General features: G+C 45.4%; 1 long non-coding RNA gene across 4 annotated transcripts; it reads right to left on the bottom strand.

The window, feature by feature from the left end:
• Positions 1 to 130479: 130479 nt before the first annotated feature.
• LOC138580991 (uncharacterized) lies at positions 130480 to 228801 on the bottom strand. Of its 4 annotated transcripts, none has more exons than XR_011304394.1 (6): positions 228361 to 228801; positions 211895 to 212002; positions 208996 to 209083; positions 179096 to 179140; positions 140362 to 140428; positions 130480 to 132921 (listed from the first exon to the last, which is right to left on the bottom strand). It is a non-coding gene; the product is annotated as an uncharacterized lncRNA (long non-coding RNA). The 4 variants fall into 4 exon arrangements; XR_011304393.1 differs by lacking the exon at positions 208996 to 209083 and adding an exon at positions 141038 to 141113; XR_011304392.1 differs by lacking the exon at positions 208996 to 209083.
• Positions 228802 to 288358: the final 59557 nt, after the last annotated feature.

The raw sequence follows: 288358 nt of genomic DNA, 5'->3' as shown, positions 1-288358 counted from the left end.
TCCCTTCAGTAATCTGCAAATCAAGGGGTGTTCTCCCACAGGTCTCCCTTCTACATACTCATGAATGGCTGATATCGTCGATCTGTAAGTATTAATTGTTCTGTATACTTTGGCTTGTGCCACTTGACCGGCCGAAAAATTCACCATGTGAATCACATCTGTTAGTACAGGATGTTTTTCCCTCTCCATGCACCAATTACTCCATTTGAGCCATGCCGCCCTGTAAGGCTTCCCGGTACCTGGGGCCCAGGGTTCTCTGATGAATTCTTGAGCTGTTCCCAAAATACTTGGCCTGGACCAGGATCTCCTGAAATCACCCAGGCTATCAGATTCAAATTCCCTGATTGAACCAGTGGGTGACGCTCTCCTGCCAGGCCCTGCACGATGTCTTGTCTGTGTGGCAGTAGAATTGGAATGTCGTAAGTCATTTCCAGCAGTTCTGGGAACCAAAGTTGACCCCTCCAATCGGGCATCACTGGAATCACTGTTGCTCCCTGTCTCCTAATCTGCACCATAGTTCGTGCTATTATGGCAAATGGCAGCAAGGCGTATTCCGTCACTGGTCCCCAGACCTAGAGTAAGGCATCTGTCGCTATCGCTTCTGGGTCTGGTCTCCAGCTGAAATACCTGGAGATCTTTTTTTTACAGCCCTGAAGCGAACAGGTCCATCTGACACAGACCTATACGACGCATGATCTCCTGGAAGACCGATTCCTCCAGCTGCCAATCATTGGAGTCTCTCAAGTGTCTCGAGTTTCAGTCTGCAATCTGGTTCTGGTCCCCTGGCAGGTGCTTCGCCGTTACGCTGAGTCCTAAGTGGAGGCATAAGTGCCAAAAGTCCTTGGCAATCTTCACCAGCAATCTGGATGTCTTCCCTCCCAGTCAGTTTATGTACCTGACTGCTGAGACGTTGTCCATCTTGAGCAGGATGGCACATCTCGCTCCTTCGCGAGTCCAACAACGGACTGCAAAGGATCCTGCTAAAAGTTTGAGACAGTTGATATGGAGTGCCTGTTCTTGGTTCCACCATCTCCCCTCGGTCGACTGGTCGCCGCACCTGGCTCCCCAGCCTCATCGGCTGGCCTCCGATTCTATCACCATGTCCAGGGAGGAGCCAAATATTGCCCTGCCATTCCAAGCCTCCATTTGGTGATACTATCACTCTAGCTCTGTTCTTGCTTCCTGAGAAATGGGTATGCTCTGTTCATGAGATAATCCCCGCCTGATATGCTCTGTCTTCAATCGTTGCAATGCCCTGTAATCCAGAGGGCCTGGAGAAATAGCTTGAATCAAAGATGACAGTCAGCCTACCAGTCTGGCTATCTCTCACAGGGAAATCATATCCCTTGTCATCATGCTCTTTATTTCCTTTGTGATAGAGTTCACCTTCTATAAGGGGTAGACTGAGGGTGCCCTGCACTGTTTCCAGAATGAAACCCAAGAATTCCATTTACTGGGCCGGATCTAATACCAATTTCGCCCAGTTGATCAGAAATCCTAGCTGCTGCAACAATTCTGTCGCTATCTTGACCTGTCCCACTAACATTATTCGGTCCTGGCACATAATGCATATATCGTCCAGGTATATAATTAATCTGATTCCCTGTTCCCTGAGGTGCCCCACCACCGGCTTCATCAGTTTGGTGAAGCACCAAGGGGCTGAAGCTAGTCCGAAGGGCAAGCTTGTAAATTTCCATTTCTGTCCCTCCCAGAGGAACTGCAATAGCCTCCTCTGACTCTGATGGATCGGTATCATCAGGTAAGCAACCCAGAGATCTAGCATCACTAGCCAGTCTACTTTCTGTAGAATGTCCCTCAGTAGATGAATTACTTCTATCTTGAAGTGTCTGTATACCAAGAATGAATTCAGTGCACTGAGGTTTATCACTGGCCTTACCTTCTGTTTGCCCTTCACTAGAAACAAGTTGTGTACAAATCCCTTCTGGTTTCCTCTGGCCAGGCTGATTGCCATTTTTATTTTCAGCTGTTCTACTTCTCTGTCTAACAGTCGTTCGTCTTCAGTGTTGAATCTTATCTGTTTGGGCGGGAATTCTTGTATTGGTTCTTGCCGGTATCTGGTCATTGCATCGAATGCAATACCATCGAATGACTTACCATCGAAACAATTGCAGCCCAAAAAAAGCTTCGAATTCATTTTTTTTAAAGGTAATTGGTTTAGTTTAATTATAATGGGTTTTAAAGGTAAAAAAACGGGGCTTGGGGAGACCTCCCATTAAATTATTATTTTTTCTTAAATGCATTCGATACAATTTATTTTGATGCATTTTCTTTAGATAGAATGGTATGTCGATGGTAGGAATTCAATGCAATGACTAGGAACCATTCTTGCCAGAATTCCAAGCGAAAACCCTGAACCGTTTGCAGAACCCATGCATCTGAGGATATGTCTAACCAACTTTGCATGTGCAGCGCTACTCTCCCTCCCAATTGAGGTATCCCTGCATCTAGCGCATCTGATGGCGCTTCCTTTCTTCTCACCTTTGCCATTTTGTTGCTGCCTGCCGCTGCCTCTCCAGCCTCTGCTTCTTGCCGTGGAAGGGAAGAAAGGGTTGGCCCGTCGGTGTTCCTGGTCTCTCCAGTGTGTTCTATAACCAGAGGACCTGTGATATGGGTTCCAGCTGCAGAGTGGCCCTTGCCTCTGCCAGTCTTATCGAAAAACGTTCTTCTGGAAATCTTCTTGAGGGAGGCCTGTGCCTTGTCCGTAGAGGCATAAGTGCTGGCGAACTTGGCCATGCCTTTGATGAAAGTCTCCCCAAATAATTTTCCTTTGGCCTCTGATGGCGCCGGCTCTCCCAGCTTTGGGTCTATTTTCATTAAAATAGATCTTCTTCTCTCTGTGGTTATCGATCTATTCCTGTTCCCCAGGAGACATATTGCCCTCTGGGCCCAGCCGGATAGTATCTCTGTGACGGTAGCCTCCTTTTTTTGCTTAGTCTCCTCTGCTAGCTGTCACATTCTCGGGAACGGCCCGACCACGTCCAGTAATTTGTCCTGCCAGGACCTCCATGAATGGTCTTTGCGTTTCTTGACATCCCTGCCATACCTTCCCATGAAGGTCAACATCCTCACAGCAATTTCTGGTGTCTTTGGGTCTGGGGCATTCCGCCCTCATTTTGCTCATGGCCTCTTTACTCGGTCGGGCTCTGAGTCGCTTTTTCAAGTAGGCTGTAATATTTTCTGACTGTCCCATTCTGATGACCTTCGGTGCACCAAGGCATCCGGGTCGAACTTGTGACGCCAAGGCTCCTTATTTACATGTCTGCCTCTCTTTCCCCTGGGCTCTCGCTCTTCACTCGAGGAGGAGGTTTGTGATTCCTGCGAGTTGTGCACATCTGACTCTTTGCTGCTCATGCAGTTGTCCTAAGAGGTGTCCTCTGAGCTATCATTGTCATATCTGGCTCTTGACCTCGCCTTTCTTTTGTCACCCTTGTTCTTCCATGGCAAACACCGGGGGGTATAGGCGCTACGAACCCTGCAGGTTTTCTTTTTTCTCCCCCCTTTGTTCCTGCGCGCTTTCCTCAGTTCAGCCATGCCCCGAGAGAAAGCCACCAGGTCTTCCCTAATGCTCCCTTCTTCTCTCCTGGGGCTCCTGCTGGCACTCAGTACTCTTTGCACTGCCTAACTCATCATTATGCCACTCACATGTGGGCCTTCTGAGACTTCATCTGAGTATCTACTCATATTCGAGGCTGTGCTGTGTGCCTTGTCTTTATGCAGTTTGCTTGGGATGCACCTGTCAATTTCCATTTTGCTTTGTAGCTAGGCAGGTCTAATCTCAAATTGTTCAGTATTGCTTGGCACTGGGCCCGTCAGAATATATATATATATATATAATATACAGAGCCTCACCTCCTCCTTTGGGCAATTATGTGTTCCTGTTTAGCAGTTTTTCTTGGGACTGTGCCTATCTGTCTCCACTTTGCTGCAGTTGCTGCTGCACTGCATTCTGGAGGCCACTAGGTGGCATTCTTGAGGCCACTAGGTGGCGTGCTGTAGATTCGCTCCTCCAGTGCTCTGAGGAACATATGATTGAAAATATGGGCTCTCCGCTCGATCACTTAGTTATAAATTATCCTTTTGATCTCTCTGCACTTATTATACTCCTCTCACTATGCCCACTGAAGTTCCCAATGGCACCGGAACCTCTGAGGCCCTGTCGTGCCCGGAGCGAACTTCCGTGCAGCACTGCCTCCTAGCGAGGCTTAGAACGCTGGAGCTTTTCGCCCCGTCACGTTCCCTAATGCGGATAAGCTCTGCAAAGTAGTAATTGTGCTGCATGCCCGACATCGCGCTGCACTGCCGAATCACTTCCAGTCACTAATATCTAATCATTCACCATCACACATAAATAAAGAAATGTAAATGTCACTTAGCTCAGCTGCTCCAGCAGCAAAGAAAGAGGAGGAATTAAGGAGGGTGATGGTATTTATGGTGGACTGTTGAACGTGATTGGACTATGGGGATCACGTGAAAGAATAAACCTATGAAGCACAAACTACAAATTCACTCATATTATCATGGTTTATGTAGTTCATTGTCAGTTTGTTGTTCATTGAAGTTTTATTATTGGCTGCTCGAGAAGTAAAGAGTTGAACTGAGCATAATCAGAGCCTCCGAGTCTTTACATAGAATCTACTTGCACCCCAATGGAGCCCCGGGTTGCGAATAGCAATCACACCATTGTCAGGGGTGCACACATGGCTGTACGGCCCCCCGACGGGAGGCTGATTGCTACATTATATGGCCAGAAGTGGAGTTTCTTGAGCCTCACTACAAGCCTATAAGATTGGTGATAAATACGTGTGACTAAAACCTCTGGTGATAGGAAAATGCATTGAGGGAGTTGAAGTGACGTTCTCCTACAACTTTAGAGGACATGTGATAATGTATGAAAAGTACAATTATGATGATGGAACTCTGCATTCTGGTAATTGTAGCTACATTCCATCGAATCACTGCATGACTAGCAGAGAGAATGAGACCCGACAAAAATGGGATACACTGATGAGACTGAAAAGCTTGAGGAATTGAAGGCTGCATGCATTCTGGGAAATTCGTGAACATGCCAATATATTGCTGCTGCCAACTTTTTAAGAGAACTATTTTGATAACTCTAAGAAATTAAAAGTAAATATAAAACGTATTATGATGTTTGTTTGCCAATTTGCCAAGCCCATTTAGATTTGCATGTATCAGTTGGAATAACAATGTCTTTCTGGGTTGTTCCATGCCTGTTTTGCGGTCCAGGATGGATTTATGGTGGGACAGCTTAATGGGAGCAACTAATGTATAATTTTTCTATCTCAAAACAGTCTTCTAAAGTAGCGCACCTCAACCTCAACTACATACGAAGACAGACCTTGAAATAACCACTATTCTAGGTTCTTTCGGTTATTTTGCGGTCTATGATGGGTCTGACAAGCATCCCATCTCACATGTTTCTATACCAGCATGTTACTGTTCAGTGCAGACACCTGTCCCACCTTGACCTTAATGGTTACATTGAATTCACCATGCCATTCCGGGGTGTTCAATGCACTTTCAGTGGTTTAGAATCTGATTTGGGCATAAAGTGGATAATCAAACCATCCCATCCCATCCCACATTTTTCTAGCGCAAAATCAGCTTCTGAAGTAGGGAGAATCATTTTAGCCAGATTTCAAAGGTTAGTTTCGATTTACCATGTAGTTCTGAGCTGTCCCAGGAATATATTGTCTGTCCAGGTACATCATTTGGCTTTACTTTAGTTTTCTCAAAATATTCTTTCAAAGTGTCTTTACCTTTCTCAGCTGTTTTAGTTTGAACACTTCCTAGTGCTTTATAGTGCTCTGGACTCTACCGCTTTTAAGGTGGATTTTGGCCCATTAATAATTTCCAAATTGCTCCGTTGAGTAATTGGGCTGCGGGTAGCCGTTACGTATAGACATACATGTAAGCGGCTCCTAATCACCAAATGTTGGTCATTTGCATGGCATAGTGCAAATGTGCTGGGCAAAAAGCAGCATGTGTAGGCCGCCTTTTGCACTGCACATTTGCATTCTGGTCATCTAAATAAGTGAATGCTGCCTACCATGCTCACATGGTAGACAGCTCTTACAATTACAATTAAACGCTGCCTAACGTGAATTTGATTGTAATTGTAAACACTGCCTGCATTGCGAGCATGGTAGGCAACATTTCATTGACCAGGCTGTCTGCCATGCGGCATAGTAGGCCGCATGCAAAATTGATTCCTATTTAGTCCGCCGGGACCATAGGGATATGTATAATTTGCCCGGCATCAAAAAGCATGCTGGTGAAAATATTGGGGCATTTGCGTAGCGGAGAGGAAGGAGGGGTTGGAAACACAAGTTGAGTTCCGCCCCTCCTCTCTGCCATGCAAATGTTTGAACATGTTATGCAAGGCTTTTACGCATTTCGCTTATGATAAGCAATGAGCAGTATCAGCTCCCTTGTGTGTTTGCATGTCTCTCATGTACATTTCTCTTAGTTTGTAAATATAAGTATAACGTTCTGGGTAGTTCTTGCCTTTAGGTCGACCCAGCGAGATTGAGTGAGACCGCAAGAGAGAGAACTGACGATTATTGGCAGGAGAGGACAGAACACCCCCACCCACTTCCCTCACTACCCTCGCCTACTCCTCTGGGCCATTACAACATTTCAGCAGAGTGCTAGAAGGAATACAGTGCTGCTTCTGGCCTCTGAATACCCTTGGGCCTGCAGGTATGTATAGTTACACACAGATTTGCTATAATATTGCATGGGGATTAAGCAAAGCAGAAATCTAATTAGATCTCCCCTGAAATAGGCCTTGCAGCATCCGCGAGGCAAGCGAGAGCAATCAAAATGTTCAAATGATTATTAAAGTGCTTTCAAAGTAGAAAGCCACCCACTGCTTTAAAATGGTGTATGCATGTAATGATACAGTGCCTGACCGTGGGCTGATCTCATTTGCCACAGCGCCTCTCAATCAATTTTCACTCTATGACTGCCTCACTTTACAAACCAGTGTACTGGTTTGCAATACATTCTATTTAATGGTGTTTTCTAACACTCTACATGTAAATCTCTGTCAGAGTGCCAACACAGGGGAGGGGTATATGTGGCAAGAGGAAGTGTGGGATGGTACAGTAGGGTGATAATAGAGGTCCTATGGTTGGGTTAAAGACCAGGCACCGTTCATGGTATGACATGTATCCCCATTCCAGGTGTCTATGTACACCTGTTGGATTCAGGCTTGAGGGGAATAACAGGCAACAGACGCCTGCCTCTCCACGTGCAATAGCAATAGGGATTCCACAGCCTTGTCTAATTTGTAAAGGATAGCGTTCAGAGCTTTCCTAAAGTTCAGATCTTCCTGTTCAAATCTTAGATCTTGTTTAAGGATCTTCCATATTGTGGGGCTCATTTTAATTTATCCAGCATTTTTCTAATGCGCTACCCGCTTCAGGGGCCAAGTCAGAGCATTGTGTAGAAGAGGCTGACTGCAAATGTTCTCCTGGCACAGCAGCCCATGATACAGTCAAGGGCAAGTAGCCATGTAAAACAAATGTGGCATCAGGAACTTCCTTAAGTGCTATCATCTCGGGAGGATATCGCAGAGGCAAAGCGCTCACCTTGGAAGGAAGACGACGTGGAGCAACACTGTTTCGATCCCCGAGTCCATACTCAGAAACCTCTGGGTATTAAGCGAGTTATAAATAACCAATTATAATTCTATAAAAAGAGTATAGGGTCTGGTTCAATTCTGATTTATTGCTATCAACAGATCAATAAAAAAATTCCGTCGTAGAAGTAGTGGGAGGGAGATCCAAAGGAAAGGGCCTTCGTGATGGCTGAAATCAAAAGTTTGGCATCTTGGCACGCTGGAGACCAACCACACTGGGGAAGCCAACCTTAGGCATCTGGTCTACTGGTCAAAAGAGAATAGTTCAGTGAGGTGAGATAGTTCTGGGATGGGAATGCTTTGTGGTTAAAGCAAAAGGCCATACAATGAATTGTCTGCACTTGAAATATTGTAGCATTCTATGGTCGAAATGATGCTGTCCATGTATTTTGGACTGACAATTGAATTTTGCTGGGAATTTCTGTTCTTGTTGAAGGCAGATCAGCGAGCTGGGACATATCTACTGCTAAAATGATGACACAAGTGGGAGTGGTCATTATTAGGGATGACAATCCCTTCATTGTTCAGAGATGGTGGAAAACCAATTCAATAACTGCTTAAACTAGTGTCCAAGAGATAATTGTGTTTCTTATATCACTCCCAAATTAGGAACCCTTTATTCAGTGTGGTGGGTTACCTCCAATGTCAGCCTCTTCTTGAAGGGGAGAGGTACCATGGAAACAGGTTGGATGAGGAAAATCTTTGTTTGAGGCGCTGACGTTGAGGCATTTGGAGGTCATCCACTCCTGGACGGACATGACAGGTACGATACAACGAGGCATTAAAGAGGGCACTGCATTGGAACACCTATCCACCTTGTGAGGAAATAACACTCTAAATTATAGTAAGATATTGCAACAGGGGTAAGGCTGTACTGTAAAATCCATGCTCCTCTAACTTCAGTTCACTTAATGCAAGTTGCTCGATAGTACATCAAACATACTGAAGCTCCTAAATCACAATATCACATATGGTGACCACATGCAAAAGGGAGTTAGTTACTATGTTACAATACAAAGAACACTTGATAGTTCCTCACAACAATATACAGGGATAATGATTACATGTCAAAAAATGGTAGAATCAATCAAGGCTATAGTTATTTAAGATTTCAATTAAACTGAAAGCACTCCAAGATGACACCCACAATTCGCAACAACAGCACACATTGCGGCCAGCGTTAAAAGGAATTAATTTGCTCATCTAAAGTAGCTATGTTACAACACCAAGAGCAATCCAATACTTCACATAACAAGGTAAAGGGCTCGATTACATGGCACAAATGAGGAAAAAAACAGGAGCATCAATATACCAGACCAAGGCAGCCATTTCAAAATGGTGGTGTGTTGACCAGCATGGCTCCCCCCGCAAAACAAGGATTAAATGAACAAATTGTAAACAACTGAAAAACCATTGTTCCAGAACACAGCAAGCATTTCAAAATTATGGTGTGGGCCCCATAAAGCCTCACTCAGAGTACAAGGCTCACCATCTAGCTGCCATAAACAGCATGATTGCGCCACTCCAATTTAAAGTTGGCTTCTCATCACGGCTCAAGCACCATGGTTGTAGCCACGAATGTCACTGAGATCTATACACTTGCATTAGCCCCCATGGACCACAAGGAGCTTCATCTAAGAATAAGGTAAGGGGCATTCACAAGTAAGTCAATATAGTACTTTTACACAGCCCTAAACATCAGCTGCCCGTTATTCACTCACTTGTTTTAGGGGAAGTGATCTCTCACCAGTATGGGTTAACCCAAGTTGACTCACCCCATCACAGGGTAAGTGCTGAAGGCATTCCACATGTTTAAGTTATAGGTACTTAACAGTGTTTCAAACACCTGCCATACTAGAACCCATGCCCCCACATAGGCAATTGCAGAATTAAAACAATCAGACTACAGGACTGAAAGTTATTGTCTTCTATTTAACATATGATTTCATTGCCACAAGCCAATTTCTGGGGCATGCTTCCATGTTCACTTAAACTTTGCTGTGGCCCTGCACAGGATCCTTCCAAAATAAAGACCATGTGCCTCATTAGGAGGCTGGCGGCCGTGGAATGAACGGTGTCTGTAAGGGACCGGCACCATTCATTCCGGGCTGCCACATTATGAGGTCTGCAGTGTGTCCCGCTCTGGATGCCTGGCCAGACCAGATGTGCAGAGCGGGACCTGCTAGCAGACGAGGATGCTAACGGGTCCGTCATTAAAGGGCCCATTGTTTGCATCCTCCCCATTCCCATTGAGCCCTTTCAGGGATGAAACTGAGAAATTCGACCTTGATCACATGGAAGAATTTCTTTTCCAGCTTGACATACAACTGGTGTTGTAGAAGCTTCTCTAAGACTGCCCGGACATGACAGACATGTTCTTCCCTGGAATTTGAGTAGATGAGAATGTCATTTATGTAGACAAGTGCGCAAATGTCCAACAGTTCCCAGAGCACGTCATTCATAAAGAATTGGAATGCCGCGGGGGCGTTACATAACCCGAAGGGCATGACCTGGTATTCGAAGAGGCCATACTTTGTACGAAAGGCCGTCTTCCACTCGTCTACTTTTTTGGCTCTCACAAGATGGTAGGCACCTCGTAAATCCAGCTTGTGTAAATCTGAGCGTGTTTCACCTGATCCAGGAGCTCTGGTATAAGCGGTAAGGCATATCGTTTTGTTTGTGTGATCTGATTGATGGCTCTGTAGTCGATGCAGGTTCTTAAGTCCCCCTCCTTTTTAGGCATGAAGAAGAGGGGCGAGGAAGCAGGGGACTTGGATGGATGGATGAAACCGTTTGCCAGGTACTGATCCAGGTAAGTTCTAAGATGTTGGTTTTCCTGCTCTGTTAGAGCGTAAATCTGGCTGTAGGGAATTTGGGCACTGGGCATGAGATCTATTTGGCAATCATAGGGTCTGTGCAGGGGCAAAATGTTTGCTTGCTCTTTTTGGAAGACATCCTGGTAATCCAGGTATTCAAGTGGTAAAGAGCCAGTGAGACCCATCACGATTCCTTTCTTTGGTTTCAGGTTGACAACGTCTTTGTTGTAACAGGTGTCGGCACAGTCTTGAGGAAAGGTCAAACTCTTTTTCGCCAGTCGATCCTAGGAATATGGGTCTCTAGCCAAGGCATTCCTAATATCATCTGAAACTGTGGAGCACCGATGAGATCGGAGGTAATGTCCTCTTGATGCCCGTCCTGACACAGAAACTTGACTTTCTCAGTGTATTGTGTCACCGGGCCGGATGGTAGCTGAGAACCATCCACTGCAGTGACGTTTTTTCCGATTTCTGCTTTTGTTGGAGAGGAAGGCCTATTCGGATAGCCAGATCTTGGTCAATGAAGTTTCAACAGCTCCACTGTCAATGTACGCCTCCAAGGCATGTATCTTTGATGGTTGCTTGTGATTCACCAAGAGTACCGGAAGGACTAGATGTGAGGTGTGCACGTATTCCTTTTTCTTGCTCGACAAGTGGACCCCTATGCTTGCCAGGCATTGGAGTATCCTGAGTCCTGTACTTCTTCTTCTTCGTTGTTCTTGTCCGTTGCTCCAATTATTTTCTTGGGTGGTTTTAACAGGCATTCACGGAGGAAGTGACCTGCTTTACCACAATATAAGCAGAGCTGTTGCTGTCTTCTTTTCTCTCTTTCCGCCTTGGTAAGGGGACTCTGTAATCCACCGATTTGCATTGGTTCCGACTGTTTATGCGGCTTGGTCTGGTTCTCACAGGGTTGCACATAAACTGATCATCCCTCTGTTCTGGCTCAATCCATTTTCCTATTCTGCAACCTATGATCAAGTTGGACTGTCAGGTCTATGTAGTCCGCACACCCCTCAGGTGGGTTCACAACTTGAGCCAATACATCCTTAAGTTCTCCACGTAACCCTCGATAAAAGAGCATAGTTCTCTTTTCTTCTGGCCAGTTGGTCTGGGCTATGAGACGATTAAAGGTTGCAATGTAGGTTAATAGATCTTGATTCCCCTGTCTGAGTGAAAACAATTTGTTGTCCAGAGCTTGTCCTTGAGTATGTCGGGCAAACATTTCTCCATCTCATGCGAAAAATCCCCAAAGTTCCGAAGCAAAGGATCATCTTGAGTTACCAATGGTATTGACAAGTCTGCCATGTTGCCTCCTAGATAGGAGAGTACGAATGCAACTTTGGCTTGATCATTAGGAAAGGCTCCTGGTCTGCATTAGAAATGAAGGCGACATTGGTTCATGAATATGGCAAACTTGCTTGGATCGCTGATGAAGCATTCGGGAGGGGCTAGGGGCACTGCCCCTGGAAGAAACACCTGAACCGGTGTTGATTGCTGTGGCGTGGAAGAATGGGCCATCCCAGGCAAGGGAACCTGTCCTGCTTGTGCCTGTATTATCTGTCTTCCCAAGACGTTAGTTCTTTCTCGAGTTACAATAGGATCCCTCCTTAATGCACTGGTTTCCTGCCTTGAAGCATGTACTTCAGCCCGTATTTCCCACAGTAATTGGGCCAATTGGTCTCTCTCTGAAGTTTCCATAATGCCCAGGCAGAGAGTCATAAAGGCTTCGCTTTCTGTTATGCTCACCTGGTCTCAGTGGAGGCGTTGGGGCATGGTTGCAGCCCTCCCAGGAGTTAGATCTCCCCAGTCAGGCCTCTCCCTCTGCAGATAATATGTGAGCGGCGGCAATTGGTGACACTACTCCTGCGTGGATATGAGAGAACGTGAGTGCGCTGATCTGTGACTATTGTACCTCTCAAACCCTTCTCCCAAAGGTGTGATTTCTGTGGGCATGTACTGGCAAACAAGGCTCACCTGTTAATTATTGATGATAAGCTCTCCGCCCTGCTACTTATGGCAGGGGCGCTTGTCGATGGGACCCAGTTCCTTCACTGATCCCCGGTAAGTAACAGTCCAGTCCAGCAGCGACTATGCTTCTCCTGGTTGGTAGTAAGTGTCTCTCAATGTCTCTTGTTTCTTTCCCTTTCTTTTTTCTCTTTACCTCTTCTCGTTTTATGTCTTTGTATTATTGCTCCCAGTATTGTTGTTAATTCCTGAATAATGCTTCTCTTCTGTTTTCTTCCTCCTAATAGGCGGAAATGCAGCCCAAAAGCAGCTGTGGGGGCGCGGAACGCAGCTGGGTGGAAGATGGATGAAACTGCAATGTCCGACAGCAGGTAAGTGATAGTTTAAGGAAAAGTGAGTGGTTCGGTGGTAGCGCAACCTTGACCTGAATGGGCCTCATTACGAGTGTAGAGGTAGCCATGCCGCTTTTAGTGGGGCTTTCCCCATACCGGGGACTGGGTTCGGGTCTGGGTTCCTGGAATTGGGAATTAACCGCCCATTCAGACCTTTGAGGGCCCGGTAATTCCCTTTCCCGGGACCCGGACCCGGTACCTCCACATTCCCATTTGAGCCCTATAGGGCTCAATGGGAATGGGGAGGATGCTAACAACGGGTCCATTAATGTCGGGTCCGTTGTTAACATCCTGGTCTGCTAGCAGGTGCCGCTAAGGTCGCCTGGTTTTACCAGACGTCCTTAGCGGGACCCGCAAGCAGACCTCGTAATGAGGCGGTAGAGGGTTAACAGCACTGGCAGCTCTTCCAGCGCTATTAACCCTCTACCGCCTGGGTCGTAATGAGGCCCAATTTCTTTTAAGTGTCTAACCTTGACTTTCGTTTTTACTTGCAGGTGCTGTTGTTGTGGACGGAGCGTGTCGTACTGCGGTGCCAAGATGAAGATTTCAGCATTCCGGAAGATTTGAAGATGAGCTGCGGTGCTAAGATGAAGATGTCAGCATTCCGGAAGACTTGAAGATGAATGCCAGGATCAACAAAGACACGCACAGGTGAGAGTAGGTTTCCCAAGGCGGTAAGTATGATGGCAGGAAGCAGAATTTCCAAAGGTAAGTCTGATCCCAGGCAGTGGTGAGCGTTACGCTGCATGGAAGTGCAGAATAACGCGAAGCGTCTGCCTCGGGGATCGGAGCAGCTTATATAGCTGCGATCGTGGGCACGCCCACTAGGCCTGGCTTGCCTGCCACACCCTGCCACTCCTAGCGAGTCAGCACGTGCAAGGCAACCCAATAGCAGCAGCCACACCCAAGAGAACACGTGGGGCTGCTTTAGTGAATGGAAATTCCCATGTTAAATGCACTTTGCACCCAAAATTAGGTGTTATGTCCATAATAAAAGCATTCTTGTCCCCAATAAATATTCTTGCTTACTGGTATTCATGAGCCTGGTGCCAAAGGGCCCTTTGTATGTGGCCCTTTAATGTTGGCGTTCTTGGATGACCATGACACCATACAGGAAAAACTTCTCAGGCAACAACCTCGTCATTGCCCTCTGCCTCAACCAAGGCCCCAAAACTTCTCTGAGCACTTTGCTCACAGAACCTCAGTGGGAGACAGGTTGAACCAACATCTGCAAGAATGGCATCTTATTACTTCAGATGCATGGGCACTACAGACAGTGGCCCAAGGCTATTGTTTCTCTTTTCTGCAAAGAGCCCAAGATTAACCCCCAGCGAGCAGTCTCTTTGGGAACCAGATCTGCTGCTTCTAAAGGAGATTCTTTCACTCTTGGATATAAATCCAGTGCCAGCAGTCCGAAACATGGCTTCCACTTGCAGAAATTCAGTCTATTTCCTAATACAGCCTCCTGATTGCAAAGGGTTTATTATTCTTTAGGCGCATCGCTCGGGCCAGGAGAGCATGCACCCCTCCTAGCTCATTCGCCTGTTCTTGCCTCAGCAGGCCTCTTCCTTACCCCGATGTGCTCCCAGGACTTTGTATGGCTCCCCCATCCACTACACAAGGCTGCGTGTGCTGCTCTGCCATGTATGGGGCACAGTATGTACTTGACCAGCTCCCTGCTGTCGTGTCCTCCTTCCCAGTGTCCCATCAATTTTACCAGCACACTATTCCCACTCCACAGAAATAGGGGTGGCGGTAGCTCTCGCCTCTCCATCCCTCCACTGTGTATATTGCTGCACTCTCCTTCTCGCAGGGCGCTCGTGCAGCGCTCCTCCCCCAGGCTCCAGCTTCCCACAGCGTTGAGCGTTATGTCGTGTAACCCCAGTTCAACTACTGCAATCTTCTCCAAATGTCTGCAGTTGGCTCATGGGGTATTCTTATCCCACCATCAAAGTTGCCAGCAGTCACAGATTCTGATTAACGGGGCATGCCACGGGTGTGTCGGGTGGCAGTAACAAAGGATTAGAAGTAGACATTCATCTTGTGAGCTGCTCAGCAGCGCTCCCTGGATGGGTGATTTCGGCTCCCGTCCTCAGCCCCCACCATAGAAATAGAAAAGGGACCAGCTCCCTTTTCTATCTACTATGGCGTGGGGTATCTTATATTTTTACCCATGAAAAGGAAGACAACCTATTTGGACCCTGATGGAGCCCGGCTTTGCGATTAGCAATCACACCCTTGCCAGGGATGCGCACATGGCTGTTAATGGCCGTTACCAGTCATGTACACCCTGATGCGGGGCTCATTGCTACATTTTATGGACAGGAGTGGAGTTTCCAAAGCCTCACTACAAGCCTATAAAATGTGTGATACAAATGTGTGACTAAAACCTCTGGTGATTGAAAACTGCATTGTGGGTGTTGTGTATGCCTTACGCCCCGCGACGCGGTGACATAAGGCACGTTAAATAAAAGCCCCAACCCTGCCACGAGAAGGCAGTTCCGGGCAGAACGCAAGCAATGAGTGTGTGTCTGATTCCTTGTACAGCTAGGCCTCGGCCCCCGGGGCCGCACACGTTCTCTTCCTCGCCGGCGCACTGGCGGGAGAGAATAGAACACTGGTGACAAAGGAACGGGATCCTAATGCACCACATGCGTGAGCAACAACAAAATAAATAAGCCCTCGACACGGGCACATTTTTGAAAACACGGTGGGGGGCCCACCCCCACTGGAAAAAAATATATATATATTTTTTTTTTCATTGCTCCCATATGGACTACTGCATCCATTTCTTGCAGCAACCCACCAAACACTTCACCTCGCTGGCAATCAAGGATTCCAGGGCCCGCTGAATGTGAGTGGTGCGGAGGCGCACGTCATGGGAGGTGAAATTGCCCAACACAAGGAACCATGTGCGGGGCATGAGGCCGGAAGGATCACTACGCAAGAGTCTGTAGATCGTCAGGGCCTTCACAACACCCCCAGCCGCAACAAGACAAAGGTGCCCAGAGGAAAACGAAACAGGCCAATGCCCGCCGAGTCGAGACAGATAACTAATCTACCAACGAAGATGGTGACGGCAACGGAGACACAACAAAAGAGACAGAAAGCGGACAACTGAGAAGATGGAGGAAAGCGTACCTAGTCTCAGCACTTGATCACAGAGTCGCAGGGTCGACAAAAAGACAAAGAAGATCTAAATGCCCAGTGGCCATACAAGGCCAAGAGACACAAATGACAATTGATACAGGGGCATCAGTGAATGTTATGCTCGCGACCATGTTCCGGAAACTATGCCCCCCCCCCCAGTCCTAAAGAAGACAGACATGCTTCTATTCGCTTACGGGTGCAAAACTCCACTACCCGTGGTAGCGCATTTTTGGACAACTCTCAGCAGAGGCGACCGAACACTACAATCCAAGGTATATGTCATTGACACTGGCACCAAATGCCTACTGAGTGGGGATGCAGCGGAAGGCCTAGGATTAATATGCTTCGTCTGCAACATAACAGACCCAACGGACATTGCCAACCTCCTTGACAAGTACCCAGGCCTCCTCAAAGGCATCGGAAGCCTGAAACACAAACTCATTAAACTCCACATCGACAAATCAGTACAGCCCTGAGCGTGCGTCACAGAAGGACACCCTTCAACATGAGAGACCAAGTCGAAAAGGAGCTGCGAGAACTTGAGAAAGCAGGTATCATAGAGAAAGTAACTGGGCCGACACCGCGGGTATCACCCATGGTGATGACTAAGAAGCCAAAGCAATCAGGGAAGGTGAGGATCTGCATCGACATGCGCCTCCCCAATGCAGCTATTAAGCGGAAACGACACATCACCCCCACGCTCAACAAAATCATCACAGACCTCACTGGATCGAAAGTGTTCTCCAAGGTTGACTTCAATGCTGCATATTATCTGCTAAAACTGCATCGGGACTCAAGATATATCACACCTTCTCCACCCTCCTGGGCTTACGCTGATAGAAAAAGGCTAAGCGACAGGCAAGAACAAATACGTCACCTCAAGATGGTACTTAGCAGGCTGGAGACCGCAGGGCTAACCATTCACTGAGAGAAGTGCAAGTTCATGAAGGAAGAAATCACTTTTTTCGGATATGTGTTCAACGGTGCAGGAGTCTCAGCCGACCCACAAAAAGTTGCGGACATCTAAGATGCCTCGCCCCCAACCACACCCACAGAGGTACACAGCTTCCTGGGGATGGCGACTTACTGTGGGAGATTCATCCCCAACATGGCAACGATATCCAAGCCACTCAGGGAACTCACTAAATCCAACAAAAAATGGGTTTGGAGCCTCAACTACCAGGAGGCTTTCGAGCAGATCAAGAAGTCCCTATCAGCCAATACCACAATGGCATACTATGACCCTACATTGTCGATGGAACTATAAGTTGACGCCAGCCCCGTCGGCCTCGGGGCGATCCTGGTCCAAGTTGCCCAGACAGGAGAAACAAAGCCGATTGCCTACGCATCCAGCGCCTTCACTCCAACTGAACAACGGTACTCTCACATTGAGAAAGAGGCCATTGCGGTACTGTGGGGCTGCTACCACTTTCACGTATACCTATATGGATGAAAATTCAAGGCATACACGGACCACAAGCCTCTCATCTCCATATTCACAGGATCCTCTTCACAACCCCCGGCTAGTATAGGGAAGTGGCTACTACACCTGCAACAATACGAATTTGAATTAACATACCAACCTGGTACCAGAAACCACGCAGACTTCTTATCCAGTCACCCTAGATCGGCCACACCAAGAGAAGTGAATGTGGCAGAAGAAACCAAGGAACACATCTGCCAGGTTGTTCACACGATGAAACCCAAAGCAATCAGTATGGAGGACATTGTACAAGCCACACAAGCTGACCCTTGCTGTGACCTCGTCAAGGACTCCATCATCTCCAGCGAATGGAAATCTTTTCTGCTAAACATACATAATCGCACACCCGAAGCCAGAGACTTCCTCATGGGTGTATTCCCAGTACGACAAGACCTGTTTTTCACCAGGGAAGGACTCATACTAAGAGGAGCTCGGATAGTCATACCTGCAAGTCTACAAGACAGAATCATTGCGTTGGCTCACGAAGGCCACCAAGGCATGGTCAGGACCAAAGCCAGAATCAGACACTGAGTATGGTTCCCGCACATCAACACCAAGGTAAAACAACTCATAACAGCATGCCTCCTGTGTCAGATCACAAGCGCACCACCGAACCCCGAACTAATACAAGCGGCAGCACGGGGGTCCTCAAGATGGGACGTGATCAGTGTTGACTTCTGCATGGTCCAGGAAGACACGTGTCTGTTAGTAGCCATTGATGACTTCGCAAATATCCTGAGGTGGAAATCGTGTCATCTACATCCGCAGACATGGTGATGCCGGCTCTAGAGAAGATCTTCGCCACCCATGGCCTACCTCGCCGCATCCGGAGCGACAACGGGCCACCCTTCCAAGGGGCGGAAATCAAAAAGTACCTGGATGATCTCAACATCCCATACCACCACATCACGCCGAGATGGCCACAAGCCAATGGGGATGCAAACCCTCAAGAAGGTGCTACACACGCCTATCCCGGGTGCACTGCAGCCCCTGGAGGGTGGATGTGTACCGATTCCTAAGGAACTATCGAGTGACGCCCACAGCACCACAGAACTACCACTGGCAGACATCATTATATGGGACAGTGATAAACTCATCCATTCCACACCACCCAAGCAGGGGCACAAACACCTATGACAGTGAACGTACAAATCAAAGGCGGATCATGGCGAATGAGTGCATGTGCATCAAGAGACATGCAAAGGAATCCAGACACCAAGTCGGCGATCAAGTGCTGGTTAGACGGAACCCCTCGAAAATGAAGCTAGAGACCCAGTACGACGTGGTTCCCTGGACCATATCTCGACGACGAGGAACCATGGTAACTGCCACACGAGGGCAGCGACAGATCACCATAAACGCATCATGGTTCAAGAGAGTACCACAACAAATGTGGACTGACAGAGACCAGCAGCCCTCGGAGGAAGCAGGGTCGCCGCTGGAGGACGAGCACCAACAACCCGAGGAGGAGTCGACCGTGAGGCACGGAACAGACGGACTGTTGGATTAACCGAGGGAGGTGTCTCCAAATAAGGAAGGTGAGCCACAACAGGACACACATCCTGGGACATCCCCTAGATGTGGGCGCTATGCCTTAAGGACTGCCCCGAGAGCCCCAGAAAGGTTAAAAGACTATGGTAGGACTATAAGTTGTGCTGGACTAGAATGCACAGTTGAGTTAAGTTGAATCAGTTTGGCATTATCCTATCTAGTGTGTTGTGTTATAATTTGTTGGAAAAAAGGAGGAATGTTGTGTATGCCTTACGTCCCGTGACACGGTGAAGTAAGGTGCGTTAAATAAAAGCCGTGCCCCCGCCACGAGGAGGCAGTTCCGGGCAGAACATGAGCAATGAGTGTGTGCCTGATTCCTTGCGCTGCGCAGCTAGGCCTCGGCCCGCGGGGCACCACATGTTCTCTCCCTCACCGGCGCACCGGCGGGAGAGAATAGAACAGTGGGACTTGAAGTGATGTTCCCATACCACTTTACAGGAAATGTGATAATGTTTGAAAAGTACAATTATGATGATGGAACTCTGCATTCTGGTAATTGTAGCTACATTCCATCGAATCACTGCATGACTACCGGAGAGAATGAGACCCGATAAAAATGGGATACACTGATAAGACTGAAAAGCTTGAGGAATTGAAGGCTGCATGCATTCTGGGAAATTCATGAACATGCCAATATATTGCTGCTGCCAACTTTTTAAGAGAACCATTTTGATAACGCTAAGAAATTAAAAGTAATTATAAAACATACTATGATGTTCGTTTGCCAATTTGCCACACCCATCTAGATTTGCATGTATCAATTGGAATAACAATGCTGTTCTGGGTTGTTACATGCACGTTTTGCGGTCCAGAATGGATTTATGGTAGAACAGGTCAATGGGAGCAACTAATGTCTAATTTTCTCAAAACAGTCTTCTAAAGTAGCGCACCTCAATCACATATGAAGACAGACCTTGAAATAGCCACTATTCAAGGCTCTTTTGGTTATTTTGCCGCCTACAATGAGTTCTGACGAGTGTCAATTAAAAAAGTATCCCATCTCACATGTTTCTATAACAGCATATGTCCCACCTTGACGTTAATGCTTACATTGGATTCACCATGCCATTCCGGGGTATTCCGTGCACTTTCAGTGGTTTAGGATCTGATTTGGGCATAAAGTGGATAATCAAACCATCTCATTCTAAATATTTCTATCACAAAATCACCTTCTGAAGTAGGGAAAACAATTATATCCAGATTTCAAAGCTTCATTTAGATTTACCATGTAGTTCAGAGCTGTCCCATGAATATATTGACTGTCTAGAATCGGTTCTGTGCCAGAGCCGGTCAAGTATATCACAATGTTTTACATTCGTTTTCTCAAAATATTCTTTCAAAGTGTCTGTACCTTTCTCAGCTGTTTTAGTTTGAACACTCCCTAGTGCTGTAGAGTGCTCTGGACTCATTTACAGTTTTTAATGTGGATTGTGGCCAGGATGGGTTAATGCCAGCTCAAAATTCCACATTAATAATTTCCAAATTAAACTCCTTGGAGCTCATTTTGCTCCATCGTGTAATTAGGCCGCAGCGAGCGGTTGCGTGTAGACATACATATAAGCATCTCCTCATCACCGAATTTTGGTCCGTTGCATTGCTCTGCACATTTGCATTCAGCCATGCAAATGAGTAAACCCTGCCCACCATGCTTGCATGTCAGGCAGATTTTACACTTACAATTAAACTTTGCCTATCATGCATGGTGTGCAGAGTTTAATTGTTATTGTAAAAGCTGCCTGCCATGCAAGCATGCTTTTTAAAATGTTTTTATTTATGCATTTATAATGCGCCAGAAACCCACGGGCATCAGGGCGCAACAAAAAAAAAGCGGAACAGAACAACAAAAATGGGACAAGAGGACCTAGAAGGGTAAGTATGGGATCTGGATGTTTACTTAAATTGGAAGGTTTTCAGGGCTTTTCTTAAAGGCTTTATTTCCGACAGAAGTCTAGCTGTCGGCGGTAGAGCATTCCAAAACTAGGCTGCTTTGACAGAGAAGCATCTACTGTGGCCCATTGAGCATGTTACTTTCGGACCTTGAATTAGGCCTAGGGTAGAGGATCGAAGACTTCTGATCGGTTGATAAGAAGTTACCAGGGTTTTGAGGTAGTCCTGGAGAGTGCCGTAAAGGTAGCAATGGACCAGGTTGCCAATTTTAAAGAGGATACAATCCTGAACAGGCAACCAATGGAGTTTTCTCTTGTTGTCGGAGATGTGGAATCTTGTGGGAACATTTTTGAAAATTCGAACAGCGTCATTTTGAATAGTTTGACATATCTTAAAATTTCGTTTGGGAGTCCCACATAGCAAAGTGTTACAGTAGTCTAGTGTGGTTAGGATGGTAGCCTGGGCGATGGTGACACAGTTCTTTTCGGCAATATAGGGGCTGATAGACCGAAGTAGCCGTTGGTAGTAGTTGCAGGTTTGATTAAGGTATTTTACTTGAGCATCTGAGTTGAGGGATGCTTACATATGGATCCCTAATGTTTTAACTTTTTTTTAGATTTCAATTTTATTGTCTTGTATGTGGAAATTGCTGTATTGTGGGCTGAGTTTTGCATGGGCCTGAGAAGAGCCAAATATCAGAAGCTCTGTATGGCTGCTATTCAGGCACAGCCAGTGTTCAGACATCCAGCCTTCAATAAGGCAATAGATGTTAGACAGGATAAGAGAGTGCTTTGCATGGTCACCACTGAGCTCAAGGACCAATTGGCTGTCATCGGCATGATTTGTAAAAAAACCACTCAGGTCCTCCAAGAGCAAAGAGTGCAACCGAATATAGAGATTGAATAAAAGGGGTGAGATGGAAGCGCCCTGAGGCGCCCCTCAGTTAATTAATGTGGAAGGGGACATTGCTTGTTCCCATTAAATTTTAGACTCTCGATATGAGAGGAAGGACTGAACCCAATCCACTGCTTCCTTGAAGCATTGGCCGTGGTCTTTCAAAAACAATAGGAGATGCTCATGGTCTACAAGGTCTAAAGCCACGGACACATCCAACAGGATCAGCATCCCGGCTTTCCCTTTGTCCATGATTTTTAGCAAGTGAAATTGGAGGTCCACAAGAGCTGACTCCGTACTAAAAGATGGACAGAAGCCCAACTGTTGATTGTGAAGGATGTTATTTGATTCAGAGAAAGCTTGCAGCTGGAAGGTAGCAAATTTGTCCAATATTTTAAGGAGAAATTGGCAGTTAGTGATTGGTCTCAGGGTACTGAGGCCCTGAAGTCGATGTTAGTTTTTTTTGGGATAGGCGTAACTGTAACTTTCTTAATTGCATTAGGGACTTGGCTGTCTCTAAAAGAGGCATTCACAAATTGGGTAAGAAATGGGGTAAATAGATGGTTGTGCTCCAGAATCAGTTTGGGGGGCAGTAAATTGTGGGAGCAAGATGTTCCGTGCATGGAAGATAGCATTTTAAGCATGTCTTGGAAAGAAATTTGTGAGAATGTAAATTCTGGGTGCTTAACTCTCTCATCCCGGGAGGATATCTCAGCGGCAATGTGCGCACCTTTGAAACAAGACGACATGAAGCAACACAGGTTCGATCCCTGGGTCTGCGCTTAGAAACCTTTGGGGGTTTGAGTGCGTTATAAATATGCAACTCAGACAAAAAAATAAAAATTACGAACTAAAAAAAAAATTCCTGTAACAACGCCTAGATGCCTGCGGGCTGTGTGAGCGCTTTAAAAATGCAAAACAAATAAAGAAATAAAATGTATTGGGCATGACACTGGCCCAATGTTATTTTATTCCTAGTGTTGGTCATTTTGGCGTCAAAGGCCGCTTGAGTTAATGTACAGTCAAGGTTCCAGGGTAGGAAAGGGGTCTGAGATACTTTAGGTTTTTCCAGAAGACTCAATATTTCGAAAAGCTTTCCTGTGGAGTTTGAGGACTACTGAATTTGCGTTTTAAAGACATTTTTGGTATCTATGATTAGAAGCTTGTACATTTTGCCCAGCTCTTTCCACGCTGTCCTGGCGGCATAAGAGGGATGTTTTCTCCATTTTAACCAGAGCCTGTTTTTTTACTTCATTTCTGGGGTAAACCAGTTTTGGTGGTGCAGATTGTCCCCAACTCATTTAGCTTTGATGGAGGCCGTGACATTTAGCATCTCGGTAAAGGTGTCGGAGAAAGAGGACACCGTTTTGTCCACTTGGTCGTGAGGAGGTGACTTGGACACAATGGACTCCAGGCAAACCTGCAGGTCATGACGGTGAACCTTTTTGAAGTTCGGACCTGTAACGGATTTCACTAGATTTCTCTGTTATGGTTGGGGATCTAAAGATTGGATGGTAAAATGTATGATGTAATGATTCGACCATATACACGGAGTGGTCTGAATATTATTAGTCTTAAGCTTCCTTGTCATAATCCAGTTTAATATGTGTTTTTTGCAGTGGTCGGGTCACTATTTATAACTTCATGCTCGATAGATAAGAGGGCAGATTCTAGTTCTATTGCTTCTTTGTCGAGGTTGTTTCCTCTCCAGCTATTCAGGTCCCCTAGGAAAAGGGTAGCAGAATTAGGGCTGGTGAGATTATTTAATAGTTTAAGGATTCCCTCATTAAATTCTGGCATTGGATTAGGAGGTCTGTAAATTAGCACAATATTGATATTATAGTGACAAGTCAGGATCATCTTTACACAGCCTGAGCATGTGGTTGGGGCAGAAAATATACCTAGTTCAGTTTTGGCAATAATAACCACACCTCCACCGAAACGCTCTGTGTGGTTAGCACTGAAGAAGGAAAAACCTGGGGGACGGCCAGGTCAATGGATGGCCTGCTTGTATCTCGGATCCATGTTTCCATTATACACAGAATATCGAGGCTACTACCGAAGATTAGGTAATGTGGAACTTGTGCTTGTTTATTTAGTGAAAGTGTGTTCAACAACGCATCTTTTAAATTGTTCTTCTTTTCAAGAGGTTTTAGAATCCTTTGCAAGGTTTGTGTATCTGTTAGTTCTGGTGGGCACAGGGCTCTTTAGTGTCAGGGTATCAGAGGGGAGGGAAGAATGTGTTGGAGTGTCAGGATCTGAAATGGTGTCCTTAGTGCAAGGAGTGGAGGATGAACATGCCACTTCAAGTATCTCGGACACCGTGTCAGGAGTGCTTTGTAGGATAAATGAAGGATTTATTCCCAAATTTTGTTGGGACAAAGGTATTTGGATTATAACTTCAGTTGTGGGATTCAGAGTGGGTCGGGGAGGGGACTTTGAGAGACTGTCGAGTTTGGTTAGTTTCAGTTTGTTTATAAAAGCTAACCGATTAATTCATAAAGTGGCAACCAATAGTGGTTCTCTAGCTGGGTGACCCATATTGCTACGGAACATCTTAGTTGAGGGAGAGTATTACATTAATCGCAAAAGGAGAAAATCTCTCTGTACTTACAGGACAGAACCTTCCCACCTAGACGCTGAGGGATGACCAGCTTGGCACAGAATGTGTGCCCCAGGGAGACCTGGGAAATGAAGACCAGCACGGAGCTCTGGTATCAAGTCAATTTAACAAGAGTGCTTTTCTTACTGCAGGATGTTAACAAAATGCGTTCAAACATAGATGTCAGCAGTATAACGCGGGCAAACACAGGTTTCGCTTGAAATAATGCAGGCAAACACAGGTTTCAATATGGCACAGTTAGTTTTAGATCCTGTCCACTCGGACAATTTCAAATCTAGGCAGTTTTGCAATGTGATCTACTCACATATACTGTCAATCCTAATATCCTACTGGCATACAGAGCAAGTAGTTCTCCTTTAATATCCAGCGAAGACCGGCTTGGCACAGAAGCGCCGGCGCTAAAGCACCTTACGTTACTCTATGTGTGCCCCAGGTAGACATGGGAAATGAAGTCCAGCACGGAGCGATTGTCTCCGGTATCAAGTAAATTTAACGAGAGTGCTTTGCTCTCTGCAGTATGTTAACAAAATGTGTTCAAAAGTAGATTTCACAAGTATAATGCCAGCAAACACAGGTTTCGCTTGAAATAATGCAGGCAAACACAGGTTTCAATATGGCACAGTTAGTATCAGATCCTGTCCACTCGCACAATTTTGAATCTACGCAGTTTTGCGATCTGATCTACTCACAAGTACTGTCAATCCTAATATCCTACTGGTATTGAGCATCTCATTGACCAGGCTGTCTGTCATGCGAGCTTGGTAGGCAGCATGTTGAATTGATCCCTATGAAGCCCGCCAGCACCATAGGGATCCCTCTCATTTGCCCCGACATGAAAATGAATGCTGGAGCAAATGCTAGGGCATTTGTATCACGAAAGGAAGGAGGTGGCGGAAATGCAAGCTGAGTTATGCTCCTCTCTGCGATACAAATGTTTGAAACTGTTACGCAAGGCTTTTACGCATTTCGACTATGGTAACCAATGAGCAATAGCAGCTCCCTTGTGTGTTTGCATGTCTCTCATTTATATTTCTCTTAGTTTGTAAATATAAGTATAACGTTCTGGGTAGTTCTTGCCTTTAGGTCGACCCAGCGAGATTGAGTGAGACCGCAAAAGAGAGAACTAACGATTATTAGCAGGAGAGGACAGAACACCCCCACCCACTTCCCTCACTACCCTCGTCTACTCCTCTGGGCCATTACAACATTTCAGCAGAGTGCTAGAAGGAATACAGTGCTGCTTCTGGCCTCTGAATACCCTTGGGCCTGCAGGTATGTATAGTTACACACAGATTTGCCAATATTGCATGGGGATTAAGCAAAGCAGAAATCTAATTAGATATAACTCGATTCGCCCCTGAAATAGGCCTTGCAGCATCCGCGAGGCAAGCGCGAGCAATCAAAATGTTCAAATGATTATTAAAGTGCTTTCAAAGTAGAAAGCCTCCCACTGATGTAAAATGGTCTATAAATGCATTGATGCAGTGCCTGACCGTGGGCAGTTCTCATTTGCCACACCACCTCTCAATCAATTTTCACTCTATGACTGCCTCACTTTACAAACCAGTGTACTGGTTTGAAATAAAATCTATTTAATGCTGTTTTCTAACATTCTACATGTAAATCACTGTGTCAAGAGGCAAAGCAGCAATCATGGTGTACCAGCTACTGGAGGGGGTCATAGGCCAACAAACCAAAGAAACATGCTGTTGCAAGAAGAATCCTGCCTTACAAAAGGTTCCTATGTCCTTTTTGCAGAAGAAAGCCTGACTACATTTCCCAGGCACCCCCGGGCCAAGAACTACTTAATGAAGCCCAAGTCGGGTGGGACACGTGCGCGCGAGCGCGCAAGAACATCCAGGGCAAAGAGCTTGTGGTCAGAAGCTTGACCAGAGAAGACGTGTTCTCCAGAGCTCCGAGCAAGGGGAAGCGCACGAGGGGCGACGCCCCAGACATCCTCCACCCAGGCCCCTCGCCAGATACAGATAAGTACCGCTAGCCTCGGGGAATCCAAGCAGACCCGGAGGAAGGCGCGCACCGTTGTAGTGCACCGTAGAGAACCGATTGATCTCGCCAGCAGCTGCGGCAAGGGGCACGCGCAGGGGGCACTGACCAACGTTCTCACGTCTATCTGCTCCAGCAAAAGCTAAGTTTAAGCGCTTTGACTGCCAGTGCCATAGACTCTTTTAAAATGACTCTGAACCACACGCGGACTCTAGAAGCCCCGCAGCGCGATAGTAGTGCATGTCATTACACTAACTGCTGTGTGCCGATCTGCAGGAAGTGAATGCATTTAACAATACGCGGCTTTCTTAAGAGCCTGAATTCGACACGTTTGATTAACAACACGTGTCGTTATCACGTTGAGGCTCCCATTTACAGAAACCTATACCTTTTGGGCAAACCATTGTTGCGGAGCATTGCACGGCTGTTAATCCGCATGTGTAGGGGATAACCTGAGCAAACGCATGTCCCTAACATACAGTGCATGGCGCACCTTGAGCACGCATAAGGGTGCAATTAACCTCTTGTGAGAGTGCATGTATGCAAATGTTTGGTGTGTGAAGTAACACGCAAATGGTCATTCCTACTCCCTTTTCAGCAATAATACTGCTCCAGACTCCGGACCTGAGAGTGAGCAGGCAGGAGGCCAGCACTCACCCCCTGAGATAAGTCTCTTTCTGGCTCTCAGCCCTTGTTGTGGGGTGTGGGAGGGAATTGTGCATGCTAAGTGAATGTGCTAATGTTTATCCTATGTAAACCCATAGTGTTACCCTATGTTCCCTTCCCTGTCCACCTCCCCTATCCTAGCCCTCTCACCGGTTACCCTTGCTACGGAACCCACCCAACCAATGAGATCCTAACCCTCTTTCCCCGCCAGGGTCTCGGAGGCTTGTGTAAATTCCAACTTGCAGGCACCGAGACGGTGGAGGGGTTGGTTGGTTGGTGCCACTCCTGAGCTTGGAAACTGAAGCCGTGACACTCTGTCAGAGTGCCAACACAGAGGAGGGGTATATGTGGCAAGAGGAAATGTGGGATGGTACAGTAGGGTGATAATAGAGGTCATATGGTTGGGTTAAAGTCCCGGCAACTTTCATAGTGTGACATGTATCACCATTCCAGGTGTCTATGTACACCTGTTGGATTCAGGCTTGAGGGGAATAACAGGCAACAGATTCCTGGCACTCCACGTGCAATAGCGATAGTAATCCCGCAGTCTTGTCTAATTTGTAAAGGATAGCTTTCAGAGCTTTCCTAAAGTTCAGATATTCCTATTCAAATCTTAGGTCTTGTTCAAAGATTTTCCATGTTTTTGGCTCATTTTAATTTTAATTTTATTCAGCATTTTTCTAACGCGCTACCCGCTGCAAAGGCCAAGTCTGAGCACTGTGGAGAAGAAGTTGCCTGCAAATGTTCTCTTGGCACAGCATAAGATATACTATGGGTACTTCCCACTTCATTCGATCACGGTAGGACCTGTCTCGTCAAGGGAAGAACGAGTAAGTACAAAAATAAGAGGAGACCAGCCTACCCCTCCCTTTTCATGCCTTTGGTAATAATGGATCACAACACCATGTGCTAGAGTTTGATTAAATCATCTGCTTCCCCTATGGTTTTGTTATGTGTACTCGTTTTATAAAGAAGTAGTGAATCATGAAACTGTGTTTACCAGACTTCTTGTGAATGTACAGATGATTTAATCAAACTCTAGCACACAGTGTCATGATCCATTATTACCAATGGCGTGAAAAGGGAGGGGTAGTCTGGTCTCCTATTATTTTTATACTGTACTCCTGGCACAGCAGCCCATGCTCAGTCAAGGACCAGTCGCTTAGTAAAACAAATGTGGCATCAGGAACTTCTTTAAGAATAGAGGGTCTGGTTCAGTTGTGATTTATTGGTTACAACAGATCACTATTTGTTAGGAAAGATTTCGTAATTGTAGGTAATTTTCCTTCCATGTGGCAACCCCTAAACTTTTTGCTGTTGTTTTTCACCTTGTTCTTGACTTTGCCAGAGAAGTGCAGCCTTCTGCCGCACTCCTCTGGGCTTTCGCTCCTTTTCTTACGGGGAAACTGACATGCCCTTAAGACTGTCAGTACCGGGGAACGTTGTTTCCCGTAGTTTCTTTTATCATGTTGCGGCTTTAGTGCAACATGACACAAGAGGGCACTGTAAGCTAAGTTACAGTTCTCTTGGGTCTCTAGCCTTCAACAGGCCCTAGATACTCGTTTAGGATTGTATTTGATCGGTGCAAGTAATTCAGGGACGGGAATGGTGGCAGCGATCGTTTTCCTGTGTTTTGAGCTCCTTTTGGCGTTCTAAGCGCGTTTTTCGCGCTTAACCCAAAATGGTGGCCTGGCTCCCAAAATGGCCAGACCACGAGGCTCCTTTGTCCTGTCCGCTGACCGTCTTGCTCCCTTCACCTTCCCCAGGTCGAGCCGACCCGGGGCCTTCCTTATTTGGGCATGTACTTTCCCGCGAAACACGGATGCTTTCGCGGGCTTCTCCATGTCTTGTGTGTGCCTCCAGGATGTGGGCTGGGATGTCTGGTCCCAATACACATCCTGGGTGCCAGAGAGTCTAGGGTGGTGTGAATGCCTGGGACCACCGTGGTCCGTGATTGGTCCACGAATGGTGTGAGTGTTGATGAGCGGATCTCCCATTGGGTCCCCTCCGTTTTGGCGCGAAGGGAACCGTGGATAAGAGGGGGCTGGAAACACCACTACCATGTCGATCTCCTGAGTTCTCACGAACGAAGGAATACAGGAGCCAAGTATCCTGCAACCAAGAGGCTGGACCGAGGAATCGCTGGTGACCCGCTGAAGGACTCCTCCTCTGCACTGCTGTCGCCTTGTGAAACCCTTTTCACCTTTGATCGAACCAGAAGGCCTGTACTGGTACTTCGACCCTTGGAATAGCGGGAACAGCTATTCTCGGCATCTTCACCATCTCCTGCCAGTCAGCCTTCGGAAGCGTCTCTGGGCCATCCAGTTGACTGACCAGCTTACACGGGAGTCTTGCTCTGTAACCGCCGCCAGGTTGTGTAGTATTTCGAGTCCTTGTCACTCTCACACGCTTCGTACACTTGGCGTTCCCAGGTCTGAAGTGTGTAGTGTACATTTGGCTCAGATACACACGGCCGCTCCGTTGCCCTGCTGTGGTGACAAAACTGTGCAGGTTTCTTCGATTGGGACGTCTTTTTACTCAACACGACAACGAGGCGTTCCCTGCTCTTCTGAACCTGCCAGCTGCTGAAACTAACGCAGAGAAGCCTGGGTCTGCTTGCATCGGGGACCGGTGAGTAGCATAGCTAGGATCTGGTCGCCCTCCTGCAGGAGCCCATTGCTTTTCCCCGCTGTGTAACACAGCACCCTTGTCTGTACTCGCGCTCTGCTTCTGCCCACTGTGGAGGCTGCGCTTGAGTCGCGGAACTTGTTCTTCTTCTTTTGGTCACTAAACTGAACTGCCTGACTTCCTTCGAAGAGCTTCTCCTTTTGCCCGTTGGCACCAGCGCGTGCAGGTACTTTGAGCACAAGGCTCCACTCTTCGCAGGGCTCGGACTTCCATCTAGTTAGGTGCCTCTGAAGGCGAACTGAGTCTAAAGCATTATCGCACTGCCTGTTTTCCTTCCCTTTTAGGTGGACTACACATTTCGTGCATATAAGCTTGCGACTGTCGTATTTGTATATATATTGTGTTGATATGGTATGTGTTGGTTTAATATTGTGATATTGTGATTTTCTCGCTACGGTCATTGTTTTAAAGGCCTTAAAATAAATGTATATATATTTTTTATATAACACCTGTTTGGAGTAGTTTGTAAGTGATCTTGCTTTGTGTGCTCGTTGCGGGCTTTCAGTCACCCTCACCCCTCTTGAGACCTAGTCTTGACCGCCGCGATCGCTCCCTTGATTGGTCTGGCTCGTCCAGAGGTTACCCTGTTCCAAGTAATTAGGTTGGCCTTCTGAACTTCTGCGCCACCAGGACAGAGTTCAGAAATCCGTCTTAACAAATTGGTGTACAGCGGTGGGATACGACTGAAGGTATCCAGTGTTGCGCACGAACTAAGGCATTTCAGGTTATTCCAACCAGGACACGTAGTGAATTGTTGTAGTATAACTTTAAAAAGACCATAGTCCTATCTAACAGTATGGAAACAAATACCTTGTTAACTTTAAATGCTTCCAAATCAGAAACATTGAAGAAGATGTGTGCGGAGAGAGGTGTTTCCTCTCAAGGCCCGAAATTGGAAATGATCCAAAGAATCGTGGCGTGGCAAGAAGCGCAGCTTGACGCTATAACTTCTGAGGACAGTGCGGAAGGTGGTGGGGCTGCTCTCACTGGCAGAACCGACGGTTCTGCCGCTGCACTGATCCATCGCGACCACGAGGACAGGGAGGACGAGATGTCTAATGTTTCCTCTGCCAGTGCTGATGGGGAGGCTATGCTTGAATTCAAGAAGCAAGAGCTGCGGTTTAGGCAGCAGGAGCTTGAATTCAGCATAGCCAAACTAAAAATCGAACAGGCAGAAAAACAAAAAGACAGGGATCACCAGTTGGAACTGGCCAAGCTTCAGGTTGCAAATGGGTCCAAGGTTCCTGGACATGGGTCTGGGGCCTCCTCTCATCCATGGTTTCCGAAAGATCTGCTCAGTGTGTATGAAGAAAGGAATGACATTATGGACTGGCTGAATGCGTTTGAGTATGCATGCGAAGTTCAACAAGTTGACAATGCTGATAAGATTGCCTGGTTACTCAGCAGACTGCCCCATTCTGGCTGTAGTGCCATTATGGAAATGTCGAAGGCTGAGCGAGCTGATTTCGCAATGTTAAAGCAAACTCTCATTTTAAAGTTTGGGAAGACTCCGGCCCAATATTTGAAACGTTTCAGAGAGTATAAGAAAAAGGAAGGTGGTACTTGGGTATCTTATGTCACTGAATCCTTGAAAAACTTAACTGGCTGGGTCGAAGGTTATAAGGTTTCTACCTTCGAAGGCATGATAAATCTTGTCATGCTGGAACACATTTTTGCTTCTTCTTCCCCGGAGCTTAAGCAGCATTTGGCCGATTTGAAGGAGATAGATCCTAAGAAGCTGGCCATTGCAGCAGACTTATGGGTGTCACATCGAGTGTCCCATAAGGACAAAACTCATCCTGGTAAGCAGGAGGAAGGGAAAAAGTCCAAAGATATGGAGGGTGGAGAATCTGCTAAATCTTCTTCTCATAAGGGCCACAAAAAGAAAAATAAGGGTAAGACACAAGAGAACTCACAGGGTAGTGGAGGTCAGCCTCCGAAACAGAACTCTGGTTACAATAAGCCTCCCTATGTAAACAGACCCAATGGATCTTGTTTTGCTTGTGGAGCAACTGACCACGTGAAGGGGGATCCCCGTTGTAAGGTTAGACCTTTGGGGGTCCACTCCGCTAATCTGGCCTTCTCCTCCTACGAGGAAGAAGAGATTACAGGAGCATCCTTCTCCTCAGACTCATTTCCCAACGGGATAGAGGCTGAGGTAGTTTTAGTGTCCCTGGGTTCCTGGGAGCCTAAAGTCGCAGAGGCTTATGCTAGGATTCCGGATAATACCAAACACTACTTTAAAGACAGTGTGCTGATCAATGGAGTAGATACTCCAGCTATTAGGGATAGTGGGTGCAGTCGCACTGTAGTGGATTCTACCTTGGTAGACTCAGAGGAAGTTGCCAGAGCTACTCTGATGCCCACTAAGTTGGCTGACGGCCCCCTCCGTATGTTTCCAGTAATGCCTGTAAATCTTACTTTAAATGGTACAGCAGTCAGGATTCCAGTGAGCATTCAGAGAAACGTCCCGGGAAAGGTCTTGTTAGGTAATGATCTCAGAGCTTTAGGGCTCGTAGGAGACACTGCGAAAGACCCTACACACGGTCTCAAGCACGGGCAGTATTGGCCAAGTCCAATACGCCGCCCCAGCCGAAGGGGAAACCCAAGGCGAAAGGAGTCGACAAGTCACGACGAGGAAAAGAGAATATTCCCCCGAGCTCACCTACCACTGCGGTGGAGGAAGTTGGTCAATCGCCCGGGCCTGACGAGGAGGTGGCGATCCCTGAAGTATTCGACCCCAACGATCATCCTGAACTAAAAGACTTGTTAGTTGAAGGAGGTCCTGATAGGGACGAATTCAGTAAAGGCCAACGTGAGTGCCCATCTCTGGAAGGCCTAAGGAGACAGGCCTGCTCCCAGCTTGAGGGTGAACCTCCTGGGACGCATAGGATTTATTGGGAAGGTGGACTCCTGTATAGTGAGCCCACAGAGTCTACAGAAGGAGACCATAGGAGGTTGGTGGTTCCCCTTGCTGTTAGGCCCTTCCTCCTGCAGTTGGCACATGAAGTTCCCCTTGCTGGTCACTTTGGTATGAAGAGGACCAAGCAAAGGTTATCCATGCACTTCTACTGGCCCAAGATGGGGGTGCAAGTAGAAAGTCACTGCAGGAGTTGTGCCTCCTGCCAGTTGTCTGGTAAGGTTGGCGCGACAATCCAAGCTCCGTTGGTACCGCTCCCAGTTGTGGGGGTACCATTTGAAAGGGTAGGGATCGACATCGTTGGTCCCCTTGACCCGCAAACATCCTCGGGCAATAGGTTTATCCTGGTGCTGGTCGACCATGCAACCAGGTATCCTGAGGCCATCCCATTGAAAACTGTAACTGCCAAGTCAGTTGCAAAAGCTTTACTCGGCATATTTACTAGGGTTGGCTTCCCTAAAGAAGTTGTGTCAGACCGTGGCAGCAACTTTATGTCGAAGTATATGCAGGCTATGTGGAAAGAATGTGGGGTCACCTACAAGTTCTCTTCTGCATACCACCCCCAGACCAATGGTCTGGTGGAACGTTTCAACAGAACGTTAAAGAGCATGATTGGGGCTCTGGAGGAACCTCAGAGAAGAAAATGGGATCTTCTTTTACCATGCTTACTGTTTGCCTACCGAGAGGTACCACAGGAGGGTGTTGGCTTCAGCCCCTTCGAACTTCTGTTCGGTCATCCCGTACGGGGACCCTTAGCCATCGTCAAAGAGGGATGGGAGATGCCCACTCCCCCTGTTACTACCAACGTAGTTGATTATGTGCCACGGCTCAGAAAACGGATGGTACTTCTGATGGGCTTGGCTAGTGATAAATTGAAGGCAGGGCAAGCGCTGGTGAAACATTGGTACGACCAGAAAGCTTCCCTCATCAACTTTACACCTGGTCAGCAAGTCCTGATCATGAATCCCATAAGGCCTCGAGCTTTACAGGACAAATGGTCAGGCCCTTACACAGTGGTGGAGCCCCTGGGTGAGGTTAACTATTTAGTGGACCTTGGAAGGCCTGGACAGGCTCCAAAAGTGTTTCACGTGAATAGGCTGAAGGCTTTCGTCCCAAGAGTCGAAATCGCAGCACTGCTACTGGCTCCAGACGTTGAGGAAGAGGAGTCTGAACCTCTCCCCGACCTGTTCCAAAGCGGTCCTTCAGATAGCTCCTTTGAGGGTGTCCGAGTGGCCCCTCACCTGACTTCTGATCAGCAGGCTGAGGTGAAAAGTTTGCTTAGGCAGTTTTCCCCCCTGTTTTCACAGTCGCCTGGTTTGACACCTTGGTGCACACATAACATTGACACAGGAGACAGTGTACCTACCAAAAGTAGGGGATACAGGATGTCAGACAAAGTACGGTCTTATATTAAGACCGAGGTCAACAAGATGTTAGACCTTGGGGTGATTGAACCCTCTAGTAGTCCTTGGTCCAGCCCTGTGGTTTTGGTTCCAAAGGCAGGCACTTCTGAATTGAGGTTCTGCGTGGATTACAGGGCTCTGAATGCTGTCACCAAGACAGATGCACACCCCTTGCCTCGAACAGATGAGCTGGTGGATACTTTGGGTGCCTCCAAGTACCTCAGCACGTTTGACCTCACTGCTGGCTATTGGCAAATAGCTTTAGCAGAACATGCCAAGGAGAAGACAGCATTTTCTACTCCAGACGGCCTTTACCAATTCCGGGTAATGCCGTTCGGGTTGAAGAATGCACCTGCCACTTTCCAGAGGCTTGTGAATCATGTGTTGAATGGGTTGGACAAATTCTGTCTTGCATATCTGGACGATATAGCAGTTTTCAGTGCCACCTGGGAAGACCATGTGAAACACCTCGGGATTGTGCTCCAGGCTCTTCAGAAAGCACACCTGACCATAAAGGCTAGTAAATGCCAGATTGGACAAGGCTCAGTGGTTTACCTTGGACATGAAGTAGGTGGAGGGAGGATACAGCCTCTACCCAGTAAGGTACAAGCAGTACAAGACTGGCCTACCCCCACTACGCAAACCCAAGTGAGAGCCTTCTTAGGACTCACGGGGTATTACCGCAATTTTGTGGCAGACTATGGCACCATAGCTGCTCCTCTGACTGCCCTCACAACTCCGAAGAAACCCAAGAAGGTAACTTGGACCGATGAGTGTGAGAAGGCCTTCAATGGCTTAAAAGACTCCTTGTGCCAGGCCCCTGTCCTCAGGGCCCCTGATTATCAAAGACCTTTTATCGTGCAGACCGACGCCTCTGACACTGGGATAGGAGCTGTACTATCACAAGTAGATGAGAAGGGTAAGGAACACCCTATCGGTTTTATTAGTCGCCAGCTTAAGGACAGAGAGTTCAGATGGTCCACGGTAGAGAAAGAATGTTTCTCTGTTGTCTGGGCCCTAAGGAAGCTGAAGCCCTACCTCTATGGGACCCACTTCGCTGTGCAAACTGACCATAAGCCGTTAAAGTGGCTAATGAACATGAAGGGGGAGAATCCAAAGTTGCTTAGGTGGTCTATAAGTCTACAAGGCTTCGACTTCACTATTGAGCATAGGCCAGGTGTCCAACATAGCAATGCTGATGGGTTGTCCAGAATGTTTAACCGACCTGAACAAGAGACTCATCCAGGGGTGGATTAGTTCCCCCTGTCCATAGTCTGGGAGGGGCGAGTGTGGCATCAGGAACTTCCTTAAGAATAGAGGGTCTGGTTCAGTTGTGATTTATTGGTTACAACAGATCACTATTTGTTAGGAAAGATTTCGTAATTGTAGGTAATTTTCCTTCCATGTGGCAACCCCTAAACATTTTGCTGTTGTTTTTCACCTTGTTCTTGACTTTGCCAGAGAAGTGCAGCCTTCTGCCGCACTCCTCTGGGCTTTCGCTCCTTTTCTTACGGGGAAACTGACATGCCCTTAAGACTGTCAGTACCGGGGAACGTTGTTTCCCGTAGTTTCTTTTATCATGTTGCGGCTTTAGTGCAACATGACACAAGAGGGCACTGTAAGCTAAGTTACAGCTCTCTTGGGTCTCTAGCCTTCTACAGTCCCTAGATACTCGTTTAGGATTGTATTTGATCGGTGCAAGTAATTCAGGGACGGGAATGGTGGCAGCAATCGTTTTCTTGTGTTTTGAGCTCCTTTTGGCGTTCTAAGCGCGTTTTTCGCGCTTAACCCAAAATGGTGGCCTGGCTCCCAAAATGGCCAGACCACAAGGCTCCTTTGTCCTGTCCGCTGACCGTCTTGCTCCCTTCACCTTCCCCAGGTCGAGCCGACCCGGGGCCTTCCTTATTTGGGCATGTACTTTCCCGCCAAACACGCGAAACACGGATGCTTTCGCGGGCTTCTACATGTCTTGTGTGTGCCTCCAGGATGTGGGCTGGGATGTCTGGTCCCAATACACATCCTGGGTGCCAGAGAGTCTAGGGTGGTGTGAATGCCTGGGACCACCGTGGTCCGTGATTGGTCCACGAATGGTGTGAGTGTTGATGAGCGGATCTCCCATTGGGTCCCCTCCGTTTTGGCACGAAGGGAACCGTGGATAAGAGGGGGCTGGAAACACCACTACCATGTCGATCTCCTGAGTTCTCACGAACGAAGGAATACAGGAGCCAAGTATCCTGCAACCAAGAGGCTGGACCGAGGAATCGCTGGTGACCCGTTGAAGGACCCCTCCTCTGCACTGCACTGCCTGTACTGGTACTTCGACCCTTGGAATACCGGGAACAGCTATTCTCGGCATCTTCACCATCTCCTGCCAGTAAGCCTTCGGAAGCGTCTCTGGGCCAGCCAGTTGACTGACCAGCTTACACGGGAGTCTTGGTCTGTAACCGCCGCCAGGTTGTGTAGTATTTCGAGTCCTTGTCACTCTCACACGCTTCGTACACTTGGCGTTCCCAGGTCTGAAGTGAGTAGTGTACATTTGGCTCAGATACACACGGCCGCTCCGTTGCCCTGCTGTGGTGACAAAACTGTGCGGGTTTCTTCGATTGGGACGTCTTTTTACTCAACACGACGACGAGGCGTTCCCTGCTCTTCTGAACCTGCCAGCTGCTGAAACTAACGCGGAGAAGCCTGGGTCTGCTTGCATCGGGGACCGGTGAGTAGCATAGCTAGGATCTGGTCGCCCTCCTGCATGAGCCCATTGCTTTTCCCCGCTGTGTAACACAGCACCCTTGTCCGTACTAGCGCTCTGCTTCTGCCCACTGTGGAGGCTGCGCTTGAGTCGCGGAACTTGTTCTTCTTATTTTGTGCACTAAACTGATCTGCCTGACTTCCTTCGAAGAGCTTCTCCTTTTGCCCGTTGGCACCAGCGCGTGCAGGTACTTTGAGCACAAGGCTCCACTCTTCGCAGGGCTCGGACTTCCATCTAGTTAGGTGCCTCTGAAGGCGAACTGAGTCTAAAGCATTATCGCACTGCCTGTTTTCCTTCCCTTTTAGGTGGACTACACATTTCGTGCATATAACGCTTGCGACTGTCATATTTGTATATATATTGTGTTGATATGGTATGTGTTGGTTTAATATTGTGATATTGTGATTTTCTTGCTACGGTCATTGTTTTAAAGGCCTTAAAATAAATGTGTATATATTTTTTATATAACACCTGTTTGGAGTAGTTTGTAAGTGATCTTGCTTTGTGTGCTCATTGCGGGCTTTCAGTCACCCTCACCCCTCTTGAGACCTAGTCTTGACCGCCGCGATCGCTAAATTGATTGGTCTGGCTCGTCCAGAGGTTACCCTGTTCCAAGTAATTAGGTTGGCCTTCTGAACTTCTGCGCCACCAGGACAGAGTTCAGAAATCCGTCTTAACACTATTGAATATTGTTAATTGCTCTGTCGGAGTAGTGGGGGGAGATCCAAAGGAAAGAACATTCATGATGGCCGAAATCAACAGTTGGTATCTTGGTAGGCTGGAGACCAACCACATTTGGGAAGCCAACCATAGGGATCTGGTCGACTGGTCAAAAGAGAATAGTTCAGTGAGGTAAGATAATGCTAGGATGGGAAATGCTTTGTCCTTAAGGCAGAAAGCCTTACAATGAATTGTCTGCACCTCAACCATTGTAGCATTTTAAGGTCAAGGTGATGCTGTCCATGTATTTTGGGCTGATGATTAATTTTGCTGGGAACTTCTGTTCTTGTTGAAGGCAGAGTAGCGAGCTCGGACATATCTACTGCTAAGATGATGACCCTAGGGATGACAATCTCTTCTTTGTTCAGAGATAGTGGGAGACAAATTCAATAACTGCTTAACCTAGTGTCCGAGAGATAATTGTGTTTCCAAGATCACTCTCAAATTAGGAACCTTTTTTTAGTGCAGTGGGTTACATCCAAGGTTGTTGTCTTCTTGAAGGGGAGGGGTACCATGAAATGAGTTAGATGAGGAATATTTATGTTTGAGGGGCTGAGGTAGAGGCATTTGGAGGCCATCCACTCCTGGACGGACAGGACAGGTACAATACAACAAGGTCTTAAAGAGACGGCTGTGTCGGAACACCTATCCACCTTGTGAGGGAATAACACTCTAGGTTATAGTAAGATAATGCAACAGGGATAAGGCTGCACTGTAAAATCCATGCTCCTCTAACTTAGGTTCACTTAATGCAAGTTGCTGAATACTACAAACGTACTGAGGCTCCTAAATCACAATATTAAATATGGTGACCACATTCACTAGGTTACAATACAAAGAATACTTGATAGTTCCTCACAACAATGTACAGGGATAATGATTACGTGTCAAGAATTGTAGAATCGATCAAGGCTATATTTATTTAAGATGTTGTCAATTAAACTGAATGCAGTCCAAGATGACACCCGCAATTTACAACAACAGCACACATAGCAGCCATCATTAAAAGGGATTCATTTGCTTATGTAATGTAACTATGTTACAACACCAAGAGCAATCCAGTGCTCTACATCAATATACCAGACCAATGCATCCATTTCAAAATGGTGATGTGGGGACCAGTATGGCTCCTTCTCAAACAGAGGATTAAATGAAAAAATTGAAAATAATTGGAAAATCAGTGTTCCCGGAACACAGCAACCATTTCAAAAGTATGGTGTGGGCCCCATAAAGCCTCACTCAGAGTACAAGGCTCACCATCTAGCTGCCCTAATCAACATGAGGGCGCCACTACAATTTAATGTTGGCTTTTCATCACGGCTCAAGCACCATGGTGCTATTAAATATAAAGTAACCACAAATGTGACTGAGATTTAGACACTTGCATTAGCCCCCATGAAACAAAAGGAACTACAACTAAGAATAAGTAGGGGGCATTCCATGCTATCCTGCTCTCATGATCACTTGGGGTAAGCCTTGGCTGAATAGTGGAGCGCTCGCTGGCACGTTTGCATCGCATTGTGAAAATGACATAAAATGCATTTAAATATGCTGTTCCGATGTCACTCGCAGAGAAATCCTTTGTTCCTCAAATGTTTTCTGGACTGCCTTTGTTTCTACATTCACTGGGCATCTTGCAGCCCTGCCTCATGACTTTTAGCCATTCAAAAATGGCTTCATTATTTCCCCATTACTTCTGCTGATGTGGCCTGGCCCTGCTCCCCCTCCCATTGGTTGCACTTGGCTCTTAAGCCAATCAAAGCAAACAGGAGGCGGGAGCCGGCCACCACTACAGAAGGCCCACAACAAAGGCCCTGTCTACCCCTGTCCACCACGGTACGCTGCACAGCCGCCCCCACCCACCCCTTTCCCTCTCCATGCTCGTAATTTAGGCTTTCACTTTGATTCCTCTCTCTCCTTCTCCCAACATATTTCTCTCACTTCTCGCACCTGTCGCTACCACCTCTTCAACATTTGTAAAATCCATCCGTCTCTCACCTTCCATGCTACCATCACTCTCAAAATCTTCACCCTCACTCACAAATGCCTCTCTCTCTGCGCCCCGTCCTATCTATCAGAAACCATCCTCAAACCATCCTCCTCCCGTCCCACCAGGAAACAATACTCCAACCTACTCTGCATCCCACACATCAAAAAAGCTAAAGCCGGAGGTCTAAGTTTCCCCAACATTGCAGCCAAGACTTGGAACGCTCTTCCTGCAGACATTAGAGCAGAAAATTCACTCCCTATTTTTCGCAGGAAACTGAAAACCTCATTCCTTGCAAAATTATTAGGAATCTCTCAGGAATCCATGTAAATATACTGCATTGTTAATGTGTACATGTCTACTGTAAATATTGTATTTGTATGTAAACACTATATCCTATGTAACTAAGATATTGTCTGTAACAAACGCCATGATGCCCCCGGGCTGACGTGCGCTCTACAAATCTGAATAAATAAATAAATAAATAAATAAATAAATACCAAACTCTTAATCTCTTCCCTCATCTTCTCCCGCCTCTTCTACTGCTCACCCCTACTCTTTGGACTACCTACTTCTCATTTTACCCCCCTCAAATCCATCTACCACTCTGCTGTTCGTACCCTCTGTCTCCTTACCTCCCGCAACTCCATCTCTACTTCCCTCTTTTCCCTTGGCTGGCTTCCATTTCACTCCCAACTTAAATTTCACTTTCTCTGCCTTGTCTTCAAATCTCTCCATGGTCTTGCTCCCCCTTATCTCTCCTCCCTTCTCTCTTTCTACTCCCCTTCCTGTTCTCTTCGGTCCGCTGACCATTTCCTTCTCACCGTACCTCCGTCCCCCTGCGCCTCCATTTCACCTCATTCTGCACTTCCCTTAAATCTCTCCTCCTCCATTCTCCACCTTGAAACCCCTCCCCCCTTCTGCATCCCCACCCTCCTTATTCTTTCCCCTTGACTATCTCCCTCCCCTCCCCTGCCTCCGCACTCTCACCCAACCCCTTCCCTCCTCCTACTCATCACCACCTCTCCCCCACCCAGTCCTACTCCTCTATTCTCCCTACCTCCTTCAGTTAATTGCCCTTCTCACAGTTTTGTTGATTGATTCATATTGTAATTTTGCTTCCACCGTTAGATTGTTTATGTTTTTATGTATTAAGTTGTTCCACTGTACAGCGCTTTGGTGTAAGGTGCTCTATAAATCAATAAATACAAATACAAATTGTGAACCCCCACCCACCCTCTCGCCCCCTTTGACTTTGCTTGTGCCCCCCATCCCCTTGCCCCCCATGGCTGTGATTGTGACCCCCCACCCACACCCTTGCCCCCGTGACTGTGATTGTGCCCCCCACCTCCTTGCCCCCATGGCTGTGTTAGTGCCCTCTACCCACCTCCTAGCCCCCCGTGACTGTGCTTGTGCCCCCACCCACCCCCTTGTGCCCCGTGACTGTGATTGTGCCCCCCAAATCCCCCATTCCCCCTGTGACTATGATTGTGCCCCCACCCCCTTGCCCTCCAGGACTATGTTTGTGCCCCCACCCATCCCCTTACCCCCTGTGACTGTGTTTGTGCCCCCGCCCACCCCCATGCCCCTGTGACTGTTGTGCCCCCTCCCCCTCCCCCATTCTCCCTGGTTGTCGTGTTTCTTCCCTCCTCTCTCCCCCTCCCCTTCTCCAGCACTTTTGCTATTTCATACTTGTCTAATGTATGAAATACTCCCCCCTCCTTTTATCCTTCTCCCTCCCCTCCCCCCTAACATGACTTGATAGGTCTTCTGACCTAGTAAGTTGTTGCTTGTCTTGCCCCCCCTCCTTACCTTTTTCCCTCCTCTCCTACTCTATTCCCTCCTCCCCTTTCCTCCCCACCCCTTCCCTCCTCCTGTTAAATTCTGGCACTACCTCAATTGCTGTCAGGCATAGAAATTGTACCCGCCTGTCTTTTGCAGCCTCCTTGCCCTCTTCTCCTCCCCACCCCCTTTTTTTAATGTTCATTAGCACTTACTCTTATTGGTCCCGGGCCTTTGATAGAAGCTTGTCTGTCTCCCCCTTCCCTCCTTGTCTTCTCCTCCCACCCCCCAGCACTATTCTGAATTGTAGCCTGACCTATTATGATATTCGCTTGTTTTATTCCTCTCCTTCTCCCTCACTCCACATCCCGCTCAGCCCCCATCCCCCTCCACTTGTATATTCATGAACTACATCAATTGTCGTCAGGCATTGTAATGTTACTGCTGGTTTTGTCTCATTTTTCCCCTGCCCTTTTTTCCTTAATTGTTCCTTGCACTTGCACTATCAGAAAGGCTGATTATGATAGTTATTTCTCACATTCCGATTTGTTTCAAGGACTTGTAAGAATGTAACTGTATTCTCCTATGTTCCCTCCCTCCTTGAAGCGCTTTGAAACACATTGTGTATAGGTGCTATACAAATAAACAATCAATCAATCAATCATTCACAAGTAAGTCAATATAGTACTTTTACCCAGCCCTAAACATCAGCTGCTGGTTATCCAGTCACTTGTTTTAGGAGATGTGATCTCACACCAGTATCGGCTAACCTAAGGGACTCACCCACATCACAGGGTAAGTGCTCAAGACATTCTACATATATGTTTAAATTATGAGCACTTAACAGTTTTCCAAATATCTGATTTATTAGAACTCATGCCCCACATAGGCAATTAACAGGCAATTCCCTATGGAGGTTTCATACAATGCAGAATTAAAGCGATTAGACTACAGAACTGAAAGGCATTTTTTTTCCATTTAACATATGATTCATTGCCACAAGCCAATTTCTGGGTCACGCTCCCATTATCACTTACACTTTGCTGTGTCCCCGCACAGGATCCTTCCAAAATAAAAGGCCCTATGTTGTTAAGGCTAAGCAAAAGTGCACTAGACACGATTGGTATGGTTGCTCAAAACCATTCAGTTCAAAACTCCTACTCTTAAATACACCGTCCCTTCTGGGACACTTTATTCTACAAAGCAATGTTCAAATGGAACGGCCAACAGAAAAGTTCAAACTAATCTGAATGGGTTCTTAGCCTCCCAGCTTCCGTAGGTGACTAACTAATGTTACAAGGGTGGCAAACTCGAGTTTTCAAAACCTATACTTGAGTCCATCCCTATACTAATTCGGCAAACTAAAAGTTCAACAGTGCCTGGGAAGGCTTTTTCGGGAGATACCCACAGTCTGGACTGCTCTCTTCTCTCTTCTCTCTGCTTTCACCCCCGACTCCAGAACCTTTTCTCGGAAGTTAATAAAACTCCTTTCACTTTGCAGACTGTCCCCTGGCCTGGTGGCTTTCAATGATAGGGTTCTTCCCTTTTTCTCAGCTCATCAGATTCACAACGAGCTTCACTCAGGTTTGCTTTTTCTTTGATTCTTGCAAATGGCTCCCTCTTGCATTTTCACTTTCTCAGACTGCACAGCAGGCACTGCCTGGACCTTTCATCCATTCAAGCTTCACAACTGGCCATCGCCGGATCTTGGTGTGAATTAAATCATTCCTCCTGCACCATGGCTTTGTCAGGATTCACAACATGACCCTCCTTGATTAGGTAGGATTCGTAACAGTTAACTCCTAGACTTAGCTTCCGTAGCCTTCGCAACACTTTAATACGTATTTATTCCCCACTCACCCAGGGTACTTATCAGACAGTTATTCTTTAGTCAGCCTCCTGACACTGGCCACCAATGGTAAGCCATAGAAACTGGCTAACTATCTCCCCTAGCTCTAGGAATTGCTCTGTGATACCTTTACACACAACCCCCTCATTGGGGTGTTCAGCTTCCAGTCTCTCCAAGAGAGTTTCTCCATCATTTAATGGTCTCTATTGCCCTCTTCCAGGCAGCAGTATCTCTCAGCTTCTTTAAACCTTACATCTTCTCCCAGGTGAGAATTACTTCATCAGTTTACCTTTGCGTCATACGTGCTACACTTCTACCCGTACTGGAATTATCCTCCATACAGAAATTTCTAATGGATTGTGTCCTCCAAAGGATTCCTCATCTTCGATATATTTGTATCCTGCTTTGCAGTCTTGGAAAAACTTGTCAACAGCAGGGGGCACTGTGCAGCATCATCATCAAAGTCCCTCTGTGGTTACCATCTCCACCTCCAGATGTGACATTGATGATAGTGTATAAATAGCACACATCGCGCCCATTGCCTCAGTTCTGTTTTTCCGCATGCACAGCACGCTCTCGGAATGGTCCAACTTGCTTCAGCGATTCTTTTCGACTAACTTAGTAATTCTTTTTCTGATTTATCATCATGTCTACGCCAAAAATATGCTTTAAGAGATGTACGGACTGTGACTTGAAGATGTCGATCACTGATCGCGCAGGATTTGTCTCTAGTACCTCGGCGAAGAACATGAAGTCGTCAATGCAGCTCCTGCCAATTGATGACCAGCAATGCCTTGAAGCAGAGAAGATTGAAGCTCACCCTAGGTTGGTCATTTTCAAAATCTCTGTCTTCCACACTTTGCAAGAGGAAATCTTCTGACGGTAGATGTTCTACTGGAAACAAGTCTCCAGAAATTGACAAAAAACGCTCTAAGCATACCAAACAATCAAGATCTAGCAGCGATTCCCGTCACTCTTCTTCGTCGTCATGGAAGAAGTCTAAGAAATGACACCGTCGTTCGTCATCTTTCGATACCTCTCCCGACAAGCATCAGGTACATTTTCCCAAAAAGACTGCCTCGACTGCTGAATGGGAAAAGTTCCCTGAAAAAATGATGGAAGTATTATCAAAAAGTGCCCTTCCCAGTCCCTCAAAAGAGCTGAAGAAGGATATTGATTCCACTGGGACTTCCAAGTAAGGGTTTGACCCTCATGCCCAAAAGCCGGAGTCTGAAGACCTCAGGGCTGTCATCTTGAGTAGCATCGACAGCGACAACATCGAAGACAAAAGCTTCTTTGACTTCCTCATCGAAGGAGTCAAAGTCGAACGTTCCTTCGGCATCGGCCTCGGAGTCTGCTCCTACATTCAAGCCCCTATCTAAGACAGATTTTTCAAATCCTTTAGGTTCATATAACAGAAAGAGGAGAAGGAAGCTGGATTCATACCCTTTGGATATGAACATTTTGGAACTCCTAATGTTCCAGAAGAATTGATCTCTGATCAATCCCACCTGAAAGACTGTAGCCAGTGGTCCTCCCCTGAGGTTGCATTTTTTGACATGTCAGATGTCTATTCGCACCCAAATTTGGCCTATAGAACCATCATGAACAGGTTGATTGAATATTTGGGACATTAGCCAGGATGATCTCTCTGACATCTTAGACAGAGGCCCTCCTATAGAGCCTGTGCTGCCCTGCCATACAGCACTAAAAAAGAACATTTTGGAAACCTGCCAAAAACCAGACACCAATCCTCTGTGAATAAGGAGTTGGTAAAAAAATTGAGGCCTTCTTCTGTAGATCCTGACTTTTTTCCAGGCATCAACACCAGAGAGTTTGGTGGTACAGGTGGCTACCTCCACTTCAAAGGCCAGAGCTTATCTGAGCACCTCCCCCCCCGGATAGGGACGATACAAAACATGATGCACTTGCAAAAAGGGTATTCTCTGCTGAAAGCATGGCAATAAAAGCCATTAATGCATCTTGTGGTCTGGCAAAATACTCGTATGCATTGTATAATGCAATTTCCAAAGCTTCAGAATACATTCCTGAAGGTGAGAAGCTAGATGGGATCAATAACCTCATTAATGATGGTAAAGAGGCCTCTTGTGTATCCCTTCAGTCAGGCCTACATGTATCAGACTACGTCGACCAATGTATGGGCTCTAGTGCAGTAATCAGGAGATTTACTTGGCTGCATACGTCTCTGTTTGCCCCTGATGTCCAGTCAAGGCTCCTGGATATGCCCTTTGATGGGTCCAACCTATTTGGGCAAAGGCAGACGACAGCCTAGAAAAGCTACAAGCTACAAAGGCTGCAGCAAAATCTTTGGGGGCAGCCATTTGCCAGCTGCAACAACAACCACCTTTGTAGGTTTGGAGAGGGTGTTCCTTTCGATATTACTCCTCTTTTGGACAAAAGGGAAGAGGTCAAACTACCCTAAAACAAGGACAAAGAAAGTTTGCACATGCCCCTATGGGCCATGCAGGAAAAACTGCTCAGGCAACAACCTACTCATTGTCCTCTGCTGCAGCCAAGGCCCAAGCCCTTGTTGAGCACTTTGCTCAAAGAACCCTGGTGGGAGGCCGGTTGAACCAACATCTGCAAGAATGCCATCTTATTACTTCAGATACATGAGCACTACAGACAGTGGTCCAAGGCTACTGTCTACCTTTTCTGCAAATACCCCCAGATTAAGCTCTGAGCAATCAATCCCTTTTGTAACCAGATCCACTCCTTTTACAGAAGATTCTTTCCCTGTTGGAAAAAGGTGCCGTGGAGAAGGCACCTATAGCGGAAGAATACCATGGTTGGTACACCTATTTCCTGTTTCCCAAGAAAGACATAGGACTGCGACCCATCTTGGACCTGAGGCGCTTGAACAAGTTCCTCTGGTAAGACAAATTCAAGATGGTCACTCTTTTGCAGATCCTCCAGTCCCTTCAGTTCCAGGTCTGGATGGTGCCACTCAATCTTCAGGATGCTTTATTTCATGTGCCCCTACATCCCAAGCACAGAAAGAACCTGAGGTTCGCCATTGGCAGTTCTCACTCTCAATTTTGAGTACTGTCTTTTGGGATCACCTCTGCCTCAAGGGTCTTCACCAAGTTGATGGTGGTGGTGGGAGTGAATCTAAAGAGGGGAGGGTTCACATCTTTCCCTACTTGTAAGATTGGCTGATCAGAACCTGTTCTCTCGAAGAGGCTCTGAAACATCTCAACAGCACCTGGTACTCTCTCTGCAAACTGGGCTACTCCCTCAACTTTAATAAGTCCCAGGTGACACCTTCTTAAAAGCTTCAATTCATTGGAGCAGTCCTGGACTCTTCCTCGGGGAAGGCTTCGCCTCTCGTGTTGAGGGCTTAACATATCTTGCAGATGGTAACGAGATTTCAGAATGCCCAATATCTACCGGCATTCAATTTTCTGAGGTTGCTGTACCTCATGATATCTTGCATTTTCCTGATGCCGGAAGCTTGCCTAAGGATGAGATCATTTCATTGGGCCCTAGGATCCCAATGGTCACAGTTCTCAAGCGGAACCTCTTCAGGTCCTGAGCAAGGTCCCCTGCAGGATCTCCTGTGCTCTGCCTGCCAGGAGAATGTGATGATATGGGAACCTTTTTTGGCAACCCTGGCCAGAGATTACTGAAGCCACGTATGCTTCCCTCAGGGGATGGGGAGCCCACATGAGCGATCTGATGATGAGCGGACTTTAGGGCCCATCAGAATTAAGGCTACACATTATCCTGTTAGAGATGAGGGCGATCAGACTGGTGCTGATGGCCTTTATTCCGTCCTTACAGGGCAAGAACATTGTCATAATGACACACAACAAAGTGGCCATCCATTACCTCAGCAAAAGAGGAGGAGTAGGGTCACTACCACTTAGCAGAGAGGCAATGCAGCTCTGGTGTTGGGCTCTACAAAGCAGGATCCCCCTGTCCAATGTTCACCTAGCCAGAGAAGAGAATACAGTGGGGGACACTCTGAGCAGGCAGAGCATGATCTCCCACAAGTGGGAGTTCACTGAGGAAGTCCTTCTAGAGATTGTCACCCTTTGGGGAACCCCTCAAGTACATCCATTCGCGTCCAGTGTCAACAGGGAGTGCAACCTGTTCTGCTATAGGGAATTTCCTCAGAGAGGAGGCTCTGGGGGTCGCGTTCGTAGTTCGTAGTCGACTGAGAATTTCAACTCCTGTGTGCATTCCCGCCATGCCCCTTCATCCCTCATGTCATCAGGGGGTTGTGGAAGTTTCGGAAATCCATGATCCTGATTGACCCGGATTGGGCCAGGAGGTATCGGTACCCAGACCTTCTAGACATATCCATCTGCCCTCCATTCCGTCTTCCCCAGAGAGTGGATCTACTCTCACAAGAGGGATGCCATCTTCGTCATCCATTAATCAGAACACTGAACCTTAATGCCTGGTTTCTGAGAGACTAAGATTGGGACCACCTGGAAGACATTATGTAGGTGTTGCTTTTGGTTAAAAGTCCAGCAACCAAAGCTCTATACTGCTGCCATTGGAATAGGTTTTGCAGCTGGAGTAGAACTAAAGATGTAGATCATTTCTTTTGCAATACACCTGCAGGGCTTTCTTTTTTACTGCATCTAGCCCACCAAGGGCTGCGGGTGGCTAACGTTAAGTAATGCTTGGCATTGTTATCTATTTTTAAACGCTGCCTTTAGGATGCCTATTGTCATGCAATTCCTAAAATGACTGACAAATACATTCCCACCAGCCTCTTTTCTGGTTCCAGCCTGGTATTTGTACCTGGGACTTACTTTTTTAATGAGAGCTCCATTTGAACCTCGCCATTATTGTCCTCTCAGGTTATTAATCCTAAAAAACATGTTTTTAGTAGCCATCATTTCTGCTCGCAGAGTGAGTGAGCTGCAAGCCTTGCCATGCAAACCACAATTTACTATATTCTCCACGGTGAAGACAATTCTGAGGGTTTGTCCCTCCTTCCTTCTCGAGGTGGTGTCTGAATTTTATTGGACACAAAAAATAACACTATTTTGACTAAACACAGTAATCGCAGCTAAGGGGATATATTCACCTTCCTACCTGGTGAAATATAAACATAGTATAATTATAATAAAGGAAGGTTAGTCTAAAAAAATGCAACTTCTTTACCAGGAATGCCCCCAAAACACGGTTAGATAGTCCTGAAAGAATAGATCTAACCTTCAGTCAATATACATACAAAAATATCATATTTTATAAAGAAGTTCATCATAAAAAATCTTAAAGTGAGATAAAACACAAACATCAACACATGATTTACAAAGATTAGTGTAAGTAAAACAATACAATTCTTATTTTAAATTCAAACACCCATATACAAAAGATAACACTACCAGCTTTTTATCCACTTCCTGACCCTTCTAAGGATGAAGAGAGGTTACACAGATCACAGACTTGACCCGAAAGAGCTCTTAGCTTGTACATTTCTAGAATGACAAATATTAGACAAGGTGACCAACTATTTATTGGTTATACTGGCCACAAGTTAGGCCAAACCGTGACCAAACAAACTCTATCACGTTGGAACACCCTATGCATTTTGGAGTGCTACCCCATTGCTGGAAAAGATGTACCTAAAAATCTAAGAGCCCATTTCACAAGGGGAGTAGCAACCACTTCGGCTCTGCAAAGAGGTGTACCAGTGGAGGACATTTGCAATGTCACAACTTGGTCCTCACTCCATTGTTTCTCAAAGCATTACTGCTTAGACACACTGTTGGGCCAGGACGCTTGATTTGGAAGAGCGAATCTGCACAATATGATGTGCTAATCAAAATTGTACAACAAAAATCCACTTTTCCCACCTCTATCTACAAAACTGCTATGGGAGTCTTTTTAAGAGCAGGGCACAATCCATTAGAAGAACACATGACTTACCTCTGGTAATGTTCTTTCTGATGGATGTTCCTCCCATGCATGTTCCTCCCATGGATTCCTCATTGCCCTCCCAGTCTACCCCTCTGACTGTGGGTGGATTTTGTGTTACTTCTGTCTGTCAACACCCATATGGGTTATCTATTCCTCAAGACGGCAGACCGGAAAGAAGGAAAAAATAGGAACTGAGGCAACAGACATTGAGCATGCTATGTAAACTATCATCGACATCACCTCTGGACGCGGGAATGGTAACCATCGAGGGACATCGATGATGAAGCCGCACTGGGCCCCCTGCTGTCGAAGTCTTTTTCCAAGACTGCAATGAAGGATACAAATATATCTAAGATGAGGAATCCATGGGAGGAAAATACATCAGAAAGAACATTTCCAGGGGTAAGTAATTTGTTATTATCCACTCCCTTTATACACCTGGGGATAGGAAGGTTCTATCAAGAGATTTGTTGATTGGTGACTGTGCTTGCCTTTCTGAATCGCTTTTACGATTTGCTTTGTTTACTTTTTTTAATTGCCTTTATTATCTTGTGATTATCTCTGGTTTTGCGTTGGCAAATCATCTGATGAAGTTTAAACAAGTGGACAGTGTCTGGCACCATCTTGGATTTGATCTTTTTGCTTGTAACAGGTTTGTGGTCTCCCATCAGTTTTGTGGTCTGTGTACCACCTTTTAGCAGGCTCCACATGAATGTGCAGGAATTTGCTTCACTCCTGGAATTTGCGCTCCAGTGATTCGAGTGATTAGTTTCAACCACGACTTGCCTGTTCTGAGGTGTGACTCAGAATGCTGCATTACCTCTTTATTCCACACATGCAGCTGGTTGTAGTTGGTCAAAGGCATTCTGGTACTTTGAGTCCCCGTTATAACCCTCAGATGTAACAACCTTTGAGAAATTGCCCACAAGGTCCTTTCCTTGATTAGGGCCCACTGCTTTCAGTTCAGGAGCTGGTCAAACTCCTTGCCACATAACCAGATGACTTGACCTTTGACTAACTCTGCTCTGAGGGGTTTCTTGGTGATAGGGTCTACTGTGTCTCGTTGAGAAAAGCGAGCCAGCAGGACCCCTCCTCAATCATTCTCTAGATGCATATTGGGTAGCGACTGGACCAACCCAGCCCCTGTGGCTCTTTTCTCCCAAATAAAATAATGGGGCGTTCTGACAACTCACCACACTACCTATTCTATGTTAAGGAAAAACTTTAAACAGTAGGAAAAATGTATTGCTTCTGTGTAAAAGACATAAAATTGAGGCACCAAAAAATTGTTTAGAATGGACCATGTATTAAAGGTTGCCAGACATTTGGTCGAAAAAAATTGGTCGACCAGACAAATGGTCGAACCAATTTGGTCGAAAACCAAATGGTCGAATTTTTTTTTTTTATTTTAACCCTTTTTTTTATTTTTTTGGGGGGGTCCCCCCCAACCCCCTTTTTTTCTCTAAAAACCCCTTTTTTTACTAAACGAAAACCCGAAAAATAAATATATATAAAAAAAAAAAATTTCGACCATTTGGTTTTCGACCAAATTGCGTCGATCAAATTGCAGTCGACCAGTTTTTTTTCGACGAATTGACTGGACACCTGTATTAAATATGACATACAAACAAGTTAATAGGCTAAACACAATGGCGTTGATTGTGCTCAATTTCTTAAGGTTTTGCTTTTTGGTGTGCTTCCAGGAGGAATTCAGGGATGAACACAAGTAACTCCTGAATGTAAATACAGTAGGCAAACTGGCCTTGTCCACGTTTTGCTAGAACCAGACCAAGTCAACAGTTATATTGCAAGAACCATTCGACCATTCAGGCTTTGAGTGTTTTTATAATTGCTGTCATAAAACAAAGCAATACGTTAATGAGAAATGTTAGCTTTGATTTTTTGAGCTGACAGAATCAATTGAAAGCATGAGAGGTTCATTATTTTGAATTTTTCAAGTTAGCTGCTTGCAATTTTCAGGAAGAAGTCTGTTGTCCTTGTGGACAATTATACTGGCTAGAGTAAACGCTCATAACTGCTGTCTACTCATGAGGGTGGAAGACATACTTTCCTACCATTGTGGATAACTAGCTATATACTTGATCATAGTGGGATGATTATATTAGGTATTTTCAGGACAGCCATTTCCGTTCAGGGCTCTCTCCCTCTTTTTGATAGATGACCCACCAACGTCCTCTACGGCAAGATCCCATGTCCACGGGCAGTTAGTCTGTCTTCCTTCAAGACTAACTACCAACACACGGACTATAGGGAGAAGGCAGGTGGGTTTCTAGCAAGTAGATTAGAACAAGGAGGAATTGTGATGTGTATCCTATATAATTTCTGATATTGAGCAGGTTCTAGCACAAAACAAACTTGTTATGGCTATCTTCTGTAGTTTCTATGCGAATTGATTGTAAGCTCACCTTCAGTCCTTACATTCCTAATGTCATTCTTTTCTGGAAAAAAAACATTTGCCATGTCTTTGTCGGGAATAGAAACGTCATTTGGAAGGCAAGGTAGAAATGGTTGAGCCGCATCAAGCCATCATAAAAATGAATCATTGCGAAACCCTGCATTGCGACGGACCCACGTTGCTGTTTTAAAGCACCTTTGTGGAAATCTTTCCCCCAAACCCATGGACATCTTTAATGAAACTATATCTTGGGGCAGTACCCCAGCTTCTGTTGATTTTGTCCTCATTATCTAATACCAAAATCAAGTAGAGACCCCAGTGGGGGGATGCACCAATTCAGATTGTAATCGCTGAGTATTTCTGTTGCCCATCAGGATAATATTATCTCCCATGTGACCTGGGCTTTCTCATTACTGGGCGTAATACTAAATTGTCCTGTAAAATAATTAAAGTATTTTACCATAAGAGGAGATGTAACCAAACATGCACAATAATAGGCTATCATGAAGCTTCCTTCAGTGAAGTTTTTGTTGGTGTTACATCGAGGGTGAATAAGATTCTGACGTTCCCTAATCTCCAAAATTTGAGGTAAGCTTGCAACCCACTAGGGCACCCAGCCATCACTCACCCAGCTTCTCTATGTATGCACTTTATTCACGTTCTCACATTTTAAGCCCCTTCCCATCTTATATGCTCCATTTCTTGCAGTTCATGGTCCTGAACAACAGAACTAGCAGGCTAGAGCTACTAATACAATCTTTCCAAGTTCATGATACAGTCTTCCTTATACTTGGGCAGGTGGGAATAGCATATATAATATTGTGTGAAAACATGAATTCAAGCATAAAGATAGATAATAGCATTGTCCTTCCACCACACCCCCCTTTTTTGGTGTTCAGGACAGAGTAACTTAAGTAATGAGGTATGCAAAGGCAAGGGATCTAAAAAGTGAGACCTGTAAATTGAAAGAGTGCATAGAGAACTTTGTGGGCATGACGTCTGGTTGCCTTAGCGAATGGTTTCTCACTATGTGGTTCTCCATATGTTTTGGACTACAACTACCATGTGTCTTCAACATTGACTCTTCTGGCTAGGGATGATGGGAGTTTTAGTCCAAAACATCCATAGGGTTGCATAATGAGCAAACATGCATAGGTTGCAGGCCCACTTCTGATTTAGAATAATGGAATGCCCAATAACCCTTTCCTTCACTTCTGCATCAGAGAATTTCCACAGAAGGAAGCTTATTTATTTTGGTCCATTGTTGTGCCTGCCTAGATACTTTTCCTCTTAAGGTAACATCCTTGAAATTATTTTCTAAAGTAGACACATAAAACAATAATAATGTGTTTTACTGTTGTAGTAAAATGACCAGAAGGAAAACAGACTGTCTGTAAATATGCATGTGATAAACTGATTGTTATAACTGAGTGACAAGAGGAGTCTGATATTACACCAAGTGTTTGGTTTTAACATGGATGTATTACATTTCAAGAGGAGCCACCTGGGAACGAGGAACTACAGTCACTTGAGGTGACTCGTGTAATACACTAACGTTTTCCTCCAGGCCGGGCAGTTTGTTAACCAGAGCCCAGTTTACAAGTTTCAAAAAGTGGATGTTGTTCTTGTTAGCAGCAGCCTGTTTTCGGTTCTCCCATGTTCTCCTCTTGGGATCTCCATTTCCTCCTGAAAGAGGTTCCTGTGTACCAACGTTGCTAAACCGGCGGTCTGCAAACTGTGGCTCTCTGGATGCTTTGGACAACAAATTGTATGATCCCTCACCATTGAGTATGCTAGTTAGGGATGCTGTGAGTTACAGTCCGAAACACCTTGAGAGCCCAGGGTTGCAGACCTGTGCTAATTGTAATAGTGTCCGATCATCAGTCTTTATATTTCAGATCTCACTTAGGACATTGTTTACCCTGCACTTACTTTTCCTACTATCCTGGTTGTAGCAAGGTACAAATCTCAGTGGCTCCTAGTGGGGAAAAAAATGATTTACTGCTATTGGTCATTCAATGTGGCGGTTCATATTCTCTTTTGGCAATGCACAATGTACTAGACAAGTTGGGCAAGCTATCATTCCCCAAGTGAGTGTAGAGTTTTTCCAAAGCATATTTCACCATTTCAGGGCTATCGAAGAAACGTTGATCTTGGTCCCTGGACTCTACCAAACACCACAGGCTGCCATATAATTAGGGATGCCACCCAAGCACAATACAAAAGGATCCCGGTCAGCTTCACTTTGTCTTACCAACATAGAGTCCATGATGAGGCATCAATATGGAATGTTTATTATGATGTAGTCAATAAAGGACGACTTGTCAAGTCCTTTCAAATGAACCAAGTGGACTCCAAGTGATCTAAAGGTTGCCATTGCTGGAGTATCTATGTTTACACCTAAATTCATAGAGAGATCAGGGTTCATCCAAAAATCACTGTATATATCAAATTCCCTTTATTTAGGCATACTCTCTCCACTTTCTTTGGGAATATCGAAGAGATCATTCTGGTATTTGATATCCTGCTCCCTGTTATTTATTTCTGGGACGGTGGCCTTGAAATCACTCAAAACTAGAATCACAGACTAAGGGACTAATTACTCAGCTGGATTAAGAATAGGTACACATTGCCTAGATAACACACAGATTACACAAGAGCACCCACTCCACTGCGAGCTATGGTTGTAAATGTTGAGCATATTTATTGTCTACCCTATAGTGTAGTCTCAGCTGGGCGTGCACACCATCAGCCCCTATTTGAATGACCCCTGCTTGTAGATCAGTGGATTCATAGTTAATGTTCTCTTAATGGGAGATCCCTAGGACCCTTGGATGCCGGCATAAAATAAGAGGAGTAACCCTCAATAAAGATTTTCTTCACTGACCAAGTTTCTTGAAAACTGCATAGCATATGTCTTATAATATATATGGCCCTGTACTCATCACCCAATGTACTCCTCAATTCCTGACACTAGCTGTAGTACAGTTTATGATGGGTATAGAATTTGGGCACCATAGAACAATCCAGAGGTTTATTTTGATAGTAGCCTGTTCAACAGTGGCAAACTACTGCCATTGAGCTCAAAGATGAGCTCTCTGACATAGGATTACACTTGATGCATGGCCTTAGTACTACAAGAGCCGCTATCACAATGTGAGCAGATTTATCATGTCGTCCGATATCATCCGCAAATGATAGCATGGATAACCCGAAGAAAAATAGAAACAATTCAAGAAAGAAATCGCCTTTGAGATGGGAAGTGTGATTCCCCTGTCCATAGGTATAGAAAGGATGGAGGTTGGATTTCTTTTGAGTAATCAATACAGCACCCCAAATTGATATATCAAACCAAAATCGTACATAATGTATGGCTTCTGGCAGAATGATACATACTTATAAATGGTGACTCCTTAAATGTTGGCCTTTCAAACATGGGAGATGGTGATGTACCTCATTCCAAGATTAGATACTTGTGTAAAGTTCAAGGAGCAAAATTACATATGCCCAGGGAAACCATTCATACCCGATGCAACAAATGCGCTATGTGGGTTACAGATTGGAGTGTTACCGAAGGATGTGTGATATCAATACGTAACCCGAAACATGAAGAGTTAGTGCATGCCAAATTAAATAGGCAGAGGTGGTTGGTCCGTACATGTGCAGTGAATTATGCAGACACACATTTCAGTCATGGGTCGTTTGTTGTCAGGCCATTGCAGTACAATGTGTCCTTTAGGACAATACCTAAGGATACTTTGGTAACGGTTGGTGGTCAATCATTGTTTTATGTAGATGGTGATTTAAGGTAGAGGAGAGTAGAAAACATTGAGTTATTCCAAAGAAACACATTTCCTATAGATCCTAATGTGGAGTATCTCCTGAAACATAAGGAAGCACACACAATCAAGTAAAATATACAAAAGGATAATATCACAGTGAGTGACCTGAGTTTGACGGACTCAGAGGTATAGACATGGAAGACAATGCAGTGGGCAGAGAAGGGAATAATTGTAGGTGTGTCTATAGTTGCCATCATAATATGGTTTGTGGCGCTTGCGATAAAATGACATAAGAACCTATCAATGGAAAAGATGAAAATACGGGTGAACGGGGATTTCTAGCCTTTAGGGCTAGTTAATGGTTCTGCACAGTCTCCATGTTTTGATCAGTGTCCTCTGCAGAAAAGAGGGGAAATGTTAGAGTATTTAGGAGCTGAAGAATTAGTACAGTATTTTCAGGGTGTAGTTTAACATTTGACATTTGACACTAACACTTAAATGTGGGGGGTAAATAGAGTGAGTCAGATTTGCCTAGGCCAAAAAACTGTGAGCATGGTGGCAGGCACATAAACATGGCCAGGCCTACAAAAATAATGCATGGTGCAGTTCAAGGCTCTCTCACTTGTCCACAAATGTGTCTTTTTCCAAGCACCAGTCTACTTGAATAACTACATTATCCGATATACCCGTCCAAGGTCACTCTGCTCAAGCTGCTCCCACCAGTTGACGGTCCCTCGGGTAAGGAAAAGTCGAGGTCTCGGGAACTCTTTCTGCTCTATTGCCGTCCAATTATGGAACGCTCTTCCTCTGGCACCGCGGATGGAAACAAACCAACTGCTCTTTAGAAAACGTCTAAAGGCGCACTTATTGACTTAGGACATCTTGTTCCTTCTTTTCCTGCATTTTGTGTTGTGCCGTCTTGCTGACTGTCTGCGTGTTTGTGTGGCGCCCCTATGCCTACGGGCTTTCGGCATCTAATAAATAAATAAATAGGTTGTTTTCTTGATAAAATCACCTAATAATGTCATCAATTCTTCTTCAAACCAAGAATACTTTTAAAGGTGGACGGTAAATAACACCGTCGTATTAAAATCCATACCTAATTTGATGAATGTATATTCACAATTATCAATGAAGCACGTGTATATTCAGGTCTCTGTAAAAATAAATGCTGTACCCCCACCTTTTCCCTCCTCTCTATCAGTTCTAAGAATTCTATAACCTGATGGAGTAGCTAATATGCTGGGCGATTTTTGGTATCGGAAAGCCATGTCGCAGTCAGGCAGACAATATCCAAATCGTGAGTCACAATTAGGTCAGCAACTTCAGTTTAATGTTTCACTAAAGATCGAGTGTTGAATAGGACTATATTTAAATTATCTTGCTTTCTTTCCCCCCTACTTACTGTAGGCATCATAGTATTATCCTCATTCTCAGTAAACTCAAGCATTGGGGACTATCTAATCTAATATCTGGGACGCAGAATGCTAAGAGTCTCATTGATTAGAGGTAGTTCAACAGCAGAAACCTCTGTGATATCTAAACACTCTTGATCACCTTGATCAAGTGGCAACTTGCCAATAGCGGTCACACGGCTTTCCTCAAGGACACCAAGAGGAGGGCAGTCCTCAGGGGAGTGTGAAATAGAGAGCGGAAATCTCCTGTCCCTAAATAGCGTGACATAATATCTGTGACGCGTTGCGCTCTTGGTCGCAGAACTATATCCAAGCGAATGCTTACCCAGGTTGTTTCTGGAAATTTATATAGTCTCTCAGGGGTACGTCATCATGAAGGGTTTGCCAAAATAACAGCACACCAATCCGTAACTAGGAGCAGTCTTCCCTCACCAGCGGCAGACCCACTCCACAAATGACCCGGACCGTCACAGCCCATCTAGTTACTCACGTCGGCGCTCACACGCGCAGTAAGCAAACAAATAGGCACACGAAATACAGTACTGATGGGAACTGTAGTTCTAGGTTGTAATTGTAATTGGTTATTTATGATGCGCTTAATACCCAGAAGTTTCCAAGTGCGAACCTGGGGATCCAATCTATGTGGATCTGCATTGTCTTGCTTTCAAGGTGAGCGCGTTGCCCCTTGAGCTATCCTCCAGAGTTGCCTAACTTAACAAAGGGGAGCAATCAAGTTAAAAGTAGTTTAAAACAAGTATGATATTTCAAAAATAAATCCAATGCTACAATTTCAAATCCCAGTTGCCAAAAAGGGATTCAACGAAAATAATGCTATCCCAATAATTTTCCATACTTGCCAACCCTTCTGATTTAGGCAATAGGCTACTGCTTTTTAAGCAGTCCTACCGCCTACAGATTTGGGTGACAGATCCTACTGCTTTTTACAGGGGCAGGTAATTTATGTGACTCTAAGGCAGGCTGCTTGAGACCGGCCCAGGAAAAAGCATGCAACACATTAGTTTGTCTGTGCGGTGGGTGGGTAAGTGATTACCTTGAGTGATGGGCTCAGACCAATCCACTGACCTGACAGCTACATGACTCTACCCTGCACTCTAGCCGGCACAGGCCTTGGGTGACCCACCAGTGAAGGCAAGTGGGAGAGCGCAGCCATCACACAGCATCTGCATGTCAGACTGATGAGGGCATCAATCTCCATGTTGTTCAGTTATTCATCTTGTATTGCAGGAATAAATATGTACTGCCTGGGCTACTGCTACAGAGCAGTGGCAAACGTTGCCTACCAGCTCTGCGTGATTACCTTCTGTGAAGTTAGGTAATTGAATTTGTGTTAACTTACCATTGAGAATTATACATTTTAAACATTTGAACATCTTTCCATGGTGTGCTGTTTGATGGGTTGTGTATTTTAGAATTCTCCAGTGGTACCAACAATGTATGTTTTGTATTTTCCTGTGATGTCATTGTTATGCAAAGTATTATTTTTGAAACTTGAAAAATCCTACATCTTTTTGGCCACAGAATGTTAGCAGGTATGATTTTCTAGACTACAAACATGTGCAAAATACTCAAGTCTAGAAACATGTCAGATTCAAATAGCACAAAGTAAACGTGTAAATGTCACACATGCACCAAGTGCAATCTTAGCAGCTCTGTCTACATGGCATGGGCAGAGCTAGCGCTGAGCCCAAAATGGCCGCACGTGAGGTTGCCACGCCTTGGCTGACTCCTCTAGCATTCACATCGTAATACAGACGCAGGGGGCGGGGGAGTGGAAAGGCCAAAGAGGTATGCCAGAAAGTTTCACAAAGCCCAACCCACGTCAAGGAGTGGATTCAACAAAGATGGCCGTGCCGAAAAATGGCAAGAAAGGGGGGCATGCTCCGATTCTGTAGATCCCACTCCCATCTCCTCCACAGCACGTGACCTCACGCTGTTTGTGTGCATGGTTTGCAGGCATGTTCAAATCCCAAGTCAGTGCAGTTACAAACAATGGCTTCTGTCTCTGGCGCCTACTGAGCATGCTCCTTTCTCTACTCCCCCATCACACTGGATCATAGTGGGCTGTTCGGTTATTGTGCGTTGCCCGAACTCTACAGCGCATTGACAAGGACGCTGAAAAAAACTGCAAAGAGCCTAAAAGCACACGGAAGGTCTGATGCTCGGCTTGCAGCGATTGGCTTGGTGGGGAAACAGGGAAAGATCTGAAGGACCTACCCACAGTGTGATGGCTAGGTGCGCTTTGCATCTGTTAGATTTTACAAATCTTATTGGCTCACTGTGCTTTAAATGCACCATGTGTGCCAAAAATGCGCCAACGTGGTCGGGAGAAGCAGTTGTCACAAAAAATCACCATGTACGATATTCAAGTATTGACACTTTTTTTGGGGTGCCCGGGCCTATTTCCTATCAGTGCTGGACCGTGATAGGAATTCCCCCTTCTCTCGGATCAGCAACACTTGGACATGAAACCCTTCCTCAAGCATGGACTGGCCTATATGGCAATGCCCGAACCAAAACTACAAAATACTGGTGTTGGTCCGTTTTTTTGGGGTCAAAGTGGGCCACTTTTTTGTCCAATGTGGGACAGTTTGATTAGTGACTTCACTATGCGGCAGGTAGCTTTGACCATTGTTGCAGAATAAATATGCTTTAATTTGCTCAATTTGCATCAGATTTCATCAAAACACTCCCCCGTGTGTACCACTCAAACAGTCTGTCACAAAAGGAATGAATTGCCTTAGGCAACTGTGGGCCACTTTGATTAGTGCCAGAGACAATTATATGCCCCAGTCCGACCCTGGCCTTCCTCCTTATGCACACATAAGTGCATGGACTCAACTCAGGTACCTCAGCAGGGTGCTAATGTCCTACCAGCACACCTGACTCCTTAAGGCCAGTACTTAAGACTTAAGAGCCGACCCTCTGCTGGGTCCACACGACAGTTGTGGAGGAAGATCCCTTTGCAAATAGCGCTCTACTCCATACGACAAGGGGATGTCCAAGCTCCTGAAGGGGGCGCTAGAGGGACAGCCTGCATAGCGGGACGCGCCTCTGGCTAAATTCGGACGATGGGCACTGAGTCCCTTAGGGACAGTTCAGATTCCTCATCAGCAACATTCAGTGGCCCGAGGAAGAAGTACTGCATGCAAGACAATCTGGAGTGTATGTCCGGTGCCTTGCGAAAGCCGTGGGCGGCAAGGAGACACCGTGAACATTCAGAACTATAGCATTGCCCTGCTTTTGGGCCACCTTTCTAAGTGTATGGTCATGAACCATGATGCGTTTAGGGCTGGGACTGCCCCCTTTATTGTTATGCTCCAATAAAATGTGACCTTTTGTTTCCAAATGTATCACTATTGTCGGTCTATTATTTGGGTAGTAAGGGTATGGTCTATGGTCTGACCCCCCACCCCACAGAAAAGGGGAGGGAGGGCCAACGGGGGATGACACCGCTATGTGCGGCAGAAGATCCTGTTGCACACAGCGCTGTACGCCACACAACATGTGTGACGGAAGATCCCTTGGCACACAGTGCTCTACTCCACACACCATGTGTTGACAAGACAGTCCCGTTGCACACAGCGCTCCACTCAGTGGAATGACCTCCCACAGGACCCAGGCCTTGATGCCAAGGAGGCCGGATGCCAGCTGTTCTATTCTCCCCTGCATGTCCAGCTTACTGTGTCTACCCCTCACCAAAAAAAGCACTTTGAAGCGGCTGAGTGCTATATAACACAAACTCTACAATGCATACATATTTTAATAAAAATATATTTCATCAATTACATTTCCAACAAAGCAGCTGGAAACAATTGAGATAATACAAAAACACAAAAAAAGAATGCATGCAGCCATTCATCAAATATGAAAAATGAAATAAACGATTCTCCCTCATTTTCACCTTTTCAACTCACATTTCCTGTACAGTGGTGAACACATTCTCGTTTCATTAGTCCATGAATCCCTCTCAGGCTTGCACGGGCACCACTAGAATCCCAAGTATTGATAAGGTGCAGCGCAGTCCCTTACTGTAATGCTGAGCTGGGGAGGAACGAATTGTGTGATTTAAATTATCAAAATAATGTGATAATCAGATTCCCTGGGCAGGTACCTTACCTAAGCACCACAATGTATTCCTCACATTATTTTCATGAACGTCGGAAATGTACGCTGGTTAGGATCCGCAGTAAGAATGAAAGGATTTGTAAATGTTTCTGAAGACCTGATCAATTTTATTTCCTCATGGCGAAGAGGCGAGGAGGAGATGCACATGGGTGCCTGACAAGCAGGTAACCAAGTTACGTCTGTGAAAAGAGTATTGCAGGAATTATCGAATTTGACAAGACTACTACAAGAAAACTGCACTGAGCAGGATCTGACAGTCTTACCATATGTCGCTAGAGAGGGCATTTGAACTAAAAACATGAAGGTGACATTGGAAAACGCTTTGGGAAAAGGCATGCCAAAATCCCTTATCCGAGATATCCATCAGAGCTTCAAAATGGAGTGCAACAAACCCTACACTTCATGTTTTTTGCTTAAAGTAACACGATTTTGCTGACCATCTTCACGTTACACAACGGTGTTGGAGCCCCTCGACTGAGAACGAACATGGGTCATAAACCCTGTTCTATGGAGCTTCTCCCACTCAGTAAGGTCTCCTCTGTGAAGGGTCCAGCGATCTACGTGCTTGTAGACCCTCCTGAGTGGAAGAAATTACATGGAACGTGGCATTTGACCCATGTTCATTCTCAGTAAAGGGGCTTGTACACTCCTTTTCAATTTTGTAAAACTTGGGTTTTGACCCTAAGTACACAAGGGTAATCCAGATGTGGACCCCTTGATATGATATGATATGGCATTTATAACGCGCCTATACACAAGTGTTTCAAGGAGCGACGAGGCAAGGAGGGGAAAAAGAGAGGACAGACAACAATTCTACTAGGCCAGGTATCATTCAGATCGCGTAAGTGCATAGGAAGGGGGGAAAGGAAAAGTGCGCGGGGGAAGGGAGAGGGAAAAGTGCAGTACATGGGAAAGTGGAATAAATAAGATAAATAAAACAAATAAACAGCCAGCTAGTGGCAGGTGCAAGGAAGTGCAGACATAAGTGCTAGTAGGGGGACTGTAGGGATAAAGAAAAAACGGTCCCCAGGTGCAGGGGTTGCCAGGGAGGCAGTGCAGGTGGGCAATTGACAGGGCCTGGGCCAGAGATCAGAAAGGGTGGCCAGGTAACCAGTGCAATTTCAGTCAGGAATTCGGCAGGGGAAAGGAGGAGAGAAAGCAGAAGCAAAGAGGAAGGTTTTGAGGTGCTTCAGGAACTGGCGAAGGTTCTCCTCGAGTTTCAGGGAGGCAGGAAGGCTGTTCCAGAGAGAGGCCCCTGCTGCAGAGAGTGATCTGCCACCAACTTGTTGCTTGGAGAAGCGACTGACCCTGAGGGAGTTGGAGGCAGATGAGCCTAGAGCTCGAGAAGGAAGATATTTAGGAAGAGAGAGTTGAAGGTATTGCGTCCCCAGGCCCCAGAAGGCCTTGTGTACAATGCAGAGGGTTTTGAACTTAATCCTCGCAGCCACTGGGAGCCAGTGCAGAAATGTATGTCCTGGAGAGATACGATCCCTGGGTTTGAGGCCAAGGACAAGTCTTGCAGTCCTGTTCTGGATACGTTGCAGAGGACGGAGAGTGGAGGCAGGCAGATTCAGATAGAGGCTATTACAATAGTCCAGTTTAGAGAGGACCAGGGTTCTGGAGACAGTGAGCTTCTGGGGGAAGGAGAGGAAAGGAAGAATACCTCTAAGGAGGTGCAGCTGGTAGTGTGACTTCTTAGAGGCGTCAGAGATGTGAGGGGAGAAGGAGAGTGCAGAGTCGAAAATGACCCCGAGGTTTTAACCTTGCAGGTGGGATTGGGAGGAGGGCCAAGAGAGGCTGGCCAGAGAGCTGCAGGGAAGGAGGGAGTGGGTGTGCCAATGAGTAGAATCTCATTCTTCCTTGCTCAAGGCTCATTCTGTAGTTCAGGTTTGGATAAGATTGAGTCTCCAGCTTCCTAAAAGGAAGATTGGTCAGTTTGTGCTGATTCATCTATCAGTCATTGTACCCGTCGATTCATTAAAAGTGCTAGTTTGGAGGGCATTTGGTTGCCGATTGAGGACCCTGTCTCTCCTGTTTGGCCCTGATGAAGACTGTTTTGGTTGAGTCGAAACTAGGATTATAATTAAGGCTACTACGGCCTGTTAAACTGTTTAATAGCATAGGCCTACGCTAAATTGGGCATAGTGTTTTTGTACTTTTTAGGCACTTAGTTGTCCTTAACACTTGTGTCCATTATGTGAGATTGGACTATAGGTTATAGGTAAACCAGGCTTTGATAGCCTAGTGGTGTCCACAGTACTTCAGATGTGGACTTTGGGTCCCAGGTGAATTTCATGAACATTGTGATGTATTGTTACTGTTTGAACTCCTTGTGAATTTGTTCACATGCACATCAAGATTTCTATTTTTGAACACAATGTTATATGTTCATTTTTGTATTCTATTTGTGAATGCAATGTCATATGTTCTTTTTTATGTTCTTGTGATGTTAGTCTTTTTATTTCATTCTTTTATTCGAATTTCATGGGTTTTTACCAGTGCACCCTAATTTGTTACAACTTCCTAATATCATTCTTACCCCCAACATAGCAGCATTTTTGTCCAATTTAAAAACTTCCACCTTAAACACTCTGTTATTCCCCACCTTCTAGCATAATTTCTTACACTTCTAAACATGTGTTTCAACTTTTCCCACTGTTTTTGTGTTGACGAACCTCTGACATCACTGAGGTCTTTCCAGACGTAGCTTGATGGCGTGTTCATGAAAGGGTCCGCACTTCGCTTGGCGAACAGTTCGGAACTGCATTTTTAGCTGATCTAGGAACTTTAAATCTTAAAATGTATCCTTCCACAGCTCATACACCTATTCTTACTCATTATTGCATTAACAATCTAGCACACAGCACAAGCTTGGAGGAATAATAGCAGAATTGCTGTTTTATCTCAAAAAATGACATTAGCAATTGCCATCCCTTCTCCACAGGAGCTACCACCACCAGCTGGAGAACCTACAGAGCGAAAGAAGCACAATACTTCAAAAGACCATAAAGAGTACCAGGAAGATGAGGTAGAGGAAGTGCCTACCACTAGCACCCAGAGATAATCATGGGTGTGGCGGTTCTTTACCACTATTGGGATATACCAAATGCTAAAGCTGCCAATGTGAAATGCACCGCAGAAATATTGTACTCAGTCGGAGACAACCTGGGCAGTACTCCTACGGAAACACCTCCATGCGCCTCCACGCTAAATCCAACCACTTAAATGCTCTGAAAAAGGCTGTTCCTTTCTCAGGAAGTAGTATGCTGTGTACCTCTATCCCATCTTCCTCAACAAATACTGTAACAACACAGTCTACGTCTGTGGGACACAAAATCCCGCCAGCTACCTTGCAAGCGATAAAAGTGGCTGTTGATCCATATCCTTCAAAAACAATAGTACTCTGTATATACTGTAACACACCATTCTTCAGGGGGGAGCAATTTCAAAGTGCTTTTGAGTTGTTATCAAGGAGCATGAGAAACACTACCCCCTACCTTAGATTTAACATATGCGCAACATATTTCCCTGTCCACCTGCCCCTCCATATCTGTGGTTGATGCCCCTTACCTCATTTCCTTCCCCACCTTACTTTCAGGCCTCTGCTGCAAAAATAAACATAAAAAATAAGAAAAAACATTAAAAAGATTCCTTTAGGAACCACCTTGCACAGTTAAAAAATAGAACAAAATAAATAGGCTTATAGACCCCATCTACTTTACATTTTTCAGGGAAGTAGTTAGATTCAATAAGATTCTCCAACATTTCCATTAGCATTGTCTACTATGCTGATGGAAATAATAGACAATTGTATACTAGTGAAAACCAAAAAAGCATAGAAACAATTTTGTGTCCAAATTTCTTCTCTATAGAATACAATAAAGACCATAATCCATTGCCCTTCATGACTATCCACAGTCTCTGCATTCCCCTATCTAGCCCATGCCTTATTAGAAAACCCAGATTGCACATGCACACCATCACACAAGACAGCTGTTCTACTCTTTTTACTGTTATGCTTGTAATACCCCCTCATTGGCTGCTTTAAACCATCCACACATATAGCCACCAATCTGTAAAGAAGGTCCTTCTGCATCTCATCAAGCTCTTTGGCATCTGTGGACTCTGACAGTGAGACAAGAATAAAGGAACGGACACCCGGGTGCGATTTCACAGCCATCTTTAATACAGGTTCGAAAGACACACTGGAAGGGCACACAGAGCTTCTGCAATAAGGTGGCTTTTATAGGCCTTTTTCCAATGATGCAATACTTTCATACAATTCAGGATACACATGTCATTGGTCCTTTTAGCCGGACAAAAGCCCTCCTTTATCTTTGGTTGGGTGGCGTATCTGTCACTCATAAAGCACACATGAGTTCATTATTGGCAACCATTTACTGACTGACACATAGACTGATAAGCTTATTTTAGACCCCGACGAACACAATTACACATTCTTTAACTCCTGCCAAAAAAAGTCCTTATCTGCTTCGTGAGGTCCTGCCAAATTTAATTTGCAGCTTAGACCGTGGAAAACTCAATAATCTCCTTTTGTTTGCTGCCAAGTATTTCAGCTGATCTGTACTAATTGGTAACTACCTTTCCTTCATCTGATTTACCATCAATCATGACTGCTTTTCCTGGGGAAATTTCAAATGTGATCTCCAGACCCAATTATTTTGCAGCGAGTTGCTGCCAAAGACCTTCTACTATGTAAGCATGATTAAGGTCTTTTTGACACCTGCTCTCAAGATGCCATTTTGCATTTGGCATCCATTTTGAAAACATATCTCAGTATGTTCAGCCTCACTACCAAACGGTAAGTCAATATTTACTTTTAGGCATATCTCATTTCCTATCCAGTTTCCAGAATATATTGTACATATTCATGATGTGCGTGTAATACCTGAGGCACCTTTCACCTCTTGTGTCATTCTAACCCCAAAAATGTGTTCCCCGAATAGGGACTTTTTTAGCTTTAAAAACACTATAATTCTAATTTCTGCAATACTGGAACCATGAACCATTGATCAGCCTATCATGTTATCTGTACTCAGTTTGAGGGTGGGAGGGGTCTGATACCCCTATACATATCAGTTAAAAAAACTCTACATATAGCTCATCAACATATTAAACGTCCACACACCAACTGCCACTTAACAATGTTCTACAAATCGTTTGCACCTGCATTTCCTATATTTATACCAAACAATTGTACACAGTGCTCTTATGAATGCACATATGCATTGTACAGTGAGAGAAGTGCATAAATGAAAGGGGCAGTATGGATGGGCAAGTGCTCATGGGATCCCAAGAGGGAAGTGCCAAGGGATGCCAAGGTGGGAGGCTACTAGCTAACTGCTTGGGCAGAGAAGTCCCAAGGGTGGGGTACATCTTAACCATAACATCCCTTTAATAAAGCTGTAGGAGTAGCTGTGGGGGCTCTGAATGTTAGCATTTCAACGGTAGTTCATCATTTTAACATGCAGATGTTAGTGTGGGTTTGAACTGGCATAGGGGCTCAAGGGGTGAAACTCATTTCTTGACTCAAGATTGTGAGTCTCAGGCAGAATTAAATAAATGCCAATGCACAGAGCACATGCTTAAAATTGCACATTGCTTCAGGATGATATTTCAATTGACAGAGCTGCACCAAACCTAATACTGATATAAATTAACATACTAAACCAACCCCATTGACATGTAACTGAATCCCTTAGTAGCATATAGTGCAAATTAGTCTATGTTTAAATAGCCTGAAGGCATATTTGGAAAATGCATGATGCTTTTTAAATGGAAAATGCAATGTGCAGGATGAGTTTGCGCTGTGTGAAAAAATGTGAGGTTCTGTTTCCCTGAAAACAGGCCGTTGTATGAAGCAGGAAACAAGGAGAGGTGTATCTTTTACTATCCAACAATGAAATCACGTGACATTTTCAGTGGAATGATCTGGGGAGGTATTTTCCTTGAGTGACAGGGAAATCTAATAAAAAGGGTTTTGAATGAGGGAGTAGAGGCAGACATCTTCAGGCACTGGGAGACGAGGTGACAGAGGCTGACCAGGCAGACGGAGTTCAGTGCTTGAGGCCGTCTGAAGCTGGAACAGTTCTTATCTGAGCGACCTTGGGTAAGAGGCAGAAAGACTGATGCCAAACTGAATTAGAAACCTTGCCAATATTCTAGGTAAAATATGAGTTAAGTGAGCAACTTATGTGTTGAATGAGATCAGTTAGTGGAGGCTAAGTAGAACATTTCATATTAGGTGCTGTTTATTTTTAACCTGCATGCAATTCTGCATTCATGTTGAATACCATTGCTGTTTTTTTTTCTTGTTCTCAAAGTGTATTTCTCTTGCCAAGTTCCACGTTTCCAAAGACAGTTGGTAAGACTGGGCACAGCTAATCACTGAAAGTTATTGTCATGGTCATGAAGTCAGGGGCACAGGCATGCAGGGGTCGCATGCACAGGAGACCTGGTAGGACACCGTCCTGGCGCCTTTGGCACCAGGCTCATGAACAAAAGTGAACAAGAACATTCATTTAACACCAAAAAGCTTGTATTATGGACATAGCACTTCAGATGCATTAACCTTGAACATTCCATCCATTAAGCAGGATGCATTAACCTTGAACATTCCATCCATTAAGCAGCCCCAAGTGTATTCTTGGGTGTGGCTGCTAATGGATTGTCTTTGCACATGCTCTCACTCTCTAGGAGTGGCAGGGTGTGGCTGGTAAGCCGGCCCTAATGTGCGTGCCCACAATCTCAGCTATATAAGATGCCCGATCCTCAAGACAGATGCTTAGCGTTATTCTGCACTTGCAAGCAGCGTAACGCTCACTGTCACCTGAGGTCAGAGTTACCTTTGAAGATCCTGCTTCCTGGACATCCTGCTTCCTGCCAGCATACTTACCAACTGGGGAAAGCTGTTCTTACCTTACGGCGAACCAAGTATTCATCTTTACACTTTCCGGAACGCCGAAAATCTTCATTTTGGCACTGCACCATGACACGTTCCATCGTTGACAGCAGCGCCTGCAAGGAAAAACAAGGAAAGGAAAAACAGAAGACAAGGTTAGACATCTAAAAAACAGTCAGTTTGAGGTTGCACTTCGCCTTACTTTGCGCTTTCCTTAAACCATCTCTTACTTGCTGTCGAACATTGCGGTAGCATCCATCTTCCATCCGGCCACGTCTCGCGTCTCACAGCTGCATTGAGGCCGCATTTTCAACTAAGGGAAGAAAACGGAAGAGAGACATTATTATGGGCATGAATAGGAGCAACATATAATGACCTTAAACAGAATGAACAGCATCACAAGAGGTCAAGAAAGACTTACCAATCATAAGGAGAAGCATAGTCGCAGCTGGACTGAACTAATCCTTATCAGGGATCAGTGAAGGAACTAGATCCCATTCGATGCGGCCCTGCCAGAAGTAGCAGGACGGAGAGCTTATCTTCCATAATTCACAGGTGAGCTTTATGGACCGGCGTATGCTCACAGAAACCATACTTTGGGGTGAAGGGTTTGAGAGGTACAACAATCACAGATTGGCGCACTCACACACTCTTATCTCCACCCAGGAGCAGTATCACCACGTACCACCGCTCACAGCTTTTCTACTGAGGGAGAGGCCTAAAGGGGATGATTCAAGTTCAGGGAGGGTTACAACCGTGCCCCAACGCCTCCGCAGAGACCAGGTGAGCGTCATAGAACGTGAAGCCTCTAATACTCTCTGCCTGGGCGTTATGGAAACTTCAGAAACAGATCAGTTAGCCCTCTTACTAGGGGAATTACGGGCTGAAGTACATGCTTGAAGACAGGAAACCAATGCATTACGGAGGGATCTTATTGTAACTCGAGAAAGAACTGACAAATTGGCAAGACAAATGCTACAAGCACAAGCAGGACAGGTTCCACTGACTGGAGTGACCCATTCTTCCCATTCTTCCACACCACAACAATCAACACTGGTTCAGATGGTTCTTCCATGAGCAGTGCCTCTAGCCCCTCCCGAACGCTTCCTCGGTGACCCAAACAAGTTCGCTTTATTTATGAACCAATGTCGCCTTCATTTCTTGTGCAGACCAGGAGCCTTTCCTAATGACGAAGCCAAAGTGGCGTTTGTACTCTCGTATTTACGAGGTAGTGCGGCGGACTGGTCTATACCTTTGGTAAATTAAGATGACCCTTTACTCCGGAACCATGGGAATTTCCAACATGAGATGGAGAAATTGTTTGCCCGTCATACTCAAGGACAAGCTCTGGACAACGAGTTGTTGTCACTCAGACAAGGGAGTCAAGATCTATTAACCTATATTGCAACCTTCAATCGTCTCATAGCCCAGACCAACTGGCCAGAAGAGAAGAGGACTACACTCTTTTACCCAGGGTTACGTGGAGAACTTAAGGATGTGTTGGCACAAGTGGTGAATCCCACCAAGAGGTGTGTGGACTAAATAGACCTGATGGTGTAACTCAGTCATAGGTTGCAGAATCGGAAAATGGATTGAGCTAGATCAGAGGTCAGTTTACGTATGACCTTGTGAGAATCAGACTAAACCACTTGAACATTCTGAGCCAATGCAAATTGGTGGATTACGAAGTCCCCTTACCAAAGCAGAAAGGAAAAAAGAAGACAACAACAACAGCTTTGCTTATACTGTGGACAAGCAGGTCACTTCCTGCGTGACTGCCCGGTAAAACCACCCAAGAAAACGGTTGGGGCAACAGACAAAACTGATGAAGAAGAAGAACAGAACTCGGGAAACGCCAATGCCTGGCAAGTGTAGGGGTCTGCTTGACGAGCATGAAAAAGGAATTTGTACAGACCTCACATCTAGTCCTTCCAGTGCTTTTGGTGAATCACATGCAACCATCACAAATGCATTCCTTGGAGGCATATATTGATTGTGGAGCTGTGGGTAACTACATTGACCAAAATTTGGCTCTCCGACTAGGCCTTCCTCTCCGACTGAAGCAGTGATCGGAAAATGTCACTGCTGTGGATGGTTATCAGCTATCATCTGGCCCGGTGACACAATACACTGAAATTCAAGCTTCTGTGTCAGGACAGACATCAAGAGGACATTGCTTTCGATCTCATCGATGCTCCTCAGTTCCAGATGATATTGGGAATGTCCTGGCTAGAGACCCACAATCCTAGGATCGACTGGCGAAAAACGAGTTCTGACATTTCCTCATGATTGTGCCGACACATGTTACAAAAAAGATGACACAAATCTGAAACCGAAGAAAGGAATCGTGCTGGGCCTCATCAGCTCCTTGCCACTTAAATACCAAGATTAACAGGATCTCTTCAAAAAAGAGCAAGCCAACATTCTGCCCCCGCACAGACCCTACGATTGGCAAATAGATCTTGTACCCGGAGCCCAGATCCCTTGCAGCTGAATTTACGCTCTGACAGAACAGGAAAATCAGCATCATAGAACTTACCTGGATCAGTATCTGGTGAACTGTTTCATTCGCCCGTCCAAGTCACCTGCCTCCTTGCCCTTATTCTTTGTGCCTAAAAAGGAGGGGGACTTAAGAACTTGCATCGACTATAGAGCCATCAATCAGATCACAGTAAAAAATCGATATCTTTTACCACTTATACCAGAGCTCCTGGACCAAGTGAAACATGCTCAAATCTACACAAAACTGAATTTAAGAGGAGCATACCATCTTGTAAGAGTAAAAGAGGGAGGCGAGTGGAAAACGGCCTTCCGCACAAAGTACGGTGTCTTTGAATACCAGGTCATGCCCTTTGGGCTATGCAGTGCCCGCGGCATTCCAATTCGTTATGAATGATGTACTGTGTGAACTACTGGACGTTTGCGCTCTTGTTTACATTGACGACATTCTTATCTGCTCAAATTCCATGGAAGAACATGTACGCCATGTCCGGGCAGTCTTAAAGAAGCTTCGACAACACCAATTGTATGCCAAGTTGGAAAAATGTTTTTTCCATGTAACTGAGGCTGAGTTTCTCGGTTTCATTCTCACACCACAAGGCGTACATATGGATACACGAAAGGTGGATGCAATCTTCCAATGGCCCTCACCAACATCCACGAAAGGAGTGCAAAGCGTGCTCGGATTCGCCAACTTTTACCATCAGTTTATACCTGGGTTTTTATAAATTGTACATCCAATTACCTCCTTGTTAAAGAAAAATCAGAAGTTCCATTGGTCGACAGAAGCTGAAGGAGCCTTCCAGAAGTTGAAACTAGCATTCACTACACAGCACCAGTCCTTTGACACCCACGACCAGACATACCTTACTAAGTTGAGACAGATGCTTCAAAAATAGCCATGGGAGCAGTATCGTCACAACGAGACCCTGAAACAGGACAACTACACCCGTCGCATTCTGGTCCTGCAAATTTTCAGTCCCCGAGTTCAACTACGCAATGACAGATAAGGAATTACTGGCGATTAAAGCAGCATTTAAGGCCTGGAGACATTACATTCTTGGGGCGAGACATACGCTCACTGTCATTACGGACCATGGTAACTTTCAATACTTGAAAACCGCCAAAGCACAATCCTTGCGTCAACTTCGTTGGGCTCTCTTTTTTGAGGAATACAATCTTATTATCACTTATAGACCTGGAGTACGCAATGGGAAAGCAGAAGCTCTATCACGCATGAGTGAAGAAAAAGAGGCTTTTACAGCATCAGTCCTCATGTCAATAATTCCTTAGGAAAGGATTCAAACCAGAATAGCTGCCACTGTGTGTGTGGATGACCAAAGAACCAGTTTGCAATCCCCGATGGATCAATCAACCCAACAGGAATGGCTGTTAAAAGGTGACCAGTACACCATCGAAGACAATCTACCGTATTTCCAAGGACGATTATATGTCTAAGACCAAGAACTGCAAAAGCAAATCATCACAAAATATCACGATTCATTAGTGGAAGGACACCCAGGAATAGCCAAAACTCAGGCTAAGGTAAAACAAAACTACTGGTGGCCAACCTGGTGAAAAGACATCACCCAATTTATTAAAACCTACAGTGTCTGTGCACAACACAAGTCTCAGAAACAGAACCCTGCTGGCTTACTACATCCCCTAACAGTACCGCCAGCACCTTGGCATACCCTGTCGATGGGCTTCATCACAGATCTTCCACCCTGCAATGAATACAACACCATATTAGTCGTTGTGAATTTATTCTCCAAAATGGCCCATTTCATCCCTCTGAAGGGACTCCCAACTGCGTCAACTCTCGCTTCTGTGTTCCTAGAGCAAATTGTTCGATTGCATGGATTTCCATCGATATTAGTATCTGATCGCGGAACGCAATTTTTTTCTGCCTTTTGGAGAAAGTGTTGTACGATTGCCAAAATTGATCTCCGGTTGTCCACAAGCCATCACCCTCAAACTGATGGACAAACTGAATGAGCCAACCAAACTTTATAGCAATATCTCAGGTGTATGTTGCAATAGTCTGAGGATTCTTGGAAAAATATACTCTGGATAGCTGAGTATGCATACAACAACCCAGTTCACACAAGTACAGGGAAAACTCCATTCTACACTGTGCACAGAAGATATCCGAGGACATCAGTATTTGATCCACCCGATACCCTGGAAATGCCAGCCATAAAAAACTTGCATAAAACCATCACTCAGGTTCTAAGGAGGTGACAGAGCATCTGACCAAGGCTAAGGAAAGACAAAAACTGTTTGCTGATCGACATCGGAAGGAAGCTCCTGCCTACCAGATTGGAGTAAAGGTGTGGTTAGCATCCAATATATTCCCCTGAAGGGGCCAAGAGCTTTCCGCCCAAGACACCTGGACCCCTATACTATAAAGTCCATAATCAATCCTGTCGCCATGAAATAGGAGTTACCATCTCACATGAAAATTCACCCCGTATTTCATGTCTCTCTCCTCAAACCAATAAAGTCCAATACACGGCTTAGTTCTCCGCCAGAGCCCGAAGTAATAGATGGAGAACCAAAATATGAAGTCAAATCCATCCTGGACTCCAAGGTGGTTTGATCAAAATTGTATTACCTAATTGACTGGAAAGGTTACGGACCTCAAGACCGAACTTGGGAACCCAGTGAACACGTCCATGCTCAGCGTTTAATCAGACAGTTCCATCGCAATAATCCCACCATACCAGGTCCGGGAGAAGAACCACCCTTGGGAAGGGCCTTGAAGGGGAGTGCTGTCATGGTCATGAAGTCAGGGGCACAGGCACAGGAGACCTGGGTGGACACCGTCCTGGTGCTTTTGGCATCAGGCTCATGAACAAAAGTAAACAAGAACATCCATTTAACACCAAAGAGCTTTTATTGTGGACATAGCATTTCAAGTGCATTAACCTTGAACATTCCATCCATTAAGCAGGATGCATTAACTTTGAACATTCCATCCATTAAGCAGCCCCAAGTGTATTCTTGGGTGTGGTTGCTAATGGATTGCCTTCACACGTGCTCACTCTCTAGGAGTGGCAGGGTGTGGCTGGTAAACCGGCCCTAATGTGCGTGCCCGTGATCTCAGCTATATAAGCTGCCCGATCCTCAAGACAAACGCTTTGCGTTATTCTGCACTTGCAAGCAGCATAACGCTCACCGTCGCCTGAGATCAGACTTACCTTTGAAGATCCTACTTCCTGGACATCCTGCTTCCTGCCAGCACACTTACCAACTGGGGGAAGCTGTTCTTACCTGTACATCTCTTCGGCGAACCAAGTATTCATCTTTCCACTTTCCGGAACACCGAAATCTTCATCTTGGCACCGCAGCACGACACGCTCCATCGTTGACAACAGCGCCTGCAAGGAAAAACAAAAGACAAGGTTTGACATAGAAAAAACAGTCAGGTTAAGGTTGTGCTTCGCCATACTTTGCGCTTTCCTTAAACCATCACTTACCTGCTGTCGAACATTGCGGTAGCATCCATCTTCCATCCGGCCACGCCTCGCGTCTCACAGCTGCATTGAGGCCACATTTCCATCTAAGGGAAGAAAACACAAGAAAGATATTATTGCAGGCATAAATAGGAGCAACATATAAAGACATTAAACAGAACAAACAGCATCAGAAGAGCTCCAGAAAGATTTAGAAATCATAAGGAGAAGCATAGTCGCAGCTGGACTGGACTAATTCTTATCAGGGATCAGTGAAAGAACTAGATCCTGTCTGACGCGCCCCTGTCAGAAGTAGCAGGATGGAGAGCTTATCTTCCATAATTCAGAGGTGAGCTTTATGGGCCGGCGTATGCTCACAGAAACCGTACTTTGGGGTGAAGCGTTCGAGAGGTACAACAATCACAGATTGGCGCAGTCACACACTCTTATCTCCACGCACAAGCAGTATCACCACATACCACCGCTCACAGCTTTTCTACTGAGGGAGAGGCCTGAGGGGGTGATTCAAGTTCAAGGAGGTCTGCAACCATGCCCCAATGCCTCCGCAGAGACCAGGTGAGCGTAACAGTTATTTTAATATATTCGAACTGTGAAACACAATGTGGGCATTCCTGTTACTCTGTCTAAACTGCATATTTATATTTTACGATAGAAATAACACTTTTGAAAGCAACTTGTAGTCAGTGCATTTTTGCTGCAGTCAGTCATTTTATTCAATCTGCACAAAGTGACAGGTGCGCGATAAGAAATATCTCAAATTGAAGTAGCTGCTGTGAATCGTTTAGCTAGAGAGGTTGAATGAATGTGCAGAATTTCAATTTGTCGGGTTTACAATTGTTGAACCCTGCCCAAAAGGGCGCAGTGTGGCATTGTACATAAGATTGCACGAGGAAGCATGAATCATTCATCCAGAGTGTACCAAGTCCATTATTTTGTTTGTTGTTAGTGACTCTCCTAAAAAAAATTATTAGGCAATATTCTAAAATTAGTTTCACCACCATAAAAAACCCACTAAATACCACAGTAATTAAAATAATACCACAAAGTGATAGGTATAACCCCAGAATATATCCTACATACTTGGTGCATTGGCCATTGGGAAACTTTAAAAGAGTTACTGGGCATGGCCTTGCATTCTAAAGCATAACCATATTGTGTACTCATTCATTGAATTAGTGCAGTGAGGTAGTGCAGTACTGTGTGCTCATTTGACTCACATAATAGTGTCGCTACGTCCGAAATACATGCCGAGTTTTCTGAATTGGCTAAATATCTTGACGCAAAGCTTTATGCCAATGCAGTTTGGTCTTCAGAAAATGCGACAATATGGAAAGACAGAATTACCACAGAGGTAGAACAAGAGCATTTGAAAACATGTTTGATGAAGGAAGCTTTGTGCAGGGGTGCCTCATGAGACTATTCCAAGCATCAGAACGCAAGGAAGAGTAAAACTGCATCATCATATTGTACGCAAAGTTGTGGTTTTTGCTACATAGGTCCATAAGGATGCAAGGGAATGACAGTGAAGTTATTAGCAAGTTGCAATGCAGTTTGGACAATGAATGTGATCAGATGCAGCGGTTAAATGCAGAATTAAAACAGAGGGAGCTTAACATGGAATTGCAAGCTAAATGCAGCAATATGGCTACTCAATTGGCTCAGAAAGAGAAACAGTTCAATGAGAGTGAGCAAGAATGAACCCACTTAAAAGCAATTTTAGATGAAATAAGACAAGACGAAGATATTGCTATTTCAGAAATACAAACCCTTAGAGAAGATAACATGGAGAAAGACAGAGAATGCCATGCTATGGAAGCTACATCACCAGAGCTACATCATCCAGATCTCCACTCCAACGAGCTAAAAGTCCCCACCTCCAAAAGGGCCAAAGCAGGAGGGGCCAGCTTTGCGTTTCTTGCTCCCAAGTATTGGAACACCTTCCCAACAACCCTGCGAAACAAGACATCCTATGTTTCATTCTGCAAATTGCTCAAAACAGAACTCTTCAACCAGCTCACTCAAGAGTGTTATTGTGCCTGGGGTAGTTTAGTCACTCCTCCTGAATCCATGAGGAGGTCTCCTGCCCTTGCTAGCTCTCTGTCTGTTACCTCAATCCTACTGCCTGGATCTCAGCACGTTTTGCCACTGTCTGTTATTTTATTTACCTTCTTTTGTCATTGGATTTCTAACCTGTCTGGCAAGAGGTTCAATGTAACCAGGAAACACAGACAGGTGCGCTTGTCTTTCTCTGTGTAACTAAGTAAGCACTGCTGTAACAGTGCCACGATGCCCCATGGCCGCTTTGTGCACTTTATAAATTCAAATAAATAAATAAGTAAACAGGAGATATTCAAATTACTGGAAGAAAAAGACAAAAAGGACAAAGCGCTTAATCAGTGTCAGGCACAAATCAATTAATTGAAAGCAATAATCAATAAGGTCAGGGATGAGAATTCTAATCTCTGTCATAAGGCAGAACAGCTTCATGGACAATGCAAGAATTTAGAACAGCAAATACTTAGCCTCAAGTCTCAGGAAAGGTGACAAGGCACTACATTCAATGGAACTGATAGTAATCACAGCTCTGGCCGAGGAAACAATGTACCAATAGCTGTTCCTGTAGCCAGACCTGGTTGTAACCCAATGGTGGGGTCTGAATCACCAGCAATTATTCACAGTCATTCCTACCCACAAGAGAACAGAAATGATCGACAGAATGACACACACCAGAATGCACCATGTAGTCCTTTCAAAATTATGAAATATATCAAGACTTTGATTAAACCATTTGAAAAGGGAGGCGATTGTTGCTCGGAAGACACTTTAGAAACCGTTAACAATATATTTGAATCCAACCAGATACCTAGGGAACAATATAGACAGTTATTTCACCTAACCCTAGACTCAGCAGCTGCTAGTGTCATTCGTGGTCTCAATGAACCAGAAAAGTTGTCATGGTCAGACTTTGAGAAAGAGGTTAGGCATCAGTCCTCACCTTATCAGTTTATACAGGATGCCAAAAAAGCATCTTATACTATGACGGCAAAGCCTGATATGTCCCCTCGCCAATACCTTTAAAATTTGAAAAGAGCATTTTCACGCTTTGATGTGGCTTTCAGCCCTAACTCTGTAGAATTTAAGACTGCATACTTTTATGGACTCCAAAAAGAAATTGTATCCTAGTTAATTCATGAATTTGACAGGGAAAAACCACTAGAATGGCTAATAGAACAGGGTACCAAACTATATGAAGTGATATTTGGTCAGAGAGAGGAAGGGCCTAAGAATAAGGAGACAAAACCAATGTCTAAAGAACCCATGCTAGCAATTTTTGAGGTATAATCTGTAAAGATGCCACTAGAATCAGCCCAAAATCATGCAAGAAACAACATGACACCCAGTCAAAGGGGCATGCCTCCACAGAGTACATCACCCCAAACTCCAATGTTCCAATCCATTGATCCCAGCATTAGGAATTCTTACATTAGCCCGTCAATGTGTCAGGTCTAAATACCAATCAAAATCAAATGTACACTGGCCCATACCAGACACTAGGGACTCAGAGTAGATTTGACCCTAATACAATGGTGTATGGGCACCAAGAAATACCAAAATATTTGGATAGAATCATTGGAAATGGAAACCAGCATAGGGGATAATTCCTACTAAATGAAAGACAAAATATGAACTATGTCCCTCGCCAATATAACCAATCACCACCAACAACATGGTCAAAGGATGGTCACTCCATGTTCTCCACCTCCTGTGTCACATGAATTCAGAGGTAGAAATAGAAATCAATCTCTTGAGAGGTACCAGAACAGGCCTAATCAGGGTTAGTTTAATCGCTACCGGCCCAGGCCACAAAGAGAAGAATTCAGGGACATGGACAGGCTTCAATGCTTACCGGCCCAAGTTAAAATGTTGTCTGAACAGATAGGAAAGTTATGTGCAATTTAAAAGCAACAACCAAGTGAAGGTGCAGCGTGTCATAGGAATGATCTTGTGCGTTCTGACAATAAGTGACTACTTAATAATCTCTGCACTTATAAAAACACAGATGCCTGTGAATCACCTTTGAATAACTGTTCTGAATTGCTTACTAATTTAAAAATAAGAAAATAAACAAATGAAAGTGAGATAGGGAATTTCAACATATACAAAAAGGGAGTGTGGTTCAATTTAGAGTTGAACTAGAATATTGAGGTGTGTGAAAATTAAGAACAAAAGGGGGAAATTAACAAGAAAAACCTAAAGAACAGAGAAACACATTTAAAAAGAGCATCCAATGTGAAAATAAAACACAAAGCGAAGAGTTAGGATCAAAAGATTATCCTCACTTGATGGTCAGAATACTGTTGATACCCATACAGAGAAAACAGTAGCTCAAAAGGAGGGTGCCAGTCAGTCACCTGAGGAGTATTTTGATCCACGCATATTCCAAGGGTCAGTAATGACAGGCGCCATGCAAAACACAGATAAGTGTCATGTGCCAGAAGTTAACAGGCTGTCACATGACACTTGTGAAAATATCCAGTCGAAAGGTTGAATTGTAGAGTCCAGACAATGAGAAAAGTACAATAAGAACTTGGGGTGTGAACACTAGTGGTTCCAAGTCAGAGGGGCAGTCAGTGGCTACACTCCCAATGGGTTCTGAGCCCAGGCAAATGGACAAAGAAATTCAAAATAAAGTAGGCAAAAAGGAGGGAAAGATGTCGTTTCATATGCCTATTTGCCTAGCAAAGAGTAAAAAAGATCGAAGGAAAGTAGATCCTGAAATCAGCAAAAATTCACACTTTGTATGTGTACTAGAAGAGGTTGAATATAGGTACTATGCTCCTATTACTATTGAAGAAAAATGTAATGCATTTGAAATGATTGATACAGGTGTCCAAGCAACAATAATGTCAAAAGAACTACTGAAAGGTATCAATGAAGGGAGATCCCCATAAAATCACATAAAGGTGAGGCAAAATGAAGGCCTTGTGCACAACTTTAATGAGGAAGAAATACCTATCGAAGGTGTCACTGAGGTTGACATAAAGATGGGAAGCATCAGATGAAACAGGAAGTGTTGATCACATCCATCAATGAAATACCCTTTCTCATAGGGATGAATTTCCTGAAGAGGTTATCACCTCTCATTGATGGGGTAAATGAGGTATTGTGGTCATTGGCTAAAAAAACCATTGAGACCTATGAAAATAATGACACAAAACAACAGTGAAAAAGAATGCCATACCATTGCTTAGTCAGATAGTGCAGTGGAAGTATAACTTCAGAATGGCTGTGTGCCCAGCATGCAAGGAGAAAAGGACAAGCAGTCTTTGGAGATGTATTTGGATCCCAAGAAAAAATGGCAAACAAAAATAGATGAAAACACATTGAGTTTTTATCTAAATGAAGAAAAACACAAACCAAATGTGACTCTAGAGATAAATGGAGAAAAGCACATTTCAACCAGCTCAGAAATACACATGGGAGATGGGCAGCCATGGATTCCTATCCATGTGAATGGGCATCCTGAAATGATTGAAGCCACTTTAGCATTTGAACATGAAAGAAGTTTTATTAATGAAAAGGTACTTCAGCAAATAATTGACAGGGAGGAGATCCTACAGTTCAGAATAAAGAATCAACACCACATTTTTGGCCTAGATGACACCGAGTCGGGACAAAGAATTGTAGGAAGATGCGTGTTAAAGATTACAGTTGGTCCTAAGAGTATTCATCACAAAGTGTGGAGCGCGAGCGGGACACAAACATTTTTTTATTTGGGAAATGATATCATGCACAGAATGTGTATGGTATTAGACTTTCTATATCAAAAGGTTTGGTCCAGGTCGGGTGGAGCCACACCTTAATTTGAAGACAAAAGACAAGTTTACCATTGCGCCCAAATGACACCATATACAGTTGAAATGCAGGCAAAAAAGAATGTCACCATTCCCGCATTCACCACACAAGTTACAGTAGCGTTAACATATAGAAAGGGACAACAGATAAAAGGTTCTGATGCATTTGTATGCCTAAATGAATCCACGAGGCAGCAAGGGTTAGAATGCGAATATACACCACTGATAGAAATTGGGGATTGGCTCATCCAAATCCTGGTGGACAATAAAGGGGGTCAAGGCATTCAGTTGGAAGAGAATTCATCAATAGGAATGGCAATACAGAAGTCTTACGGCACTGCAAATTTCAGTAACGTAGTGATTGGGAAGATTCCTGAAAGCTATGTGACTGTACAGGGTGAGTTGCCAGAATCCTTGGATTCTAAGCCTAAAGGAATCTTTAAAGTTGAGTCTGTGTACCATTATGTGCCAAGTGAAGTAGTGTGCAGTCATCAAGATGATTGTTTTATATTCAAGTTAAGTGAATGTAAAAGAGAAAAGCAGCATATTGAAATGGAGGTCCATGTTCCAAAATATTTAAGTGTAGCGACACTCCCAAGAGATAATGCCACACAATTTGAAGAAATTACAGAGGTTCCTCCTTTGGAGAACTTCCAAGAGTTTTCTAAAATGGTAGAGGAGCAAAATGAATCTGCAGATGCTTGCACAAGTGAAGAAGAAAAAGACCAATTGAGAAAAATAGTTAGGGAATTCAAACAGGATTTTGGCAAAGATGCATATGATTGTGGGTTAACCTATTTGCATTTTGCAACACTACCAGAAGGACATAGTAGGGAGCCAGTATGTGTGCGACAATATAGGTTACCCTGACATGTTTCGAATCACTAGCTAAAATAATCAAACATTTTGAATCTAGAGGAATCATTAGGCCTATTCATAGTACACCAAATACCTCTATATTAGGTCTGCTAAAATCTAATGGCCAATGGCGCTTGTGTGCAGATCTACTGGAATTAAATCAAGGTGGCCCCTTCCACTTATTGATCAGGATCTTGCACAGGTTCCCGGGTCAAAGGTGTTTGCCACATTAGACCTTACAGCTGGATACTGGTGTGTGCCGCAAGCTGAAGATATTCAAAATTTGTTTGCAATTTCTTTTGACAAATCACAATATGCATGGTCCCAAACACCTTTTGGATATGTCAATAGTGGGACTGAGTTTGGGATATTCCTGAGCAAGGCACTCCTGCATGCATATGAAAGGGGGTTGATAGTTTATGTGGATGAGGTGCTAATCAAAAATGAATATCTGAAAAGCCACTTCAATGAGATTAGACACGTGCTCAGTCAGCTACAGAAGGCTGGGCCAAAAGTATCCTTACAGAAATCACAATGGTGTAAAAGAAAAGGTAAACTTCCTAGGTCATGAATTAACAGAATGTAGGTTAAACCCACAAAAGAAAAAGGTGGATGCGATTAATAAACTAAAAGATCACACTAAATTGAAAAGTTAAAAGAGCTTGTTAGGAATGACAAGTTAGAAAAGGAAATGTATTGAGAATTATGCAGGGATTACACAACCTTTATCGAGATTACTGAAGCAGGATGTACCCTGGAAATGGGAAAAAGAACAAAATGAAGCAGTGCCAGGCTAAAAGAGTGTCTAATGAAAGCACCATGTTTAGCATACCCAATAAAAACAGGATTTCTTTGTAGAAATAGGGTTCACCGATCAATGCATGTCAGCAGTGTTATATCAAAAACATGATGTGAATAACAAAACTATTGCATATGCTAGCAAAACATTGTCACAGATAGAGACCAAATTTAATGAATACGAAAAAGCGCTTCTGACCACTGTCTGGGCGTTACAACATTTCCGCCCCATAATTCAAGGGGAGCGGGCGATTATTGAAACAAATCACCAGCCTCTACAATTTTTGTAAAGTAAGAGAATCATATCAGGGAATTTGGGCCAGTCCAGAATTACTTCCTGGATAATAGCACTGCAGGGATTTCCTGTAGAAGTGAAATATGGACAAAATAAAAAGAGCCCAGTTGCTCAAGGACTAGCAGAGTGGCATTATTGTCCAGCTGTATGTGCACCTGATGACACAGAGCTAGAAACAAGTTTGAATAAATTTGAGCAATCCCCACACAAAGCATTCAACAAAGAAACATGTAAGGAATTACCAACTGTGTATGTAGATGGATGTGCATACCATGTAGAAAATGATACAGAAAAAGAGCTACTAGCGGGAATAGGAAATGTATGGTTTAAATGTGACAACATTCCCAGAGTAAGCATTAGGATAGGCCCCAGAAGTAGTAAAGTGGCAGAAGTAGCCACTATTTATAAGGCAATATCCACATCAGTAGAAAATAAACTGAAAGACATTAAACTGATTCTGATTTTGCGCAAAATAGTTTTGTAGAGTATTTAAAGTGAAAGGCATGCTCACCTATAACAAGAAGCAACTTAAACATGGCAAGATGATTCAAGCTGTAGACAAGCGTGTGTCAGAAAATGACCTGATAATCCATTGAAGGAAAGTATGTGGTCATTTGAAAATGCCAGGTGAGGATAAGGAGGGAAATTATAAGGCAAATCAGTTAGCCAAAATTGGAGCTGTAATAAGGTAGTTATTTCCTATTGAACACCTGCTTGATGAAATACAGGTAGATGCGATAACATGCTCCAAGACTCCAAAAGCAGTTGAGCTGCTTGTGGCACAATGGAGTTTTGATACTCCAGATCAGGGCCTGATCAAAGCGCAAAAGGAAGACCTTATCATAGGTCTATTTTATAACCATTTGCTAGACTCAGAACAAAATCCTCTGACTGAACAGGACTGCAAAAGGAAAGAGGAATAGAGAGTGTTATTAAAAAACAAGAAGAAACTTAGGTACAAGACGGACTGATGATTAGAGAGTCTGTGACAGGCCAAACACAATGGGTAGTGCCTTTGTCATTTCGGGGATTGATGTTACATCATGCCTTTGATTCCATAACTGCAGAGCACAGAGGTTCACAAAAACTTTGGAAATTTTAAAAGATTATGCCTGCTGGCCACACATGTCCCAATATGTTGAGCTCTACACCAGAGGGTGTTTAGTGTGTGAATAGAGTCAGACCGTGGAAGTAATTTCACTAGTGCATTGATGACAAAAATATTGCAAATCTTCGGTGTGAAGAGAAAGCTACACATTTCTTACCGACCCTCCTCTTCCGAGGGGATGGAACGGTATAACAGATCAATAGTTGACATGTTGAAAAATGTTGTAGCTGAAGCAAGATCTAGTTCAGATTTGCGGCTTGCATTGGTACTAATGGCTATCAGGTCGATGCCCTCTAAATCAACAAATCTCAGCCTTCATGAAATATTGACAGGAAGGAAAATGGTTCTGCCACAACACTTACTTTACAGAACAAATGAACAGGTGCGTGTAAATGCATCCACAATTCATGAATATGTGGAGGAATTGAGAAATCACTTGCAACTTGCATTTGCATATCTGCAGCAAAATATAGAAAAGGCCGCTGATGGTGCAAAGACATATTATATCGAAAGGTATCTGTGAAAGAATAAGAAATAGGGGACCAGATTTACAAATTTAACTTCGGGAAGGGGGAACATAAAAACTCTAAATGTCTTACAGCATGGCAAGGGCCATATAGAAATATAGACAGGGTTTCACCTGCAGTCTACAGAATTGCTAAAAAACAGGGAGAATTCACAGTAGAACAGTTTGTCCATGCTAATCATATTAAACCTTTTCCCACGAAGCATGAAGGGAAAAGACTAGAGCGAGTTGAATCTAACAGAGAATAAAAAAAAAATAGAATTGCCATAGCAAGTGATTAGGTGCAAATAGTGCGGAAAATGCCTTGGCTGCATGGCCTGTTATTTCTATAATTTGTATTCGTATGCATAACCAAATTTAGTTTCAGATGCTCTAGTGGAAAGGAAAATAAAAGGCTTGATGTGCTTGATAATTAAGGTGTTTTTTTCTTTTTACTCTAGAAAAATAATTGTTTTCCCCGTCTGCGCTGGATCTTTGGAGCGCCAGAGCCCTGGAGTATACCACTGGATTGGAGTCCCGTGTAAAGCCTCCTGGACCAAAGAAGGGGGTGAAGATGCCGACCCCAAAGATATGGAGATGACAACGTCAAAGGATGGGGAGATGATTTCGTTTATTCTATGTTTATCACAAATTGATTTTTTATCACAAACGGATTTTGTTTTTATTTTTACTGGTTTTTGCATTTGACTGAAGCCAATGGCATTTGTGATGTCATAGGTGCTTGCAGTGCACAGTGGTAGCACGAGTTATGGTTGCGTACCGTACCATAACTTGCCAATTCCTGGGGTTTTTAGGTTTTACCTGTAACCATAACATCCCTGTAGCAACTTTTTTCCATTGAATTTCATAGGTTTTTAGTAGGGCACTTTAACTATAACATTGATTTGGGTCGTTTTTTGCAGTAAAGGCAACATGTGTTTAGTAGAGCAACTTAACCATAACTTCCTTTTGTTAGTGAATTTCATAGGTTTTTAGTAGGGCAGTGTAAGCAGAACATTGCTTTATGGTAGTTTTTTTCAGGAAAGGCAAAAGGTGTGTAGTAGAGCAACTTAACCATAAGGTCCCTTCAAAAACGTTTTTTCTTAGTGAATTTCATAGGTGTTTATCACTGCACTGTAAACATAACTTTGCTGTAGCATAATGTATTTAGAAATGATGCTATGTTTGTAATAGCGCACCTGTATCTTAACGTCCCTTTAGGAGTGGTTTGTGTACGTGATTATCACAGAAAGCTCCTTTTACAGTGTCACAAAGTAAGTGGCAATGAAGGGAGTAAGTGCGATGCGCATTGTATACCCGCCACACTATTGTTTGCTAAATGGAAGGAAGGGTGGTAGTGTGGAAATCACTGCAGTGGAAACAGGTAGAAATAGGTACCTCATGAAAGAGATAGTTGTGCGTGTTGCAGTGCGTTTTCAAGGGCGCATGTGCGCAACAGCAATGAGGAACATTTTTCGTCTACTTCCAAAAAGGGCATCAAAGCAATGAATGTACAGCGGGCACAAAAGGAAAATGCAGTAATAGGAAAAAGAACGCTATTTGTGGGGGAAAAATGCTTGTGCGTGCAAAAGATAGATTCCCATTTTTATAGTAGGACAATGGCACACATTGGCCCTCATTACGACCTTGGCGGAGAACCATGGTGCTATTAGCACCATGGTCCATGGCGCTAAGTTGCCAACTCCGCCATGGTGGTTGGCGGACTTACCGCCCCATTCCGACCTTGGCGGGGCGGTAAGTCCCCAATCCCCATTTACCCTTCCCCATTCCCATTTTTGCCCCATAGGGCATAATGGGAGTGGGGAAGGCGTTAATTACGCCACCATAAATTACGGTGGCGTAATTAACAACAAGGTCCCTTAGCACCATGGATTTTAACACCTGCTAAAAGCAGGTGTTAAATCCGCCATGGCGCTAAGGGAACTCGTACTCAGGCGGTAAGGGTCGGCGATGTTTACGCCGGCGTATACCCCTTACCGCCTGCGTCGTAATGAGGGCCATTGTAAAAAGACACAAATACACTTTATATATATTATATTATATTATAGTCACAATATACCGCACTTTCTCAATTTCTGCACCAAATGACAAATAACGTCCCTAAATAGGTGGCTGCATACTGGGAAACAAAATTATGCAGGAGATTGGAAACAGAATCTTTGTCTGCCCAACCACCTCCCTCAGCACAAACGCCACTAAACATTGTGTTACATGGTGTGCATTTCGCCCTACACAATCAACAACAATAATGCCATCTGGATCTAGCTTCACCAAAGTCTCACACAAAGAAACCAAAAGCAATCACTTCAGTGTAGGTGCTTCATACGCGTACAAACCCACATGATACACTGCACACAACTCCCATCGGATGCACTTTTTCAATCACTGTCAAGTAATGTATTTGCAAATCACCCACAGAACATACGTACAACACACAGCCATAAGCTCACCCTCTGCATTAAGGTGAACAAATATAACGTATGGCACATTCTGGGCGTGCATTGCACACCCCCAAAGCTTATTGCGCAATCCTGTGTCCTCCACAATCCCAAAACAAATATGTGCATTTGCAAAATCGGCATATGGTACACTTACAAGCCTGCAACTGTGGCGATGTCTGCGATTTTTTGCAGGTGTCCACGTGCAGGAGTAGGGGAATAAATGTCAACCAAGGTAGGGGATGTCCTTTGTAGTGGGGGCTTTTAGAAAAAGCAGTTGTTTTTTTTAAACATCTTCCACAGTAACAACTCCTTTTTTCAGGCTTTTATAATGGTTTTTATTTGTTGCACTGTCCCTCACATTCTTACAATAGCGTCTTCAATGCAGCCTCTAGATCCGAAAACCAAATGTCATTGCCACTGTCCGACAATGAAATGGCATTTCCATTCAGAAGGTGCACATATCAATGACCAATGTTCTCATTCTTACAGGAATACATCCCAGCAGCACGCAAAAAGTTGCACATACTTCTGTTGATAAAACGCCTTCCCACCTCTGGCTGCCAACAACATCCGTTAGAATAGTTATACACTGGACTTGGTGGTATACATGAGAAAATCACCTTCTGAGTGGCAAAAATGCACTTCACTTCTTTCATCATCTTTTTCAGTTGACGGTACACACTTGCTCAAGCTATAGAACCCAAAAGCAATGCTCCATAGTCCACTATCACTATGTGTGCAGTACCTAAAGTGGCCACTTGTCGACATTCTTCAACCAAAGGGTGGAAACTACTGACAGGTTCACCGCACCACAAAGTCTCCACTTCGTTCAAAATCAAATTGATATTAAGGCCTCTTTGAACGGCATACTGGAGCAGATCAAGCACAAAGCGATCACCCATTATGAAAACTTTTTGTTTCGCCATCTATGCCTGCCTCACTACACACATGAATTAAACAAAATATGGCCGCCTTCTCCTGTGATGCACATTCTAAGTACCTCATTGGGCAATTGCAGCACTTGCATTTCCATTGGCCAGCATGTTCAAAGGCACAGAATATAGCACTTCTTGCAAACTACCGTTAGAGCCGCACCCCAACAATTCATTAACAGTCCTTCTTCCCTTTCTACTATCCTCTTCACACCACGCCCTGATTAGGTATTTGTAAGTACTGACACATGCATCCACCAATAGCCTCCAAGACTTCAGCATCCTACAATGTCACTTCTCCACAACCGTTCATATGTACCGTTACAACATTAGGCTGCACGTGTGTTGTTATTGGGAAGCACTTCCAGTTAAAACTTTAGTGAAACATTGCAGTAATTATACATGCACATTCATGCACATAAGCACCCATCACCACAAAAGAAACTGATGGACATTTTTTTTGCAGTGTGTGCACAACTGTGTTAGAATACGTGTGTACGGCATCTGCTTATAAGTGTCAACTATGGCCTTAAAAAGCATACTAATGTTCCTCCCATCTGCCACCATGAAGTGGCAATTTGTTGGTATAGGCTTCCAACGTTTTTATTTACCCATATCATACACTCTATTGGCTATTCAGTAATTCTGTTCTTACCTTCCCACATTGATACCACATGTGTTCCCCACTAACCCACCTACTAGATAACGCGTAAAAATAAGGGACTAAATGCACCACTGAATGTATTTTAGCAACCTACAGGCACTTTCCAAAAGGTGATTGTGTGCAGGGGTGTGGTGCTTTGTATGCTGCACTGTTGCCACAAGCTCTTTTTAAATTTACACACCTCCACCTTCTGTCCTCACCAACTCATGCATAAAAGAGTGCACAATTTGTCCGTCGCCTGCACGGCAGGTATCCTATCTCTGCTTTAGTAAAATGTGTGCCCTACCTCCCACTAACTGCGAACAATAAAATAAAAGCCCTGTGCATTATGCAGAATGACATCTGGTCCCTGGGACCTCAAGACCTTCCACTCTCACTTCCTACATAGCTGCTTGCTCCACCTTTTCCCTCATCAGCCTCCTACTCCGTCCAGGCGACTTGCTTCCATACACAATCAGATGAGGGTACATGTCTTTCTTCCGCTGCAGCCTCCCCATGCAACACGCTCCTTGTCTCCCTGCACCATGAGGAGAATAATGGTAGGCTCTCAAACTACCTGAAAACCTTTCCATGTACTTCTTCTTTTTCCCCTCCTGCAACCCTGCTGACTTCCTGGCTAAAAGGTATTGTGCACTGGTTTCTTACCCATCCTATCAGTGTCCCATTCCACCTCCCTCCCTACACTTCCACCCCTGCACTAACTTTCAGTGAACCTCCACACTTGCAGACTGCTGTCTAGAACCCTAACAGTGCACACATCACTTTATGTCAACACTTATCCTTCTACTTGCAAGCACTGGCCGTAGTTGCATGTATTTCTGTTTCTTATTGATCCCATAAACTGCACTTTGCCCTCCCCCTTCCCATTCACTTGTGCATGGTCAATGTCAGCTGGCCTAGAGGAATCAATATCTCCGTATGGCCTCCGTTCTGCATCCTTTTCCTCAGCACTCCTTCACACACTTGTATGTATGTGCAATACAAACAGCAGAAAGTACCATATCACATCATATGATATAATGCACACACTGCATGCATAAAAACATCATGGCTGTCATGTACTTTATACATTTCACAATATGGTCTTCCATTGTAATGCAGGTACTCCAAATGTCGGAAAAGTGATCCCACAAAAGCAGCAGTGAATGTATAGTAGCAACGTTACGCAAGTGCGTTCAGTCCCTGCATATGCACATGATGCATGTCCCTTAACTTGCACACTTGCACTGTAGCCTCCTACATTTATGTGTAGAAACAAACCTTCTCTTACAGTCTGTGTGTACACACAACAACCAGTAAGCACATTGCCCAATTGCTTTGATTCCTCAGTGGCAATGATATAGCTGCCATCCTAAAAACAACCGGATGTGGCAAATGGAATCCTCACAGTACCACAGATTGCACGGCATTACTGTGCTATACACTAGAGGGTAACGGGTTGAGAGGGTGTTAGCGGTGGTGGGGGGGTGAGATAAAGGGGTGGGGACTGTGTCTTTAGGATGGTGTGTAAATTAACTGTGGTAGCCTAAAAGGATGACAGGATGCTGTATGGTTTCAGTGGGTGTTTATTTAGACACCAGCACAATCACAATGTGGGGGGGGGTGGGTATGGTCCAGAGCAGAGCTGGGGTCCATACTCACTCTTGTGCTGTCTAATGATGCAGTTAACTTCACTGCATCCAAGGTGTCATGAAATGACACACTTAGCCAGCAAGAGCACCCAGGAAGCTGTCCTCAGCCTTGGTATTACACTCTGCTGACTGGGCCTCTGTCAGGTGGGCCCTGTCACTTATTAAGCTCCTTCTCAGGAGGAGGGCTGGGGCTGACTGCCTTGGTCATCTTCCCACTGAGTTCTGGCGCTCTGTTCTCTTCACGATCTCCTTGCTCGTTAGTTCTCGCTAGATCACGCGAGCAGGAGTCCCCATAAACACTTATATATATTTTTTCCTTGTTGTCATGTTTCTATTATATACATGCATTCATACATTTTCTTTCTTCTTCTTCTGTCTTTTGCTCACTGTCTATTTCCTTCTCCTCCTGACATTTTTCTCCACTGCAGATTAACCATTATCTTACATTTCCACGGATTCTCTGCAAAGCTTTGTGCACTGTAGCAAACACAACAGCATTGCCAATGGAAGTAAAAAAATTCCATTTCCCTGGAACCACTGGAACTCTCACTGCTTATTAATGCTGTCATAGTCCGTGCACAACATCCCAACACTGGACATAAAGTCACACATGCTTCTGTTTATCCAACGTCTCTCAACCTCTAGCTGTGGACAACTGACACCGGCATGCTTCCATTTTCCTCTTGGTGTCATTGATGAGACAATCACCTTTGCAGTAGGAAATATCTGCATCACAGCTCTCATCAACCTCTTTAAATAAATGAGCAAACATAAACACGACATGTGCCCCAAATGTAGTCCTCCAAAATGCACGACCACCACATCCACAGTGCCAACAGAGGCCACATATTTGCAAAGAAGATCCATGCAGCTGAAATCCCACTCATAAACCGTAGCTCAAAAAGCCTGCACTCCTTCCAACTGAAAATCGGTATCGACGCCTCTTTCCACGGCATACCTTTGCAGATTTTGCAAAAAGATATCACCGACTATAAGTACTCGCCGTCTCTCCATGTCCGCCAACCCCAATATATCTACCTTTCGCTAAATATGTCACCGCCCCTTCAGTTACACCACACCCTCCAATCCTCATTGGAAAATCCCCACAATTCCATTTGCGAAGATGGCATGCTCATAAAGCCATGATGTGGCATGTGCACTTTCCCAGCTACAGCTAGGGCCACGCCCCAGTACATCACACACAATACTTCTTCCCTTTCCACTCCATTTTTCCAAGAAAGCCATAATGTGACACGTTCTCTTTGCCAGCTACAGCTAACGCCACGCCCCAGTAAAGCAGACACAATACTTCTTCCCTTTGCACTCGATTTCTCCAACAGTCCCTTACTGGCACCTATTAACAACTAAAACGTTTTCTAAGATGCCTGCACCAATCACATACTTAAACTCTGCATTGCACACTATCATTTCTGTACACAACTCCATAGGTCCCATTTAACACTCTGGGAACACGTTCCCTTTCCTTCCAAACCCCCTCCACCAGAAACTTTTCCTACAGAAGACCCTACTTCTGCATCCACAACAATCTGCCGGCGCACCCAGCACACCTTTTCCCATGCACACAACACTCCAGCCTTGCGCACACCCGCAACAACACTACGAATTCATGCATATGACCATGTACGCAGCTAACATAGTACTCAAACGTAACATACATAGCAGCACTTCAACCAAACTCCTTTACTCCATAAAGAACCCATTGATGAAAACAGGTTGCAATTACCACCATCCACAAACATACCATAGCCTCCATCACCCCTACCCACTACCATTCAGAAAGGATTGTTTGAGTAGCAACCTAACCACAACATTGTCACAACATTTGCCCTACCTCAGCAATTCTGCACACATCATAGTAAAGAATCCAGATAAGCTCCACTTCAACCATACCCTGTGCCATACGGCCAGTATTTATTTATTTATTTATATTTATATAGCGTGCAGACAGCCCAGGGGCATTGTGGCGCTGTTACTTGCAGGAACCTAGTTACAGGTGGTACAAGATCGGTAGCAGTCGTTGGCACATTATGATTGTTACAAACAGTTTGCACACTCTGCACCAAGTGGGCACACTGCGTGACTTTTCATTGCACCATCTCCAATCACACATCCAAAACGTTCCCATATTCTACCAACCACCTCACCCTCAGAACCAAACATACACACCTGCCCACTCATTTGTACTGCTCTATGTCATCTGCAACGTACTGCACAACCATACTTTGCAGGTCATCACTATCTACCAGATGCACAGTCAACATTGCATGAGTGGCGTGGGTTTCCCCAAGTCCTACGCTCTTCAATCCATGGCTTACAACCTACCACCTTTGGCCATACACCCAATAGGCTACAACTTCAACACAGGCACCGCAACTCTAAAGTGACAGTATGCAAACCCAGCACCCAGTGGATACACTGCATCACTTGTCACAGCACCATCTACAAGTACACATCAAATACTTTACCATGTTGTAACAGTGTCCTCACCAGCAAAACCACACAAGCAGTCATGACAGCTCACTTGTCGCGCTCTATTGCGTCTGAAATGTGATCCCCACCCATTCTTTACAGGTCACAACCCTCTGCCTGCTGCTCCTAAAGTCCTAGCCTCTTCCGTGCATGGCCTACGGCTTTCAGCTGTGCACCCAACTGTCTAGGCCTTCAAGACTGTCACTGCTATGTAATAGCATCATCCATTTCACCAACTTCGCCTATCCACATACACAGTAGTACCACTAGCACAACTGCCCAACCTGCACACCACCATGGACCTATAGAGCAACAATGTGCACCACTTACCATAATGTGCAAAGAAAACACTCTCTCCTACACCCCTGTGCACTTTCATTCACATACTGTGGTCCTCCCCATTTCCATTCCCAAACTATAATGCCACTGCCTAAGTAGCCATATTCAGTTTGCAACAGTAGCCTACTGCAATACATGTGTACAAACCGCACTATGCAAGCACCACCCTGCACCAGTTGTACACCCACACTTGCTTTACTGCGGTACATATGGTAAAGGCCTACCCTCTTCACTGCATGCCCTACAGCCTACGGCCTTCGTTCATGCAGCCAATATTGTAATCCTTCCACAAACCCAACGCAGTTTCCTTGACCCATGTATGCCACCATGTGCCCAAGTACCGCATTCCATCCTCATGACACAGCCACCTGCGCTCCCACCCAACCTATTTCATGTGCAATTCATTCCCCTTGTACACAGTACCTGCCACCACTTAGCACAGAAATAGGTGACCCCACACAGGAGACCTGCACACTCATCCACCAATCACATGCAGAACCTCTTCATTGCACCCATTCACTAAAACAGGTCAGTATAACAAAATGCACCAACATACCACAGCCTCCACCAACCCTACACAGACCGATTCACAAAGTATGGTATCACTACCAACCTAACCACAACTGTTGCACAACATTGGCCCTATTGCCACAATTAATCACACAGCATAGTTACCAATCACAATTAAGGTGCACTTCTACCATATCCTCTGCCATACTAACAGCATGCAAACCCAGCACCCATTTCCCACACTGCATCACTTTTCACATCACCATCTCCAAGTACACATCAAATACTTTACCATGTTGTAACAGTGGCCTCACCAGCACAACCAAACATGCAGGCATGGCAGCTCAGTTGGTCTGCTCTATTGTGTTTGAAATGTGCTTCACAGCCTTTTTTTACAGGTCACCACCCTGAACGTGCTTCAAATTCCAAAATGCATTAGTACTGTGTCTGTCGTAAAAGTCCTAGCCTCTTGAGTGCAGGGCCTACGGCCTATGGCCTTCGGCCATGCATCCAACAGTTTAGGCCTTCAACAGTCTCATTTCTACATAATGGCACCATCCATTCACCAGCCTGTAACTGCTGCACATTCCAAAATGCATTAGTTCTGTGTGTGTCCTACAGCCCTAGCCTCTTGAGTGCATGGCCTACGGCCTATGGCCTTCAGCCATGCACCCAACAGTGTACACCTTCAACACTATCAGTGCTACATAATTGCACCATCCATTTCACCATGTGATCAACTTCACCTATCCACATACACAGCACTACCACCAACACTACCACCCAACCTGTGCACTAGCATTTACCTACACAGCAACAGATTGCACCACTTAGCATCATTTACAAAATAAACACTCTCCCCTTCACCCCTGTGCACTTTCCTTCACATACTATGGCCGTCCCCACTTCCATTCCTAAACTATAGTGCCACCACCAAAGTACCCACATTTGGTTTGCAACACTAGCCTACTGCAATCATTTTCCACACAGCGCACTATGCAAACACCACCCTGCACTGGATGGACACCCACACTTTCAACGGTTACTGCGTTACGTAAGGTAAAGGGCTATGCTCTTCACTCCATGTCCTACGGCCTACGTCCTTACTCCATGCAGCCAATATTGTAATCCTTCCACTACCCCAACGCAAGTTCCTTAACCTATACATACCACCATGTGGCCAACTACTGCATTCCATCCGCATCAGAAACAGGTGGGCACAAACAATTGGTGGCACACTGTATGGGGCCATTGCGCCACCTGCCACCCATCACCACACAAAGTACTCATCTGTGTAGGTACCCGCCAGTTCACGCAGTACGCGCCAACAGTACAGGCACTCCTCCGTCCTCTTCCATCTACACACATATTTCACATAACCCACTTTTCACTCCCCCCTGTTCCGTACCGTCCATTTTCCACACCCTTCCGCCGCTGCATTGTCCTCCGATACACCATGGCAGTGATTCCCAAAACCTTTGACGCAGAGCATGCTTCCCTCCAGCCAACCACCGTACGACAGGCCAATGACGCTCTGGTTCGTGGAGCGAAGAGGGAAATGGGTCAGCGCAGCTGACCCATATATCACACATTTTTGGGACATACATTTCAGTAATTTCCGCAATGTCTCATGCTTTCCTCTTTACCCCTCCCGTATACTGATGCATTTCATGCTTTTTCCTCCTCCAAATGGCATTTTTTCTACTTTTCATTTGTAAAATATCAGCCAAATCCGTCATGCAAGTCAAACGTTTTTAGCAATTAAATTTTCGGGTTTCCTATGAAACTTGATACTTAACTATGGTGCAGCGGTCGCTGTATATAGTGTGTGTTTTTGTATGTATATATTTTTAAGGAAAAAACGTTAGTTGGAGCAGCGTTAAGGTGAAAACTTAACACAACAAAACCATGGAAATTTGGCTAAAGCCACTTTAACTTTGCAGCTCCTTTTGAGCAATCTATGACCACAATGATGACATCACAGATAAAATCCTTTTTAAAACACTATCAAACCACTAGCCAAGGCCTTTGGACATGGCCAGTGGGCACAGCCTTTGGCCGTGCCCACTCTATATTTTAAAACACTTGCAACCCATCGCTCAAATACGTACATCAATGACAGACTGATTGTAACCTATATTGACAGTGATATTTTATGTACACAAGATGGTATGCTTTGACAACTGTCAATTTTCAAACACTACCAGACCACTAGCCATGGCCTTCTGCCATGGCCAGTGGGCGCGGCTTTCGCCCATGCCCATTGTATATTCCAGAGGACTAGCCATGGGCTTTGCCGATGACCAGTGGGCACCAGCCTTTCTTAGTGCCCACTCCATATTTTAAAACACTTGCAACCCATCGCTCAAAGATGTTCATCAATCACAGACTGTTTTGACCTGTTTTGACAGTGGTATTATGTTTAAAAGATGTCAGGCTTTGAGAACTCACAGTTATTTTAGGCAATACACGCTGAGATTAAATTATTTGCCAAACATCACAAACTTTGGTTAAGCAGCATGCTAAAGCCCCTTGTTTTATGCCCCGTCTCTTGGTGACTGTTGTGATATATCCCACGACCCCAACTAACCACATTTAAACAGCATGGAAAAGGAAAAGAAATGCAAGAATAACAAATGCATGTGTACTCTTGTCCCCATAGTGAAAATCAAAAGCTGGAATCTATGAATATAAGCACTGCAAGTGAACATATATCTTCAGCTGAAATATACAAATGTAGTTCACTTGGCCTTCCCCTTCTAAGAAAGTATGCAAGACAAAATAGCTTTGAATTTTAAAAAGGATTAATGAACACCAGACAAATAACCTGAGAGCAAATGTTCCAATAAATATGCCAGCAAAGTATAAAAGGTGCTCACCTTTTAAACTCTGCAATCTGTAGTGGAATAATCCCTTAAAAACTAAATCCCAGTACGAGACAAGGGCGTGTGGTCTTGTGGGTAAGCTTCTGCACTGAGAACATGACAATTAAATTCCTGGTAGCAAGCTTGCCAACCTAAAAAATACAAGGAGTGGTGTCCGCCCTCTGAAAAAACGTTATGCTGGACACCTATATGTGTCCTTTACTTGGACCCTGAAAAGCAGCCACAATCAGGGGAAAAAACTGCACCGGTGTCAGGATTGCAAGCTCTCTTGCCCTATCCTGGGCAAATATTCATGACTTACTTGCCCTCTCATCATTTTCCCTCCTCACCACCATGTCTGGCGTTCAACAATACTCTACTTTATAAAAGTAAATTGAAAAGTACACATACCATAGTGTCACTCAAATATATCAATCCTAAAAAAATCTATAGAACTAGGTTAGGTAAAAAGTGTAAAATTGTGGCACTATTCCCCCATCTTGACTAGTAGACTACAGTTACCATAATGCAATTCAGCAAAAGGCTAAAAAAATGGTCTAGCAGAGATCGCAAAGAGCACTGGGAACGTAGAAGGTCTTTAAACCATATTGGGGCATATTTTATATACATATATATATATATATATATACATATATTTAATGAACAAACTTAAAAGGGACGTTGTGGTTAAGTTGCACTAACAAAAACCCACGAAATTCAGTGAAATTAACGCTGTTAAAGGGACATTATAGTTACAAGTAAAACCGAGAAAAAAAACTCGAAATTCACCAGTTATGGTACACTGAGCAACCATAACTTGTGCCACCTCTGTGCGCTAAGAACAACACCCAGGACCTCAAAGATGACATTACACATGTCATTGATGACATCACCAATGACATCACATATGACATTAATTTTGTTAAAAAGTGTCTACAAGAGGTTGTGTTTATAATGTTAGTAACAAGATGCCAGCAGTGATCGGAGGGTCTAGTATGAAGTATTTAATGTATTAAAGAATGTACTCATCTGAACAAAACATAATATTAGAGTGTTGTTAATACAGGAACCTAATCATAAATACACATAGGCAATGGCGGCTGCAGCATACACTATCGAAGTCCAATATTTTTAATTTGGTGATTTTGGAGAGCATAATAATGAATGGTACTGTATCAGAGTTTCCAGTAATGATAAACATGGAAAAATAGCTAATAATGGAAGACTTACAACATACTTGTGTTAGTACAAAATCTACATGTCAAGACCTAAAATGAATACACACCCGAGGCACATACAGGGAAACTTCAGAAAGGAGGAAAGAAACACCACCACCAAATAAAATGACAGTGATATTAGACTTTATCATCAAGTACACAAATAAATTGTGTGTTTGAGGCTTGCTTACTTCCCTATATATGTGTACCATGAACTGAGGCCAAATCCTAAGGAAAGGGCCTTAAAAACATACAAGGTTAACATGCATCTATGTAACACCTTTTAATTCGTAAAAGTGTCTCTATCATTGAACAACATCATGTAGCCTAGGTATATCAGTGAACAAAAAGAAGTAGCCCAGTTATGTGATGTCATCAGTGACATTTGTGATGTCTTCTTAGATGCCCTGGTTGTTAGTGTTAGCAGTGCATGGGAGTGGCACGAGTTATTGCTGCTTAGCATACCATAACTGGCACATTTCAAGGGTTTTTCAGTTTTACTTGTAACCATAATGTCCCTTTAACAATGTTTTTTCCACTAAATTTCATGGATTTTTGTTAGTGCAACTTAACCATAATGTCAGCATTCACAAGGCTCAGAATCATAGGGGAGACCAAAACAAGTTGTACCCATCAACCAACAAACAGATGTACATAACATAATACCTAATGTTTACAGCACACAAATGTACCTTTTTGTACACTTACTTAAAAAAATACTAATTATTTTTGTATTTAGCAGACATTACAATGGAATGCACCAATCACAAACCATAACTGTACCCTTCATATAATCTCCTCACAACAACTCTGCATACAGATTGAGAAACACCAGGTACTTATTGCACAACCAATTCTCACTAAGTAGTAAGTGCATTGTATTTAATTTCTCTATTATTAGCTTTAACTATATAAACATGTGTTATAAGACAGAAGGACTTTTTTTCTCACCGAAACGGCAGGCAAACTTAAGTGGTTAGAGGAGAACCTCCCCCCAATAAATGAGCGACAATAACATCTCCAATGTTATACAATTCATATTTTAATGAAAAGAAATAATGTTTTTGTACACACCTTACTAAAATAAAAATTTCTTTTTGTTTTACAGTACATAGTTTTCATGAAGAAATCATGCCCCAGTTCAATTATCCACAATTCCCGGAATCACAAAGAGAAGCCCTATCCCCAACTGTAAATCAGCAAATCATGAACTTTTCTAAATAATTAGATGAACTAAGTAATGATTTCAAAGAACTTTTAGAGTATGTGAAAAATCATGTCATTAAAAATGTTCCCCATCACTGTTCTTCTTACACTGCCCCCACATTAGATGTAAGGGATGCCCAACATCTTCCTCTGTCCACCTTCCCCTTCATCCCTGTGGTTGGTGCCCTTACCCGCCATTCCCTCCCCTACCCTGCCTCTGCTGAAAAAAAGCCCGAAAAAATCACAAAACAAAAAAAGGTTCCTGTAGGAGCCACCTTTCACAGTCACAGGCCCCTGTGCAGACTACATAGTACATAGTACACGGTAGACTGTGGGCATCTAAATAATTCTGGACGTGGGGTGGAAGAATTTGCATATTTTTAAATGTTTCATGTTAAAAAATGGTGGCTCTTAAAAGAACCTTATTTTTGATTTTTGGCTTTTATATATTTTTTACATTTTTGGTTTTACAAACTGCACTAAGAAACATTTTACTGAATTACATCATTTCTTCTCAGTTTCACAAAAAATGATTCAAAGCATTTTGAATCATTTCCACAAACATCTGATTACCCATATCAATTAGATGGACTCCATCTCTCCAAAAATGTTGGCACTATCAAATTTAATGTTCTCATTATGAAACAATGTCATGCCAACATCTTGCAGAAAAGCACACAAAGCTTTATTGACTTTGCACCTTGCTTTTTACATTTGCAGACCAAATAAACTCGAGCACATCCACGTCTATCTCTGGGCAATGCATGAAAAAATAATTTTTGAATTAGGGAACATTACCTTCAACTTTCCTAATGACTCCTTCATTGCAAACTGCAATGAAATTCCAGCCATGTACCCCCAAACTGCCCCCCCCCCAATGAACAATGATAATGTCTGGATGTTTCAATTCAACCATATTTGCACAAAACTGGAGCAATCCATCCACTTAATGGCTTGCACTCCACACCAGAAAACTTCCAAATCAGGAAATCCAAGATGTTTGGCTATTCCACAATGCTCAACGTACACCTTCAACCAATGGACCTAAGAGTCCCCCAAAATCCACACACTCTGCCTTCTGAAACCTCCTGCTACCCTCTCTTCCTCTACACCACACCCAGGAAACCCGATTAGCTGATCCCCTGATGTCCACGGACATTACAACTGTCTGCGGTCTTTGCAGTCCCCTTTACATGCTAGTCATCCTCAAAAGACCCGGATGTGATACGTGCTGTCTGCAGAGTAGCGCAGTATCCGTGGATGTCACAGCCAATGAAAGGGGTGGGTGGGAGTGTATACTCAATTTCAGTTATTTATTGTTTAGTGGTGGCTCTGAGCAGGGGCTGTTAACAAACGCCTTTGTTTGCATTTTTTTACAGTAGCACTGAATACCATCAGACCTTATATTGCCATTCTCAAAAGATGATATTTCTGCAGCATATAAAAAGCAGATACAGCTTTACTGACATGCTGATATGAATCTTCCATTTGTGGACTGAAAACATTTGTTGGACATCTCTATGTTTGCCTCTGATTTATTTCAGAAAAAATAATCTTCGCAGCAGGAAACAGTTCCATTAGGCTTTTAAAGAAATCCTTCAGGGTAACCTGCAAATACACTGGAGTCACAAACCCAAAACTGCCCCCTTCACAATGCACAATTAAAATGTCTGGACATGTAAAGTGAGCCATCCTCTCACAGAATGAAAACAAGCTTGTCCAGTTTAAGCCACAAACTGCATGCCACAAAACCTCCACTTCTGCCAATCCCATACGTCTAAAGATGCCATGATTTCCAGCATACACCTTCAATGACTGAATTGAAGAGTCCCCCAAAATCCACACAGTCTGCCTTCTGAAACACATAAGGCCTCATTACAAATCAGGCGGTCCGGAAATAACGGTGGCGGTAAACCCGCCGCCACCGTTGTTTCCGGACTGCCTGATCCCAACTCCTGCAGGCGGGAGGTGATGTTCCCGCCAGGTTTGACCTGGCGGGTTTAACACTGCCCACCTGCAGGCGGATGAGGAAACACCGGCAGCATTACGAGATGCTGCCAGTGTTTCCATGATCCCCATTGCATGGAGTCCCATAGGACTCAATGAGAATGGGGATCAACACCATTCCGCCTCTGTGACTCCCGGAAAACCGGGGTTGTAATGCCCCGGTAATTCCGGGAATCACGGAGGCGGAATGGTAATACGAATCCGGCGGTAACCAGGCGATTTTACTGCCTCGGTTACCCCCGGACTCGTAATGAGGCCCATAGTACAAGCCATTTTCAGTGCTCTCACAACTCCGGCAAACAAAACTCCTGCTACCCTCTCTTCCTGTACACTACACCCAGAAAATCTGATTGGCTATTCCCCACAGCCCCCTTTCCATGTCAGGCATCCACAAAAGACCTGGATGTTGCACATGATGACCACGGACTAGTGCTGTGTCCGCGGACCCCGTAGCACAGGTTTAGCCCTTCTACCCTTCACACTTCCATGTTCTCAGCACTCCCTCATTGGCTGCTTTCAAAGAGTCACACATCCATCCACCAATCACATCCAAAACCTCCACACCTCACCCTGTCATCTCTGTCATCTCACTTCAACACTTCAGATGTGCACTTGAACGCTCAAAGTACATATCTCCTGAAAATGAAAGACATCTACTTCAAAAACTCCTGTGCAACTGTCCAATTCATCCATCTCCAGATTCAACAAGATCTGCATCTAACAAAACATAGGGTTCCGGCACTAACTCTGTAACAAGCTTCTCAATAAGCATATTCTCTTTTTTAACCACTCTAGCAAATGCCATGCATTGCAGCATTCATCACTTGCTCACATGAAGCAGCAAACAATTAGAATACTGTGCATTTCAAAATGTTGCTTTTTACAAGCATTGTGGTGAAAGTTAAAAAATACATATGTGCATGTACAGCAGCACAGTGTCAATTTTTCATAAAAGAAAGGAAAAGCAGATTAAATAGATCTGTATACCATTTTTAAGTGGCACTTAGTGTCTGCCAGTTTGATATGTTGGCAGCACATGCATACATGCCAACATCAACCATTCGAATCTATAGGTGCTTATTAAGTCCCAGAATGCAAAGAAAAAAACACAACTCGACAGATTCGAAACTGTGACATGCATATCAAACAAAAATTTACAATTCTGTGCTTTTCAAAATATTTTTGAAAGCCTTTTAAAGAAAGTTAAAAAAAATGGATTTCTTAACTTTCATGAAAACGCTCCTAAAAGCATACATTTGTAACCGTCCACCAATATTAGAAACTGTTTTCCCCACCACTCCTCCTTCCTTCATAAATAACAACCTCTCTTACTAAAAGTACTTCACCATTACCACATATCCCGACTAACTTTCTTTTACAATTACAGGAAAGAAGCACATTACCGAAGACATGAAATGAAAAAAGAATACCCTTCACATCCAACAACATAAGTACATTAATGTACCATGTACATTAAACACTTTTGTACGAGTGCGATAGAAATAAAATATCAATATCAAAATAATATCAATATGTATGTAATTACAGCAGCACAGTTATACTATATATTACCCCATAATACTCTTTTCAAACCAACATTTCTTTCACTCTAAGCCATTATATTCCACCATTCAAACTCTTCCTATTGCCATTGAAAAACCACCATTGCAACATCCACTCTGTTCCTCAAAACAGCACGATGTCCCCACAGATTCCATCACACCACTACTCCTTTACTCAATAAACCAACACTATCACACCTCTGCCGATCCTTACTCTCACAACCTTCCCACCCACACCTGATATACCACCTCACAATCAAACAGCACTCTATTCATCTCTACAATCACACCCACAAACCCATGCACCATACATGCACATACATTGCACAATTTTCCAACCCAAACTTTCTCTTTTACCAACAGACACAACAAAATGCCTACTAAAAAGCAACTCCATAGAAAAAGAAAGTAAAAATAGAGCAGATACGAATAAAACTACAACATTTAGTCATCCACCTCTAAAGCAATTTATAGAAAACATTAAAACAAAAGAGCTAGTAACCTCACTCAACAAAATAAACCAGCCATGACTACAAAAGGTAAGGCCCCTCTTGCAAAAACAAAGTAAAACAATGGCCCTCATTCCGAGATCGGAGCTAAGTTCCGTCCATTAACACCATGCCAGTAATGAACGTAGCAGCATTCCGCAAAATCGGCCGAAACACCCCCTACCGGCATGAACTGCACCCTAGTGAACACTACCGCCTTAGAGTAACACGGCATTAGCGGTGACTGTAAATAGCGGTCACCATTATTTACAGTCACCGTTAAAAAGCGGAACCGGAAACAGCGTCATCGCACAGTAACTGGAAGGAGCACAGTGGCCATCTTTAAAAACACAATCCATTGCCATCCTCACCAGACAGGACCCCTGGAACACTTTCGACGTACCGGAAAGGTACCATCATCAGGGAGGAATGCCCAAAGCTCCAAAAAAGGGAGCTGCCCATCTCCGAAAGAAGCGGTTCAGCCCTAACGAACTCCAAATGCTGATGGATACACTCCATGAGCATGCTGACACTGTATTCAGCAATGACATGCGGAGGGTGGCAGTGAGCAAGAAAAAAGATATCTGGACTCTAGTGGCGCAGAAGGTGAGCGCTGTGGGCAACACACCCCGCACCACAAAGGATTGCAAAAGAAGGTGGGACGACCTCCGGATGAGGGTGTGGAGCATCCTCTCTGCCAATAGAAGCCAGGCGCTGGAGACAGGAGGAGGCCCAGGTTCGCCCATGAAATTAATGCCGTGGGAGGAGATATGTGCAGCCATTATAGGCCCTGAATTCATCGAAGGGGTTGGAGATATGGAGTGCGGGGCAACATCATCCGCTGATGGAAGTGAGTGTCCAAAACCAATACTGGCAACGCCAATGTAATGAAAGTCAACGCTAAGGTCTGGCCAAGGAGTCACGGCATGGTCTTTCTGTCAGGATTCAACCATGGAAACTCTGGCATGCTTGGAAATGCACTGCAGTTTAGAGTTCCTGATCAGGTGGTCTAGTCCTCACCTATAATGGCGAGGATTCCAGACCCAGAAGAAATCATCATCCTCTTCCAAGGACAGCAAATCAGAAGGTTCAGGTGAGGAGCAGGGGAAGGGCAGGGCACGTTCTGACATGTTCCTCCCCCCCTTTAAATCATGCCAAAGCAAGTGAGACCCAGGCTAGTGCCAGGTGCGAGGCCGTAACCTATATGACACATACCACACAAAGTGGCCCATTCTGTGAGGCACACAGGGCAGTTGATGTAAACATTGTGTGCATGTGAGCCAGCACAGTACCCGGCCAACTTGAGTGACCCTGACATATGCATGCATATGCCACCCAAGTATTGAATAATGTGCTGTTCTCTGCCCAAATGCCGATAACCCACAAATATCAGATTGTGCTATTGTAGCCATGTCCAAATTCTGGCTCTCAAATCAACACTCATGCTGTCCTTCTCTTCTGCCCCCACAGGCAGTGAGCATGACAGCGAGGATCAGGAGAGCAACCGGCCCAGCACCTCCAGGGGCCAAGGCAGGGTCCGCCATCTCCCTGTGAGGAAGAGAACACCTGGAGGCACACCACCGGCACCAGCAAGGCCTATGGAGGGTGCAGCACCCCCACCCCCACCCCCACCCCACCCTGCACTGGCAGAAGACACATGCCCTATGCCGCGCTCTGAGGAGTCGAGTGTGGTACGGGAGGTGGCAGCCACGGCCTCCCTCGATGCTGCCGACAGCCCCATTTCCATCTGTGGAGCGACTGAGGAGGACACATTTGAAGTCGTCCACACCCCTGATGCCCAGACCAACCCGCAGGTCTCCTATCACGACTCAGGTGAGACTGACACACCTGAGCTTACTGGGCAGGGAGCAACACAGGGACATGCCAGTCCTGTGGCCAGTTCCCCTGCGGACGCGCCGGAAACACAAGTGAGCCCGGTCCCCAGCAGGGCCACAACATCAGCCATTGATGCACAGCGGGCTGAGCAGCTCACAGGCCTGATCAGTGACTTCATGCAGGACAATCGGCATGCCAGGGAGGAGTGGCGGGATGAACTGAGGGCACTGGGCCAGGTCATTACAGCCAGCACCAACAGGCTCTGTGAGGTCCTTGGTAGGATAGCAGATGCTCTGGAGGCTGCACATCCTGCACAACAGCCCCAGCATGAGGACACCCCCTCAACTAGTAACTCAACACAGACCAGCCCACTCCGTCGGTCCCAACGTACAATGCACCGCCAGGACATGCCTCCCCCTGGCTCTGGGAGCGCACTGTGACAATACTGCCATCCACATGTGGGCTATGTACTCCCTATAGGACTAGTTTGGGGTTGTTGTGATGGGAGGGTGAGGGTGTGTTTGGGAGTTTTGGTGGGAGGGGGAGGGGGGATGGTGGTGGAGGGTTTGTTGTTCACGTTTAAATTTTCACTTTGAATACACTGATTGTTCATCTAAAAAAACAGAGTGGACATTCATCATTGCGCATGTGTCATTTTACATTGCACAATGCATAGTGTAGATGTATCCCCACACCCAGTGCCCGATGTCCTGACATCCTCACACCCTCTGCTGACTTGTGTGTCAGAAATATTGTCCAATCACTGATTGCCGCATGGCACGTCCCTCCTGTGCATCGGCACCGTGATGCTGTCCTGCCACTTCTTCCTCCTCCTCCCCTTCATCATCATCAGGTGGTAGCAGTTCCATGTCAGGGGGCAGAGGCACGTTCCGACGGATGCACATATTGTGCAGCATTACACATGCCATGGTGATCTTGGACACCTTCTCATGGGTGTAGATGAGTGCCCCACCCGACCGGCTGAGGTAACGAAATCGTGCCTTCAACAGGCCAAAGGTCTGCTCAATCACCACAGGTGTACGGGTATGGGACCGATTCTAGTCATCCTCGTGCCTGTTCTGTGGGTTTCGGACAGGGGTGAGGAGCCATGGCTTCAAGGGATAGCCACCATCACCTGCATGAGAGGGGAATGAAGGTAAGTGTTCATACAACCATGGCGGACAACTGTACCAGTCTTAAATGCGAGCAGGTGATTTCTGCCCATACACACATGTCCCTGGATGCATTGACCCCATTTCTGGCCCAGCTATGTGTCCTGTGCAATGGAATGATGGAGGGGGTAGCATCTTCAAGATGGGTTATGGTGTGAACTCACATCTTGTTGCACGTGCATCGTATATACATGCAGCAGTGTTGGCCTAAAATCATTGATGTGTTGTGTTCTGTGAGATTTGGTAGCAGGGAGTGTTGGCTGTAGTCAATAGCATATTCATCATTCTGCACTGATCAGTACCATGGTGACTTGCAGCACTCCTATGGGTGTGCGGAACCAGTGACATGCTGTGGTATCCCTGTTAGGCTCACTTCAATGCACTCCCAGAGATGACTGTCCTGTGTGGTAATATGCTGGAGCCAGCGACATAGTGCATATGCAGTGCATGGTGCAGGATGCCCTTACGGTGTGTGAGGGCCGCCAATGAGTGGTGAATGTGTTGTGGGATGTGGCCTGGTTACCTGTTAGTCATGTAGTGTTAGGTGTCGGCCTTATTTAATCACTGTGTGATTTGGTAGTCATGTGCCGTATCACTCGCTTTGGGGCACAGTGTTCGGTGAGGTGCACATCATGCACTGGCGTCAAAATTTCCAATCAGGTGGAGTATGCATCTCCCACCCCCCTTCCCACTCAGGTGAAGTATGCAGCCACCCACCTCACAACCCCGATGCACTGCCATGGCCCAGTCAGGCAACTCACCAAGCAGCCAGGCACGTCGTCCAGCATGTTGCTCCATATAGCGTGGTAGCGTGGAGTTCCGCAGGACCAAGGAGTCATGAGTTCATCCTGGATATCGGGCACAGCAATGTGTGATGATCTTGCTGGCATTACATACCATCTGCACGTTGATGGAGTGGTATTGCTTGCAGTTGCGATACGCCACCTCCATGGCATGCGGGACCAGCAACTCCACGTGGGTGCAGTCGAGGGCACCTATACAACTTGGCATGCCTGCCAGTGCATGGAAGGCAACTTTTGTATTGAATATCTCCTGGGGAGTCCGTGGTAGGGATATGTAGTCCCCTGTGTGCTTGAGGAGGGCATCCAGCACTTGGGTCAGTATCCTGGAAAATAAGGGTTGTGATATGCCATGCATGTGCCCCACTGTGTGCTGGTAGGTGCCTGTGGCAAGGAAGTGGAGAACAGACACTACCTTCAGTAGCGGGGGATGGCGGTGCGTATTTCTATGAGGCTCAATATGTCGTCATGTATCAGGTCCACTATGGTGGTGATGGTGTCACGGTGAAGCCGGTACAGGGTGTAGATCTGCTCTGGTGTTAGTTTGAAGAGGGTGGCTCTGATGCGAGGGATTGGGGGCTGCCGGCATGGTAACAGTGGCTGCACTAGTGGGGCATGCTGGGCCTATCTCACCCTCCTTCTCCTCCTGTGTATCCTCTGTGGTGGGGGCTGTGGTTGTTGTTACTGTTGTTTTTGCTGCCTTGCAAACAGGGCCTCCTGCTCCAGAAATGCTACTACTATTGATATCATCTTGGTGTGGGAGGGGGTGTGGTGTGTGGGTGTGCTCCTTTTGTGCTGTGCCAGATTCCATTGCCTCCACCTGTGCTGATTGTGTGCACTGTGGCTATTGGAAACACTGCTCATGGTTCTTAACACCTTTTCAGAGATGCCGGTATTTACTCCATGCCGGTAAGGTACTTTTCGGCCTTCAGTAGGCTGTAATTTGCAAGTCCACATGGCTTGTGATCAGCTCCGGTTTACGGTATGTCAGTAATGCTGGCATGTTGTGTGGCGGCGCGCGCCTGGACCGCTATTTACGGCATCGTAAAGTATGATGCCGTAAATAGCAGTCGGGTTGGTCAGAATAGCCTGTAGCGGTAAGCAATGGCAGTAATCCTTTACTGACATCATTTTTACCTTACCTCCAACCTCGGAATGACCCCCAATATGTACAAAGAAAATCAGACCTACTAACAAACCTAACACTGTATCTACACTGATACAGTCATGGTTAAGTCATGGTAAGAAAATCCAAAACATGTATGTTACAGAAAATTTTCCACCGCAAGAGTTAATCACAAAAACAGCTGAAAACTAAACTCATGATCTACCCTTAAAAACTACTGCAGGAGACTAATCCTGCAAGCTCTAATTGACAGCGCTTTTCTACTAAAGGGAACATTGTTTATATTGATTTTAAACATAATGAAACCATTTACTGAATGAATCAATACATTACAAAAAATACTTCTAAACATGCACAGTGTCAATATACATACCTTTTTCAAACTTCTGTGATGGTGAATGGATTCACGCAAGCAACACAGCACCATATGTCAATGAAGAAGCTTATAAACAAGAACAACAAAAAACAATTGTCATAGACAATAATGGTTGAGGTATGAAATGGTGGAAGACACCATTATGGCAAAAGAAACCTTTATAGAAAAAAACATCCCCAACAAACTTTGAACCAAATTCTCCTTTCATCCAAACCAACTGTCCAATGTGCAAATGGACATGCAGCTCAATGTGTAACGTACGCCAACAATCCTTTAAATCTTTATGACAATTCCTCAATCACTATGTGAAACTAAAAGACAAAAGTAGAATGAAAACTTTACAAACTATGGACTCCTGTCCATTGCGCAGCCACACTGGTCTGCAAAGACATTCATTAGTCTGCATTTTAGGGAATGCTTGAAAAAGCACTTTCCACCATATCAAAATGTAAGCAACACACAATTCTACCATACAGAATCTTGTGCATGGACTATACTATACAAAAGATCCTACCCTAGAACTGCAAAATTTAAATAACATTCTTCTACATGCAACAGCCAAAGAACTGCTTCAAGAAATAGATCATAACCAACATAAATACTTTGGAACTGAAGTTGACTTAGAAAATTCTGTACCTTCAGAAAACATTACCAAAAGCCTCATAAACATCAACATCCTAATACAGACATACAAAAAAGAAATAGCTAAGTTTCAGAACACATCTGCTGAAATACCAGGCAAAATATGTTTTTGTTGTCGCAGAACGTTTTTAAAAAAAAGAGCACAAAAATAGTAGATATAGCCTACAAAATAGAAGACAAAGAAGAATCCCAAAGGTTACAATTAGCTTTATATGTAACAGCAGAAACCAACTACAAAACAACTGACCCCTCAACAGTTTGCGCGTACTGCAACACAAAGTTTGACAATAACCAAATGCCATCATGTGCTATCACTAATAACTTTGAAATATTCCCATTTCCGAAAGCACTCCCACTACTTAACTTGTATGAGAGCAATATAATCCAAACAGTGCACCCATTTCAAGCTATAATACGTCTTCAACTGAAATCAGCCAAATTACCTCAATCCGAGTTACTAAAGGGCATCTGTGGCAAAGTAGTATACTTGCCATTAAATCTGAAAGAAAATGTACACATTCTATTAGTATAACAACCAATAGATCAATCTTTGATTGTACTAGTTAATGGTGTGCCAACAAAAGACAAAAAAAGTGGCAACAACTAGTCGACTTAAACAAAGTTAGACAAGCCCTACTACGTCTAAAAGAAAACAATGAATACTACAAAAATATAAACATAGAGGAAAAGGTAAGAGAAAACACCCAAATAATTGAAGGCTCACCAGCAAGTGGCCAATTTGAATGGGTAGATCCTGTTATTGCAGCCAACATTTTAGACCAGTATGCAATTCACCCACTACACTCCAAAGAAACCATTGAGGATGCATTAGAAACATATCAAATGCATCAAGCCAAAGGATCCCCAATGTGCATATGGTAATAAAGTATAGGAACACATTCTTTTCCTCTAATCTTTCCTACATGAAAAGGAGGAAGATAGGATGACCAGTTCACACAAATGAGTGCATCAGAATATCGCTCTTTAAGAATGTATTCTGAAGACCACAGACTGAGACAAAATGTTGAATACATTTTCCACCCCCTCTTCAAAAGTGAACTAGCAGCTCTATGTTATGGAGTTGCACACACATTAAAAACAGGCTCTAACTTTTAAACATATCCACTTCCCAAATGCTTAAAAAAATAAAAGACAAAGATGAGGTTTTGCAGTCAAGTATCACAAATCTCTTTGCAAATATGCGTGGTACAAAAGAATACTGCTTCCGACGTCACGCTGATATACGTTGTATGCTAAGGAACCTAGGCCCACCCACATGGTTTGTTACTTTAGGTTGTGCAGAGTATGCATGGGATGAATTGCACAATTCCTTATGCACTGCAAACCAAAATAAAGATGGAATAGATATAAAAACACCAGGCGAACTCTGTTCTCTTGACCCTGTCAATGTATCAAGATACTTTCACCATCGCTTCATTGCCATGCTGCACTTTATCTGCAATAAAACTATCCCTCCGCTTAGAGAAGTGCAATACTTCTTTTGGAGAAAAGAATATCAGTCCAGAGGAGCACCACACATCCACATGCTTTTGTGGATAAAAGATGCTCCAAACTTGGCCATGATAGGGGTTCCACTGTTTTACAGTTTATTGAAAAATACATTACCTGCAACATTCCTTCGGCAACAACAGATATTGACCTACATACACAAATCTTACACTTCCAAATACATAAGTGTGGCAAATACTGCCAATGTAGATATAAAAATAAAGGCAACTACTATATCAGATGTCGCTTTGACTTCCCTAGACTGGTTTGCACAAAAGGACAAGTAAATAGCTTGATGTCTTCTGTTGATACAACATAAAAGCCAAATCCGCTTCGAGGCCACCAGGGGGTGCGCAGGTTGTGGCTGCCTGAGCGACGTGCTCCCGCCGGGACAGGCAAAATGGGACTTGAGCTCCTCCCAAAGCCCCCCCCGAGGAGAACAAAGGTGGGCACTGTGAAATAAACCCCCCCTGCACATGCCGACAAAAAATCAGACATCCAAAGACCCCCACAAACCCGAGAACTGGGCTCCATCATCCTCGCGTGTGATAAAGTAGAAGTCTGCATGGGGAGCCCGGAACAGCCAACGCAACGCAGGAAATGCTGGTGGGATGGTTGAGCTAGCGTAACCTCAGCAGCACTCTGGGGAGACAGCCAACCGAAGCAGAGAGACAACGACATCCCCGCCACCTCCTGTGGCACAGTGGAGGGAAGCAGTGTGGACTGGGAGAGGATCCCGGAGGGAACCCCTCACCCAGTCTAGAGGAGCGGGCACCACCCTGTCCCCTCCCCAGTAAGCGAGAGGACCACCTAAGTGGGAGCAGAGAACACCCTGCACCATAGCAAGGACAAGCAGTCCCTGGCCCACACAGGGAATGCCGGTGCCCCGCTCGCACACCCAGCAGAGACATACCCCCCTGCCGGGGCCTCCGTACTGTGCAGATTCCCACTCCCCTGGGAGCACCCTCACCCCAGTCAATGTATCAAGATACTTTCACCATCGCTTCATTGCCATGCTGCACTTTATCTGCAATAAAACTATCCCTCCACTCAGAGAAGTGCAATACTTCTTTTGGAGAAAAGAATATCAGTCCAGAGGAGCACCACACATCCACATGCTTTTGTGGATAAAAGATGCTCCAAACTTGGCCATGATAGGGGTTCCACTGTTTTACAGTTTATTGAAAAATACATTACCTGCAACATTCCTTCGGCAACCACAGATATTGACCTACATACACAAATCTTACACTTCCAAATACATAAGTGTGGCAAATACTGCCAATGTAGATATAAAAACAAGGGCAACTACTATATCAGATGTCGCTTTGACTTCCCTAGACTGGTTTGCACAAAAGGACAAGTAAATAGCTTGATGTCTTCTGTTGATACAACGTAAAAGCCAAATCCGCTTCGAGGCCACCAGGGGGTGCACAGGTTATGGCTGCCTGAGCGACGTGCTCCCGTCGGGACAGGCGAAATGGGACTTGAGCTCCTCCCAAAGCTCCCCCCCCCCGAGGAGAACAAAAGTGGGCACTGTGAAATAAACCCCCCCTGCACATGCCGACAAAAAATCTGACATCCAAAGACCCCCACAAACCCGAGAACTGGGCTCCATCATCCTCGCGTGTGATAAAGTAGAAGTCTGCAAGGGAGCCCGGAACAGCCAACGCAACGCAGGAAATGCTGGTGGGATGGTTGAGCTAGCGTAACCTCAGCAGCACTCTGGGGAGACAGCCAACCGAAGCAGAGAGACAACGACATCCCCGCCACCTCCTGTGGCACAGTGGAGGGAAGCAGTGTGGACTGGGAGAGGACCCCGGAGGGAACCCCTCACCCAGTCTAGAGGAGCGGGCACCACCCTGTCCCCTCCCCAGTAAGCGAGAGGACCACCTAAGTGGGAGCAGAGAACACCCTGCACCATAGCAAGGACAAGCAGTCCCTGGCCCACACAGGGCTCTCAATATCAGGGGAATTAAGTCCCCCACCAAAAGATCCCTGCTAGGCAGGGAATTTAGAAGGGCCAAGTTAGATCTGCTCTTCCTACAGAGGCACACTGGGCAAGGAGGAAAGAACCAGTCCTCCGAGGCAGAGGGATGGGAGAGGTAATTCACGCCTCATACAAAACCAAAAAAAGGGGGGGTGGGGATCATCAGGGCCAGTGGCTTAGGCTTCAAAACTTAGGCCTTGATTAAGGACCCTGAGGGTTGTTACTTACTAGTTAAAGGAATGCTCCAGGGAGCCCAGCTGACCTTAGCGGTGCTCTACGGTCTGAATGAAGGTCACAGGTTATTCTGGGAGAGAGAAGGGACAAATTAAAACTCATTGTGGACGGCACCTTAATTGTAGAAGGGGACTTCAATATGGTAATGGACCCCTTAAGAGACATGAAGAGAATGGCACCCCAATCCCTCCCGGCTACGGACATCCCCATAACTCAGAGTTTCCACAAAATTACCCTTGAGCTGGGCCTGAAAGACATGCTCCTGAGCTCAGTGGGGGGAGGACCCTCCATTCACTTACTATTCGAAAATCCATTAGACCTTTTCCAGGATTGATTATATCCTGCTTGACAACTCCCTGCCAGCCCACGTGAAGGACCACAGGGCGGACGCCGTCCCCTGGTCTGATCATGATCTAGTGAGGGAGGCTGGGGTCAACAATGAAGAGGCAGATGGAAATGCAATGGTGCCCTGGGAAAGGGACACACAGGAAAGGGCCCTTTGGGAAAAATAGCAGAGCTTCAGCTGGGACGGGTGCCAGGCAAGTCCACCACCCTAGATCTAGCAGCGACCTGTGACCAGTGCAAGACCCAACTAAAAGACCTCTCACTGTCCAAAACTGAAAGGAGTCTCCAATTCCTCAAACAAAAATATTATGAGAAGGGGTAGGGGGCAGACAAAAATTTGGCATGGAAACTGATTGAAGCCCAGAAAAGTAAAATGGTGAAAGCCACTAAATCGGATGAGGGCGGCTTAACCTAAGACACCCCAGGCATAGGTGGGGCCTTTAAAAGATACTACAAAAAACTATACAAATGAATTTGACGGTAACAACACCCTAATTAAAGATTTTCTGGGAAAAATCTTGATACCAGGTCTAGCGAAAGATGCGGCAGAGAACCTAGAGGGCCCCATAACGTAGGAGGAAATTGTCCAGGTGATTAAGACGATGAAAGGAGGCACGACTCCAGGGCAGGATGGGTTTTCAGTGAAATTCTATAAATTGTTCCGCTCTACCCTCTCCCCGCACCTGGCCAGAGTCTTTAACGGAGTACTCACAGAGAGATCCGACTCAGAGAAAGCCTTCGACAGAGTGGAATGGCGGAACATGGTGGTCCTCCTACAAAAGATGGGATTCGGGGAGCACATGAGGAAATTGATAGCCGCCCTATGCAGAGCCCCCACAGCGAAAGTACAAGTAAACGGGGAGCTCACGGCTCTTTTTAACTTTACCCGGGGGACTGGGCAGGGATGATCTTTGTCGACACTGATATATGCACTCACAATGGAACCGCTAGTGATAGCGGTGAGGACACGCCCAGAAATACAGGGGATCTGCAGGGGCCTGGTTGAATACAAACTCTCCCTGTTCGCGAATGACATCCTGGGTTACATAGTGGACCCACAAAGGTTGCTTCCCCACCTTCTCGCTTTCAATCAATAAATCCAAATCCATCTTGCTGCCCCTCGGAACACATGACCCGATTCTGGACTCTCAATCTACTTTCCATGGGGTCAGGGTCAAAATAACTGAACTTCGCTTCCTAGATGTCCTCGTCCCAAGGGATCTCCCGGCATTGGCCTCAGCTAACTACAATCCCTTATTAGCTGACATCAAGTCAGATCTGACACGATGGGGAGGCATGATTCTCTCATGGTATGGTCGTATGACAGCAGTAAAGATGAACATTCTACTGAGATTACTCTACCTCACCACAGCCCTCCCCACGAAAATTCCCGAGCACATCTTTAGAGATCTCAATTCAGTGGTTTAGAGGTTTACCCGGCAAGGCAAGCCCTTGAGGAACAAGAGAGTCACCCTCAACCTTCTTAGGGAGGAAGGGGGCTTCGGCCTCCCTGACGTCTGTCATTATCATAAGGCAGCTCAACTCTGGGTCCTCCTGGAGCATATGAAAGATGATAAGGGTACGTACTGGACCTACCTAGAAGATATGGACACCCATCCGCTCAAAGTAAGGGATCTCCTGTGGGATGCACGTAGGGATATTCCCAGTAGATTACGTGACCATCCAATGCTAGGGGTACTGTGGTCACTATGGAGGAAGGACACACAAACAGAATATCTTTTGACATGGCCCTCCCCAATGATATCATTATGGGGTCCAGTCCTCGGGTTGGGAGACAGGGGAGTCCGGAATGCACAGAACTGGTCTGAGAAAGGTTTGGAAAGGGTGGGCCAATTATTCCGGGAAAGAGCGTTCCTTGCCTACGAAGAAGTGGTCGAGGCCCTGGGACCTCACATGATTACAGTTTTTGAGTATCTGATGTTGAAGGGTCTCCTGGGTGACCAGAAATGGGGAGAAAATCTCAGGAGACCCCTATCCCCCTTCGAGAGAGCCCTCGACTCAGCCGGCTCAAGGAGGGGGATGGTATCTAAGTTGTATAAAGTAATCAACACAAGCAACTTAAAAGAGAGACGAGGGTTCCGTTAATACTGGAATGACCTAGCGGGAGAGGAACTCACGGAAGAGGTATGGGGTAAGGTCTTCAAGATAGCATTCCACAGGAATTTTTTCACAGCTGACATGGAGCATAGTTTCAAAGTACTCCAGGGCTGGAACAGGGACCCCCCTCAAGATATCTAAAATTTCCCCAGGAGCCTCCCCCTGTTGCCCAAAAGGGTGCAGCCTGATAGGCTTGTGGTCCCATATGTGGTGGCACTGCCCTCAAATACAAGCTTATTGAGGAAACCTGCGAGTGGATGGCCGAGGTTACAGAGGAAACAATTCCACAGGACCCACTGACCATGTTACTGGGCTTACCACCGAGAGATTCCGAAATATACAGATACCCCAGGATGTGTGAGACCATGTTATGGGCGGGAGGGTAGCCCTGGCTCAGAAGTGGAAGAGCCCAAAGATCCCCAACAAAGAGGAATGGCTGTTAAAAGTGAAAAATATGTTTTTAATGAATAAACTAATGGCCATGGTGAATGACGACCTAGGCACCTTCCGAGCAGCTTGGGATGGGGTAAGGCAGAAATGGGGATGGGAAGTGCACTGAGGGAAGGAGCACTGGCAAACACTATATAAAAAGGTGGCATAGACAGCAGTGCAGAACTGAGGAATGAGGGGTGAACACCCTCACAGGGAAGGGGAGGGCGAGGGAGTCCCCAGAAGGAGCAGAGCCAACAATATCTAGTTTAGTATATAGAGGTAACAGGACACATTTCGATGATTTATCGTACCAAGACCCCAGGCCTGGGAACGACGACCTCCGGAAGGGGTAGAGGAGCAGCAGTGAACTGTTAGCCAAATCGATTCATCTTCCCTTCATGCGAGAAACCACTGTTACTGTTTTTAGGTTGGGAGAGGGTTGGGAGTGGGGTGGGGGAAATGTTAAGTTTACTAAGGATGGACTTAATGTTTAAGAAGAAGTGTACTGATGGTCCTTGTTTAGAATTGTTTGAAATGCTAATAAAAAGCTAAAGTAAAAAAAAAAGGCAAATCCCCTAAAAATACATACAACATTAAAAGGAATGAAGCATTCAAATACATTAATGATTACAATGCACTCATTGGGCCTCATTCCGAGCCGGGCGGTAAAGGTTAACGGTCACCGGTAACGAGACCGGTGCCGTTAAACCCTTACCACCCTAATTCCGAGTTCCCTTTGCGGGTTGGAACTTAACACCTGCTTTTTGCAGGCGTTAAAAAACCACCCCGCAAAGGGACCTTGGAGCTCATTACGGCACCGTAAATTAGCACCTTCCCCATTCCCATTGAGCCCTATGGGGCAAAAATGGGAATGGGGAAGGGCCCATGGTGAATGGGGAATTACCGACCCCGCCAACCTTGGAATGGGGCGGTAATTCCGCCATTCACCATGGTGGAGTCGGAATGATAACGGCATCAACCAAGGCGCTAATAGCGCCTTTGTTAACGCCAGGGTCGGAATGAGGCCCATTGTACTCTTGTGGAATGCAAACATAGACATACAATATGATATCATATGATAAATTATATTGCGCTTGTAGACAAGTGTTTCAGAGCGCGAAAAGGCAAGGGAGGAACAGGGCAGAACAAAAACAACAATCTTACTCGACCCAGTGACATTGAGAACGCGCACGTGCATGGGAAAGGGAAAGGAGGGAACGTGCATGGAAAGGGGAGAGTGGAAAGTGCGGAGCAGAGGAGAAACAAATAATAATACAAAATAAATAGATAATAGAGGCAATAAACGGTGGCAGTGCAGCCAGCAAGTGGCAAGTGCTGTGTTTAAGACAGCAGACTGGGAAGGTCTGATAAGTGCAAAAAGAGGGTGTGGGGGACTACATGGGTACAGATACAGTCCCCAGTGCAAGGGGTGGCCAGGAGGCAGTGCAGGAGGGTCGCAGGGTGAGCAGGTACCTGGGCCCAGGCATAGAGGGTAGCCAGGCGCACGGTGCCAAGAGAGCAGATTAGCAGGGGAGAGGTGGAACGAAGGCAGAAGCAAACAGTAAGGTCTTGAGGTGATTCTGGAACTGGAGATGGTTCTCCGCAAGTTTTAGAGTGGCAATGAGGCTGTTCCAGACGGAGGCCCCAGCCGAAGATAGAAATCAACTCCCAGCTTGTTTCTTTGAAAAACGACTGACCCTGAGGGAGTTGGAGGTAGAGGAGCGAATGCTTGAGAGGGGAGGTATTTGCGGAGGGATAGTTGAAGGTATTTTGGACCCGGGCCCCAGAAAGCCTTGTGGACAATGCAGAGGGTTTTGAATTTCATCCTAGCGTCCACTGGGAGCCAGTGGAGATATTTCAGAGCTGGAGAGATACGATCCCAGGGCTTGAGGCCAAGGACAAGTCTTGCAGTCCTGTTCTGGATTAGTTGCCTAGGGCGTAGAGTAGAAGCAGGTAGATTAGAAAGAGGCTGTTACAGGAGTCTAGCCTAGAGAGAACCAGAGCTTGGGAGACAGTGAGCTTCTAGCGGAAGGATATGAAAGGCAGAGTACCTCTGAGGAGGTGCAGTAGGAAGTTTGACTTTTTGGGGACCTCAGAGATGTGGGCGGAGAAGGAAAGTGTGGAGTCAAAGATGACCGTGAGGTTCTTAGCCTCGCAGGTGGGGGTAGGAGGAGGGCCAAGGCAGGCCAGCCAGAGAGTGAGGGGAAAGGATGGTGAAGGTCGCTGTTGAGGAGATTCTCCGTCTTGCTGGCATTCAGACAAAGATCATTGGCGGCACACCAATCTTGAATGGCAGTTAGGCAATCAGAGATGCGAGAGGGAGAGGAGATGGCCGAAGACAGCCTAAAAATGAGATGAGAGGGGAAGAGGAGCAAGGGCCAGACAAAGGGAAAAACGCAAACAAGCGTCAAACCCGCTCCAGTTTCAAAAACCAAACGACCAAATCCATTCTCCGAACTTAGTTTGCAACTTATCAAATAAAGTTTTGTCTCCTGTTGAGTTGTCCCTGTTGAATAAAGGTCTTTCATTTGCCCCCAGTTGTCATTCCGATCTCACTGAATTTCAAATTGATTTATTTAAATGTATTCGTAAGCTTAGATTCAAAAAGTTCTTCCACAATCAGGTTACAATTTACACACCCAAAGCGGTACCACCACCAGTGAGCCGTTTAACAATAGCACCATTGAAGACACAAGACTACTAATGTTACTTACTGAGGACACACAGCTTACTTTGACCACTTTGCAACAAGAACTTGGTATTCACCAACACAATTTGAAACTGGTAGAACACAAACTTAGATCTAAATTTGTACCAGCAACTTCAAATGAAAGTGTTACTGATACCTTCTATCAGGCAGTACTGCAGGATATTTATAAACACATAGATCATCCCCAGTCTTTGTCTTCCAAATCTAATCCTACATTGGGCCTCATTACAACCCAGGCGTTAAGGGGTTAACAGCGCCGTAAAAGGTGTCGGCGCCATTAAACCCTTAACGCCTGATTACGAGGTCCCTTTGCGGGTTGCACTTTAACGCCTGCTTTTAGCAGGCTTTAAAAAACCAACCCGCAAAGGGACCTAGGAGCTAATTACGGCACCGTAATTTACGGTGCCGTAATTAGCGCCTTCCCCATTCCCATTGAGCCCTATGGGCCAAAAATGGGAATGGGGAAGGGGCCATGGTGAATGGGGAATTACCGCCCCGCCAACCTTGGAATGGGGCGGTAATTCCGCCATTCACCATGGCGGATTCCGGCATGGACCATGGTGCTAATAGCACCATGGTCCACCGCCTGGGTTGTAATGAGGCCCATTGTCTGAAAAAGCTGCTCTTAAGAACCTTGTCCAAGATGTGAGTATAATTATTAAGGAGGCCGATAAAGGCGGTAATATTGTCGGCTGTATCCGAATTGTTTGTATTACAATTGTCCGAATAACAATTGACCTTCTGCACAGTTGACCGAATATAAACGGTCAATTAGGATATATATGCGGGCGAAACCCCCCGCAACCCCCGACCCAATCCACCCCTCCACAAACCCCCCACCCAATCTCCTTATATTATTATGACCCCATCCCAAACCATTAAATATATATAAAAAACATACAGTCAATTGTGCAGAAGGTCAGTTTGGACCACTGCAAAATGGTCAATTGTGTCATTCGAGCAATTGTACTCGAACAATTTGGGTAATACCATATTGTCATTCTAAATACTGCAGACTATATTACTATGGCCAATGAAAATCTTAGTACTCCAGGCTGTTACCAACTTTTACTGGGCAATCCTCCCCAAGAAACAGTTTCTCAACTCAAAATTCTCATTCAGGACTGGCATTCATGTGGGTCCCTCACAGATGATGAAAAGCTTTTTCTTTTTCACCCCAAACCAGTTACTCCTACAATGTACTTTCTTCCTAAGATACATAAGGACTATACCACACTTCCCCAGGTTCGACCAATAATGAGTGGCTTAGGATGGGCCACTGAGGGACTTTCCCAATATATTGACACTGCAATAATGGATATTGTACCAACGCTACCTGCTTATCTACGCGATTCTACCCAAACATTGCAGATCTTACAAAACATAGAGTGGCGTCCCAATTTCCTTCTGGCCAGCTTTGATGTAAAAGCATTATGCACCCCAATTCAACACCATCTAGCTCTAAAAACCTTTCGCAAGCACTCTGCATCACATAGTCAACATGTCCAAATGATGAAAGACTTTTTACAATTCACCTTAGCTCACAATCAGTTTCTAATTAACCAGCAATATTACTTGCAAATGAAAGGAGTGGCCATGGGTGCGAGATATGCCCCATCATTGGCCAACCTGTTTATGTTTTTTTTTTTTAAGAGAAATACATCTATAGCAATCATGAATTCAAGCACAATCTTGTTATATGGAAACGAAACATTGATGATGTCCTCGTCATTTGGAACGGGACGCTACCTAAATTTGAAGATTTTTCCAACTATCTGAATCTCAACGATTTTGGAATTGAATTTTCTGGATATGTGAGTCCCGATTCATTAGAATTTCTTGATCTTCAGATTCACATCACCGATGGCATGCTACAGACCCAAACCTTTTGCAAAACAACCGCTGTTAATGCCATTCTCCATGCCTCCAGCTGCCACAGAAGATCTGTCATTTCTAACATCCCATTTGGGGAGTTCTATTGTGCATGACGCAACTGCAGTACTCAGGTGGCTTTCGAACGAGAGTGCACCATGATCAAGCAGAGGTTTTTGGGACGAGGCTACATGGAACATTCCATTAATAAAGGGCTGGATTGCATTAATCAAATGACCAGAGATTCGATCCTGGATACTCATAAAGCACAAAACACTTATCAATCTGACAATGTGCAGTTTATTACTAAATATTCACAATACAACAACATTGTCTATCAACTTTTGAACAAGCATTTGCATCTTTTGCGCTGTGATCACGATCTGCAACCATATATCTCTAAGACACCCAAATTTATCTTTACTCGCAACAAAACTTTGAGAAACCAACTTTGCTCCTCGTTCCTACAACCAATGCCTTCTCATAAACAGTCGCTCACATGGCTTCAGCCCAAACCTGCAGGTTTTTTCAAGTGTGGCTCATGTAGCTTTTGCAAATTCTCTCTGAATCAAAATGTATTTAGCTGTCATCAAGGTCTTACAATTCAGATTTCTGACTTCATCAACTGCAAATCTAAATATCTAGTGTATGCTATTCTGTGTGTATGTCATAGGGTATATGTTGGTTCTACCATCAGATAGCTGCGAGTACGCATTCGGGAGCATTTTGCCCACCTGAAAAGTCAAGATCCCAAATTGCCACTTGCCATGCACTGGCAGCAACATCACCAATTGGACTCAGTAAACGACCTCAAGTTCAATGGACTAATTCAAGCTCATGCTCATCCAAGAGGGGGTGATCGCCAACTATTATTACGCCAGCTTGAGGCACGGACTATTGCCAAACTTTGTTTTACCAGTCTGGGATTAAACACGGACACAGATCTTAATGTATTTCTTTAATGTGCTCTCCTAGCATTGGTTCATGTTTCTTTTATTCGCACCCTGTTCCACCTCTTGTCTTTACACATAGCATTTACTTGGCCATTTACGATCAAGTATCTTTCATTTTTCTTTTCGCTTTTACTTTTACATTATACATGCAGAAAAATCTCTTAAGAGTTATGTAACAGTATACTTTTTGGGCGAGTGTCAGATTCCATCCGCGCCATTCCTATTGCTCATCAAGTTGCTGTTCCATCAATTAGCCCTCTCATATACCAGTTTGGGCAATTCTTGTTCATGCTTTTAGTAATTGGCACCTTCATCTTTACTACTTCACCATATATTGGAGCAATATAGAAAACCTTTATTTAACTCCCATTCTGAACATTAATTACAGTCTCATACATACATCTTTTCAGACTTTTGTACAACATATCTGGTAAACGCAGTCCGACAGACATACGGCCGACATTCATACTATTTACTCAATCCGTATCTACACTGCAGTGTAGTACTATTGGACTACATAAGCGCACGTGACCCCATCACGTGACAAGCCTTTAGTTCCTTTTTCCTAATATGCGGCAGATGCTCCGCACATTACCAAGCAGCGCACATCAGGGAACAGACATTTGCACAACACATCTGGAAAACGCTGGACAACAGACATAAGGCAGACATCCACATTATTTACCTAATTTGTGTCTACACTGTACCGTAGCACTATTGTATCACATACGCACACATGACTCCATCACGTGATGCGCCACTTGGTCCTTTTCTCTCAATTTGCGGAAGAGGTGAGCCGCGCATTAACAAGCCCCACACGCGGGGGAACAACACCTCACAGGGGAACTAACCCCATGATTTGCAGGTAAGGATTGATTTTTTCGCGAACCCGGAACGCTAGCAAGCCTATCAGGGTGGGACATTTATCGGTTGGCCCAAGTGTCATCACAGTTTATTTTTGTCTGAAATTGCAGGGTTCGCTTGGAGACCGTGCCGGGGATTGACCTATTTTACTTTATCCACATCATTGATACTGGTTCAGGTAAATCTCTTGAATACAGCACCTAATTTATCTTCCATCTGCCGCAGTACACACTGATCGTGATACACTCGCTTTGTTTTTTTTTTTTCACAGACTGTACTTTGCTCGAACAGCTGTATGTTGTCCATTATATCACAGCTGAATAGGCTGTTTATCAATTTGCGCCTTATTACATTGCCGGGCTGCGCAATCTGTTTTTTTTTATAATCTGCTCTACTGCAACAATACAGTAATTCCCCATCTTTGGATCCTCGCTATTGCACCCTAGGGTAATTGGCATCCTATTAATATGAGATCACTGCACAAGATCACTAAGGCGGTTAAGGGATGGACATTTAGGATTTGGACACTGCCCTCTGTTTCCACTTATCTTGGCACTTACCTTCGGTTACAAAATTAGTATGATATTGAGTTGGCACATTATACTTGGGTAATATTATTATTTTCTTTAACAGTGTTGGTTCTAGTGACTTTAAAGGACATCTCACTAAGTAGGGAATATGGCAATGTGATAAGTTAGCACTATGAGTGAAACCACGATGCTTTGTTCCTTCTTTATGTATGCAATATCGGATACCATACCACTGGACCTTGGCTGTTGAATGTCCAATTTCCAATGGTAACATTTTATTTCATTTTGGCAATATGGAATTATATTACTGGTGCCTAACGTTCACCATTTATTTGCAATTTTGTGTTTTTTTCTGATGGTCTCCTTTTTCAACCATGCTTTGGGTTAATTATTCTTTATTTTGACTTTCAACTCTTGTCTGTTTGTACCATGTTTATATAATACCATGCGACTTTTTGTTTCATATCATTAACAGTTTTGCCTTGAAAAGGACCTGTTGTTCAGGGTCAAAACATGTGTCGGCAGTTCTGTTTCACATTTGATCATAAACTTTCCCATAAATCCCTTAGGCTGATGACTTTTTTGTACAGCATGATTCGTCCGAATGCTCTCTAGTATTGACATTGATCTGGTCTATCCTTGTACATATTAACTTATGTTTGGGCTGCACAACGGAATAGAGGGGACACCTTTGCTTCTGTTATTGTTCAAAATTAGCAGTTTTGAGGTAACTGCTAGTCCCTCGAACGTGCAGCAACCCAAGGTTTTCTTTGACTATTTTACCAATCGATTGTAAATTGCATTTCCCTTTTCAACCATTTTCTAGTCCCAGCGCCTCCTACATACGGCATACCTCAATCCAGTTCCTTAATAAAAATGAGTTGAGTGTCGTCAGTGTAGGACTGGAAATTTGAGCAGAAAATGGCAAAGCAGTGGGCGAGAGTTGCCATGTATTGGTTGAAAAGCCAGAGTGAGAGGTTGGACCCCTGGTGAACACCACAGGTAGAGAGGAGGATAGATGATAGGAAGGACCCAAGTTGGACCTGGGAGGGTTGATCAGAGAGGAAAGAGGTCTGCCAGGCCAGTGCCTGATCAGTGATACCCAGGTTAACACAGAGACGGTTGAGCAGGATGGTATAGTTGACCGTGTCGAAGGCAGAAGAGAGATCGAGTAGGATGAGGACAGAGGGAATGTTAGAGTCAAGGTTGGAGACCAGATCTTCACAGATGTTCAGGAGATCAGTTTCCATGCTTATGACATCTCTGAAGCCAGACTGATGGTTATGGAGACAGCCAACAGAATCGGAATGAAGGTTAAGCTGAGAAATGGACAGCTTTTCCAGGAGTTTGGCCAGAAAGGGAGTCATGGAGATTGGGCGATAGTTAGCCAGACAAGAGGGATCAGCTGTAGGTTTCTTGAGAATAGAATGCACAAGGGAGTGCTTCAGGGGGGAGGGGAAGGATCCTGAGGCAAAGGAGTGGTTGCAAAAATCAGCAAGGGCCGGAGCAAGTGTGTCAATGTGGTCCTTGATGGTTTTAGAGGAACATGGATGAACCTGTTTTGATGAGGCTTTCATAGATTGGACTTATCTAGCGACCTCATCAGGGGAGAAAAGACGTAAGGATGAGATGGAGGGTGGGGGGTGGTTGAAGAAGGGTCAGCAAGCTCAGACTGAGAGGGAGTAGGAGGGGAGGGGAGGAGAGGGTGGACAGGATGTCCTGTGTTTTTGAGATGAAGTGAGAGGCAAGGGCATTGCAGAAAGCCTCAGAGGCAAGAGGAGGGGTAGAGACTGCATCAGGGATGGCAAGCTCCTTGCAGATTTTAAAGAGTTCGGCCGAGTTGTTAGGTGCCACAGAGACACGGGCCTGAATGAGGACTCTCTTCTTGGTGTGGACAGAGAGTCGGTATTGCCTTTGCAGCAGGCGACAGGCCAGTTTGTTAGAGGTTGAACAAGAAGCTCTCCATTTCCTCTCAGCTGCCCTGCACTTACGTTTAAGTGTAGCTAGGTCAGAGTCATACCAGGAATTGCACTTGGCTTTGGGCTTCCAGTGGATCCTCATGACAGGGGCAAGAGCATCAAAAGTATCAGAAATAGATGAATAGAGAAGGCACAGGGCTGAGTCCGGGTGTGAGTCAGCCAGAGGAGGAGGGGGGGGAGAGAAGGTGTCAGTGAAAGCCTCATCTGACACACGCTTCATGGGCCAGATGTCCAAGAAGGTAGGTGGTAGTGTTGGGGTAGGCTTGGCTTGGGGGGAAAGGAGTGAGAGATGAGAGGAGCGAAGGCAGTGGTCACTCCAAGAGAGAGGAGTGGTCATAGGGATAGAGAGGGGGAGGCCAGAGGAGGTCAAGACATCAAATGTGTATCCTGCAGAGTGAGCCGGAGGGGTGGATAAAGAGGGAGAGGGAATCGTAGCGGTCGCGAAAGGGCAAAGATGAGGGACAGGGAGACTCAATGTGGATGTTGAGGTCACCAAGGAGGAGGAGTTGAGTGGTTGAGGCCAGGAGGGAGGAGGAGAGGTCTGCCCACTCAGAGAGAAAAGAGGTGATTTGAGCAGGGGGCCAGTAGAGAGTAGCAACAGTAAAAGAGAGTGGCTAGGAGAGAGAGAGAGCCTGCAGACAAGTAAATCTGAGTGGGAATGATAGTGGCAGGAATCCACTCAGGAAAGCTCAGGGCTAAGCCCCCTCCAGGCCGAGTGGATTTGGGTGTGCAGAGGATATTTTAGCCATCAGGGAGGAGAATGTCAAAGCTTCTGACAGAGCTGGCTGTGAACCATGTCTCAATGAGACCGAGGACATCAAGGTCAAGTTCTTCAAGGAGGTGGCAGATGTCAGAGTAGTGTTTGACAGCAGAGCGAGAGTTGAGAGTGGCAAGATGAAGAAAGTTGCCAGCCTTAAAGACCTTCCGGGGAGGGGTACAAATCAGATGTACGCCTTGCGGAGTTGTGGAGGTGGCCGGAAGAGGGGCAGAGGAGGACAGAAGAGTGGGCAAGGTAGCCAAGGAATGAGAGGAGGGGATAGCTGGAGATGAAAGGAAGTTGATGAGTTGAAGGAACCACCTATCGAAGAGGAGGAGATTGGCCTGAGGGCCTTGGACCATGACAGTGCCATTAAGGTAGATATTTAGGATGACTCTGGAGGAGTCGAAAGAAGCCATGATGACTTCCCAGCGAGCGCCACCATTAATGGGAGAGGAGGAGACAGGACAGAGCACAGAGATCATATGGGGGGTCCATAGATCCGGCAAAGGTACAACAAAGAGGATGTCGGTGAGGGTCTGTCTGGAAGAGACACTGGAATAGGTATCAGCGATAGGGAGACCATGGTTGGAGGCCAAGATATCTTTTTTAAACTTCTTCTTTCCAGTCTTAGTGATAAGGGAAGGATAGTTGATAGTGAAGCAGTTGGATAGATGGGAGAAACAGAAAACACCAGAGGGAGGAGTAAGCAAGTACAGCAGTATAGAACAGTCACTAGGCTAGCAGGTTACAATCAATGGCCCAAGTTAAATGCAGAATGTACCCAAGTTTGGCTTTCAAGTTAAATGCAGAATACACCCAAGTTTAGCTTTCAAGTTAAATGCAGAAGATACCCAAGTTTGACTGACTTTCAAGTTAAATGCAGAATACACCCAAGTTTGACTTTCAGGTTAAATGCAGAATACACCCAAGTTTGGCTTTCAAGTTAAAAGCAGAATGCACCCAAGTTTGGCTTTCAAGTTAAAAGCATAATGCACCCAAGTTTGGCTTTCAAGTTAAACACAGAATGCACCCAAGTTTGGCTTTCAAGTTAAATGCAGAATACACCCAAGTTTGGCTTTCAACTTAAATGCAGGATGCACCCAAGTTTGCCTTTCAAATTAAATGCAGAATGCACCCATGTTTGGCTTTCAAGTTAAATGCAGAATGCACTCAAGTTGGGCTTTCACCTTAAATTCAGAATGCACCCAAGTTTGGCTTTCAAGTTAAATGCAGAATACCCCCAAGTTTGACTTTCAAGTTAAATGCAGAATGCACTCAGGTTTGGCTTTCAAGTTAAATGCAGAATACACCCAAGTTTGACTTTCAAGATAAATGCAGAATACACCCAAGTTTGGCTTTCAAGTTAAACGCAGAATACACCCAAGTTTGAATTTCAAGTTAAATGTAGAATACACCCAAGTTTGGCTTTCAAGTTAAATGCAGAACAAACCCAAGTTTGACTTTCAAGTTAAATGCAGAATACACCCAGGTTTTCAAGTTAAACGCAGAATACACCCAAGTTTGGCTTTCAAGTAAAATGTAAGGGCAGGTTGTAAAGGAAATGAAGTGGGAGTAAGGTGGTAAACGTGAGTACAGAAACGACTTCATTAAGTGCATAACATGGAGAGCAGAGAGTACAGGCAGAGGTGAGGGTATAGGTCAGTCATGAGGAGGTAACTAACCCATGCAGGGTGAGGTAAGAGAGTCATGGTAGTCCAGTAGTCCAGGAATAGCAACCTCAAGCAGGGTTGGGCTGTGGTAGAATTCTCATGTAGCAGCATGTAAGCAGACAGGGAAGCTGACAGGTGCCTCATGTGGGCCTTGGTGCACTGGGCTGGCTCCCGCCTCCTGGTTGCTGCTATTAGTCTAGGTCGACCTGTGCAACCAATGGGAGGGGGAGACCAGTGGCAAGCCAAAGGCAGCTGAGTGACACGAAAATCATGCAGCCATCTTGGAGGCCAGAAAAACACAAAGAGGCCAATGAGTTAGAAACAAACAAATACTCCAACACCCAGGTTCTTGGTAGCAATGAGCTAGGTATGAGCTCACCACACACTCTGTGCAATGCCAGCAATTTAAAAATCAATATTGGAGCAGAAATGCTGAATGAGCCACATCAGGTGCAAAACACACCAAAAATGGAGTGCTTACCCTGTGCGAGACACTGATGATAGTAAAAAGTTATTGTAGGCAGCCAGGAAGTCTTCTGGAGCAGGATCTCGGGGCTCTGTGTGTGCAGAGCATCGGAGGAGGAATTGCAGACAATTCCACTGCAGTTGCAAGATATATCACAGCCTATCTCACCAAAGCTGCAAAAACAGAGCTAAAAGAGCTCTGGGATGACATATCATCTGACATAACACTATCACAAAAATTGTACAGCGTTTAGGGATAAAAATGCTCTCCCATAGAGAATGCAGGTCCTACAAAGCTGCAGACCATTTAACAGGTACAGACTTATATGGAAAATCTTAACACATTGTTTGGCTGAACTTTATACTAGCTCCATCCAGAAAAAGAGTACTAAAATCCTACCAAGAGATAGTAAACATGGCCAAAAATGATCCCAACAGCCAAAACATTTTAATAAACAATTTAATTGATACCTACTATCCAAACAGAAGTACTGCTTTGAAAAACCTGTGTCTGTACGACATTGCCCAAAACTACACACAGAAAAAACTATGTCACACCTAACGAGACAACTGGCAAATATTCAGGCTCAACTTGTGAAGGAAACCTAGTGAAACTCACCAAACCCAAACTAGTTAATCATATAAAGCTATAATGTAAATCTCCACAACATAGAGAACTATATTGCATGCCCCTACTCCAACTGTTTAAACCTTGGAGAAAAGAAAAATAATTATTAGGTGACTATGACTCATTTGAAGCTACATTCAAAGCAAATAAAAGCAGTATAACAAATGACACTTTCAAAGAATACAAACAAATGTTGGATAATGAACGCCAACAAGAGGAAGAAATTGAAGCTCAACTAGACAAAGACACTCCTGAGGGCAGTCAAACTTTCCTTACAGGAAGCCAAAAACCCTTGAAAACAGAAAAAAGCAGAAATAGCCATGGCTGAGGTACGAAATACCATGTATCAATATAAACAATCTGAGGAAGACTTGCAAGTGCTCCAATCACAGTTAAATGGTGAACAACTCACCATTTATCTAGAAGTCACTCAAAACATTGAACATGGTTTTAAACATGAAACTAAAACCTGTAGCTGTAGAAATTATAAACCTCTGCTCCTGTATGTAAGTGATGAAGCTGGTTCTTGTAAAACATTCTTAATTAAAATAATCAGCAAATTTCTACAAAACTTCACAAACAACAATCTTTTGGCTATAGTAACAGCACCCACAGGTTTAGCTGCCTACAACATAGGAGGTGTAACTTTACACTGACTACTGCTACTCCCCGTAGAACACCAAAACAAATTAGAATACTACAAATTATCATCAGAAGCTGCTACTGAAGTACGCAAAATTCTAAAACAAATGAAATAGTTCCTCATAGATGAAGTATGCATGGTTTCAAACCTCATGTTGGTTTTAATTAATCTCTGAATGCAACAAGTCCTAAAAACCAACTACGAAGAATAGTTACGAGGATGACATGTTATTGTTTTCGGAGACCTCCTACCGTTAACACCAGTGAAAGGTCAACCTATTTTCAAAACATTAGCTGCAATACCCTCAGCAGCATTGGAAATGTAAATGTCTGACAACATTTTCACAGCAGAGAACTAACTGAAAACATGCATCAGTCTGCAGACCTCACCTATGCTAACATTTTAAAAAGCATTACAACTGGTCTGCGTACTAAAGATGCAAAATCCTTCTTAAATAGTAGACTAGTCCATGGCTATACAGACAAAACACATCTGCTCCTGATTTCATGGAACAATTAACTCAACAAAATCTAAAATGCATGTCCTTAATGCCAACCCTTGCAAGCTGTAGTCAATTCACGGAGACAATGTTGAAAAAGGAAATGCAACCCATACTGCATATCAGCTCCACAGACAAACTAGAAGTGCACAGCATGACACTTCCTATGTATCAACAAGCAACTGCATGACTAAATAACTTAGAAAAATGTATTTCCAACACAGCTGGATCGGAGAAAATATTGACTTTGTTTCTAAACTCCAGAGTAATTCTAAAACATAGCCTTGATGTAGAATAAGATTTACTCAATGGCACAATTGGTGCAGTTGTTGGCTTCCAAACATATCTACATGGCAACAACATTCAGTTTGTAAACATCCATTTTGACAATTTTGCAGAAATTAAAAGAATTGTCCGGACAATAGCACATTTCCTTCTTTTCAATGACATGTACGTACGCAAAGAGCAATTTTCTCTATTTCTTGCATATGCTGTCACTATTCACAAATCACAAGGTGTGACCCTAGATCCAGCATTGATTGACATTGGCATCACAGTCTTTAAAGAAGGTATAAGTTATTTAGCATGTCACGTCTGTGTACCCTCAATGGTCTATTCCTAGTTAACTTTGATGCAAAGAAAGTGAAGGCTGACATTCCTTGCATCCTCGAATACAACAGGCTAAGGGCACTATGCACCCCATCTAGATATGTACCTTGTACCTCAAAATAAGAAACCTTTAAAAAGACAAGTAATACAAACAGAATCTATAACAGACCTCCCAACAATTCCGCTAGAGAAACAACAACCAACCCCTTCTGCATCAAACAGTACAATCACAAAACTGTCTAGTCCATCAGAAAACAAAAACACGAATATCTCATCTCCAGAAAGATCTGCAGGCCCATCAAACGATCCACAAACAGCACTCTCTGGTCCATTTAAATTCAGCAACTCAACTGGAGTAAATTCTTATGCTAATGTAACAATAAATCTTTTCTTTCAATTTCAACCATTTGTTCACCACATTTACTTAAACGGCTCAGACCAGTTGTGTTTACAAATGCCCGTACTTCATAGAAATGCCACAAATTATCCTTACAACATCTACATTGTCTTGGGTAAGAGGCAAGAATGGGACTACTGTGCAGGAATGGTAGAATTTACCATAAACACACAGGAAGATCCACAAGAAGATGTACTTACTACAAGTACTGTAAACCAAAAACATCCATATAAATGAAATCTGGAATATTTCATACATGTGGAAAAATACATGTGATTTCTGCAACAATGTTTCACAAGACCACGTCCCTAATGAACAATTTGTATATGCATCCATACCAAATTCTGAATCCATTGCATTTCACCAGCTTTTGCAGAATGTAAATCATGGCATATTATGCCCTTTTTGCAATTTAGACAATCGTTCCACTATACAAATAAACTCACATAGCCAATATGTCATACTAATGCTTCTAGTGTATAATGCAGATGGTACCAAAAATAACTGTAAGCTTACAGGCTTCTCACACGGCCATGTATATCTTGGAAAGAACACCTTCCCAACAGTAGGTATAGTATACGTTACTGGTGCCACAACCACTTCAGGGCACAACACTGCATATGTCAAAAAATAGGTGGTTGGTTTGAATGTAACAATACCTCAGTTGCTCCAAAACACAGGTTACCAGCATATTTAACAAATGCCTACTTAATATTCCGTCAATCTAAATGTAGTCACTAAACTGTAGCACAGTAACAGTACCAGTTAGAATATGCCAACAGGTATCGAACTACATCCATAATACTACAATATTACTTTTCAAAGTCAATCTAGTTAGAATACTCCAACAGGTATCTAACTACTTGAAACATTCCCTTCATTCCAAAACACTTAAAATATGCAATCTCAATTCTTATATGACCAAACATCTTCTAGCCTCTAATTTAGTTATAATACACCAACAGTTATCTAACTACTTTAGCATTCCCTTAATCACAACATACTTCAAACAAACATACTATCACATTTACACTCAATTAATTGTAATCAGGTTTTTTTTAATCCAGTATGGATTTTTCTTCCCAATGACCCAATGATTATTTAATGTCAAGACAACAGCAGTGTTTCATACACTCATTTTGTACCAAACATAGTAATTAGAATGTACTGTTTACAAGGGTCCAAAAAATGTATATGTAAAATTGTATACAACTAAAGCTTTTAAACTGTCCTGCTTAGCAAATTTTACTGTTTATTTCCACAGAAAATAAAACAGATTACAGTTTCATAACGCTATGAAACTAAGTAACCATGGCATGAATAATCAAATACATCTTCTATGAGAACTATCCTCAATTGTACTACAATCATAAGTACCATATACAGTTCAATTATATTATTCCTCCATGTTACAAACATGTTGTACTCCCACTACATTTCCTACAATTACTGGACACATTGTACTACTGTGGTCATTCTGGCCTACACACATATTAGTACTGTCATGGCCGTAGCCAATGGCCAGATTCAAAGGGCATGACCTATGGCCAAGCCCCCAGAATCTGGCCACAAACACCAGAATACAATTAACTATATAACGAGTGTTCTCGAAGTGCTAAGACCCCGATCATGCTTGTCTTCTTCTCTTCCATCCTGGGGCCCTCTGTTGTTCTCTAGGGCTCTCTGTCACCCTCTGGGAACCTCTGGCATCTCAGCAAAAGCAATTCAAGCAGCAGGCAAGGAGGCAGAGTCAGGTTCATCAGGTTTTATTTCATGCCAGGTTGACACAGACCACAAACATCATCGTTATCAAGTACAAAAACCCCTCTGCCAGCTAAAAACGGAGCTTCCTTTTATATCTTGTCAGAGAAAGAGGATTCAAACCCCAACCTTTTCTAAACATGTCCAGGTAAAGCTCTTCATTAAACATTCACGCACACGGAAATTGTTCCTTATCTGTTTAAACCTTCAAAATGAAATACATTCTGGCCCACATCCTAGGTTTTTCCAGGCGGCACTGCCCCAAAAATGGTCATGCAGCTGCTTCTCTTGGCTAGAATTTCAGACATAGCCCAATTAACTGTCTGGTTCCAGACTGCTAGTCTGATTCTTACATGGCAAGGCGGCCTTGAATTGTTGAACTCTGTGCTGGCTCATGCGGACACTGTCTACAGGTAATCGCTTCATTTCATACATTTCTTTTACTCATATAAAGGCATTGTTGGTTACATAAATGGCAGAGTTCTTTTTTGTCTGGGTATAGGAAAAAAACGTATATCATTTTCCTACTCAATTTTTATGCTATGCATTCTGTACTTTGCCTACTTACAAAACCATGATAAAAGCATTTTGGACCTTATACTCATAACACTATTAAAGGTACTAATGTCTTTTAACCCTGTGAGTCTATTTTCACACATTTACCATATCAAATCATTCCATACGAATTTCTCAGCCTAGCTTTAAGTGGGGGCGGGGACTCGCCCCTACTGCATTCAGTTGTTGGTACCTTATCTTCATTTCAGCACCTCCATTACATTTCCCAGTCTTTAAAGTTCTTGTTTGTTAAAAAAATGACTTTCAACCATATCCATGTCCACCCTCCTTGATACTTATCTAAAAAACATCCTATCACAATCCTACAATTTGTCACATACTAATGTATTGTTATTCTTAAAACAAAACATGTGTATGTCTCTAAACTACTTTTATCTTCTTCCCTTTAAACCCCACTTCCTTTCTCCATTTGCTTTAAACTAACTGTATGCCTTAGATAATTTCACAGCCATTGTGAGACTCGAGAGGTTGGTCAAGCTTTGAAATACCCCATTAGCCCATTGTCTCTTCGTATGTCATATCCTGTCTGCAACTCCCACCCCAACAAAATATAATCTCTCCTTCATCTTCTTCTTCTGCCCATGCATATACATATAACTTTTTCAAAATGTTTCTTTCCTTCTTGTTCCACACACTTTCTTCTTCCGTATCTTCCACTTTATTCCTCTTTATTTTTGTATTGGTGGATTGTCGGATTGTCTGTGTCCTGTCGCCTTTGTCCTTTCTTTTGAGCTGTTTTCACATTCAGTCTCCCATGTTCTTTTGCTGCTTGGACCAGGAGTCCATTGTCTTTTTTTCTTTTTCACAAGGAGTTCATTTTTACTCGAGTGTCTCTCTTTCAATAAATACATTGTTGAAATGAGTCCAAAAGAGGGGATGTTTCAGCATGGGGACACAGGGTTGGGGGAGTCTTTTGCAGACACAGCTCAGATCATCATCCTTGTCGGGCTTTCACTGGGTTTCTCTACGACCTCCCTCTTTTCTCACGCGGTTCGACGTTAATTGAACAGGGCCTACGGGTCCCTCGATGTATACCTGTAATATAAAACTGAATGAGTTTCTTTTGTGAAAATAAACATGTCTCTTTTATTTGTCACATTCCCTATCAACCATTTCTTTAAAACCCCTCTTCTTCACATTCCAGCTCTCATATCCTACCTCCTAAAAAAATCGCGAGACATTCCCTCTTATTGGACACCCCTGCCCCCTAGAAAAAGCGACAAGACATTTTCATTTAAACATTTCCTTTTTTTGGGTCATTCCTGCCTTAAAACAAAACACACCCCATCCCTAGCGCTGTGTCAGCTGGCTAGAACCTGAGTTTGTTTAAAAATAGAAACATTTTGGCCTACATAGGACACATTTTTCTCTTGAGGGTGACACATGCAACCCTAAGGAGACAAAAATAACAATTAAAGAAAGACGTCTTCTTCTTTTCTGGTCTTCTAGGCACATCCGTAGCAGATGAGAGAAACGTCCTTGGGGATCCCCGGTGTCTGTAGAAAGTCTAAATAGGAATAAAAGTAATTTGGGTACTGGTAAGGGGTCAGGTTTTCTTCCCAACTTCAACCCTTTCTTCCTTTTCTGCTATCAAAAAATACTTTCTGGATCATTCTCCCCTATTCGTTGGTGCACATAAACAACTATTTTTCAACCACCCTGTAGGATACTTAGATTAGGCTTGGTTCTTTGCTCAGCTTAGCTGCACGTGCTTCCTTGGTTAGTAGTAGATACTTCCTTAGCTCAGCAGTAAATACTTGCTCCTTAGCAGTAAATACTTGCTCCTTAGCAGCCATTATTCCTCTTTTCTTCTTGTCTGTTGGGCCATGGCCTTCGCTTCTGCTTTGCATTCATCCTATGGAGACAAAACAGAGGTGTTTCGCTGCACACCGTCCCTACCTAACTTAATCTAGTCTACCCCTGTTTTTTGAGAGTATGGCACCAATTCTTACTATGTGCCTCAATTTTTTATCGTACCCAACAATGTTTGCCTCTCTTAATAATTGCATACCGCTATCACATCAACCTTCTTTGACATTATAAACACAAACATAATTACTCACCTTCAATTTAACTTCTGTTTTCTGTGGTTGTCTGAAATGGCCAGGTTGTCATCTATTTTCTACTCTTTCCACTCCTGATTGCACCTATCTTGGGAAAGACAGCTAAACACTTGAAGACATTGTGGGGCTGATTCATGGAATTTGTGTGCCGAAAAATGGGGATTTGTGCGCCATTCTGCCCGCAAATTCCCATTTGTTAAACAGGAATTTGCGGGCAGAATAGCACATAAATCCCTGTTTTTCAGCACACAAATTCCATGAATCAGCCCCTGTGTCTCTTACTTCCTCTTTTCCTGTTACTCACCTGGATCCTCTTACTTTTAGTGCTGATCAATTGTGTGTCCACACCCTTTTAGCGTGAACTAGTACTTACCTTTTTCTTTTTCTCCCTAATTTAAGGCCATTCAGACATTTCTCATGCTTCCATGCAACGGTCCATAACTTTTATCTGTAAAATAAATCAGTCGTTACAGGCACTCAAAAAATTGTTTTTTACTTACCTCACTATATTTTCTTAAAATAGCTTGTGTGTGATTTTCCCTTGTTTGGGTGACCCAACTTTTTGTCAGCCATACTCATTTTCTTGGTCTTCATGGTCACTGATGCTCTTTATTGCCCTACGCTCCTTTTCGGCTGTTGGCCAGGAAACCTCATAAGTGCTATTTGTTTTCTAATTTATTTTTATTTTTTGTCCGTTTTATGTTTTTGAATGTATTCCCTATCCTTTTATTCATTTTCCCAATTGTTCCTTTCCTTAATTTTTCTTGTATTCATTTTTTATTTAAGATAATCAATAATTTTCAACCTTTCCCTATTTATTTTTTGTGATCCTGTGTAACAGAGGCCCAAAGTCTCCTTAACGTTTTTAATCCTTTATTCTAATCATCTCTTACTTATGTTGGGCATTTATTTCATTATTATTTTGTTTTTCATGTATACTAAAACATACTTCCTTTCTTTTTCTGCGTGATGCTGTAAGGAAAGTACCATTTCATACCCCATTAAGCCCTATATGGCTGCATTGTCATCTATGACATTGTTTAACTTAAATCTTTTTATCCGAACCATTACTATCCTTCATGAATCTTATTACATTCTGTTTGCTTCTTAATCATTTGCCATGTTTCCCTACATTATGGCTGCCTCTAATTTCCTGGAGGTCATCTGTCTCTTCCTCTTGTTCATAAATGTTCATAAATGTTCATGGCCTGCACCTGAATTTATAAAATATTTTCATTATTTCTCCACCAGGTCATACAGCTGCTATATTACCATGCTGCCAAAATAATAAAATCCTTTAGTTTTTTTACCCAAACAATCTCATTGGTCGTTTTCCTGCCCTCAAAATTAAGCTCGTGTCTAAATGGTGCATGTCCCAGATACACAAACATGCTTTCCTTTATATCCTAAACGTAATCATCATGCCTTCATGCTTTGTCATTCAATCCTTTCATCAACCATCTGAATACTCTAATACTAGAATCTCAACTGATCGTCCTGAATCAAAAAGGTTTTTCACTATTTTTTCAAAAGGTTTTGTTCACGCCAGCCGCCAAGGCCTCAAAAATTATAAAATACTAACCCTGGTGTAACACCATTCAGGCTGTCCCATCACACAAGGTGGAGCTCCTGAAAAAGGACCTTTAGGAGGACCCCCAAAAAACCCATTCAGTACATTATGTTATCCTCAAAATTCCCCAAAAAGCAGGTCATAGAGGACCCAATAACCGCCTTCAACTTCAGAGGGCTTTCTAAGTCAGAAATAATAAAGAACATGAATAACATTGGACCATTCAGCTACAAGGCGATGCCTGCCCCTGCCCGTACGTTAATTTAAAAACCCTGTGTAAAATCACTTGCTCCACATCTCATGACGTTCACCAATCCCTCCTTCAATCCCAAGACTATTTCTGCAGCTGTAAAACAACCCGTAGGAGTGTTCCTCCACTCACCCTTGTTCATGTCATGCCAGATTACATGCTACAATCTGTTCTGTTGCACTTAGCATTTGAGTGCCATTGCTTCCACTTTACTACCACATTCTCTAATGCCATCAGCCCTTTCCTTTCCCCACAGTGCTTGCAGAAACTGCTCATTAATTTCCTGTGTCATTATCAGAGTTAATTTGGATTACGACACTGCCATCCTTGCAGGCATCCTAGCAAAAATCTTCACAGGCTCTAAAAAGTGCAGAGTGATGCTGTGTGCAACTCTCAGTATTCCCAAAAGGATATACATTACTCACTCCATGCAAGCTGCTCACTGGCTACCCATGAAGGAACGGTTAATTTCAAAATCCTAACCATTATGCATAAATGTATGTCTCACACAGCACCAGTATCTAACTGATGCTGTTAATAGAGTCAGTTCAGCCTGACCGAAAAGAAGTCACCATGTCACTCAACTACAAGTCCCACTAACAAAAAGAGCTAATGCCAGAGGTCGAAGCTTCCCCGTCTTGTTCCCAAACCATGGAATGCTTCCTCAAGCAAACTTAGAGCAGAACCATCCATCCTCATTTTTTTTGCCAAAACCCTCAAAACCACCTTGTTTAACTACCCTTATTAATTCCCCCAGCAGTGTCTATAAGCATTGCCCCTGCTACTTAATTAACATCTATGCCATGTGTTTACTCAATTTCTACTCTATTCAATGTAAGCCAAACATGCAACTCATCCATTGTAACTACAATATGTATTTGTTTTTCCAATAACTACAGGTGAAGCTGTGGCATGCAACCACTTGTGTATGCCATTTTCATTGTAATCTGCAAGCCTCTTCTTTGTAACAGCACCACGATGCCTAAGGGCTTCTGTGTGCTTTATAAATTCTAATAAATAAATAAAGGGTTTTCATGCATTCAAGCCTTTCCTTTGTACTAGGAATTACACATTCCTTGCCAAACTACAGTTGGCACTACTATTGGATCAATACAATGCCCCTTCTCAAAGAACAGCTATCACGCATTCCTTTCTTGTTGAATCACCATATTCGCTCTCATGGGTCATCTTAACCTTGCTTCTGGGTAAATGAAAGCATTTTTCTTTTCTTGTGTATTAATTTAGTTGCATTTAGTTGCATTATGCTAAACTATTAATTCCCAATTGCGTGTTTTCAAGCAGCTTCTCTGACTTTATATTCAACAATGTTTTTTTTTCACCTTATAAACAAAATGCCAACTGAGTTTTTAACACTGTATTTCTCTTTAAGAAAACCGCAGTCTAAACATAACATAATTTTTCTCTCTTTGTCTCATGTTCCCAAAACACATTTCTTATTATTTTTTTTTTCATTCTACAAAACAAACCTCTCTACACTTTAAAATTCATTTGCTAAAGATGCGCTAAGTTTCAACCACATAAACAGACTGGAATTCCACAATACTGCACTTCTTATCTGAACCTCATTAAATCATTCCTTCACATTTCCACTGTTCCTTTTCCATCAATCACTGTAAATCCAACGTGATTCTCTGTTCGCACAAGGTTTCTAAAGGTCCCAATCTCTCATTCTGTCTTTCAACTCTGCGCAGTTTCATTGCTCACATACAACAGCCCTCTTTAAATCACTGCAACTTTGTCATTTAAATGTGAAACTCTACCGTACTTAGCGCGATCCATTCATTATCTTGTCTAGTACTCGGAAATCACAACTCCATAGTTGTTTTTTCATGGTTAGAAGTGCAAAAGCTTTTTACACTTATCTCAGTACTGTTTCACTTTTTTGAGGTGACATCACCACAAATGTGTGTGCCTTAAGTCATAGCATCATGTCATCTACTTTATTGTTTTTTTTGGCATTTTCCAAACCTTAGCTGAATGCCAATTTTTTAGATTAGCTTGTCCAATGTTTTACAGTGCACACAGACAGTTACACCATAAAATAAAACAAATGAACAGCCACAACATATAACAATTAGACACACAACATAACATGACATGTGACAAAAAAAATGAGACAGACTCCGCCGGCTACATTTAAGTGCACTTCCTAGTGTCACCTGCCTCTGAAGGTACACTCCTATATATGTGTGTTTCTTTACAAAATGCGAGTTCACCCCTTTCAAGGAATCTTTACATTCTCTTGTTCTCCTAATCACCCTATTAAGTGGGGTCTGGGTGCAAAAACTCCATCCAGCCGCTTTTAAACGCTAGGCAAATGGGCGTATCCTCTATCTCTCTCGGGGCATCTTCCCCGGTATCTCCTCTACTTAGGTATCTTCCTGGTATCTCTCTCTTCTCAGGTATCCTCCTGGTATCTCTCTCTATTGCTCGGGTACAGTGAGTCAGTATTTTTCCCCTTATATATATATATACATTATACTCTTATTCTGATGTTATTTTTCGTTCATATCCCACCTCCCTCAGTTACCTTTTGCTGGGGTCCACCATGAATATTTTACTCTGATGATTTTTTAAATGCTGTTAATTTCTTGTTTTTTTCCCAACTCTGGACTGCCATTGTTATTTTTCCCTGAAAAGTTGCCACAAATATATATATTTTCTATCCCCTTTACTCCACTCTTATTTTGGGCAGAACAGTATGGCTCATCTTAGTCTCTTAGTCTTGATTGTCCAGGTTCTTTTTCGGCTTGAAGAGAGGTTCAGTATTCTGTTCATCATCCTATCTGTCCTGGGTTGGCTCGCCAAGTGTTCTCGAAGTTCTAAAAGCCCGATCGTGCTTGTCTTCATCTCTTCCATCCTGAGGCCCTCTGTTGCTCTCTAGGGCTCTCTGTCACCCTTTGGGACCCTCTGGCATCTAAGCAAAAGCAATTCAAGCAGCAGGCAAGGAGGCAGAGTCAGGTTCATCAGGTTTTATTTCATGCCAGGCTGACACAGACCACGAACAGCATCGTTATTAAGTACACAAACCCCTCTTCCAGCTAAAAACAGAGTTTCCTTTTATATCTTGTCAGAGAAAGAGGATTCAAACCCCCACCTTTTCTAAACAAGTCCAGGTAAAGATCGTCGTTGAACATTCGCGCACACAGCATTTATTCCTTATCTGTTTAAACCTTCAAAATGAAATACATTCTGGCACACATCCTAGGTTTTTCCCGGCGGCACTGCCCCAAATATGGTCATGCAGCTGCTTCTCTTGGCTAGAATATCAGACATAGCCCAATTAACTGTCTGCTTTCAGACAGCTTGTCTGTGTCTTACACAGCAAGGCAGCCTTGAATTGTGGAACTCTGGGCTGGCTCATGCGGCCACTGTCTACAGGTAATCGCTTCATTTAATACATTTCTTTTACTCATATAAAGGCATTGTCAGTTAAAGGCATTGTTGGTTACATAAATGGCAGAGTTATTTTCTGTATGGGTATAGGAAAAAACTTATATCATTTTCCTACTCACTTTTTATGCTATGCATTCTGTACCTTTCCTACTTACTAAACCATGATAAAAGCATTTTCGACCTTATACACATAACCCTATTAAAGGTATTAATGTCTTTTAACCCTGTGAGTCTATTTTCACACATTTACCATACTAAATCATTCCATACAATTTTCTCTGCCTAGCTTTAAGTGGGGGGGCTTCCCCCGACTGCATTCAGTTGTTGGTACCTTATCTTCATTTCAGCCCCTCCATTACACAAGTACGTACCATCCACCGTCAACTACTAAAACTCACCCTGACCCCTCCTGCAATTGAAATGTTGTCCACAGACACAGAAATTGACCGTGGACTCTGCATCATCTGCAGATCCTTTTTTCCACCTATAGAAACAGCTCTATATCATCTTTATTCCACTCCACTACCCTTTCCAAACTTTCTTTCACCAACCAAATAACTCTAAATGTGTTTCCCAAGCCATCCGTTCATGCCACTGTCCATGAACTACCACTGTGTCCATGCACCGCTATGACGCCTGCCCAACTTTTTCCAACCAACAAAAATAGCCCCAGATCATCTTTTTCCACTCCCACCCTTCCCAGCCCCTCTTCCCACCACCAAATAACCCAAAATGTGTTTTCCAGACTTCTTACCCACCGTGATATCTATGGTCAGACTCGACTGTCCACGGATCCAACATGGCAGGCGTTTCCAAAATTCTGATGCACCTCATGCTTTTCACCATCCAATCAGTGAATCCCAGATATCACACATTTGTTTAACCTACTTTTTGGTCATTTAAAAAAAAAACTACTGGAAGGATTTACACCAAATTTACAAAAGCATGCTTTCGGGACCAAGCTGCCACTCCTGTTGCACATTTGGTGAAATTCCATCCAGCGCTGAAGCCATGAGCAACCTTTTTTTCCATTGCGTCTATGGGAAAAACCACCAATTTTGGAACCGCCACTATAACTTTGCCCCCCTGTACGAAACCTCAATCTGACGTGGTCATATTCTTTATTTGCATAGTTTTGGGAAGATTTGTCTGGGGGGGGCAAAGTTATAAGCCACCCAAAAAGTGCTCTTCCTATCGGTTTAGCAACTTAATCATAACTACAGGGCCGCTCTGCAGGCCCTGTAATATGTATATGTGTGTGTATGTGTATATATATATATATATATATATATATATATATATATATATATATATATATATATATATATATATATATATATATACATAAAACAAACCGTGGGACTGATACTACTCTGCGCAAACCACTTGCTAATAAATTGGATACTTAAACAGCAAAAATAATACTGGCTACGTTGGTGTAGTATTGCAGCATGGACCAACAACAACAGACTCTAAAGTCTGCTATGAGCCTGATACATGTAGCAAGTTAAATTCAAAGTCTGTCCAATGCGCATACCACTAACCAATCTCTAGCACAAACAATGAATGCAACTATTTGATTCATCGATCTCAGTATTTAATACAATATGATGGTATTTTCATAATATTCTTGGCCTTGCCAACACGTGTTTCGACCTTAACGAACATAGGTCTTCATCAGGGCATTTTTGCATATCAACATCAATGCAATTTGGTAAACAATTCAAAGAAAATTGTAAATAATAAACAATACCGACCAGATAGTGGACCAGTGATGTGTTACATGGATATATATGATTTTTTCTTAAGTATTTTAGCTAATGGAGAAGTGACTGAATTTATTTAACCTAAAAACGAAAATAACTTATTACTTTTTTGACTTTTTTTATAATGCATCAGGTGACCCCCAGCAACCTCTTATCCCTCCCTACCCTAACTTATACCCTTATCCCACACCCCACCAATTATGCACTATAGATATACCACATTACCTACCATTTTCAGTCAAGTTAATGTGGTCACTTCTCTTAGGTAAAATTGTATTCGGTCATTTATACCAAACCTGTGTTACACAGCAAGGGAAAAATAAAAGAGGAAATAATGAAATCAAACATATAGAGAATACAATCATGTATGTAAACACATTTCATCAAGATACTCTCCATCCTGCTATATTACGCTTCCACCAATGTGGTTATGTAAGCAACATTTTAAGTGCAAATAGCCAATACCAAGGTACTGGGCATTCATATGTCCACCACCAACTGATATTCGGGAGTTACCAAAACATCCACAGAATCATTAATAAGCTTTGTTGCATACATTTTAAATTACCAATCAAGTTTATAGATGACTTCAAATGAACGTACCTCCTGCTAATTAGTTTAAAAGTGACATCCTCAAATCTTACCTAGGCTCAACATTATTCAAGTTCAACATCCACTTCAATTAGAATCTTCTTTCAAATTGGTATTCTTCTCTAATAGGTACTTAATACATAACCTATATAACATCAGAAAGGAGACAAAACAACAACACCCCTGCACCATCCTGGTGTCAATTCCAATTAAACACTTATAACAACTGACTCTTGTATAATTTAAATTACCATAACACCATCCCTCCACCTCAGTTAGCTGTAGAGCATGCGCTTGACTATGTACTTTCTTACCTCTTAACCGATGATCAATTTATAGCAAGTACACAACATTCCTAGTAATGTTTTCACGATTCCGCTCCACAGATTCCTGTAATCAACAGTTATCACAATCACATTCCAAAACCTCCTTTTAATATGGATTTTCACAATCACTTTTATATATTTGAACAACAATAACCTAATACCAACCAGCCGCAATCACGCCTGACATGTGCAAGCCTAATAATATGCATAATCAAGCACGCTCAGCCATTACACAAAGTGCCCAAAATAAACTATACTAATTATATGATGGCCACAGTTGCATAACTCAAGCAACCTTGTAACAAACTGCAGTGATCTGCTCCACTCGAATGCGCTGTCATTATCTGTTTGTTTATACTGCTGCCATGTCCAACGTCATGCTTTTTCACTGATGTAACATCTACTGTTCCCAATTAGTAAACCAGTGCAACCTAGTTACTCAAAATCATTAATAAACTGCTGTTTAGTAGCCATCCTAAATTATTAACAGTATATGACTACGAAGAATTAATGTACATTAATGTACATTTTTAAACAAGTAAGCACCTCTAAAATATTCCGCTTCTCTTGGAATATTTGCCCAATATATGTAGAAAGAACAGCTTGCACATTACAGAGCTACATATTTCTTTGATTATCTTTGTTGTCAGTAACCTTGGTATTGACCATCCGACGTCATGTTTCTAAAGTAGAACAAAATGCTCTCGTAAATATTCTGTAAAGATTAATCACGTGTTAGCATCAATCATTATTAAACCTACATGTGACATCTAACCAAGAAGGAGGATATACAAAAGAAAGGTTACAAAGCACTTACACAATAATCATTGTTAAAATTACAACAAAGATGTGTGTTATATATGATATGCTCACTAATTAAACAAAAGCACCCGCAAATTAAATAACACTATGTCTATTATCCTGAAACATCCTAATATGAATACAGACAAAATCCCCATGACGTAATTGATTAGTTTTAATGAATACATCACTTAAACAGCCCTATATGCAATAGGTCAAATTTCCAATAAAATAGAAAATCTGTTTTATGTGGACACGTGGATGCATAGCCCCATGTAGTGGTTAACCTCTTCCTAAAGATTATTGCCATCTATGAGCAAACAACTTAATCTTTACAGTATTTTTACAGCACTAATTTTAAAGACAGTATACATGTCTTATTGACTTTTAGAATATCAAAATAACCTGTACAAGTTAAAGGAAAACCCCCATCTCATGGTCAGAGTTCAACCCATTCAACAATATTCTATGTTTGCAAATCATGCTTGCCTCTAATCTATAAAGCTATTTTTGTCTGTCAGCCTCTCTAGGGTAATTCGCTACAGATCTCAATCCAATAAATGTAATACTTACCTTGTTATCATCTTCTGTGACCAGACCTGTCCTCCTCCATGTATCAACCAATTATGCTGCCTCTTTCTTGATTCCTTTAATACACTTAGTGTCATGACCCACAGGACGCGCCCCTTTTGGTCTTCCTGGTCCTTATCGCAACGGGCCTTGCATTCCCTGACACTCCCAATATGGCCGTCCAGCGTGACACGCCTTTCGCGGTCTATACGTTGGACGTAATAGACTGCACCCCTGCGGCTCCGCGCGTCTCAATGCTATTGCCAAGTAGCGATCAGACGTGTGCTCTGTAGTTCGCTGCATTGCTTTCCTGGTTCCTAGCTTTTCTACTTCCATTCCTTGCCCCTCTACCTTTCTTCTTGCTTCCTGGACTCGTGCGCCATCAACACGTCTTCTTCGTTTCCAGGATCCCCGGATTGCTGCATCCCGGAATCTTAAACGCACGCTGGACTTGGAAGAGGCTCGCTCAGCCTTATTAAAGTCCAGGTCTGTCCGCAAGAAGACACTGCCCAGGGAGTCCAGCAAGGATCGGTCTCAGGTGAGAAGGGGGCAACTCTGTGACACTTAGAGCTTAGTTTTTCATAACAGTCTGGTCTGTTCAAATGTGTTTTGGCCATCTCAACGCAGTCTTCCCCATTTATATCCACAACATTCCCTTCTTTGTCCACTGGTTTAATCTCTACTTCAGGGTTGTTCTTCAATGATTCCAATGCACATCTTTCTAATTTGCTGAGATTATCTATCTTTCTTTGATTCTCTGATACATTAATTAATTTATGTATGTCTCCTATAACAGCCCTTTGAAATGGATCAATTGAATTTTCAGTCCCAAACACTGGGATCAATTTATATTTCTCTTTCAACTCCTCATTTGTCAAGTGTTTGGATTCAATATTCAGATCTCGCAAAATTCTCCATTCATCTATTTCTTCATTACCTTCCAAGAGACATGTTAGGACCCGTGTAGTGGATATATCTTCTATAGTGAATTTACTATCTAGCCCTTGTATATTTTTGGGAACAAATTGTTTTTGATGATTATGAAAGAACTTTTTCCAATTAGAGTTTTCTTATAAACTTGTATAAGTCTATTGGTGTATTGATCAAATTATTGATTGTTGATTAAAAAGTCGTCCCTTTATTAAGTAATGTTATTTCATCTGTACTAAGGTGTTTCTTAGACAAGTTCAATACCAAATTGGCCTCTACGTATTCTGAAGTCTCTGTGTCCACGACCTGGTTACTCTTTGTCTGATATCTGAAGCTTCTCCCCTTTATGTGTTTCCCACCTGTGGTACCATGTTTACTGGTGGGCCTTGTATCATATTTCTAACTAAAGGATCTTGAAATGTCACTCTTTTGGTTATTGCCTTGAAATTGCCTTTATTTATTCTTTTTAATTGGTCTAAAAACCTCTTTTTGCCAGAGGTTACTGAGTTATTAGAACCAGCCTCAAGGTCACTGTCTGGATCTGAGCTGACAGGGGATGATTCTACAGTACTTCTTCTAGATTGTAACTGAGTATTATCATCATATTTAGCTTGAAAAGTGTATACTCTATCTTCTCTATATATCTAATCAAAAGGTTATGCTTGTTTGCCTCTCACCTGCAAACTAAATTTACAATCCTCCATGTATTTGCAGCTCTATACCCAGAGATACCTGCTCTTTTTATGTGGGCCTCATGGCAGCTTGACCTTTAGAGTGCAATACTTGCAAGGTTTGACAGTAGCATGTCTTAAAAAGATATTGTGTGCATGCTGTGTGCTTTCTTGGTGTGTTAGGAGATATTTAAAATGAGGAAAACACACAGCATCCGGGACTGTGGACCGTCTCCCGTCTGTGAAGTGACCAGGGTGGACCCTGCTTGGCTTGAGGGGAGGGGCTGTCCCCCTCAGGCCATGTTGCTCTGAGTGGTCTTGTAACTTGTGCTAATTTATTGGGGGGCTTCCTTGCTTTGGGGCTGACCGGGTCTGTCCCAGTTGCTGCATGGACGGGATTCCCGGATGCCTACCTTGTGCCTATCTTGTCATTGGCCATGGCTAGTGATTTTCTTTTTTTTACCCTCCAACGTCACTTTAGCTGTAAAATATCTATTTTTGTAAACTTTTTTTTCTATAGCCACAGGTACAGATCTACAGATAGCTTCACCTAGCCGCAAATATCGGAAAACAGCCAGAAAAAAAGCTTCCCTGCCCTCCTCACACCTTCACAAAGAGTCCCCTCCTCTGTGCCTGCTCCCCACACACCCATGATGACCTCCTCCCCTGCCCTCAACGATTCCCCCCATAGCACACACTGTTTTTGTGATGCAGTTTGCTATGGAATATCAGCTATTTGCGGCTATCCTGTCTGATACCCTATGTTACAAAAAAGCTTTGTGTTGCAAACTCAGTCCCTAAGCCCCCTCCAACTCCCAAACTTCACATGGTGTCCTCTTGTCCCCCCCCCCACCTATATCCTTAGGGCATTTACGTGTGTTTTGACCTGCAAAGGTCTTTGTCAGTGTTTTATTTTCCTATATCCTCAGCTATAGCGCAGCTTTCTCTCACATTGAGGAAAAAAAAGATGGCAGTTATTTCATTTATAAATACCCAGTTTGTCTGCAATTTACCCAAGATACAGCTATCTATTTTGGAGAAGTAGGCACCACTTTTTCCATTAAATATTACAAATATTCCATTAAATATTTTAAAAACGACTGGGCGGAATAGCCCCAAATCACACATGAATCGCAAGTCAACTCTTTGTGCCCAAGTTGTTTCAGACCTGGTCGGAATCTGTCCAGCGGTTTTGGTTGTGCAGTCAAGCAAAAATGTACCTTTTTTATCTATGAGAAAATTAATGGGGACTAGGCTGCAACTTTGTCAAAAGTTATTAGCAATTCATTTTTTCAGGTTTCCTATGGGAGTCCGACCCACCTTAACTATAGGATGGTGACCGCCACCCTTCAATATATATTATATATATATATATATATATATATATATATATATATAATATCTCGGAAGTTCGAAACATAAAACCTACCTCGGACCGCACTCGTGCTCAGCAACAATATCAAGGAGTACCAAAATGTCTGGGTCCCGAATTGTTTTTCCAAATCGTTTCAACCCATACAGCAGATATGGGACAGTCAAATAACTTGTGTCGCAACATAGTCAAAATGGCTTTTTAAGCGAAGTAACAATAGTCCTTTCTTGCTTTCCATGTTATCATGGGCCTTTTTCCTTTCTATAGGTGAACATAGAGCACCATTTTGGAGTGTACCAATTCCACCTGAAGTGCATGGAAATCTCACAGATTCTTGCAAGTTTGTAAAATTGATAGCAGCTTTTGAAATTCAACAATTGGTTAAGACAAAAATTACTCTGCAAAATTGCAAATAATTCCACGCACACACGCATATTCACCTTGAGAGATAATATCACTTACTAGTAGTCAACAGGTAAGTAATTAAACACAAGAAAACCAGTTTGATCAGATAGAATAATCAGAACCCAGTTCCCTCTGTTTTATGAAATCCAGCCCTAAAATGTATGGGCCTTGTACCCAAAAGACACAAGTTCCACTAGCGTTTTCCCAGAGAGGTATTTCAGAACTGCCTGGTGGGCTGTGGTGGTGATTGAAAAGTTCCTTAAAGCAATCTAAGTATTGATTTCAAATAAGGTAAGTACCCTGCTCTATCGTGTTTCAACCTAAGTTTTAGGAGAGTATCCTTAACCCAGATTCGATGACGAAAGGCAGGCCAGGGGGAGTTTATGGACAAAGGCCCTCCATCCAAGGTTAGCATATAGGAGGAAGGTGTGGACATAAATAGATATGTTCACTTACCCCCTTGACTCTGATTCGTCCAGGTAACACTGTGCATCTTCTGGTATTCGCTGGGGGCTCCAATCTTCTGTCCTTTGTTCGGGTAGCCATGGGGTCACAACTGCAGAGGTCACTTTTCATGTCAGGAGCAGGTCGTAGTTCTCACCAGATGATTCTGGGCAACTTCTTGAAGAAGACCCCCAAACGACAAAAGGATGCAAACCTCTGTAGCGCAGACCCCACAGGACATCTCACGGATTGCAGAAAGATAGTTCCATGTTGGTCATCATGGTCCGGCAGCATCAGGCGATCTTCTAGCAGTGAACACATGAGCAGTGCTATCTCAGCTCCCCATGTCGTGAGAAGGCTGACATTGCAAGGAAAGGCGACTTATGGCATAAGCTGAAGAGCCTGTGAGTCCCAAGGCTCTGCTCGGAATGGCGACGGCTGCAGCGCAGTAACCCAAAAGGGAACTGGTCAGTCCACAGAATGGTCCACAGACCCTTCAAAATGCTTCCAATATGTGGATCCGTGAGCATGGATGGGGACTGGTTGTTCCCACTGGTCCCCAAGGATTGAAGCACCAACAAGAGTCTTCTAAGATCAGGCAGTGGACCAGGGCTTCAATGGGCCAATCACAAGAGTCGAAGCTGGCCAGCTGCAGAGGTTGTCCTTGCGTCATCAGCGGCTACTCTTTGTAAAAGTCTTGGTTTCAATGTTGATCTCTTGATTAGCTGCAGGAGACATCCTTTAATCCAAGATTCAAGTCCACCAATGGTAAAGATATGCAACATTCAAACAGCCTAGTGTTGTCCGATCCTGCATAAACCACTGGGCATCACATCCACCCCCTCCTCGGGCTCAGACACACACAAATCCTACATGCTTGCAAAAGCAGTGGCGTTACCGGGATAGGGATTACCATATATGGCATTTCCTGACTTGCCAAGGCAGGAAGACCAAAGGACAAAATGGCCAAAGAACAAGTGAAAATCTTGTGACAAAGCCATTTTAAGGTGCTAACCATGTTTAGTAGCCGTTCACGGTAAATGCAAAAGGGCATGAGCATAATATCACAAAAACTGTCAGAATTATGCTGCTGCCACCAGCTTGTCGTCGCCACCTCATCAAAGTAACCACAAAGCTATCAGGTAAAAATTTATAAGGCTGCAAAGGATCCTAACTGCACTTCACGGGTATGGTGTTGTATATTTCTAATTACATAAAAGAATTCCAAGAGAGACAAAGTCTCTGTACTGACAGTTTTAGGGACTGGTCAGTTTTCCCATAACAATGATCAAAATGGGCAAGGGAAGTAATGCAGAAGGCTATACTGACTTCCTAAAGTCGGGACAGTGTTCATAAATAAGCAAAAAGACTGGAGTTCCCCTAGGAATCTTTGGAGAGAAAGGTGCAAGAAGATGATCTTTCATAACAGAGATGGCGATAGTGAGGTAAGAGTTAGAACATGTTGTGGCTGAATGTTGTGAGAGAAGGGGGGAGATGAGTGAGTTCAGGGAGGAATGGAGTGCTGTCAAGGTGCATGATGGAGGATAGAAGAAATTGGCAAGTGTAGGAAGGGTGATACCCATGAGGTAGTGGGTGAATGGAAAGGTAAAGGGGTATGATTGGCTGGGAAGCAACAGGTATAAGTTCTTACTTGGGCTAGAATCGAGGTATGGGTAAACTAGGGACAGTTAACAGGCAGAAATCATAGATGTTACTTGTTTTTGTTAAGTAACAGCATCTCCTTAGTAAATGTAGAATCGCTGGGTTGAAGGGTACTTATGTGTGAAAGCAGTACTTCAGGAAAGGGAGAGCAAAGCCAAGTCCTGGCTTGAGGAGCGCCTCTGGCCTTAGGCCCTTACTGGCACTATCAGCGCAATCAGGGAATGTCCTTAGATTCACATGACTGGGCTGAACACCTACGAGAGACTGAATAACAACTGTGGGGGAAGGTGCAGTGTGTCCTATTATCCTCTGAGAGCCAATCAAAGTGCTCAAGATAGCTTTAGGCTAGCTTGCAGACATGGAACTGGGTGCTGCAGGCCCAGGGTCCTTTGTTTTCTAGACAGAACCCTCAGATGGTACACAGGTATTACCCAAATTGGCTGTTTCAAATTGACCGTATGGTACAACTGGCCAAATTCAGCTAGTACCATTTGGTCGTTTTGAAATGACCAATTTGGGTAATAACTACCAAACATGGGGAGCGGGGGGTTGCGGGGGAGTCCCCCGCTGCCCATGTTTGATAGTGATTGCCTTTGAGGGTAGCAGAGGTGTCTCCCGCTTCCGAAGGTGTGAAGGCGGAGGACCAAAAAAACGAAGAAAAAAATCCATGAAAAGCAGACCCTGCAGCGTCGGATCCGACCCATGTAGGAGGGACTCATCAGACGCTGCAGGGAAAAAACATGTACGGACAGGTAAAAGGTAAGTAGGGGTGGATGGGAGGTTTAATTAGGGCCGTTTTGGCCACTGCAAAATTGGCTTCATGGCCGAATTGACCACTGTCAATCTGGCTGCGAACAATTGTGGCACGGCCAAAACGTATACATCCGGTACACATGATCCTTTGGGCATGCAGGATGTGGCAGGATTTAGGATTCTTGGAAACCACCCTTGGGGGACCTGTAAAGGTTTAACACAAAATGATAAACAAACCTTCACAACCCACCCCTGTCCACGATTTCCGCAGAGCCCTTATAACACCAATTGCGCTAGGGTAGCCCCCTGGTCATTGCAGCCCCCTTGGTGAAGGACCCTGAGGCAAAGGACAGCTCCTGCAGAAGCAGCTCCATACGGTGTCTGCAGGTGTCAGCAGGGGAAGCCAGCAGCTGCCAACTAGCAGCAACTGAGAAAGTAGGCACTGTACAAACAGAGGGGACAGCCATCCCCATTTGTCACTAAACTATCCCAACACTCACACCTGTCTACAACCTTTAAATATTTCTCAACATGAACACAACATTTCCACTACACAATGCACACTGCTCCAGTCCACCCATAGTTGCACGCTAGACATCCATCAGAAAGGCAAACCCTTGTGTCTGTTCTGTTATTGACTGTTATATTTTGAAATGTAGGCCTTTTCCCCACCCTCCAGAATATTCAAATCTAGGTGTGTTTTTCATTGACTGCTTTGTGTTGAAATCTAGGCCTTTTCCCACTGTCCAGGATATTCAAATCTGGGCGTGTTTTTCATTGACTGCTATATTTTGAAACCTCTGTCTTTTTTCCACTGTCCAGGATATTCAGATCTGGGTGTGTTTTTCATTGACTGCTGATTTTTTAAAACGAGGCCTTTTTCCACTATGCAGGATATTCAAATCTAGGTGTGTTTTTCATTGACTGCTGTGTGTTGCAATGTAGGCTTTTTTCCACTGTCCAGGATATTAAAATCTGGTTGCGTTTTTCATGGACTGCTGTATTTTGAAACCTGGGCCTTTTTTGGCACTATCCAGGATATTCAAATCTAGATGTGTTTTTCATTGACTGCTGTATTTTGAAACCTAGGCCTATATCCCACTATCCAGGGAATTCAAATCGAAGCGTGTGCTCAGTGACCACAATAGTTGGAAACTTAAGCCTCTCCAAGTATCTGGGAACATTACAGTTATGTGTGTCTACACAACTGCTATGCCCTGACTTCAGAACCACTGGCAACAAACCGCAGAAGATAATTGATGGTAGGTAGATCTCAATCTCAAACTAATTTGAAGCTCAGGTCAGGCCCTCTTCCCCCTTCTCTCCAAACCAAGCAACCACCAAGTGAGTTGCTCTCACTGCCACCCCTAGAACTGTGGGTCCACCTTACCCAGGAAAGTGGTACACTAGAACTCTATCGCACAACATGGGTAACTCCTCTGACAATCCCCCAGCAAGCTAGCCAGATGCCCCAACAACAACCCTAGAAGCGTGTTCAACTCTGGGACTCCCTTTACCCCACCCCCAAGACAAACTAATTTGTAGGGTAAGGACGAACCCTCTGCCTGCAGCCCCCAACCCTACTTGATTACCACCCCACATATCAAGCCACAAGACCACCCAACTACACAGTTACATCGCAAAGAAGACAAGAACGGCCACAATCCCAACCCTCCAAGGAGCTGAACATGGGCTACTGCCCCTTCCATCTAAATGAAAAACTTCTAAACCACATCAACACTAAGGACTGCAACATGCCTTGACACAGAACAGGACAACGCCAAAGAAAAAAAAGACAAGGAATAAACTAAATAGAACCACACCTCATCCATTGAACCCTGAATGCAGAACACACCCCCACAATCATGGTGGGCAACAGAACAAACATCATGAGAAGAGAAACATTTCTATACCTTACACCGTACCTTGCAACTGACAACCCACCAGGAGAAATCAACACCACCAACGTCGCTAGAGAAACCAAAAACTTACCGGAACCAAGCAGAAAAAAAACAGAAACAGCGAAAAGGGAGAATGAAATGGAAGCCCTAATCCAATATCACAAAACCACAAAGACACCTGCATCGAATACAACACATTTTAGAAGAGCAACCTGAAGAAATAAGCAACCCAATAATTAACCTAGCAAACCTACTTGACGATGAATCAGAGCACACTGAACAACCATCACATCCTGAGAGCAACATGGAAGCAGACCAACCTGACAACCGAAATACAAAGCTAATATTAAAAACTTAACTGAACCATGTTGAAAGGATCCACTGCAACCTAATCAATGCAAGATCGATGTTAAAACATGCCACAGAGTTCTGCGACCTACTGTGCGGCGGCAGTATCGACATCATCTTCGTCACAGAAACATGTCTAATGACACCTACAAAATCACACTATACAGCTGCCTTCCCGACAACTTCAAGTGCTTACAGGTAAACAGGAAAGAAAAAAAGAGGAGCAGAACTTGCAATAGCATGCAAGGAGCATCTGAAAATAAAAGCAGAGGCACCATTTAACATCATAAACTGCGAGTCCCAAATCCTCAACCTAATAGTAAGCCCCAATACAAACCTCAAATTCATTCTGGTTTACAGACCACAGACATACGACGCAGCATTCATCGACACCTTCACAGAAGCCATCACCAATCTAGACATCGAACATGAACACCTGATAATCCTTGGGGACTTCAACATCTGGTTTGAAGAAAAAAATGCAAACTCACTAAAATCATTAGTCGAGCAACTCAAGACAATGAAACTACACCAATTAGTTAAAGGAGCAACCCATACTGCAGGGCACACGCTCGATGCAATCTTCACCTACAAAAGCCTTTTCACCATTGCACCACCAATACAGATACTCTGCAGCAACCACCTCATCATCCCATTTGTGATCATGCTACCTACTAAAGCAGCCAACCAACCCCAAAACTTCCAACCTTCATGAGAAGAAATTGGAATACCATCAAAGTTTGCAACCTGAGAGAACAACTTGGACTCACAAAACCATCAACCACTAACCTGCATGAAGCTGACCTCAATGGAAAAACAGACCTACCTCTCAAATGAATCATAGAAACAATCGACAACATCTCCCAGGAAAAACCTTTCACCCAATCTCCAAAGAGAGCAATGGCAAAATGGTCCACTCCCCTTCTCTGCGCCATGAAAAGAAACAACAAGAGGCTGGAACTAGAATGGAGGAAACAATACGGCCAGGAAAAAAGATCACAATATCAACAACAAATCCGAGCATACAAAAAGGAAATTCAAAAGACCAAAAAGAAATACTACGACACCCAAATCACAAAAGCCAGCAACACCCAAAAAGAACTATTACACATCCTAAACAAAATGAAAAACCCACTTGGTTGCAATAACACTCCGGTACCCTCACTCCAACTATGCAACGACCTTGCAGACCACTTCAAAAATAAAATCAGCGGCATCCACTTAATCATACAAAGCAGACCAGTCAACCAAAACACTCAATGCACACCCCCAACTGTGGAATGTCAATACAAACTCCAAAACCTACCCCAAATACCAGTAGAGACATTTGTCAAGCTGCCACGAAATAGCAACAAAGCAGGCTCCCTCGTCGACCCCTGCCCTCCAGATATCTACAAGACATCTACAAGACAACCCTCGCACAGGGCACACCTATGGAATGCTACAGAGGTATGACGTCCTTTCATTGCGGGATGTTTTTTTTACAGGTTTTTTTACAGCTGATTTTTTAATGAAACTCATTGGAATTTGTAGGGAGGGTAAAAAAATATATATTTGGAGAGTGGGTGTTCAGGAATATATAAAAAATTAAAGTGGATCAAGGGTTTGGGGGGGCCAAAAATTAAAACAAAATGTGATGAGTTTTTCCTTTAAAAAATCAAAAAATCTGTAGTAAAAAAACTGAAAAAACATCCCAAGATGAAATGACATGGAACCGCTACATAAACCTCTTTTACCTATCACTCGCAACAGTGAAAGTACTGCGCACGTTCTAATTATTTAGAAAATTGTTTGGTTACATATTACATATTTATATTGTCTGCAAACTCTAATTTGTTGTGTGTGTGTGTAGCGGTATAGTTAGCCACATGACTGCTTAGTTTGCTAGTGTTATTTGTGTGTGGATGGTACTACGTTGCTTGGCAGACTATCATTTGCTCATTACCATCAGTGTTAATGAGTCCTGGATCCTAGCCTTGAACCAGACTTTGGGCATATGTGCAGAAAAGAACATACTAACCCCCAATGAGTGCCAATTCAATTCTGATGATAATAACCAGCACATGCATTGGCCAAATTACCCTGTGCATGGCATTGCCATCTGCATTTCCAGGACCAGCTTTTCCGCTTTCCGCCGAGCCTCCACGCGGAATCGACCTCTTTTTGTGTACATGTTTAGGTAGCTGGTAAGAATGTAATCCGCCTTACTAATGATAATGTTGTGTTATTTATATAGCGCCTTTATCCAAAGTGCTTTACAGAGCACATATTTACATACAATATCACCCAACCGAAATTGGTACTCAGGTACTAGGATGGGGGATGCGGTTTGCCTCATTCCGGGAGGCCTTTTCAGGCGCAGTTTTGTCAGGATAGATCAATGAGTTCAAGGCAAAGCCAAGCAGTTGGGCCCACCATTCAGTGGTGCTCTTTAGGTCATTGTGAGAAATAGCATCTGGATCAGGTTCCCCTGAAGATTGAAATGTAATAACAATCTGTAAAATCACTGGTTGAAACCCATCTGCCCCTGCCCCTACTGTTATCAATCCTTAGTGTTGTCGCCATAAAATCCTCTGTTTGGGGCTTGGAAAGTCCCAGCAATTTAATATTTCTGAGTTCTGCACCTTTAAACCGGCTTCCACTGGGTCGGTCTTTTTTCTAATTATTATTTTAAGGAGCTGAATGTCGCAATATTGTCATCTGCATTCTTGATCAGTATTCGCCTTACGTTATCTAGACGCATGGTTGTTTTCTAGGTTTCCACGGACCCGACGTGCATACTGCAGTTTTCATGCTGCAGTTTCTATGTACTGTTGTTTTCGACTATAATAAAAAATAAAAAACGAGAAAAACTATGCAACTATAAATCTGTTCAATAATGCAACTATAGCACTATAGAACTCTAAACCAATGCAAACATAAACCTGTACAACTGTTACCTTTAACACATTTGCGAACTGAATACTCGTGAATCTATGCTATTTCGGCATTATGCAACTTTGAAAGCCCACAGCAATAAACCTACAGCACTAAAAAAACAACAGAACTATTAAACTATGTAACTGCACGTGGTGCTCTTTATCCATTGTGAGAAATATGAATGATATAAAAACTAAACTGTACAGCCTTTGAAACTATATAAAAGGTCTGTCTTTGTTTGACAGACGATGATAGTCTACATTTTAGTCAATTCGACCAAATAAACAGACATATGTAGGTATTTATGTATATGTGTGAATGGGGGATGGAAGTAGGGAGGTTGAATTCAGGTCGACCAAATGCAATCGACCAAAATGTAGATGTCAATGCTAGTCTGTGAAACAACATAGAAGTGCTCGAGAGCCAGAGTAGTTCACCACTTTGCTAGGTTTAGATGTGCAGTGACTCATTTCCTTACTTCTCTAGGTGGCAAAGTACTCTCGTGTTGCCCGGGGATCTTGGATTGCTTTTAGAGCCCTAAACACAGTCGTGTAAACCTCTGGGTCTCGACCATACAAACCCATCCGTTTATGGGGATAACTACTGAATATGTAAATGATTTCTCTTTTTGGTGCATTGTAAGCAGATTTATTTCCTTACTTTTTATCAATGATTTACTGAAAATCGGACCTATTAGTTACCCTCAGGGACTGGAGGTGCGACGCTGACCTAGTAGTAGGATCAAGGTCAATACGAGCATTAAACTGCTACAAGATAGTTTTCTATAGCAGTGAGACATAGTGACCCGCAGCCAGCAGCAAATGTCCTTTCAGGAGTCTATATATATTTCAACAGACCGCCATTTTGGGTGGCCACAATTTCCTTTCTGTGAGTTCTGAAAAGAATAGAAGTATAGACTACTGCCAGCCACAGGGCATTGACACTGCTGGCACATGATGCACTCTTCTAGGACACAAAGTACCCAAGATCTGCATGCTCACCACCACATATTCGCTGCCCTTTCACCAATGCTGGGGGCCATCTTACACTGGTCGATAACGCCTATCACATCATAATCCGCTGTCTAAAACTCCTGATTGTGAGCACTGCACAACTGCACTGCACAACTGCCCACTCTTAAGAAGTCGAACACAAACAAGGTCAAGATGACTGGTGTGTGAAGGGGTGAGTATGTTAGATGTGTAAACCTTGGATTCCCGCCCCGCCCCCCTTTACTTGCTATGATTTCTCATAACAGTCATCAGTGTGACTTGGAACAGTATTTCTCATTCTTTATCTACCCCTCCTTTTAATTGTTCAATTCTTTTGCATTACATTTTTTTAATATTCTCTTAACCTAGTCTGATTATTTCTGCTTGGTTATGCGGGTACGCGGCAAGTTACTGTTATGGGTGGGAATCTGTAAAGTGGGTGAAGTAATTCAACATAGCAATTCCAACGCAGGCGGGTGCCTGAACTGCCAGTGAAGGAGCTGTCAAAGCCGGGCAATATTTCAAACAATACCCGGCCTGATGGCACCAAGGCTTGCACGTGCCGAGACACCTCTGCTAGCAAAACCGCCCATCCATGCACATGGGCTTTCTTGACTGGTGGATTTCCTTCTCAGGCTTTTTATTGGTCGGGCATCTGGGGCTTGGAAGAATCTAAGGTGCTCCAGCTGGTAGGCAACTGCTTCCAACTCTGCCTCTTGTCCTACCACAATCTGCTTCCACCTTCTAAGGGATCCATGTGTTAATATCCCCGCAAAAATATCATCATACAAAAATATTGCCATATTTTTGTGGCAATATTAAGGCATGGAATCTGCGAGGGAGGCACCCCCGCAATCCCCACATTATTTTTAAAGGAGCGGGGGACGTCCCTGCAGCCCCCACTCCCAAAAACCTCAAAAATGATCCCCCCAAAAATATCGCCTATGGCCATTCCAGACGACCATATATAAGGCGATATTTTTGGTGGGGATAATATGTAGTGATACCCTTCTATGTGCACCGTGAACTGGATCTCTAGTATATAACTGACCATTTTAATTCCCAACCATCTATTCATTGGATATTACTCTGGACTGATGAATATGACTTTCTAACTGGAAGATTTTTTAAGCAATTTATTCTGGAGTGATACACATAGAAGGTTGGTTTGGTTATATATGAAAGATAAAATATCGGTATCCAGTCATTTTATTGCAAACAAAACACAGTGGTAAATTTCAGAGCGGACAATAACACAGAAAAACAGTGCAAACATGAATTAAATAAATAAAGGGTGGTGGGGTAAGGGGTAAAAAGGGGTCTGGATGTGGTTGGGGTGGCGTTAAAATGTTAAAGAAACCAGGGGGCTTGGGGTGGGGGACACCCACAAATTAAAAAAAACAAAAAGGAAATCGGGGTTTTTCTGTGTTTTGTCCGTGATGAAATTTACCACTCTATAATTGTGGTGATTTCTATTTTGTGGTTGAGTGGTCCGCACATAGGTAGACCTGCATTCAGGGCCGGCTGAAGGTGTTTCAAGACTGGTCGGGGTCTATTTCAACATGGTGTTTGAAGGCCCCCCTTGCCTTACAGCTGGGAAAAACAGTCAAAGGTGACCATTGGTTTTTAAATTATAATAAAATCAAAAAGATTTAGGTGAGGTGGTGATTAGCTACAGATCATAATAGGATTGCCAGCGGAGGACTGAACAACGAAATGTCATCTGAAAAACTGTTAATCACTCTTTGACAGCAGGGTGCGAATGTCAGGGAAACCTGAATGAAATGGCGATGAGGTGCTAGGAACGTTACCGGACACTGCCTGAAGGAGGATATGGCCTGAGGGCGCTAGCAAAGGCAGCCTGTATGATGCACACTGCACACATTTAATATTCCAAATTTAAGGAGTTTGTTTCTGTTTCATTCGACTGCCAACGCGGGGTAGCTGCACAGTGCGCCAAGGCCCATTTGAACTGAAAAGGTTGAAAAAGCCGGACGCCGACTTTGCCTGCATTTTTATTCCAACAGATCTTATCAGAAGGGTCTTTCTGTTATGGGGCAAATTAATTTCTGTTAGCCACAGAGGCATTTTTTGCACCGGGAGCGGGTACTAGCAGGGTAGTCGTTGGTGGCCGGTGAATATTTTTACTGGAGGGGCATTAACATCTTCCGATTAGCACAAGCAACTGAACATAGCGAGGGAGCCCTAATTAATGAAGTAATGTATTAAAATGGTGCATTTTACAGAAGGGTGAAAAGCCATGCAATTCACAAATAGTTCACATGACAAAATCCAGTAAATGCCATATCACCTGCACACATGAGTATTATACAACATTTCTGTGATGCCTTTGTCTATAACATATGCCAGCATTTCATTACAGGTCATTTTAATGCAGCTGCAACCATGATTTATGCCAGCATTGACACTGTGAATGACTTAATAAAGCTGTGGCCACAGTCTATGCCAGTAATGGTGCTTGGAAATCACTTTCTTAAATCTGCAGCCACGAGTAATGCCAGTAATGGTCACTGTAAATTGCTTTTATGAAGATAAGGCCACATTATATTCCAGTAATCAGCAGTGTACATTAATTTCTTGGAGAATCAGACACAATCTATCCATGCCAGTAATGGCCACTGTACATCACATCCATGAAGCTGCAGCCACAATATATCTACGTCAGCATGGTCACTGTGAACCGCCTTCATGAAGCTGCGGCCACAATATATCTATGCAGAATGGTCACTGTGAATCACTTTCATGAGTCCAAGGCCAAAACCTATCTATACCATTAATCACTTTGATGAAGATCTGCCCCTAATCTATGCCACTATGGCCACTATAAATCACTATCATGATTCTGCAGCCACTCTCGATGCCAGTAATGGTCACTGTAAATCACTTTCATGATGCTGGGGCCACTCTATGCCTTTACTGTTAACTATAAATTACTTTCTTGAACATGTGCCCACTATATAAGCATTGCCACATTAAATCACTTTCATGGAGCTGAGCCTAGAATATATACCAGCATTGCTACTGCATAGCACATTCATGATGCTGCGCCCACTGTGACGAAATGACTACTGCTCTGCAGCAGTACAGGCATGAGTAGTGGCTAAACTGCTTACTCAGTTCCATACTACTATCCAACCAGCAGTGATCCCATTCATAAAGATGAAGCAGACCCAGCACAACACTATATCTCCTTCACCTTCTGTGGTAACGCAAGCCAAGGGCAGGATATTCTCTTCAGGAGCTGTGTGAGGTGATATCCGTAGCAACCACACAACTTAAGTATAAAAATCTAAAATAAAGAAAAATCCAATCGATGTTCTACAAGAATATTGCATTTTTTCAAAACAATAAAATCCAAATAACTAATCAGAGACCAGTAGGAAATCCCAGTCCTGTAAAAGAAAACACAGAGAAGGCAGACTTTTGTGAAAAGGCAATCCGGGTTGTTGAGCTGGGTTGTGTAGGCAAAAGATTAGCATAATGTCACTGTTCAAAGGATATGTATTTAAGAACAAGGCAGAGAAGGGGGGGCTTTAAAGTCACAATAATCCCAACATGGCCTCTTAACATTCTTGTTTTTGGGGCTCAACAATGTTGAGACAAGGTTTTCAGCATCAATCCTGGAGTCTGGGTGCTTTCAGTGATGGGGTGGTGTCAAGCGGGTCGAGGCAGCACAGTGTCTAAGGATGCAGCCAGGGTCGGCAGTAGCAATGGTTTGCAGATTGAAGATGCTGGGGGTGGTTGGCAATATCAGGCTGGAAGCACTGGAAGGCAGCAGAGAAGTAGAGACTGGCCTTCTGCAGTGAGCATGGCTCATCATGGTGACCGGGTAATAAAGTGGCGTTGGCTTGGTTTGTCGAAGAGGCTGGTGACCAGGCAGCAGTGTTGAGTTGTGGAATGGATGCTAGAATATTAGTCCAGCCTCAGATGCAGAGATGGGTGAAACTTGCTGATAGAGAGGTGTTTGAACATTGAGGTAAGCGGTTCCAATGCAGCAGCTTGGACAGCATTGGTGGTGCCCACACCAATGCTGATGTGGCTCAGAAATGCTTGGAGAGCCAGGGATCACTTCCTCGGTTCTGTGATTGCTGGGAGTCCGAATCAGGTGACTCCAGGACAAGGAGAGTGCTTGTGATCTCCGACCTTGCACGTACAAAAGCTGTTTCACTTCTAGTGAACAGGAGCCTGGTTCCAGTGCAGGCACTGTAGAGGCATTGACCCACCCGCAACCAACCCCACTGTTAACCTGGAGATGTTAGGGGACATAGCTCTTGTCAGCCTTGGAAGCCTTCTGTCTTCCTCTCCATGGCAGAGGACTCTGGACTGGACTGCACTCCCAACAGAGGTGCAAAAGTGTATCATTCCTCACTTGATGGTCCAAAGATGAATCAGAGAATGGGGTGTCCCTCACCTTTTCAAGGCAAATTGTCAGAGGGGATTGATTCAAAGCAAGCCAGCTGTAAGGGCCCCTTCCCTGTTGTTGTGACAAGTGCTCTTTGCCTTATGAGATCACAACCATAGTACTTTGCACACTAGGAATGTAGGAGACAGGAAAAACGAAAAGATCCCTAACATAAACCAGAAAGGTGAAACCCTTCTCCAGACCTACCTTCCCTCTCAGGCTACTCTAACATTGCCCCTTTCCATGCATGCTGGTTCCAAAGGGACTCCAGTTATCTTCTTGTGGTGTGAGGCTGGCTTTATGTCAGTTCTGTCTATGAAGCAGCTTTCGTAGGAGACCTCATGCGGAGGTGTCTATGCCCTGGAATAAGATGTTAGCCTTCCTGCTGGAGAATCAAAGTGGCAGTATCCTGGCTATTGTTGCACATAGCAAAAGTGGACACAGTCACCCTAGCCACCAATACACATCAGTCCTGTAATAGATGGCCCTGCTCACACAGATGACAGTCACCATTCCACAACCAAGCATGGCTTGTATTTAAAGATGTACACACCACCGGGCTGACTAAAGCATACTATTATTCTAATTTATATCAGACGTGAAGAAGATTAAAATGTCAACTCTTCCTGCAGGAACTTTGTGGCTCAGCATCTCTCTGGGATGTGTATGGGACCTTTGAACCTGCTCTGTTTACAACAAAGCCACATTTGTGCCTTATGTTAAGATGAATTTCTGAACTCTGACCTGTTGGGAAGAGGTTCAGAAGGCCAGCCTAGTTTCTTGGAACAGAGTAACCTTCTGGACAAGCCAGACCAATCAAGGTAGCATTGGCAGCGGTCAAGACTAGGCCTCAGGAGGGGTGAGGGTGACTGAAAGACCTTGATGAGCACACAGAGTACAGGACACTTACAAATCACTCCCAGTCAGGCGTATATACATTAAAAATACAAATACATGTATTCAAGGCCTTTGAGTTTCAACACAATAGTTATTAACAGTAACACTTTTAAACCAACACAATCCTACTAAAATACATATATACAAGACCAAGTGGCCTAAAGGGTTAATGCACAAAATGGGTCCACAACCTAGAAAAGGGAAGGAAACAGGTAATGCAAAGAGTCTTTAGGCAGTTCTGCAGTAATCACAATCCTAACTGAAAGGCAGTGCAGTCCCTAAGGAAAGGGGAGCCTACTTCTCAAATGTACTTGCAATGATGGCGCACGCTGTAGTGCAGATGGGCGAAAACAGAGTCTCTTGTAGGGTCTGTAGCAGCTCAGGAAGGTGGGTGAGACGATGCAGAATACGTTCCCACTATTCGTGGAGGGTCTTCCCGTGAGGGTAGGACAGGTTCCAGGATTTAGGAATAGATTGATAGCTCAGGCTATCTGTGGAAAGGAGAGGGGCACTCAGCGGCCACTTGTGCAAAAATTGATAGATGCACTAGGGACACCAGTAAGGGTCTGTAACGCTCACCTGGTTCCCACGGGGGCGCTGGTCTAGTCTGGATTGCTGTGGCCTCTTCTAGCGTGATGCGCAGGACCTGGAACACCGATTGGACAGGACCTCCAAATCGTGCTTGTCTGGCCCGTAGGAATATCCTTCTGCAGATGATAAAGGGGATTCGCAGTCTGCAGAATAGTGTGCTAGCTCCCCCCTTTCCACCTTCCCCCTTCGTTCCTCTCTAACTTCCTCCAAACACCGGTTTAAGCTCACCTTATGGTTTAGAAGGATGAACTCTCCATCCTGCTTCTGGTGCAGGGGCGCGTGTTCGTCCAGTTACTTCACTGGTTTTCAGAATGGCGCTGGCAAAATCCACTTGACTTTCCTGAGCGATGCGCCGTAAGTATGAAAGTTCAAAGTTCAAGTGAGGCCCCCTTTATGTTGTCTTTCTAACCTGTGATCTGTCCTTTATTTCAGGTGCAGAATGAAGGCGATGCGTCGAGGGGTTAAACTGCCGGGGTGAGTAGTGATGAGGGCGATCCCTCTAAATGTCCTTATCATTCCCCAGAAATGTCTCTTGTCCTTTCCCCATAGGGGCCGGGGTTCGGTACCTGCCAACGGTCCCTATGAAAAAATAGTCCCTTTCAGGTCTCAGGGAGGCCTGAAGCGTGCAGCATGGTCTGCATCAGGTAAGTGCACAAAACACCTCCCTTTATGAGCCTGGCGCCTATGGCGCCAGGACTGATGTCCAACATGAGCCTGGCGCCAAAGGCGCCAGGACTGAGTCCAAAGAGCCCCTATAAGGGGCCGCTGGGCTTTTACCCGAGGGCATGATGCCTGCTTCCGGGGGTGCTGGGCCTGGCCTGGTGCTCCGGGGGTAGGCATCATGACAGCACTCCCCCCCAAGGCCCCTCCCAAGGTCGTTCCTTCTGGAGGTTTCGGTTTGTTTGGGAATTTCCGATGGAACCTTTTTACCAGCCGAGGTGCATGTACGTGATCACTGGGTTCCCAAGACCTTTCCTGAGGCCCGTACCCTTTCCAATCAATTAGATAGAAAAGTTTTGATTTTGAGATCTTAGAATCCAAAATGTTCTTCACCTCGAATTCAGCCTCCCCATCTATCTGAATCGGTTCTGGTGGCTTTGTTAATCTGGTTCCTGGGTGCACTGGTTTCAAAAGTGACACATGAAAAATGGGGTGAATCCGCATGTTAGCTGGTAGATCGAGCTTGACTGCCACTGGGTTGATTATAGCTTTGATCGAGTAAGGGCCTAAATACCTTGGATTAAAAGTTCGAGGCCCCTTGAGTGATAGGTGTTTGGTAGCCAACCATACTTGATCCCCTATTTGGTATGGAGGCGCCTCTCTTCATTGCAGATCCGCATTCTTTTTGTATTTCCCTTTCGCATGTTGCAAATGTGCTGTTGCATCCTTGAAGGCTTCAGTAATCGTAGAATGCAAATGGTCCACTGCGGGCATTTCAAGGCTCAGAGGTGAGTCCAAGTCTGAAGTACGAGGGTGATGTCCATATAGGGTATAAAAGGGGCTCTGACCAGTTCCAGAGTGTATCGAGTTATTGTATGCATATTCTGCCACCCATAAAATGTCCTTCCAATTACCCTCTTATTGGTGCAACATACATCGTAGATATTGTTCAAGGGTCTGGTTCGTTCTCTCCGTCTGACCATCGGTCTGTGGGTGGTGGCTGGTCGAGAGTCTTACGTAGATTTGTGCCAGTTGACAACACTTTTTCCAAAAATGAGAAATAAACTGGCTTCCTCGATCGGAGACTAGTATGGACGGGAATCCATGCAAACGGATGATATTTTCGAGGAATTCTTTGGCAAGAACAAAGGCTGAAGGTAATCCTTTCAACGGAATAAAGTGGGCCATTTTGGAAAATAAATCCACCACGACCAGAATAGTATTGTAACCATTACAAGAGGGCAGGTCCGTGATAAAATCTAGTGACAGGGTGTGCCAAGGTGCTGGTGGAATGTCTAAGGGCTGAAGAAGACCTGCGGGTCTTGTCTTTTGACCTTTGTTTTGGGCACAAACTCCACAGGACATCACAAAAGATGTAATATCCTTTCGCCAGGAAGGCCACCAGAATTGTCGTTTAACCTTTTCCTCTGTTTTGGAAATGCCAGGATGTCCTTCCATCAGGGTATCATGATGACGGGAAATAACCAGTTCTTGCAATTCCTTTTCTGGCAAAAATAAGCGTCCTTGGAAGTAAGGTAAGCCATCCTTGACTGAAAAGTTAGACCCCCTTTTGATCCAATCCTGCAAGGCTGAAGAGTCCAGGAATTGTTTCACTCGTGCTTGAATGTCTTCAAGGGTTTGTAAAGTGGTTATCCCCAAAATTCTTTGTTCGGGAATTATCGGCACAGGTTCTGAGTTTGTGTCTATTTCTTCCATTCCAATTCGGGATAGAGCGCCCGCCTTACCATTCTTATAGCCGGGGCGGTAGGTGATTACAAAATCAAACTCAGCAAAGAACAAAGCCCATCGGAGCTGTCGAGACGATTGAGCCTTGGCAGTTTTTAAATATTGTAAATTTCGGTGATCAGTGATCACGGTGATGGTATGCCGGGCGCCGAGGAGATAATGCCGCCAAGCCTTGAAGGCGGACTTAATGGCTAATAGTTCCTTATCGGTGATCGCATAATTTATCTCCGGTGGCGAGAACTTTCTGGACCAAAATGCTACGGGGTGCAGTTGGTTGGTTTCAGGGTCTCTCTGAGACAGGACAGCTCCCATGGCTAAGCTGGACCCGTCGGTTTCGACTATATATGGGAGATCGGGACGCGGGTGCTTCAAAATAGGTGCGGACGTGAACTTAGCTTTCAACTCCCGAAAGGCCTGTTCGGCTTCCTCGGTCCATTCAAAACGTTTATTTTTTCGCAAGAGTGCAGTGATGGGTTGCACCACACGTGAAAACTCCGGGATAAACCTGCGATAAAAGTTGGCAAAACCAAGCATGCTTTGGACACCTTTCACCGAACTAGGTGATGGCCATTTGAGGATGGCATCCACTTTCCGTGAATCCATTCGGACCCCTTTAGGTGTCAGGATGAATCCGAGAAACTCAACCTCGGTGGTATGGAAAACACATTTTTCCAGCTTGGCAAACAGTTTGTGCTGGCGCAGTTTCTCTAGTACGGCCCTGACATGCTTTCTGTGATCAGATTCCGAAGAGGAGTACACAAGAATGTCATCGATATACACGACAACACAGACATCGATGAGTTCCCTAAGGACATCGTTCATGAAGAATTGGAAGGCTGCAGGCGCGTTTGACAACCCGAAAGGCATCACCTAGTATTCGAATAGTCCATATTTTGTACGGAAGGCCGTTTTCCATTCGTCGCCTTCTTTTACTCGTACTAGATGATAAGCCCCCCGGAGATCTAACTTGGTGTATACGCAAGCGTCCTTCACCTGGTCAAGGAGTTCAGGGATCAGAGGCAGAGGGTAACGATTTTTAACAGTTATCTGGTTCAATGCGCGGTAATCAATACAAGTTCTAAGGTTGCCTTCTTTTTTAGGCACGAAGAACAAAGCTGAGGATGCCGGGGACTTTGACGGGCGAATGAAACCATTGGCGAGGTATTGATCTAAATGTTGTCTCAAATGCAGATTCTCTGGTTCAGTAAGGGCGTAAATCCTGCTACAAGGGGGTTGTGCACCGGGCACCAGATCGATTTGGCAATTGTACGATCTGTGGGGAGGTAACGTGTTGGCCTGTTCCTTTTGGAAGACGTCCTGAAAGTCTTGGTACTCTGGAGGTAGTTGCACGGGGACAGAGGTTACTGATGCTAGATTAATCTTTGGATTTTCTGGGTAGCAGGTTTGTGCACAATCCGGGAAGGTTATTCTCTTCGCTCGCCAATCAATTCGAGGATTATGTGTCTCTAACCAAGGGATTCCGAGAATAAGCTGAAACTGTGGAGCCTTGATTACATCAAACACAACTGCCTCCCGATGGCCATCCGGACCTACAAGTGTCACCTCAGCTGTGGAATGTGTTACCGGTCCAGAGGCAATTTCGGTTCCATATACTGTGGTGATGACATCTTTGTTGGTTTTAGGACGCAGAGGGAGGTTTATCCTAGAGACCAATTCTCGATCCACATAGTTTCCTATAGCCCCGCTATCGATGTATGCCTTTATAGCATGCAACCGTTTAGGCTGTTCCGGATCTACGAGGACTATTGGCACAATGAAATGCGAGGTCTGAGAGTTAGTTTTCAAGCTCGGCAAGCGGACCCCTACGCTTGCCGGGCGTGGTCATTTCCCGATACAGAGTTTCCATGGATTTTATCAGCGGCTCCTACCACCTTCTTGGGCGGCTTAACCGGGCAATCTCGTAGAAAGTGTCCAGAGGACCCACAATAAAGGCATAATTGCATCTGTCGTCTTCTTTCCTGTTCTTTTTGAGTTAGGGGTCCTTTAACACCTCCGATTTGCATAGGCTCCGAGGCATCAGCCCCCTTGGGGTTAGCGTGGGTCTTGGCCAACACCCGGGTTTCAAACTTGGACCGATCTGCTTTTCTGTTTTGCAGCCTGTGATCCAATTGGACCACTAAGTCTATATATTCAGTGCATTCTTGGGGCGGATTTACAACTTGTGCCAGGACATCTTTAAGTTCTCCGCGTAGACCTCGATAGAATAACGTGATTCTTTTATCCTCTGGCCAACCAGTTTCCACAATTAGTCTATTGAAGGTTGCAATGTAGGATAGAAGGTCTTGATTGCCCTGTTGCAGAGATAGAAGTTCGTCATCCAGAGCCTGTCCCGGGGAGTGTTGAGCAAATAACCTTTCCATGCTTGTTTGAAATCCTTGAAAATCACGAAGAATCTGGTCATCTTGAGTTACCAGTGGGACTGACCAATCGGCAGCACAGCCGCTGAGATATGACAACACAAAGGCTACCTTGGTCTGATCATTAGGGAAGGCCCCAGGTCTGCATAGGAAGTGCAAACAACACTGATTCATGAATACGGCGAATCGTTTGGGGTCCCCAGCAAAGCGTTCAGGTGGGGCCAGCGGCATGTTTCCAGGTAGATTAATCTGCACCGGGTTACTGGAAACCACAGGAGCGGGGTTCCCCCCGGAACCGGGTAAAGGAGTTTGTCCAGCTTGACCTTGCAAAAGTTGTCTAGCCAGGTCATCAGCTCTATCCTTTATTACAATCACTTCCCTCCTGAGGGCACTAGTCTCTTGATGAGCGGCGTGTACTTCGGCCCGTAATTCCCCCAGTAATTGGGCCAACTGGTCAGTTTCGGAAGTTTCCATAGCGCCTAGGTGGGAATTTGTAGGAAGGCTTTGCGTTCTGTAACGCTCACCTGGTTCCCACGGGGGCGCTGGTCTAGTCTGGATTGCTGTGGCCTCTTCTAGCGTGATGCGCAGGACCGGAACACCGATTGGACAGGACCTCCAAATCGTGCTTGCCTGGCCCGTAGGAATATCCTTCTGCAGATGAGAAAGGGGATTAGCAGTCTGCAGAATAGTGTGCTAGCTCCCCCCTTTCCCCTTCCCCCTTTGTTCCTCTCTAACTTCCTCCAAACCCCGGTTTAAGCTCACCTTATGGTTTAGAAGGATGAACTCTCCATCCTGCTTCTGGTGCAGGGGCGCGTGTTCGTCCAGTTACTTCACTGGTTTTCAGAATGGCGCTGGCAAAATCCACTTGACTTTCCTGAGCGATGTGCTGTAAGTATGAAAGTTCAAAGTTCAAGTGAGGCCCCCTTTATGTTGTCTTTCTAACCTGTGATCTGTCCTTTATTTCAGGTGCAGAATGAAGGCAATGCGTCGAGGGGTTAAACTGCCGAGGTGAGTAGTGATGAGGGCGATCCCTCTAAATGTCCTTATCATTCCCCAGAAATGTCTCTTGTCCTTTTGAAGAGGGAAAATGGAGACCAAATCCATGCCCCCGCACCCCAAGCGCCTACATACAAGAACAACAGGAAGAACAAGGAGCGCACTTATCATTTGAACCAGGCCCCAGCGCACCCATGGGTGACAAATATGCTGAAACACACCCACTTCACCAACAGTGCAACTTCTATGCTACATTAGAATCAATGCTGCAATATCAGAATCTACAAACACAAAAATCCCTGTTTAAAGGCTTGCAAATGCCTATATGAACTAACATGGTCTAAATGCACAGTGTAAAGCTATGTTTCAGGAAAATTACAGCTAAGTTCATTTCACTCACTGAACACTTGCTGCGGGAGCCTTATCAACATTCCTCGCAAAAGAAGTCCGACCTGCCAAGGCCGCAAGTTCAAGATAAAATTGCTTTCTGCAGACAGACATTTTTTAATTATCCACAAATGCGAATAAATCACGGCAACCCAGTGTGTTTTTTTTTCTTTCTGGGAAAGAAAGACATTTTCTCAAGGACACGCACAACATTGAAACATAACTTGTAACAAGCCAGAGCCCAGGTGCGAACTGCTTGTTCAGCTAAAAGTTATGGGAACAAAGTCACATTGCAACAAGATTAGAATTAGGTAATGGGGGCTGGCACAGCTAAATCAACCCACTGACGCAGGAGGTTAATATCCAATTATCAGGCTCTCTATAAGGGCTACATATGTAACCCACCACTTTGCAGCCAATAACAGGAGGAGATAGGTTTCTGGGAGCTGATCCAATTCTGTGAGGTCAGCCTGCAGTGTGATTATAAAACTTACTTGCAAGACAGCTCCGGGGAGACGGCGCCTGAATTTGCGGTGTGCACGATGCTTTGTGTGTTTTTTTTCTTTTCTGTGCCAGAAATAAATGCAGTTTGAAAACATGCTGCTGCCTGCTTGGCACTCTGTTGCATTTCTGGGGGCCATATGGGAGGTGTTGGGGCCTCCCATAGCTGGTGAGGGTATGGCTGCTGGCCCCCCACTGCCCTGGGGGTGGGGGGGGATCCAGCTTCTCCCCGACAAGTTGGTGCCCTCTGTGAGGCTCATTGCTCATTGTAACATGGGTAATTGAGCTCTGCCTGCGCAAGCTCTGCGATGGACTGAGCTCCCTGCCGCCGACTCAAGGAAGCTGTGAGACCCTCGCCTGCACCTGAAGACCACCGGAAAAACGCGTAACCGGCTAAAGGCTTCGGGGGCCACTTGGAAATACCCCGCTTGAGGGCAGGTGAGAGCCCTGCAGGAGAAGGGGTCCGGTGAAGCGCATTGAGGGAGTGTCCAGCAGTGGTGCAACTGCCAGTGCAGCATAGGAAAATGTAAGTAAACCAGCAACATGGGCTCTGAGGGGGGGAAATGTTTAAAGTAGAAATGTTAAAGTGTTTTTTTTATTTATTTATTTTTAGGGAGGGATTGTAAATTGGGTGGTGGGTGATTGTACATTGTCACAAAATTCAGCGCATTGGTAGTGATCGGCACGTGAATTGTAGTTGGGACTGGGGTGGTGGCAGTGGTCCCTTCTTGTGTTTTTGAGCATATTGGGTGGGGTAGTGACTCCCTACACATAGAACAGGAGTGCCGCGCTGATTGGTCTAGAACAGGAGTGCCGCGCTGATTGGTCTGGATGGTGATTTCATGTACGGGGTCTGGATTTCCTATGAATTGACGTTATAGATCAATGAGTAGATGAGGTTCCCTGCTAATTGAGCGTTTTAGTTCAGTGAGTGGATGATGTTTTCCCGCAGGAGGTAGCTAGATTGTTCCCGAGTGCGGAAGATAGTTGGCTGGTTAAGGTCCCCTGGTGAGGAGCGTATCATGCACTAGGCGACGCAGTGTGTGCAGTCCAATTATAAGAGTTTATTGTGGTTTACCTTGTTCCAGTTGAGACAGGAAGACAGCTGTGGGGATTGTGGGGTTTTATTTTGGGATTTTTTGTGGGGTTGGGAGAAATGGGTTATTGTTATGTGTATGCACATTTGTCTTTTCATTTGCATTGTGTTTTTAGTTTGGTGACGTCACCTTCAGATTGATGCATAAGGACACAAAGTTTTGATGGTGAGGAGATAGTGGTGTGGTTTTGGATTTGGCGAATAGGTGACCCAGAGGCGTTGTGTGGAAGACACATGCGCAAGATTGTGGGGGTGTGCCGGAGAAGGCAATGGTTTGGTGAAGATGGATTGCACGTGGAGTGCACTGGCTAAGGTGCGGAGCAAAGAAGGCTCACAGAAATTGAAAAAATGTTCAATTATCTTCTAACTTTTGCTCCCTGAACAGCGGACTACCGAAATTTTCGAATTGAATAGAGGTAAAATGTATCACACAATACAGAAATGACTCCCCTTCACTTGTTGTGTAGCACACAGCTTCCATGATGAAATAAGTCAGTAAAACATAGTGTGCAAAGATTCAAAAGTACTGAAGGTAAATTAAAAAGACCATGGCTGCTCATAGGCGGCTTCTCCAGAAGCGTGCAGCAATCGCTAAGGACACACATACACAGCACTTACACGGGAATAGCTTTAAAAGCACATGGCTACAGTTGAACTGTGTGCACGAAGGAAAAGGAAAATGCGAGGGGTCAGCTGATGTTGAACAAACACGAGCAGAGGGAAGAGGGGACTCACCCTTCTGAACCTCCGGGAGTGTAATATTTGATGACACAGGGGCAGAGAAAGGCAGATGAGGACAAGTAGGCACAAAATAAATCATTCAAGCATGCGATGGGAGGGGCAGTTAAAAACAGCTTCAACACACACGCACAAGAATCACAATAGCAGTGTCAACAATCACCACAATATGCACCGCCCATGTGGGGAGGATACATGGGGCAGGATGGGATCATTTCAGCAGACACCACAAGCACCAATCCAGGTACTGTCACCACTACATGTACAGACACAACAAATGACAGCACCACTACCCCAGGACTGACTAGAATAACAACACAGGGGCACTGCACAGCAGCCAGCACCCATACAGAACACTGACACAATAGCAATGGTACCGGTTACATGACTGGGTGGGGTCTTCCTGATGGGGAACAAACCTTTCAAAGGACATAGATTGACATTATACCGCTAATAGGACAGCCCAAGACAACCTTGATTTAACTGACTCTGCCACACACACACTCATGCTCCACCTCCCCGACAGAGCGGGCGAGACGCGCGCCGACACACACACTCACGCACACTCAATAATGCAGAGGACAATTGCATAGGGGTGGTGATAGGTATCAAAACATTTTCTTTTCTGGGTGACAGTGGGGCGACTAGGCCATGCATTAGGGAAGAGACATTTGTGACATCATGAGCAATGTGGATATGACCACCTTATTAACAGAGAAATCCATAACTTGTTAAACACCAGGCATACACATGTTGAAAGTAAGGAAGATTGTTTAAGAATAATGGGGGTGCACGGTACAGAGGGGGGTGCATAATGATAGCGCATCACAAGAGAGTACATTTAGCTACATTTTGAGCACACATCTTTCAGTGAGGAGACTGGGCTCATGAATACACGATTAACACAGAACAATTAAATGAGACACACAAGGTGGAAGAAGGTGCACTTGAGGGGGGAGGACTACATTTCATTGACAGTTCACCACAGGAGGAGAGAAATAGGGGTAAAGGGTGGATGATCCATGTTCCCAACAGAATTAATTTGGCGACAAAATAACAGTGCAAGTGGTACTGCCACTAGCGCTTTTGAAAATAACACTGGCACAAATGCATTAGCCAACACACATAGGGAAAGAGGTCATTGCTGCACGAACTGGAGAATGATGGTTGTATTAAAATTTGAAAGCAGATATTGGGGGGAGAAATATATATTGTTTAAATGTAACAGTAATTAGAAATATATATTGTTTAAATGTAACAGTAATTAGAAATATATATTGTTTAAATGTAACAGTAATTACAGTAGTGGAGTAATAAAATACTAGACTAAATGAGTAATTAACAGAGTAGGTAGGCTTTAAAAAGTGGACATGGGGTGGGATAGAGAGAATGGGAGTAACTTGGTAGCGGATTTCATTAGTACCAGCTTAAAGTGCCTGCAGTTCACTGCGAGGCACGCTCTGAGAAGTGAGAGAGGAGCCATAGAAAAAAAAAAAAAAAGATTTAAAAACCCTGCGATTATTTTAACTAAGTAACATGGTGCACTTAATTTAGAAACACAGCCACCCCATATGACAAATTTACCACCCTGATGTTTCCCTATTTAGCTTGTCAGTGCCCGATGCCCCACGGGACAAAGGCACGCACTATAAACAGCTTACAACAAAAGCACAGTAAATACAAGGATCCAAAGGCCCATTTGTACACTAGCACCCAAATTGCATATATATGATCCAAGTGTGTAATGAGTATCTTCACATAAATTAAGTGCCTACCAATTTTCTGGGTACATTCCGAATTGTGTAATAATTTACAGTCAGACCGTCATTGAACGCCACCAGGTGGTGACAGGATGGTGCATAGGTGTACCATTGGCTCCTCCCACTAGGACACTGAATAGTGTGAGAGTAGTGCAGAGAGGTTAGGTCAAGAAAATGAAGAATATGTAAATTCTCAGGTCTCAAGCGCTTCCATTTCATTTCTCGCCAGATACAAAGGACCCAGGGCAGGCCTGAAGACAACGGACAACCAACACCCAATGGCTATGGACTACAGTGGGACATTTTCCCCTCCTGACAGACTTTGTCAGAAGTGTAAGGCGTCAAGCCCTACAAAGCGGTGGCCACCCTGGCAACGAGGGAGCAACGATCAACAGGGCCAACGCAAGAGATTTTCATGAACTGCAAAATAGCACGAACTCTCCCGAGTTAGGGAAACATGGCCATCCCATGGTCCAACGCACACTAGCAACTAGAATAGGGACTGACACACGCATTTCCAAAGTTTAATTGAGTTTCATATTACATTTTTTGCACCTACAGCTGTAACACTGTTTTGTTTCTTCTCTTTTCCCCGCACATGCAGGTTGTTGCGTATGTATGCTGTTAGAAATGTGTAGGAAATTTCCTTAATGTTATCTTCCATTAGAAACTGTGAGGTCTACTGATTAAAACATTGTGTAGCATTCCCCACTCAATTGCCCACCCTATCAAGAACCTCAGACCCCTTAGAGCATGTTTCCCTGAAGTATATTTCCTTGCTTCCATTGAATAAACAGCCCAAGATTTTCCCTACCCATATTGAGAAATTTTGAAAACACGAAATGTCCAGGGGGAGGTTTGATTTTGCCCTTAGTGATTGTTTAGTTCGCGGAGCTTGAGGTCACTAACATGTACTAACGTATTAACGCTTTTCTTGCGATTTTCAGGCGGGCACCTTTATCATCTCATCAGCTGCAAGGACCCAGCAGCGTAAGTGGTTATGGGCACGCAAATAAGGACTTTTACCTTCACGATGGGACTATTAATGATGAACGAAATTATGGGGGTGGTACTTTGAAAATTATTTGTAATAGTGAGCATTACCGCTGTATCCCCTGCTAACATTCCCTAACCTAAGCAGGAAGAGTTACGGCGTCAGTGGGTAAGGAAAAGCTGCTGCTAAAGTAAGGAGAGTTAAAGGCAGACACAAGGGGAGTAAAACATACACATAACACACATATCAGAAGTGACCAACAACATGCACACATGTACAAAATTGGTAGGGACACCACTGGAGAGAGCTGTCCTGACTGTTCTTTAACATATGCCGGAAGAGAATTGATTACAACAGAAATTACTACAGCAGAGCACGACGCCCATGTATGACAAGGTGCGAAGAAGATTGCAAGGGGAGACAGCAACATTGAGATTGAAAAAAATAATAATAAATAAATAAATAAATAAATAAATAAATAATAAAAGAAGAAAGAAAAACAAAAGGAGAGAAGAAAAAATAAAATAATAAGAGACAAAAATATGATAAGTGCCTAACGGAGTGAGAGAAAAGAGCAAAGATGGTCACTGAAGAAGGACGTATACTGTTAAGGTACCAACGTTATGTTACCAGCACAACAGTGACAAGAAGTGGACAATAATGCTGGATGCAAGAAGGTTGAGAGAAGTTGCGAGATGAGAGCAGGAACATCACTGCTTATGGACTACTATTGAGCACATGCATCCAAAGATCAAGAGAAACTACCACTGAATTGGGGAGGAGAGTGTTCATTGGTGCGCATCAGCATGCCCTTGTTGGTGATGACCAAGGAAGATGTGGAGAGTGACACATTCACCTAGATGGAAAACAACGGAAGAAGAGAAACAGACAGAGAAGTAAAAAGAGGGGGGAATTACTTCTCGAGCGAGAAAGAAGAATGAGTGGGTGCAGTACCAGCATACCAAAGAATGATCAGCAAAAAATGCATCTGAAAAGAGAAAGCAAAGAACTAGCTAGTGCTTGCATGGTGATGGATGACATCATGACTGCCTGGTTGCTTGAAGGTGATAACGGAAGGACGAGTACCGAGCACAGCACCATTGTGCAAGATAGAGATACATTGCAAGAGAACAACAGAAGAAGACATCGGAATTCAAATAAGAGACATGGTGAAAGGAAGAGCCGGACTAAGATAGCGGTGCGCAACATGGTTCCAGCAGTAATAAAGGTGGCCACTCCCTGTGATCAGAGGAAGTACGAAGGGAAGTGAGTGTGGTGGAACACAGAAGGGGAACACTCCTATATGTACTGTTGATCAACAACAATGCAGAAAATTATGGACACTTCAAGGAATTGGCAAAGATATGCAGACCGGAAGGAGGTGAATGTTGCTTGGTGGTGTGGTCGACAAAGTCGACCAGAGGGGGGACTGAAGAGGGAAAATGGAGACCAAATCCATGCCCCCGCACCCCAAGCGCCTACATACAAGAACAACAGGAAGAACAAGGAGCGCACTTATCATTTGAACCAGGCCCCAGCGCACCCATGGGTGACAAATATGCTGAAACACACCCACTTCACCAACAGTGCAACTTCTATGCTACATTAGAATCAATGCTGCAATATCAGAATCTACAAACACAAAAATCCCTGTTTAAAGGCTTGCAAATGCCTATATGAACTAACATGGTCTAAATGCACAGTGTAAAGCTATGTTTCAGGAAAATTACAGCTAAGTTCATTTCACTCACTGAACACTTGCTGCGGGAGCCTTATCAACATTCCTCGCAAAAGAAGTCCGACCTGCCAAGGCCGCAAGTTCAAGATAAAATTGCTTTCTGCAGACAGACATTTTTTAATTATCCACAAATGCGAATAAATCACGGCAACCCAGTGTGTTTTTTTTTCTTTCTGCGAAAGAAAGACATTTTCTCAAGGACACGCACAACATTGAAACATAACTTGTAACAAGCCAGAGCCCAGGTGCGAACTGCTTGTTCAGCTAAAAGTTATGGGAACAAAGTCACATTGCAACAAGATTAGAATTAGGTAATGGGGGCTGGCACAGCTAAATCAACCCACTGACGCAGGAGGTTAATATCCAATTATCAGGCTCTCTATAAGGGCTACATATGTAACCCACCACTTTGCAGCCAATAACAGGAGGAGATAGGTTTCTGGGAGCTGATCCAATTCTGTGAGGTCAGCCTGCAGTGTGATTATAAAACTTACTTGCAAGACAGCTCCGGGGAGACGGCGCCTGAATTCGCGGTGTGCACGATGCTTTGTGTGTTTTTTTTCTTTTCTGTGCCAGAAATAAATGCAGTTTGAAAACATGCTGCTGCCTGCTTGGCACTCTGTTGCATTTCTGGGGGCCATATGGGAGGTGTTGGGGCCTCCCATAGCTGGTGAGGGTATGGCTGCTGGCCCCCCACTGCCCTGGGGGTGGGGGGGGATCCAGCTTCTCCCCGACACTTTCCCCATAGGGGCCGGGGTACGGTACCTGCCAACGGGGCGGCGCCGACCCGAAATGTGGAAGAAAAGCCGGTAAGTATTATGGCTGTTAATCAGGCTTTCCTTCTGTGTTCCTTCTGCTCACCTTTTGTTTCTTCCTCTCTCCCATAGGTGCAGAGATGTGGCGTCCGATGCTGACAGCCTCGATGGAGCCGGGAGATGTCTCGAGGACAGGTGAGTGAAGTGTGGCACTGCAGCGAGCAACGCGATGCTTTTAAATGGAAGTCTTTCTTCAGGGATGCTGGCGAGAAGATTCCGGATGCAGGTAAGAAGTTTGAAATAGTCCTTGGTTTTCACCTTTCTCTTCTCTTCCTTCCTTGCAGGTCTTCCAGGTTCGAGGCGGGCGTGGCTGGAGTCCAGGAGCAGGAGCAGACACGGTGAGCGTTAAGCTGCAGGAAGCAGAACAACGCGAAGCATGAGCTGCTGTCTGGGCGTGGCTTAAATAGCCTCCAAAGAAGTCCCAGGTATGTATCCTTCCCCAACTAGGTATGTATCCTTCCCTGGCCACGCCCGAGTGAAAAAATAGTCCCTATGAAAAAATAGTCCCTTTCAGGTCTCAGGGAGGCCTGAAGCGTGCAGCATGGTCTGCATCAGGTAAGTGCACAAAACACCTCCCTTTATGAGCCTAGCGCCTATGGCGCCAGGACTGATGTCCAACATGAGCCTGGCGCCAAAGGCGCCAGGACTGAGTCCAAAGAGCCCCTATAAGGGGCCGCTGGGCTTTTACCCGAGGGCATGATGCCTGCTTCCGGGGGTGCTGGGCCTGGCCTGGTGCTCCGGGGGTAGGCATCATGACAGGGTTGCAGTTACTCACTGACCTCTGGCGCACTCCGGACCAAACTTCGACAGTCGAGTCCACTTCGGTTGCAGGTTCAAATGCGGCAATTCTGCGGCTCTGGCTCTGTACCTTTCGGCGAGAAAGTTACACTGTTGATTCCCAAACGGGACAGTGGCAATTTCTCTGCTCCTGGTGGATGGATAAGGCCAGTTTCACTGTAGCAAGCTTCAGGGCACAGAGAGGCACAGCTGCAAGGCACTTGCAAAGTTCGTCACCACAGCTGGGTGACACGGTAACTGTGTGTACTCTGGTTCGGGTGCTCTCTCTTTACTGCAGACCTGGGAACACCAAGTGTAAGAAATACGGTGTGAGAGTGCTGTAAACACAGAGCTTGCAATGTACCAAGTTTCAAGGGCCTCCTCGAAACGGCTGCAGTATCATAGCAAAGGTCCTGCGCAAGCTGGTCAGCCCACTGGTTGGCCCAGGGACACTTCCAAGAAGGCTTACTTGCAGGGTTTGATGAAGGTGCAGAGAATAGTTAGTCTCTCTATTCCAATGGGTCGAAGCATCTTCCCAGACCTTCTAGTTCGATCAGATGCAGAGGGGTCCAGCGGGACGACAGCAGGCTCATGGTGCCAAACCTTCCAGTGTGTCACCAGCGGTTCCTCGACTCGGCTTCTTAGTTTCAGGATACTTGGATCCTATCCTTTGTTCAGTGAGAAGTCAAGAGATCAACATGGTATGGGTGTTTGGAGCCCTCTCTTATCCAGAATCTCCTTTGCGCCAAAACGAAGAGGACTCAGTGGGAGATATGCTTACAAACAGGCGCAACATACGTGGACCAAACATGGACCACAATGGTCCGAGGCATTCGCAACACACCAGACTCTCTGGCACCCAGGATGTGTATTGGAACCAGACAGTTCAACCCACATTCTGGAAGCACACACACAAGACATGCAGTAGCCTGTGAAAGCTTGGCGTTTTGCGGGAGAATGCATGCCCAAATAAGGACTGACCCAGGTCGGCACAACCTGGAGAAGGTGAAGGGGCAAGATGGCCAAAGGACAGGACAAAGAACCTCGTGGCATGGTCATTTTGGAGCCAGACCATTTATTTGTGCCAAATGCTGTAAACGCGGTTTACCTGACAGGAAAGGGTTAAAAATACATGAAAAGATAAGCTGCCACCAGCCCTGTCCAAGGTACATCTGCACTTTTCCTAAAAGATCCTTTGAGAGTGTCTAGGGCCCTTAGAAATGACAGGAAGACCCAAGTGCACTATACTGTAAGGTACATTGTGCACTTGCAACATGTTGCAGAAAAGTTGCAACATGGACAAGGACCAAGGGAAACAAAGTCTCCCAGTACTGACTGTCTTTAAGGGCATGTCAGTTTCCCCATAATAAAGTGAGTGAAAAGCCCAGGGGAATGCAGCTGAAGGCTGTGCTCTGCTGGAAAAGCCAGACTAGGGTGTAAAACAGCAGCAAAAAGTTGGGGGATACACAACTGCAGGAAAACTTTACATAAATGGAAATCTTTCCTAATACCTTATCATTTGGACATGGAGCATTTAAGGAATAGCAGACCTCCAGTTCAGCAACAGAATTACTTTCATGATTGTATGTGAATACAAATTAAAAATCAACAAGGGCGTTCACACCTTCGCAGGTGGCAATCCATAGCACCCACATTATATGCCATCATTACCCACATTATATGCCACCATTATCACAGTATGTCACTGACGATGTCCCGTAGGTCAGCACTGTCACTATAAATAATGTTCATGATGTGGCCCTCTCCCTACCATACAAGCACATGCAGGCACTTCATTTAAATGCATATACTCAATCCCAGAAACACACACACAAATACACACAGCATTACATTCAATCCAGCATGCAAATAGTACAAACTCTCTTTTTTATTTTCAAAAATGTACTTTTAGGACTTTTGCTGAGTCTTCTTTCCAGTGAGCGGGTTGCAAACAGATTTGCCAGTAGGCAGTGCCCGGGAAGGACCTGCACATGCCAGATACACACGCCACCGGATCTCCCCTTGGTTGCTTAGCAACCTAGGAGCCAGTGTGCTGTGCTGCACACTCCTGCACTTTTTTAAACTTACTAAATAAAGTGTTCTCCTTGAGTGAGCACAAACCCTGAGGGAGGCAGGAGGGATACACCATTCAATGAGCAAGGGGTTATGGAGGCGACGTCAACCCCCACAATTCATCTGTCTCTGCCACAGGGCAGCCACTTCAAAAGTCTATCCGTAAATCTCAGGTTTACCCTTAAGAACCATTTTATACATCAGGTTGTCTTTACTTTTTAGGAACAAGCAGCTTTCAACCCTTTTACGTACTTTGGCTGCAAGAGTACACACAAATACTGTGCTAGCCATGGCTCTAACATCAGGATTGCTGCATCTGTTGTTCTTATCAAGACTCTATTCTTTACTGGAACATACTTTTAGCTAGCTTTAGCTTTCATAATGTATTATTTTTCCATTAAATATTTTTATATGTTTTAAGGATTTTTTGGTCAAAATCCGAAAAAAAGTTTGATTTGATTTTTGATTGCAATTGAAGAATGGACATTTACAAGCCATGGGTTGGTGTCGAATGGATGTTGACATTTACTTGCAAACAGAAGTGGGGCTGAGAAATTACCCCCACAGTCCTCAGTCTTCACGCACCTTCCAATCCAGCAACTTCTGGTCAAGTGGGCGAATGACCCTCATCTGCCATTGTATCCTCCTAAAAAGTGCGAATTGGCGCTTTGGAACACAATTCTGTTGCATAAGCGCCTAACAAAAAAATAAAAAAAATAGTAAAATAAAATTAAGTCACAGGGGATTTGGATTTGAGATGTCACAAAAGATTTTCGCCAGTAAATGCAGCAACCAACTAGCATCTCAAACCGGCCCAAGAAAGGTATTTCGGCTGTAAACATAACATGTTTTCGAGTCAGTAAAATGAATCCCAGGGCCCGTAACCTCCTGTTGGACATGATACCCCAGAAAGGTGCCATCTGCTGCAAGGGGGCTAATGTACCCTGCCAACTTCAGATGGTCCACGCCCAACAGGCTGGTTAGAGAACAGACACAGCAACTCGCTGTTCTGGCACTATTGCAAACCGACTGCTTTATTATCCTCCATTTTGTGACGTCCTGATGTGACAATAGCTATACGCCTGCCAATGTTCAGCCAGAAAATCGCACTTTATGTATATTTTATGTGCAAGAGGCATTATTAATTATGGAAACATTTCTGAAATAGCTTTTTAGGCGTAATGAAGTCCTGTATGTGTATGCTTCTTTGTGTGTTGTGTCTCACTTTCAGGCTATCATCATTATTATGCGTACTTTGAGACGCACGCGTTATTTCAATGCCTGGAACTACCCTCCATTGCAAATGGCCGCATTTCTTGGCACTGTATCTGAGTCGGAGCCGAAAACCACTGTTTTTATAGGCAATGCTCACACGTCACAGCGGCTATTATTTTTTGGGGGGAAGGGGATGTTATTGCCTTTCAATGAGCGCCGAAGGGATGGAAAGCAAGGTCTTGGCAAGTGCACAGTAAGTGCGGATTCCATAAATCTTTCAAATAGTCTTCATGCGCCTATCAGAGCATTTGGAATTCAGGGCTGCCACCAGGCCCGCTTCCCACTGCACTCAGCCTGGAGGCGACGTCACGCTTCCGACCACGTGACATTTATGTCTCGGCCCGTGCAGTGCCTGTATTGCTGAGAGCATAGAGTTTCATCATAGTCTCCATAAAAAAAGCATTGAAGTCCCGCACTTGAGAGGTTAGCTCACCTTAAGCATGCTATCAACGTCAGCTGTTAACATCATTCCCCAGACCTATGAAAAAAAGAAATGTCAGTATAATTTCTTGTTTCAAAAATAAAGCGGATAACATAACACGCCAAAAAAAATGTGGACACCCAGAATGCACCAGTATGAGCTTTGAAGCACCTTTTGACACAAGTTATTGATGAAAGAATGCTCCGTATTGTAGAGCTGTGAAAAAAGGTTACATTTCTTTATGCCGAAATCTTTTATAAAGAATGAACATATATCGAATATTTTATAACAAAAAATGTGATAGACTTTTTTTAGGAGGGGGCCACCCCAAACCTCTGTTTCCCACCCCACAGCTCCGTTTCCCACCCCTAAAAACCCACCCAACCATTTCCCAAAAATATTTAACCCTTTACCCCACCCACCCCAAAAGGCATTCACTATAACATTTTTCATTATAAGAAATTCAATATATGTTCATTCTGTATACAAGATTCGATATAAACACTGTATACCATGAATAAAGTACCATATGTCAGGCTGAATGATGAGACTGCTGTAGGCACGGAGGCTGGGTGCCACCACCCGCCAGGGCTGGTGCACAGAATTTTGCCACTCTAGGCAAAGTATCAGATTGGCACCACCCAATCTGGGTCCTAGACCTTCTCAACCAACATCCACATTTTATTACTGATTGCTGCAATCGCCTGGTCCCAGTTATAGGGTTGTTGAGAACGGATACAGAAAAAGTGGGTATTTAAGCTCAATTATAGAAACTGACATACAGAAGGACTGATGAGAGAAAATCCGAATGTCCCTTCGCTCCCGACTGGCCCCCCAACCGAAGGAAGCCCCCTGACAGAATAACCACTGACCGTACGAGGTTGCACCAATCCCCACCGCTCCCAGCATGAGCACGCACCACAAACAGTACCCAGCCACCCGACCATATAACCCTACAATGGGACGGAATCTATCCAAACCAAGCGACAACAGTCAAGGCCATGATGACCTAGCTGTGTTAAACAGGAAGCACACGTGCAACCTGCAGATTCGGGACACTCACACGCCAATCCACATGAAGAACACGCATGTAAAGTTCTATGAGTTAGAGGACGGTGACATATACATACTGTCTTCATGTTTATTATTTTGCCACTTAAGCTCCCTTCAGCACTGCAGAAACGCAAGATGACAGAAGAGCTTGTGTATATGCTTGCAGATGCTACATGCTATTAACCCTATGTATGGACAGGAGCATTGTTAGGGATAATTAAAAAGTTGTTGTGCACATATCACCCGCAGGCCAATGGTGTCTGCGAAATGCCTCAACGTACTTCTTAAAGAGAGTATAACCAAAACACAGTAAAGTACCAAGAAAAACTGGCTTTACTGCCTGCCCCTGGCTCTGTTTGAGCTGCGGAACAAACCCAGGTCAGATCACCACCACACACCCCACGAGGTGGTGACCGGACGCCAAATACATCTCCCGTTATCTCCACCCACAAGGGCCAACAGGGATTTTGAAGGGACATCTGAAATCTTTGGTATAGAAATGTATGAATATGTCAATTCACTTATTTCTAGCGCTTCTTTTATCCCTCAACAGATCTGACGGGTACAGCGGAGGTCGGAGAACGATATACAAGAAACAGACGACACTCAGGAGCCCACAACAGAACTTCCTATTAAAAAAGGAGACCAGGTGCTCCTTAAGTACTATTTGAGGAAGTGGAATTCACCCAGATTTATCGGGCCGCACATAGTTGAGGCGGTCTCGGGCAGGCCAGTAAAAGTTGAAAATAAAACCCTTCCACAATGTCAAGCCCTACAGAGCATCGGCCTCGCCCCAACGCGCCATTGACATGGCCAATGCTACAGCAACGACAGACACACAAGACATCAGTAGTATTCCATTAGCAATAACCTCAAGTGTAGATACTTCTCTGAACACAAGTAAACGAGAGTGTATTAACCACCCTATGGTAAGGCGCTCACAAGCACTTGATGTCCCCACAGCTTCACTAAGACAACTGAATGAATAAACTGAACATCGCTGTTAAAAGATACAGAGTTCTAGAGGAGATATACACAGAAAAGATGAAGAATGTCCTGATGTAGATATGACCATACAGCACGCACAATCTCATTAGGAAAACACTGTGTTAACACTGTCTTCACATTTTCTCTTTTTATCCTCACATGCAGGGTTCTGCGTTTAATAAATGTATATGAATGAATGTTAGAGGTAGGTTGAAAATGTGATTTAGATGCGACCCCTTCATTGAACACCCTGAAGCACTGTCTCACCAATATATTCATGCTCTATGAAGTCCCACACACTCCAGACCAAGGTCACCACATGATTATTATAACGCATTCATAGAAAACATAGTTCAAACGTACCCACAACTCCACCGCACCCTACCCATACTTAGAGACAGATCCGTACAAAAAATCTGGGAAGAACTATTTGCATGGGTATTGAACGATTATTTAGTGCACCGGGCTTGAAGTACTTACAAATACTAACATAATAACGCTTTTTATTGTGATTTTTAGGCGGGCAACTTTATCATCTCACCAACGGCTGGACAGGGTGCTAAGCAGTGCATATATATTAATGGCTCTGATAATAAAATATGTTCTGACAACCGTATGGCTAATGCTGTCCAATGGATTGCTAGCTGCTGTCATTTGGCAGTTGTACACCGCTCTGCTTGTCTCTGCAACCCCTGATACTAACATTTCCCCTACCCAAGCTGCAAAGAGCACTGTGTTGGGTGGTACGACCAGCACGGCTGAAAAGGTAAGTAGAGGTAAGCGTAGCACTGGTACTGATGTTAATGGGGTTGACACATATCTCACTGGTACGGCACACATAACAAACAACATATGGTAAAATTGGTAAGGGCACCACATGGGACAGCTGCTATGTCTGCTCATTGATCCCATATGCCATGAGCGCCTCCAGGACCTCCGTAGCTACAGAAGTACCAGCAACGATGGCACAGAATCTCCTATAGCTCGCAGTGTTCCAGAAACGAGGCAGATTTCAAGGGAAAAAACAACACTCATATGGAGATCAAAGGCAACATACCCGTACGAGGATAGTTTTATAAAAATACTGCCTATGTTCGATAATTATTGGCAACACACTCAAGCACTACAGTACATAACTGACAGACCATAAAAGGGAGAAACAAGGAAGTAACATTAGACTACCTGCCGTGCAAATGGAACGCTAAGGAGACAGGCGGAGAACCCGGCTGAGGGCTCAGATGTTGGTATTTGGAAAAGTATACACTAACAAAGGATGGGTAGATGGAGTGGTGGAAAGCAAACCGCTAACGTTGACAAAAGCTATGGTAATCAAGGTTCAGGAAGAAAATGGCAAATGTCTCACGGAATGGGCCAGGAGTGCAAGCTTGCTGACATAGCTGGATAAGGAATATGGACCACTAACAATTATTCCTTTAACAACACCAACATTGTGCAACCAACACAACGGGGATATTAAAGTAGGAACAAACGAGGAATGCAGGCGGATCGAGAAGATAGTGGAGATGGGATTAGGAACAGCAGCACTCATGGATCATTATTGGGCCTGTGGGTCAAAAGCATATGACAAACTACCACCAAACTGGGGAGGGATCTGTTCACTGTCAATGTAGCCTCACTGGTAGAGCCTAGGAAACATGTCAAAATAGACGACTTCCTGAAAATGGATGAAGGCAACAGAAGAAGGAAGAGGTCATTATCCCTAGCCGAACTACCACCAGGCAACATCACCACCAAAGATGGGAAAATATGGAGAGTAAAACGACAGGGGAACTACTTATGGGGCAAATCAGAAACTGCTCTTGACGAAGTACCACCAACACATCGGTTGTTCAGCAGGACTGCCATGTTCTTCTCTGCAATAATACATCCAGTATTCCAAATGTATGCAAATGCAAAATGTCTCTAAATTACAAGATGGGAGCTAATGATGACAATAAACTCAACAGTGAATGGATTCAACGCAAGAAAAGAAGAGCTCCGAACTATGCGATTGGTGGCCTTACAAAACAGGTATGTCTTGGACCTCCTCACAGCAATGGAGGGAGGAGTCTGTGCAAAGATTGGAAGTTCCGGTTGCAAGTTCATACCGGCAAACGATGAAGACAACGGGACATTATCAGAAGCAGTATCTCAATTGACGAAAGTGCACGCTAAAATGGAAGAAGAATCCAAAAGCACAAAGAAGGATGGAAGCTGGTTTTCAGACCTTTGGTCCGGGATGCTGTCCTGGCAATCGGATGCTCTAAAAATACTGGCAGGAGGCCTGATCCTGGCGATGGCCTCGCTAATTGGGGTAAAAGCGTGCATGGCAAAATCTAAGACGACTGCAGAAGAAATGATCAGAAAGAAGCTGCTCCTGCCTGCAGAGGATGACCAGCAGGCAGATATCATACGTATGGAACGGGAGAGACTACGGCAACAGCTAATGGAATCAGACATGTATCCACCATCAATGAAACTAGAGAATCTAAGGAATCCAAAGATTTATTTTGGAAAATGGGTTTACTGCAAGTCTGGAGGAGGATGCGTGTATATGTATTGGTCTTTTGAAGATCATGGAAATCACTACGGACATCTGGCTGGGATCAAGAAGGTGTGGCGCCTGAGAGATGATAAATGGAGCAATAATTTTGTGGTCGACAAGTCGACCAGAGGGGGGACTGAAGAGAAAATATCTGAATGTCCCTTCCCTTCCGACAGGCCCCCCAACCAGAAGGAGCACCCCAACAGAATTAACACCGACCGTATGAGGTTGCACCAATCCCCACCGCTCCCAGCATGAGCATGCACCACGAATGGTACCCAACCACCTGACCATATAATCCTGCGATGGTACGGACTCAATCCAAACAAAGCGACCACAGTCAAGACCGAGCTGGAAATCATTATATGGACCGAATCAACTGAATCTCTTGCAAACAATGCTGCAGGTCATTAGAGACACCATGATGACTTAGCTGCGTTAGACATGAAGCACACGTCAATCTGCACTTTCGGGACACTCACACACCAATCCACACGAAGAGCATGCATGTACAGTTCTATGAGTTAGAGGAAGGTGACATGTACATACTGTCTGCATGTTTATTATTTTTCCACTTAGGCTCGCTACAGCACCGCAGAAACACAAAACAACAGAAGAGCTTGTGTATATGCTTGCAGATGCTACACGCTGTTAACCCTATGGATGGACAGGAGCATTCAAGGGACCTGACCGACCATGACATGCCTTAAACCTGTGGATAATTACGCTGAATGCATAATCGGAGCTGAAGTAGGCCTTAGGAAAATCCAGCAAGTCAGAATCGTCTCACAGACATCCCAAGCCGCAAGATGCTGTGCAAGCAGAATAGCCTTGGCAGGGACCGCAGCCGCCAAGGACATGATTTTGCAAGTGACATTCCTCACCCACCATGCCACAGTGAGTCCGGCTACAGGAGAGAATATTCCAAGCCAAAATACAAATTCGGCCTCACCGATGGTCTCCTCACACGTGACTTGACTGAACTGACACGATGCCAAGGCCTGGAAGATGAGAAGGCACCGCTGTCTCACGACGGGGATTGAGTTTGCAACACATTGTAACAACCCACCTACAGCATGCTCTGGGAATGGACCGCTCTCATGGCATTAGCAGAAGTACTGCATTGTTACACACTGTCACATAGTCACACCTTATCGATATACACTGTACGTAAGCAGGTGTCTTGCGTGCTGGGAACAACGGTAGTCACAGGCTTGGGGGCCCGCAGCCTGACCAATGAGGACACTGGGGGCTATGAGCTGGCGGCGGGAATCCCCAGCCAATCATCGTGCTCTCTAATTTAACACTTTTCAGGTGACAATTTTTAGGGACGATCCAAGTATACCACCTGACACAGTGCCCACCAGTAACAACACGCACTATATGTTCCTATACTGGACCTACCACTCAGGGAGCCAACCCGGAGTGGCGTTAGGTTCAGGGAAGGATTTTGGTAAGTGACGCTGATTGTGATGTCACTAGTGTACAAAAGCAGCCTGCAAGCCCAAAATTGGCAAGATATGCCTGGACTGGATTTTGCTCCATGCGTGTGATCCCTGCTTGTATGCTATAATAAAACAGCAGTAACCCTTTGCTTATTGTGTGGACCTCGACTTCTTTGGGACATTGGAAGGAGTTGGGGCCTTCCAAGAGCTGGAGGTCCACAGACCCTAGGTACGGCTCTGCCGGCCCCAGAATTTACCCTAACACGACGGTCTGCAAAAACAGCGACCCGGAACAGTGACACACTTATTAGAAGGAAGAAGTTACTTTTGTTAATTTGATCATCATTCCTGCCACAAAGCTTGAAAAAAGGCATTATATTATGTAATAAAATACACGTCTTCAAGCAATTGAGTAGTGGCAAAGAAAGGAATCGCTTCTGCAGAAATGATAACTTGAAGGTTTAAGGCAGGATGCTCCTCTGCACCTCTGCCTCCTTTCAAGCCCCCTGCCCGTTAGTCGAATATACCCTGGCAAGGCCTGGCTCGTAGTTTCGTTTTCACCGTGTGAGGTACAGTATTCCCACCTAAGCCCACTCTCTGTGCTGTTAAATCCTAGTTTTAGGCAGGGCAATGAACCACATAGCAACCCCTTATGAAAAGGTTTATTTTAAATGGGAGTGTTATTTAATTTATTAGGTCTTGAGGATGGAAGACAAAGACCCTAGCAGAGGACAACCGAGACAAGACCACAAAACTAAGGAATAAGGAAGATGGGCGTGGGGCGTGAGGCAAATAAACCAGAGAAAGCCTCATGTCCCACTCCCCAGGTGCAGGAAAATAATTAAATAACATCTGTGTACAGCACACCCCTGCTTTTTAATGTATGGTTTCAACTGCAGCGCCACCTCAAACATTTGGTAAACTGCAACAAACATAGGACTAAAGGAAAGCATATAAGAGTGGTACTTTACGGGCTGCACATAACAGGCCTGAGTTAACTTGAGCTCTTGGTCTGTCTTCCATGCTTAGCATTGGAAGGCACAGTGGAGAAGTCCAGCTGTCAGGACCTGTGCTGTCAAAGGCAAAGCTGGTGGCAGACGGCAAACCCGTCGCCCAAAGGACAGATGGACGCACACACACACACCTCGGTGCCAAGAACACAGGCACAATTGTAATTCTATTTGGTAAGCGCCCAGAACCGCAGACTAGAGGTTTCAAGTGTAGTACAAATGAAAGACAAGGAGCTTATTGGGGCAATGAGTGTATGTTGACAGGAAAATAGATGGAACTGTTACAGTCACAGTGTCTGTCACTCAGTTTCTGCTTTTCTAAGCTGTTATTGAATAGGAAAGCAATATTGGTAGCTATATGCAATGCATTCAGTTCTAACATTGGCCCTGGGCCCTGCCCGTCGCCCTGCTGGGCTGTGACCTGGGAAATGGTCCAGTGGACCAGAGTTAATTTTCAGCCCATGGCCACAGGAGTTACAATGATACACACATACATGTATACACTCATTCTCCCTTTTGCTTCCATACATCTACTCTCTATCCCACCCAATTCAGCGATTGCCTCCCCCAAGAACAAGAGGTAGAACAATTACAACAATACAACACAACAGCAAGACTTATCCTTGGCCTCAAGCCCATGGATTTTATCTCCAGCCCTGAAATCTCTCCACTGGCTCCCAGTGGCTGCAAGTATCAAGTTCAAGACCCTCTGCATCGTCCGCAAGGCTTTCTGGGACCAGGGCCCGCACTACATCCAATGCTCTCTTCCAAAATACCTTTCATCGCGAGCCCTTGGCTCAGCTACCTCTAACTCTCTAAGGGTTAGGCACTTCTCCAGGCAGACAGTGGGGAGTAGGTCTCTCTCCTCTGCAGGTGCCTCCCTCTGGAATGGCCTCCCTGCCCCTTTCAAACTTGAGCCGGATCACCTGAAGTTCCTTGCACTATCTACGGGCCTACCACATACTTAGGGGCTATAACTGTAACCCTACAGTCCCTTATTCTCCTTACAGTAACCCAGAGCTGCGCGGCCCTGGCTGCACTCACTCAGAGCATTGCTGCCCTGATTTCCCCTCCCCTCTCCCTTGCACTTCCCTATCCCTTTCCCCTTGCACTTCTCGTTCTCGCGCTTGCACGATCTGAATGACTCAAGGCCTAGTAAGATTGTTTGTCTCGTCCTCCCTCTGTCTCCCATGCCAAGAAACACTTGTGTACAGGCACATTAAAAATGACTTATCATACCATATCATAGCAACAGGGCATCCCTCACCTGCCTGTGCGGTGCAAGGGTCTGAGTCTCTCTAAGCAGGCAGGACCACCACCCAAAGCAGCAGCAGGCTGCAGCTAGTGTGCAGGATGGGCCACGGATGGTCCAGACCAGACGACTTTCCAGAAAAGAAGAAGAACATTCGTACGAGTCTCAGTCATGAGGGCAAGTGCAGTACTAATGCGCAGGTGCGACCTGAGGCCCTCCGCACGGCACAGCGCCCCATGCCCACACCCAAATCCCGACCTGGACCTCACAGTGCCTGTTGTGCTGCTTGCTACTGCAGACAATGCTGGGAAGTGCCGCCGGTCTCACGACTCGAGAGAGAGAATAATAAATATATGTACACAAAAAATGAATACGTGGTTTTGCCTTCGGCAGCCTTTGCCGCTCTACCATTTTTGCATTACAGGCAAGCACCTAACCGTGGCTAGTGGTAGCACTGGGCCTGTCTGGATCCTGCATCCATGCTGCTTTCAAAATAATAAAGAAGTGAGATTTCTAGGGCAACATTTGCAGTCCAGGATGAGGCTACTTGCGTTAAAGCAACGGTGCAGGACACACATTTAAATAGCAACCTAGAGCAAGGTATACAGGCCATAGTGTAAAGTTGAGAACATAGATCAGTAGTCATATGAAAAGCGTACTGCCCACTTTTCGCCCATAGATACACAGAATGCCCAAGCGCTCAAGCATGGATGAAAGGAGACAGATGGGGAGCAGCAAGTCATGTGCACATGCCATAGTATAGAGAACATGCATGTGAAGATATCAGGAAGGTGCACACATCTGACCATCGTCTGAGATAGAAGAGGGCCATGGTTTTCAAGTAGTGCAGCCTGGAGTGAGCCAAGATTCAAATGACTTGGTGATGCTGTATACAAATGGTGTGATGAAGGCAATGGTAAGAGGCTTTTGAGTCCGGGGACTGGGCACCCTTCCCCGCTCTTTGATGCTGGCCCTTGAGGTGGTATACAGGGGAACACCAGGACCTCCGCCCATCCGTAGTCAGGTATATTATTACCCCTGGCAATCCCTGTCACCCCTAAAGTATCCCCAGCAGTTTGAAAGGAGAGATGTTAAAAGCAGAGACTTTTGCTGCTGACAAGCCTGTGGGCAGGGTGATCTGCAAGCATGATTACATGGACAGGTATCTAGGTCCTGTAAAAGACAGGTGCGTGAGCACCACTGGTGGAAGGTATTGGGAGTCAGCCTAATTTAGAAGCGGGGCGGGGGGGTGATTGTGATGCTATCTGATGTTGGACAGCCATCCAGGACAAGATGCCTGACTCCAAGGTGGCATATCACTGTTAGATGTCTTGCTACGTGGGGACATGACTTGCTCTGCAGCTTAAAAAGTTACACATAGGGACATTTTAGTTTGTCTTGCTCCCTGGAAATCAGGGAGAGGAGAGTTGGGGCGGAGTGAGGGATAGTAATAGAAGAAGAGGTAGAGGAAAAATACATGGAGAAAGGAATGGAAGGACGCGGAGGAGGAACATCTAAGGACATAGAAAGGTGAGAAGGAGGAACTCAGAGACAGAGGAAGGAAAAGAGCCCAAAGAGACAAGACTGAAGAGCGAGAAAGGCAGGAAGGAGAAGGCGTAGCCAATGGAGGAAGGCGAGGATGCATAAGAGGAACATTCAGAGGGAGAAGAATGGGAGGAAGGAAGAGGAATGCGTGCATGAGTGAAAGAAAAGATGGAGGGGGGGGACATATAAGAGGAAGATAGGAAGGTAGCAGGCACCAGGAGACAGAGGAGAGGTGAATAACTTGTCCAGTCATGGGCTAGGAAGGTGCACCTGAGCTGGTGGAGAGGGACCATATACAGGACTAGAGATACACAGGAAATAAGGGTCTGGTAGAGATGACCTATTGTCCAGCCTTAGGCTCAGTAAGATTGCTTTCAAGATCAAACAGAAGGGGGACACTTTCTGATGGCTGACCCCCATTGCATGACCTCAGGTACTGAAATAGTGCTACCAGGAGGATCAACACATGACCAAGATAACCCCTGGACCAGTCAATTAGCACATGATCATACTAACTCGTGCACCAGCTAAGTAAGACACAGTCATGAAAGAAGTGCTTGTGAGAGTATAAAACCAAAGCGACTGCTTGTTTCACTTGCCCCGAGATGTGACCCTGAGTCAAGAAATAGAGTGTAGGGCATATTTATTTATTTATGTTTGCATTTGTAGAGCGCACAAACACCCACAGGCAATGAGGCGCTGGTTACAGGAGGGGGAGGGAAAAGGGAGGGAAGAAAGGTAAGGGGGAGCACGGAAGGCGAGAAATACAGGTGGTTATTTAGCATCATAGTACCATGTCATCAAGGCTTCATAATCACTGAACAAGGCTAGTTTTTAATTGCTTCCTGAAAGGCCAGTAAGAGGATTCAGAACGTAGTTCATGAGGGAGTTTGTTCCAAAGCCGGGCAGCAATGACTGGGAAACTGGATCCCACAGCTCTTGTGTGTTTGAAGGTCCCAAAGAAAGTGAAATACCTGGCAGGATACCAAAGTGTTTATTACATGAGCTCTAACCCAATCACTTTGTTTATTCAGCCCTGACCCCTTTGGTAATAAGAACAAAGCACTTTTAGGAGTTTAATTTGGTTTCAAGTAGTTTTCGGTTCCCACTGGCCACTTCAAGGGTAATTATAAATATAAACGAAGCAACATTATAGCCACTTAAACCACGAATAAGGCTTTTTTTCAAGAGCATCCACGAGAAATAAATCACACTCAGTGATTGACAATTTTTAAATATTTAGGGACTGACACTGTTAACAGGTTAGGCAGTAAATGAGTTGCCCAAGATTACACACTATTGTTCAATGGTAATGCTGAGATTTGAGCCCAGTCTGTAATTTTTGTACTTGAACACATTCTTTTCCTGTTCTTGTAATACAGTGTACAGGTTTTATTTGTGAAGTTTGACTTTCAGGCACTACAATTTCATCCTGCTTTGTAGAATTGTACACAGATCATATAATAAACCACCATGCCAATATTAAAACAAACATCACAAAAACATATTATGCAAAAGGAATATGACTGTGTCTTTATTTTCGCCATCATAAATGGAAGCATAAAAGTTCAAAAATTACTACTGTGAGCCTAAAGTAATCTCATGTGGGGGTTTTCTATTACGTTTCAAAGATTTAAATATTGAGCAAAAGACACTGTGCAATACGGTCGCCCTGCTTGTATTTGGGCCTCATTATGACATTGCCGGTCCGGAAACAAGGGCGGCGGTAAACTCACCGGCACCCTTGTTTCCAGACCGGCAAATTACAGGTTTGCCTGCCAGGACTGCTGCGCCCGACAGGTCTGACCCTGCCGGGTGCAGCGGCCACGTTAGGTAGACTCTTCACGGAAGCGCCGGCACCATTAGCAACGGTGCCGGCGCTTCCGTGTTCTCATTCCCGTGGAGTCTTATGGGACTCCACGGGAATGGGGAACAACATTTACCGGCACCTAGCTTGCCGGTCGAAGAGATTTGTAATGTCCCGAATGTCATGATGCCGGCGGCAACCCGCTGGAAACACCGACAGGGTTACCGCCGGACTCGTAATGAGGCCAACTGACTAGCCGATTTTTATTAATTAAGTGAAGAAACTTTGAAATAAAAAAAAGCTATGGAAAATAAGCAGACCTGAAATAAGCTTGACAGAGGCCTGTGGCATTCAGTCCACTCTCTCCTGTTTACTGCCCCTGATAAGACAGCACAGTACTATACGGTACAGTGAGATAAGATGATCTGTACAGGATCACTATGCCACTCTGCAGCAAAGCTGGGATCTGAGCCTCAGCATTTTGACTGCACTGTCTCTCTCTTCTGACTCATGTGTTATGATCCTTATTAGGGGTTGCCGGGCAGTTTTTTTTTCGGTATCACCATCGTATGGGCTGGAATATATCACTGGAAATGTCTCGGGGATATAGGTCAGGGGCAACGCGCTCGCCTTGGCAACAAAAGAACGCAGAATACCACAGGTTCGGTCTGCAGCTTAGAAATCCCAGGGTTGCCTGTTATAAAAACCCAATTACATATTTTTTTTATGGGGGCACACTTACCATACCCTCCATTCGAATTCCCCTCACCCCATTACTCTTCACCCTTAGCCCACCCACTATTTAACAACCCCCCCACCATCCTACCTACCCCCAAGCGAGCACAGAAAAATGTGGCGAAATACCTCACTGCAAAATGCGTGCAGACGTCTGGGGCCAGATGGGGGCTACCTTTTTTTCGGCCCCGGTCTGGATGGACGCAGCCTAGACCAGCAGACACGTGATGTTATGTTGGTAGGTGTATAACTAGCACGTTCTGGTCTCAACGAACCTGGAATCATGGAAAGCATTGATACAAGCAATGTTTACAGCTGGGCCTTGGTAGCATTAAGCAATGTTTGGTACGGCATGTACGAAATACGATTATATGCAGTAGGACGCAGAGGCGTTGCTAAGTGGGGGAGGGGGGATGAGGGGGCTATAGCCCGGGTCTTTTGGTTGTAGCCAGGTCCGGCTCCAGGAGGTTTCATCTGGGTGGGCCAGGGTTATGATCAGGGGGGCCCACATTCCGTTGGGTGTGGTTCTAGGAGTACCCTAAACAAAGTGCTGGAGTTGATAAAGATTTCCTAGATCCCTGATCCAGCAAAAAATGTCTTCCCAGATCTGAAAAAAATACATTAGCACCCCTCTATAAAAAAACAGTAGATAGCAAAAGAGAAGCAAGGAAAATAGTGTTGGAACATCAGTCTACCTATCTTCCCTTCCCATCTGCTCTCCCCTTTCTGTCATATCTGATTCTCCTTCACCTTTCGCCATCCAGTCACCTTCCTTCAGCTGCCCTAACCACTGTTCCCCTTTACCTCCCCCACCTATTCACACCAGCACCCAGCATGCCTTTCCTGGTTTGGCTTGGGAGAATTGAGGGTGATGCCGCCTCCTACTCCTCCTTCTCGAGGGCTGGACAGTCAGGCCACCAGTCTTTGTTCCATCTCAGATGGTGTCCACCCAACAATACTTTCCTGAGCACTGTGGTTATTCCTAGCGGGCCCCGGAGGAGAGGCTTGTGCTCTCTCCATCTTTTTGTGAAAGATAGACACCCCCCGCCCGAATACTGAAGCAAGGAATCAGAGATTTTGTTTCCTAAAACATTACATTTTTTTCAAACTTCTTTTAATTTCAAGAACAGAACATACCATGCCCAATCAATACAGGTAGTCTAACAATATTTCGAGCACAACAACATATCCTCCAATAACATACACATGTATACAATCCACCCTTCATCCACCCATTCCAACCCCCCCCTTCCAACGGAACCCATGCTGTAGTCCCATTCTGAATGTCTCGCATCAATGGTTCATGTCAAAAAATACATTTTTTAAACACAAAATGTTATTTTTTGTTGCATTTTTGCAGCACATTTCAATTGAGTTGAGAGTGCAAGGGAGTTCTAGGGCTGTAAGGGCTGCATTATTAGGCAAACAGTGCTGGTTGAGGGGTTTGCAACCTCCCGGTATAGCTTGTGGTGGGGCGTGCACCTCTACATCATTGTCTGGTACATACTGTTTATAATATGCAATTGTCCATGATGACTCTTTGTTTGAAGTGTTTACTTTGATTTTGACACAATTATGTTCAATAAATGTGGCCCGGATATTTGCAAAGTGTGATGTGTGTGATGTGTGTGTGTGTCCTAATGCCTGTGATGCCCATCTATTAAAACATGAGTGAGGCTTTTTGGAATAGCTTATAATGCAAACTGAATCACTTCTAGAGACACCTACTTTTAACAGGTAAGGCACAGTGAAATCGAAAAATATGCCCAGGATCACAATTTGGTCGTGTGGTAAAGCCATAATTTGAGCCTTGCCTGAAATTTAGATACTTGACCATACATCTTCTGAACTCAGGTTGGTACAAATATGTGTTGAAGTTTGCTTTGAATACCTAAAATAATGCTACATTTTATACAGATTACTTTAAAAACGCTCAAGTCACATGATACACCAACCTGACAACGTATTCACCATTGTAGAAACATGTTGATGAAAAGATTAAGGGGGGGCATTTTGTTTTGAATCCTAAATTGCACTAATCGGAATTCTCCTGTTTACACTTCTTTGAAAAAGGGGCCATTCATACATTTGTATTGTTTCCACCATGTACTGGAAAAGTAAAAACAGGCAAAAATTGCCTTTGCTCTTTACTTTATCACTACATGTCCGGAAAGGTGTATATCACTTCCACCATTAACGATTGTGGGAGCCATCCACAATGGATTCCTTTGGACGCTACCCGCTTTTACCAGGTGTAAAAGTCAGGCAAATCCCATAGGAATCCATTGGTTTTCTGGCAATGTAAAAATACATGCTGGTGGAATACCAATCGATTTGGCAGGGGGACCTTGTTAAGTTCAATCAGCTCCCCAACTTGGTCTGCCAGATCATACAAAATCCTGCAGCTGATAAAAAGTGGAGATACATGCATTTAACACCACTTCCTCCACTCCTCATGACCTGGAAATTATCCTCTATGACTGTAGCTTTATTTTCCCCATCCTGAATGGAAGCCTACAAGCTCCAGCATAGCAATTAATGAGAATTTACAAAAAATCTCATACAGACACAAAGGGAAATCTGGGCGTATACACATTCACTTAAAGGAGACAAACGGAAGCCAACATGAACTGGCAAAGCCAAAAGCTTGGGATTTTTATCAGGCATGGATAGGCATTTGCTAAGCACTGCCATAATTGTACCACCTGGTCATAAGATGGGAACAGCTGGAAAATGGTGCCAGTAACTGGGCATATGATGGTATTGCCTGGCAAATGTCTGCTAATACCTATACACAAGCCAAAACTGCTGGCTTTGTGATTGCTTGTTTAAGACAGAACTTCAGTACAAGTCACAGGGGCATTGATAAATATATTGCTTATAAAATCAACTGGCTGAAGACACACATTAAGAGAATTTTACTACACCACAAGCTCATTTACAGAGGCAATAAAGTAATTAAACACACAAAAGAATGCTTAGATATAACACTGGCAGGCTCTATACAGCAACACGTTTGGTGTTACTTTGTGATTGAGCTCGCTCAAAGAGTTCTAGAAAGGTGAGGTTTTGGCGGTGAAGCATTAACATAAATGACCCGACACACCCATAGGATGTGTGTTTCTCCACACATTTTATTGGTATCACTACATATTATCCCCACCAAAATATATTGCCGTATATATGGTCGTTTGGAACAGCCATAGGCAATATTTTGGGGGGGGGGTCATTTTGGGGTTTTTTGGGAGCAGGGGTTTCGGGGGTGTCCCGCGCTCCTATAAAAATAATGCAGGGGTTGTGGGGGTGTCCCCCGCAGGTTCCATGCCTTAATATTGCCGCAAAAATATGGCGATATTTTTGTATGGCGATATTTATGCGGGGTTTTTTACACATGGAACCATTTTATTGCCATACTATCTGTGTTCCACATCATGAGTTCTGGTTGTACCTAATAGGTAAAACGTCTCTGAATAAATTAGATAGAACCACCATCATTGCTCTGGCCAGCCTTCCATACCATTGTTTGCATATCAGCCTTGGCCCTGTCACTAATGTCAGAAGCCCTTCCAAAACTGCTGCACCACAGGGCCTAAAAAGGCATGTGGTAGCTTGTATTTCAGTGCAGATGGAACACGGCCTAGCTATTGAGATTGAACTGCACCTTTTAGTGGCAGCACCATTTGCTAATGGCTTGTCCCCTTTTCTAATCGCACGGACATACTACAGAATCATGGCATGGAAAGTTGCGCAAAGCAATGGTAGTGGAAATGTTTAATTCAAAGCCTTGCATCTATCACTTTTTGATTTTACTACACGCTCCCCTCCAGAGTTAAATTTGTGTTTCTATCAGCTTTATCTTTTCACTTATACTCAAGTAGTTATTGCAGCAAAATATATTCTTTGAATGTTATTTGTAAGGGCCCCTAGTCAGTTGATGCAACTTCTGCAGAAGTCTTTGTTCAAGCAACTTTACCTGTCATTTATTGTTTGATGTAGTTAACCATTTTGTTAAGCATGATGTGGAAAACCACCATATTCCCACAAAAAACAATCATACTTTAAATTACAGAAACCAAAACTGTGATTTTAGGTATGAGAAAATTGTTTTAGGCAGCCTGCTTGAATAAGTGTGCTACCTCACTTAGAGGTGTGAATGCCCCCCCATCTCCCTGGTCATATGTACTTTCAGGGTGTGGGGCATAAATCATTGTCTAGGGCAAGAAAACAAACCTGGCCAGGCCTCCTGCAATTAAGCCTCTCAGAATGATGTCTCTGAGGTTGCTGCTGAATGTTTAGAGTGGCATCCACCCCCCCACTCCCTCGGTTACCAGTGGTGTATAACACCACTGACATGGCCTCCTTTCTAGGGGGGGGCCAGAGGCAGGCTCTGGGGGGGTCTGGCCCCCTTCTCCCCCCTTCTGGAGCCGGGCCTGGTTGTAGCCCGGATAGAAGCTCAGGAGTTACAACCAAAAAGGCTAGCTAGCCCCGAGTCCCGACAGTACCAAAATTGGAGTAGCCCCAGATCTTTTCCAGACCTAGAAACACCCCTGCCGGACGGCTCAAGGACAAGTAGTGGCGCGAATGTAGTAACTGTGAGGAGGTCGTATACTGCAACAGACATTAGTTACACGTTGGGATAGGGAGTGGGTGGGAGAACACGTCGGATAAACCACAGCTTGTAAACACATACGGTAATCAGTGCAATGTGTGCATTTGTAACGTATATAAGCGCAGTTGGAGTTATTGTTACAAAAAATAATAAAAAATGTAATTTATAAAAGAAGCACTTTCTGGTGTAGGTACATTGGGATTCATTACAAATATGGTGTGCAGTAAAAAGGTCAGGAATGCAATTACAGCTACTTTTACTGCTCTGCCATATTATATGGTTTTTCCTCAACAGTACCGTCGTTCCTTAATCTTCCAGACAATTAGCTTGGGCACGAAACGCATCCTATTTCCCCACAGCAGTGCAAAGCATGTTTTAGTCACTGTGTAACCTTGGATTTCAACTTAAAAGAGGAGGCATGATACATGGCCACTAAAGGTTTGCAACTCCCTCTTATTTAAGTTACACCCGAGTTCAGTTTCCCGCACTCTTTTCAGTTTTTCTTATAGAGATTTCTTTAATAGATGACGCTTTAATATGACTATTTTTTTTTCCAAACATGTTTTTATTGGTTTTTCAACAAGCAAGTTATACATTATGGCCTGTGCAATGAGGGTGCCTCAGTCAGCACTGTCTTGCTTGAAAATACATACCAAAGAAATAAACATAAAACATAAACAATAACTGTAGGTCAGTGGGGAAGGTGTCACTGCGTGGGGAGGCCTTGATTCGGTGGGAGTGCCCTCCTCGAGGTCCCGCTTCGGGTTAAGGGCTCCTGGAAGTTGATGCTGCTTCAAGATCTATTTTAAGAGTATTGTTATAATTTAAAATGTGCGTACATTATTGGTATTGTGAAATGATGAAATGGCGGTACCGTGGCCTGACAACTTCGGGTCAGGGTTGAGCCCTCAGAAATCTTTGAATAAGATAGACACAGTGGAAAAGGATAGGTTCCAAAGACAGCCAGCAATTAAAGCTTGGATAGCTAACCCAGGAACGCTACTTGCTGAGGACCTGAGACACATTATATGTATCGTAGCCCACAAATGCCCAAGAAAAAGGCTCAGACCGCGCATAGTTGTACACTAGGAAAAAAGCTTAGCCTCTCCTTAAACATTCCCTCTTTTCATCAGTTTGCATCTAGACGAAGAAGCCGTGAAATGTCAGGGGATCTCTAGCGCGGGACTCTCCCATTGCATTTTGTGCATTCCTTATGCAAGGACATGATCTAAGTTGCACTTTCAAGGCAAGGATTGTTTGCACACATAACCTGGGCATTCGTCCATAGATATACCAACATTCTTGCTCTTCCCATTGGCTACCCTTACCTCTCTCTTCTGGAAAAAGGGCAGATGGAGACATTCTTCTTTTGTTGGCATAAAAGTCAGCAGATTTATTATCAGACATTACTAAACACGACAGGCTTATCATCACTGCAAAAACCAAACTTTGTGCAAATTGCTCTACCGGTGCAGCGACCAGCCGACTGCTCCATCTCCCAACCTTCCTTCCCTCATTTTCGAACCAAGTCCACTCTAGGCCAAAGCTCCCACAACCATTATTATCTATGCCCCACCTGCCCTTGCAGGTGATCCTGGGATGGAAGAGTGCCAATTTTGCCAGGGGAAGCCGAGCCCTCATCGATACCTCCTGCGTCCTTGCCGCTAGGCCTCAGAGGAGCGCTGATCGCGAGAGGAGCGAAAACCCCTCCCGCTTTCCCACGGCTCGTTAGTAGTCCTACAGTGTCACTGGTCGCTAAACACTGCCACGCCACAGATGGGTCCACGGCCATCCGTACTCCCCCGTTGTTGTTCATAACTCCAACAGCTTTGTGCACAAGTTCCAAAAGAACAGATCCATGCCTGCCAGAGACAACTGTACTCTGTATTTCTCCTAGTACTCCAGCACTTCAGGTTGATCAAACCGTGCCTGGCCTGAGTGAAACCTCTGCCCTTGCAGAACTTAGCCATTGCACCATTTAGCTTTCTTCTCAATTTTTTCACCGCCGAATCACTTTCGGCTCCCCTCCATTTTTGCCTTGGTAAAATTTTGGACCAGATGATCTCTGTATCTCCCAACCGGGAGGCCAATTCCTGCAGGGTGCCCATTATTTCCCTCATTAGTACCCCTCTGCTCAGGCTTGACAGATCATTTCCACCCGGATGAATGATAAGTACGTCGGGCCTGCAATATCTACTCAACAGCTTATCCACATGCCCTTGCAGCTGGCCCCATCTCATCCCGGGCACCCCATGCCGCCAGATCTGGTACTCGCCAGCTGTCATCCTCTTCCTTTCTGTCATCCATTTATCCTTGGCCCTTGTCACAAAAGAATGACCCACCACCCAAACGGACCGCTTCCTCCTTTGAGCTTCTGTTTTTTAAGTGGAGATGAGAATGTGGCATATTAACATTACATTTTGTCCCGCCTTATACATCTCTTGAAGCAGCTAGACTTGCATCCCCCTATTTCCATAATTGCCTCTGGCCTCATGCCCAGCACTGCTGCTGATGTGGCTCCCCCAATGCAGAATGAATGGGTTACAAAAAACCCTTATGTCACTCCCATGTCTTTCAATGCCGTGCCCATCATGCTCATGAACTGGTACCTGCTCAGTGCCATCCTGTCCCTGTGCAAAAATAGGGGTGAGCCTGCCCCAGCGGGCTGTCTTACTTGCAGTTATGTGGCTAGACCGACTACCGGACAAACTGGGCTTTCCTTAATTCCGTAGAGTTTGATTGCCCTCCCCCTCCTTTTTTAATCCACCTTAGACTTTCTTAGGTGTATGTGGACCAGATCCTTAGCCAACGTAACATCTTCCAGCCTCAAAAACCCTGAACCTCGGCCCTCTTTTTTCTCTGGAACCAACTTGCTTATTCTGAAAGCCCCAAAGAAGGCCAAGGTGAATCCTGCCGTGAACAGTACCTTCTCTCCTTCAATCTGGCAAGATTTTGGCAGGATTCCTATCAAACTGCACAGTTTTAGAATATCAATGGGGCGCTTGGTGTCAGATATTTTCTCTGTGTGCTTCGCCCAACCTTTCATAGCCATCGTGATGTAATGCTCTTTAGTAAGATCAGGCATCCCACCCAGTTTATGGTAGTGTGCTATTGCTGCCAAGTGATAATCTACCCAGGCTCTGGTTTTCTGATTCTGCTAGCCCCACCCAACAAAGGCGCGCACTGGCGATCCCCCTTGATGCTTCGCCATGAATTCCTCCTTGAAAGTCAGAATCGCTCCGAACACACTTTGTATCTCCTTCCTGTGCCTGGCGCCAATGCTGTGTCGATCAGTGAGCTCAAAGTTTCCGATCATGCCTCACCATGGGCCCTTGAATGGGTCCATCCTTTCGTTTGCCTCTGGTCTGTTCTCCCGAAACTTTCCCCACTGTAAACGAGAGAGAGAATCAGCGGCTATGTTCCTTACCCCCGGTATGTGTTGTGCCCTTACTTCAGAGTTTAACTTGAGAAGGCTTGATGTCAGCGCCCTAAGCAACCTCAGTACCCTTAAGTTGCTAGATGTCCCTTGATTTATGATTTGTACCACTGCTTAGCTTATCCGACCACAGAATCACCCTTTTATTGACAAATGACTCCTCCCACAGTCTGAATGCAACTACGATGGGAATCAATTCCAGAAATGTGATGTTTCCGGTTATGCCCTCCTCATATCATGCTGCCGGCCAAGCGTGCCCCCACCACTCATTTCCTAGTATTGCCCCAAAACCGTGGGTGCCTGAAGCGTCTGTAAAAAGTCTCAACTTTTCACTATTAGCCCACTGCTCCCGCCACAGTAGGACCCCGTTGAAACTATCCAGGAAACCATCCCACATCTTCAGGTCCTCTTTTACCTCAGCACCCAGACACACATGCTGGAATGCATGTTGCAGCCTCACTGTCTTTAGCTCAATGCTCCTGGCGAACACCCTGCCATCTAGAATCACCCTAGCAGCAAAATTCAACTTCGCTGCCAATGATTGAAGCTCCCTCAATGTGGCCTTACTCCTGCCCCTCAGCTCCTTCATAGTTTCCTTAAGTTTTCCCCCTTCTACATGTCAATTTCCAGTGGTTCCATTTCGTGCCACTGCAATTGTTCAATGTAGCGTTCAGCACTGCGTTGGCAGGTGGGCTTGACGGTTCTCAGCTCGCCAGCCTGCATGTAAGGCAGTCAGCAGGGACTCTGGAATGATCATGGTCATGCCTACCTGCCAAAACGATGCACCATGCTGTTGGCACCTTGGGACCCCCATCCAGGGTGTTGATAGGTATTTTTCACTTTTTAAAAAAATGGAAATCGTTTTTTCTGCTTTGCGTGTGTGCCAAATAACCATTTTAAAATTACAAACCAGAATTGGTTGATGAGTTAATAGAAAAGGGCCATTGGTGTACTATGAGGAGGGGCATGGGGTAAAAGGGGAAGGAAACTCCTGGGGCTGATGGAGAAACGAAGGTGGCGGCCAGGAGAGTGGTGATGATGTCAGAAGGTGGCGGCCAGGAGAGCGGTGATTATGCCTATGATGGAACACAAGCAGTTACTGGAGATTCGCACTTACTTTCCAAGCCATCTGATTGGTCGTCGCCTCTGCCCTGAATGCTAATATAAATTGGTCAAGTTTTCAAAACACATTAATCAATAAAACCTGGACAACATTTATTTATTTTTATTCATTGGGTTTCTATAATGCGCCTATTGTTCTGACTTGAGGACTTGAGTGTCGTGTAGACCGTTGATACCTCCGTCCCCAAGTGACGCACAGGGGAGCCTAAAAGAACCCCGCTGTGCGACCTTTGGAGCCACAGGTGGGAGATGTTGCTTCCCGGATCCACGGAACCTCAGGAACACCGATGCTGCTGCAGAAAGAACGGGGTTAAGTACCAGGCAAATACAATAGAATACAAGAATCACAGGGTCTGAATGATCTTAGCTATCCGGTGTTTGGAAAACCCAGGAGACCTAGTGAAGGAGGTTCGAGACTCAGATGAGAGGTAGTCCCCAGAACAACGGGGACCGGAGTCACACGTGGGTACAGGACAGCCCACCTTAACCAAGGGCTTGGAGACGTAGCGTGAGCCCTCAAAGGGCAATGGCGTAGTGCAGACAAACAAAGTTCAAAGGGATGATCCGAAGGCAAGTGAGGGATGGGCCGAGGTTCAGCGATGAGTCAACAGTTCCAAGCAAAGGTACAAAGGATAATCCGAGGGAGTCCAAGTGAGTGATCCAAAGTCAAGGTAAACCAGAAGAGCAAAAGTCCAGACGTAGCGCCAAACAGAGTCGAAAGACAGCTGAGAAGCGGTGAGTGCTCCGTGCATCAAGCGTTATGTACGGTGCGCTTCCGAGTCACGTGACGCCCTCCATCGTCATGTGGGAAACGCCGCTCTGAGTCACGTGAGCGGACGACTGTTCCATGCGGAAGTGTTCTGCCGCCCCTTCTGCTGTGTGCTCTCCATGGCAACTGTCAATGCAGGAAGGGCTGCAACCGGGCACGTACATTGTACCTGGTACGGAGCTTTCGGTCCTGTGGGGCAACCAAATCACGTGAGTCTTGAAACCTGGGGTGAGTAGTATGGGAAACCGGGGAAGGTGTTGTGGGGGTACTAGCAGTGTTCTGATGTGCAGAGGAGCGTCTAACACCTATACACAATGTGTTTCAAGGCGCGACAAGACAAGGGTGGGGGGCGGCGGGGATGACAATATAAAAAAAAGTCCTACTAGGCCTTTTGACATTCGGATTGTGCAAGTGCAGTAACAGAAGTGCAGGGGGGCTGGTGAGTGATGGAGGGTTAAGCGAGTGCCAGGGTAGGCCAGGTGGGCACTGCCTAGGGAGAGCATGTGAAGAAGGTCTACGTGCTAAGTGTGATGAGCGGGGCTGGGAAGCCTCAAGGGGTGCAAGCCCAAACAGGATAGTGCAGGGCAAGGGAGCCCAGAAGGGCAAGTGCAGGTTGGGGTGGGGGCAGAGGAGACCAAGTGCAGGGGTAGACTGGTAGGGGAGGGCCTGGTGCCCTATAAGAGTCTGAAGGAACCAGGCAGCCAGTCAAGAGGCAGAAGGGAAACATTAGCTGGGGAGGGGGAGAGGGAAGGAGGAAGAGAAAAGGAGGATCTTGAGAAGCTTCTGGAACTTAAGGAGATCCGGTTCAAGTCTGAGATGGGCAGGGAGGCCATTCCTGAGGGAGGCCCTTGCAGAGGAGAGAGATCTGACCCTCCCATTCTCTGCTTGGAGAAGTGTCTGATCGGCAGAGAGATGGAGCTAGAAGACCGAAGGGCTCTAGCAGGGATGTATTTATGGAGAGGGAGTTGGATGTAGCGGGGTCCCAAGCCCCAGAAAGCCTTGTGGATGATGCAGAGGGTTTTGAACTTGATCCTCGCAGCAATCAGGAGTCATTGGAGAGGTTTTAGGGCTGGAGAGATGCAATTCCTGGGCTTGAGGCCAAGGATATGTTTTGTAGTCCTATTCTGAAATAGTTGAAGGGAACGAAGGAAGGAATTAGGTAGGTCGAGGAAGATGCTTTTACATAGTCCAGACTGGAGAGGACCAAAGCTCTGGATACATTGAGATTATGGGGGAAGGTGAGGAAAGGGAGAATGCCTCTGCAGTGGTGCAACTGAAAGTGGGCCTTCTTGGCAAGGTCCGTGATGGGAGGAGGGAAGGAGAGAGAGGAGTCAAAGATGACACCAAGGTTTTTTGCCTCACCGGAGGGTGAAGGGAGGGTGCCCATGGAGGGCAACCAGAGTCTAGGGGGAAAGGAGGGAGCTGGAGTCCCAATGAGAAGGATCTCAGTCTTACTGGAATTAAGGCCGAGCTCATTAGCAGAGCATCCTGACTAAATAGAAGACAATCAGGAATGAGAGAGGAAGAGGAGGAGGAGGAAGGAAGGAAGCTTGAAGGAGAGTTGTGTGTAATCTGCATAACACTGGAAGTTAGGAGAGAAAAGGGTCCACTTGTACCTCAGAAGGTCATCCAGATATGAAGGATGTCAGCCAGTCCAGATCCAGGTCTGTGATGCCAAGGGTGTCACAAAGCTGATTTATAAGGGTGGCATGAGGCAGATGAAAGGTCAAGAAGGGTGAGAAAGGAAGGAGAGTTTGAGTCGAGGTGGAGAGTAATTTCCATGCCTCTGGCAGCTCTGAAGCCAGACTGGAGACAACCAAAAGATTCAGTGTGGTGGATAAGCTGGGAGATGCCCAGATTCTCCAAGTGTTTGCCCATGAAGGGGGTAAGGGAGAAGGGGGGTAGTTAGCCAAGCAAGAAGAGACAGCAGAAGGCTTTTTCAGGAGAGGGTGCACAAGGGAGTGCTTGAGGAGTGATGGGAAAGATCCAGAGGCAAAGGAGTGATTGCAGAAATCAGTCAAGGCTGAAGCAAGGGAGGCAATGTTGTCCTTGATAGTTCTGGAGGAGCAGGTGAGCACATGTGTTTGGATGAGACTTTCATAAAGCGGACTTGTCTAGAAACCTCATCAGGTGATGTGGGAGAGAAAGAGGCGAGTAGGAGGGAAGGGGAAAAGGGGGCCAAGGAAGGCCTGAGAGTGGGTGAGGGAGAAGGGGTGGTGTAGAGGAGACAGAGGACAGGATGTCCTGAGTTTTAGTAATGAAGTGAGAGGCCAGAGAAGTGCAGAGGGCCAAGGAAGGCAGAGGAGAAATGGATTCTGCAGTAGGATTGGCAGGATCCTTGCAGATTTTGAAATGTTCAGCTGTGTTGTTAGTGGCCCCAGAGATGGAGGCTTGGATATAGGCATTCTTCTTCGAGCAGATGGAAAGTCTATATTGCCTTTGGAGCAGGCGGCAGGCCAGTTTGCCAGAGGAACAGCTTGAAGTCTGCCACTTCCGCTCAGCTACTCTGAACTTGCGTTTCAGAGAGTCCAGGTCAGAGCCATTACAGGAGTTGTACTGGGTGGCAAGTCTTTAATACGGATCCTCATAACAAGGTCAAGGATGTCCAGGGTGTTGGTGATGGAGAGGTGAAGGTTAGTAAGGGACGGACATTTGAAAACTTTTGTTAACACTAGAACATTTACAATGCTTAGCCAATCCTTTTCGGTTTATAAAGCTCTGGCAACATATGTGAATCTGTAATGCTTTGATCACCTATACATCTGTTGAGCTTTGATAACACTTGTACATTTGTAAACCTTTGGTAATATTTTTAAATCTGCAAAACTATGACAAAGAAGACTCTGAAAGTGTCTCCTCCAGCATGTCAAGACTAGATGATTGACAATTACCTCTGCTTGAGTGCCACAAAATCTGAAATCATCTTCATGGGCATGGAAATCTCACCTGCTCGCGGACTCACCTGGCCTTCCAGCAAGGGCCTTCTACATGCCTCAGTGATAGAAGATAGGAACCTACAGGTTATCTTCGACGAAGTCCTAGAATTTAACACCTAGATATATTGAAACGCAGTCTACTCTTCTATATATGTCAAACAAAATTGAAGTAACAAGTGCGCTGGTCAACTGCATCAGCCTGAACCTTGGCCTTCGAAAAGCTATGATCCACCCACTACAACTCCTCCAGCACAAAGCAGCAACACCAATGCTAGGCCTGAAAATGAGAGCTCCCATGTCTCCAGAATTTAAGACTAAGCCTGGGCAAATCTCAAACACGATAATTCAAGTGAAACTGCAGGAGTCTGCCAAAAAATTGCGACTTTCTTTTGCGAGTTTGGTTTGGATGAGGTCGTCAAGCCTGTACGCAATTCACGCATCACGTGAGTAATCGGTTGACATCACCATATTGTCGTCAAATTTGGGAGAGTTCTTGAGCAGAAAACGAGTTTGTGAACCTTTACAAATAACCAGTAACTTCCTGTTTCCTTTTTGGATTTGGTGTGGCAGCTGGAAGGCACGGCATTGATGATCCAAACCAGGAGTTGGAGTAAGAGAGTTTTTTGAGGAGTTAGGCATGATATATTTTTTCTTTGAGGACTGTGTGTGTGTTATTTATGATTTGAAAACGTTTTGTTTTTAGCTGCAAAATGTTTATTTTTGTTTGCTTATTTCGTGTGCTGGACACACTGGTAGTTTGCTTGGCAAGCCCTTTCTTTTGTTAGTTGGGGAATCCCTTTCTTGTGTTTTGAATTAAAATATTCTCTTACTAAAGGTAAGGAAACCTCTAGTTTTCCTTAGTTTGTAAGCCAGTTTATTTTGTTAGGGAAACTTTTGATATTTTTTGTCTTAAAAAAATGTGTATTTCTATTTTGTTTAGGAGACCCTCTTTTGTGTAGGGAAAAACAATAGGGATGCAGGGTGGAATAATCTGATATGGTGCTGTCTGTGCAGGAGCAGTACGGCGATCTGGAACCGCTGAACGTGGATCGCCAATCCTCCAACTTGGAATCAAAAGAGGGGGAGGGACACATTATGAGCATTCTCGGGATGAGGTGCACAGACAATCTGCCCCCTTCAGCAAATGTTGATTCTCTAGATGTAGTAGATAGTGGGATTGGTTGTGATGAGGACGATACTGCGGGCGACAGAGATGATGGGAGTGGTGGTGACTCAGAGGTGGGGGAGAAGCATGTGCCGGTGGCAAAGCCAGTACAGCAGGGGTCAGGAGGAGAGGCAGTACTGCAAGGTTCTGGAAAAGGAGAGCTAGTGCTGTAGACGTCAGGAAGAGAGGAAGTACTGCAGGGGTCAGGAGAAGGTATGAAGCCCACTGAGGGTTCAAGGAAGGCACAAGAGCTCCTCCAAAAGTGTGGGGAGGGTACAGTGACAGTTTGCCCTTTGCCACCTTCCTCTTTGGCCTGGCATTACTGGAAGGTGCCTGCTGGGGTTTCATCATCAGAGTCTGGATCTGTGGAGTGCAACCTTGTCCCTGGGGTCAAAGACTTCTAGGAGGGGAAAGATCTCTGCTACACATTCAATGGGTACCATGACCCTCCTGAACCACATGTGGAGCTGGCATCGTGAAGGGATGTTATGACAACCCCAACCTGATACCAGTGATGATGATTAGATGAGACTGCATCAGGGACCTCCCAGGGGGTACAGGGTAACAGCAATGCCACCATCAGAGGTACATACTTGTCCCAGCACTGAACGGGCCCTGATCATGCATTGATGGGTTGGTACCTACTGACAGGAGGGCAAGGCCAATCTGACGTGCCATTCCATGGAACAGGGCCAATGCTCCGTAGGGCAGCACCATAGACAAGATTGCCCAGCAGATCAGGATATTATGCCTAGTGTGAGGGCACATCTTCAGCCGGGGAGAACTGATGCCTGAGGCAGCAATGTTCAGTGCACAGAGTTTTTGAGAAGCACATTTAAAAATGCTGAGTGAAATGGCAGGTAAATATTTTTGTCTTGTTTGTAGAAAGAGCATATTTGTGTTCTCGTCATTATCAAAATTACTTTATTTCGGTGTACAACCATAAAAATACAAAGAGAATTGTGCATAAACATGATCATAAAGTGATGGTCAAATCCTTGACAATACAAAATTAATATTGTAATCATTATAAAATGTAAAATTCTAGTTATTTAAAATGTATGCATTTAAAACTTCGGTTATGCTTATATGTGTTTCTGTGCAGCACAACTTATTTCATTCATATTTAATTCCTAAAGCATAAAATGAGAGAAAGAAAAGCTAAGAATTCTACAAACTTTCAAAATCTCAGATCTGTGTTAAACAATACCTGTAATTAATATCTCTCTACTTCTCCAGGCTTTGTCTAAATAATTCGAAGCAGCATATATTATATCTATGGAACATGCCTTTTGACACAGCTCTTCGCCTTTAAACACACAACGAGCGTCTCTGTTTAATCAACAGTTTATCATATGTCTATCTCTAATATGTCTCTACTGTGTACATAGAAAAGGGAAGTGCTGCAGAGATTCAGCTTCCCCAGGGAAAAAAGGGACATCTATGTACCATATTGTTATTCCAACTAGCCTTGACCTTGGCTATGAGTAGAATATCTAAATGCATTTTTAGGAACATGGCTATCTGTATTGGGCTTTCAATTAAGCAATAATCCCCGAGCCGGGGTGGGGCATTACTGAGTCAGGTAATGCCCTGGGGTTCAGGTAATGCCCACCGGGCGAGGGGAGTATTGCCAGTAAGACCGGGATACTAACAGCATTTTTGTTCGTTACGCATTTTTCAACAAAGAAAAAAATAATGCCCACCAAGGACGGGAGAACCTAGTCCGTTCTCCCTTCCCATGGCGCCCATTGGAAATAGATAAAAAAGTAAACAAATAAAATGTCCACCATGGAAAGGGAGAAGGGACTACATGTAGTCAATTCTCCCTTTCCATGGCGGCATTCAAAAAATAGGAAAAAATGTAAATTAAAAAATGGCCACCATGGAAAGGAAGAAGGGACTACGTGTAGTCAATTCTCCCTTTCAATGGCGGCATTCAAAAAATAGGAAAAAATGTAAATGAAAAAATGTCCACCATGGAAAGGAAGAAGGGACTACGTGTAGTCAATCCTCCCTTTCCATGGCGGCATTCAAAAAATAGGAAAAAATGTAAATGAAAAAATGGCCACCATGGAAAGGAAGAAGGGACTACGTGTAGTCCCTTCTTCCTTTCCATGAAGGCGTGTCGCAGATCGGAAGCAGATGCGCTGGAGACAGAAGTGTTTCCAGCGCGTCCACTCCAGAAGAGGAGCAAAAAAACTGGTAAGTGGAGGGAAGGTGAGAGGGAAGGGACATCTGTGGAGAGGGAAGGGGCAGAGCACTGACCTCATTCCCTGGTGGGGGATGATGGCGGCCTCCAGCCGTGAGGCGGCTCGGAGCGGGGGGATTACCATCTGGTAATTCCCCTGTTTGAGCCTCTTCATTGGCTGAGAGGCTGCCATCCCCCTACCCCTGCCCGGTACTAATAAGACATAAATAATCTTCAATAGAGTGGCTTTGTTTAATACACAAATACTATTAGCCCATAGATAGCCCCCAAACACTGGATTGCGTACAGGACTATCAGAAAACTGTGTGAGCATCAATGACAGTTTATTTAGTACTGCCATCGATGACCTCTGGATGAAACCAGAGACTTTCTAGTTTAAGCAGGTGCAAGTATGTTTTAATATGTCTAAAACCTTTTGAGGGAGAGAACATTTAATATAATTGTTTTCTTTTTCTTACTCCCTTCCTTAGAAATAAATTAACAAAAAAAGTACAAAAGATCAAAATTTTAAATACAAATCTAAACACCAATATATAAATAACCACAAGACATGTAGAACCATGTTCAATTTAGTTTAGTATAATGTCTAGTGTTTTGAAGAAGAAGAAGCAATTGAGGGTAGACATTTGAAATGCAAGTGTCCTACTTCAGGATTCAGGATTGAATACTTTTCATTAGGATTAAAATCATATATGAGACTCTAGTCTCTCAAGAATCCTTTTGATAGTTGTTGCACCATGCGCTTGTCTATGGAGGGACCCTATATATAGAGGCAGTTATCTTTCCTCACACAATAAACACAAATAATTCAGGATGCTCAAGAGTCTACTTTGTGGCAACAGTTTAGTATGATAATGATGTTTTGCAACATGTCCCACCACGAGCAGGTAATCAGCTCAGACTTGAGAGTGGATCATCAAGCTACTCCTCTCTATTCAAGCACATGTCTCTTGAGAGAGATGTAAAATTTCAGGCTGTGCCCCCACTTCTGAAAGACATGAGTGAAATGAAAACTGAGTGTGTGCTTCCACTCTTGCGAGACAAGATAAATGTAAAAATTCAGGCTGTGCCCCGCCCCTCCAAGGCTGGCGGGATGTAAATATTGTGTGTGTGCTCTAACCACAGCAGGACAGGTGAGAGACAGCCTATAGATTTTGGATATATTTCCCTTGCACTGCAGTCCAGGAAAATCCAGATGTGTTATGGGGCTAAAAGAAGTTACTCAACTAACAACAACCTAATAGACAACAACAGCAGAACCAGATCGATTAAAAAGGAACCCACCAGTTGAAGAATGTCACCTTTAAGGAAGTGGCCTTGCTACACCTCCCATTACCCCAATTCTGGTCAGCAAAGCATCTTCAGATCGAAACTGAATAAAAGATAGAAAATTGATGAAAAAGGCGAATGAAAATCTGAAAAAATAAGAATTTCAAAACAAGATGAAAAATTTGGACGGAGCCGTCAGACATCATCTGCTATTTTATCAAGACCCCAAATCAACCCCACTGCCTGAAGTAACTCCGAAGGGTGTCTGGCATTTGATCCAGTTTGAATGAACATCTGGGAAAGATCGGATTTTCTTCTGAGATGGGACATAAGAGAGAGACAGACAGAGAGAGAGAGACAGAGAGAGGGAGAGACACAGAGAGAGAAGAGAGAGAGAGAGAGAGAGAGAGAGAGAGAGAGATGATGGACGTGCGTTTTCCTGGGCTTTTGATGGTACATCAACCTCCGGAAATGGTGTTGGGCTAATCCACAAACATTTTCCTATGCTCACTGCTCAACATACACATAGACCCGGGTACTCTGGGTGGACACAGCCTACAGGCACATTCCCCACAATGTCATATTTAGTTGGGATCTGACAGTTGGAGTACACAATGCATCTCCAGAAGGGGAGGGCTAGACCTTCCCACTGCCATGGCCAGGGAACCCTTTTGTAATGGCGCAGTTGGGCTAAACGATAGTTCTGTGGAAGGTTGCCCAGAGCAATGCCAGTGGTTCAGATTAATTCAAAACCTACCACCCATCACTTTTTTGGTTTCAGTCTAATTAACTAACAAATACTCCATGGATCTGAACAGTTCTTTTGTTGAGATATACAGCTGGTTTCTGCATTTGCATACTAATGAGAGTTTAATTCAAACAGGCCGGCATGGGGCCCAGCTGATGAGGCTAATAAGGGAGACAGGAAACCCTGAATGCCTTTCATATGCGCTGTGTCAACCTGAAGCCAGCTCCTGCCCTTATAATTGATAGACAGTGAAATGTCATGTCTGGAACTGCATGTATTATAATAGTCATCCTCGCAGGGGGACCCCATTCAGAAGATACATGAATGTGGTCTTGGGGAGCCAGAGAACCTGGTCTCGCCACAGCTTCAATGGAGACTTGCTGCTTTAATCAGAAACCACAGAGAACTCCATTAACCAGATGGACCCTTTTATCCACAACAGACAGGAACATGGGTGGGACTTACTATTACATGTTTTCACCCCTCTACCTTTTCTGTTGCAAAGCACTCTGGTTATGACCTCACGCATATAGGAGATTGTTGGTGGGGACCCAGGATTGGTCCATTAAGGTAGGACTTAGCCTACACCAATCCCTGTGGTCCACTTGGCTTTAAAAGAGGGCCAAGCCCCACGTTTGACAGATCATCTCAAGACTTTGCAAGAAGTAACAAGAAGAACTCATCAGTGGACCCTGGCTGAAGGTACAGTCTGGCTTACATCTTCTGCTGGTGAAGGGAGGCCATGACCTCCAAGAGGGAAGCAAGATCCCTCCCCTAAATATCGCCCAGGGAACAGGGGGAGATACTGAATCCACAGGACCCTCCAGCAGCTCCAGAACTGGTACCCAGCCAGCACACAGCACACCCTGCCAGGCTCTGCAGTAAGCCTCCTAGGTGGGAAGTACCAGAGAATCTCTGAAACAAACCAAGGACAAGGCAGCTGCCTGCAACACTCTCCTCAGCTTTGGACCATCTGCCTTAAAGGATGACACAAGCCGAGTGAAGAAGCTAGGAGGAGTGCATCGACAAGCATCTGCCGACATCTTCCATAAAGGACATTTTCAAGCCAGTTGAGACCCTCAAGCTGCAACCAAATGCACTGCTGACTGTTGTTACACCGCAGTCGCTAATGCTCTCCTGGACACCTCAACTAGTGTTTCAGAACCGCCAACCAGGAATGAGACAATGATTCCTGACCCTGAGCCGCCATGTGGGCCAGCCTGCACCCATCCATCCAGCTTTCCTGCCGTCTGATACCCGCAGCTGTCTCCCATTTTGAACTCTGTTGCAGAAGCTGAACGACGCCCTGGAACTGACTTGACCCTGTTGAGCACCAAGAACTCCTACAGCACAAGGTACATTGCAGTTCTGTCCCTGTGGTCCTTCTCTGAAGCCCCTAGTGACATTCTATGACCCATTACTCTGTTAGTGTTGAAACCACGTATCCTTAAACTATTGCAATTAATTACTATAATGACTACCCTCCAGTCAGTATCCAGAGTGCATCCCTTTTACTTCTTTGAAACTGTCTGTCCTGTGCCTTTCTTTACAGGGTGGGTTGTATTATGTAGTGTTGTAGAACTGTCTGTTGTGATGATAATAAAGTAGAGATTTGTATACAACCTTGACTGAACAGCCACTTTTATCATTGGGTAATAATTGTATTTTCACTGTGTAGCAACTAACCAACAATCCAAGACCTTTCGGAATTAAGCCTGTCATTCCGTCCACATTACCAAAATTGGACAAGGAGGTTTATGATTTGCTTGTGTTTCCGATCTGTTTGGATCCCTTCTGATTTACTAGAGGTATGGGGCTCATTGATGGTTTAGAAACCGGTTTTCGTCTTGGGCCACTGGTGCCCCGGGAGCTGATTCGACACATTGGTGGCAGGCACTCTGATCTAGTTAGAGCCTTTCACACAGCTTAGCCACCCAACGATAAAAGTACTGTTGCAGGCAACGTTTAGACACTGCTAAGTATTTGTAATAATCATGGATCTTGACATAGAAAGGTGTAGAGGTGGAGCCAAGTACCCCCACCCAAAGCTCCTCCCCCATGCTACCTATATGTTGGGAACCAGAGTGTGAGACACGTGAAGTACCAGTGAAGAAACCAATACCAAGGAGAATCCTGGAAGCAAGGTTCCCATTGAGAAAACCATACCTGCATTCAAGACAATATGATGGCCATTTGAATGAAATCCCAGAGGCAGTCTGAAAACTGAGAATAAAAGCAGATTGGTGATGTCACAGAGAAGCAGAGCTGATGCACCTAGAAGAGATACAAAGGCAAGAGAACATAGATATTCTATAAGTCTAAAGGAAGAAGTACCAAACATAAGCAACATTTCGGGCTCGAAGTGAAGCTGTTTAGGCTGCAGGATAAATGAAGACAATATCAAGTCATTTTACAATTGTACAGAAGCAGCAAAGCAAGTAGACAAATTATTCTTCAAGGCTAGCTATGTAGTGAATAGATTGCAGCAATGAGCCAACGTGTATATATATAGGAACTTTTGACCTATGGATGATTCCACAGAGCGCACTTTAGCAGAGCTGGACCCTGAAAGCAGACAGGGTGTCTTCCCGTGTGTCGCAGTAAGAAAGCGAAAACTTAACCATGGAGGTGAGTGAAAGAAAGGATTGATTGGATGAACACCAAGAAGTCAAGGCCACCTTGGGCCTGAACGTGCGTACAAACAATTACAGAATGTGTGAAAGAAGTGAACTCTTGTCTTAGATGAGGGGCGAGAGCATAGAAGACATCAGAGGTTGATCATTTACTAGTATTTTAAATGCAGTAAAGCTCGAAATTGTGGTCTGCAGTCACATGGTCAGATGGAAATAGACAGCGTGATGAATTGTATCGAAACTAAGAAGACAGAAGGCCTCATCACGAGTTTGGCGGTAACCCTTAAATCCGGCAGTAGCGCTGTTACCGCCGGATTTAAGGGTCTGCCAAATCAGGGCTTCGGCAGATTTCTCCCCAGCTCTGAGCTGGGGGAAATCTGCCCAAAATTAGTGCTCATACCGCCAGCGGGAAATCCGCCGGCGGTATGAGCGTGAAATTTCCCCATTGAGCCCAATGGGGAATGGGGCATTCCCGAATGGGCTCAATGGGGAATGGAGATTTCCAAATCCGCCAAACCCGTGATCCGGCGCTAATAGCACTGGTGGGTTTGGCGGTAGACCAGATAGCGCCAGCGCTATTAGCGCCGGCATTACCGCCAAACTCGCGATGAGGCCCAGAGTATGCTATACTCCATCGTATTCTCCAGCAACAGAGAACATTCCCAAAGCAAAGTTCAAAGCCTTAATTGACAGGCAGACTGCAAGTGTGATGATAGAAGCTATGGTTATTTAATAGAGAGCCCTATAGTTGGTATAGCCAATGGGACGTCGTGTATTTGATGAAGTTCATAGAAACCTGCACTAGAGGAGGGCTTAGATGTCCCACCTGATGTTAGTTACCCAATCACATTCCCTGACAAGTATGGAACGTATACCTAGATGTTCCCTGTAAGCCTATCACCATCCCCACTAGGTTTTTGTAGTTTGCAACGTAGGTAGACGTCAATGATGATGAGATTTTAGTACATAACCTGCTTTTTTCATATGATGCTTCGAGTGTAACGATCGAGCGGGCACATTGATGTCCGTTGTAACTCCCTGTTTTAGATCATTGATATTAAAACAGAAGTATTTTGCCAACTTCCTGAGTCCGTTTTTTTTTGTAACTTTCTTTATTGATTTTACAACAATGAAATAGTAGAGACATTACAAGACCGTGCACCGGTCACAAGACCCTTTATCCCCCCTCCCACCCTCGGAACGATCCCCGCTTAGTGTCGGGTTCAGTTTCATATCAGTTCTAATGATGTTGTTGTTCGGCACTCATGGCTGCTATTGAAGTGTCCGGTTGCTCGCAACAGTTTGTATTGGAGGTGAAGACTGCGATCTCGAGTCGTCATCAGCGTTTAACAGGTATGCAATATAGAAGCCCCAGATATCGGGGGCGTGCGTGGAGGGGCAGAGTTCGTAGGTAGTTCGTTTCGGTGTCTTGACAGTAGGTGACATCTTGGAGCCATTGCTTTAGTGTTGGTGGCGGTCCTCTGCCCCAGTTGCAAGCTATTCGTCTGTGTGCCAGGACCAAAAGTAGGTTCGCCAGTTTTCTGGTATGTTCTGGTAGTTGGTTGGTTAGGCCTAGCATGGTCAGTGTTGGGTCAGGTTCTAGTTGCACTCCAATTATAGCTGAGATTTTCTCTAGGGCTGCTGTCCAGAATGCTCCTATTACGGGGCACGTCCATGCCAGGTGGACAAAGTCGGCTTCCGGGTGCCCACAGCGAGAGCAGGAGGCGGATATTGACGTCCTCTGGGCGTAAAGTCTTGCTGGAGTGTGGTAGACCTGATGGACAAAGTTGAAGTGAATTTGTTTGTATCTTGTGTTTATTGACACTTTCTTTGTGAGTCGTAGTATGTATGAGTCTTCGTCGACTATCGTAGTGTTCAGAGCTCTTTCCCACCTTGTTCGGGCTTTTAAGCAGCGAGTGAGTTTCTCTGTTAGTAAGGCCTTGTAGATATTTGACACCAGACGGCCATCACCTTGGGCTTGAATCACTCCGTGGAGCAGTGGCCAGGTCGGTGGTTGGAGCGGGAACGTGGCAAAGCTGGACTGCATGGCGTGTCGGGTTTGGTAGTACATGAAAACGTCGAGGGTGTTGTTTCCACCTTTGTCTCGAGCTTCCTGAATTGAGAGGAACGAGCCATTCGGAAACAGGTCGCCCAGTGAGTGGATTTGCAGTTTCTTGGTCCAGAGCTGGAAAACCTTTTCAGATGTTATGGGTATCCCTGGAATACTTCTCACCGGAAGGAAGGGGGAATATCTGGTTTGGACTCCGTTCCTTTTGGCGATTTTTTTCCAAATCATGTGTGTCGTGACCATTGTGTTCATCGGTGTTGAGGGTGCCGGTGGTTCGTTGATTATGACTGCGCAGAGAAGATAGGGTGTTGCTAGAGCTCTTTCGATTTGCACATGTGGCCGGATGAAGTGTGTTGCATACCAATGGCTCAGGAACTGTGCTTGTGCTGCCCAGTAGTAACTTTCTATATCAGGTAAAGCCAGTCCGCCTTGCGTTATGGGCAGGATCATAGTGCTGTGTGCTATTCGGGCAACCTTGCCAGCCCAGATAAGGTCAAGAAGGATGGATTTGATTCGCCGTAAGAATTTTTGCGTTAGTAGTAGGGGGATATTTGTAAAGAGATAGAGTAGTTTAGGGAGGATCACCATTTTCGCTAGGGACACTCTGCCCCAAAGTGTGAGGGGAAGTGTTTTCCATCTGTTCACGTTCGTTTGGATAGTGTCAAGTATCTTCTCGTAGTTGTCTTGTATGATGTCGGTGCTGGTTCTGGACATGAGGATCCCCAGATATCGGACCTTCGAATGTTGCCAGTGGAAGCCCAAGTCATCCTGAAATTCTTTGGTTGATTCAGTGAGAGGGAAAATTATCGATTTTGCATTATTGCTTTTTAGTCCTGAGAAGTTGCCAAATTTAAGGACTGCTCGCATCACCGGATTCAGGTTGTCATACGGGTCGCTAAGGAAGAGTGCTATGTCATCGGCGTAGAGTGAAACCACCATTTTGTGTGGGCCGAAGGCGAGACCTCTATGCAGATGATAAAGCCTTAGGTCGGACACAAGGGGTTCCATGACCAGGGCGAAGAGCAACGCTGATAGTGGGCAGCCCTGTCTGGTTCCTCTGCGTAAAAGGATTTCGGAGGAGCATTTGTTTCCGAGTTTGATTTTAGATGTCGGGTATTTGTAGACAAGGCCTATCATTTGGATGAAACGTTTGCCGAGGCCCATTTGTTCTAATATTGCAAATAGGAAGGGCCATTCCACAGAATCAAACGCCTTCTCGGCGTCGAGAAGTACTGCTACCGCTTGGTTTTGTGGGTTGAGGGCCTCCATCGCTCCAAACATTCTTCTGAGGCCGAATGATGTATTTCTGCCTGAAACAAATCCTGCTTGATCCGCCAGAACCATTGTGGGCATGAGTGGCATCAACCTCCTGGTCAGGATCTTTGCAAAAATTTTGCCATCCAGATTAATTAGTGATATGGGCCTGTAGGAGGCGCAATCGTCTTTGGGTTTACCTGTTTTGTGTAGGAGAATGATATTCGCTGTGTAAAGAGTTGGTGGAAGTTGGTCCTTGGCTATGGCTTCATCGAAGACTTGGAGCAGGAGCGGGGCAAGAATGTCTGCGAAAAATGTATAAAATTCACCTGTTAGGCCGTCCAGTCCTGGGGCTTTGGTGCTCGGTAATTCTTTAATGACTTCTAGGATCTCCGCTGAGGTGATGGGTGCGTTCAACGGCTCACGTAGCTCGGTGCTCGTCCAATATAGTTCGGTTGTATTTAGGTATTCTGTTATTTCGGCGGGCTCCCTGGAATAATTGGAGTTATATAAGTTTTGGTAAAATTTGCGGAATGTTTCCAGTATGTCGTCTTCAGAGTATACAAGGGTTCCTGGCGTGTCCCGCACTGCCTCGACTGTCGTGGGTTTTCAATCCGCGGTGATTAGTCTTGCGAGTAACGCACCGGGTCGTTGGCCCTCGCCATTCTGGTGGATTTTGTGGTGGCTTGCTAGGAATTTGGCTTCTCTATCTGCTAGTGATCTGAAGGATTCCAATTCTGCCTTGAGAGCGGCCAGCGAGCCGGGAGTATTTGTAACTGTAGCTGATTGCTCAAGTATTTTGAGGCAATTTTCGCATGTGTTTAGCTCTTCCCTTATCCTCTTTAGGATTCCGTTTTCTTTTGCTAGGCACACTCCTCTGATAAAACATTTCAGTGTCTCCCAGAGTGTTCCCGGGAAGCTACCGTGCCTTGGTTTGTCTCAAGAAATGCGCTCAGTTCGGAACGCAGTTCTTCGGCAAATAGTTGATCTTGGAGGGCTCTGGGCTTAAATCTCCATTGGGCCCTGGTGAAGTCACTCCGATATGTCGTGCACACTAAGGTGACCGCTGAGTGGTCTGAGATGGACCTGGGTAGGATTTGGCATTCACCCCATTGGAGTCTGCTGTGTGCCGACACTAAGATGTAATCAAGTCTCGAGCTGGATTTGTGCACCCAGGAATAAAAGGTGAAATCTTGAGAGTCGCAGTGTTTGCTTCTCCATATGTCGATGAGATTGTGTGCTTTGCACATTTCGGATATTTGCATACTCGCCATGGAGCGAGGAGCGGTTGTTTTGTCTGTACGAGGATCGAGCGGGGTGTTCAGATCTCCACCCCATATTATTGTGGCTTCCCTTGATGCGATGTGGGTCTGGACCCAGTCGAAATTGTTGGAATCGTCGATGTTGGGGCCGTAGGAGTTGATCATGATTATTTCTTCCCCGTCTATGGTTCCTTGAATGAGCAGTGTTCTCCCTTCGGAGTCGCTCCGGGTCCGAATTAGTCTGAAGTTTTTTGACTTGCTGATGAGTATGGCGACTCCCCTTTGCCTATGATGAAAACGAGGCGAAGTATCTGTGGCATCCCCACGTTTTCGCCCAGTGGTTTTCTGAGCTTGGTTGTAGAAGCGTCTCTTGTATGAGAGCCACATCAACGTTGTGGCGTCAGAGGTAGTGTAGTTGCTTCCTGGTTTTGGAGGGCTGGTTGCCTCCTTTAATGTTCCATGTAGCTAGTTTGAATTTTGCTTAGAGTTGCTGTGTTGTTTCTGCTGCTCTGCCAGTGTTTGGTGATTTTGAGTGCTTAAGGCTGCTTCTTTAGAGTGCATGTTGATCCGACAAGGATATTCGTAAGTCCAGGGTGGGGACATTGTTCTCGGTCGGGTTCGGGTGGGGCTGGATTTGGCCCCAGTCGGTGCACGTCTAAAACTCTTGGCTTGTTTCTTCTGGGGACACTTTCCCCAACTTGTGTCCCATCCCCCCTTTTTCCCTCCCCGTCGGGCAACCCCCAACCCACCCGAATGTGACCCCCCCACGTAACATTGTAAACAGTGCTGTGCACGGGGCGCTGGTGCCCTCCAAGAACACCTATACTGACTTTTGCTCATTTCCCGATCTCCTAAGTCAAACTGAATGTGGGGTGCTTTTCAGGTCGGAATGCCCCCATTCCTCACTCTCCCTCGTGGTCTAGGCATTTCACGTAATGGGCGACATCCGATATTATCGAGAAAGATGTTGGCTTCTTCTGGTGACGTGAAGAATTGCGTTTTTTCAGCATGGAGGATGCGTAATTTAGCTGGGAAAAGCATTGAATATTGAATTTGCTCCTCTCGGAGGCGGCGTTTAACTCCACCAAAGGCTCTTCGGGACGCTTGCACCGCTGATGAAAAGTCGGGGAATATTTGGATTTTGTCGCCATCGAATTGAATGTCGCCTTTGTCCCTGGCCAACCTGAGTATTAGATTGCGGTCTCTGACATTCAGCAGTTTGGCGATTATGGGGCGAGGTGCCGATCCTGGAATTGGGCGGTTGGTTGGGATTCTATGAGCTCTTTCAACCACAAATAGTGTCGAGAAGGTGGTTGTTCCAAAAGTTTCTTTGCATAGTCGTTCCACGAAGTCTTCCATTTTTGCAGGTTTTTGTTGCTCTCTGATCCCCACCAGTCTAATGTTGTTGCGGCGGCTGCGCCCTTCCAAGTCTTCTTTTTTGGCGACAATTTCTTTTACTTGGCGTTCTAAGGATGACACTTTGGAGGACAGGGACGTGGAGTTGTCTTCCAGATCGGAGACCCTCTGTTCAACGGTGTCGAGCCTCTCGCCGTGTTTATCAAGGCGGTGTTGTATTAAGTCGACTTTGGATGAGATGGTGTCAATTTTGGCATCGAGGTTGCCTATGCCTGTTTTGAGATCGAGCAGTATTTCTCGTATGTCAAGAGATTGGGGGGGCATTGACTCGGTTTCCTGTGCCATGCTTGGTGATAGCCCTATCTCTCGATTCGACTGCTTGGGAGTTTTAGCTATGGCCCCGGTTTCAAACATCAATTTTTGCTGCAATTTGTCCGTTTTGCCCATGCTGGTATAGATTCCTGACTTTGTTGGGTGTGGCGGCGAAGGGCCCGCTCGTCTGGCTTGGGTGACAGTTGTGTGGCACTGTGGTCGACGTGTCCCGATGTCGGGTTGCAGAATAACAGCAGAGGCCTTCCACGAGGTCGCCGCTGCCGAGGAGCTGTCGCAGCGCGGTGTGGGCCCCAGCAAAGAGTTTTCCCGCTATGTTCTTTGGTCGGGAGCCTTGGAGATGGCGGGGCCTGGGCCGTGTAGATTTAGAAGGCTGGAGAGGTTGTGAGTTTTAAAGCACTTCCACGGCCGGGCCGGAAGACCTGGGTGGGGCAGCCGCATGGGCCTCCCGCTGGAGATGGGCCTGTGGTTGGGGCCATTAGTGTTTCAAGGAGTCGGAGGACTGTGGAACGCCTCTCCCACGGGGTCGGGCAGCCGTGCGGGGATCTGTGGGCCGGGGAAGAGACCCGGGGCGGGGCGGCCGGGGGGCGTCTCTCCTACCTGGTGCCGTTGGTGTGTTCAGATGCGTTCCCTCTCTCTCCGGCTGGGTCTGGAGGGCTCTGTAGGCTGGATGCCAGCGTCAGCGCCCCGACCGACCGGAAGGCCGATGGTGCAGGTGGGCCGGGCGGGATCTCAGCCGCCCCTACTGTTCTCGTGCCGTGGATTTCGGGCCTGCCGTGGGTGCCACCTCCAAGGGGCCCAGGCGCCACTCACCCCACCTGGCAGCCCGTTCCTTGATTGAGTCCGGGGGTGGTCGCTCGGGTGAGGATGACGCTGGAGGGTCGGACACCCCGCCGCCAAAGCGCCGCGCCACTGCGGCCTCGCCCCTGCCGCCGCTGCGTTGACCACAATAATGGCGGACGGCGATGAAGTTGGTATCTGCCAGCCGTTAGAGACTTGGGGTATGTTATCGAGGCGGATGGGGGGATTCGTGAGAGAATAAAGCTATTTTATCAGGATCTTTCTCTGGATCGGTGCGGAGCTCTCTAATGAGCAGCTATCTTGGACGGCTCTCTAGCGCCTTCTCCTGAGTCAGTTTGATTATTGACGTTTGAGTATATTCTGCATCCCCATCTGTCTCTAAGTATTGCTGCCACGTCTTAAAGGGCTGAGTCGACTATCCCAGTTCACATATGACCAAAGATATACTGTGCGTCCTATGTCAAGAGAGGGGACTTCCCCACGGCTCTAAAGTTAATATACCTGAGTTGCTGACCAGCCTCCAACCTTGGCCAGAAGTGAGGGCAGTTGAGGAAAAGACCCCATTTGATGGGTTAGGCCCTGTGTACCCGAATGAAGAAGGCCTTATGTGAAGTGTAGTGAAAAATGACAAGGAAGACAGCATGAAGAGTGTTTCTCTCCAACCATCCCACTGGGGAGCAAGCATGGTTTCTCAACATTCTGACAGTGTCAGGGAGGCCAGGGGCTAGTGTGGTATCATGTAGGTCTCAGGCCTCAGCACAGTCTCTAAGTGGCCCAGTAATTGTTCTGGCTACTAATGATGTGGCGGCTAGGAAGCTCCTGTTGGAGGAGAAGAGACTATCGCTGGAGGAACAAAAACAGCAGGACAAAGTAGCAATGGAGCTGGAAATGGCTGCTATAGAGCTGTGCAGACTGACACTCAGTGAGAAGAAGGAGACCAACAGATCCACCTCTAGCCAAAGCAGTGGTAGTAGCTCAAACCTGGATGCCCGGGATAAACCCTGACACCACATCCCCAAAGACATAGTGCAAGCTTACAAGTTGGGGAAGGATATTTTTGACTGCTTTTAAGTGCTCGAGCTTGCTTTTCAGTTACAGAACATGGATGAGGTGCTGTGGGGAGCAGCCCTGATGAATCACTTACTGACACCAGGCACTGATGCAATTCTTCAGTTAACTCCTGAGGAAAGTCACGTTTATGAGAGCATGAAGGCGGTCCTACCCATGAACGTCTGTTTAACCCCTGAACAGTGTCTCAAGAGCTTTAGAGAGCTCGGAAAGAAAAGTGGGCAGACATTTGAAGCATGCACACACTTGTCGTTGAAATATCTGAGCAGGTGGGTGACTGGTAACAAAGTTGGCACATTTAAAGGGATTTACAAATTGATTGCGTGTAAGCATGTTTTGAAGAATTGTGAGGTTGGGCTACGCCAGTATCCTGTGTACAAGACTATCACAGGCCCTGGAGAGTTTTCAAAGGCTAACGACAGGTTTGCGAGTGCTCAAGTCCAGAAAAAGGCTCAGTGGAGCACATCCAGCCCAGAAGAGAAATCTTCAGACAAAAATGTTAACATGGATAGGAAAGATAAAGGTCCAACCCATTCCTCTTCAAAGTCAGGACCACAAAAGATTGAAGGGAAATCCCAAAACTTGAATCCAGCTATACACACCGAAAAGAAGAGCACAGGCACCCCAAACACTGGGACGCCTAAGTTCTCACCACCCAAAGGTTGTTTCGTGTGCAAGGAGCTGGGCCATAGGAAAGGGAATCCTGCTTGCAAGGGCTTATCCAAGCAAGCCATTGTGAACGTTGGACTCGTGGAGCAGGCCTTCATTAGTGTGGGCCTCCTAGAGGAGGACTTCCCACTAGGCCAAGCAGTGGCCGAATGTGGATTGATTACACTGAGTGGGAATGGTACCAGATCTCCAAAAAAAAGAGATCCCAGTTCCTAATAATACTCAACTGTATTTAGAACATGTTTATATCAATGGACACAAAACTCCTGTAGTCTGAGACACGATGGCTAGTCTCACTGCTGTCACCCAGCAGTGGGTACAGCCATGCCAGTATATTGATGGGCCTGATTGTTGCATCAGTGAGTTTGATCGAAAGAGTAAGTTCCCCTTGGCGATATTAGAGTTCAGCTGGCGAGGTGAAACGACCCAGCGCTGGGTAGCGGTGAAAGACTACATCCCTGTCCCATGTCTGTGGGGTAATGATCTTCCTGATCCCGAGATAGTTGCAGAGGCTACCCGATCCAGTGCCAAAGAAGTCACCAGATTGAACACTCTCAGAACCTTAGGGCCTGGAGTGCTTTCAGAGGGCTTGTTGGAGGCAGAGGTGTGGCCGGTAGCCCCTATCCAGTTCCACAGACTGCTGAGTCACCTACTACTGTGGTAGAAGGGCCAGTACCCACTGAGGACCCAACTTTGGTAGCAGTGCCTTCAGAGTTGGCTGGTGCAGTGCAGGAACCTGAGGTGGAGGACAAAGTGAACTCAAAGCTGAAGGGCCTGCCTAAGCTGGATGAGTTCGCATCAGCTGGGGGCCAGATCAGACAGACTTCTTCAAATACCAGAAACAGTGTCCCACTCTTCTTTGCCTGCAGAAGCAGGCAGAGGAGCAGGCTAAGGGGGAGGCCCCTGGCCTGTTCAAAGTGTAATGGGAGGATGGACTCCTGTACAGTGAGCCAAAAGACTCTGAGGTCCAGGGCACCAGAACGTTGGTGATTGCCCAGTGCCACAGAAAGTTCCCTTTGGATTTGGCTCACCAGATCCCTTTAATGCGTCACTTGGGAGTGACTAAGACATCAGACCAGATGTCTGCACACTTTTACTGGCCACAGATCTGCATAAAGTTTAAGAAATGTGTCTGGTCCTGCCTGACTTGTCAGGCTTCTGGCAAGTCAGGCGGTGCCACAAAGGCCCCCTTAATTTCACTACCCGTGGTTGAGCGGCCTTTCTAGAGAATAAACTTGAATATTGTGGGTCCTTTGGATTTTCAAACCAGCTCAGGGAATAGATACATCTTGGTGGTGGTAGACCACACCACATTTACCCTGAGGCTGTCCCTGTTAGGAGCATCAAAGCCCCCATGATTGCAAAGGCTCTGATTGGGATATTCTCCCATGTTGGATTCCCGAAGGAAGTCGTTTCTGACAAGGGATAAAACTTAATATCCGCTTGTGTGAAGGCTATGTGGAAAGAGTGTTGAGTTACCTACCGGTTCTCTACATCCTTCCATCCACAAACGAATGGACTTGTTGAGCAGTTGAACAAGACCCTGAAAGGCATTACAGGTGGCTTGGAAGAGCACCTGAGGAGAAAATGGGATATTCTCCTGCCATGCCTTTTATTCATCTACAGGGAGGTGCCACAGAACGGATTAGGGTTTAGCCCCTGTGAACTTCTGTTTGGACACCCTGCATGAAGTCCCCTCAGTCTAGTGAAAGAAGGATAGGAGGGAAGGCATCCCCTCATCCCTTTCGCGAGATGTGGTGGACTATGTATTTGGCCTTCGGTCTAGAATGGTAAAGTACATGGAACAGTCGATGAAAAACCTAAAGGCCAGTCAGAGGCTGATGAAGCACTGGCACGACCAGAAGGCCACTCTGACAGTCTATTCTCCAGGCCTGTGGGTGTGGATTATGCAGCCTGTCAAACCCATGGCTCTTTATGACAAATGTACTGGGCCTTACTGTGTGCTGTAAAAAGTCAGTGAGGTGAATTATCTTATTGACGTGGAAGGACCTAAACAGATGTGCAGGGTCTTTCACATTAACCGGCTAAAACCCCATTGTAGTCGGGATGACTTGGTCATGGTATTAGTGATTGATGGAGAGACTGAGGAGGAGACTTATCAGTCGCAGATGGGTCAATTGAGGATGTCAACCTTACAATTGACCTGTCAGAGCAGCACCCGACACACTGCTGCATTTACTGAGACAGTTTGCCAGTCTGTTTTCCCTGACTCCCGGTCGCGCAGATTGGTGCACCCATATTATGGACACTGGAGGCAGTAAGCCGGTGAAGAGTAGGATTCACTGGATGTCCGATAAGGTCAGGGAAACCATCAAGGAGGACGTTTGCAAGATGTTGTGCTTAGGAGTAATAGAGCCATCCCACAGGCCCTGGGCTAGCCCAGTGGTACTGGTCCCTAAAAAGCCCTGTGGTGGGAAGAGTGAAGTCTGCTTTTGTGTGGACTACAGTGGGCTCAATTCTGTCATGAAGACAGATGCTCAACCCATTCCTCAGGAAGATGAGCTGATTGACAAGCTCAACCTTGCCAAGTACATGAGAACCTTTGACCGCACGGCAGGGTATTGGCAGATCAGCTTGACAGATGGAGCGAGAAAGAAGTCCGCATTCTCAACCCCAGAAGGACATTATCGGCTCACGGGGATGCCCTTCGGATTGAAGAATGCCCCTGCCACCTTCAGTGGATGGTTAACCAGGTTTTGTCTGGTCTGGAAAACCTCAGTGTCGGCTATTCAGACGACATAGCTGTGTTCAGCCACACCTGGCAAGATCACTTATCCTACCTGAAACAAGTGCTTCAGGTGCTGCAGAATGCAGGCCAGACTATCAAGGGCACGAAGTGTCAGGTAGCGCAGGGCTCCATGACTTACCTTGGCCACCTAGTCGGTGGAGGTAAGAAACAACCTCGCAAAGTGAAGGTACAGACTGTGAAGGATTGGTACAACCCCACCACACAGACGCAGGTGAGAGCTTTCTTAGGTCTCACTGAGTACTACTGGTCATTTATCAAGGGGTATGGGACCATTGCAATGCCCCTGAATGATGTCACTTCCGGGAAAATGCCAAAGAACCCAACTTAGACCCCCGCCTGTCAACCCTCCTTTCAGGATTTTAAGAATGGATTGTGTTGTGCAGGGCCCAATTCTGAAAGTGCCAGACTATGATCAGGAGTTCATTATCCAGACAGATGCCTGTGATTTTGGGATTGGAGCAGTGTTAGCGCAGCGAACTCTCAAGGGGTAGAGCAACCTGTCACCTACATTAGCAGGCGATTGGCAAAAAGGGAAAGGAACTGGGCATCATTGTAAAAGAGGCTTAAACGGACGTGTGGGCCTTAAAGAAGCTAAAACCCTATATTTTTGGGTCACACTTTACAACCAGACAGACCACTGGCTTCTTCGATGGTTAATGGCCATGCAAGGGGAGAACCCTAAGCTTTTGCATTGGTCAATATTCCTACAGGGATTAGATATGGACACCCACACAAGGCAGGCTCCTAACATGGAAATGCAGATGGTCTCAGCCGGTACTTTCGCCTTGATGACGAAAGAGACCCTCATTAGGGTGGTGGTTCACATGTTGAGGCTGTGGGCATGTGAGGAATTTGACCATCCACACGATAGGTGAACATTCGTCTGGGCTTTTTTGACATTTTGAATTAAATTGAATAATGGTAGATCAAGCTCTGGAAAATGTGTGGGGCTAATCGACACACATTTTCCTATGCTCACTGCATGACATATGCATAGACTCATGTAATCTGGATGGACACAGCCTACAGGCGCACTCAGCCCCCTGACATGTTTAGTTGGGATGTGACAGGTGGAGTGCACAATGCATCTCCAGAAGGGGGAAGACCAAACCTTCCCCCTGCCATGGCCTGCCTAATTAAATAACAAAGGCTCCATGGATCCACTCTGTCCTTTTGTTGAGCCCTGTAGCTGGTGGCCACATTCACATACTAATGAGAGTTACTTCAAACAGGCCCACGTAGGGCCTGGCTGCAAAGGCTAACAAGGGAGACAGGAAAACCCAACACCCTTTCATATGCAACGCGTCAACCTGAAGCCAGCTTCTTCCCTTACTATCAATTGACAGTGAAATGTCATGTCTGGGACTTCATGGATTACAGCTGTCATCCCCTCAAGGGCACCCCATTCAGAAAGTACAAGAATGTGGTTTGGGGGAGCCAGAGAGTCTGGTCTCGCCACAGCTTCAAAGGAGATCTGCCGCTTTAATCAGGAACCACAGAGAGCTCCATTACCCAGTGGGAACCTTTGATCCACAATAGCCAGGAAGATGGGTGGGACTTAGTATTACATGTTTTCACCCCTTTACCTTTTCTGTTGCAAAGCACTCTGGTTATGACCTACCATACAGGCGATTTTGGTGGCGACCCAGGATTGGTTCATTGAGGTAGGCTTAGCCTACACCAATCCCTGTGGTCCATTTGGATTTAATAGAGGGCTGAGCCCCTCTTTTGGCATATCATCTGAAGACTTTGCAAGGAGTGACAAGAAAAACTCAGCACTGGACCCTGGCTGAAGGTACAGTCTGGGTTGCATTTTCTGCCAGTCAAGGAAGGCCAGGACCTCCAAGAGGGAAGCAAGATCCTTCTCTTAATATCTCCCAGGGAAAAGAGGGATATACCAAATCCAGAGGACCCTCCAGCAACACCAGAATCGGTAATCAGCCAGCACGCAGCGTGCCCTGCAAGGCTCTGCACCAAGCTTCCTAGGTGGGAATTGCCAGAGAATCTCTGAGCCAAACCAAGGACAAGGCAGCTGCCTGCAACACTCGCCTCGGCTTTGGACCATCCGCCTTAAAGGATGACACAAGCCCAGTGATGAAGCTAGGAGCAGTGCACCGACAAGCATCTGCCGACATCTGCCTTAAAGGACATTTTTTAGCCAGTTGAGACCCTCGAGCTGCAACTGACTGCACCGCTGACTGTTGTTACGCCGCAGTCGCTAAAGCTTTCCGGGATGCCTCAACCAGTGCTTCAGAACCACCAACCAGGACTGAGACAACGATTCCTGACCTGAGCCGCCGTGTAGGCCTGCCTGAAGCCGCCCATCCAGCTTCGCTCGCCAAACTGCCTGCCGCCTGATACCCGCAGCTGTCTCCCATCTTGAACTCTGTCGCATAAGCTGCAAGGTACCCTGAAACTGACTCAATCCTGTCGAGCACCAAGAACTCCTTCAGCACAGGGTACATTGTGGTTATATCCCCCGGGTCCGTCTCCGAAGAACCCTAGTGGCATTTTACGAACCATTGCTCCCTTTGTGTTGAAACCAAGTATCTTTGAACTATTGAGATTAACTATTAATTACTATACTGACTACCCTCCTGTCTGAATCCAGAGTGCATCCATTTTACTTTGAAACTGGCTGTGCTCAACCTTCCTTTACAGGGTGGGTCGTATTTTGCAGTGTGCTAGAACTGTCTGTCGTGATAATAATAAAGTAGAGATTTTTATACAACCTTGACTGGAAAGTCCATTTTATCATTGGGTAAAAATGTTATTTTTGCTGTGTTGCAACTAACCAACGATCGACGACCTTTCAGAGATAAGCCTGCCGTTCAGTCCATGTTACCAAAATTAGACAAGGAGGTTTATAATTTATATGTTTCCAATCTGTTCAGATCTCTTCTGGTGTACTGGAGGCGTGGGGCTGATTGATGGTTTAGAAACCGATATTCACCCCACGGGCACTGGTGCCCCGGAATTTGATTAGTCACAGGGATACGTAATGGACATCTTTCGGCCCTCAAGATTAACAGCATCTAGAGAGGCCACCTCGTCAATGCCATTTCCCAGAAACCACAAGGATGGGAGCTGCCATTTGAAAGGAAGCTTTACAGACAAGAAGAGAGACAAATCATGAAAAGACAGGATATTTTCTAGAAGCCCGGAAAGGAGTACTACTGGTGACGAAGCTTGAGATGCTTCTGGAAATGCATATTCCTCATGAAATACATGAAGATCAGAAGTTGAAATCATAAGTCAAGGAAATGTCACATCTTCAAAAAATTATAATACACATTTGGAGGCAATCAATGATTATGCCAGGTTGAAGTTGACACTGACAGTCAACACGCAAAGAATAAGGGAAAAGTATTCTATAGTTAGGGACCGAAACAGATCTTTAATGGAGTAAACTTATATCAATTGATGGCCCAGAAACAATACATAAATACGAATTGATTTATCCAGATGAAAGTCTGCGCAGGAATAGTACTGCCAAACTCCTGGCACACGCAATACCATGACATCCATGTCACCGCTGGGTCTACCAAACAATCGGGACTTCGACATTCAAGGCCCAGCTAGGTGGCCATGTCCATCTGTCTCTGGTCAGAAGAACAAGTAACCTCAATTATAAACAATGAAAAAGTCAGGGAATGAACCTTACCTCCACTGAACAGGTGGATGGCATTGAAATAACCTTACCACCTGCCCATGGCCTTGCCACTCCACACTCACCGGCTCTGCAGGGAGTCCTTGGCCCCTCTGTGCCCTTTCCCTCATTCTCAATCTTCTCTTAATTTGTCCCCCTAACTTCTAAACCCCCATACTTTTCGCACACTCCTCTCTCAGCGTTTCTGACATAACCGCGTTTTCTTCCGCCCACCACTTTTCTTTCCTCTCTAATGGTACCCCTGATTCTTTTGGCATGCCAGCAATTGTCTGAGAACCCCTTTTGCCACTTTATATTCATTCTGTCAGCTTTTGGCTCATTCACGCCTTTTGTACGTTTCGGCCCTTGTGATTAGCTGAAACTGGTGACATTCTGTGTGCCTTATTTGCAATCTACTTGTGTGTTTGAAACGTGGGCCTGTTTTAGATAAAGTCCTTCAGTGTGTATCCCTTACAATGGGGTGACATGTATTGCTGTCCTTCAGTCTAGGAATGAGTGAGGATCATTGCAGCATCTGACGCTCAACGCTTGAGCTTGGCTTTTCTGGTGCGTATTTAATATGCTCGGGCGCCTGTTGTATGCAAAATAATGCCTAAAGCCGTGAAGATTTGGCAAGGTTTGCGAGTCTGTGAAGCTTTTCCTGCACTTGACAAGAGGCCAATCTCAAGCAGCCCACTTATGTCTGGAGAGCTGTTGCCAAGAGTGTAAATCGGCAAAGCATTGGAAACCCCGGAACATACGTGATACGTACCTCTCCGATATCCCATACGTCTCCGGCCTCCTCTGGATGTACACAAGCGGAAACCTTGGCAAGACCCGCGCATTTGTAAGACGTTGGCAGTCGTTTATGCATCTGCGTGGAAAGCGTGTGTATAAATCGGCGAAGCTTTGCAAATCTCGGAAGCTTCGGAAACCAGATCCCGTGAGCACCGAGTTGTGGCGGAAGCTGTACATTCTGGGCCCGGGGGCAGCCGAGTAGAGAGAGGGGGGGAGGGAGAGAGAAGACCGTGACGAGTACAGAGTGAAAGATAAAAGAGACGACGACGAGACATGGAGGGCGAGAGGCATAAGACGGAGAGAGAAAAAGAGAGCGAAGGAGAGGAAAGAAGGAGCGAAAAGAGCAGCAGGCGAATACAAGCGAGGAAGGCAAAGATCGAAGAGGGGGTGGGCACGTTGGTGTCCACCCCTCCCCCCACCGCCCCGCCTCTTATCGCTGACACCTGCCCGCCAGCTCCATCAATAGACCTTTGCTGAGGCCCGGGACCCCCACGCAGCCCCTAGTAATTGGATCTCATTAAAAATTGATCCCCCTTTGTCAGAGACGCCGGGAAGCCTCCACTTCCTCCTGAGCTGTGAGCAGCAGAGCTGTCTGGAGCTTGAACGCTGACACTGAACAATGAGGGGGTGGGGGGCGGACGGGAGGGGTGTTGGGGGGGGGGGTGCAACCCACGACCTGAAAGCAGCCTTCAATTGAAGCCGTCCAGTGCCATCTCTGGACTTTGCATGTCTGTTTTAGCCCTCACACAATTCCACACTGTGACTGGTCTCTGTGTGGCATTCCTTCAACAGTGTCTGCAGGATACTGATCGATGCCATACTGTGACAGGCCACTATGTGTCACTCTTGCGCCAGGGTCTGCTAGCACCATCCACTAATGCCAAACAGGAGCTGGCCACTATGTGTCACGCTTGTGCCAGGGTCTGCTAGCACCATCAGGTAATGCCATACAGGAACTGGCCACTATGTGTCACTCTTGCGCCATGGACTGCTAGCACCAATCGCTAATGCCATACAGGAATTGGCCACTACGTGTCACTCGTGCGCCAGGGTCTGCTAGCACCATCCGCTAATGCCATACAGGAGCTGGCCACTATGTGTCACTCTTGCGCCAGGGTCTCCTATTACCATCCACTAATGCAATACCGGAACTGGCCACTATGTGTAATTCTTGCGCCAGGGTCTGCTGGCACCACCCGCTAATGCCATACAGGAACTGGCCACTATGTGTCACTCTTGCGCCAGGGTCTGCTGGCACCACCCGCTAATGCCATCCAGGAACTGGCCACTATGCGTCAAACTCTGCTATTCCATGTACATTGGGGTGGTAGAACCTTTCTAGGGGGACATAAGACTCATATGAACAATATATGGACTGAGCTTGTATTATATCTTTATTTACAGGTTGCCCGGGTGGGGGGAACCTCCTACAGAACTGTGCCTAGTGGTAGGGGCCCAGTATTCTGCCCATTGTTTCAACCAACCTGCTTTCCTCCTATGTCTATTGTTGGTTCACATTATTTACTGATTTCTATGACATTTGAACTGAGTACAGTTAATGCATTTTAATGGAATCAAAGATGAATTGTGGTACCACCTAGAAACTGTATATATTTACCATTTTAGATTAACTTGAGCACAAAGTGTGTTATTGTGATTGTGTACATAACTTGAGCCTATTTATATAAAGAACTGTGTTTTCACTAACATAGTGTGTGGATATTCCTTTGTGGGTGCTTTGGGAATACACTGTACTTAAGAAACAGCCTGCATCACCTCCTGAGAGCTTAAGCCTTGGTTGCTCGTCCATAGCTAATGAATGGAGAACCTTGGCTGGGGAGCTCTGTGCTTTTACTCTGCCATATAGAGAGCAGGAGTATAGATACCCCCCTCAAGTCTTTACACTGGTGACAGCGGTGGGATGCTTATCATTTTAAGAATCAGCGTGTAACCTTGCCACTTACAAAATAGCTACACTTAGTTAAATTGAGGTTTAGTTGTGTACTAGATAACTACATTACAAGCAATGGAATCTATTGCAAATGGTAAATTGACTAGGATGAGCTTAGAGGCTGAGTGCTTGTGAAGCCAGGGAGTTAGACTTTGAGGATAAGTCTAGGGCTGAGCTGATAGCTGCCCTGGTGGACTACTAGACTGATTGTGAAGCTTTTGAAGGGAGGGATGCAACCAATAAGGACCCTGCCCATGTCGCTGTTATTGAATCTAATTCTGGGAACGCCACCATTCCTGCTGTCTCTGTTCCGAACCCCAGCAATGCTCTTCAGGAAGATTGAACTTTTAAAATTGGAGCTACAACGGGAACAGTTAGCCTGTCAATACAAAAAGTTGGAAATAGAAGCTGAATTGAAGAAAGAGGAGTTGGCACAACAAGTAATACTCAAGAATAGGGACACTGAGCACCAGGAAATTCAGCTAGAGAGAGCTAGAGTGGAGACTTCAGCGAAACCAGTTGAGAGTGTCAGGTCCCCTACCACCAAGTTTATGAAAGATTTGGTTGGTGTGTATGTGGAGGGTTCTGATATCCTCCAATTGATTGAAGTGTTTGAAATGGCTTGTGGAATCCATGATGTTGGTAAGAGAGATTGGACTAAGTGCTTGTTAAGCAGAGTGCCTCTGACTGCATATGACTGTATTCTGAAACTGAGTGTGGAAGAAAGGGGCCAGTATAAGTGCATGAAGTCTGCTTTGATTGCCAAGTTTGGCAAGACACCTACCAAGTACCTTAAAAGGTTCAGGGAACTTAAGAAAAGAGAGAATATGTCTTGGATTGGCTGAGTGAATGCTGCACATATGAACATGATGGGGTGGATTGATTGATACAATGCAAACACTTTTATTGAATTGTCCTACCTTGTGTTTTTTGAGCATTTTTCTGAAGCCTGTTCACCAGAGCAGTGGCAGAATGTTGCTGACCAGAACATTTTAGATCCCTTTAAGCTGGCCAGGCTGGCTGACAAATGGGTCTCCCACCGGGTGTCCCCTAAGGACTCCAGTGGGAAGGACAAGGACAAAGAAAAGGGGACCTCTCAGAAATCTGAGGAGTCCAAAAAGCAATCGCAGTCGGGTAAACCAAATCCTTCCTCTCCTAAGACCCAAAAACCTAGTTGGGATAAGTCTGATGTGGTTGGGAGTAAGAGTAGTGGCCCACCTGGCAGGCTCCCAGTGGTTCGAGTACCGTACCCTGCATTCCTGGCACTTGTTGGGACTGTGGGGCTCTGGGCCACAAGAAAGGTGACCTCAAGTGTATAGGTAAGGCACTTGGAGTCCAGGCTGTCAGCCTGACCTACCCTTACTCCATGTCTGAGGTGGAGGCCACTGTCCTTCCCTCCTGTACAGGGATCACATTCAGTGCTCCTGTAGAGATTTCCCTAGTGTCGCTTGTTAAGACGGATTTCTGAACTCTGTCCTGGTGGCGCAGAAGTTCAGAAGGCCAACCTAATTACTTGGAAAAGGGTAACCTCTGGACAAGCCAGACCAATCAGGGTAGCGATCGCGGCGGTCAAGACTAGGTCTCAAGAGGGGTGAGGGTGACTGAAAGCCTGCAATGAGCACACAAAGCAAGGACACTTACAAACTACTCCAAACAGGTGTTATATTAAAAATATATACACATTTATTCCAAGGCCTTTAAAACAATGACCGTAGCGAGAAATCACAATACAACTCTAGTAAACCAACATATACCATACCAATACAATATATATACAAATACAAACAAGTCTTAAGCGTTAGATGCACGAAATGTGTAGTCCACCTAAAAGGGAAGGAAAACAGGCAGTGCGAAATAATGCTTAGACCCAGTCCTCCTTCAGAGGCACCTAACTAAAAGGAAGTCCAAGCCCTACGAAGAGTGGAGCCTTGTGCTCAAAAGTACCTGCACACGCTGGTGCCAACGGGCAAAAGGGGAGTCTCTTCGCGGGAAATCAGGCAGTTCAGTTTAGTGCACAAATGAAGAAGAACAGAGTTCTGCGACTCAAGTGCAGCCTCCACTGTCGGCAGAAGCAGAGCGCGAGTACGGAAAGGCGTGCTGTTTTGACACAGCGGGGAAAAGCTATGGGCTCCTGCAGGGGGGCGACCAGTTCCTAGCTATGCTACTCACCGGTCCCCGATGCAAGCAGACCCAGGCTTCTCCGCGTCAGTTTCAGTTGCTGGCAGGTTCAGGAGAGCAGGGGACACCTCGTCGTCGTGTTGAGTCTGCAGCAGCAGAGTTGAGTAAAAGACGTCCCAAACGAAGTGGACCCGCACAGTTTGTTACCACAGCAGGGCAACGGAGCGGCCATGTGTATCTGAGCCAAATGTACACTACTCACTTCAGACCTGGGAACGCCAAGTGTACGAATTGTGTGAGAGTGACAAGGACTCGAAATACTACACAACCTGGCGGCGGTTACAGAGCAAGACTCCTGTGTAGGCTGGTCAGAATGCTGGATGGCCCAGAGACGCTTCCGAAGGCTTACGAGCAGGAGATGGTGAAGATGCCGAGAATAGCTGTTCCCGCTATTCCAAGGGTCGAAGTACCAGTACAGGCCTTCTGGTTCGATCAAAGGTGAAAAGGGTTTCACAAGGCGACAGCAGTGCAGAGGAGCAGTCCTTCAGCGGGTCACCAGCGATTCCTCGGTTCAGCCTCTTGGTTGCAGGATACTTGGCTCCTGTATTCCTTCGTTCATGAGAACTCAGGAGATCGACATGGTAGTGGTGTTTCCAGCCCCCTCTTATCCACGGTTCCCTTCGCGCCAAAACGGAGGGGACCCAATGGGAGATCCGCTCATCAACACTCACACCATACGTGGACCTGTCACGGACCACGGTGGTCCCAGGCATTCACACCACCCTAGACTCTCTGGCACCCAGGATGTGTATTGGGACCAGACATCCCAGCCCACATCCTGGAGGCACACACCAGGCATGTAGAAGCCCGCGAAAGCATCCGTGTTTCGCGGGAAAGTACATGCCCAAATAAGGAAGGCCCTGGGTCGGTTCGACCTGGGGAAGGTGAAGGGAGCAAGACGATCAGCGGACAGGACAAAGGAGCCTCGTGGTCTGGCCATTTTGGGAGCCAGGCCACCATTTTGGGCTAAGCGCGAGAAAAGCGCTTAAAACGCCAAAAGGAGCTCAAAACACAAGAAACAATCGCTGCCACCATTCCCGTCCGTGAATCACCTGCACCGATCAGTTACAATCCAAAAAGAGTATCTAGGGCCCGTAGAAGGCTAGAGACCCAAGAGAGCAGTAATTTAGCTTACAGTGCCCTCTTGTGTCATGTTGCACGAAAGCCGCAACATGATAAAAGGAACTACGGAAAACAGCGTTTCCCGGTACTGACTGTCTTAAGGGCATGTCAGTTTCCCCGTAAGAATGGAGCGAAAGCCCAGAGGAGTGCGGCAGAAGGCTGCACTTCTCTGGCAAAGTCGAGAACAAGGTGAAAAACAACAGCAAAAAGTTTAGGGGTTGCCACATGGAAGGAAAATTATCTACAATTACGAAATCTTTCCTAACATCGCTTTGGACCTGGGATCAGTACGCAGAAATGCAAGCGGCAATCCCACAGATCACCCGTAGGTTTTTGAGAAGGGTCCTCTTGAATGACGAGCCTTCGACTGGGTTGAGAGACACTGGGGCAAGCATGACAGTTGTGGACAGGACTCTGCGGAAAGCCAGATGACTATGTAAGTGCTCCTCTGAGAACCACCAGGTTAGCTGGTGGGCCTCCCAAATTATCACCTGTGGCCTTAGTCAACATTATGATTGGAGACAAGACAGCAAAGCTTTCTGTCCTGGTTCAGGACAATGTACCTGCTAACATTCTGTTAGGCAATGATCTAGTGGAGGTAGGGTTGATCTCTGATAGTCTTTCCCTGACCGCTGCTGCAGTCACTAGGTCAGAGATACCTCCGGGTCTGACTACCAGAGATGTACCTAAGCCAAAGGCGTAACCCAAGGTGAGAAGAAGGAAGAGCAAGAAGGCCACCTCTGTGAAGGGGGCTCCTTCCCTTCCTGCTGCTTCAGCAGCACCCACTGGGATTCATGCTCCGGACGGGCTGGGTCCAGTGGTGAACCCAAACTCAGCTCCTGAGGGAGAAGAGGAAGAATACCCTGCTGAGGGAAAGGTGCTCAAACCAGAGGATCTCCCTTACCTTCAATGCCTGGGGGCCCTCTAGGGGCTACTTCTATAGGGGACAGAGAGAGTGCCATTCTCTCGAGGGTCTGAGGATCCAGGCCCTGGCCTAGGCACAAGGGGAAGTGCCTAGGTCTTTCCAAATGTATTTGTAGGGTTGAGCTCCTTTGTAGTGAGCCCATTATGCCTGAACCTAGTGCCCTCAAGAGGTTGGTGGTACACCAGGTTTACAGGCCCTTCCTACTGCAGTTGGCGTATGAGGTGCCCTCGGCTGGTCATCTTGGGACCAAGAAGACAAAGCAAAGGCTCTCTGCCCATTTCTACTGGCCCCAGATGGGAGTAGAAGTGGAGGGCCACTGCAGGACCTGCCCAACTTGTCAGTTGTCTGGCAAGACTGGAGGCAGTGTCATTGCCCCACTGCAGCCATTTCCAGTGGTTGGCACACCATTTGAGAGGGTGGGCATCAACATTGTCGGTCCCCCACTTCAGGTGGACATTGGTTAATACTAGTTTCGGTAGATCAGGCCACCAGGTACCCTGAGGCTATAACCCCTTCAGACGGTTACTGCCAAGGTGGTTGCCAGGATTCTCCTGGGCATTTTTACCAGGGTTAGATTCCCTTAGGAGGTTGTCTCTGACAGAGGATCCAACTTAATGTCGAATTACATAAAAACAATGTGCAAAAAGTGCAGGGTAACCTACAAGTTCTCCACCTTTTACCACCCCAGACCAATGGTCTGGTTGAGCGATTTAACAAAACTATCAAAGGCATGCTGGATGCTTTGGAATAGCCCCTAAGGAGGAAATGGGATCTCCTCCAGCAATGCCTGCTGTTCGCTTACAGAGAGGTACCTCAAGAGGGTGCTGATTTCAGCCTCTTTGAGTTACTCTTTGGCCATCCAGTGAGGGGGACCCTTGCCTTGATCAGAGAAGGTTTGGAAGCCATCCCTCCAGGTCCTGCCAAACAAGTGGGGGGCTATGTGTTAGGCCTCAGACAGAGGATGACACAGATGATGGGTCAGTCGACAACGAACCTTAAGGCAAGCCAGGAATTGAACAAATACTGGCATGACCTTAAAGCATCACAAATGGATTGGACTCCATGAGAGAAGATTCTTGTAATGGAGCCTACCAAGCCTAGAGCTTTGGTGGATAGGTGGACTGGACCCTTCCGGATAATCTCCTAGATGGGCAAAGTCAATTATCTGGTTGACATGGGAGTCCCCGGGGTAGCCCCTCAGGTATTCCATGTCAACAGGCTCAAGCCTTTGCATAGGGGACCAGAAGTCTCATGTCTCTTGCTAGCTTCAGAGCAAGAAGGGGATGAGAGTGAGCCCCTTCCTAATTTGCTGCATAGCAACCCTCAGGATAGCTCAGTAGAGGGAGTGCATCTCTTTCCAGATCTGACCACAGAGCAGCAGAGGGCCTGCAGGCCTTTGCTCCAGCAATATGCACATCTGTTCTCGCTGACACCAGGCCTCACCCCGTGGTGCAGGCACGAAATTGACATTGGTGACAGCGTACCTGTCAAAAGCAGATGCCACAGGATGTCAGATACTATTAAGAACCGCATCTAGGCTGAGGTCACCAAGATGGTGGATCTGGGTGTTATTGAACCCTCAACCAGTCCCTGGCCAATCCAGTGGTCCTTTTCCCCAAAGCAAGGTCCCAGGCATGTACCACGGATTGGCAGTTCTGTGGGGACTACAGATGAGTCAATGCCGTCACCAAAACTGATGCACAACAGTTGCTCAGGGCTGATGAGCTCGTCGACACCATAGGTGCTGCCAAATTTGTGAGCACCTTTGACCTTACCTCAGGCTATTGGCAAATAGCTCTGACGGACCATGCCAAGGAAAAGACTGCATTCTCAACACCTGAGGGGTTCTACCAGTTTAGAGTCATGCCTTTTGGGTTAAAAAATGCACCTGCCACCTTCCAGAGAATAGTCAATCATGCGCTCAGTGGGCTTTAGGCATTTTGTGTGGCCTACCTAGACAAAATTGCTGTCTACAGTTTCACCTGGGAAGAGCATTTGACTCACCTGGATAAGGTGTTGCAGGCCTTGAAAAGGGCTAACCTTACTATCAAGGCTACCAAGAGCAAGATAGTTCAGGGGAAAGTCACGTATCTTGGTCATGAGGTAGGAGGGGGTCAAATCCAACCTCTCCCCAGTAAGGTACAGGATGTACATGACTGGGAGACTCCCACTACTCAAATCCAGTTGAGAGCCTTTTTGGGCCTCACTGGGTATTACTGCAACTTCATGGCAGACTATGGAACCATAGCTGCCCCTCTGACAGCTCTGACTTCACCCAAACAACCAAGGAAGGTTAATTGGACTGAAGACTGTCAGAGGGCCTTTGCTGGCTTGAATGAAAGTCTGTGTAGGGCACCTGTGTTGTGTGTGCATGATTACAACAAACCCTTTATTGGCCAGACTGATGCCTGCGACACCGGGATTGGAGCTGTCTTGTCCCAGTTAGATGACAAAGGGAGGGACCGTCCAATCATATTTATCAGTAGGCAACTCAAGGGTAAAGAGCTTAGGTGGGCTACTGTTGAAAGGGAATGTTTCAGTATACTTTGGACCCTTAGGTATTTTAGGCCCAACCTTACGGGGTCTACCTTCAAGGTCCAAACAGACCATACGCCCCTGAAATGGCTTATGCAGATGAAGGGTGAAAACCCGAAACTGCTCAGGTGGTCCATTAGCCTGCAAGGGCTACACTTCACCATTGAGGATAGACCAAGGAAGAGTCATGATAATGCAGATGGCATTTCCAGGAGGTATGTTGACCATCTGGATGAGGGTGTCAATCTCGTGGGAGATGAGACGCCCTAACCTCAGTCTTTAGGGGGCCACTGTGATGCTGGAAATGCATTGGAGGCACAGGGCCTCCCTGTAGTCCTTTTATCATGTGTGTTCTGGTTCTGTGTCTTTTTCTGCACAGGAGTCCATATGGGACGCCTGGCAGTGCAGCTCTTCCTCTTTTTGGTTTGGTGTACAGACCCTTGGGATACGCTTATGGCACCTATGGATGGGGGTACAACCCTGTACCCCTAGTGTATGTTTTTGGGCATCTGTGTGGCCCACAGAGAAGGGTATGGGCTGGTGGCGGCTCCATGCTGAATTTGACAAGTGCTTGTGAGTAGCCTCCATTTTGGGAAACCCAGGCCCTGCCATGGAAATCAGTTGATTACGGATAAGAGACAAGATGGCCCCTGTGTGTGGCCTCTTGTTTTCTATTGCCTGTTACCTTGTATTTCTCAACGTCCTGAGAAGCACTGACTCTGTCCCTTCCCCCTGACTGGTTGTTGGGTGGAAGTCCCAAAAATGGTACTGTGGGAAAGTCCAAGCCTCACCGGCTGGAGCCTTCCCAGTGACTGTATGTTGTGGGTACGCCCTTGGGGTGGGACCTGGGTGAATGGAGTGTGTGACCAATATACACTTCATGTTATGGGTGTCTGGTTTCTGGTATGTAATACAATGAATGAGACAGTTCTGCCCAAAAATGGTATGAATGCAGTGTGGAGTGCTGAATGGCTGGGTACTTGTCCCAAATCACATTACTTGTTGTGAGTGTCTGATGGGAGGAGAATGGCCTGAATGCACTGTGAGCCTGATTGGCTGCCTGACTGGCTGAATGCCATTCTGGATGATTGGTTGCCTAAGTGTTACCCAACAGAGTGAATGAGAGACCAAACAGTATATCTGGGGACCTCTCACTGATGGAAATTGTTCAGAAGCTGAAGTTGATACTTGATGCTTAACCTTGAAGCTGACTGGAAGAAGAAGAATTGCTTCTGCTGTCCTTCGCCAATCTGATAGCTGCTCTGCCTTCAAGGAACTGATCCAAGAGAGGACCTGCTAGGAAATCACTCCCTGAGCTACGAGAGACCATCGTGCACCAGCCGACCTTCGCGGAAGCACCCTGGAAGTCAGTCATCGAAAGGCTGCCGACTGGTGACGGGGACCGCCGCGGAATCACAATGCGAAGTGACCCTACATTAAAGTCCATCACAGCAGTTCTCCTTTACCTAAGAACACTTTGAAACATGGACTCCCTTGCTCATCACCTTCGACCACTTTCGTACTTTTGGAGAAAGTCAAGGTCATCGACGTCCGAGGAGAATCCGCTAGTGGGTTTCCCACCACCCGAAAACCACAGAGAGTCCGACAACTCAATGCCCTTGCTGGGCCAAAGTTCTTCAGTAACTCTTTGTGGAAACAAACTATCGTCGTTGAGGTGCACTGCATTCCTCATCCTTGCAGGATTTCCACAACTGATCATCGACGAGCACTGCCAGGACCGAAGCTGCTGCCACAATGCCTTTGTTCACCATTTCCTCATGGGATCTCGATGATCCGTGGCTCCTGCCTTAAAGGGCGCCGCTCAAGAAGAATCCATCGATGACCCGACGTCAAACTCTGCTATTCCATGTACATTGGGGTGGTAGAACCTTTCTAGGGGGACATAAGACTCATATGAACAATATATGGACTGAGCTTGTATTATATCTTTATTTACAAGTTGCCCGGGTGGGGGGAACCTCCTACAGAACTGTGCCTAGTGGTAGGGGCCCAGTATTCTGCCCATTGTTTCAACCAACCTGCTTTCCTCCTATGTCTATTGTTGGTTCACATTATTTACTGATTTGTATGACATTTGAACTGAGTACAGTTAATGCATTTTAATGGAATCAAAGATGAATTCTGGTACCACCTAGAAACTGTATATATTTACCATTTTAGATTAACTTGAGCACAAAGTGTGTAATTGTGATTATGTACATAACTTGAGCCTATATATATATAAAGAACTGTGTTTTCACTAACATAGTGTGTAGACATTCCTTTGTGGGTGCTTTGGGAATACACTGTACTTAAGAAACAGCCTGCATCACCTCCTGAGAGCTTAAGCCTTGGTTGCTCGTCCATAGCTAATGAATGGAGAACCTTGGCTGGGGTGCTCTGTGCTTTTACTCTGCCATATAGAGAGCATGAGTACAAATAACCCCCTCCAGTCTTTACAGCCACTATGTGTCACTCTTGCACCAGGGTCTGCTATTACCATTCGCTAATGCCATACCGGAACTGGCCACTATGTGCCACTTTTGCACTAGGGCTTGCTAGCACCATCTGCTAATGCCATACAGGAACTGTCCACTGTGCGTTACTTGTGCGCCAGGGTCTGCTATTACCATCCGCTAATGCCATACCGGAACTGGCCATTACATGTTACTCTGGCCCCAGGGTCTGCTAGCACCATCCGCTAATGCTATACAGGTGCTGGTCACTATGTGTCACTCTTGCGCCAGGGTCTGTAGCACCATACACTAATGCCATGCAGGAACTGGACACTATGTGTCACTCTTGCGCCAGGGTCTGTTAGCACCATCCGCTAAGGCCATACAGGAACTGGACACTATGTGTCACTCTTGAGCCAGGATCTGCTTGCACAATCCGCTAATGCCATACAGGAACTTGCCACTATATGTCAATCTTGCGCCAGGGTCTGCTAGCACCATCCGCTAATGCCATACCGGAGCTGGCCACAATGTGTCACTCTTGCGCCAGGGTCTGCTTGCACCATCCGCTAATGCCGTACAGGAATTGGCCACTATGTGTCACTCTTACGCCAGGGTCAGCGAGCACCATCCGCTATTGCCATACTGGAACTGGCCACTATGTGTCACTCTTGCGCCAGGGTCTGCTAGCACCATTCGCTAATGTCATACAGGAACTGGCCACTATGTGCCACTCTTGCGCCAGTGTCTTCTAGCAGCATCCGCTGATGCCATACAGGAACTGGCCACTATGTGTCATTCTTGCGCCAAGCTCTGCTATCACCATCCGCTAATGCCATACAGGAACTGGCCACTATGTGTCACTCTTGCGCCAGGGTCTGCTATTTCCATTTGCTAATGCCACACAGGAACTGGCCACTATGGGTCATTCTTGCGCCAGGGTCTGCTATCACCATCTGCTAATGCCATACAGGAACTGGCCACTATTCGTCACTCTTGCGCCAGGGTCTGCTAGTACCATTCGCTAATGCCATTCTGGAACTGCCCACTATGTGTCACTCTTGCACAAGGGTCTGCTATCACCATCCATTAATGCCATACAGGAACTGGCCAGTATGTGTCACTCTTGCGCCAGGGTCTGCTAGCACCACCCGCTAATGCCATCCAGGAACTGGCCACTATGTGTCACTCTTACGCCAGGGTCTGCTAACACCATCCGCTAATGCCATACAGGAACTGGCCACTATGTGCCACTCTTGCGCCGGGTCTGCTAGCACCATCCGCTAATGCCATACAGGAACTGGCCACTATGTGCCACTTTTGCACTAGGGTCTGCTAGCACAATCCGCTAATGCCATACAGGAACTGGCCACTATGTGTCACTCATGCGCGAGGGTCTCATAGCACCATCCCCTAATGCCATACAGGAACTTCCCACTTTTTCGCCAGGGTCTGCTAGCACCATCCGCTGATGCCATACAAGAACTGGCCACTACGTGTCACTCTTGCGCCAGGGTCTGCTATTTCCATTTGCTAATGCCATACAGGAACTGGCCACTATGGTTCTGCTAGCACCATCCGCTAATGCCATACAGGAACTGCCCACTATACGTCACTCTTGCGCCAGGGTCTGCTAGTACCATCCGCTAATGCCATTCCGAAACTGCCCACTATGTGTCACTCTTGTGCCAGGGTGTGCTAGCACCATCCGCTAATGCCATACAGGAACTGGCCACCATGTGTCACTCTTGCGTCAGGGTCTCCTGGCACCATCCGCTAATGCCATACAGGAACTGGCAACTATGTGTCACTCTTGCGACAGGGTCTGCTAGCACCATCTGCTAATGCCATACAGGAACCGGCCACTCTGTGTAACTGTTTCGCCAGGGTCTGATATTACCATTGCTAATGCCATACTGGAACTGGCCAATATGCGTCTCTCGTGCGCCAGGGTCTGCTAGCACCATCCGCTAATGCCATACAGGAGCCGGCCACTATGCGTCACTTGTGCGCCAGGGTCTGCTAGCACCATCCGCTAATGCTATACAGGAGCTGGCCACTATGTGTCACTCTTGTGCCAGTGTCTGCTAGCACCATCCGCTAATGCCATACAGGAATTGGCCACTACGTGTCACTCTTGCGCCAGGGTCTGCTAGCACCATCTGCTAATGCCATACAGGAACTGGCCACTCTATGTCACTCTTGCGCCAGAGTCTCCTGGCACCATCCGCTAATGCCATTCAGGAACTGGTCACTATGTGTCACTCTTGCGACAGGGTCTGCTAGCACCATCCGCTAATGCCATTCAGGAACTGCCCACTATGTGTCACTCTTGCGCCAGGGTCTGCTAGCACCATCTGCTAATGCCATACAGGAACCGGCCACTCTGTGTAACTGTTTCGTCAGGGTCTGATATTACCATTGCTAATGCCATACTGGAACTGGCCACTATGTGTCACTCTTGTGGCAGGTTTTGCTAGCACCATCTGCTAATGCATACACAAACTGGTCACTATGTGTCACTGTTTTGCCAGGGTTTGCTGTTACCAATCCGCTAATGCCATACTGGAACTGTCCTCTATGCTTCACTCATGTGCCAGAGTCTGCTATTATCCTCCGCTAATGCTGTGCCGGAAATGGCCACTATGTGTCACTCTTGCGCCAGGATCTGCCAGAACCATCATCTAATGCCATAGAGGAATTGGCCACTACGTGTCACTTTTGCCCAAGGGTCTGCTAGCACCATCCGCTAATTCCATAAAGCATCTCGCCACTATGTGTCATTCTTGCACAAGGGTCTGCTAGTACCACTCGCTAATGCCATATCGGAACTGGCCACTATGTGCCACTTTTGCACCAGGGTCTGCTAGCACCATCTGCTAATGCCATACAGGAACTGTCCGCTATGCGTCACTCATGTGCCACGGTCTGCTATTACCTTCTGCTAATGTCGTACCGTAACTGGCCACTGTGTGTCACTCTTGTGCCAGGGTCTGCAAGCACCGTCCGCTAATGCCATACAGGAACTGGCCACCATGTGTCACTCTTGCGTCAGGGTCTCCTGGCACCATCCGCTAATGCCATACAGGAACTGGCCACTATGTGTGACTCTTGCGCCAGGGGCTGCTAGCACCATCTGCTAATGCCATACAGGAACCGGCCACTCTGTGTAACTGTTTCGCCAGTGTCTGATATTACCATTGCTAATGCCATACTGGAACTAGCCACTATGTGTCACTCTTGTGGCAGGGTCTGCTATTTCCATTTGCTACTGCAATACAGGAACTGGCCACTATGTGTCACTGTTTTGCCAGGGTCTGCTGTTACCAATCCGCTAATGCCATACTGGAACTGTCCACTATGCGTCACTCATGTGCCAGGTCTGCTATTACCCTCCGCTAATGCTGTGCCGGAAATGGCCACTATGTGTCACTCTTGCGCCAGAGTCGGCTAGCACCATCTGCTAATGCTATACAGGAGCTGGCCACTACGTGTCACTTTTGCCCCAAGGTCTGCTAGCACCATCCGCTAATTCCATAAAGGATCTCGCCACTACGTGTCATTCTTGCACAAGGGTCTGCTAGCAGCACTCGCTAATGCCATATTGGAACTGGCCACTATGTGCCACTTTTGCACCAGGGTCTGCTAGCACCATCTGCTAATGCCATACAGGAACTGTCCACTATGCGTCACTCATGTGCCACGGTCTGCTATTACCTTCCGCTAATGTCGTACCGGAACTGGCCACTATGTGTCACACTTGCGCCAGATCTGCTAGCACCATCCTCTAATGCCATACAGGAATTGGCCACTACGTGTCACTCGTGCGCCAGGGTCTGCTAGCACCATCTGCTAATGCCATACAGGAACTGGCCACTATATGCCACTCTTTCACCAGTGTCGATCCATGTTGGACTGTGATTGGCATCTTGGTGAGTTATGGATTATCTAATGCAGTGAAATGCCAACATTTGTATGCCTTTGAGTAGAAATATTGCTGCTGCCTCACCCCAGTTTCCAGAATTGATTATATTTTCTATTAAAAGCAGTAATTGCACTTCCTCTTAAAGAGACTTGTGCCACCCCCTTAACCCGTTGGATAGCCTCAAGACCCCTAGATTGTCCAGCCCCATAGTTTGAAGACCACTGAGTCCTAATGGATCCTAGAATTGACCCTTCTTCAGCCATTTCTGGACTTCCTGAAGGTTGAATAGCCTACTGCTACTCCCAGGGCTGGTACAAGCACTGACTAGGCTGCTGCCTAGGGCACCCACCAGCAGGTTCATCCATTACAAGAAAGATGCACCCTTATCCGAGTTGCTTTATTAAGCAATCCCTCCTACAGGGGCTGCCCGCCTGCAACCACAGTGATATGTGATGCGTCAATTATAAGGCGCCTATTCACAAGTACTCACAAGTGCAGAAGTTACTACTTCCCAATTAACCTGTCAAAGGAAGTGGGGCCCCTTCTGTTTTTGGGCTGCAGTTTCACATGTTTGTCTGGAAAATAAAAGCACAGAGCCCTGGCTGGAGGAAGTCAAGATGAAACAGCGAGCAGAGGGCAGACGAAGCACACAGCTCACTGGTGGGGGCATGAGAGTGGGTTTCAGGAGGAGTCGGGAAAAGTACTCATGAATATTCAGCAACACTGAGAGATCCGCGCACTTCATAACGAGGGAAAAGTGAGGACCGATAGATACAATAACTTTTGAAGCACAGCTGGACAGGGCTGCATTTGAAGCACTGATACCATGACATATTTCTTGTGGGGTTTGCTCTCAAGCTGTAGTATATTCATGCAATTTTGAATTTACAACATTTCATTTCATCATTTGTATAGCACCTTTCACCATGGGTATGGTCCCAACACACCGTAGGCTGAATGCCCGCGGAGGGATCCAAGTCCGAAGTATGGGAAAGTTAGGACATGTTAGTATAAGTGTGTGTATAATGGCCATTAAAGGTTGTCAGGGCTTGTCTGAGCCCTGCTAGCTACCCATGTCTAATTGGCATGTTTGTGGGAAAAGAGATGTACACTTGTAAATAAGCTGGAGGGAGTTGTGTAAGGGGATAGTCAGTTATGTGTGAAGCTACAGTTCGATTTTTTTTCTAGTGAAAGGTTGTTTCATTCTTATGGCACGAGCGTGCATAGTGTCATTCGAGTTTTATGTGAAAGCAGATGCGTGCGGCAGTGGGGCCACTCCTTTGGTTATTTCCAAAAAAGTGGCGTGCGAGAGGAAAAATGAATTGGTTATAATCAAATGAAAGCCTAGAATTGGTACATTCGCCACAATTCGAAAAAAGAACCAGGGTGATAGATTATGGTGGTTATAGTCTGCATGCTTCCAGCTATCATTAAGTGTCTACATTTAGGTCTCCACTTAACCGTAACGGCAGCATTCCGCCAACACCTGCATTCTCTGTGGCAGAACACATTCCCCAATCGCCTAGAATCCATAAGATGGCCGCCTTCATGGACTAAGTGCACGCCCTGGTGAACTGTGCAACCCTTCCAAGTGCTATACAATGGCTCTCACAAGAGACTATCCAGTGCAAAGTCCACAGTCTGTGCAATATAACTCGAATACATACATTTTATTTTGGACACAAATGTTTCTTTTGTGCCGTAACACGTTCAAATAAGTATCTGGGAGAATGCAAGCGTGCACGAATTGTCTAGAAGATTTGAGAGTCAGCAAATCATTTCTGCCCAACTGTTTTGCAAATTATATAGAGGGTCTGTATGCAAAACACATGTGCAGCTATTCTGTGCTAATATTTTCAAAGAAATGCTGGCGCACAATGCTCTGGAGTTGCCTATGTAAATCTATCCTGTGCAGGTTAAACAGCAAAAGTAAGCAAAAGTAAGCGCGCTGGATGTGAATGTGTGCAGGTTGAGCCCCCACCCACGCGTGGTCCTGAAACTCTTTGTAATGTGTGCTGTTTGATGTTACATTGTTGGTTCAACATTACATTTCCATTAAAATGCACTAGACTAAATCAGCATTTTTGGGAGTCATTGCAGGAAATTTAAATTTGATGATATAAAAGAGAGTCTATCACTCCAATTGTGCTTAAAATTAAAGAAGTGTTGGGGTAACCAATGACATGGAGCACAGGCAGCACTGACAGTGCTTTGGGTAGACAGTATTGAGGCCAGGGGTGTTGCTAGGTCTGGAAAAGACCCGGGGCTATGCTGATGCCAGAACTGTCGCACTGGGGGCTAGCTAGCCTTTTGGTTGTAGCTCCTGAGATTCTATCCAGGGCTACAACCAAAGGACCAGGGGCTATAGCCCCCTTAACCCCCCCCTAGCAACGCCTCTGATTGAGGCTCCAAAGGACTGCACATGCGCTAGCTGCGCCGTCGCGCCCTGAGGTCTATGGTCTGATCCTTAGCACGCCCTCTCAGCCTGGACAGTCTTCTATTGGCTAACAGGCAGGCAGGGCAGAATTAAGGTGGAGACCTTCTGTATTAGAACAATTGAGTGCTGACCGGCACACCTCCATCTAACTCACACCGCACCCTCACCCCCCACACAAGAATAACAGTCAGCAAGGACAAACTGAGAGTGAATAAGGTAGCAGCCATGTCTATTCAGTGTACCCCTGAAACCACTCATTTATGCGGACATGACAAATGGCCATAGGGAAGGCTTGCTAGAAAGGAAGAGACATTTGAAAGCAGGGTGCTTAACACTTGTGTAAGCTGGCATGCCGCATCCGAGTCAGCACCCATTCTGTGCATACTGTCTGTAAAGGAAACTTGCATTGGCCCTGCCACTGCTGTGCAGATACTCCTTTGTTAGGGGAATTTGCAATGGTCCTACCATGGTGTGTCTACGTGTGTGGGAAGCTTGCATTGTTCTTGTTTGTGCTGTACATATACCCATGTATCAGAGAGGTTTGTACTGGTCCTGTCCATGCTGTACGTTTTTGTTGTTTGTTAGAGAATCTTGAACGGATCTTGGCATGCTATACCTGTGCATGCTTGTAAGGAAATCTTGCACTAGCGCTGCCCGTTCTGTACCTTTTTGTGAGAAAGCTTACACTACTGTGCCCATGCTGTAACTATTTATACGGGAAGCTTGCACTAGCCCTGTCCATGCTTCATGTTCTACTTGTCTGTGAGCGAAGCTTGCAGTGACCCTGCCCACTGTACATGTTTGTGATGGAATCAAGCAGTGGCCCTACCCATGCTATACATGTGCCTATGCGTGAGGGAAGCTTGTACTTGCCCTGCCTATGCAGTACCTGTGAGCGAGGAAATCATGCTGCACGCACACCTGTTTGTGAGGGATTCTGCACTAGCACTGACTATGGTGTACATTTGTGATGGAAGCTTACTTCGGTTGTGTCCACAATGTATCGGTTTGTGCTGTGCTGTGCCTGTTTGTGAGGGAAACGTATGCTGGTCCCACACATGCTGCCCCTACCTGTTCTATTTGCGAGGAAATACTATGCTGACCATAGCCCTGTGTAGTACCTGAATGTGTTGTGCCCTTGCTACCCCTGAAGTATCCCAAGAGAATGCTGGACTCCACTGGAAGGAATGGCCCAAGAGGGCACCACAATGGAAGACATTGTGTTATTAGACGACTATGCATTACAAACCTGTGACCCTGCTCTGCAATTTTCCTGTGTGACCTATGAAAGTGAGAGGTTCTACCTGTTGTTCTGCACTTACCACTGAGCCGGGACACCCACGAGTGTCAGTAGGTATGTTTGTGCGTGTGCGAGCAAAGAGTTACAGCTGGCATCTACAGTTTTGGAAGACATACCAACAGAGCTATCATGTTGTCCCTTGTCTTGTATGGGAAGCTTATCCAGTTATGTTTGTGTCTTTGTATTCTTGTAGACTCCTAGATTCCAAATTGGAAAACTAAGACTACAAGTCCCAGAATTCAAATAATCAATCAAGCACTGGATGAGTTACTCAGGAATGATATGGCACACCTTGCTTGCTCTGTGGCAAAGCAAGAAAGATTGAACATCTACTCACTGACCCTCACTCTGATAACTTTGCATCTAAGCTAGGGCTTTGTGTCCTCTATTTTGTTTCTTTTAATGAGGTGAAAGGGGTCCACATTTTGTCATGCATGCATGGTGCTCATGGAAGGAACAGTCCAAATGCAAGCCAGAGTTGAGGTCGCTACAGGGAACATATTCACCCCTCAGCATGCTCTGTAGCGAAGAGGGATGATGTTGAAATTTACATAGAACTGACTTATGTGATCTTTAGTATGAGTCCTCGATGAGCTTACTGGGAAGAACGATTCTCCTGTTATTAAGGCAAAAGGAGTCCACTGCTAAACAAATGGCAATGCATAATATGGGAAATCCTTCCGTTTCCATTTCTCAAAGCCCAGGCAATTTCGTTTTTCTCCATAATCACATGACCTGGATATCTGCTTATCCATGTTGGCTGTTTATGTAACAGTCTTTGAAGTTCCATTAGCATTTTCTGTTTGAAAATGGAGGCAGTTTATTGGGGCTATGACATTCCTGAAAGGTCAGGCCTGTCTTTCCTTTTCTGACTCACAATATTGATCTGAAAACAGTGTATTGTTTAGCATTTAGCTGAAACAGACCAGCATTCCTGGTAGGCCTCAGCCAAAGGTCTCTGGGGTCAGTGATCCAACTACACAGCCCATCGTTCAATGGGAAACCTGCAAAAGCAAGCTCCATCTATAATTCTGAAAGAAATTGCACTTTTTAAATAAGTGAAAAGAGGTGTTTAACATGTAAAGGCTTACATGTAATATAGGCTTTCTGTCCATGTGTAATGTATTTCTATAGTCTAACCGTTGAAAATACATGAGTGTCCCTTCTGTATTGTCCACACATGAGCCATTATTTACCATGGGAAACCAATGTCCACTTTAAAACTCCAAGTAGGCCTTTTCATTTAAATATCAGTTTATATGTTGGGAAGTAAGTAGTTCTGTTCATGTCAAATGAAATGTGTCACTTGGCTTCACTTGTATAAGTCACAACTTCACTTAGATTTCTAGATCACAGTCTTGTGTTGCATAGAAGTCAATGTTACACGCTGCTGCTTGTCTACCTCGGTCAAAATGTGCCTTTTCCCAGTTCACATGAAGTCAGCATCTGAAGCACCACATGTCTTTTTGGAATCCATTGGACAGATTTAGCAATATTACAGTTCTAAGGCACACTTACCTTCACCCGGGTGCATTTCCATTTTGGTAAGGTTGAGTGAGGCCCATTTTTCACATTTACTAGGCATTATGTTGGAAAATACGTCTTTTGGGCTGGCCTGCATGTTCCAATGGGTCTCATCCATCAGCCAGCTTTAACCCCGCAGTAGTGGCCTTTCATGGCCTCTCAGTTCATATCACCCTGGGGCTGAATTTACACCCCACAAATGGGAGGCCACTAGCGAGAAGTAGTATCAGCTCCACGGCTGGGGAGATGCAGAGCTGACAGGACCTTAGTAAGAAGCAGTATCAGCCCCACAGATAGAGAGATGCAGAGCAGGGAGGCCACCAGCGAGAAGTAATATCAGCCACCACAGATGAGGAGACGCCAGAGATGGGAGATGCCGAGCTGGGAGGCCTCTAGTGAGAAGCAGTATCAGTCCCACAGATTGGGAGATCCAGAGAAGGGAGGCACAAAGCACAAAGTAATATCAGCCCCACAGGTATAGCAATCCAGAGAATGGAGGACACTAGAGAGAAGCAGTACCAGCCCTATAGATATGGAGATGCAGAGGGGGCAGGCACTAGAGAGAAGCAGTATCAGCTCCACAGATAAGCAGATCCAGAACAGGGAGGCCACTAGCGCATAGCAGTGTCAGCCCCACAGATATAGAGATCCAGAGAAGGGAGGCTACTAGCGAGAAGCAGGATCAGCCTCACAGGTAGGGAGGTCCAGAGCTGGGAAGCTGTTAGCAAGAAGAAATATCAGCCCCACAGACTGGGAGATCTAGAACACGGAGGCCACTAGCGAGAAGCAGGATCAGCCCCACAGGTCAAGAGATCCAGAGAAGGGAGGCCACTAGTGAGAAGCGTGATCAGCTCCACAGGTATGGAGATCCAGAGCTAGGAGGCCACCCGCGATAAATTGGGTTATCCCCACAGATAGGAAGTTACAGAGAAGGGAGCCCACAAGCGCAAAGCAGTATCTGCCCGCAGGTATAGAGATCCAGGAAAGGGAGGCCACTAGTGAGAAAAAGAATCAGCCCCATAGATAGGGGGACAGAGAGCTGGGAGGCCCCTTGTGAGAAGCAATATCAGCCCCACAGATAGGGAGATCAAGAGCAGGGAGTCCACTAGCGAGAATCAAGATCAGCCCACAGGGAGTGTGATCCAGAGTATGGAGGCCACTAGTGAGAAGCAAGATCAGCCCCACATGTATGGAGATCCAGAGCAGGGAGGCCACTAGCGAGAATCAAGATCAGCCCAACAGACAGCATTATCCAGAGTTGGGAGGCCACTAGTGAAAAGCAGGATCAGCCCCACAGGTCAAGAGATCTAGAGAAGGGAGGCCCCCATCATGAAGCATGATCAGCTCCACAGGTAGGGAGATCCAGAGTTGGGAGGCCACCAACGATAAATAGAATTAGCCCCAAAGATAGGGAATTACAGAGAAGGGAGGTCACCAGCGCAAAGCAGTATCTGCCCGCAGGTATAGAGATCCAGGAAAGGGAGGCCACTAGCGAGAAAAATCAGCCCCACAGACCTGGAGCAGGGAGTCCACTAGCAAGACTCAAGATCAGCCCACAGGGAGTGTGATCCAGAGTAGGGAGACCACTAGTGAGAAGCAGAATCAGCCCCACAGGTATGGAGATCCAGACCTGGGAGCCCACTAGCCAGAAGCTGGATTAGCACCACATATAGGGAGATCAAGAGCAGGGACACCACTAGCGAGAATCAGGATCAGCCCCATAGGTAAGGGGATTCAGAGAAGGCAGGCCACTAGCACAAATCAGTGTCAGCCCTATAAGTATAGAGATCCAGAGAAAGTAGGCCACTAGCGAGAAGCAGGATCAGCCCCAAAGATAGGGGGATCCAGAGAAGGGATGCCACTAGTGCAAATCAGTATGAGCTCCACAGCTATAGTGATCCAGAGAAGGGAGCGACTAGCGAGAAGCAGGATCAGCCACACAGGTAGCACATCCAGAGCTGGGAGGCCACTAGCTAAAAGCAGGATCAGCCCCACAGGTATGGAGATCTGGAGAATGGAGGCCACTAGTGAGAAGCAGGATCAGCCCCACAGGTATAGAGATCCAGAGAAGGGATGCCACTAGCGAGAAGCATTTTCAGCTCCACAGGTAGGCTGATCCAGAGCTGGGAGGCCACCAATAATAAATAAAATAAGCCCCACAGATAGGGAGATGCAGAGCAGGGAGGCCACTAGCCAGAATCAAGATTAGCCCCACAGGGAGTGTGATCCAGAGCAGGAGACACTAGCGAGAAGCAGGATCAGCCCCAGATCCAGAGGAGGAAGGCCACTATCGAGAAGCAGGAAAAAACCCACAGAAAGGGAGACGCAGAGCTGGAAGGCCACTAGCGAGAAGCACGACGAGTCCCACAGGTGTGGAGATCAAGAGCTCAGAGAGCACTAGTGAGAATCAGGATCAGCCCCACAGGTATGGAGATCCAGAGAAGGGAGGCCACTAGCGAGAAGCAGTGTCAACCCCACACATATATACATCCAGAGCTGGGAGGCTACTAGAGAGAAGCATGATCAGCTCCACAGGTACAGAGATCCAGAGCTGGGAGACCATTAACGAGAATCAGGATCAGCCCCACAGGTATAGAGATCCAGGAAAGGGAGGCCACTAGCGAGAAAAATCAGCCCCACAGATAGGGAGATCCGGAGCAGGGAGTCCACTCCTTTTAGGGGCCCTGCGACATTGGATCAAAATAAAGCGGCACAGAAGATTTAAAGCATATTAAGAGATAATTTGCAAGGGGCCCCCCGAAATTTCAACTGCCTAGGGGCCTCCAAAGGTTTTAATCTGGCACTGGATTTAACACACACACACATTCTACACCTTCAATCCTACCATTAAGCCTGGCTGCATCTCATTCGTTTTGCAGAGTAGTGCCACCAAAATACCTCTCATTAATACAAGATATTATTGTTCTAGAGAGGGGTAAGGATCAAATGGGTGTAGTCTAGACCAAGCTCCACATGCATACCTGGTAGTGACGTACACCAACAGGGGTTATGGTAGGGTGACCAGACGTCCAGGTTTTGCCGGGACTGTTCTGGTATTTGGTGTTCTGTCCCCCTTTCTCAAGATTATGACTACATTGGAAACTGCAGTAGTCCCAGTTTTTTGTAAGTCTTCATAGCTGGCAGGCAGGAATACACGATCTCACACAGAACAAATGCTGTATTTGACAATTTAAGATAGTGTTCCTTTGAGATAAATTAATTATAACATGTATATATTTGAACAGTAACACTTAAACCCCCTTCTCCTCCATATTGAAACCAATGCTCCTGCTCTGGCTGACTTCTGCAACCACTCCTTTGCCTCTGGAGCCTTCCCCTCCCCTCTCAAGCACTCTCTTGTGCACCCTCTTCTCAAGAAACCCTCAGCCGATCCCTAATGCCCGGCTAACTATCACCCAATTTCCATCACTCCCTTCCTGGGCAAACTCCTGGAAAAGCTGGCCATCTGCCATCCTGCTCCACGGTCTCTGTGATAACCTAGGTATCACTGATCAGGCCCTGGCCTAGCTGACCTCTTTCCTCTCTGATCGACCCTCCCAGGTCCAACTTGGGTCCTTCCTTTCCTCTCACTCTATACCTGTGGTGTTTCCCATGGGTCTACCCTCTCTCCCTGGCTTTTTAACCAACCAATACCTGGCACCCCTTGCTCACTGCATTGCCGCTCTCTGCCCCAACTTTCAGTGATATGCGGATGACACTCAGCTCATTTTCAGGCTTTCCTCTGCCACCTCTTCTTCTCTCATCTCGGACTGTCTGCTATCCAGGAGTGGTGTGCAGCCAATGATCGCTGCTTTAATGCCAGTAAGACAGAGATTCTCCTCATCAGCACACCTGCACCTTCCTTTCCTGTCTATCTCTGGCTGGCCTCCCTTGGCCCTCTTCCTGCTCCTACCTGCGAGGCTAGGAACCGCAGGTTCATCTTCGACACTTCACTCTCCTTTTCTCCTCACATCTCTGACGTCTCTAAGAAGTCAAACTACCAACTACACCTCCTCAGAGGTATTCTTCCTTTCCTCTCCTTTGCCCAGAAGGTCACTGTCTCTCGAGCTCTGGTTCTCTCTAGGCTGGACTACTGCAGCAGCCTCTTTCTAAATCTGTCTGCTTCCACTCTCTGCCCTCTGCAGTTCATCCAGAACAGAACTGCGAGACTTGTCCTTGGCCTCAAGCCGTGGGATCGTATTTCTCCAACCCTAAAATCTCTTCATTGGCTCCCAGTGGCTGTAAGGATTAAATTCAAGACTCTTTGCATTGTCCACAAGGCTTTCTGGGGCCTGGTTCCGCTATACCTTCAACTCTCCCTCCATAAATACCTTCCTTCTCGAGCTCTTAGCTCCTCCACCTCCAACTCCCTCAGGGTCAGTCGCTTCTCCAAGCAACAAGTTGGGGGTAGATCTCTTTCCTCTGCTGAGGCCTCACTCTGGAACAGCCTCCCTGACTTTCTGAAACTTGAGGCGAACCATATCCGGTTCCAGAGGCACCTCAATACCTTCCTCTTTGCTTCTGCCTTCGCTCATTCTCTCCCCTGCTGATCTGCTGTGCTTGGCACCGGGCACCTGGTTACCGTCTGTTTTTCGGGCCCAGGCCCCTGCCCACCCAGCCACACACCTGCACTGCCTCCTGGCAACCCTGCACTTGGGTCTGTAACCCTACATTCCCCCTACATGCACTTTTAAGACACCCCTTGTCTGAGCCCTAACCTTGCACTTGCCACCTCGCTGGCTGCACTACCAGTTGTTGTTTTATCCCTTGCTCAGCACTTTCCACTTCTCTCCACTCCCTTGCACTTTCCCCCTTCCCTCTCCCCTGCAGTTGCACGTCCTCAATGTCACTGGGCCTAGTAAGATTGTTGTTTTTGTCCCCCCATTTCTTCCCCTCCCTTGCCTCTTTGCACTCTGAAACACTGAGAGCGAAACAAATAAAATATCATATCATAGCCAAACGCTACTAAAGTTTAGTGCCTCAACAGCCACTTTCAAGAGTTAGTCCTACTTTTATGTTAGTTGCTCTGTCCCGGTCTTTTACTTTTTTTATTTGGTCACCCTAATTCTATGGCAAGACAGGAGGCTCATATTATGCATTTCAATCTTTACTGAGATCCACAGCAGCAAAGAAAAAAACTTTGTAAAACGAAATTTTTAAAACACAAAGTTATAACAATGCAATGGGACCATCCCAGTTCAACATGGTGGGCAGGTCATGCCCTGTAGGTAGCCAATAGGGAGCGAGCCCATCCCATATAGGTCCATTCCTTTAACAACTCCCCCTCTTTCTTTGCTGCTGACCCACAGCTAAGTCACACCTACAGTTTACTTAGCTACATTGTGGCATTTTCTGTGGGAATTGCTTGTATTATTGCTTTATTTGTGCTTTGTTATCTTGATTTGCCTTATTACGGCGTTTTGATTTAAAGCGTGTGCTTTTTTTCCTTGACTTTAATTTGTGTCATTTTTTCTTCACACGCGAGCGTGGCGTTCCGCATTGGAGCCCGCTCCGCGGCTTGGGGGATTCGCGTAGGCCTGAAGGGCGAGCGTTCCCTCCCACACGCTGTGTCGGTCCTTAGGGACACATTGTTGCGAACGCTCACCGCGTTCTAGGGCAGGCGCGCGTCCCTGTTCAGGGCCGCGCCGTCGGCTTTGTTGTTGTAGAGCGCGGCAGCCTGAGTCAGAAAGCGTGTATTCTGACAGGCTGCGTGCTTTCACCCTGGGTCTTAGCACACGCGGTTGGTGTGCCAAAGGTTGGCAGTTTGAACCTGCTATCAACTTGGGGGTTTTTTCTGTAAATTAATATACAATTTAATATGGAAATTTATGTTGTTAGGATTGTGCTTATAATTGTGTTGGCTTTATAATTTTTTCCCTCACGCTGCTCGCGTGCTTTTACTGCTAGTTAGCAGTTTCTGACTATGTGAGGCATAGGGGGCCCTCTCCCTGATATTATACCTGAGGTATTGTGGGTTAAGCCTGCTAGGCTTCATTGGTTTATCAGCTTGCCCGGCTGTTGTTGATTTATATTATATATTCATATATATATATATTCCGAGTGGAATACTGCCAGGTGCTGTCATGGATATGGGGGTGCTCCCCTCCTCTGCTGATGCCAGCACTCAAGTACGTACTGCCAAGAAAAGTGACAGGTTTGGGGACATTGTGGGGGATCAATCCTGTCATACCCAGCCTTCAGTGGCTCAAGCTATTCAGTCCTCTTTGGACACAGCTTTATCTGGTTTAAATAACACCTTGGCGTCTGCCTTTGACAGATTAATATCCCGCATTGCGGATTTCCACCCCCCTCAAGAGGTTTCCCCTTCAGTTGCACCCCTGGCCCCTAAAAAGTGTACAGCCAAAACTAAACATCTCCAGGGACAATTCAGTCCCCCCTTGGCCATTTCTCCCATATCTTCCCCTAAAAGAGCTTTAAAGAGAGGGTGGGAAGAGTCCCATCAACCTTTCACTTCCACACCCGGGCCTGCGCATGCACGTTTTGCACCGGAGGAGTACCCTATTGCGGTGTCATCCTCAGAAAGCTCTGTTGATTCGGATTCGCCCCCTAAGAGGAGGAAAAAGAAAGTAACTTCGGCGCGCCCTCAGGAAGCACCCCTGCTTGATGGTAGCGGGGTGCCTTTCTTTGACCCTGCCCTAATTCAACACCCCAGGTCGGCCGAGTGGCAGCCCTCTGAGGAGGTTTCCTCGTTCCTCAAGTTCTGGGTACGGCGCCCCATGCCCAAAGAGGATCGTAATAAGTTGCGGTCAGAGTGTCCCAGACCTATGCTTGCAGACAAGTTGGCTTTAGCGCCAGAAATTGACCAGTCTATGGCGGCTTTTCTGTTCCAGAAAGGGAAGGACCCCAAGAAGGGGGTCGATAAAGCGTGGCGTAGTTGCCAAGACAGACTGTTGGACATCCTGGGTCCAGTCACGCAGATTTTTGAAATGGCAGAAGAGGCGGCGGCCTCTAATACCCCGGTGGATGTTGACGCATTAAGGGGTTGGATCCAACGTACGGTATGCCTGCTCGGCAACGCCAATGCCTCCATATGTAGGGAGAGGAGAAAATCTTTGTTGATGAGGTTGGATTCCAAGTTGGCAGACATGGCCGAAAGAGAAGGGGGCCCTTCAGCTCAGGGTAATTTATTTGGAGATTCTTTCCTGAAAGACTTGTCGGCTTATGTTCACACCTTTACAGCGTTGGACAAGGCGCAGGTTAATATTAAAAAGGTTTTTGCCCCAAAGGTTTTTAACAAGGCTGGACGAGGTAGGGCCCGCTCCTCCGGCCGTTTTTCCCAGGGCTCCTCCCGTCACCGCCAGTTCGCACCCCGGGGCGCTCACCATACCTCCTCTGCTCGGGGAGCACATACCCACTTCTACCCTCAACAGAACTCGAATGGCAGAGGACGTGCCGGCAGAGGAGCCGGAAGAGCAAGAGGGCATGCAGGTACTTTCTCAGGTGCTAAAAGTTTTTTCCCTCAAAAGTTTAGGGGGCAGACTGGCCAGGTTCCTCCCGCAGTGGGAAGCCCTCACTTCGGATCCTTGGGTGTTACAAACGGTTCAGGGTTATCAAATAGAATTCTATGCCCCACCTTGTCAGTTGTCTTTTCCCCTTCCTCTAGTGTTCGACGAAGTCAAACAATCCCTCATAGATTTGGAGGTAAGGGATCTCATCTCCAAGGGGGCGGTGGTCCCGGCTTCTTACAAGGCCTCTCAGTTTCTAAGTTCCATTTTTCTGGTTCCGAAACCAGACCAGGGGTTTCGCCCAGTTATCAACCTGAAAGCCCTCAACTCTTTTGTGGTGTATCACCACTTCAAAATGGAGGGAATTAATTTACTCAGGGATACCCTTCTCCCTGCGGATTGGATGGTCAAGTTGGACCTCAAAGACGCTTACCTGGTTGTTCCCGTCTTTCCCCCGCATCAGGAGTTTCTCCAGTTTTAGTGGGGGGGCGGGTGTGGAAGTTTGCATCCCTTCCATTTGGCCTGTCCTCGGCCCCATGGTGCTTCACCAAGCTCATGAGGCCGGTGATGGCCCTTCTCAGATCCAGGGGGATTCGGATCATAATTTATTTAGACGACATGTTGCTCCTAGCCCAGAATTATCAAACTCTGTGTTCTCAGCTGAAGTTCACGGTGACCCTCTTGCAGGATCTAGGTTTTGTGATAAATGTAAAAAAATCCATATTGAAGCCTACGCAATGTATCCAATTTCTGGGCTTCAATATAGATTCAAAGCTTTGCATCCTTCTTCTCCCAGACACCAGACTATCCAAGATAAAGAAGGAAATTCGGCTGCTCCTCAAGAGAGGGAAGGTCTCCCTCAGGCAGTTAGCCAGAGTGGTGGGAATGCTGTCAGCATCCATTCAGGCTATCTTCCCTGCTCCCTTACATTACAGAGCTCTGCAGCGCTTAAAAACCAAGCATTTGAGCAAATGTCTCTCTTACTCCCAAATGGTGGTATTGACGCCGGAAGCCAGGTTGGAACTCCTGTGGTGGCTCAGGCACATGGAGGCCTGGAATAGCAAGGCAATTTTTGGCCCATCTCCGGATGTCGTACTGGAGTCAGATGCGAGCAGATCAGGTTGGGGAGCCAGATTAGGTCAGGTTTCCACAGGTGGGAAATGGTCGGAGTCAGAGAAACATCTTCATATCAACTGCCTAGAGTTGTTAGCAGGGTCCTTTGCGGTTCGGAGTCTCCTCAAGGATCGGGGGAATTGTTGTGTTCTCCTCCGCATGGACAACATCTCTGCGGTGAGGTACATCAATCCTCTGGGGGGTACCAGGTCCAAAGTCTTGGCGGATTTGGCAAGAGAGTTTTGGCATTTTTGCCTCGACAGGGATATTACATTGAAAGCGGAATACCTCCCGGGAGTGAACAACGAAGTGGCAGACTGGAACTCCAGGCACCTGCAAGACAGGAGCGATTGGATGTTGAACAGATCGCTTTTTTCCCGCTTAGCGTCCCTCTGGGGTCCCCTGACCATAGACTTGTTTGCCTCGAGACTGAATTGTCAAGTTCCCAAGTTTTACAGTTGGAGACCAGATCCGTTAGCTCTGGGCACCGACGCTTTCCTCCAGGATTGGTCGGGTCAGTTGGGGTATGCCTTTCCTCCCTTTGCCATGATAGCGCGGGTTCTGGTCCAAGCACGCACACAAGCGGCGTCTCTGGTTCTAGTCACCCCCTTTTGGCCCTCTCAGGTTTGGTTTCCGGCTCTGCTAGAGTTAGCGGTAGATATTCCCCGTCTCCTCCCTTTCGATCCCCTATTGCTGGTGGATCCGGAGGGTCACCCTCACGAGTTGGTCCTGCGGGGACACCTTGCCCTTATGGCTTGGAAGATTTCAGCTCTTCCTGGTGCTTCAGAGGACTTTCGCAAGACTCTATGACGGTCATCAGGGACTCCTGGGCACCCTCTACTAAGGTGGGGTATTCCTCAGCATGGAACAAATGGGTTAGCTGGTGTGTGGCTAGGCACCTCAATCCCGTTTCAGCCCCTCCTGTAGAGGTGGTTAATTTTTTAGTGGAGTTGTATAAGGAAGGAAAAGCCTACAGGACTGTTAATGGTTTTCGTTCGGCTATTTCAGCAGGACACCTTTTGGTGAAAGGGGAACCGGTGGGTAGGCATTTTTTGGTGCGAAGAGCCCTCAAATCTATCCGTATGAAGGTTCCACCACAACCGAAATATTCGGTTCTTTGGGATGTTAATATGGTTTTACAGCTCTTTAGGTCCTGGCCTCCTAATGAAGATCTGTCCCTGCGGCAGTTATTTGCCAAACTTGCTATGTTGCTATGTCTAGTATCTATTAAAAGGGTCTCTGATATCAGAGCTTTGGATGTGGATAATAAGATGTTCACCCCTCAGGGGTTACTTTCTTTATCTCACGAAGGACTAAATGCATGACTTCCTCGATATCCTATCCTGCTTTTCCTGAAGATTGTAAATTATGTGTGGTTAATTGTCTGAAATGTTTTGAGCTAAAAACTGAAAGTTTTAGACCTCCCAATACCTCTCAGCTGCTGATTTCCTTCCGAAAACCCCATAAGCCGGTCTCCCCTTCTACTTTAGCCAGATGGATCAAATGGGTCATGCGAGAGGCAGGGGTGGACACTTCCTCCTTTGGTCCCCACTCAGTCTGTGGCGCTATGGCCTCTAAGGCAGCCTTTCTGGGGGGTAGCTTGGAACAGATTTTAAAAGCAGCTGACTGGTCCAGGGAGTCAACTTTTAAGACATTTTACCATAAACGTATTGCTCATGTGGCGGTGAATGTAATGCAAGGGCTTTGAACTTGCATAATATGAGCCTCCTGTCTTGCCATAGAATACCTAATCCCCCACACTAGCGTGGGATGGGGGTTTAGATTCTATAAAAGAAAAGGAGGCGAGTATTATCCCACCCACCCACCCTTACTGGTGTTGGTTGTTGTTTCAGCTTTCGATTGATGACTTCGACGCCGGAATAAGAATGAGTTTCCGTTCCAGGTTGATGACGGTTCAGCCCAGCATCTCCAGAGGAGTTTGGTCTTCATTGTACGTGGAGAAGTGGTTCGGTGATCGTGTGCGGAGGATCAGCTTCAGAAAGAGGGGGAGTTGTTAAAGGAATGGACCTATATGGGATGGGCTCGCTCCCTATTGGCTACCTACAGGGCATGACCTGCCCACCATGTTGAACTGGGATGTTCCCATTGCATTGTTATAACTTTATGTGTTTTAAAAATTTCGTTTTACAAAGTTTTTTTCTTTGCTGCTGTGGATCTCAGTAAAGATTGAAATGCATAATACTCGCCTCCTTGTCTTTTATAGAATCTAAACCCCCATCCCACGCTAGTGTGGGGGATTAGGTATTACGGGCCATCGATGTCCTCAGTTTACCTAAGAGTGTGACTCACTGTCTGGCCTATCTCGGCTTATTATAATTACGCAATTAACATAACCCATCGTTTGCTTTCAAAGCATGGTCGTTTTCCTTCCACTTCTCTGCATAGCCTTATAGCTCACATGTATAAAATTAGCGCTGCTCCGATGCTCCGAGGCCTTTTGCCTAATGTCCACTGAACGGTTGATGAACACTGCTCTCCGTCGTCATTATCGATTCGTACCGCTTGGCAGGCATCGGAAGCCAGAGTCGTAGGGATGCCGGGAAGACACTAACTGCTCTAGGGGTTCCCCTGTTTTTAATCCTAGTTAGTCGATGGATAAAGATGAAGACGGGCGACTGGAATCAAGGGCCACCTCAAAATAGTTCCTCAGGTGGGTAGTGGGGGGGGGGTTACACCTTGGAAGACTCTGAAGATGGCTCTTCTAGAATGTTTCCAGACAGGATAATTGAAAGAGTTAGGGCAGTAGATGTTCTTCGTGCGCATGCGCGTGTTCCCATCCGCATGAAAGGCCCCAGTAATCGCGTATTGCCTTGAACTGCTGTTCTCTCTCTTACAAAGGCGGCGGTCACGTGGCCTGCCTCGGTGCGGCTTCTGCATGGAAGCGGCCGCTATGTCAGGTAATTTGTTTACCCTGCCCTTGTACTATGAAATGAGCATCTGAATGGGAGCCTGCTGCTGTCTCTGATAAAAAAAGAAAAAGCGCGCACTCTTTGGCGGCGCGAGAGGAGTGAAAGAACGCCATGCTACACTTCAGATTGAACATTTCCTTTGAATTCAATGTAGACGAGGCAATATTGGATTTTAATGCAAACACAAACATACACGCTACATTCTGATTTCTGCCATAATGTTTTCTCGACTGTTCGGCCCTTTTGTTTGGTCTTCCCGCCTATTGCATAGCCCCTCTTCGCTCACTCTTTAATTCTGCTGTCATGTGTTCTTTTTTGTTTTTCTCCCTTTTATTCTGTTTCTCTTGACTAGTTTCGCTTTTTTTTGCTTTCTTTGGACTCCAGTTTTCTTTTCCATTTGCTTTGCAATGTGAGGAAGTGTATCCACACTCCACAGGCTTGCCTTGTCCAACGTTCCTGCGCGTCTTCTCCGTTCTCAGAGTCTTGCCCTACTTCCTGTTCCCAAGCCTCCGTGTGCCTATTCTCACCTCCGTTCTCCTTCTCTCTTTGCCCCCAAACGCTGGAATTTGCTAACCTGTATCTCCGAGAAGAGTCTGCCCATTTTCTGCCTTTCGTGCTAGCCTCAAACGTCATCTTCCGTCTTCTTCACTGTGTTCTTTCGATTTTTCAGTATTGTAATTTTAGAATTTGAACACTTTTTGTATCGCTTATACAGCACTTTGACGAATGTTCTGTAGAAATAAAATACAACTACATGTTCAGGGAAATGAACAAAGCTCCACCTGTTAATAATGCTTAAGAACATACATATTCCATCAAAACGACTTTGTTACTGTTATGCTGTCCATATACATGTCTACTGTTGCTGTATTTATTTATTATTTGTAATTCGCATTATACAGCAAAATTGTGTTTCAAGCCGCACCAAGACAAGTGGTATAGGGATGAGGAAATGAGGAAAAAAGGTATAACACAAAAACAGACACGTTCTTAAAAGGTCTTGCAACATTTGGAACGTGCACGTGCTGTAGCATAAGAGCAGGGGAGGAGAGGAGGTGCAGGAGGGGGGCAGAAGGGAAGAAAAAAAACATTCTAAGTCGTGAGACGATTTGTAATGTGTAAGTGCTGAAACATGAAAAAAGGGAAGAGGTACTCTAAAAAAGTTAAAATGTGCAGAGACGAGTAGGTAAATTGCATTAAGGAAAACCAGACATGCTGTTATAACACGTAGGAATGCATGGCTGCAGACTGGAATAGCCTCGCCTCATGGCATGAGGGGCGGCATCAGGCATGCAGACGACAGTGCAAACAGGAAGGTGGCTACATCAAATCAGCAGGTACAGGTAGGTAAATTGCGACATTGGAACACCTACCTACAAAGTGCGGGGGGCTACATCAAATCAGCAGTTACAGGTAGGTAAATTGCGACATTGGAACACCTACCTACAAAGTGCGGGGGGCTACATCAAATCAGCAGTTACAGGTAGGTAAATTGCGACATTGGAACACCTACCTACAAAGTGCGGGGGCTACATCAAATCAGCAGGTACAGGTAGGTAAATTGCGACATTGGAACACCTCCCTACAAAGTGCGGGGGGCTACATCAAATCAGCAGTTACAGGTAGGTAAATTGCGACATTGGAATACCTCCCTACAAAGTGCGGGGGGCTACATCAAATCAGCAGTTACAGGTAGGTAAATTGCGACATTGGAACACCTCCCTACAAAGTGCAGAAGGCTACATCAAATCAACAGGTGTAGTAAGGTAAAATGAAGCGAAATGCAGCCAGAATGAAATAAAGGCATAAGAGTCCTGTAGATTCAAGTCGTATCCCTGTAAATCTTTGTCAATCTTGCTGGACCCTGGATGTACAGAAAGGCAATCCCGTCGCTGTGACGCGACAGGTGTAGCGATTCAGTGATCGGAAATACCCATTGTTAAGACAGATTTCTGAACTCTGACCTGGTGAACAGTGGTTCAGAAGGCCAGCCTAGTTTCTTGGGACAGGGTAACCTTCTGAACAAGCCAGACCAATCATGGTAGCATTGGCGGTCGGTGAAGACTAGGTCTCAGGATGGGTGAGGGTGACTGAAAGACCTCAATGAGCACAGAGAGTAAAGGACACTTACAAATCACTCTCAGTCAGGTGTATATATATTAAAAATACAAATACATTTATTTCAAGGCTTTTGAAAGTTCACCACGCAATAACAACCACAGTAATACTTTTAGATCAATAAAATCCTATCTAAATACATATATACAAGACCAATGGGGTCTAAAGGGTTAATGCACGAAATGGGCCCATTACCTAAAAGGGGAAGGAAACAGGCAGTGTAAATAGTCTTTAGTTCCTTCTGCATCCAACACAATCCTAACTGAGAGGCAGTCCAATCCCCAAGAAGAGTGGAGCCTATTGCTCAAATGTACTTGCAATGCTGGTGCACGCGGTAATACAGATGGGCAAAACGGGGTCTCTTCAAGGGTCTGTAGCAGCTCAGGAAGGTGGGTGAGGTGATGAAGAATAAGTTCCCACTATTCTCGTGGAGGGTCTCCCCAAAAGGGCAGAACAGGTTCCAGAGTTCGGGAATAGTTTGCTAGTTTGCACTAGCAGTGGAAAGGAGAGGGACCCCCAGGGGCCACTTGTGTGTAAAATTGGATGGATGTGCTAGGGGCCACCAGTTAGAGTTGCAATTACTCACCGTCCCCCAGCGCACTCTGGACCAAACTTGGGCAGTCGAGTCCACTTTAGTTGCAGATTCATGTGCAACAATTTGGCGGCTCTGCAGCTTTCAGCGACAAAGATACAGCGTTGATTCCAAAACGGGACAGTGGCAATTTTGCCGCTCCTGGTGGATGGATCAGGCCAGTTTCACTGCAGCAGGCGTTAAAGGCAAAAGGGGCACAAAAGCACCACACCTGTAAAGTTTGTCACCAAGGCTGGGCGACATGGTAACCACGTATGCTCTGGTTCGGGCGCACTCACTTTATTCCAGACCTGGGAATGCCAAGTGTACGAAATTCAGTGTGAGAGTGCCGTGAACACAGAGCTAGCGACGGACCAAGTTTCGAGTGAATCCCCAAAACGGCAGCAGTATCAGGGCAAAGGTCCTGCGTAAGCTGGTCAGCCCACTGGTTGGCCCAGGGATATTTCCAAGAAGGCTTACTTGCAGGGTTTGATGAAGGTGCCGAGAATAGTTGGTTACACTATTCCAATGGGTTGAAGTGTCTTCGCAGACCTTGTAGGATGACCAGAGTCAGAGGGGTCCAGCGGGACGACAGCGGGCTCAAGGTACCAAACCTTCCAGCGGGTCACCAGCGCTTCCTCGACTCGGCTTCTTAGTTTCAGGATACTTGGATCCTATCCTTCGTTCAGTGAGAACTCCAGACATTGACATTTTATGGGTGTTTGGAGCCTCATCTTATCCAAAATCTCCTTTGCGCCAAAACGAAGAGGAGATCTGCTCTCAGACAAGCATATCATACGTGGACCAATGACAGACCACTGTGGTCCCAGGCATTCACAGCACCTCAGACTCTCTGGCACCCAGGATGTGTATTGGAACCAGACGTTCCAGCCCACATCCTGGAGGCACACACACAAGGGATGCAGAAGCCTGCGAAAGCTTCGCATTTTGCAGAAGAATGCATGCCCAAATAAGGACTGACCCGGGACGGCTCGACCGGGTTAAAATTACATGAAAAGATAAGCTGCCACAAGCCCTCTCCGAGACACATCTGCACTTCTCCTAAAACATCCTTCGAGGGCATTTAGGATGTTTGGAAATGACTATTAGACCCAAGTGCAGTGTACTGTAAGGTACAATGTACACTTGTTACATGTTGCAGAAAAGTTGCAACATTGACAAGGACTAAAAAAGCCTCCCAGTACTGACTGTCTGTACTGGAGAGACCCCTGACCGGCCCATAGAGTCAGAGTTTGCTCTGCAGTACTTTAAGACGAGATAGCTGAACTTTGAGTTGGATGGGGGGGCAGGCTTTCTTACTCCAACACCAATCAATAAGGACAACTCAATGGTTTGGCAAAGGGGAGTCCGTTTAATGACAAGTACAAAAAACGGGGAAACATGGAAATCAACAGTGATGCGATAGCCCATCTCACTTCAACTCCCAACAACTTCATACAAACAGTAACATTTATACCAAAAATTCATCATTGACGTGTAACACTCAAAAGTTAACATGCAATTCTATTGGTTGGAAAAAGGTAACTTAAATATAGGTGCTATATCTGTATATGGTAACAGAGTGTGGGGGTTGGATAAACACTATTAGGTGGGCGTCTAAGCACTTCCTTCACAAATGACTACGGTGGACGTCACTAAAAGTACAACGTCCCCCTAGATTATTTGGTCCATTGGGATTTGGTTGGCTTCAACCCCATGCATCAATCTTCACTTTAATTAGCAGCACGCATAATGGTCAACCAGGTGCAGGATGCCCCAAGATTTACCCGGCCTCTCTTCCATCAATCAGTACTTTGGTGGCTATGTGTCAATTAGCTGGCTGTGGTCGGCCTCAAAACTGTAGCTTCTTGTCAGAAAAAGTTATGATATCTCTGTCTGGGCGACAGCCAGGCGTAGGTGTGAAACGGTGCCTCTTCTAGCTCGGCTGGTCACGTGCTAGCACACCGTGAATCTGCCTTCTATTTGTGCATTTAATTCTTATTCGGCTTGCCACCTGCCTGGGCCTCCTTATCTCGGCCTTCCTGAGATAGGCTGTTCTTTTTCTTAAGTTTCGATTCCTCAAAGCTACTGTTCGCTCCTTCTCTTGGTCTGGCCTTGGCTCTTCTGGCTCAGGTTGCCTCTGCTGAGTTTCGATTTTTCCTCTTCTTAGTTTCGATTCCGCCATCCCTTCTCATTTTAGCTGGAATATGAATCCTGTCCTGTTTGACCTCTAGTAACCTGAGTTAATTCTGCTTTTGTGTAAAGTGGACTCGCACTTATATAGTGTGCTTCGTTGAGGTAGATATGTATAGGTGGCACTTGCTGCTCTATTCTTCTACTAAGCATAGCAAGCCGCACTGTTTTCTTAGCTTCTTGCGGTTACAAGCATATGTACAGGCGTTAGCTGGTTGAATGTCTTCATCCTGCTTATGGCTTAAGTTTCTTTATATTTCAACATCGTCTCTCCTTCTAAATTCATGATATTCTTATTCATGGCGTTTCGTCTCTGTGTGTCATCTTTTTGGTTGTCGTTTTCTTTCATCTATGAGTCTGTCCGGGCCCTCGTGTCATCACCATTCGCTTTCAATGAAGGCCCTTTGTGTTTCTTCCGGGACAGTGTTTAAGTAATCTTCATTTTGTTTCATTTGCTGGTAGGGTTTTCTCAATGGATACCTCACTGTCCATGGTTGTCTGGTTATTGGAACTTCAATAGGTATTGTTCTTCTGATAGGCAATGGGCAGAGCCCTACTGTGACTGTCTGCTGGTTTATTTGCTCATCATACGTCACATACCTCAGTGTGAACGTTCCTGGAACTTCAAAATGGGCGACTGGAGTGCAGGCCATATTTGGGACCTCCTCTACACTCCCCCCTCTGGTCAGTTCATCAACCACTTCCGCTTCCTCTTTTGGATTCATCTTAATTAGTTCTTCTGTATTCATTTCTTCTTCATCTTCTGGGTTTGTACATGATGGTGTGGAGTGTCTCTTTGGAGTCCATATTTTTATCACTCCCTTCAGGCTTCCTGCTGTCTTTACATGTTCGTCTTTGCTCCATGTCATTAGCTGACATTGTCCATTTGGGCTGCAATAGATCCATTTTGCTTCATAATTTCTGCGTTTCCTGGGATAAAGAAACTTTGTATCTTCAGGCGCATGCTCGCTGGCCTTCACAAAGTCTCTTATTTCATCATCAGTTAGATCTCTGGGCTTCCATCCTGGTTTGACATCAATCATTAGCTTAATTCCTATGTCGTTCTTCGCTTGTTTTCTATTATTGCGAGATTATGGTCTTGATAACTCAAACTCCTAGTAATATCATCAATAGCAGGGCTCCTAGGAACTTGAATGCGTCCGCCATCCATTGTGGAACCCACGAAAACAGCGATCCAAACCAGCTGTCATCATCAACTTTGTCAGTTTCATTGGTCATCTGGTTCTGCAGGTTTGTCTGCATACCTATAGCTTCTGTTAAAGTTCCATTTTCCTCGTCGTGAGAAGGTATAAATGTGCAACATGATTCTCCAATTTTTGCACAAACTCCTCCTTCCATAGCTGTGATCATGTCAAGTACATATCTGTTTTGGAGAGTCATCAGTCGGATGGCTCTTCACTCTTCCTTGATCGCATTGAATCCTTTTTTTGTCGTGTTGATGGTTTGCAGTAACTCCCTTCTGGTTATCTGCAACCATTTAGTATTTGCTCCAACTTGGAATCTTGGCATGATGATTGTCGCGAACACTGATGAGGTGAGGCTGAACAGCCTGTGTTCATATGGGATTGCATGAAATGCTTCTTCTGATTTGGCAGAAAAGTAATTTTCTCTCTTCACTTGAGTTATCAGTTCCACAGATCTCGTCCTCTTCAGGGGAGCAACTGCTTTCGGGAAACTATCAATATTTAGGTCACTTTTTGGGATCACTAGTGCTGGAATGTGGACATTCACTATTGTGCATATGCCTCCCCAGTTTTTCGGCAGTCTGAAATATGCTTTGGATCCACATGACCAATAATGATCCATAATTACTGCAGTCCCATGGGTCATTCCTGGAGCCTCAAAAATGTGTCTGCAGTTCTGGTTCTCTACCATATTCCTTGTGCCATTGTTCCTGAAGCACAATTTCGGGCTTTCTAGTGGCACTATCTGCAAGGGTCCTCCTCTGTCTTCGACCCATGTCAGTAATTTTATATGTTTTGGCCATAGTGGTTTGCACAGTCTCTGTGAGTTTTCGATGGCTTCCTTGCAGGCTCCGAGGACCATCCATGCTCTATAGATCACTACTCCTTGCTCCCATCCGTCTGGTGAAAGCACTGTTCCCCAAATCTGCATTTGGCCTCTGTCGTCTGTTTTTCCACATTTGAGCCTCTTCTGGAGTTTTTCCTTGGATATTCTGTCTCGGGTTTACTTCCCATCTTATTCCTGCTCCTTTAACTTCAGGTTTCTCGTACCTGATCATGTGATTCCTATTATGGGCTCTATTTCTCTTCTTAATGTCCTGGACATAATCATCTTCATCGGGATAAGCTGTTTCATTTGCCCATATCAATGAGGCATCACTTCCCATGAACTGGCCTCTGGTGTTGCACATTGCTATGTGCGAGACACAGTATGCTGTCGGGACATCTATTTCTACAGCCACAAAGATCTTGGATTTCTCCATGCTGTACAGTAGAAGTGCACAAACAAAGCATTCTCCTTCTGAATTTCGTCTTCCAACTTCTTTCATGTGCTGGTACCAAATATTGTTTCCTAGATGTGCTGTGCTGTCCAGGTAGTAGCTGAATTAATTATTATCTTCATGCATGCTTCTCTAGATTCTTAAGGTTTTCCTGTAGTTTGCTATAACTACATCTCTGAATGCCTCTGTTTGGCTTTTTCTTGCTGGCGGGTTCTCAGATATCCTGGTCCACGGTGCAGGCTTCCTCATCTGCGTCATTTGAGTGGACAAGAGTCTGCCAGCTCTTTCCTGGTCCTCTTGTATCTTTTCTTTGTTGCGTGCAAGTGCCCATGCCAACCAGCCTAACACTGGCCTGGTATATAGCTGTATTGTTTGTGTTGGAATATGTGTGGTGGGTAATACAGCCTCTGTCGTTTTGTTCTTCAGTTCCTCTTGTCGTTTCCTTGCTCTAGCTATGTATGGGAATAGTAAGTTTACTAACATGTGTGTCCTTGCGGAGAGTTGTTCCGAGGCCACTTCCATTTTCTTAAGGGCATCTAATATGACTGCTTCTGTTGGTCTTTCTCTTAATTCTTCTTGTTTTCTCCCACTATCTCCTGTGAAGGTTTTTACGGTAGGCAGTCTCATCTTCTCTGCTGCTTTCATTTGTGGTTCTGTGGTCATTGACACTAGGCCTGTTTTGTATGCATTCAGTGTGTGTGTGTGTGCAGTTGTCAGTGCTTTGTCTTCATTCATTTAATGCCGACCCTGTCTCCGGCTTTCCTGCTCATTCGTTACCATAAATGTGTGTATGTTACTATTAATCACGTTAATTTCAAGTTCATTTACTCTACCATCAGATTTTCTAGCAACTGGCATTACTATATAAGGTCTGGGTGCTTTTGTGGGTTTCATGCGTGTATCATCAGGTGGGTGCACTGAATTTGGAACGCTCTATGCACCAATAAAAAATAATGACAGTAAAATAATGATAAATACAATGCATAGGTACATTATGGTTGGATATATATGGCGACAACATTTTCATCCAGAGAAGCAGGGATGCCTCTCTGCTTGTGGGAGGACCAGATCACTGCTCTGGGCCCCCATCTTGATCATTTGCCAAATGTCACTGTTATTGTTCCCCACCCAATATCGTTCTTCGAGTTCTGTGTCAAAAGTGTCAGGTGCTTCACAAGTGTCCCCCCTCTTGCGAGTGACGATTGTCTCTTAATACAGGATGCAGTTCCTTTGCTAAACTATGGGAACAAATAGATTACAATACTACTTCGGTGAGTCACTTTTTACTGTGCATGTTCAAAGTACGTGAGCTCCCAATCCACACCTCGATTCTGCTTCAGTCTGGAGGACATGTTGGACACTGGTCAGTATGAAGAAATAGGGAAAATTGACAATAAATATAACAAATAAAGTTCTTGACTCTGCTCCACTTGATCTGTCCCTCAGTGGAAAGTCTCCTCAGGATCTCCTCAGGATTCGATGGAGATTGGAATTTTTAATTTGGGCTACAATGGCATGCAAGAGCATGTTTAGCTGAGTACTTTTTACTGGATCTCCGAGAAATGTAAGTACATCAACATTGGTTGGTCTTCCCACTAGCTTTGGAAAGTTCTCAATGAGGTGAAAGAAGACATGGGATGCATATCTACTGTCTTCTGGTAACAAGGACATCTGTCCAGTCTTTGTTGAGATTCAAGATCATATGTTTTTTCCTGGATGTGAACAATGTCTGCACTGTCCGGTCGCGTGGAGTGTGACCAAAATGATTACTTTATTTAAAAGATGGCTTAAATGTTCAGTGTTCGCTGGGTCTCGAAGGAATGTGAGAGTGTCTGTCGCCCTTCCAATAAGAGTTGAACAGTCTTCGATTATGCGAAAGAAAATTGTATTGATGAGCTCATCTATTTCCGCCTGTGTTGGGAGCATTTGCTTCTTTCTCGCTGTACATAGGGAGTATAATGAATTGTTCGGCAATGACAGTAAGCAGTTGTCTTATTATTTTTTCATTTTCAGGATATTGGAGAAAGTCTTTGACACTGGTGAGCCTCCCTACCAGTGACGGGTGAGATCTTAGCACTAGGTTGAAATATGTGACCACGTCCTTTGTGATGTCTCTACTGCGGGACACCATAAGTGCTTCCAAACAAAGTCTCGGTTTTGGATGAATCGGGATACTGTATCTGTTTCCAATGTAAATATCCTTGGTCAAAATCTGTCATAGTCTTTTTCTCATCACGGCTTAAGAGTGCCTTAGTTCAAAAGTTCAAATCAACAAAACATGTTGTCGCTTATACACGCAATTTTCTTCTTCACCCTGCAACTAGGATGCACAGAGTGTCTGTTTGTATGTCCTTATCCCCCTTTCTGCTTAGAGGAAGTGTCCAAGTTAAGCCACAACTTGCTAAAAGTTCTTTGACCTTAATCTGCTGGTCATGCGTCCTTCTTCCTCATCATGGATCGCGTCTGCATGTGCTGTGGTTCTTCCCCGTTGTCTGTAGTCTCTTTGCGGTGGGATGCAGGCAGGGGGGTTCCTCCGATGTATGGCTTGATATCACCCAGGAAGATCCAAGCTCTTCTTCCTTGTAGCTTGACTGCGGAAGGGGTAACTTCTTCAACTGTGAATGGTCCGTTGAATCTTGGCTCGTCCCACATTTTCCTTGTATGGTTTATCACCAAGACGGCGTCTCCAGGGAAGACGAGTGGAACACGTAGACCCTGAGCTGAGTCTGGTGTAGTGTCTCCTTCTGGGTTCTGTGCTGCACTGCACCCTTTTCGTCGTTGCTGCAGTTGATCTGAAATTATAGTAAGGCAAGATGTCATACAGTTCCAGTAGTTTTGCATTTCAGACCCTAAAACCTCTCCTGTCGACTGGGCATCACATCTAGCTCTATCTCATCTCGGGGTGTGAGGTGAGTTCTCATTCTTCTTCCTGTGGCTATCTCGTGTGGCGTAAGATGATGGTCGGAGCCAGGTTGGTTCCGAAGAGCATACAGTGCCAGTGGAAGGCAGTGCAACCATCCCTTCTTTAGAGTAAGCTTCAACTTGGCTATCCTTTCCTTTAACAAGCCGTTGAGCCTCTCACAGACCCCATTACCTTCTGGATGATACGCCGACGAGAACCTGTGCTTTATACCAAGCAGCAAGCTAATCTGTTCAAAGACTGCCTTTACAAAGTGAGCCCCATTATCTGATCTCATGACTTCACACACCCCCCACCTGGGGAATACTTTCCTCACAAAAAATGTGGCCGCACAGGTAGAGTTTGGATGTGTACATGGACCTGCTTCTATCCATTTAGAGAATGGACACACCACAACAATTAAGTATCTGTATCCATTGCAGACTTGAATCATGTCGACGTAATCGACATGCTGGTGCTGAAAAGGCCCATTTGGCCTGGGAATTACTCCTCTCATTATTTTTATTGTGTGCCCAGCAGTGAATTGCTGCCAGATTATGCAGTTCACCATAAAGAATGCAACATGCTCAGCTAAATTCGGTATGAACAAGTCTTCCGCGAGCGTTGCTGTCATGTGCGCCGGGTAATGTAGTTGCTCCAGTGCTATTTTTAATAAGGCTACAGGCATTACTGGTTTACCAGTGCTGTCTTGTCGCCACAAGCTGTCTGAGGGGTTTAAAGAACACCCTCGACGTTTCCACAGGTTTTTCTCGTCCTGCGGCACCTCCCCTTGGAGTTCCATTAGCTGAGTTTGCCCAATATCGGTGTAACTTTCAGGTGTGGTTCGTGCAACCATTATTCTTTTATGGGTGCACACGACTTCCACTTCCATAATTGTCTCACCTTTGGATGACATACTCTTGGCTTCCGTGTCTGCTGCATGATTTCCGCGTGAGACAAAATCTGTCCCTTTCATGTGGGCGGCACATTTCACGACCGCTATTCTCACTGGGAGCTGTAGTGCCTTGATCAGCCTGTCCGATAAGACTGCGTGCTGCACTGGAGTGCCGTCCACTCGGAGGTAGCCCCTCCTTTTCCAGCGAGCTAAGCCTGCGTGCACAGTTGACGTCACATAGGCGGAGTCACAGTACACTGTTACTTTCTGGTCTGTGTGATTCTCAATGGCGAGTATCAACGCCAATAATTCTGCAGTCTGTGCTGAATAATGAGATGGTATTCGAGCACTAAAAAGCACTTGAAACTCTCCATTCGCTGTGCGCTTTATCACAGCGACGCCTGTGCATCTTTGCCCATCACATTGTTCAATTCTCGAAGACCCGTCAATAAAGACGATCTCTCCTCTAGCCAAGGCATTTTCTTTCACCCTGGGAATTTCATCATAGAATTCTTCATAATTTGTGCAGTCATGTATCGGCTCTCCTTCAGTGACCGGCTCTGCTATAAACATAGCTGGGTTCACTATCTTACATCAGACTATTTTAATCGATGGGTTTGATATGATCACTTCATAAGCAGAAGCTCTCTGGGATGTCAATGTGCCCTTTGATTTCTCTAAAATGGCAAATAATGAGTGCTCGACGCATAACGTCATGGAGCATCCCATTACAATTGTTGTTGCTTTCTTTATGGCGAACGCTGCAGCAGCTAAACTTTGTTCGCATGGGAAGTGGCCTCTCATTACTGGGTCCAGATTCCCACTGTAATAATATGCAAGGGGCTTGTACCCCAACAAGGTTTTCTGAGCGAGCACTGCCGTCATAACGCTGCCATCTGTGTGTGAAAACAGGTAGAATTCCTCTGCATAATTGGGAATTCCGAGCACTGGAGATGTACAAATCACTCTCTTGATTTCAGCAAACCCTTTCTCCATTGTCTCAGACCATTCAATCTTTTCTTTTGTCACTTGGGGCTTCTTTAGGGCCTGAAGTAAAGGCTTAGTATACGAGCTGTAATCAAAAACCCATGCCCTAACATAGTTGCACAGGCCTAGAAAGCTCTGTAATTGCTTTATTGTGTGTGGTTTAGCCATGTTTAATATGGCTTCAGCCCTTTCTGGGGTCACTTTCTTGCCTTCATGTGAGATTAGCTGGCCTATGTACAGCACTTCCTGTTGACAATATTGTAACTTTTCCTTGTCAACCATATAACCTTTCTCAGCCATTATAGTCAGTAGCTGAACAGAATCGTGTCTTGCATTGCTCTTCTGTGGTGCTGCAGATTAGGTTGTCATCCACATACTGCAAGACGATACTTTCTAATGCAATATTGCTTAAGTCCATCTGCAGGACTCTGTTAAAAATAGACAGAGACTCACAGTATCCCTGTGGCAGCCTCGTGCTTTTCAGACGCATTTGTCTAAACGTAAATGACGTCAGATCTTGTGAGTCACGGTGCAACGGGATTGAGAAAAAGGCATTTTTCCAAGCCAATCACTGTGAAATATTTTGCCTCCACGGGTATATTACATAGAATTGTAGCCGGGTTAGGGACTAAAGGGAACTCCGCTTCAACAATATCGATTATCGGTCGTAAATCTTGAATTAGCCTCCAAGACCCCCCCTTTGATTTCTAGACAGGATAAACTGTCGTATTACATGGTGACTCTGACGTCACTAAGATGCCCTGGTCCATCATGGCAGAAATTGTCTTAGAAATCCCTTCATCTGCCTCTTTGGACATGGGATATTGTCGGGCTCTTGGTAAAATTGCTCCTGGTTTCAGTTTAATCCTTACTTCTCCCACCCCCTTCAAGAGGCCTACGTCATAGGGTCCTATAGTCCACAATGAGACTGGCACTTTAGCTATGTCGTCATCAAAATATTCAGGACGATTTAGTGCCAACATCATTCTCTGCGGCACTTCTCTTTTGATCATCTTTCCCAAAAGGTGAGATTTACTTCCACCATTGTCTCTCTCATGTCTGCTTGTTCTTCAAACAGATCGTCATCGGTGACGTCAGTCACTCGATATCCTTCTTCGATGGCGATACTCATGCACCATTGTCTACCTTCATCATCGTAACCATCAACCAATACTACTTTCCCTCGCACTGCAGCTGCGTGTATTATCAAGGGAAATACTTGTCCCTCCTCCTCATGCATAGGTATTATAGGTCAGAACAAAAACTCATCAGGGGTTCTCATGGTTCTGTCTGTAAGGCCTGGCAATCCTGCCATAAGCACACGCATGCCATATGCAAATATTTCCGGCTCCAATGGTATGGCCCTCATGGCTATGTGTCCTGAGTATGCTCTAATCATTTCGCATACATTTGAATAGTGCATTCCTGGAGTGGAGCATACTATGCCCTTCTCCGTGAACAAAATTGTCATGTTCAACTTTGTCATTAAGTCTCGACCCAAAATGTTTACTGGGGTCTGTCGCAAATACAATAAAGGTACATTCATTTCGCACTCTCCTATGGAGACTGGGAGTGTGTCTGTAAAGGGAACTCGACTGTGAGTTCCTTCAAAACTCTGAGTATCTATGGCCTCACCGGACAAGGAAAACCTGCCTTCACGTATACACGAGCGTGTTGCACCCGTGTCCACTAGGAAGGAATATTTTTTACCCCTTATAACTACATCCGTCCTAGGTTCCCTATGAGGGTCTGGCGTCACTGATAGAATAGAGCACAGCAGGGTTCCCAGCGAGCTGTCCTAATTCATATATAAGTTTGGCCCACTGTGCACTTGTGGATTTTCCCCATTCCCAGTGTTATTTCCCCTTCCAGGGTTCTGGGTCTGCCCTGTGCTCATTGTGTGTGACACTTGCAACAGCGCCTGTTGGGTTTGTCTTTGTTGAAAACTGCCCATGCTCTGAGGTTGCACTCCTTGTTGCGCTCCTGGCGCTTGTTGTTGCACCGTGTGATTCTGTGCAACGTTCTGTTGTAAAATTGCAGGTTGATTTGTTGTGCCTGCTCCCATTCCTTGGCCGTTCTGTATCATGCCTTGACTTCTGCATTTACGCCCCAAATGCCCTGTCATTCCACACAGCCAACATACTGGTGGTGGTCAGACTATTTGCCCAGTTGACATATCTGGGTTACCATTTTGCATGTTTTGAAAGCCTCCTTGATTATTTTGAAAACCTCCCTGATTGCTCTGCCATCCTCTTCTCCTAAATCCTCTTCCCCGTGGGTAAAACCATGCGTTACCCTGGTTATTCTGTTGTGGACTAGCCACCTGTTGCATGCTTTGTTCAGCTGCGTTAGTTAGCATGGCTCCTTCAAGAGGATACTTTGATCATTTCTTTTGCACCAACTTCGCTTCCTCACCCTTTTGAGTTGCCTCCTTTTTGTGATTCTTTTCTTGCAACAGTCTACAATAATGTGCAATAGTCAGTTGTATTTCAGCCCAAGGCTTAGCCTCAACTCTTACCAATTTCTTGAGTTGTTTCTGCACTGGTTCTGACAACCCTTGGCATAATATATGGTAAAACACAGGTATTGATTTTGTTCAAGATTCATGCGTCTCGAGCACCCACGCATCTTGGAAATTCTGAATATAAATTAACGGATCCTCCGAATCCTTCATTTTTCGAGTCATTATAGCTCCCATATCGGAAGTATCCGGGAAAACCACTCGTAGCGCTTTCCATACTGCTGCTCTACAATTATTAAATGGTGCTCCAGTGTTAATTGCGGTTACACCAGGGTACCCTGCCGTGTCCACACATCGTCTGCTCTCTCACCAAGTATGTCGATCAGGAGACCTTTGATGTCTCCTATAGCTAGCATGTTTCCTCCTGTCATTTTTTTCTAACTCATGTATCCATTTACCGGCTCCCGATGTCAGCATTGGAAGCTTGTTTTTCAAGTTTTCTCGATCCATGTGTGCCCATGGAATATATTGTGGTCTTACCCCCCCCCTTCTCTAGCAGCAAAAATTGGAATGTGCAGCCCTCTTTCTCTTCTCTCATAGTTCTCCTGTCTATTGCAGAGGTAATATTCCTGCATCGCCATCTACCTGGCAATGTCCTTAGCCTGTCTAGATAGGGCGGTGAAGACACCCCCCTCTGTCCATGAGGTACTCCTTCATGTCGGTCAGACTAAGTGGCTGACTCTGATGCCCTCAGTGCGGACTCGCTAGTGTCTGACCATCTTATCCCTCTTTCCCTTGGGAGTCGTCTTTCGCTCCGTATCCCTTCCTCATTTTCCTCGTGCTCCTCCCTTTCAGAGTTGGATATTGTTTGTCCCCAATTCATCCAACTTCTTATGTCTTCATTGTTTCTACTGATTTCTAATCTATCCAGGGACCGTTTTCTATTCCCACTATTTCGGGTGACATCCTCAGTGTCATACAGCTGAGTGCTTTCTAAGCGCTCATCCTCCCCCTCTCCTTGGGGTATTCATTCTAACCCCATTTCATCATATATTCTATCAACCGTTTCCCCAATGCTTCTGGTGTCGAAGTCATCTTTAATATTTGCCCTAGATGTGCCTGGTACTGAATCGTACGCATTATAGAATTCTTCGATGTCTTCCCAGTCTACAACTGGATCAGGGTTTTTAACTTCCCTCTCCAAATATTCGAGATTGTGTGCTCTCTGTCTTAGCTTACGTTCGATATCGTCATGACCATCGTATCCCTCTTTCCCTTGGGAGTCGTCTTTCGCTCTGTATCCCTTCCTCATTTTCCTCGTGCTCCTCCCTTTCAGAGTTGGATATTGTTTGTCCCCAATTCACGCAACTTCTTGTGTCTTCATTGTTTCTACTGATTTCTAATCTATCCAGGGACAGTTTTGTATTCCCACTACTTCGAGTGACATCCTCAGTATCATACAGCTGAGTGCTTTCTAAGCGCTCATCCTCCCCCTCTCCTTGGGGTATTTGTTCTAACCCCATTTCATCATATATTCTATCGATCGTTTCCCCAATGCTTCTGGTGTCGAAGTCATCTTCAATATTTCAAATTCTTTGCGCTTTCTCTCCTTTTCTCTGACCCTATCCTCTTCCTTTCTCTTTTTATTTCTACGTTCATCTGCCCTTCGAATTTCCTCATCTCTTCGTCTCCTTATCCTTTTTTCACGTACCCTTTGCTCTTCTAACCTTTGCTTTTTCTGTCTGTCTTGATCATATGCTGCCTTGGGTTGCGATCAAGCTGTTTTTCTTGCTCTTCGCGATATAGCAGTTCTCGCCTTAGTCTGTCTTTCCTTCTTATTCTTTCGTCTCTTAACTCCTTCTCTTTCTCCTTTCTCTGTGCCTCATCTAATCTCTCTTTTGGTCTCACGTCATCACTGCCTTTCCCATCAAGTTTCAATAAGATTTGTCCTCCCATCCATTTGTCTTTTGCAAATGCTATCTCATCAGTTTTGTCTTCGCTCCCTTTCCATTTCTTGCCTTCTCTCTCCTGTCGAGAAATGCACTTGTCTGTGCCTGATCCTTCCTTTAGTCATTGTGCCTCCCCTTGTCCCTTGGGACTGCGGAGGTGAGATTCTTGTCCTTATCCTTCCCTTGATTTTCGTCACTACTATATGTAGGTGACTCATATGCCGGGTTGCTGTACCCTGTGGCTGCCTTAAATTCCCTCAACGGGTATAATCCCTCGTCCTTACTTCCTTCATTGTCATTTCGGGCGGGGCAGGTGGCACAGTAGGCGTCTCACCCCCCTCAGTGCATACGTTAAGTATCCAATCTGTAGGCGGCTCTTCCTCTTTTGTCTGTTCGTACATTTTCCAAAGATCTAGAACAGCTAGGGGTGTTTCTAGCTTCTTGCATGTGTATGTGGCGTGCCAATATGTCGTCATATGTTGTAAAACGGCTTTAGATAAAGACCCATTTTGTGGCCATGGCATAAACATCTTGTGGGCAGTACCTTTAACCCACTCGGTGCTATACTTCTTTAGCCTGGGTGCGTGTTTTGGCAATTGCTTGCATAAGTGTGCTAATGGAATTTTGTCTTCCATGCTTAAATCTGTTCTCTTTCTTCTTATATTACACTTGTTAATGCTTTTGTGTGGTTTAAACACCTTGCGACAATATGAGCGAGCACCAAACACTGCAAGCTCCAATCCAAATTTTCCACTAACATTTTATATTACCAATTTGCTCAAAAAACATCAATTCATGTCCGATTCTGTCTCAGCTATCAAATTGCAGAAATTTTTAATCAGTTCTCTTAACAACAAAAAATGTCACATATGATGTCACAACAAAACATGTAAGACAGATACTTAACAGACTAGAAGGACACCAGCTGGACACAGATATCTCTGCCTCTAATCATTACCCCTTCATGGAGTGTAAACAAACCCCTTTCACAACGTCTTTAATCATTGTGGTAGCCTAGTCGTTCCCTATTATATGGGACTTTGGGTACACGTTTCTTCTAGCTGCTATATTTAAAGCACAGGAATAAGGCAAATTCTCTCACTTCTCAGGTGTCCACCCTGGTATCCTCTCTCTTCTCGGGTGTCCACTCCGGTAACCTCTATTTGTTCAATTATTCTCGAGTCATTATCCCCTTATATATATACAGCCTCCTCTACTTCTAACTATATTTTGTATTTCCTCCTCCCTCCGTTACCTTTTCCCGTTACTTGTTTCTAAAGCATGCACTGTTTGTCAAAGCACTACATTTTTGCTTCACTCACCGTTCGCATGGTTCGTCTCTGGATCCTTGGGATCACCGCCTTTGTTACCGCCTTCTTCAGATTTTCGCCCAATCGGCTGCCCGTAGGAATGGGAAGGGATGTGTTGGGAAAACGGGTCCCTTCAGGCCCTGACTGCAGTCTTCTTTTACACTACCATTGTCTACGGGGAGCTTCACGGTCTTCTCAGCCGAATGGCAAAGGACTCGTGATATTGCCGAAGACCTAGAGTTACTTTATGTCGACGGTCAATAGGTGTCTTATTTTAATCAATAATTGATGGTCACCAACCATCCTCTGCTACCAAGTGTACTGGAGAGACCCCTGACCGGCCCATAGAGTCAGAGTTTGCTGTACAGTACTTTAAAACGAGATAGCTGGACCTTGAGGTGGGTGGGGGTGCAGGTTTTCTTACTCCAACACCAATCAATAAGGACAACTCAATGGTTTGGCAAAGGGGAGTCCGTTTAATGACAAGTACAAAAAACAGGGAAACATGGAAATCGACAGTGCTGCGATAGCCCGTCTCGCTTCAACTCCTAACAACTTCATACAAACAGTAACAATTATACCAAAAATTCGTCATCATTGACGTGTAACACTCAAAAGTAAACATGCAATTCTATTGGTTGGAAAAAGGTAACTTAAATATAGGTGCTATATCTGTATATGGTAACGGAGTGTGGGGATTAGATAAAGACTATTAGGTAGGCGTCTAAGCCCTTCCTTCACAAATGACTACGGTGGATGTCACTAAAAGTACGACATCCCATTGGTTCTACTATCTATAGGACCCAAGATTATTTGGTCCATTGTGATTGGGTTGGCTTCAACCCCATGCATCAATCTCCACTTTAATTAGCAGCATGCAGAATGGTCAACAAGGTGCAGAATGCCCCAAGATTCACCCGGCCTCCCTTCCATCAATCAGTACTTTGGTGGCTATGTGTCAATTAGCTGGCTGTGGTCGGCCTCGAAACTGTAGCTTCTTGTCAGAAAAAGTTATGATATCTCTGTCTGGGAGACAGCCAGGCGTACGTGTGAAACTGTGCCTCTTCTCGCTCGGTTAGTTACGTGCTAGCACACCATGAATCTGCCTTCTATTTGTGCATTTAATTCTTATTCGGCTTGCCACCTGCTTGGGCCTCCTCATCTCGGCCTTCCTGAGATAGGCTGTTCTTGTTCTTAACTTTCGATTCCGCAAAGCTACTGTTCACTCCTTCTCTTGGTCTGGCCTTTGCTCTTCCTGGCTCACGTTGCCTCTGCTGAGTTTCGATTTTGCCTCTGCTTAGTTTCGATTCCGCCATCCCTTCTCATTTTAGCTGGAATACGAATCCTGTCCTGTTTGACCTCTAGTAACCTGAGTTAATTCTGCTTTTGTTTAAAGTGGACTGGCACTTATATAGTGTGCTTCATTGAGGTAGATATGTATAGGTGGCGCTTGCCGCTCTATTCTTCTACTAAGCATAGCAAGCCGCACTGTTTTCTTAGCTTCCTGCGGTTACAAGCATATGTACAGGCGTTAGCTGGTTGAATGTCTTCGTCCTGCTTATGGCTTAAGTTTCTTTATATTTCAACATCGTCTCTCCTTCTAAGTTCATGATGTCCTTATTCATGGCATTTCATATCTGTGTGTCATCTTTTTGGTTGTCGTTTTCTTTCATCTGTGAGTCTGTCCGGGCCCTCGTGTCGTCACCATTCATTTACAATTAAGGCCTTTTGTGTTTCTTCTGGGAAAGTGTTTAAGTAATCTTCATTTTGTTTCATTTGCTGGTGGGGGTTTTGTGCATTTAGGTGCCTCCCTTGTTCATTGCATTTTAGTCACTGCTGGGATTAGTGCATTTAGGTGCCTCCCTTGTTCATTGCGTTTAGTCATTGCTGGGATTAGTGGATTTAGGTGCCTCCCTTTTTCATTGCATTTTAGTCACTGCTGGGATTAGTGCATTTAGGTGCCTTGTTCATTGCATTTTAATCACTGCTGGGATTAGTGCATTTATGTGCCTTGCTCATTGCATTTTAGTCACTGCTGGGATTAGTGCATTTAGGTGCTTTGTTCATTGCATTTAATCACTGCTGGGATTACTGCATTTAGCTGCCTCCCTTGTTCATTGCATTTTAGTCACTGCTGGGATTACTGCATTTAGCTGCCTCCCTTGTTCATTGCATTTTAGTCACTGCTGGGATTAGTGCATTTAGGTGCCTTGTTCACTGCATTTTAGTAATTGCTGGGACTGCCGTACCTTGGCGCTATTGCTACCTGTCTCTTAACATGTGCTCTACTAAGACTTACCGTACACTCATACTCTGTTCCCTACTGTGGACCATTCTCATTACCATCATAACAATGGCCTACACCAACGCCACACCTTGTAACCCTCAAGAGGGAAATATGCAATTTAGAGCGAGATTACCACGGTTGTACGACCTCAAAAACAAAAGAACTACACCACCTGGGTCCAGACTAACTCCAACTGCCTCTGACTCCAACCCTCCTGCCCTAGCTGCAGAAAAACGCCCAAAAACACATACTAACCTCTTCCACAACCAGAAGAGACCCAATCTCCCTAATCCCAGACCTACCCAAAAAATAATCACAACTCCTACCTTATCAGGAGCCCTCATCAATACAAGGTCCCTCATAGCCCACAATACGGAAATTGCTGATATACTAGCCATGGACAATTTAGATCTACTAGCCATTACTGAGACCTGGCTCCATAATGCTGCGGGCCCCGCACTCATGATTGCCATACCAGACGGCTACAATATACTAAGAGTCAATTGGCCTAACTCTAGGGGAGGTGGCCTGGCCATCATTGCCAAAACGAAACTAGCTGTAAGGCCCACCCCACACCCAGCCATCACATCCTGTGAACTTCTTTCTGCTAAAATACCTATCTCTAACAACAGTACATTAACTGTCCTTCTGGTGTATAGACCACCAGGCCCATTAGGTAACTTTGAGGAAGACCTATCTAGCCTCCTCTCGAATATCATCAAAGACTCCACTCAGCTCCTGTTACTAGGTGACTTTAACCTAGGATTCAATGACGACACAGACAAACAGGCCCACTCCATCCAATCCATCCTAGTCGATCATGGCCTTACCCAAAAAGTCTTAGCCCCTACACACACAAAAGGACGGACATTAGATTGGATAGTTAACCGAAACTGCGCCATGACAATCTCCAACATTTTACCACAAACGTGGACTGACCACCACCTCATTTCCTTCTCATCCACCATAGAGCCTCCTAAACTAGGTAAGCCCACATCAGTTCCGCCTATGCCTACTAGAAGCAAAAAAGAAATCACAACTGAAAAACGACTTCCTCTCCTCCTACCTGCCCTCTCCGCTAGCGCCATCAATTCTGACCCTAACATGCTAGTTGAGACATTCAACAATACTATGTCCAAAGCCCTGGATACCACTGCCCCTATTAAACTGCGCAAAAGCAAACGAGAATCTCATCTTAACTCTTGGTTCACCCCTTACCTCAAGGAATTACGGATCCATGAAATGGAAAACCCAATCACACCCATAGATAATGCCCCTAAGGACAAACAATGGTGCACTAGCATCCAAAATGCTCTACCTAATAAAATCACAACTCTTCAAACGAAAATTGCTAAGAAGAAAGCTTCCCTGAATTCCACTGGGACCCATACCTCCCACATGGCAGATATACCCAGAATAGTCACTCAAAGTAACTGCAAACCATTCAGATTCTCCAACATATCCATATTGGAAACCAAAAAGGTGATATTATCCTTGCAACCATCCAACTGCCAAGGTGACAGCTGTCCAGCACAAGTCATTAAGGATGCAGCTAGAGACTTAGCGCCTTTCATCTCTAAATTAATAAATTCCTCCTTCAGATCTAGCACTGTACCCGCGAACCTTAAAGATTCCTGGGTTCTGCCACTCCTAAAAAAACAGATCCTTGACCCAGCCATCCCAACTAATTATAGGCCCATTACTACGGTCACAGTTCTCCTTAAAATCATTGACAGAGTAGCTTACCTCCAGATCCAAAACTATCTGGAGACAAACCAACTACTAGGATCACGCCAATCTGGCTTCAGACCACTACATGGTACTAAAACGGCCCTAATCGACCTTAAGACACAAATCGACGAGTTGAAGGATAAAGGTAAAACAGCTATGCTCCTCCTCCTTGACTTATCAGCGGCCTTCAACCTAGTGGACCACGCAGTGTTATGCAACCATCTAGCGTCTGCCGCCCATTTCTCAAATTAAGCTATAGCATGGGTACAATCCTTCCTAGCCAACCATACGATGAGAGTGTTCTCCCCATTAACCTCAGCGGACCCAATACATATCACCTGTGGCGTCCCACAAGGTTCATGTGTCTCCCCCACAATGTACAATATCTTCACTAAGCCACTCTTTGACAAACTTGACAGATTAAGGGTAACCTACACCAATTATGCGGACGATACGCAGATCCTCATACCACTATCTGGCAAATTTGTTGAAGACACAGCTCTAGTAAATAAGATTTACCTCATCATTCAGGCATGGATGGCTTCTCATGGCCTCTGCCTGAATGGCGATAAAACAGAGATACTGATACTGGGTACCGACTCCAACCTTAAAAAACTCAGCCCTAACTATAGTGCCTTCAATATAGACGGCAATATAATCAAAGTGGCAACGGAGGTAAAAACACTAGGTTTTTACTTTGACTCCACTTTATCTCTCAAAAAACAAGTCAACGCCTTGGCTTCCTCCACAGCCTACACCTGCAAATTAATCAGGGCCTGCAGACCTTACCTGTCCAAAACCAATTGCATCACTGTAGCCAATGCCCTAGTAGTGTCCAAACTGGATTACTGTAATGCCGTATATGCGGGCGCCAATAAAACTGTCACTAACAAATTGAAAATATTGCAGAATAATGCTCTTAGAGCAGCCCTTGACATACCCCACAGAGCACATATATCTAATATTAGGAAAGATAACCACTGGCTAAAAATCAACAACAGAGTTCTCCTTAAAACACTTTCTCTCACACATAAAAGACTGAACAACACTGCACCCCCTTACATCTCGGCTAGACTGACCAGAAAATCCTCTACTCACCACACTAGAGCCTCTATCCACCCCCTACTTGAAACTCCCAGATTTAGACTAACTAAAGCAGGCGGAGCTAGCTTCCCTGTTAGAGCGGCCTGTGCTTGGAATTCACTCCCTATGGCATTGAGAGCTAATCTACCCTACTTTAGTTTCAGGAGTAAGGTGAAAAGTTGGCTCTGGAGTAACGACAACTAACCCACTAAACCTGGCCCTATCATTGCGCATAACCACCCTTGACTCCTCTGATACTAGACCTATGAGAATGACTCACATTCCTGTATTTCTTGTATATTTGTATATTGGTATTGTATATATGTTAATAACTCACATAATGCATATTCTGTATGTATCCTTTGTATGTACGCAACCTTAAGCCTAAGTATTCTTGTAATTGCTGCGCCCGGCTACCCCTGGGTTTTGGAGCGCATTATCAAATTATAAACTAAACTAAACTAAACTAAACTAAACTAATGGATACCTCACTGTCCATGGTTGTCTGGTTATTGGTACTTCAATAGGTATTGTTCTTCTGATAGGCACTGGGCAGAGCCCTACTGCGGCTCTCTGCTGGTTTATTTGCTCATCAGACCTCACATATCTCATGTGAATGTTCCTGGTATTTCAAAACGGGCGACTGGATGCAGGCCATATTTGGGACCTCCTCTACATGTCTTTTAGGGCATGTCCGTTTTCCCATAACAAAGTGAGCGAAAAGCCGAGGGGAGTGCAGCAGAAGGCTGTGCTCCTCTGTTAAAGTCAGAGTATGGTGTTTAAACAAAGCAAAACATTGGGGGGTACACAACTGGAGCGCAAATTACACATTAAATGGAAATCTTTCCTAACACTCGCCCCTCCAAGACCAAGGACAGGGGGAATGAATCCACCCCTGGATGAGTCTCATGTTCAGGTCGGTTAAACATTCTGGACAACCCATCAGCATTGCTATGTTGGGCACCTGGCCTATGCTCAATAGTGAAGTCAAAGCCTTGCAGACATATGGACCAACTGAGCAACTTTGGATTCTCTCCCTTCATGTTCATTAGCTACTTTAAGGGCTTATGGTCAGTTTGCACAGTGAAATGGGTCCCATAGTGGTAGGGCCTCAGCTTACTTAGGGCCCACACAACAGAGAAACATTATGTCTCTACTGTGGACCATCTGAGCTCTCTGTCCTTAAGCTAATGAAGCCAATAGAGTGTTCCTTACCCTTCTCATCTACTTGTGATGGTACATTTCCTATCCCAGTGTCAGAAGCATATGTCTGTACAATAAAAGGTCTTTGGTAATCAGTGGCCCTGAGAACAGGAACTGGCACAAGGAGTCTTTTAAGCCTTTGAAGGCCTTCCCACACTCTTCAGACCAAGTCACCTTCTTGGGTGTCTTAGGAGTTGTGAGAGCAGTCAGAGGGGCAGCTATGGTGTCATAGTCTGCCATGAAATTCCTGTAGTACCCAGGGAGTCCTAAAAAGGCTCTCACTTGGGTTTGAGTGGTGGGGGTAGGCCAGTCTTGTACTGCTTGTACTTTACTGGGAAGAGGCTGTATCCTCCCTCCACCTTCTTCGTGTCCAAGGTAGACCACTGAACCTTGACCAATCTGGCACTTACTGGCCTTTATGGTCAAGTGGGCCCGTTGTGCAGAGCCTGCAACACAATCCTAAGGTGTTTCACATGATTCTCCCAGGTGGCACTGAAGACTGCTATATCATCCAGATATGCAATACAGAATTCATACAACCCATTAAGGACATGATTCTTAAGCCTCTGGAAAATGGCTGGGGCATTCTTCAACCCAAAAGGCATTACCCTGAACTGGTAAAGACCCTCTGGTGTTGAGAAAGCTGTCTTCTCCTTGGCATGTTCTGCAAGAGCTATTTGCCAATAGCCTGCAGTGAGGTCAAATGTGCTGAGGTATTTGGAAGCACCCAAAGTATCCACCAGCTCATCTGTTCTAGGCAAGAGGTGTGCATCTGTCTTGGCGACAGCATTCAGAGCCCTGTAATCCACACAGAACCTCAACTCAGAGGTACCTGCCTTAGGATCCAAAAGCACAGGGCTGGACCAAGGACTACTAGAGGGTTCAGTCACCACAAGATCAAACATTTTGTTGACCTCAGTCTTAATGTAAGACCTTACTTTGTCTGACATCCTGTATCCCCTACATTTGGTAGGGACACTATCTCCTGTGTAAATGTCATGTTTGCACCAAGGTGTCAAACCAGGAGACTGTGAGAACAAGGGTGAACATTTTCACCTCCCCCTGTTGATCAGAAGTCAGGTGAGGGGCCACTTTGACACCCTCAATGGAGCTATCTGAAGTACTGCCCTGGAACAGGTCAGGAAGAGGTTCTGACTCCTCCTCCTCAACATCTGAAGCCAGCAGCAGTGCATCGATTTCAACTCTTGGGATGAAAGCCATCAGCCTATTCACATTGAACACTTTTGGAGCTTGACCAGCCCTTCCAAGGTCCACTAAATAGTTGACCGCACCGAGTGACTCCACCACTGTGTAAGGTCCTACCATTTGTCTTGTAAAGCTCTAGGCCTTATAGCATTCATGATCAGGACTTGCTGACCAGGTGTGAAATTGATGAGGGCAGCCTTCTGGTCATACAAATGTTTCACCAGTGCTTGCCCTGCCTTCAGTTTCTCACTAGCCAGACCCGTCAGGAGTACTATCCTCTTTCTGAGCCCTAGCACATAGTCTACTACGTTGGTAGTTATGGGTGACCGAACCGAAGTTCAAAGGGGCGGAAGCCAACACCCTCCTGTGGTACCTCTCTGTAGGCAAACAGTAAGCATGGTAACAGAAGATCCCATTTTCTTCTTTGGGGTTCTTCCAGAGCCCCAATCATGCTTTTTAAGGTCCTGTTAAACATTTCAATGAGACCATTGGTTTGTGGGTGGTATGCGGATGAAACCTTATAGGTGACATCACATTCCTTCCACATGGCCTGCATATGCTTTGACATAAAGTTGCTGCCCCTATCAGACACAACTTCTTTAGGGAAAGCCAATCCTAGTAAATATGCCAAGTAAAGCTTTTGCAACTGACTTGGCAGTCACAGCCTTCAATGGGATGGCCTCAGAATACCTGGTGGCATGGTCGACCAGCACCAGAATAAACCTATTCCCTGAGGATGTTTGGGGGTCAATGGACCAACAATGTTGATCCCTACCCTCTCAAATGGTACCCCCAGAACTGGGAGTGGTACCAATGGAGCTTGGATTTTTGTGCCACTTTATATAGATAACTGGCATGTGGCACAACCCCTGTAGTGACTTTCTACTTGCACCCTCATCTTGGGCCAGTAGAAATGCATGGATAACCTTTGCTTGGTTCTTTTGATGCCAAGATGACACGCAAGGGGCCCTTCATGCGCCAGCTGCAGGAGGAAGGTTCTTACAGCAAGGGGAACCACCAACCTCCTATGGTCTCCTTCTGTAGACTCTGTAGGCTCACTGTAGAGGAGCCCACCCTCCCAATAAATCCAATGCTTTGCAGGAGGTTCACCCTCAAGCTGGGAGCAGGCCTGTCTCCTTAGGCCTTCCAGAGATGGGCACTCACGTTGCCCTTTACTGAACTGAACCCTGTCAGGCCCACCTTCTACTAACAAATGTTGTAGTTCAGGATGATCATTGGGATTGAGAATTTCAGGCAACACCTCTTCCTCATCAGGTTCAGGTGTTTGACCAACTACCTCCACCTCAGTGGTAGGTGAATTTGGGGGAATGTTTTCTTTCCCTCTGTTACTTTTTCTGACTCCTTTAGCCTTGGGTTTCCCCTTTGGCTTAGGCTGGGCATTGGAATTGGCCAAGGCAGCCCTTGTTTGTGGTTTTGTGCAGGGTCTTTCTGCTGTGTCTCCCTAAAGCTCTGAGATCAGTCCCCAGCAAGACCTTTCCTGGGGCATCTTTCTGAATGCTCACTGGAACCCTGACCACTGTACCATTTATAGTATGATTTACAGGCATAACTGGGAACTTGAGAGGTGGGCCATCAGCCAATTTAGTGGGGAACAGAGGAGCTCTGGCAACTTCCTCTGGGTCTACCAAGGTAGAATCCACTACAGTTCTGCTGCAACCACTATGCCTAAGGGTGGGAGTATCTACTCCATTAATCAGCACACTGTCCTTAAAGTAGTGCTTGGTATTATCAGGAATCCTAGCATAAGCCTCTGAGACCTTAGTCTCCCAGGAACCCAGGGAAACTAAAACTACCTTAGAATCTATCCCACTGGGGAAGGAGTCAGAGGAGAAGGGTGCCCTGTGATCTCTTCTTCCTCATAGGAGGAAAAAGCCAGATTAGCAGAGTGGACGCTCAAGGTTTCGGCCTTACATCTTGGGTCCCCCTTCACATGGTCACTTGCCCCACAAGCCACACAAGATCCACTGGGTCTTGGGACATAGTGAGGCTTACTGTAACCAGAGTTCTGTTTTGGAGGATAATCTCCACCACCCTGTGTGTTCTCTTGTGACTTACCCTTACATTTCTTTTTGTGGTTTGGGAGGAAGTTTTATCAGATCCCCCACCCTCCTTAGCTTTGGACTTTTCCACTCCTCATGCTTACCAGGATGAATCTTGTCCTTATGGGACACTCTATGTGATACCCACAAATCTGCTGCTGTGGCCAGCTTCTTAGGATCTCACTCCTTTGAATCTGCCAAATGCTGCTTAAGCTCAGGGGAACAAGATGCAAAAATATGTTCCAGCATGACAAGACATATCATACCCTCAAAGGTGGAGACCTTATAGCCTTCAACCCAGCCAGTCAAGTTCTTCAAAGAATCAGTCACATATGGCACTGAAGTACTTCCTTCTTTCTTTCTGTACTCTCTAAACCTCTTCAAGTATTGGGCAGGAGTCTTCTTTAAGATGAGCGTTTGCTTCAACATTGTCAAATCTACTCTCTCAGCTTTTGACATTTCCATAATAGCACTGCAGCCAGAATGGGGTAGTCTGCTGAGTAACCATGCAATCCTATCAGCATTTACAACCTCGTGAGCTTCACATGCATACTCGATGCATTCAACCAGTCCATAATGCCATTCTTCTCATCATACACACTGAGCAGATCTTCATGAAACCTTGCATGAGAGAAGGACTCAGACCCCTGTCCAGATCCCTGGGATCGTTTT

The sequence above is a fragment of the Ambystoma mexicanum genome, chromosome 3p (genome assembly GCF_040938575.1).
Source record: "Ambystoma mexicanum isolate Mex_15411 chromosome 3p, UKY_AmexF1_1, whole genome shotgun sequence".
Taxonomy (NCBI): Eukaryota; Metazoa; Chordata; class Amphibia; order Caudata; family Ambystomatidae; genus Ambystoma; species Ambystoma mexicanum.
The sequence above is the reverse complement of the archived record's forward strand: the minus strand, read 5'-3'. Positions and strand labels throughout refer to the sequence as shown.